Source organism: Dendropsophus ebraccatus, chromosome 2 (genome assembly GCF_027789765.1).
Source record: "Dendropsophus ebraccatus isolate aDenEbr1 chromosome 2, aDenEbr1.pat, whole genome shotgun sequence".
Classification (NCBI taxonomy): Eukaryota; Metazoa; Chordata; class Amphibia; order Anura; family Hylidae; genus Dendropsophus; species Dendropsophus ebraccatus.
The window spans coordinates 190,592,405-190,880,762 of record NC_091455.1 but is presented as its reverse complement, the minus strand read 5'-3'; the positions used below and the strand labels follow the sequence as shown (position 1 = coordinate 190,880,762).

At 43.2% G+C, this 288,358-nt stretch overlaps 2 protein-coding genes, 1 long non-coding RNA gene and 1 other non-coding gene across 7 annotated transcripts; 2 read left to right on the top strand and 2 right to left on the bottom strand.

The window, feature by feature from the left end:
* The first annotated feature begins 145,186 nt into the window (after positions 1 to 145,186).
* PITRM1 (pitrilysin metallopeptidase 1) lies at positions 145,187 to 176,034 on the top strand. Its single transcript, XM_069960512.1, has 27 exons — positions 145,187 to 145,436; positions 146,675 to 146,777; positions 147,857 to 147,963; positions 149,383 to 149,534; positions 150,189 to 150,303; positions 151,748 to 151,844; positions 152,318 to 152,478; positions 153,523 to 153,649; positions 154,754 to 154,842; positions 155,868 to 155,996; positions 156,226 to 156,339; positions 157,125 to 157,221; positions 157,407 to 157,541; positions 158,193 to 158,331; positions 158,868 to 158,984; positions 159,203 to 159,332; positions 159,524 to 159,644; positions 159,785 to 159,861; positions 161,331 to 161,496; positions 161,643 to 161,743; positions 168,827 to 168,947; positions 170,539 to 170,604; positions 172,173 to 172,285; positions 172,395 to 172,520; positions 172,608 to 172,753; positions 173,600 to 173,702; positions 175,797 to 176,034. The coding sequence occupies exons 1-27, from the start codon at positions 145,399 to 145,401 to the stop codon at positions 175,888 to 175,890; spliced, it is 3,084 nt and encodes a 1,027-aa protein (XP_069816613.1). The 5' UTR covers positions 145,187 to 145,398; the 3' UTR covers positions 175,891 to 176,034.
* A 1,216-nt stretch (positions 176,035 to 177,250) lies between these two features.
* PFKP (phosphofructokinase, platelet) lies at positions 177,251 to 264,419 on the bottom strand. 4 transcript variants are annotated; one of them, XM_069958935.1, is made up of 23 exons: positions 264,094 to 264,419; positions 250,911 to 250,984; positions 232,514 to 232,591; positions 228,528 to 228,717; positions 227,915 to 228,080; positions 225,248 to 225,292; positions 225,050 to 225,158; positions 222,607 to 222,702; positions 220,827 to 220,919; positions 217,012 to 217,137; positions 216,254 to 216,318; positions 213,859 to 213,928; positions 206,087 to 206,233; positions 201,885 to 201,955; positions 201,560 to 201,647; positions 197,962 to 198,114; positions 192,967 to 193,119; positions 189,098 to 189,262; positions 184,634 to 184,695; positions 183,909 to 184,020; positions 183,189 to 183,288; positions 180,187 to 180,292; positions 177,251 to 177,851 (listed from the first exon to the last, which is right to left on the bottom strand). In XM_069958935.1, exons 1-23 carry the CDS (start codon positions 264,179 to 264,181, stop codon positions 177,698 to 177,700), a joined length of 2,511 nt encoding a protein of 836 aa, XP_069815036.1. In that variant the 5' UTR covers positions 264,182 to 264,419; the 3' UTR covers positions 177,251 to 177,697. The 4 variants fall into 4 exon arrangements, 3 of the variants coding, with proteins under 3 accessions (XP_069815036.1, XP_069815035.1, XP_069815034.1); XM_069958934.1 differs by lacking the exon at positions 192,967 to 193,119; XM_069958933.1 differs by lacking the exon at positions 197,962 to 198,114 and having other exon boundaries at positions 264,094 to 264,418.
* On the top strand, positions 208,617 to 221,544 carry LOC138783795 (uncharacterized). The gene is made up of 3 exons (XR_011361755.1): positions 208,617 to 208,803; positions 218,208 to 218,267; positions 220,747 to 221,544. It is a non-coding gene; the product is annotated as an uncharacterized lncRNA (long non-coding RNA).
* LOC138785010 (U2 spliceosomal RNA) lies at positions 233,805 to 233,999 on the bottom strand. The gene has a single exon (XR_011362008.1). It is a non-coding gene; the product is annotated as a U2 spliceosomal RNA (small nuclear RNA).
* Positions 264,420 to 288,358: the final 23,939 nt, after the last annotated feature.

The window sequence follows — 288,358 nt, the reverse complement described above, 5'->3', positions numbered from 1 at the left end:
ACCATGTCAGTGCACACTGTGGAGCGAGCGGAACGGGCCGCTCGCTCCATAGCGTGCAGTGTAAAGTTTTTTTGCGGGCCTGCACGGATGCACCCGCATCAGAACACTGCGGCCCGGATGATCTTTTCAGAGACAGGACACAGAACAGCTGGTCCTAACGCTGTATAAACATGGCCTTAAGGTGTGTTCACACTATGGAATCAGCGCCAAAATTCCATTCCATACATGTCAATTCTTTGAGCAGAGAGGCGCATAGAGAGTGGAGGAGCGCAAGGCCCCCCACTGAAGCACATAGCAGGCAGGATTCGGTGTCGATTCCAGGGGGCGGGGGGTCCGCACTGAATTTCGGCGCCGATTCTATAGTGTGAATGGACCCTTACAATTCAATAAGATAATAAAAGAGTTCACACGTAAGGACAATTCAAGGACTTTTTCCATTTAGGGTGAAAAAGAAAGATGTCAATCCCAATAATTTTTCACATTTCTTTTCCTTACACATCCCTGATTTCCAATATGACTGCACTTCCCATCCTAGCCGCCTATATGTATATAAAAAAATAAATAAAGCCCCACTAGAGATTAATTACCGGGACATGAATTTCGCCGTACCGGTATCCATACTCTGCTGTAGGCTGCCACTGTGCAACTAAAATGCCATCTATCTCCTGGAGCTAAGAAGGCAATTTATAACCGGCTCTTTAGTGCTACACATTACAAGGGAATACAAGTTTCCGTCGTCACCGCTTAATAATGTATTTATAACAACATCCTTCCTGTAAGTAATAGGGTAACATTTGCCGAGAACCATTAAAATCACCTATGTTATAATATACTTAACTGTAAGTCAGATTTGACGGCGGGTCAATTTTAATGAGTATTTAAAATGGAAAACATTTACTAATAGCAACATTGTAAATAATTAATCGTAGAAAACGTGGTGGTAGCTTGACTGCAAAGTGACTCCTCCAATTACGAGGGGTCACGTATTCCCGACTAAACACAACTGCTAGTGCGAAAAGGAGACATTTTATGTACTTGGTAATCGGGGAAAAGAAAAAAATTACCTTAAACAGCATCTGTCACTAAGATCCCGTCTTCATCTGTTTTCGGATCAGTCAGTTTTAAAGAATAGATCTTTTTATGGTTTATTGTATAATAACTTGCGCAATTGTAGCATTGGGATTCCCCACAATTCTTTTTACAGAAATTGGTATAATTATTAGGGGTTATTGCCATGTCTACACAGCTGATTGGTCATGTGACATCATATGCACTCATGATTATTAAGGTACTATTACACGGGACAACTACGGCCCGATCATTTTAGTAAAGAAGCACTGATCTGCTAGATTGCCGCTCATTTACTGGACCTTTTAGACAGCCTGATAATCGGGCAGCAAGGGCTGCATGGACATCGTTAGCGATGTCCATGCAGCCCTTGCCCAAACACCTGACACCTTACCTCTCCCTGCTCCCAGTCTTCTCTCTTGTGCTCCGCAGCTTCCCAGCCGCAGCAGCGTCTGAGCAGCCTGACAGCTGATAGGCCGCTCAGCCAATCACAGAACGGGACCGCCACCAACTGTGATTGGCTGAGCTGACAGGCCACTCAGACGCTGCAGCCACTGGAACAAGAAAGTTGTGGAACACAGGAGAGAAGGCTGGGAGCAGGGAGAGGTAAGATGTCAGGTGTTTGGGGAATCGTCAGCTGTCGGCCGTGCATTGCCATGCGCGGTTGTCGCCCGACGATTTTAGGTGCAAATCTAACCGATCATTGTCGTCATCGGCTGATTGTTGTCTCTATTACAGGGAGCGATAATCTTCTAAAGCGGCCCAATTTGGGCAATTATCGTTCCGTGTAATAGGGCCCTTAGACGATCTTATTGGTCACAACCTTACTGGAATATCTACAAGAAAGCTCCATCTCATAGAGTGATTCCACCACAGATCGCTATAATGAGCTGGAAGAAACAAGATGGACTCCTGATTCCACCATACACATGAACTTTGGTCTGACCTTGCATGTGTTTTTACTAGGCAAACGTGAGAAAGACAGATGACTCTAGCAGTGCATTATCTCCCAGAAAACAAAAGGATCTGACAACTGAAATCTAATATATCTGATCCTTCACTCCCCCGGCATCTGCTGCCCAATCAGGCAAAATTTGGCAGATATTGCCCCGTGTAATAAAGACAACGATCAGCGGAGGAACCGAACACAAGCTGATCATTGTCTTTCAACAAGTTTAAAAATAATTGACCGCCAAGAGTCTATCACTCCATGTAATAGGAGGTGTGCCATCAGCTGCTGATGAAACAGTATGTAGAAAATAGTAAAGTAATACTTACATGTCCACACTCCTCTGTGTCTTCCAGGCTTCTCCCCCGCTCACCACGGACACCAGTGAAGCATCTGAGCCCTTCTCTAAAGTGACAGGCCGCCCAATAACTGGTCTTGGCACTGTCCCATCTCACCCATCTCAGTTAGCAGAGAGAAGCAAGGACACGGGGGAGTGTGGACAGGTAAGTATAACTTTACTATTTTCTATATAAGCAGCAAGGGCTGCACGGACATTACTAACAATACTGTATGTATATATATATATATATATATATATATTATACAGCCCTTGCTGCATGATCATCGAGCCGTATAGTAGGCAGATATGCACCAGAGGGCCAACAATCCCAGGTAAAGGCCTTGTAATGGCACAAAAGGAAATGTAGACATGTTCATAGGACCTATCAGGTAAGAGCTTCTTAAAATAGTGCAAATTTTTACACAGTTTATTTAGTAGCCAAGTGCATAGCAGCAATATTTTGACCCAACAGGGTCCGCAAAAGGGTCGAAATAGTGCTATTATGTACTTGGCTACTAAATAAACCGTGTAAAGATTTGCACTATTTTAGGAAACTGTTAGAATTTCCTTTTAGGTCCTCTGAACATGTCTATTTTTTTTTAATGGCCAGGGTTCTAGAGACCTGATTGATCAGTAGAATGAGCAGAGAGAACAGCATGCTGCCATGTGTCCCTTTGCCTGCTTTGTGGCCATGAGATCCAGGTGGCCCAATAGACCTGCGTTATGAGTCTGTCCTGGTCAAGTGGCACATAGTCAGGAGACAACATGCTAAGCACAGATTTCTCCTGGCTTGTGACAGATCAGGACCTTAAAGGGGTACTCTGCCCCAGGGGTACTTTTAAGCTTTGGCCGGGGAGGGGGTGGTTATGGACGGCAGAGGTCACTTACTTTCCCGGTTCCTGCGACGGGTCCCGTCCCGCGGCCGCTTCCTGGTGTGAGCTGCCACATGAGACGTGACGTCTCAAGGCAGCTCAGCCATTCAGCGGCCGAGGCGGGACTCTGCTACAGCTGCTAAATGGCTGAGCTGCCTTGAGACGTCACATCTCATGCCGCAGCTTACACCAGGAAGCAGCCGCGGGACGAGTGTATTGGGCGGCGCGATCCGGGACCCAGTACTGGAACCGGGGAGGTAAGTGACCTCCTCAATCCATACCCCCCCCCTCCCCGGCCATAGCTTAAAAATACCCCCAGGCCGGAGTACCCCTTTAACACTCATGACATATCAAGTTTTTACCGGCAGGGTAATTTTTTATAAAACTGCGGGGGAAGCTAAAAGAAATAGCATGCTCTCTGATGCCGTGTACCACCACTCTGGTTCCCCAGTTCCCTGGCTGCTTCCTGGTTAAAGGGGGGACCTGGGGCGTGATATGTCAGGGCCGTTTAGCCAGTCAGCGGTCCCGCCTCAGCCGCTTACTTGCTGAGCGACCATGACATTTCATGACCAAGGTCCCCACTCAGACCAGGAAGCATCCAGAGACCCGGGGAACCGGAGAGGCGGTACGCGGCATCAGTGATGGAGCCCAGGAGGGGAGAGCACGTTATAATTTTCAGCCTCCCCGACACTTTTTTTTTAAAGAAGTTGCCCTGCCCAGGGTTGTCCTTTACATGGGATGTAGACCATGTAGGTCATAGAACCCTAAGCCCCTTTGGCCAATTAGAAGCACCAAGAGGGCTTCCTCTGTGGACTAATGTGTAGACTTCTTGTCAGACATCTTGCCGGACAAAATACTAACAGGTTGTGTTTAATAGACTTAGGAATATGTGACTTATTATAACCGGAAAGGATGATGACCAGGGATTCCTTCCACTCACAGTTCCGTGATTAATTATTTACACGCTTGCTTTTAGTAACTATTTTCCATCTTAAATACTCGTTTTAAGAAAGCCACAGTTAAACCAGTAATACAGCAAAGTATATTACAGGAGATGGTAATGGTTCCCAGTAAACGTTACTTTTTTGCTTACAGGAAGGATTTAAGTGGTAACTACGCAAACTTGTAATTTAATGCGTAATGCTATAAGATCATTACTAAATTCGCTTCTATGAGATAGATGGAAAATTAGAAGGACCATGGCAACTTCATTGCAAAGAGTATGGAAACATACATAAACCAAAGTATCAACATTATTTAACCCTTTGAGGACCAGGCCCAAAATGACCCAGTGGACCAAGCAAATTTTGATCTTAGTGCTTTCGTTTTTCCCTCCCCCCTTCTAAGAGCTCTAGCACTCTCAGTTTTCTATCTACAAGCCATGTAAGTGCTTGTTTTTTACAGCAATAGTTGTACTTTGTAATGGCGTCATTCATTTTACCATAACATGTATGATGGAATTCCAAATATATTATTTATGAACATATAAATAGGTGAAATCGTAAAAAAGAATGCAATATGGTAACGTTTGGGGGGTTCCTGTGTCTACGTAATGCACTATATGGTAAAAGCGACATTATACAATTATTCTATAGGTCAGTCTGAACACAACCATATGCAGGTTACACAGATTCTCTAATGTTATATATTTTTTTTAAATGAAATCCTTTTTTTGGGCAATTAATTATAAATAAAATAGCCCTATTGTGACGCTTATAACAGTTTTATTTTTTCACCTACGGGGCTGTATGGGGTGTCATTTTTTCCGCCATGATCTCTAGTTTTTATTAATACCATATTTATGAAGATCGGACGTTTTGATCACTTTTTATTAAATTTTTTTTATATATAATGTAACATTAAATCGGTAATCCGCGCACTTTTTTCCCTCTTTTCGTGTACGCTGATCACTGACGCTGAAAAGGTGCCAGAAAGTTATACAGATTTGTAAGTCAGTTCTATTTAAAAATCTCAAGTCTTCCAGTACTTATCAGCTGCTGTATGTCCTGCAGGAGGTGGTGTATTCTTTCCAGTCTGACACAGTGCTCTCTGCTACCACCTCTGTCTGTGACTTAAACTGTCAAAATCTGTAGATATTTTTATGGGGATTTGCTGCTACTCTGGATATTTCCTTACACGGACAGAGGTGGCAGCAGACAGCATCATCAGACTGAAAAGTATTACCACTTCCTGCGGGACATACAGCAGCTAATTAGTACTGTAAGACTTGAGTTTTTAAAAAGATTCAGTTTTCAAATCTGCATATTTTTCTTACATCAGTTAATTTAAAAATAATAATATTAATAACAATATTATTATTATGATGATTATTATTATTATTAATAATAATAATAATAATAATAATAATAAATACCTTCTGCGGAGTACCCCTTAAAATCTCCTCAGCTCACAGGGCTGCTGCTTTAAATTAAACAAAAATTAGACAACAAGCACTTGAGTAAGTCAGAAGTCCCTGATATTGTGTTAGGAAATAGTTTTTCTTAACTAGGGAACAGATAGAAATGTGCGCTGGACTAAGGATGACAACATTTGTAACAAAAATAACTTTTTTTGGCCTAGGTGTTAGGTCTAGATTGTTATATAACAAGAACGCAGCGTCAGACACACATTTGGCCTTTTTAGGAAGTGTAGTAAGGAGAACGCTGTCATTATGGGATCAGATCACATTTCATTCCTTATTTATTTTAATTTGTAAACATGGGGATACGGATTTTACTGGATGTCTATTTTTACGGAATTATATGTGGGGTTATTAGAGTACAATATACATTGCCCATAATAAATAATTTCTCATCATAAATCAGATGAGACTTTTTGAACAGATTTGATCAGGTCCAACAAATGAGCTCGTGACTATACAATCCCATACACCTACATCATCATTGGAATAGTCAATTGGTGTAAAAAGTCACACAATTCCATAATTGGTCAAGTGAAAAAATTGACTGTAATATAAAAAAAATTCTAAAGAGGTTATTCAGGCTTAGAAAAAACATGTCCGCTTTCTTCCAGAAACAGCACCTTTCCTTTCCTTTGATTGGGTGTGGGTTTTGCAGCTCAGTGCTATTGAAGTGAATGGAGCTAAATGGTACAGGGGTGGCGCTGCTTTTGCAAGAAAGTAGCTGTGTGTTTTTTTTTCTAATCCTAGATAACCCCTTTAAGGCCTTATTCACACGTCAGTAATATTCATCCATTTTTAGGGACCAGGAGATACAGAATCCATTTAAATTCATTATTTTCAATGGTTCTATTCATATATCCAGTTAATTTGCAGATCCGCAATCCACAACGAAAAAAAATAGGACATGTTGTAATAAGGTCCGTCATTACAGAACAGGCACCCCAATAGAAGTCAATGAGTAATAGAGTGCAAAATCTGCAGAGAGTACATTGTAATCCTCAAAACTGTCCACAAAACCATCCGTATCACGGATCCATTTTTTACAAAGCTCCTTTCGCCAGAAATATTGTGTCTGATAGAAATGACTGAAAAATGGCCCCCAAATGATCAGGTGAGCTTTTTTGGGGGGGTTGGGACAGCTAATGACATCATTTTTGCCACCCCATTTTTTTTGAGGATCCAGATTTTCATCCTTGAAAAGAAGCAGACGTGTGAATGTAGCCTAAGTCAGCCTTTATAAGCATAAATAAGGAATAAGACCTACACAAAATTATAACTGAAAGATAAGTACATCTTTTCTGCTTTGGAACCAGTCCTACTTAAAGTGACAAGCCTTTTTTGCATTTTGACTGTTCTCCACATGTGTAAAGGGTAAATTTTACAACTTTCATTACTTATTTTATATTTTTATATATATGTCATGGTGCTTGTTCTGGTAAAAAGTGTTTTTTATCAACTGTGGATTGGGATATGTGGGCAGGGCTTTGCGGCCTAAGCGCCACATCGCCCCGCCCCTAGTGTCACTTAGCCCCACCCCCATCTGTGGCATAATCGACACATAGGCCCGCCCCCCTCAACAGCCATTGGAAGGGCCAGCCTAAAGATCTAGGCCCAACCTCCCAAGATTGACCCACACCAATGGCCGCTGAGGGGGCGGGGCTATGTGGCAATGATGTCATGGATGGGGGCTAAGTGGCACTAGGGGCGGGGCGATGTGCCGCTTAGGCCGCAAAGCCCCGCCCACATATCCCAGTCCACAGTTTATAAAAACGACTTTTTACCAGAACAAGCACCATGACGTATAATATAAAATAAGTAATGAAAGCTGTAACATTTACTCACCTGTGGAGAGCAGTCAAAATGCAAAAAGAGGATGACAGTGTCACTTTAACAAAGTGAACGTGGCCTTTATAAGTTTTCAAGGCAACACACCAGTTGTTAGGATTGCAGACAAAATCAGCACCATGGAGACACAAGAAGAGTGTAAATCCATGTAGTATTCAAGGTTTCCTTTTCTTTTCCTTCCCAAAAGTGGGAATGGATCTTAGTTCACAAAGAAGGGACATGTCCCCCAACATTTCCATTGGATCTGTTTCTAAGTCTGATGGAAAAAGTAAGATCAGAAGGAGAGAAAGGTATTTCCCATATTGTCAAAGTAGGGGCTGCTTTAAGGGTGTTGTTAAAGGGGTTGTCTGGCTAAGCCCCCTGTTTTGGAATGCCCAGGAAGGGGGTGGGTGAAAAAATAACATATACTTCTCAACAACAAGGACAATAGGTAGTCCTCTCCATTATGTGCATGAGCCCAGTAGTCCTTAATATTTATGAAAAGTAGAAAACTCTGCCCACCAGCTGCTGATTGAAAGTTATCTATGCTAGCTGTGTTTAGGCAGTTAACTGTCAATCAGCAGCTGGAGGGCGGGAGGAGGGGTGTGGCCAGAATCCTATTCTCCTGCATATTAGGAGAACGGCTGAACAGAATGATGTCAGTAATACATCGATCCTTTCAGCATTTCTGTCACTAGTTTATTTTGGCCTCATTTAAGAAAGCATAAACCTAGTGCCAGATTCCCTTTAAGCCTCAGGAGGAGGCAGGCATCCTGAGGGTCAGCGCAGCCCCCTTGACCCTCAGCTCTGAGCATGATCATTGGAATGTTTTCAATAGACACAATGCAATTGAATCCATATCCCTTTACCTAAGCTTAGGTCTGCTATCTAGCTTAGGGAAAACATGTTTGTATTATTTTCCATATAACAATTCTCTTTTAGTTTTCATTGCATAATTCATTACCAGTTTACCTTTCACTTTCAGGCTGTACGTAGCTCTGATTTCTGTAATCTATCATGACATTATCCAAGCTCTTAGCTCCATGTCTTCCAACTTTCTAAGCGTTTCGTGTCAACATATCATGTAACATATTTTACTCATACTCTGGGGTCAGGTCGGATATTCTGTTTCACTTTCCATAAGTTCAGCTTCAAAAAGAACAAGAATGTTTCCCAGCATAAAGGAAAGCACCTATAGAAAAAGGAAACCCCTGTTTAATTTCACCAGAGACAGTAAATCACTTGATTGTTTGGGCTTATAAGAGCCAAATATTTCATATTGTCAAACACAATGGATTAGATGTAATTAAAATTGGCAGAAGCATAATGGAGAGCCAGAATTACAGCCAGGGACTGAAAAGGAGTATTTATTTTTAGCATTTACATTTTACAAGCCGGCAGTATGTGTGGTTACCGAGGCCTGCCGCATTCACACAGAAACCGAGAAACGTGTTGGAGCAGGAAGTGTCAGAAAATACCAAAGAGTATAAAAAAAGAGGAAAAAAAGAACATAGAATACAAGAGAACTTCTAAAAAAAAAAATTACCCGAAACTGAGAATTGGATTGCGAAATACATTAGTAATTTAAGAGATCCCGATACAAATAAATATGCTATTTCTTGGTGTCCCATAAAATGCAAAAAATTTAGCTAAAAGTTCAAGTCCTATTTTCTTTTATGGTTCTTCATTTGCCACTTAAAGCGACTCTGTACCAACAATCTGCATCCCCCCCTCCCCAAAACTTCTTGCACCGTCGGATAGCTACTTTTAGTCCAAGATCTGTCCAGGGGTTCGTTCGGCAGATGATGCAGTTATTGTCCTAAAAAACAACTTTTAAACTTGCAGCCCTGTGTCAAATTGGCATGGCCTAGAGTGTCTGTGTCCTAGGCTTGCACCGCCTTTCCATTCCTCCTCCCCACCCTCTTCATCATTAGAAATGCCCCCAGGCATCCAGGCGCTGGATAGTTAACGCCCATGTGCAGTGTTCAGATAAGCGATGAATAGGAGAAATCCTGCCTGGGGCATTCCTAATGATGAAGAGGGTGGGGGAGAAGGGATGGAGAGGCGGTGCAAGCTTAGGGCACAGACACTCTAGGCCACACCAATTGTACACAGGACTGTTTAAAAGTAGTTTTTTAGGACAGTAACTGCATCACCTGCCGGACAGATCTTGGATTAAAAGCAGCTATCCGAAAGTACAAGAAGTTTTGTGTGGGGGGGGGGGGGGGTGCAGATTTTGGGTACAGAGTCACTTAAAAAAAAATTGTAGCTGATAAAGTATGGCCCTAAAAAAAGTTTATGTTTGGTCCCCTGCAGCTCCCGGTGTGACGCCACCTGGATCCCTGCTTGTTATTGTTCTTCCTACTTCAGAGACAGACTCATCTCTACAGTGGTCTCCCTCCTCAGTCACTGTTTGGGTCATCACTTTGAAGACAAGTCCATCATCTCAAATTAGGAAGTAGTGGGTTGAGTGGGGGTCAGAGTGGCGTCACACCAGGAGATATCGGAAACCAGGATAAGTAAATTTGTCCTTTTTTCAGTATTTTCAATACTGCTATCTCCACCTCAATAGTAGCTCTGCTGATACTGCTAGCTCCACCTTAATAGTAGCTCCACAGATACAGCTAGCTCCAGACCAATAGTAGCTCCACCAATACTGCTATCTCCACCTCAATAGTAGCTCCACCGATACTGCTAGCTCCACCCTTATAGTAGCTCCACTGATACTGCTATCTCAACCTCAATTTTAGCTCTACTTATATTGCTATCTCCACCTCAATAGTAACTCCCTCTATACTGCTTACTTCACAATAGTAGCTCCACCTATACTGCTATATCCACCTCAATAGTAGCTCCACCAATACTGCTATCTCCACCTCAATAGTAGCTCCACCGATACTGCTAGCTCCACCCTTACAGTAACTCCACTGATACTGCTATCTCCACTTCAAGCAGTAACTCCCTCTATACTGCTATTTCCACCTTAATAGTAGCTCCACCAATACTGCTATCTCCACCTCAATAGTAGCTCCACCGATACTGCTAGCTCCACCCTTAAAGTAGCTCCACTGATACTGCTATCTCCACTTCAAGCAGTAACTCCCTCTATACTGCTATCTCCACCTTAATAGTAGCTCCACCAATACTGCTATGTCCACCTCAACAATATCCCCACCTGTATTGCTAGCTTCACCTATACAGCTAAGTCCATTTTAATAGTAGCTCCACCTACTCTTTCTCAGATTCTTGAGCCTTGCCACTTTTTTTGCAACTAGCCCCACTGCCCTGGCATCCTAAAATCCTCCTGATTTCCAATACAGATAACATTTCCCCAGCAGACAAGAATTTTTATAACTTAATTCAAGAGACATAAGGCAAGAAATCATGCATTAAATTACAACATGATATACTTAGCCACAGTGCGAAAGTTTGTTGGAAGCGAACAGAATTCTACACAGATTTAACCCTGCCGATGGAAATCTACAACCACCAACACTCTCGCTGCTAGAATTAATATATATATAAAAAAAATCCCATTTTCATCAGCCTTCATAAAGCTTATTAAACTGAACATAATAGAAAAATGCGATGCAAAACACGGAGCGTAAACTAGTAATAAATAAAAGACGACTACAAAGGGAACGGGAATGTAAAGTAGAATAAAGAATAAGTAGGGTGTGTGGAGGATAAGAAAAGAGGGAGTGGGGAAAGGCAACGAGAGGTAATTTGAAGGATACAAAGGGTCACAGCCTTGATACTTTTTCCCATGCTAATAGAAAGAAAGGAAACAAATACTCATCCATGGAAAGTCAAAAGAATAGCGGAGGCTCTAGAATATGAAATCCCATTCTCAAGGGTTCACACACTTGATCAAACCAGTGTTTGACATGTGAGAGAGTAAATTTATTTGGTGGCCGAGAAGCTGAGTGTTTATTTCTAGCACAGCTCACAGCTGCTTGTAAGAGTTATATAACTTTAAGGGTTTAGCGTTAGATCCATATGGGGCCCCATCAGGAATACAGGTTCTAGTCAAATTATATAAAATACAGCAAAGACCATGAGTAGTACATATGGTAGGCAACACCTTTTAAGTGTTGATACATTGTGGTCAATAGAACAACTTCTGCCTCTAGTCACTTTATAGCCAATCTGCAATTGATATGTGTGATACATTTTACTGTGTATTAGGAAATAACTTCCCGACAAGTAGCAATGATGAATAATCTATACCTTACAAGCTAAAACTGGCAGTAATCCGCCTTGGGGAATAGCTAATCTATCGCTAACACAACATTTTTTTCTTCCCTCGTAAGTCTTCCTAAGAACATTTTTAACAGCCTCATCAAATATTTACCATGTGATCGCATACTTTTACAGGATCCCAGGCCAAATTTACTAAATGCATTAAAAAAAATTAAACCTGGAGGGAAATGAGTGTCACCTACATCTTTTGGATTGTTTTTTTCTAAAAATTTGGTTTATGGTGCTTTGCTATGTTCTCAGAGTTGACTTGAGCACCACCTGTTGATTTCTCCTCTGAGAGAGTCAATGCTGGAGCCCCCGTCCAATATTTAGTTATTGGAAAAGAAAGTACTGTGTCAGGGCTCGGCTGCACACTACTCCCCGCACTGAAGGAGTGCGTGACCGTGGTAGCGCTGACTGCATTTTTGGCAACCGGCTGGGTTGCTAGGGATTGGCCGGCTAATGTTGCTGTGGCTGGGGCTTCACCGCCCTTCACCGGTGTTATTCATAAGTTGATGCTGACTGGCAATTGGTACCACCAGTCAGCTCCTGTATGTGTCGGAGGGCTGATTCTCAGTCTCCAATCATGTCCTGGGGCTGGGACTCCAGCCTCCATAAAATCACTCCCATGCCTGTATGCCTGTAGCATTAGGGCTACACCTGTCTTTTGTTGTTCTGGTCCCATATCCTGATATATTGTTTGTAGAGATGAGCGAATCATTCAAAAATTTAGTTTGTGATGTTTAAAATTCTTTGGGGAATTTTGTAAAATTTTGCAGAAATTTGCTTTGTCAACAAATCGAATTTTTCTAAATTTGCTGTAAATCCAGCTTCGTTCCTAATCATTTGTATAGTATGGTTTTGTGTAGGAGAATATAATAAAAGAAAATCTGGTCCTTAGAACACAATAAATACAACTTCAGATACCCAATGCCATTGTTTAATTAACAAAAATGAAGCCAAAACTATGTGTGAAAAACTAAGTACACCCAATGAGTCAATAGCTGCAGAACCACCTATAGCAGTAATAACTTGAAGGAATGTTTTTCTGTATGACGGGATCAGTCTCTGGCCATGACCACACAACGTCTTTTATTGGGCCGTTTGAAGGCCATTTTTTTGGACAGACGTTATTTTGCGGCCAAATAACATGTTCTATTCCAAACTAATAGACATTATTTTGGAATGATGGACGTTATTTGGTCCCGAAAAGACACTCGTCAAAAAAAATGTCTATCAATGGGCTTGCACACAGTTTTATTAAAAGAGTTTTTCTAATCACTACTAATATTAATAAACTTGTAGACTCCTCCTAAATGCACATTACTTGTTCACACCCTTTACCCATTGGTGGTGTATGTGTGTGTGTGTGTGTGTTGGGGGGGGAAATAAATTATACGGTATATATAATGTATTACGGTCCCGGGCTCCCAGCTTGCAGTGTCTTCTCCTTCATCTGCAAATCAGTAAATCAGCGGCTGAGGTGTGACACTGCTACAGCCGCTGATTGGCTGAGCGAAGACTCTTGCACTTTCTGCATAGCCAATCAGCGGCTGTAGCTGTGTTCCGCCTCAACTGCTGATTGGTTGAGTGCAAATGAAGGAAAAGACCATAGAAGACAGTGTCGAGGATAGAACCAAGGACGATGAGTAGAACCCCACCAACAACAACTGACCACTGTCTGTCCCCGAGGGAGTTACTTTAATGACTGTCTTGGGTTTTAAAGGGGTTATCCAGCGCTACAAAAAAAACCTCTGTCTCCAGATTGGGGGTGGTTTCAAACTCAGTTCCAGCTTAATTGCAGATCACACCTGAACTGGAGACTAGAGAGGGGGAAAAGTGGCCATGTTTTTGTAGCGCTGGATAACCCCTTTAAGGTTAACCAAATACCCTCTCCTCTGCCGAGAAGGGGACACCTGGTTATCTTCTTGAGTCTCTCATTAAATTTTATGAGGTTTGTTACTTGAGTCAAGGACTCGAGCATTGACATTGAAAAATGATCAAAACTCGAGTAACAAGCAGTGAAGCATTTTGTTGCTCGTTCAACACTAGTCAACATACAGTAAAATATTGGAATAACCAGTTGCTTATGTTGCTAAATCAGAGATTTGTGCATCAAAAGCAAATTTTGTGTATAGAACATTTTGGCTCCTCAACTGTGCTTCACAAACAACTAGGGGGCGCTCTACCAGTCCAACACAACCGATAGAAAAGGAACTCTGGCCGATACAATATCCATCGAGTCATTCATATACAGAAGAGCAATGCCATGTAAGCGCCTCTTATCTCTTCCTGCAGAAGTGATTTGTCACTGATCTTTTACCGGAGGAAGTTCCTACTCTTTTTCTTTGTGGACTGCCATGTACTATTCTGTTGTTGTCGTTATTTGTTTATTTTTTTGCTCCACTTTTTTCTCTTCCTTCCTCTTTTTTTTATTCCTTCCAAACTACATTGCATCTAGTTGTTTTAAAAAAAATAAAAAAACATATGAAGCGCATAACACAAGTCAAAGAAGACTTTAAAAATTGCATGAAAATTATGGATTTTTTATAAGACAGATAGAAAAAACCCCATTGGGGTAGAGTTATTTAAAGTGGTATTACCATCTCATAAACATAGCTACCTGAGTCCTGTACAAAAACAGCAGAAATTAGGCAATTTGCGTAAAGGCCCTATTACACAGACCAATGCTGAGGACTGATGTTAAAGCGAATGTACCATCAGTACATTTGCTTTAAAGTGACTCTGCACCCACAATCTGACCCCCCTCAAACCACTTGTACCTTCGGATAGCTGCTTTTAATCCAAGATCTGTCATGGGGTGCATTCGGCAGGTGATGCAGTTATTGTCTTAAAAAAACAACTTTTAAACTGGTAGCCCTGTGCCCAAACGGCCGGGGCTTAGATTGTGTATGCATTAGGCTGGCACACCCTCTCTGTCCCTCCTTCCCGCCCTCCTCATCATTAGGAATGCTCCATGCAGATTGTCTCCTATTCCTCAGCTGTGTAAAAACTGAACATGGGCTGGATCGTTAAGGCACCTGTGCAGTGTTCAGACAGGAGAAAATGTTCCAGTGGCATTCCTAATGAGGAAAAGGGTGAGGAGGGGGGACGGAGGGGTGGTGCAAAGTTAGGGCACAGATACTCTAAGCCCCGGCCGTTGGGCACGGGGCTGCAAGTTTAAAAGTTGTTTTTTTTAGGACAATAACTGCATCACCTGCCAAACAGACCCCAGGAAAGTTTTGCACATTGAAAGAATGATGCCAATGCGGGGAAGCCGGTGCTGTGGTCCTTTTATTGAACCGTGGACCGTTCCCGTGTATGGCACCATTCTATTTCAGGCACCGGCCGGGACTCAAGCACTGGAGATGGACCGGACCGCCCCCAGTGGGAGGAAACCCCAGCTCCTCTATGATCCTGTGCCATTGATTCTAATGGAGCAGCATTATAGAGGGGCAGGGGTTTACTCCCACTGGGTGATTGCCTGTCTGCCTCCAGTGATTAACCCCTGGCCAGTGGCCGGAAATAGAGTGGTGCCATATGGGGGAACCTGTCTGTGGTTCAAAAAAAGGGGCGCAGCACCAGCTTCCCCATGTCGTCGTCATCCTCTCCATGTGCGCAACTTAAAGGAAATGTACTGACGGTACATTCACTTTAACTATGTCCGTGCAGCCCTTGCTGTCCATGTAATTTCTCAATAAACTGGCTCCTATGTAGCTGATCAGTGCACGTTTAGAATTTATGATCGGGCCGTGTAATAGGACCCTAAAGCCCCTATTACATGGGACGATCTTCAGGAGCAAGCGAGCACCGACCTGTCAGGTCAGCTCCTCGTTCCCCCACTCACTGCCGGCACTATTACGGGTAAGTGCGAGGGGGGGCGGGGAGCTGTGGGGGGGCTCCCCGTACAATCTTTAGACAACAATCAGCCGACATCGTTAGTTTATCACACTAAGTGATTAACGTCCCTAATGGTTGATAATCATCCAAATATGGCCGATAATTGCTTCTTGCAATACGGTCTTAGGAAATTGTTTCCTATCAATCAACGGTGGACGAGAATCTCCCCTTTACTTCAAAAAGTTCTAAAATTCGTATTATGCAGAATAATATACAACCCACTGTAAAATAGAGTGCATCCCTACAGGTCAGGTGACTGCTGCTATTGGTCTTCTCATCTATGTGTATGGATGACCACAATGACTTATAATTTACAATAAGGATACATTATCCCATATGTTTTCGCTTATTTTATCCCCAAATACCTTGATATATTGCAAAATACCAGCCCTAGTAGTTATGTCCATATGAATAGTCACAAGCCATAAATAAGTAAGCCATTTACTTTGTGGGTGGGAGACGGCAGCGTTTACAGACTGATAAGCTGTACAATGTGACAACGCCCACATAAAATATGACTGCAACGTCAGCGCCAATAATGCCTCTATGCTTTATTATGTGCCATAAATGCTGGAATGTGTTGTAAAATTTTGTTATGATAAACATGGAATTCAATGTCAGAGGAAAGCAGATAAGAGTGTGAACTCCCCCCCCATATAGTTTCCCGACAATTAACCGTTTTTGTGCCAGGGCATGTGGAGGAATGTTGCCATGTATTTCATGATCTATTATTTTATTCTTTGCTCTCTCCCCAATGAATGGAGCAGCAGAGTACAAGCTTTACTCATTTCAATGCCTATGGGATTTCTGAATATTGCTTAGGTTTGGCTGTATACAGAGACACATAGAGAATAGAGCAAAGGCCAAGCATGATCAGTGGTCAATCAGATCGATCGGCTAGTTATCTCCTCTCCTATGGATAGGGCATAACCTATATCCATATCTTGGGATGACCCCCTTCAAGGACGGCTCCAGGTTTTTGTGGGCCCGGGTCTTAGTGGGCCCCTCATCCATCCATCCACAATGCACAATCACTTAAAGAGAACCAATCATGGCCGAAATTTTACATTTTTTTTTTGCTAATTAGCTGTAAATTAATATTTTATTAATATTTGTAATTGGAATTATTTACTTTTATGCCCGTGATTTTACAATATACACATTCTCTTTTCCTGTCTCGCGCCGGCTCTTTTAAAAAGAGCCGGCGCGAGACAGGAAGCTCCCGGCATGCCGAGCGGCGGGAAGGGCTCCCATGAGCCTTTGCCGCCGCTCTGTAAATACACAGTGATCCCGCGCTATACAGCGCAAGATCGCTGTGTATGTCTATTCTAACTGGGCCTATTAGTATGTCCCTGAAGGTACAGACTGCCTGTGCGGTCTGCATCTTATGCGTTTACCTAATCCTGTATAGCGGAGCAGTAAGGGCGGGGGCGGCCATCTTGATGACGTCACTGGTGCGTTCCAGCGCTGGAACGCAAGGGACGCAATCAAGATGGCGTCCGGCTTAGCTGCACCGCTACAGAGGACTGGGTAAAGTATAAGATACAGACTGCACAGGCAGTCTGTATCTTCAGAAATAAACTACATGAAGATACAGACTGCCTTTGCAGTCTGTATCTTATACTTTACCCAGTCCTCTGTAGCGGTGCAGTAAAGCCGGGCGCCATCTTGATTACGTCCCTTGCGTTCCAGCGCTGGAACGCACCACTGTGACGTCATCAAGATGGCCGCCCCCGTCCTTACTGCTCCGCTTTACAGGATTAGGTAAAAGCATAAGATACAGACTGCACAGGCAGTCTGTATCTTCAGGAATAGATTTAGGGAGAGATAATCTTTTATTATAGGGACAGTTAATTTTAGGTGATTGGTTCTCTTTAAGACACCACTAACATAAACAAACTCATATTACTGACACACATTACTAACACACGCTTACTGACTGACACACAGACTTACTGACTGACAAACTTTACAGACACACATTACTTACCAACACAAATTACTTGCTGACACACACTACTGACTGACACACACACACACACACTTACTGACTGACACACATTACTGACTGATGGACATTACTGACACACATTACTTACCGACTGATATCCACACATTACTGACTGACACACATATTATTAACTGACACACACACACATACAGAACTTACAGCTCAGTCTTCTCCCTCTTCCTCTCCGTCGGGCTGATCTCCACATGTAGCATTGAGGACCTGCAGGTCATGTGATCAGGTCCTTCATCTCTCTCTCTCTGTCTGTGCAGATCCTGCTCTTTCTCTTTCTTCTGATTCTCTCTCTTTCTTTGGGGCCCCAGCACTTGCCCGGGTAAGCCCTGTGCTGATGCCGGGCCTTACCCCTTTAATGCTGGCCATTTACATCAGAGTATTCTCATCATCCGAACCAGCCAATTTCAGTGGCACTGATCAACCATCTAATGTATACGGTGGCCTCCATCCCTTGACTAACAATGTTGCAGAGAGAAGAATGAGCAGCTGGATAGCTACAACCCTAAGCTTATTCTTCTTAGGAGAAATGAGGTGTCTGGCAGCCGCTTACTTCCTTGTCTCTATAGAAAACACATGGTCATGCAATTTAGTTGAGGGACTAGTAGTAGTATTGTGCTCCCCTCTATGTAGTATATCAGTTTCTGCTAAGAATATTTTCTACTATGATAGAGCTTCTTTAAATAAGTTCTCCGAAGAAAAACTATTTAAATCAACTGGTCCCAGAAAGTTATAAAGATTTGTAAATTACTTCTACTTAAAAAAAAGCCTTCCAGTACTTATCAGCTGCTGGATGTCCTGCAGGAAGTGGTGTATTCTTTCCAGCCTGACACAGTGCTCTCTGCTGCTACCTCTGTCCATGTCAGGAACTGTCAAGATCGTTTTTCTATGGGGATTTGCTACCGTTTTGGACAGTTCCTGACACAGACAGAGGTGGCAGCAAAGAGCACTGTGTCACACTGGAAAGAATACAGCACGTCCAGCAGCTGATAAGTACTGGAAGATTGGAGATTTTTAAATAGAAGTCATTTACTAATCTGTTTAACTTTTTGACACCAGTACGATACTTAAAAAAAAAATAGATTTATTCTATCTTGTCTAATTTATCATTATATGTATATATATATATATATATATATATATATATATATATATATATATATATATTCACACATGGTTTATGCATAGTTATTTCACACACTAGGACCAAACCGCCACACTTGATTCAGTAGTAGTAGTAGTAGTGTTTATATATATATATATATATATATATATATATATATATATATATATATATATACACACACACACACACACACACGTTGCAGCAAAGCTCAGTCAGGTGTGGTGGAGCTGAGTTTCTTCTGAGTATACAGTATATATACACTCAGAACAAACTCAGCTCCGCCACACTTGACTCAGCTCACATATATATATTCACAACAAACTCAGCCCCACCACACCTGACTCAGCTCTGCTGCACCGTCTATATAAATTTCTGTTGCTTGCACATTTATAGAAACATAACCGACATGTCCGAAACTGTCTGATGTTCTGTACACGTCGACACACACATAAAAAAAAAAAAAACTTTTTTATTCCCTCATATTTTCCTAAAAGATAAGACTGAATAGGCTATTTAGGTCCGAATAAAATGTTTTGTACACAAAAAAGCATCTCACAAAAGAAATAGGTCTTATCAAAGATCAACAACCTAACCAAACAAGCCTCTACCGAGCGAGCTAATCTCCAGGCTGACTGTTTGCTGAGAAGTGGTGAGCGCCTGTACAATACTTTGTCAATATTTACCAGTAAATGGAACTTTGCTTTAGCAAAAAAAAAAAAAAAAGAGGGTGTAATAGCTGCTAGCGGCCTCTAGGGGCATACTCCTGGGTTTCCTCCCTGTACTTCAGTTGTAAACAAGCTTCCACTAGATCACTATTATAACCTTATATGGTATTGCAAAGTACAAAGTCGGGTCACATGACCGCGGACACAATTGTGAATGGTGGTATCAGGAAATATCCTTGCTGTTTGCAACACAGAAATATTTCCCAGATGAGGTCATCGCCTCCTGAATAATGAGCCTGTTCGGCTGTCACAAATCTTAACCCTTTCAGAAGGAGCGGCTTTTTTTTTTTTTTTTTTTTTTTTTTTTTTTCCCCGCTCCTTTTGTTCACACTTTAGTCTTTGTTATCGCCTTATTTCCTAAACCCTTTAAGAACTTTTGCAATCACTGTCAGGTGCACAATGTGGACGAACGCTGAAACCAAGGCGGGGAGAGAGCTCCGGCCGTGAATGGTGAAAGCCGGGGCTTGTTTTTCTGGTAGTCAGCACATTTTTTAATTTTTTTTTTTTTTTTTTTTTTTTTTTAGGTTGGGAATTAATAGGGAGATATTCCGCATGTGCAGCACATTTGGCTCCGGCATTGATCCGGTGATAATAGAGAAGATTTTCAGGGAGGATCATTGCATTGATGAATTGTCTCCTGTTTATCAAAATGTCTGTTCAAAGTCTAGTTAAATCTGTAAGTACTTATACAATTAGAGCTACAATTAGCATTTGTTTCCGATTTAAAGGGACATTCCTACTAGTGTTCTCCAGCCTGCGGCTCTCTTGCTATTGCAAAACTACAATTCTCATCATGCCCAGACAGCCTTCGGCTGTCTGGGCATGATGAGAGTTGTAGTTTTGCGACAGCAAGAGAGCCACAGGCTGGAGAACACCTTTAAAATTTTTCAACAAGGGGTTAATTTTTATACTCTGGCAAAAAAAATTATTTTAAATGAACTGGTTTCAAAAAGTTATATAGATTTGTAATTTACTTCAAGTCTTCCCATACTTATCAACTGCTGTCTGTCCTGCAGGAAGTGGTGTATTCTCTCCAGTCTGACACAGTGCTCTCTGCTGCCACCTCTGTCCATGAGCAGGAGCAAATCCTCATAGAAAACCTCTTCTGCTCTGGACAGTTCCAGTCTCGGACAGAGGTGGCAGCAGAGAGCACTGTGTCAGACTGAAAAGAATATACCACTTCCTGGCAGCAGGGTGCAGCACGGGGTCCTGGGTTCAAATCCCATCTGCAAAGAGTTTGTATGTACCCCGTGTTCGCGTGGGGACCGGAAGCAATAATTGGTGAAACTATGTAAAGTGCTGCGGAATCTGTGTGTGCTATACAAGTAAAAGCATTATTATTACTTCCTACAGGACATACAGCAGCTGATAAGTACTGAAAGACTTGAAATTTTTAAGTAAAAGTAAATTACGAATTTATATAAATTAACCAGTTAATCCCCTTAAGGCATATAGACCATTCATGCTTCACTGAGAAGATGGATATGCAAAGCACCTCCCTAATCCCATGAAGTGTGGATGGAGGCCCAGGATAAGTAGCTACTTCTGCTTTTTGCAGGAATAGTCATTGAATGGGTAAAGGGGTCTTCAAACATTGGAGAACACATAGCTGCTTTCTTCCAGAAACAGCGCCACTCTTGTCCTCAGTTTGTGTGCGGTATTGCAGCTCAGCTCCATTGACGTGAATAGAGCCATGTTTTGATACTATTAAAGTAGATGTCCGGCGCCCGAATTTTTTTCAAAAGAGCCGGGAAGGAGGTGGCTGAACATAACTACACGCACCTACCTCCCTGGCTCCAGCGCTGGGGTCTGCTGTTGGCCCCTCCAGTTCCTGGTCCCCCAACAGTTTCCTGGTCTGAGTGGGGACCAGGTTGTGATGTGGGGCCATAGTGGGGTCCCATCTCGACTACTGACTGGCTGAGTGGGGCTGACACGTCACGACCCGGGTTCCTGCTCAGACCAGGAAGCGGCCGGGGACCAGGAACTGGAGGGGCCAGCAGTGGACCCCAGCGCTGGAGCCAGGGAGGTAAGTGCATGTTTGGTATATTCAGTCACTTCCTCATTTAAAAAAAAAAATTTAGGGCACCAGACCTCCCCTTTAACTACCTGAGGACACATGTGGCGCTGTTTGTGGAAGAAAGCAGATAATGCTGAAAAACTTCTTTAGGGCCTATAATTTTCCCTTTAGACCATCCAAAACGTTTACAGTGCAATTTTCTATGTAAATGGACCCTTAGATTAGACATTATGAAAGGCTCAGCATTGCTATCGTTGCCTGTCTTAACTGATAGTCCACTCTGCCAATCACTGGCTGCGGCGGTCCTGGCCAGTGATTGGCTGAGCGGCCTGTCAGCTAAGACAGGCCGCTCTAAATCTGCAGCACGAGGGACCCGGGGAGAAGGAGAGCGCAGGAGGAGCCCTGGACCATGGATAGGTAATGTGTGCACTTTGCAAATCGTCAGCCACCGGCCGCGTATTGCTATTACATGTAGCGATGCACGGTCGGTGGCTGACAATTATAGGTCCAAACCTATATCAACGATCAGCCGATGAAAACGATCATCGGCTGATCGCTGTGTTTATTACACGGAACGATAATCGGCCGGATAGGGTCGATTCGGCCGAATATCGTCCGTGTAAATCTCCCCTTATGTTTTTTGGTTGTTTTTTTTTTATTTTTGCATGCAAATCTGCTGTGGGAAACCTGTCCTTTGTAAACCTGACAATACACCAAAGATTCCTCTATGTGTTTCCTCATAGCGTTGTATTCAATGACCTCTGAGACACAATGAAAGCAATGCGGTCTCCTCTGTATGGGGCGGTATGGCGCCACCTTGGTTATCGTTGATTTCGGTTTGATAGGGATCACCTGGTCACCTGCACGGGCTTGACTATCTGTTACCGGTACCAGCTTGTTTCTATGTCCTTTCACATAGACGTTTCCACAAGAAATCTTTCCACTTAGCCGTCTATTCTGCACTTCTGCAAATACTCTCATCCACCGCCAGGAACTTTTATTGGGACGTTCTAACATGTTTACTATTCAGCAAGGAATTTCTGGAAACTAGGATTTTTTTTTTCACCTAAGGAAACAACAAACCCAAGTGTGCATAAATCCATTCATTGAGCGTTATTTAGAGAAACAACATTGCGACTACGTCTGGTCGGTATTATTGACCGGCAATTAATGAAGTCTCTTCTGGGCATGTACTAAAACCATTAGTCTCATTATGTGTTATATCAGGGTCAGGGAGGTCATTCAGGTCAGCGACCTCTGATTTAAAGGTTCATTAAGCTACAGGCCCTGGATTTTCTCTCCATTAGCTGCATGTGTGTATGGGGAGAAGAAGCCTATATGTAATATATAGAGATAATCTTCATTGTATATAGGCAGCTCAGTCTTAGAGATACACAATGGACGCATCTCTACCATCACTGTGCACTTCATTGCTGGCAAATCTCTTCATTCACAATACACCGGTGTGTGCATAATGAGGTTTTCATAGGAGGTAGATAACAAAGTGTCTTTTAAACCCATGTTTTATTCACATTGTAGCTAGAAATGGGGCAACATGCTGCGTTCTGTCCAATTTTTTATTATTCTACTTATGGTTCTAATTTTTATTGGCAGTGAATATTTACAGTGTATCCTATCTGAGGGGATGTGTGATATCCTAGCAGAACTCGTCCTGATGTTACAAGTTACAAAAGATCTGTAGATCTATCTATCTTTCTATCTATCTATCTATCTATCTATCTATCTATCTATCTATCTATCATATATCTATTATCTATCTCCTATCATTTATTTATCTATCTATTGCTGCGTTTACATGAAACAATAATTGGCCCGATCGTACGATTAATGATGTCGGAGTAACGATTTTTTTTCCATAACGATCAGCGTTTAGACGGTACGATATATGGTACGGAAAATTTGTTTTGCGATTGCTTAAGCCTATCTCGCACATTGGTTAAATCGTCGAACGACTGTTCACACGGAACGATCAGCGAATTTTTTGCGAACGAGCAACGACAATTTGAGAACATGTTCAAAGATCAAAATGAACGATTTCTCGCTAGTCGTTTGATCGTTCGCTGTGTTTACACGTATGATTATCGTTCAAATTAGATCGTTATCGCGCAATTTTGCACGATAATCGTTACGTGTAAACGCAGCATATCTCCTATCTATCTAGATATCTATCTGTCATCTATCTATCTATCTATCTGCAGCCCTGGGGAGTCTTGGAAAACATGGATACAGGTTATGGCCACGACCACACAGTGTCCTTTGTTTGGCCGTTTGACTATTCCACAAAAACAGCCGCTGTTTTCAAACAACGGATATTATTTTGGCGTAAAAAATAGCCAAAAAGATACATTGTGAGGTGGTGTCCTATGGTTGTATCCATGTTTTCCAGTCAGCCTTAGGGCTTCAACCAACTACTTTACCCACTATAACCAAATGCCTAAACTTTGGGTTTGGGACGAAGCAGAATGTGCTCGAAATTCGCTCATATGTGTTATGGACCTTCTTATGGAAGCGGTGCGACCAATGATTGGCTGAACAGGATGTCACTTTTTTTTCCAGGCTGTTGAGGGACAGCCCGCTGAGCACATCACTGGCAGCTGTACTGTCCTGTAATTGGCTGAAGGGGCTGGAGGCTGCTGGAGACACCGGAGACCTGGAAGAGGGCAGTGGGGGAGTGCGGACGGGTAAAAAAAAAAAAAAACAACACCTTTTTATTGTATATTAGAAGTACGACCACCATTTTTCCGGAATTGTTCTGAACTTTGCAAAAAGTTCAGTTCAGTACCAAAGCAAAATTTTTGCAAATTTCAGAAAAAATCTCGGTTCTGGAAGTTCAGTTTGCTCATCTCTAATTAGCGCCCAATTACAGAGCTTTTTAGGGAGATTGCGTGGTTTGGCCTGCACAAACAATCGTTGGATCAGTCATGCTGGCCATGTGTCGGTTGCGCATCCCCTATAACAGGGGGAGATTTGTGGCTGACAAACAATGAATTCCTAACCTGTCAAAAAGAAGCGATTAGCCGACCAATAAATTTGCTTGTTCGTCAACTGATCATTGGCTATGTTATGCTGCGTTTACACAGAACGATAATCGTTCGAAATCTCGCGATAACGATCGCATTTCAGCGATAATCGGCATGTGTAAACACAGCAAACGATCAAGCGATGAGTGAGAAATCATTCATTTTGATCTTTCAACATGTTCTCAAATCGTCATTGGTCGTTTGCTAAAAATTCGCAGATCGCTTCGTGTAAACAGTCTTTCACCGATTTACCATATGTGTGAGATAGGCTTAAGCGATCTTAAAATGATCGCAATAATGAATTTTCCAAATGATATATTGTTCCGTCTAAACGCTGATCGTTATAAAAAACATATTGTTACTTTAAAAACGTTAATCGTTTGATTGGGCGTATTATCGCTCTATGTAAACGCAGCATTTCATAGGGCGATATTACCTGTTTGGCCGATATTTGATAAATGTAACAGAGCTATGTAAGAGTTCATTCCAGGGCAGGTTAAAAAACATAATATATAAATCAATGACATACTGGGACAGGGAGAGAGAGGACCCTGCCCACAAGGGTTTACCGTCTACACCTCTTATCGGTCACATCATGTAGCCCTGCACCTATAAAGATAGTGAGTAGTATGACTGAACATAGCAACAATCAGTGCTAGCAGATAGAAGCAAAACAGGAAGCCAATGTTCCACCAATAGCACAAACACTAATGAGGGAAACATTTGGTCAGTCTTCTCCTTGCCTCTCACAGTAACAGGATGCACATAGTACACGCCGTCCTCTTTCCAGGGCATTGATGAGTAATTGTAAAAAAAAAACAAAAAAAAAACGCCTGTGTTATTATTTAATTTCAAACATTTTGCATAGCAGGATATTACATCCTTCCCTATTAAGCCTCTTCTCATGCCTTATTCAATAGTGAGCCCGGCATGTAATTATATGCTTAAAATAGATTGGTATCTCCTTAGAAATTATTGTGGATTCATTTGGGAGAATATCATTCTTCGGGAAAAGTGAATTTTTAATAAAGGCTCAATAAGCACTAAAACTTTTGTCTCCTTTTTTTACTGTTATTAATATCACTGGAGGATTCAGCGGGTGTCACCGCGAGTCAATGGAATTCATGCATTTAAAGGTACATTATTACAGCGACTATTAAAGGGCACATTACGGCGCACCTGCTAATAAGGCCTTAGAAACCTGGTTAATAAATGTGATAATTAAACTGCAAAATTAAATAAAAAAAAATAGTTTGGATATTTTTAAAGTAATTCCATTGGCTCAGATTTTCTAAAACTGTTTAACCCCCTCCCGCCGCTGTGTTACCATCAAGGATAACACAGGTGTAGAAGCTGTGCCTGTCAGTGATAGCCGGGGAACCACTGCAACGCCGCACTCCGGTGCTGAGAGTAAACCCTATAGATACTGTGGTCAGCACGACCGCAGCATCTAGAGGGCTTCTGACAGAGAATTCTCCCTCTGAATTCTGTCTGGTATCCATCGGGGCTCTGCAAAGTGATCACAGAGCCCCGATGGTAGCCTGAGGCTTCCGGTTTCCTGGTTATGGGGGCCGGCGGGGGGCCGGAGGGAAGGCAGGGCGCGCTCTGGGGCGCGTGGCTGTGCGCTCTGTCCCCTCTCTCCCCTGCCACTGTCACAAGATTGTGACAGCGGCAGGGGACAGAGGAGAGGGGGCAGACATAGGGACATCAGCTTATGGGATCATCAGCTCTGGGATCTCCGGCACTGACATATCACAACCCAGCTGGTGGACTGGCCGCTCAGCCAGTCAGTGACTGGGGCGGGACACTGCTCCAGTCACTGATTGGCTGAGCGACCAGTCCATCAGCCAGGAGAGGCATCACGTCATCACAACTAAGGGGAAAATGCTTTCCGGGGGGGGGGGGGGGGGGGGTCCTGAGGCCAGTGCTGCCGCTCACTGCGGGCACAGGGAGAGGTAAGTTCAAATTTCTGATCAAATTCTCCCCTGCCGGCTTCCAGATTTTAAAAATGGCAGGACTTTGCTTTTTTTGCTAATAAATTACTAATCTATATGTTATAGAGTGCACGACATATATCAAAGTGTTTAGGCTGATTGATACCCCTGGCATATCTCAAGACAGTTTAATTCCACATTCACACAACATATGACATTGATCGTTCTATAACCCGCCGTGTCACAGAACAACCGGTGTCAGTGAAGTTTATCCCGGCTGGTACTGCAGTACCGGCCAGATAAACTTCATTTCTATTTAACCCAATTCACCATTTTCCACAAAAGAAAGTGCGTCGAGAGCTGCACTCTCCATTCAGGGGCGTAGCTAGGATTCATGGCACCCCATAGCTAACAATTGTATGGGGGCCCCCCTCCCCTACGCACAACACAAAGTACTGCATATATATATATATATATATATATATATATATATATATATATATATAGGCTCGGTGATTAGATCAAAAACTAAAATCTCTTGTGACCAGAGGCAGAAGCAGCTTCAAGAGTGACGGGCAGAGCTTGCTGTCCACTGTATTTAACTATAAGGGCCCATTGGGAGCCCTTATGGGTAAATACATAGGTGCAGGAGCAGACTACCTTCTTCTTAACCCTTTAAGTACTGCAACATGTAAGTGATCCAAAGTTCACTTACATGCTGCAACACAAAAAAGATTTAAAAAGGAAGACAAGGGGACCTCTGCTTCACTGCTCCTGCACTGATAACCCCTGACCTCCGCACGGAGGTCTGCACATTTTCCTACTTGATTGCAGCAGCCAGAGAACAGAGGTCAGGGGTTGTTAGAGGAGTGAAACAGAGATCTCCTTGTCCTCTGCATATTAACCCTTTTTTATGTTGCAGCATGTTTGTGAACACTTGGTCACTTACACACTGCAGTACATAAGGGGTAAAGCAGAAGGACACAGGATGACTTTTATTTTCCCTGTGCATCCCCAGGCCCCTCCTCCTGCTCAGGCCCCATAGTACCTGCCTACCCTACCTCTATGGTAGCTACACCGCTGTCTCCATTGTGTGAGCTGTCACTATGTATACTATACTATGTGTATACACTCCGGCCGTGATTCCATAGACTGCAGCACAATGTAAATTTTCTATTAATATCAGCCATTGTTGCAAATCGGCAACAACGGCTGGGATTAATAAAAAAAAAGTTTTGGGCCAAGCGTGAATGTGGCCTAAAAAGAAATTTGGGCATCGGAAAATTGTATCAGCAACAAAATACAGAACTAAGAACCCAAAACAAATAGTTTTTGTTTTCAGAACTGGAGCAGACAGGTAAGCAATGCTATATGCTTCCGCAGCATTTTTTTTTACTTGATGGAAGAATAAGGTACACCAGCTAGTCAGTGTATTTCGAAACCAAAATTGTGAAAAAAAATTTGGTGCATATAGGCTATGTAAGGCTATGTTCAGACGCTGTTTGAGACTGGCCGTTCCGTGACCCGGCCAGTTCACGAAACGGACGGTCTTAGAAAAGATCATCCCGGCCAGTACTGTAGTAATGGCCAGATGATCTTTAGCATTGATGAGTTCTGATGCGGGCGCATCTGTGCGCGCCCGCATCAGAACTCTCCACTGCACACAATGGAGCATGCGACCAGAGCCGCACGCTCCATTGTGTGAACCGACAGGGTTTTCTGCAGCCGCTATTCATTAGCCGGAGTGTATACTATGTGTCTGCAGCACTACGTAAGTTCCATACTAATCACAGCCGTTGCAACAACGGCCGTGATTACCGCCATGTGTGAACATGGCCTAAATCTAAAAGGGGCCTAGAGGCACTAAATGGTGAAAATATCGACTGTATAAAAATCCACACATTTCTGCCGGTACTGTTGCATTGCCAGCGCTGATCCATATCTGGTCCACTTCTCTCCTGGTGCTGGTACCTGCACAAAAAATAACTTTTATTCCTGTGTTGCAGTATTAATGAGGTAGGGACTAGAAAATCCATGCCCTAGGTCTGCAGTGCCTCTATCTTCTTCCCCACCCTTCATCTTCTTAGACACTCCTCTGGGATGGATTACCGTGAGCCGCTGAAGAGGTGAGATGCGCTGCAGGCCTAGGGCACAGATGCTTTAGGCCAGGGATGGGGAAGCTTCAGCCCTCCAGCTGTTGCAAAACTACAATTACCATCTTGCCTGGACAGTGAAAGCTTTAGCTTGGGAATTGTAGTTTTGCAACAGCTGGAGGGCCGAAGGTTTCCAAATCTGTTCTAGGCCCTGCCTTTTTGACATCTAGCCACTAGAATTAAAGGAGAAGTCTGGCAAAAATTTTTATTTAAGTATTGTATTGCCCCCCAAAAGTTATACAAATCACCAATATACACTTATTACGGGAAATGCTTATAAAGTGCTTTTTCCCTGCACTTACTACTGCATCAAGGCTTCACTTCCTGGATAACATGGTGATGTCACTTCCTGGATAACATGGTGATGTCACTTCCTGGATAACATGGTGATGTTACTTCCTGGATAAAATGGTGATGTCACGCCCCGACTCCCAGAGCTGTGCGGGCTGGGGCTGCTGGAGAGGATGATGGCAGGGGGATTCTCAGTGTCCCTCCAGTGCCCTGGGTCCCTCAGTGTCCTCCTGCCATCATCCTCTCCAGCAGCCACAGCCCGCACAGCTCTGGGAGTCGGGTCGTGACATCACCATTTTATCCAGGAAGTGACATCACCATGTTATCCAGGAAGTGAAGCCTTAATGCAGTAGTAAGTGCAGGGAAAAACACTTTATAAGCATTTCCCGTAATAAGTGTATATTTGTGATTTGTATAACTTTTGAAAAGCAATACAATACTTCAATAAAAAATTTTGCCGGACCTCTCCTTTAAAGTGTTTTTTTTGCAAGTACTGGCACCAGGAGAGAAGTGGACACCAGGACTGGACATGAATTGCTGCTGGCAACGCAATGCAGTGATTTGGGGGGTTGTTGGTGCCTACAGGTTTGCTTTAAAGTGTCCCTGTCATTTTGAAAAACATTTGACATTTGTCCTAGACTGATCTCTAGATTTATCCAAGAAAAACATTCAGATGACAATTCTATGTCTATGGAGCTTGACAAAGAGAAGATCTCAGCAGCTCAGTTCAGTGGGAGTCTGAACACCGACCAATCAGTCTCGATGACATAGCAAAGGTTTTAAATATGACATGGACACTTTAAAGGGGTTGTCCAGCGAAATTTTTTCTTTCAAATCAACTGGTGTCAGAAAGTTATATAGATTTGTAATATACCTCTATTAAAAAATCTCAAGTCTTCTCATACTTATTAGCTGCTGTATGTCCTGCAGGAAGTGTTGTTTTATTTTCAGTGTGGCACAGTGCTCTCTGCTGACATCTCTGGCCAAAACAGGAACTGTCCAGAGCAGGAGAGGTTTTCTATGGGGATTCTTAGAAAACCGAAACAGAGTTCCTGTCTCGGCCCGAGATCTCAGCAGAGAGTGGTGTCATACAGAAAATAAAACAACATTTCCTGCAGGACATACAGCAGGTAATAAGTATGGGAAGACTTGAGATTATTTAATAGAAGTAAATTACAAATCAATATAACTTTCTAATATCAGTTGATTTGAAAGAAAAAGATTTTCGCTGGACAACCCCTTTAAGGATATATCTATATACATAGACACAAATATACCTTTGGTCCAGACTGAATGACATCACTGTCTGTGTAATGGGTGTTGGGAGACTAGAGTTCAAGTCAGTTATACTTGTTCTTGTGAAGAGCTTAAATGATTGTTCCAACCATAACTTCAAAGCTTCCTGTTATCTATACTGTGTATAAAAGTCACCGCCCTGCTATTTATTGTATGTAAAGATGATAAATTATCACTTGTATATTATATAGACATGAGCTTTACTATCTTCTTCTCCCACCTTTGTCTTGTACAACACAAGGTGTAGCGGCGGCCCTTGGAGTGCCAATCACCACATTTTGCTCTTTTTTGCTCTTTTGTAGTTTTTCAGCATCACAGCAGAATGAGCGCTTGACGCTTTTTTTTTTTTTTTTTAAGAAATACTGGGGGGGGGGGGGAACAACAGAAATAAGCCATGTCTATATGCATGTTTGCGTTATTTTCTGGTGTGTTTCCTCATGATATTTAAAAAAAAAAACACACACACGAGGGATAAGACACGATATAAAAATGCCTATACTAATTTATGCTAAAATGGAAAAACGCCAGAAAAAACACCAAACAAGCTGAAAAGTTTTTTTTTGTTGTTTTTTTTTTTTTAAGGGGGGGAGGGATTGCGGCATTTTTATGCCCCCCAAAAAAATTCATGCAAAATTTATGTCTAAGGGGAAACCTCTTGAGTTTCAGGATGTGTGCATCAAATTAACGTACCATGCAAAAGGATGTATGTGTGTACTATAAGGAAGTCTTTCCCTATGTAAACAAAATGACTGAGAATATACAAGCGGCCCGTGACAAACAGAACGTCAGCACGGTTCATAAATAAATAGGCAATGATTGATCATTGCAGGAAATGCTTACATTCCCCAACAATGCAGCCCACTCTCTAGGTATATACAGGAAAATACATATTCTGTAAGAGTGACCTGTGATACACGAACCTGGATACTTATATTGTGATAAAGACCGCTTGTATATAAATGTAATCAATGCAGAAACATACAGTATAGTATGTACTGAAGAAAAACAAGTCAGTGTGATAGATACAGTGCTCCTATATCTACTTCATGAATACAATTACAGGGTTTTCTCATTATATGGTTACTAGATATTAAATTCAGTGATTGATGGGGGGGGGGCAATGGGGGGGGGGTTGATGTTGGGGGACCCCAATGATTTAAACTTCTGTTATGAGGCTATGAGTTATCAGAAATTTGTAGAAATTATTGCAAACTTTGTGGAGTTATGTGTAGAGAATCAGAATTTCTTACTTAAATTCATCGAAGGGTAAAGAGTAAGACAAAATGAGTGTGCAATCCCTGTTTCAGTAAATATCTATTAGGGTGCGTTCACACGTAACGGATCCGCAGCGGATCCCTGCCCTGTACACTTATGGGCAGACAAACTCGCAGCGGGAAGCACATATGTCAGCCCGCCCCGTATACTTAACTTGCTCCCCGCTCTGGTTTGCTTTTGGGGCTCTTAACGTCTTCATGACCCACTCAGCCAATCAGTGCACTGCGGTGGGGCAGCGCACTGATTGGCCTGAGCGGGACGTGCCAGGAACCCCCAAAGCAAGCCGGAGCAGGGACCAGGTGATGTATACGCTCAGGCGGCAAGGGGGTTGATGGGGCGGGCTGCTGACATACTCACAGTGGGATGCGCATGCTGCTGCTAGTTTGTCTGCCCATAAGTGTACAGGGCAGGGATCCGCAGCGGATCAGCGAGACATCCGCTGCGGATCCGTTTCATGTGAATGCTTGCTCACTGTGCTTGCTGACAAGTGGTTGAAAATAAGTGGAGTTTAAAAAAGGAGTTAAAAGAAGGAGTTTCAAGTTCTGGTAAGTGCTGAAAAGAGCGAAATGGAAGGATTCATTCAGCGCGCAGTCTGCCGCATGTACGCACAACTGGAGCAGGTGTTCCAGGGTGAGTACCGCTGTGACAGATGCAAGCATGTTGCCCATCTAGAAGCTCGAGTTAGAGATCTGGAGAAGCATATTACAACACTGAGGGAACTTGGCCACCTTGAGAGGGAACTTCGGCTCACTGAGCAGGAAGTTAGTGGGTTAGAGATGGAGGGTGGTGATATAGATCAGGAAGCCCAAGTAAGTAGCTGGGTTAATGTAGTTAGCGGGACCAGTAAGGGATCCAAGAAAAGGAAGGCCACTTCTCCTACTATATGCCCAAGCAAAATTGCCAAGTTAGGTGATGATGCAAGGGCATCCGTGTCAGAAATGGCAGCTCTAGTGGAACCTGTTCTCCCTAACAGCCGGGGGAACAGTCCAACTAGTAGTGGGCGGGATGGTATTGTAGGTAGGCCTAGACAGCTAGTGGTTGTAGGGGATTCTATAATCAGGAAGACGGATAGAATAATTTGTCGCCAAGACCGCCTCAACCGAATGGTTTGCTGTCTCCCTGGTGCCAGGGTTCGGCATGTTAAGGGTGGATAAATTACTTAGGGGGGCTGAAGATGACCCAGCTGTCGTGGTCCATGTGGGAACCAATGACAGGATACAAGGTAGGTGGAGATCTATTAAAAATAATTTTAGAGAACTAGGTGCTAAGTTGAAGGGAAGGACCTCCAAGGTGGTATTCTCTGGAATACTGCCTGTGCCATGCACATCGCAGGAAAGACAGTGGGAGCTTAGGGAGTTAAATGCATGGCTCAAGTCATGGTGTAGAGGAGAAGGGTTTGGGTTTTTAGAGCACTGGGCTGACTTTTCATTGGGGTACAATCTGTTTTCCGCAGATAATTTGCACCTTAATGGAAGGGGGTACGCTGTGCTGGGGGAGAGAATCCTAGAAGGGGTGGAGGGGTTTTAAAACTAGGGATGTGGAGGGAGGACAATGTAGTATGTAATGTAGTGGCAGATAGGTTAGAGAGGGGACAGAACATTGAGGTGGGAGGAGAAGGGTCCTGTGGGGGGAGGATAAGAGCAGTGGATAGGGAGATCCATATGTTGCGGATGAACAGTGAGGATGATTGTAGCCACAGCACAGTAATAAATCCCATTTCTTATAATGAAGCGGGTAAACTCGATGGTAATATAAAGTGTATGGTTACTAATGCCAGAAGTCTAGCCAGCAAGATGGGGGAGCTGGAGGCCTTGGTTCTGGAGGAGTCCATTGATGTGGTTGGTGTGACTGAGACATGGCTGGACTCCTCACATGACTGGGCTGTCAATATTCAGGGATTTGCGTTGTTTAGAAGGGACCGGGTGGGCAGAAGGGGAGGAGGAGTATGTCTGTATGTCAGAAATGATATTAAAGTGAGTGTAAAAGATGCAATAGTGGGTGATGACTGTGATGATGTGGAAGCATTGTGGGTAGAACTACAGAAGGAGGTAAAGAGTGAAAAAATTATTCTTGGTGTAATCTATAGACCCCCCAACATTACTGAGGAGGTAGATGGCCAGTTGAATAGACAAATAGAGCGGGCTGCCCGGGAGGGGACAGTAGTGGTAATGGGGGACCTCAACTACCCAGATATAGATTGGGGTCACGGTTCAGCTAAAACCACAAAGGGGAGGGAATTTCTTAACCTCCTGCAGGATAATTTTCTGGGCCAGTTTGTGGAGGAGCCAACTAGAAGTGATGCCTTGTTGGATCTGGTTATTTCTAACAACGCTGAGCTGGTTGGGGATGTCACTGTCCATGAACACCTGGGGAATAGTGACCACAATATAGTGACTTTTAGCTTAAAGTGTAGAAAAGAAAAACATGTTGGGAGGGCAAAAACTCTGAATTTTAAAAGGGCCAATTTTCCTGGGTTAAGGGCAGAACTTCAGGGCATAGATTGGGAGCGGCTGCTGTCACATACGGATACAGCTAATAAATGGGAAATCTTCAAATCCACATTAAATAACTGTACTGCCAAATATATTCCTATGGGTAACAAATATAAACGGTTAAAATCCAATCCCACATGGCTTACAACCGAGGTTAGAGGGGCTATAAATGAGAAAAAAGGGGCATTCAAAAAATACAAATCAGAGGGGTCAGCTGTAGCATTTAAACATTACAAAGAAGTCAACAAAACCTGTAAAAATGTAATAAAAGCAGCAAAAATTCACAATGAAAGGCAGGTAGCTATAGATAGCAAAAGAAACCCCAAAAAATTCTTCAAATATATTAATGCAAAAAAACCAAGGTCAGAGCATGTAGGACCCCTAAATAATGGTGACGGGGAATTAATAACTGGGGATCAGGAGAAAGCTGAGTTACTTAATGGGTTCTTCAGTTCTGTATATACAAAAGATGATGGAGCTGTGGTGGGTGGGGCCAGTACTGAGGTGGGTGGGGCCAGTGCTGCTAACACATGTATGGTCCAAGATAAATTAAACAAACTCAATATAACCAAAGCTCCAGGGCCTGATGGATTGCACCCCAGAGTTCTTAGGGAACTCAGTTCTGTAATTTTTCTACCCTTGTATGAAATATTCCGTGATTCTTTGCATACTGGTATTGTGCCGAGGGACTGGCGTAAGGCAAATGTAATGCCGATCTTCAAAAAGGGCTCTCGAACTTCCCCAGGTAACTATAGACCCGTAAGCTTAACGTCCATTATGGGGAAACTATTTGAGGAGCTTATAAGGGACTACATCCAGGAATATGTAGTGGCTAATAGTATTATTAGTGATAACCAGCATGGTTTTACTAAGGACAGAAGCTGTCAAACCAACCTAATATGTTTCTATGAAGAGGTAAGTAGAAGCCTGGACGGCGGCGCGGCTGTGGATATCGTGTACCTGGATTTTGCAAAAGCGTTTGACACAGTTCCTCATGGACGTCTGATGGGTAAGTTAAAGTCTATCGGTTTGGAAAATTTAATGTGTAACTGGATTGAAAACTGGCTTAATAATTGTACCCAGAGAGTGGTGGTCAATGATTCCTACTCCGAATGGTCCCCGGTAATAAGTGGTGTACCCCAAGGGTCAGTACTGGGCCCTCTTCTGTTTAACTTGATTATTAATGATATTGAGAATGGAATTAACAGCAATGTTTCTATCTTTGCAGATGACACCAAGCTTTGTAGTACAGTACAGTCTATGAAGGATGTGCAGATATTTTAGGATGACTTAGACACACTGAGTGTTTGGGCGTCCACTTGGCAAATGAGGTTCAATGTGGATAAATTTAAAGTTATTCACCTGGGTACTAATAACCCGCATGCATCATATGTCCTGGGGGGAGTTACACTGGGAGAGTCACTGATGGAGAAGGATCTGGGTGTACTTGTAGATAATAGACTACAGAACAGCACACAATGTCAGTCAGCTGCTTCTAAGGCCAGCAGGATATTGTCATGCATTAAAACAGGCATGGACTCACGGGACAGGGATATAATATTACCGCTCTATAAAGCCTTGGTGCGGCCCCATCTGGAGTATGCCGTCCAGTTTTGGAACCCGATTCATAAAAAGGATGTTCTAGAGCTGGAGAGGGTACAAAGACGGGCAACTAAACTAATAAGGGGAATGGAGCATCTTAGTTATGAGGAGAGATTAAAAGAATTACATTTGTTTAGTCTGGAGAAGAGACGTTTAAGGGGAGATATGATTAACTTATTTAAATATATAAATGGCCCCTACAAGAGATATGGGGAAAAGATGTTCCAGGTAAAACCCCCTCAAAGGACAAGGGGGCACTGCCTCCGCCTGGAGAAAATAAGGTTCAATCTCCGGAGGCGACAAGCCTTCTTTACCATGAGAACTGTGAATCTGTGGAACAGTCTACCACAGGATCTGGTCACAGCAAAAACAGTAGAGGGCTTCAAAACAGGGCTAGACAAGTTCTTAGACCAAAATAATATAAATGCATATGTATAGAAGCTATCACCCCTCCCCCTTCCCTGTATCCATCCCCTCCTTGGTTGAACTTGATGGACATGTGTCTTTTTTCAACCGTATTAACTATGTAACTATGTAATGCACCCTTAAAGTGAATGTAATGCCTATATTTGTTTTGGCACAATAGCCTGGAGGGAAACCTATTCCCTTCTACAAGAGATTTTCTTGGCATGCCATGGGATCTGTGCAGAGGTCATCGCAGGGAGGCTTGAGCTCTATTGTGAATGATCTGATCTCATCTTTATGTTGGTGTCACATTTCAGTTTATTCCTGTATGTGATGAAAAAGAGAAGAATGCTGAAAAGTGATCGTTGTAGAATAGGAAGTATAATCCTATTATTAGGCTTAGTTGCATTAATGATGATGAAAATAATAATAATAATAATAATAATAATAATAATAATAAATAGTATATCATGATAGTCCTTCTGAGTAGAGAGAAAGCAAACCGGCACAACCAACTCTGCAAGCCTCTGTAATATAACGGGCAACACGGCGAAAAACGGGGTGCTCTTCCTGAATGAATGCAGTGCAAGCATCAATATAAATATTCAAAGGAAGAAGGCAAAAGGAGGCACTCACCGTATAAAAATCTTTCTTTATTCAATCATCTTCATAAAATCTCTGGTCAGAGTGTGTAGCAGACGGCGGGGACGCCGCTCAGCAGCTGAAAGTGTGACAGCTGTTTCCCGCGCGCATGCGCGATTCTTCAGACACTCCTTCACCCACTCACGTCTGCTCCTAAATAGCTTTCAAGGAAGCAGGTGTGTGGACGCAAAAAACAGGTAATACATAAACAATACAGTTAAAATCAATTGCTGTGAAGGTACAGATTCTCATATGGATACAAAAGGTAGAGATAGCATTCATAAAAACATACTTAAATCAATGCGTTCATTAAGACCACAAGCGCTTTGTGCATTAGTTTGTAGAATAATTCTTGCTTCTTTTTGTAATAGTATTTTATTCACGTCTATGTTATTTTTTTGGAACTCACGTACAAGACCCAGAAATTTTAGCTGATTCACATCACCATTATGTACAGTATCTATGTGATGTATTAATCTTGGAACGCCTTTCTTAGTTCTTATGGATCTTACATGTTCGGAAAACCTTTTATTTAAAGCCCTGGTGGTCTTTCCAATATAAAATAGACCGCAACTGCATGTGATAGCATATACAACATTTTTGGATCTACAGCAGATCATGTCATTTATGTGAAAAAATACTCCACCGAGTTGTATGCTTTTGCATTCATGAAAATGACAGCACCAGTTACAATTTTTACATTTATAATTGCCGGCCGGCAATGTTTGATTTAACCAGTTTTTGGTTGATTCTTCATGTTTGGTACTACTAAAAGAGCTTCTGACCAAAGTATCTTTAATGTTCTTACAACGGCGGAAGGTTATTAGTGGGTTACCTGAAAAATATTTAGACAGTATGGGATCTTGAGAAATGAGAAACCAATGTTTTTTGATTACATTACGTATGTTGTCAGCCATGGGGCTGAATTTGAAGGAAAAAGCAAAACGTGTGTGTGTACTGACATCTGTGGTATTTTTATTATTTCTATATCTTTTATTTTTGTGTATTAAACTGTTGCGTGATTCTTTAAGAGCTTTAGTACGAGCCTGTTCCAGTGCTAATCTGGGGTATCCTCTAGCTTCTAGACGTTCTACCAACTCTTCAGATTGTTGTATGTAGGTAGTGTCAGTACTATTTATACGTCTAAGTCTTAAAAATTGTCCGTAAGGAACAGCCTTTTTGGTGTGACTGGGGTGGTAGCTGGTATGATGTAAAAATGCGTTGGTGGCGGTAGGTTTCCTAAAGCAAGTGGTTTCTATCTGATTGTCTACTATTTTGACTAGAACATCAAGAAATTCTATTTGAGTAGGGTCTGTTTTATATGTAAATGTCATATTCATAGAATTGGAGTTAAGATATTGTATAAATTCAGAAAAGGTTTCAGAGGTGCCTTCCCATAAGACGAAGATATCGTCTACAAATCTAAAAAAACCTTTTATGCTACACACTCTGACCAGAGATTTTATGAAGATGATTGAATAAAGAAAGATTTTTATACGGTGAGTGCCTCCTTTTGCCTTCTTCCTTTGAATATCATGATAGTCCACCAGCAAGAGATTTCACCAACACTAAAACTCCAAGCAGACATAGATATCAGGTCCTAAATCCACATATTGGTGTTCTGCTTGGTTATAGGACAGTCCATGGGTGAATAAGTAAAGAAAAATAATGTCCAGCGGCACTCACCATAAAACTTGATCTTTCTTCAAAACCCAAAAGACATACAAAACAGGAACATAAAGTCACCACTCCTCACGGCCGTTGGCTATGAGGCTATGAAGGGAGGTGTCTCCATGTTCCTATTTGTATGTCTTTTGGATATTAAATAAATATCAAGTTTTATGGTGAGTGCTGCTGGACATTATCTTTCTATACTTATATCCGTAAGATAAATCAGGAACCCAGTTGCATCTCGGCCTTACCAAAGTACAAAACAGTGCCACGCCTATGAGTGGGCAAAAGTTGACCCAACAAAGTATCTGGTCATAATAATCAGTCAACAAGTGTAGAATTCAAGGACTGTTAGTCAAATATGTTTTATTATAAATACTTATTATTAAAACGTTCATATCAGCATGTAGTCTGAGGTAGAGGGTCTGCAACAATCTCTTATTTGTCAATGAAAGGTGACATCGGTAAGTACATAAGATAGGATCAGGTCATTCACAATAGCTTATAGTCACCCCCTCTCCTTCACACAGGTCGCAGAGCATGCCTAGAAATCTCTACCATAGAATTCACTCCATTCTATAACTATGTAAATCATATATGTAAATGCTGTTCAAAGAGCAGAGAAGTTTAGGTAATATGGCTGCCTTTATAAAAGCATAGAAAAAAATAAATAAAAATAATAATATGATATAAAGGCAAGTTTTGGGCTGTTACCGGCCCCCAATGACTTATTGGGTTTATTTTTCTATAATAAAATTCTGCCAGGATCTTCCTCCGATCAACAACATGACTTCTACTCATCCCGGCCCCCAAGAGGTAGGCAGATCATTAAGGAAATATGCTCCAAACAAGCCTTTATGGATAATTATTTTTGCATTAGTTGTAGTGGCGAGTCACGCTGAGAACTATTAAGTGGAACAATATAACAGAAGTGAGTGTATTAATGATATACTGATGGTGGTGGGTACTTATGGCCCAAGGGCAAGATTAGTCTTTTATCAACACAATGCTATTCATTTGTCAGCTCCTCTAAGGACTTTTATTATCATAACCATCATATAATTAGTACATCACATTAAAGATTCTTTATTGTAACGTACAGTCATTTTCTATAGTCTCGTAAACTCCCACATGACACCGACAGTTTAAATGAGTCAATATATTAATGTAGGAGGTCACGGAAAAGCTAAAAGGGACTATTTATTTGTCAGATTGACTATTAATGCTAGTAATGGTGCTTATTGATCGGTTGAAGAACAAGAAAGGCAAAAACTATAGATTTAAGCTGGCCATACACATTAGATATATCCCGTCGACCAGTCCACAATCTAAAGCAGGGATGGAGGACCTTTGGCCCTCAAACTGTTGCAAAACTACAATTCCCATCATGCCTAGGCAGACAAAGCCAAGCTTTGGCAGTCTAGGCATGATGGGAATTGTAGTTTTGAAACAGCGGGAGGGCCAATGGTTCTCTATCCCTGATCTAATGTGTATCAAGGCCTCCTGAAACCCATAAGATGGCAGATTTCGGCAAAGAAAAGGATCTGGTATGTGGGATGTGAACTGTTCAATCCTCTTAGTCTTCTGCTAGAGGTGTCTCTTTCCGCTCCTTTTATTTAGAAACGAGCGCCAATCTGCTAGATCAGCACTCGTTTACTATTACACAGCCCAATAATTGTTTAAGCAAGGGCTGCGTGGACATCATTAGCGATGTCTGTGCAGCACTTGCCCAAACACTTAATACTTTACCTCGGTCCCTGCCAGTGATTGGCTGTGTGGCCTGGAGCTAAGAACTCTGAAGCTGCAGCCACGGTGCTGTGAAGCATGGAGAGCGCAGGAGAGCATCAGGGGTGTGAACAGGTAATGTATTTGCCGTTTGGTTAATAGCAGCCGTTGGCCGCGCATCGCTATTATATGTAGCAATGCGCCCGATGGTTTTAAGTTTGGGCCTAAAGAAACAATCAGCCAATGATTGTTTCATCGGCCAATCGTTGTCTCTATTACACAGAAACCGTTCGTTTATAGGGCCCCAAGAGAACTAGCTTTTAGCCAACTGAGCCTTCATTTAAGAGTTATCTTATATAAATGGCCTACTTTACAGTTTTCCCATTTTGTCTGTTCTCGGAAGCTATGAAAATAGATTTACAGTACAGAAATATACTATAGGAGGCCTCTTTGGCACCTATGGTTAGTGTGCTGTTCTTGTCTTCCTCCTATCCCCCACATACTCTGGCCCTTAGTTTTTGCTAACAAACATTTGATATGTTTGCAAAAAATAGGAGGCAGGTGAAAGATTGCTTGACTGCACAAGACTACATGGGGCTTTTTTGTAGTCTGTTACCATAGAGACACATTAGCTCCACATAGATGTTATAATTATCACTGGACAAATAAATTATTAAATTCATTTGCATTAATGCATACCTTTTATTTACATTAACATTTCATGATAAGCTGTCTCGTATGTGTAATTGAGAAGCAGCAGTATTTGTGTATATATCTTGCATTTGTTTTTTGTTTTTTTTTACCAAATTTCTGCTCTGTAGGCTCCACCTGTGCCCCTGAGTTAGTGAAGGGAGCCCAGCATTTGAATGCTTCTATTCATTGCACACATACAGAAGAAGGGATCCTGTTCCTCTATGTCTCTATAGTATACCTCAAATAGCAACAGCAGCAAAAAGGAAATTATAGATCAGTAGTAAATAGTGTAAGCTGTAAATAAAGCCTAGGATCAGATCTAATATCTAATATTAATTTGCAGTTCTGAGTCTCTGCCTGTGCTCTCTGAACTCACCTCTACCCTCACCATAGACTTGTATAGACAGCATGTAACCTAATCTCTCAGTGAACTGCTAGTCTATCTTGTAGACAACGGAAGGAATAGCTGCCTTGTTGAATATTTAGCTGGGGAAAGAGGAAAGAAGATTGATAAAAAACATTTATTAACAGTTTTTTTTTTTACTAAAATTACATTGCATCCTGTATTATCTCAATTTGTACATGATGAACTACAAACTTACTAAGTAAATAATTTTCTTTTCAAAAATCTAGGCCAGTTCTGAGCTGGTAAGTATTTTTGCCATTATTAACATCTGTTTGTAGTTGCAAATTGTTGTGCTAACCAGCCAATGTACGCCAGGTACATTAATGACCCCCTCCCCATAGTGGTAAGACAACTGAGAGCAGAGCTACCATGTATGAGAATTCTCTGCCTTCATCGATTTGCTAGCCAAGTGCTCATTAAAATCTTCCTATAATAGACATTCTAATAAAAAGCTGACGTGTTTCACCCATAGTATATCCTGTGGGGATATCAGGAGACAAAGAATTTAGCCCCAGTGCCTAAATGGCCACCACATCATGATGCAATGGCACTTTAAATAAACTAATAAACAAAATCAATTTTAATTATCTACCCTAGTAAGAAGCCGGTGACCAGTGCGTAGGAGTCATGGAAAGAAAACGGAAAGAAATTTACAGGTACGATTAATTCCAGTTTTACTCAATACTTTCTTTCGTTTTAGGCATAATAAAAAATAGCGAACATGTGGTGTTAAGTAGACATGCGATTAGCCTGTGATAGTTGTTAGGCCTGGGCCCTGTCCATCTGAGGTGTATTGGGGAAATGGAGGCCAGAGTGGGCTTATTCACCACGGATCATGGGTGGACTAGAGGTCGGAGGGCACTTGGCCATGGATGTAAATAGGCTAGAAGTCTGGAGTGGGGCTATTGTGGCTGAAGGCATAATATGGAGCCTGGAGATGTCCTGTGTATTGAGTAACCTAGTATGCTATTGGCATTGGTAAGGTGTATGGGGCTCTCCTGACCATACACCAACGAGACAGGGGTCCAGTGTCAAGGAAATCCTTGTCCCTTTGTTCTGGGAGAGATAAGACGCAGAGGATAGCTGGCTTAACCCTATCCTTCCTATAGAGAACAGGATGAGATGTATTTTTGAAGAATGTGCTGGACCTGAGGGAGCCAATGCAGGATAGGTGTGACTAGACTTAAGACCCCATTATGTGATGCGATCATCGACCGTATGATGATCGGCCGATAATCATTTTGTGTAATAGAAGACAACAATCAGACAACATGCACGATGTCGGCTGATCAGTGTCTTTAACATGTTGAAACATCAATGATCTAGATAACAGCGATCTGCTACCGTCGCTCCGTGTGATAGGAGTGGCAGCGGCAGAGTGCCGCTATCTTTTATGGGCTGCTCAGACGATCAAGCGATTATCTGAGCCAACGTATCGCCAGAATAAAACAGAATAAAAACCTCAAGATTACAGGATTATTTGAAAATATAAGAAAAAAGGTAAAAAAATAAATAAATATATATATATCTATCTATCTATCTATCTATCTATCTATCTATCTATCTATATATATATATATATATATATATATATATACCCTTAAAGGGGTTGTTCAGCAACATGTTTTTTCTTTCAAAGCAACTGGTGCCAGAAAGTACCAGAGATTTGTAATTTACCTCTAATAAAAAAAAATCTCAAGTCTTTTAGACTAGACTAGACTAAGGGAAGTGCCTAGCTGCTGTGTGTCCTACAGGAAGTGGTGTATTCTTTCCAGTCTAGATAGCAGGAGAGTTTTTATTTTTATAATGAGATTTGCTGCTGCCCTGCCAGACTGGAAAGAATGCACAACTTTCTGCAGAACATGCAGCAGTTGATAAGTACTGGAAGACTTGAGACTGTTTAATAGAAGTAAATTACAAATCTCTGGCTTTGTGACACCAATTGATCAGAAAGAAAAAAAAGTTTGGTGAGCACAGGCTGGGTGTCCATGGGAAGGCAATAATAACCTGTCAGAGAGACCATACATCAACATCCAAGATCTATTTTAGGTGGGTCCATTTTTTTACAACATCTTGTAAAGGAGGAAAAGGTTAAAAAAATCTCTGTTTTGACCAATACTGTCAACAAACATTTCCTTTAAGGGAGGAAAAGCAGTGGGCCACCATCTTATAGGTGGCTACAATATAGTCAAAAATAGCTCCTAGGCTCTATGTACAGTATAATCTTGTGTACAGTATAATCTCCTATAATCCTACTAAATTACAATATAATTAAACCTATAAGCACACTCACTGTATACATGAGCACACCCTTTCCATAGAGAGTTATAATCAAGAATCTGTGCAGTTGGCCGCATGGAGATATATTGTGTATCATGGTGTGGTGATGGGTATTTGTAGTTAGAGTCAACCGCAGGTTCCAGAAAACTCCACAATGATTCAGAACAAACCCTCAGTGACTTATGTTCCTCTGTATTCCTATTTTAAGTTCTTTATTATTCTATGGAAACATAATAATGTAAACCTATGAACTGTAATAAAGGAATGTTGCTAGTCTGAAGCTGTCTGGCAGCTATCTCTGCTGTCTTTACCAGAAACTACATGGAACTATGTCTTAAAGGGGTACTCCAGCGAAAATCTTTTTCTTTTAAATCAACTGGTTTCAGAAAGTTATATAGATTTGTAATTTACTTCTATTAAAAAACCTTCATTCTTCCAGTACTTAACAGCTGCTGTATGTAGTTTTCTTTTCAGTCTGACACAGTGCTCTCTGCTGCCACCTCTATCCGAGAAAGGAACTGTCCAGAGCAGGAAAGGTTTTCTATGGGGATTTGCTACTGCTCTAAACAATTCTAGAGACGGACAGAGGTGGCAGCAGAGAGCACTGTGTCAGACTGGAAAGATTACAGCACTTCCTGCAAGACATTCAGCAGCTGATAAGTACTGGAAGAGTTGAGATTTTTAAATAGAAGTAAATTACAAATCTATATAACTTCCTGAAACCAGTTAAACTTCTGCTCTAAGTACACTTTCCTGATTGATATGGCAGTAATAAAGGGGAAGGGGGTGTGCACTAGTGATGATAGTCTCTTGTATACAGTAGTGCAATGGTACATGAGAATGCATACCTTACTAGACAAAGTGAAAGAATGCATGTGTAGGGGATAGTAGCAGATAATTCTCATCTCTTACTATTATACTGCTTTTCTTGCACCACTAAAGGTATCTTCATTGGCTTTCAGTAGGCGAATTGTGTAGGAATAAAGTACTCATGAAAGATGAACAGCTGTTTCCTATTGCAGGATGATGAGATGTAACAATTACAAAGCCCTGGGCTGGCCTGAAGCCTGTGCAGGTACCAGGAAAGCAAAGAGGCTCTTTGAAGCTTGTGCTCTCAAATTCTGTATTCGCTCCTTTTTGGAAGCAGAAAAAGTAGCTTGGAATCCATTTACATATTTACTGGCACTACCCTTCAGGCACAGCTTCTATGGGGTTGCAAGGCGAGGTTGCGTCTATCAAAAACACTGTACGGGGTGCTCCTCATGAAATACAACAAAGGTAAATAAATATGTCAGTGAAGAAGAAAAAAGTAGGAGGGCACTCACCGTACTGTTTTGTAGACTTTACTTCATATCAACTTTAAAATTCCAGCAGGTTCATCTGTAGCGGTCTCGGACAGCAACCACTAATTAGCCCAATCTATCACAGCCGTTTCGCGCCCATGAGCGCTTCGTCAGACAAAGCGAGCTCACAGCCGTTTCGCGCGCATGAGCGCTTCGTCAGATGAAGCACGCATGCGCGCTAAACGGCTGTGATAGCTTGTGCCAATTAGTGGTTGGCGTCTGAGCCTGCTACAGATGAACCTGCTGGAATTTTAAAGTTTATATGAAATAAAGTCTACACAACAGTACAGTGAGTGCCCTCCTACTTTTTTCTTTTTCACTGACCCATTTAGATATTTAGATACAACTGGAAAATTCATCAGGAGCAGATACTTCACTGGCATCCATGACTTGCGCCCAGGTAATTATATGATGCCAATAAAAACGCCCATCATTTCAGCGGTCCGTGAACGTAGCCTTACTGTGAAGAGAAAGCTCTCCGATCAAAGTCATGTTTAACATCATCATTAGATTATTTTTTTTCCCCATTAAAATAAATGGAACCCAGGAGGAGAGGATTGTAGTCCTAGCAGGGTGCATAGACAGTAGAGCCACCATATAAGCAGCTCTAGCCCAGAAAGGAAAACGTACATAGGGTGACCATAGGAGTTACATATGCAACATTGACAGATGTTGATAGTGGAGAAGGAGGAAAGAAACAAGACAGGAAAATGTCTACAAAACCATATGCAGGTAGTGTTACCGTCTGCTAACGTTTGCAACCTTGAACCTCCTGCAGAAAGAAGAGCGGTAAGCAAAAACTGCTAAAATACTTAAGAGAAAAATGAGAAAACAGGAACAAATAATTTTTTGTGGGATCTTCTTTAACTCATTGGTGACCCTCGTAAGAAGGAAATAAATGTATCCCTCTTAATGTCTGTGTAAATGTTGCAACATTTGAGGATGAGGATCTGCTGGACCATGGCAAGTAGTGGAGGAAGCCACACCAGGCAATGGAGTCTAAGGGGCGGCTAGTCTTCACCACAGCCCATCACAAGGAAGGTTGGGCTTGCTGCGGCAGGCTTCCCCCACGCTTAGCCCTGGTTTGTTTCACTTGCAGTGGCGGGTGAGGTGCACAAAAAGCAACGTAGGCAGAGCAAAGCAGGGAACAGAACTACGGATAGGTATACGGTAGAAACACGGGCAGGTACACAAGCAGGAAACGGTTGAGAACTCTTTATGGGCTAGGGACACAGAGGCACTACAAGGGAAGAGGGCAAGGCAAGATATATTTATGCAGGTGACTGTCAGGTAATCAGCCAATTAAGGGCGAATTGGCCCTTTAAATTCAACTTAGCCGGCGCATGCACACGCCCTAGGAGGCGGGTACACATGTCCCAGGGAGGAGGTGGAAGAACAGGAGCGGGGACGGGTAAGGGAGCCCCTGGGAGAGCCGTTCTGCCGGCAGACCCGAGCATTTTTCCCCTAATTACCTTCAATGAACATAGAGATGAGGAAGGAATTGCTAACCTGACCAATAGGTGGGAGTCCCAGCATTCAGTTCCCAACCAATCAAAAGTTTTCACATGTTTCTATTACATCAAAAGTTTATTGAAAAGATATGAAGATTTTAGGGATATTAAGTTCTTTTAGGATAGTTAAATCCCTCAAAGGGAATTTATTATCTTTTATCTAAGGAAATTGAAAATACTGTGGTGCCTTGGATTACGAGCATAATTTGTTCCTGGACCGTGCTTGTAATCCAAATCCACTCTTAAACCAAAGCAAATTTTCCCATAAGAAATCATAGAAATGCAGACAATTGGTTCCACGCCCCCCAAAAAATGATTAATTATTCTGAATAACATATAAAACACATGAAACAAACATTTAGAAACAGCAGAATATGTGATATTATAAGTTACTGTACAGTAATGGAGAGGATGGGAAACACAAGGGTGGACAGAGACTGCAGGGAGCAGGAAGGTATGAGCAGGACATATGTGGGCTCTTAAACCAATACACTCTTAAACCAAGGTACCACTGTAATAAACCGCACTTACCTTCCTGGCTTCCATAGCACCATCAGTATCTTTCTGCTCCTTCCCTGCTGTGCGTCTCCTTCCGGGTTTTGGGGTTGTGACTTTGCATGCATTGCACTGTTTCAGATACTTATTGGTTGAGCAGGCCTGGAATGTAACAACCCCAGAACCCAGATACCAATGTTAGCAAGGGAGCCAGGGAGGTAAGTGCAGTTTATTATTTTTAATCACCCCATCCTTGGCTATATACTAAAAAAGTCTCCTGCTCAGACAATCTCTTTAATGACGTTTAGAGATGTTTCACAGCAGCTACACAAACCTACAGGAACCTGTAGTCTGGAGAGGACTCCTTGATTTGTATACATATATTATGACCTGCATCAGGGACGTTTCTAGAGGCGGGCGGCCCATCAGCTGCCCAGATCGCCGCCACCCCACCCGGCGTGCGCCCCCCGGGTCGGTCCCTCCAGGCAGCCGGATCTAGTACAGTGAGCTTCCGGCACAGGCAGACACACCTGCTCGGAAGCTCACCGCTGTAGCCCCGCAGCGCCCGGACTTCTCTCTTCTGTTTGGCAGTGGACATGTGACGTGATCACATGACCGCCGCCGAGGAAAGAAGTCCGGGCGCTGCAGGGCTACAGCGGTGAGCTTCCGGGCAGATGTGTGGCAGGCTGCCTGTGCCGGAAGCTCACTGTACTTGCAAGATCAGCTGCCAGAGGGAGACGCTGCTGCAGGATCCAGGAGAGGTGAGTGTATTTTTTATTCTTCTCATAATTGCTGCAATTTGGGGGCTACAAAGGGGCCAATAGTATGGATGGCTACACGGGGGGGAAGGCTACACTGGGGAGGGCTATACTATGGGGGCTATTCGGATGGGGGGCTACTCGGGGGAGGGCTATACTATGGGGGGTTACTCAGGGGGAGGGCTATACTATGGGGGGCTATTTGGGGGAGGGATATACTTTGGGGGTTTACATGAGGGGAGGGCATTACTATGGGGGGCTACACAGTGGGTCTATACTATGGGGGGGCTACACGGGGGAGGGCTATCCTGTATGGGGCTATTACTATCGGTACTGCACAGGGGGATTAGTACTATGGGGGGAGCACAGGGGGGATTATTACTATGGGGGAACACTGAGGGATTATTACTATTGGGGGCAAAGAGGGGATTATTACTATGGGGGGAGCACAGGGGGGGTTATAACAATGGGGGGAAGCACAGGGGGGATTATTACTATGGGGATAGAGCACAGGGGGATTATTACTATGGGGCAGAGCACACAGGGGATTCTTACTATGGGGATAGAGCACAGGGAGGGATTATTACTATGGGGGGAAGCACAGGGGGGATTATTACTATATGGGGGCACAGCAGGGGATCCTACATACAGGGGGCAACCCACATAGCTACTGACTTCACTGCACATGACACAAAAAAGTGGAAGTTGTTGTAAAAGTGCGGAGCCTAAGATGTTTGTCTGGCAGGTTCAGAAGAGATGAATTGTAGCTGGAAGAAATCATCATGGAGGCCTGGACTGGATGGAGAGGAAAAGAGAAGTGACGCCTCAGATCCAAGAAGACGTCACCTGTGAGTCACGGAATTACTTTTTTTTTTTGGGGGGGGGGCGCTTTTAGCAATATTCGCCCTGGAGTCCAAATTACTGTACCTAGAAACGGCCCTGACCTGCATAAAGGTCAATGTGCAGGGAGGAGGATGCATGTAGCTGTGTTTATCACTTGTGAATGGTGAATCCTTTGTTATCTACTTTATATACTGGTGTTATTTTTCACTTTAGTCCTGCCCATAATGATAAGGAGGACACTGCTGAGAAGTAGTATGTAAAGAACAGAAATTATCAGTCTATTATGAGGTTTAAAGCCCCCATACATCCTACACTTGTGTCGGCCCTGCCCGCCACTCTCAGCAGGTTCAGCTGTATAAAGTGTATGAGGCTCTCCCAACCGACCACCGACAGATGATGTTGATGGAGGTGGGGCGGTGGAAAATCACCAACTGACTCCTCTGTTCTGAGTGACATAAGCAGCAGCCAGGGCTTTCTGCCTGTGACTTAACCTTCCCCTCCCCATAGAGAACACAGGAACACACGGCCATGCCAAATATTCCTGTATAAGGAGAGGACGGGGCTGGATAGAAGACAGAACGATCGCTCGCCCATCAGTTATTGAAGGCGTAGGGCCACCTTTAGTGGTCAAACTGTGAACTGCAAGATTTTAGGATAATGAGGGAGATTTATCAAACATGGTGTAAAGTGAAACTGGCTCAGTTGCCCCTAGCAACCAATCAGATTCCACCTTTCATTTTTCAAAGAGTCTGTGAGGAATGAAAGGTGGAATCTGATTGGTTGCTAGGGACAACTGAGCCAGTTTCACTTTACAGCATGTTTGATAAACCTCCCCCAATATTTATAGAAGTGTAGAACTAATGGGGTATAAAGTAAATAAAAAAAATGGAAAATGTAGGGGAGGGGGCACGAAATTTAACATAAAACCTGATTTAAGCAGTAGGTCTGTATTTTCTGATGACACAGTCCTTTTTAAAACAGCACTTATATAATATATGACCCTTCCAATTATACCAGGTTACTACTCTGGGAAAGGAAAATCACTTTTCACTCCACGTAGTATGACAGCTCTGGGAGCGGATAAAGAGATTATGGAAAAGAGATGTTAATAGATTTAGTTTTAAATGTTGATTCAGCGAGCTGAGCAAACTGCCTCCAAACACCATATAGCGTAAAATGTTACACTTTATTGTTTATTCGTGTTAAACCACACAACTGTCACAGGATACATGTGGTGTTAAAGGGAATGTGTCAATATTATTATTTGTCTTCTTTTTCAAGAATTCAGGTGATTTTTAAATCTTTTTTTTTTTATCATTGAATCATGTAGTTTTTAATCTGGCCACTAAGCCTAATAACGTCTTGCTCCATAGAGGTCACAATTCAACAGTTTCCCCATTACCATTATAGGCAGGATTACAATGACAGGTGACAACTATATATAGATCCAACATTCACAATAGGTGATGGGTCCTAGCTCTTCCCTTCCTGCTCAGCCTCATCCCTGCACAATGACCTTTGCACAGGTTACAGGGCATGCCAAGACAGCTCCTCAAAGTCAACAACAGACTACAGGTTCCTATGGTTCATATAAATAATGGAGGAGATTTATCAAAGATGGTGTTTAGTGAAACTGGTCCAGTTGCCCCTAGCAACCAATCAGATTCCACCTTTCATTCCTCACAGACTCTTTGGAAAATGAAAGGTGGAATCTGATTGGTTGCTAGGGGCAACTGGGCCAGTTTCACTTTACACCATGTTTGATAAATCTCCCCCGTAATCTGTAAATGGTATTTAAAAAAAAGGCAAATCAAATAAGAATATGGGGTGAATTAAAGGAGAGTTCCAGTGATTTCTAAAAGCTGGAAGTCTGCAGATGGAGGGGGAAAATTTATCCTGGGCTCCAGAATCTACGCGGTGTCCACATCACAACCTGGCTGATGGACTGGCTGCTCAGCCAGTCAGTGACTGTGGTGGGACGCTGCTCCATTCACTGATTGGCTGAGCGGCCAGTCCATCAGCCAGGACAGGCATTTTCCCCAGAGTAAATACGTCATGACAACTTAAGGGAAAATAACTTCTGGCAGGGGTCCTGAGGCCGCTTCAGCCGCTCATTGTGGGCACGGGGAGAGGTAAGTTCTTACTTGTGCCTGCCTGTGGCCTGTGGCAGACTCTCAGACGATCGGACTGCACAGAGGTAAGGATTAGACCTCCGGCAGTCAGGCAGTGCGATGGGGTAAGTGACCGGAGATGCTGCGATCACTTACACTTTAATACAGTTTAAACGCATTTGCGCTCTTAAACGTGATTGCAGCGCTTAAACGCAATTGTTGCTTTTAAGGGGTTAATGGCGGGTGGTCGCAAGATCGCACTCGCCTGCCATTGAGGTTGAGGGCCTGGCTGCTATGTAGCAGCCGGTCCTCGCCCGACATGCGGTGAGCTCAGCCCATGAGCCCACTCCATAGCCTGGGACAGCGGCGGGGCGTACATTTACGTCCTCCTGCCTTAAGGCCCAGGCAGCGGGGGTGTAAATGTACGCCTGTGGTCCTTAAGGGGTTAAAAAGGGCACAGATGTACAATCTACTATTCTACTGTTCTACTATCATATAAATCACTACTCAGACCACATATAGAATATTGTGGACATATTTGGGAACCAACACACCAGGCGTAGTGGAGCTTGAGCAGGTTCAGAGATGAGCAATGAGAGTAGTAAATGGAATGGAAGGAATACAGTTTTCAGAAGAATTATTACAATAAGGGTTTTTACCTTAGAAAAAAGGTTCAAAGGGGTACCTAATGACTATGTGTAATATACCAAATGTCTCCCATGATCTATTTATACCCTGGACTTTTTCTATAATAAGGTCACATCTTCTACATCATGGGGAAGGGAGGTTTATACATTCACATAGAAAGGGATTCTTTACTGTAAGAGCAGTGAGATTATGGAATTTGCAAACTATGGGGAAGATATATGAAAGCTGCTCCGCAGGTGTATGCCACAGAGAAGGCGCAGATTCTTACCTGCTCCGTGGTGTACACCAGCCATAACCACGCTTGCCCGATGGGTGAGCAGAGGGGGCGTCAAGGCGGGGAAGAGGCTTAGCCTCCTCCAACACATAATTTATCAAGATTTACATAAACCAGGCAAAAATGTACACCTGTTCTAGAGTAGATGTAGACTTTTGTGCAATGCCTGTGCCATGCATGCACCTCTTAGTAAGTCTGGACGGGAAAAGGGGAACATATCAGCAAGTTAGAATTGTCTAACATGCTGATAGTTTCCATTTAAAAGAGAAATCCATGTTACATGGAAACATAGGGGGACATTTATTAAGACATAGATAGGCAGTGGCAGATGCAGGAGGCAGTGTGAGGCAGCTGCCTCCTGCTGCCCGCTTGCCACTAGGGACAACAGGGGGGGGGGAGGCATTGAAAGCATGACATTCCAGGAACGTGATATTGCAGAAACTATCTGCTTTACATTACGTTCCTGGAGCGTCACATTGCCACAAGGGGTTAAAGGGAAACTATCAGCAGGTTAGACAACTCCAACCTGCTGATATGTCCCTTTTGTGCACGGGGTGCTGAGGATGAAGGTACGTTTTTTACCTTTATTCTCGGCACAGTTTCTGGGTAGTTATAACCTTAGGCTAATCGTGCAGTTGGGAGGACCGGGGGCAGGACTACTGCCCCCAAAGTACTCATCTGCCCCCTGTAGGTCCGCCCCTTCTAATAAATATCAATGGTGCAGGCCGGCTGGGGGCTGGTCTGATCGATGCACTTGGGGCAGTAGCCCCGCCCCCAGTGCTCCAAACCACCATATTAGCCTAAGGATATAACTACAAACTACAAGGATACAGTGCCAAGGATGAAGGTAAGAAACATACCTCCATCCCAAAAGGGACATATCAGCAAGTTAGAGTCACCTAAACCTGCTGATAGTTTCTCTTTAAAGTTATCCACTAAAAAACAGGGATAACTGCTTTTAGGGGGTGTTATCTGTATTTAGTTAGGTTTAAAATGCTAAAAACTTCCCTGTGGTTCTGAAAACTAAGTATGGAAACATTTCACAAAAAGTCTGAGGGCATGTTGGTTCACACCATAGATGTACCCTGTTCGACAAGATAAAATAAGATAACACCCTCCTCCCCAAATGACCCTCTCCCCCACACGCCATCTATTATACTCTGTTGCTTTGGCAATGCTAAATGTTTATTTTGGACCTGCCAATAAAGCTTTTTTGAATTGAATTGAATTGAATTGATAACGTATGGCCGGATAGCACTGACTGGTAATTTTATTAGCTGGATATAATCTATGGGTTCAAAGGTTCATACGTTATATAAAAAAAATGCCTCCAACTCTCAGAATGTTGGCAGCATGTAAACGTGTTAGATAACAGCCAATTCAAAAGTGTGAATGGAAAAGGAGTGACTCAGTAGCTAAGGCATTGGAGTGTTATCCAAGAAACAGCAAGACAAGACATGCATTGTTTGACCTTTGGCAAACCACTTAATCAATCTGTGCAAATTACATTGTAGCGAGGATCCACCAGGGCTCAGTGTTTTTGCTTCGACTGCAACACTTCATGTGTCGTCCAAACCGAGCCGGAAAATTAAATAACCTGCAACCTGCACCGTACCCATGAGCGGCCATAGTAATTCAAAGAACACTATGCTGAGCACATTAGTTCCATGTGGCAGAACTGGATAATATTATTTCTTTACATCCTTATTACCCATGTCCTTGCTTGTAATAGTGGTCATCAGTAATGTAGGAATTACTGTCAGAGACATTTGTTCCATGTGGCGGAGCTGCATCACGTTATTTTATTTATTTATTTATTTATTTTTACATCCTTATCATTTATGTCAGTATCTGTGATAGTGGTCATCAGTAATATAGGAATTACTGTCAGAGAGAGCTCGAGCTATATCTTAAGAAAATAAATAATATATATATATATATATATATATATATATATATATATATATATAGTATATAGTATGTTATATTGTATGTTTGTGGTGGCAATATGTAGCATTCAGAGGTTAGTTTATTATCTGCAACTGGGAATGGAGGAGCCTTGGCCCACCAGCAGTTGCAAAATAATAGTTTCCACCATGCCTGGACAGCCAAAGATTTCCAAGCATGATGTTCATGATGGTTGTCCAAGCATCATCGGAAATGTACTTTTTCCAACATCTGGAGGTTCCCATTCCTCATCTGTGGTAAGTGAAGTCCAAAGCAGCAAAGTTTCAAAGCATTTACTCAAGACTTTGCATAAGAGCTTGAGAATGGACTCGTGAGGCCAAAACGTTGGCGCTCGTAACTTTGTTGCATCTGAGAATTATGGAAAGTTTTACAAATTGAAGGAAGGCTGCCCCAAACTAAGTATGACGGACTACTGGTGGTGCATAGATCAAATGTCATCTGACATTCATTATAGTGTCCTTTAATGTATAAGTTGTGATGCCTAAATCATTTGTTCTCATCGGTATATTGACCAAGTGACTGGTGTCCACTGGTGGAATGGCCCATTATTGGTCTGCCTATGGAGACGAATAACTTTATACCCATGTGACACTAACGTTCAATAGTATTTTTGAAGTTCCTTGTATCATCAGGTGGTTTCGTTCCAATGTCTTGTATTTTTGAACTCCTTAAGATTTGTCCCTGAATATTTCATCGTTTCCTTGGTCCTACTATGTTACTGTATGTCCTGTACTTAATATTGTCACCCCTCTTATTCTATATGCAGTTTTCCACACTCCACACCATCAATAAGCTTAGATGTTGCATATGTGATATATACCTGTATAAAATCGATGGGACAGTGTTACTTAAGAGAGAGAAGCCCGGCTTAGACTAGGTGACACTGTCCACCGATGAGGAGCAGAAAGAAGACAAAGACAAGTCTTATACAGATATATATATCAATTGTGCAGCATCTAAACTTTGAGATGATACGGAGAACCGCACATATAGTTAGGGTCAAACTGGTGTAAAGTAGAATTGTCTTAGTTGCCACTGGCAACCAATCAGATTCCACCATTCATTTTTCAAAGAATCTGTGAGGTATGAAAGGTGGAATCTGATTGGTTTCTGGGGTCAACTGAGCCAGTTTCACTTTACACCATGTTTGATAAATCTCCCCATTGATGTTATGTCATCATCGCTTGCAATGATGATGGAAGCGGAAGGGAAAAATGGTCAAGACACAAGATGCAACAAGTTCAATGGAACGCTCCAGGCAACACTGAAGAACACTGGGCTATGCCGAATGTAGGACCTGAGGGCAATGAACGTCATGGGAATTGATTCTTTTGTGTTGTTGTTTTTTTTTCCTTGAGTCTAGAGGGTGTTCAGGTATATAGACAACAATAATCAGGCAGGTGAACTGTTTATTGGCAGGTTAATCACAAGAATTTTCTACTTAGTACTACAATAGCAATGCTATTATACTCTTCTATAGGGAGGACAGAACCGGTGCAAGGGAGGAAAGTTTTTACGTGAATCAACGACAGTCTTTAGTTGGAAAGAGTCTCTGGCAGTCTCTGGGGCAGAAGTAATGAAGCGGTTCTCTATCTATCCCTGCTCCCCGGATCTGGGTGGCTTTGTAGGCAAGGTTTTCCTGATGAAAGTCATTGTCTGTGACCCCACTCGGCATTCTCAGGGATGATTGGTTTCACTCTGCCCAGATGTCTCTGGAAGATTGGCCACAACTGGGCCTGGTTCCATCACCTGCAGTTCTTTCTAGTACTGATTTGAGACATGTGGCCTGCTTTGGCACTGCTCTGGGAATTACAAGTCCCACAGACACTTGCTTTGAACTTGTGGCCTACTTAATGGTCTGCGAAAGATTCAAGAACTTGAACTCTATCTTTTTCCATAGTTTCTTCCTCGACAACTTCCTCATTCTTGGCACAAACTCAGGACTCCACCTTCTGGCACTTGGTCTTATGCTCAGCCCCTTCTCCTTGACTTCTTAAAGGAGATGTCAGGCAAAAATTTTTATTAAAGTATTGCCTCCGCAAAAGTTATACAAATGACCAATATACACTTATAACGGGAAATGCTAATAAAGTGATTTTTCCCCTGCACTTACTACTGCATCAAGGCTTCATTGATAAAATGGTGATGTCACTTCCTGGATAACATGGCGATGTCACTTCCTGGATAACATGGTGATGTCACAACCCGACTCCCAGAGCTGTGCGGGCTGTGGCTGCTGGAGAGGATGATGGCAGAGGGATGCTCAGTGTCCCTCCAGTGCCCTGTGTCCCTCAGTTTCCCCCTGCCATCATCCTCTCCAGCAGCCACAGCCCGCACAGCTCTGGGAGTCTGTTCGTGACATCACCATGTTATCCAGGAAGTGACATCACCATGTTATCCAGGAAGTGAAGCCTTGATGCAGTAATAAGTGCAGGGAAAAAAGCACTTTATAAGCATTTCCCATAATAAGTGTATATCGGTGATTTGTATAATTTTATGGGGGCAATACAATACTTTAATAAAAAATTTCGTCAGCCTTCTCCTTTAAGGTGGCCAACCCCATGATCACACTGAAGATGATTGCACTATCCCCATTCCTAGGCCATGTAGTGAATATAACACAATGTATGAGTTTCAGGACTGTTCCTTTATGAGTTTTACAGTATATACTTAGTTCAGTCTACACTAAAGGCGGTTTTTATAGTGATTTTTTTTTTTCTTTTACCTAAGAATAAAGCATAAAATCCCATTATTCAGGATCCCATTGTAATAGGCAAAATGGTCCCTGCTGATAACATCCATTATTATAAGTTAGTGTTAAGAAAACAAGCTTTTTACCAAAAATGTGATGGTTCCCAGAGGGAGAACATGACAATGTAGCACTGATTACTGACAAGATTAACGTACTGTACATTAATCCTAAGTGATTAATTATTTCTTTATGTTGATGACAGTGTCCTTGATAGTGTAGAGCAGCTGCTGAGCGATAAGAAAGGATCTCCGCTCTTCTGCGTACAATATTTAAGGAATGTTAAACTATAAAAAATAAATAAATATATATATATATATATATATATATATATATATAGATGTACTATAAAAGTTCCAAAGTACAAGATTCCTGAACTTTTGGAGCCTCATACACAGTAGTGCTATGGGTGATAACTATATGTTTTATCTTAAAATTGATTCATCTTGTAAAAATTTCCATCCTGATCTTCCTTAATTTACTAACAATAATAGTTTGAAGAGTTAAGCCACCCATACATTTCAGAGAGTTGTTGGATAAATATAACCAATCCACTGCTGAGGGTATGTATTCTAAATGGTGAGCGGCTACCAGACATTTCATGTGGTAGATCATCTCAGTAAGAGCAGAACGATGAGTATGTTGAAATGTATTATGCCCAAACCCTCTGGCCTGCCATCGGGAGAGTGTTAAGAGACGCCCCTACACAGATTGGATGGTCAACCAATGGTCTCAACTCCTCTGTCCTCCCCCTCCCTTCTGAGACAGAGGTCACATGATCTCTTTCTCTTCTTTTGCCAGGCAAGCTGTAACACCTCATCTGTAACCCCTCCCACCACTGACATGACAAAATCATCACGTGGCCAAGGGTGGGGAAACAACAGCCTCTCCCGAGTAGTATAGGGGGAAGTAGACACATTTATTTCCTCTCTCTGTCTCTCTCTCTCTCTCATCAATCAATGTAGATAGATGATAGATAGATAGATAGATAGATAGATAGATAGATAGATAGATAGATAGATAAACAGACAGAAACTGTGTTTAGGGTGGTAATACACAGCCCGACATTGTACAGTAAAAGAGTGCCGATCTGCTATATCGGCACTCAACTACCGAGTCTACACATGTCTCAGTTATTGTGCAGCAAGAGCTGTATATATATCACTGGCAATATTTGTGTCTGCAGATGATCAGCTCCCCGGTTGATCGTAGTCTTTATTACATGGGGCGATAATCTGCCAAATTGACCTGATCGGGCAGATTATCGCTCTGTGTACCAGGTCCCTTACTGAGCTAAACAGAAGCAGATTGAGTCAGTTGTGGGCGGATACTACAAGACAGGGGCGGTTGCCCAGCAGTTGCTTCTGCGGTGCAATGCATACTGGGAGATGTAGTTGTAGATGTGTTTTCCCGGCCGGGTGCCATGATGTAAAACTGGGATCAGTAGGATTAAATAAGTAACTTAAAGGACAACTCCGTGGGACCTAAAAAAAAAACCAAAACACAGACACACACACACTTCATACTCACCATCCCTCCGGTGACTATCGCCACTTGAATCTCCCGCCAGCAGCAAATCCGTCACCTCCGGCCCGGGTCTTTGGAACTCCCTCACTTCCGGGTCCCAATGAAGCTAATGGGAGAGAAAAGGCGGCCGGTGCACTTGCGCACCGGCAACCTTTTCTCTGGCTGGAGTGCATCATATGGCTTCCAGCAAGCTCAGCCAATCAGAGCTGAGCAAGCTGGAAGTCATGTGATGCGGTTCAGCCAATGAAAAGGCTACTGGTGCGCAAGTGCACCAGCAGCCTTTTCGTGTCCCATTCACTTTACCAGAAGATGTCGAGGAGGAAGAAGACCTGGCCCGCCCCCTGCTGTGATGACATTGTCACAAAATGGCGTCCAGGTGAAGAGAACAGGGTCTACTTTAATTGGGTATGTATGCTTTATTTAACTTATGGGGGGCGGGGGGGTGAGTGTCGGAGGTCGGAAGGGGGGGCGGACTGCTTATTTACACACATTACAAAGTTATATAACTTTGTAATGTGTGTTAAATAAGCTTAAAAAATTTGCCGGAGTTGTCCTTTAACTTACAGGCATCGCCACCCTCAATATCAGCAGAATATTTGTATATAAAGTTAGCATAGAGAAGTCCAATATTACATTTGACATGCCAAAGGTTTGATCACTTAGGGTCTAAAGGCCATTTTAAGTGAATGACATTTTTATTTTATTTTTTACTTTTACTCTCAAATGATTTTCTATAAAATGAATGTATCCCAACAACAAGACAATGACTTACTGATCCTTCAAATACCTAGAAGAAGCTGTCCAAGGCAAGAACCGAGGTCAAGACTACATGACCTTTGGCCTTCTTACATCCTTTTTTTTAATAAAAATTTCTACGTCGTAGGTTGGGTTTTTACTAGGTTATTATTTTCCTGCTTCACTTTTTATTTTTATGAATATAACTATGCAATCCCAAGTAAATAGATGCTTTAGATCCCTTTATTGGAATAGTTTCAGAAAAATGTCCCCATGATAACTACTTTATCTTAAATATCTCCAGTTATGGGAACGTTTGCAGCCCTTTAAGATAACTTATTAAGGACATCCAAAGTATTCAAAGTATTCGGTCTGGTCTCCTGCTATATTTTAGTGAAAAAAAGGTCTGTTCTTTCAGATATTTATGCATGAAGCATTGAACTTGGACTCATCCGAGGTTCGCTGGCTAATATAACATGGAATTGCTGAGATAGCTTTCGTACCAATAGAAGGGAGCTGCTGAGTTCAGCTTGGATTTGGCTTCTTAAATGCTGCGATAGCAATAGTAGTAAAATTTCTGGGCCGTGCGCCCTGTGTATATTATCTTCCTACGCCTCTGATAAGTCTCTACTCCCTATTTCTAAATTCCTTCAATCTCCCCCATCTGCTATTTGTCTCATCCCTGCACAGAAATGTAACTTTCACATTTATCTTCTTCATTGTGTATTTCTTTGTGGAACCCAATTACACTTAGCCATGACATCATGGAATTTCCCAAGATACAATAATATGTGTATTGTTGCCTTTGATAACATCACCTATGCCAGTTGGTGTTCTTTGTACGTCGCTATCTCTCAAGGCTTATGTGTTATCATGTTATTGTGATTAATATTATCATGAAGACCTAGAAATGTTGATAGAAAATGCCTTGGTGGAGCATATTATTCTCTACAGTCACTCAGGAGAAAAATTTCATTAAATAAATTATATAAAAATATAGAAAAAAAACTTTAGGGTGATGTAGAGGAGGTAGAATACTAATTCTAATTTTTATTTATTTAATTTTCACATCCCTTCAAGGGACGAATTAAACAAAAATTTGAACAAAAGAAAAATACAAACAATTACTGCAAGAAACATTAGAACTCCGGCAGTATGCCGTCAATTGACAGCATAGCGCCAGAGTTCTATTTTGTCTTGCAGTAACATATTATATTTTTTGTTCTAATTTTTGTAAATTTCATTTACACATCCCTTCTAGGGATGAAGTATACAAAAATTGTATTGAAAAAATATAACTGCACAACACATTGATGGTGAACCAGGAACCTTCCTCTCTGCCGAGCAGGGGGCACCTGGTTAAATGGTTGAGTCTCCCATTGATTACAATGGGGTTTGTTACTCAAGTAACGAGCACTGGAGCTCGCACTGTGAGTGAAATTGGATATCATACACCAAGCCTAGGGCCTCAAACAGTGTCTACACAAACTCTCAGAAGGTGCTTGCACTGGCTTAAACGAGGTAGACATTGAACACTAAGACGGCAATGGAGACTGGAATGTAGGTCTATCCTCTTCAGCAATGGGTTCCACCTTTATCTTGGAGGCAACGAAAGATTGGTTTGGAGAGTCTTAATCATGATTCATGCCCCTTCAGCCTCACATTCACGCTCTGAGCTTAGCATTCACATCCCTTTTGAAATAAAGTCCTTGCCCACTTGACTATTTGGTTAAACGTTTGGAAAGTCAACCAAAGAGTAAAAAAGTAGAAACACTTTGAGATTTAGGACAGCTGAGACTACAACATAAAAAAATCATTTAAAAAAAATCTATATTTTTGGACCGCAGCTCCAATTCAACTATCATAAAATGTGTCACTATTTTGCACATAGGTCATATCATTATACAGATTTAGGCCATGTTCACACAAGATATATTTTCATAAAAGTACAAGTGTTGTTGCAATCGGCAACAACGGCCATACTTTTTACGAAAATATACGTTGCCTTGACTTCTATGGGATCCCGGCCGGAGAGTATACACAAAGTATACCCTCCAGCCGGGATCTCTCGTGGCGCCGTAGAAAACTGACATGTCACTTTTTTGCGGCCACTATTCGGTGAATAGCGGCCACAGAAAACCCTGTCAGTGCACACTGTGGAGCGAGCGGCTCCAGACGCACGCTTGATAGCGTGCTGTGGGGAGTTCTGATACAGACACGCACGGATGCGACCGCATCAGAACTCTGCGGCTGCAAAGATCATCTGGCCGGTACTGTAGTACCGGCCGAGATGATCTATTCAGAGACCGGCCATACTGTAATCCGCCCGGGTCACGGAACGGCCATTCTCATACGAGGTCTAAACATATATGCAGAATAGTGACAAGTGATTGGCCCTACAGAAGATCCCATGGTTCTCTCCATCCATAGGTCATTGGTTGGACACTCTGTTTTTTCAAGCCTGCATTGGAATAATTGGATGGCAATGATCCCATCATGTGTGGCCAGCTTAACATTCCTGTATAACCTGTAACACCCGATTCTGTTTACTTTACGGGAAGTAAAAATAAATCCTACTCAAAATAGGAATATTTCGCTTGCACGTGGAATACATTTTGCCAATGTTTATACATTTCTCGAAATTGCTTTTTAGGAAACATTTTAGGCCACATTAGTTGAAGAGGCTGGCTTGCCAAAATACATATATAAATAAGCACATTTACTAAATGTTCACACATGTAAAGTAGCTCCCAGCCCTTGTGTTTATATCCAATTTAGGAAAACATATTAGTCTAACTCTTCGGAGATGAATACATACAAGCTAGAAGGCTGGAAAGTGAATGTGTTTATCCTGGATGTCCCCGGGGCTTCATTTCTGCATGCTCTGCATGTGGTGCTGAGATGGCAAAATCCTTTAATTGACAGAACAATAAAAGGCATCCGTTTGCACAAATGACAAATAGACTGGTTTGTCGATAACTCATATCAAAATGCTTTTTATGATTTGACTTGTAAAAAAAAAGGGGCCTGATTCTCTGAGCCGGAAAGATAAATTCTTAAAGTGCTGTCAATTTGGTTTACTCTCAGACTGAGACATGTGAAATATTACTATGCAACATCAGACCGTGCACTGGGAGCCGGTATTTATAATATTGCTATTGTATCCCGAGGAGATCAGAATGAAGAGTTATGGGGGAAGGGTCACATTTCTCTAAAGTAAAGAAAGAAATTTTGTATTTTATTTAATTCCTTTCTGCATTTGTCACGGTTTCTCAGGAAGTTAAAGAAAATTTGTCATTGCTTTCATGTTGCCTGAACACCATCAGGATGGTCTCTTGTGGCTTCTCCCTATCTCACCAACCTTAAAGGGTAGTACGGGAAAAACTTAAAAAAAAAATAGCGAGGGCAGGCGGTGGTGGGAACATGACACTCAAATTATACTTACCTGTCCCGGTGCAGCACCACTGCTCATGTCCCCCACTGTTTTCCTATATCTTCCAGTCCTGGTCCTCTCAGAAATGCCCACTCAGCAAATCAGTGTCTGAGGCAGGAGACCTCTGCAGTCACTGACTAGCTGAGCTGGTAGTTTTTGTGGGGAACTCAGAGGTACAGGAGACCTGGACGCTGCGCTGCTGGGGCACCGAGAAGGGTAAGTATAGCGTAATTATTAAGTTCCCACCACCCTCTGCCCTTATTTTTTGTTAATTTTGCCTTGAGTACTTCTTTAGGCTATGTTCACACTACGTAAGAGACCGGCCGGTCACGGAACGGCCGGTCTCTGGCCGGATCATCTCGGGCGGTACTTAAGTACCGGCCGCATGATCTTTCGGCTGCAGAGCTCTGATGCGGGCGCATCAGCGCGCGCCCCCATCAGAGCTTCCCATAGCCCACAGTGAAGCAAGCGGCCGGAGCCGCTCGCTTCACTGTGTGAACTGACAGGTATTTCTGCGGCCGGAATTCACTGAATTCCGGCCGCAAAAAACTGACATGTCAGTTGTTTGCAGCGGCGTATGGGATCCCGGTCGGAGCGCACACAATGTGTGTACGCTCTGGCCGGGATCCCATAGAACAACAGGCGTTGTTCCACCGCGGTAAAAGTACGGCCGTTGTTGCCATCGGCAACAACGGCTGTACTTTTACGTAGTGTGAACATAGCCTCAATAGAGATGAGCGAACCTCGAGCATGCTCGAGTCCATCCGAACTTGAATGTTCCACATTTGATTAGCGATGGCTGCTGAACTTGGATAAAGCCCTAAGGCTGTCTGGAAAACATGGATATAGTCATTGGCGGTATCCATGTTTTCCAGACAACCTTAGGGCTTTATCCAATTTCAGCAGCCCCCGCTAATCAAATGCCGAACGATCGGGTTCGGATGGACTCGAGCATGCTCGAGGTTTGCTCATCTTTATTCTTTAATTTATAGATCTCTTCCTCATATACAATATACGGGAAGAGATATATCAAACAAGGCTGCTGGGATGGAGAGAAGCTGTTAGAGACTGCCCTGATGACTGACTTTAAAGGGTTTTCTTCGCAAGACAGACATTTATGCTACTGTATATCAGATCATCATAGAGAGAGCAAAGGTGTTGTGTTCCCCGTTTCTGGTGCAGATATGATAGCACGTGCACAGATGCTCTCTGGTCTAGTCAATGAGACAATGAGCATGCTCACATCAGTCAAAAAAAACAAAATGTTTATTATGGGAATAATACGTGCTAATAGACTTGTTATGGCTTAAACTTTTTTTCTTTTCTTTTTTTAAACGCTAATAAAAGGAGTTTTGTCAAAAAGCTTATGCTGAATTTAAAAAAATGGATTTAAATTTCTTAAAGGGAACCTGGCATGTTAAACATTCAATATGATCTGCCATCATTGTGTTACAAAGAATGGATGAGCAGACAGATGTATAGTTTTGTAGGAAAATATTTAGTATAAATTCAATTAGTGGTTGACAGTCTTCCATGTATGAGCTGTCAGTCGCTAATTTGGACTACCCACTGGACTCCTAAGGTCAGATTTGTTTTAGGGACTTAAAGGGGTATTCTTATCTCAATATATCAGAAACATTAGGTAATAAAAAGTTAAGACATTTTGCAATTGGTTACCTTTTTAGCATTGACTTCCTGCTAGGACCTCTGATGTGTCTGATGTGTTGACAGTTGGTTGTCTAGGTTCCCGACCATTGTTAGCCTTACAGGCTCCCCCACCGGCCACCTTATCTGCAGTAATCCATCACAATGAAAGTTCTCAGAAATGTCACAGTTGACGTAGCAGAGCTAAGCACAGAACAGCAGAGCTCAGCACAGATCAGCAGAGCTCAGCACAGAACAGCAGTGCACAGGCCAGCAGCCATGATCCCAGACAGCCCTACTGCTGCTGGTAAAGAGGACCAATCACATTGAAGGTGCCCGCCCACTGAGGAAACCAGGAAGTGGAGCAATCAAGCCATGTGCAAGGTAAAAAGTGGAGGTGGAAATAACCTGTTAAATGGATAAATAAGAAGCTATACTGAATCCTTTCTCACAAAAAAATGCATGAATCTGCTCAGCTCTTCCTTCTGCAGATCATATTTCATTTTTAATGTGGCATCATGGGGGTACCAAGACCCCAGTGCACTGCTACACATGCCTATAAATATTTATGATGGGTTCTGCTGGTGGTATAAGTCCTGGCCTTTCCAAGTCCTGCAGTTGCATAGTAACCACCCTGTTGCAACACTCTGTAACTCTTACTCAACCGCGGCATCTATAAGACCAGGACCTTGAACATAAGAGGCAGATGCCTTCATGAATATTTATTAGGAGCCTTGCCCAGGGGGTGGCTGTAGCAATGTATTAGGGTCTCCAGACCACCCTTGGTCCAACCAAAAGAACTAATTTGTGTTCACGATCAGCACATACTAAAAGGTCAGTATGTGTAATGCTGTTGCTAGATTCCCTTTAAGCCAAATATGGAATGGGCAATATCACTGGTTAGAAGAACTGTTGTCTGATATAACATATATATATATATATATATATATATATATATATATATACACACACACAGTATATATATAAAAAAACAGCAAACATATACTGTAGGTTTACATATAAAGTATGAGATTAACCTTAAGTGAATTTATATTTTTATATATTAACATAAAGAGACCAAAACAAAATATAACCCGTGAGTCAGTACAGTTTCATTTCTCATTCTCAGAATTATTGTTTTCCTTCTTCTCTTTCTTATTAAATGAATAATCAGCACTGGTGATGCATGCGGAGAGACAATTTAGCTGCATATTGATCCCCACAAAAATCTTCATTGTTGCATTTAAAAATCAATATTTATTAGTTTAATCATTGACAGTTGTCATAATATTATCTCCAGTAAAGACGAAGCTGACTCATTCTCCTAGGTCATCCTCCACGGAAATGACTCACAAGTATCATGAATTGTGGATGAGAAAGTGTATACTTCCATATTTCATGGAACCGTAAACCAATACAAGAAGAGGTATCAATACCAATATGAATAGACAGTGACTACTTCATATCCTGGAAGCAAAATGTAAAGCTTTAAAAAAAAACTAAGTATGTATTTGACAAAGTAGAAGATACAACATGCCATGTCACATGATTATGGTCATCTTCTTGTAAGATGACCATTGTTGAGCGGAGAGATACTTAGATACTTACCTGTCCCACTCCGTCACAGCTGCTCTTTTCCGGCCCTGTTCACTACCAATCCCTAAGGAAATGGAAGCTCATCACAGCCAGTATAGAGTCTATGCTAGACAGTATAGAGTCTATGCTGAGCTTCCATTTCCGGTTGGAACTGCATGTCATCGGTTGTTTTGGAGTCGCTAACAACAGCGGAGAACCCAGGACCCGGCAGCTGTAACAGAGTGGGGCAGGTAAGTATATATCACTGACATGTCCACCGCAGTCCCAGCAGCATAGTTAAATATTATTTTATCGAGACAAACCCCATTTAAGGCAAGGTTCCTTGTGCACCTACTGTAAGTACTGACTGGCACCCAGTTGGGACTTCTCTTATCTGGACGGGTACTCCAAGAAAGTAGGACAGTGGAATTCAGATTTTTCCTACCCTTGGCACGTCTTCCTTATAGGCTGGAATACTCCAACTTCCCCACAGTGCCTAGAGCACTGGTTGTCACCTTCTAGCTTCCCCGTAATGTTATTTCTGCATGGAATAAGACTTCAGTTTGGTTTCATAAAATAAATCTTTTTCTCATTCTTTAATGAAAAGTGATGCAATATTTTTTATCCTGCCTGTATCAATTCCGTTAATGTTCTCAAAACCTCCGCTTGCTATAATTCGATAGGAGCGTTTCTTGTTTACTTCAAAGGGATAGAAATCTGTCCTGGACATATGGCACATACATAGTTACAGCACAACTACTGTATCGGAACTGTGAAATGATCAAATAGTAAGAGAATCTTGTATCTGCTGAACAACATACACAAGGATTCTGCTGAATCATCATACCCTACTATCTACCATATATACAGTATGCCTTAGGGTCCTATTACACGGGCCGATGGCAGCCTAATCAATAATATAGACGATTGCCGATCTGCTAGATGATTGGCTCGATTACCATTTAGCAAGGGCTGCACGGACATCGTTAACAATGTCCATGCATCCCTTGCCCTAAACTGTTCATACATTACTTCTCCAAGCTCCTGGTCTCCTCTTGCTTTCTCTTACTGGCACCGCACGCACTTTCTCTAAGCTGAAAGGCCAGGTTACTGGCCACTGGCAGTGCAGTGCTACTCCTTAGGTCTGGACCTAAAGAAATGATGAGCCAATGATCGTTTCATCAGCTGATTATTGTCTCTATTACACAGAGTGATAATCGGCTGAATCAGCCTGATTCGGCCGATTATTGCTCCATGTAATACGCCCACTTAGTGTGTCCGGTGTCAAAATACTACCATCATGTGTTTGAATGAGACATTCTGGGGCATTTAGATTGGTGAGCCAATAGAGAGGGAGTTGACACCTAACTTTTCAGACTGTAGAGGGCACTGTTGCGCACCACTCACCAGTATAATGGAGAGCACCTCCTGCTACACTCACAGTCAGCACCCATATTGAAGTGCTATACGAGGACGCCACCATGAGTCTGGATGAGACACGGTCAGGCATTTAGATTTGTGGGCCAATAGAGGGGGAATTGACACCTAAATATTCAGACTGTAGAGGGCACTGTTGCGCACCACTCACCAGTATAATGGAGAACGCCTCCTGCTACACTCACAGTCAGCGCCCATGTTGAAGTGCTATACGAGTATGCCACCATGTGTCTGGATGAGTCATGGTCAGGCATTTAGATTTGTGGGCCAATAGAGAGGGAGTTGACACCTAATTTTTCAGACTGTACAGGGCACTGTTGCGCACCACTCACCAGTATAATGGAGAGCACCTCCTGCTACACTCACAGTCAGCGCCCATATTGAAGTGCTATACGAGGATGCCACCATGTGTCTGGATGAGACACGTTCAGGCATTTAGATTTGTGGGCCAATAGAGGGGGAATAAAAACCTAATTATTCAGACTGTAGAGGGCACTGTTGCGCACCACTCCTCCTGCTGCACTCACAGTCAGCACCCATATTGAAGTGCTTTACAAGTACGCCAGTCTTGATAAATGCCCCCCACAGTACAAACATAATACAAAGAGCAGAGGTAAATGTACAGACAAAACCAAATGTTACAGACCCACAAAACACCGAGTGAGGGCCCTGCTCGTAAGATACTGGTCCAACCATTTTTTATACATAAACTATTATTTAAAGAATAACCTTCATTTGCTAAAATCCTCCTCTAATGGTTATTCTGGTAAAATACTGCACAGATATTTGTGAGATGATGAAAAATAATCAAAAGTGAAATAAAACCATCTCTAATGTCTGTTATCAAGCAAATCGCTGGGTTTGACTAATAGCGCTTTAGCCCACAAAGACGCCTACTCTCCACTACTGATAGCCAAAAGGTGCATTAGAGCAAATAATTCAATCGCTTTTTATTGTTACATCATTATCTTACATTTGGCTGCATCTATTGAGCCCAAACAAGTGTCCTTTTTTCCAGCTATGAGCAGACATAAATACTACATCTCTACGAAGGCTTCAAAATGATGTTTCTATTCTATCTTATGATGGCCACGCAAATTCTACATCATCACCTTGTGAACCGATGTGACACATAGCCCTCTCTTATTTTTAGACTCCCTATGTACAATATTGTGGCGCACGCTCCCGCACCTCTAAATTACTGTTCTGTTGGGTGATTGACAATCACATGATTATGTCAGTAATTATGCCGGCATCCAGCTGACAGGCATTTACAAACTCATTCAAATTCTTTATGAACACTCTTCAAGATTTCAGTCATTTTAAAATAATTATTTTCCCTCGTTCTTTTTCTATGTATGTATAGATCTTGGTGCAAAACAACTTTATATATAATTAAATATATAACACCAATCGCTTGCCTATATATACATAACAAAAACACTTACCTAATGGTAGGACCCATGGAGACATGGGGGGAGATTTATCAAACTGGTGTAAAGTAGAATTGGCCCAGTTGCCCCTAGCAACCAATCAGATTCCACCTTTCTTTCCTCACAGATTTTTTTCTGGAAAATGAAAGGTGGAATCTGATTGGTTGCTAGGGGCAACTGGGCCAATTCTACTTTACACCAGTTTGATAAATCTCCCCCATGGACTTTATAAGACCTATGAAGGTGTTGTTGGGGCTGTGCCGGCGTCCCTTGCTCTGGGCCGCCGCACTTGCTCTTCCGAGTCCTCTCCTCACACGGTCGCTGGAACCCACATGCAGGGCCCTGGGGCGTTTCCCAGCCAGCATGCGTCCTCGCCTTCTAAGGGGCATGCCTTTCCCAGATTTTCACAAATTTAAAGGGGCAGTACGCCCTTAGGCTATGTTCACACTTTGTAAGTTCCGCAGAAATCACGGCTGTTGTTACATGAGGAAATCCCGGCCGGAGCGTATACACATAGTATACACAGCGGTTAGGGATTGGCTGAATGGCCTGTCAGCTCAGACAGGCCGCTATGAAGCTGGAGCACGTGGGACCCGGGGAGAAGCAGAGTGCAAGAGGAGCCCTACAGCATGGATAGGTAATGTATACAGTTTAAGCAAGGGCTACAAGGACATAGGTAACGATGTCCCTGCAGCCCTTGTTAAACGATTATCGGGCTGTGTAATAGGCCCAGTAAACGAGCGCCGATCTAGCAGATCGGTGCTCGTTTACAGTTCATTTCGGGCCCCCATCAGCCCGTGTAATACCACCCTTAGGGTACCATTACATTAAGCAATTTTCCGACGACTAACGATAAACGATCTTAAACGACCACTAAGGCAAACGACCCGAAATCGTTCGCCCAAGTACACGAAACGATGATCGTTATTTATGATCGTTCTTGCGGTCGTTTAGTCGTCGCTATTGCGTACGTTTCAGCTGTGAATTATTATTCCACCGAACGATGTGCGAACGATGAGCGAATGATCAAACGATAAAAATAGGTCCGGATCCTATTAAACGATCAACGATTTCTCGTTGGTCGTTTAATCGTTGCCTGCTATTACACGAAATGATTATCGTTCAAATCCGAATGATTTAACGATTTTTCGAACGATAATCTTTTCGTGTAATACCACCCTTAGAAACAAAATTCTTTTTCAACTGATACCAGCACAGGAATGGGAATTGGAATCCCAGCTTGGCATGGGAATACTACAGTGTAAAGTTCCAGGCTCTTAATCAGCTTGGGAACCTTGCGGTCTGTTCAGCAATGTAAAACAAAAAAGTTAAAAACAAGAAAGAAAAGTACAATACAATTTGGTAATTATACATTGGGACATGGACATTGGGACATACCATTTAGTGCTAATACAATATTATAGAGAAGCCGAGTACACAACCATTAAGTTCATTTATGAAATTAATTAGTTAATGGAATCCATAGCACTACGTGGTATTTACTACAATGAGCGCTCCTCATTGCCCTCATTGGCTGCCTGTAAGAGCGTTGTGGGGAAACAACTGAAACATTGTATAGCATTTTGTGCTGATCACTGGAAAATTTTCCCACGCCAATTAACTTTTTTTTTTACAATCAATTAGAGCTCTGAATGGGGGGATTTTCAAATAAATTAGAGTCTCTGTTAGTAACTGTAACAATATAAAGACCATAACACTTATTATGCAGATATACGTGAAGCTGCTTAACATTTTTACAGCATGAAAAGTCGCTATGGAAAAAAATAAATGTTTATTAACAATAATACTATTTATGGACCCTATACTCTACTGATGACTTTATGTGTATACCTTAATTTTTAATTTTCACATTATTTACACTATTTGTACATTGTTTGCACATTATATTTTTGCATGCTTCTTCTGCTGTTACCGTTCCATTTCCTAAGTGTTTCCATCATTTTCTAAGGCCTTGCACTTCCCCCGGCTATAAATCACAGTCACAGGGGATTAAGGTCTGAGGTTTTATGTGATTTTGTTCCCCTTTGTTACATTAAGAGGGTATATACATCTGAGACACTTATGGCATATCCACAGAATATGCCAGAAAATGTCCCCTACATTCGAGCCTCATCTCTGGGACCTGCACCTATCTTCAGATGAGGCCTCTCCAGCCCACTTTAGCCTGTTTGTGGCTGCCAGTGGTAGTTAAAAAGCCAAAGACAACAGAACCTGGCAAGTTGCGGATGTGGGGCTTAAAGGGGTAGTGCGGCGGTAAACAATTATTCACAGAATAACACACATTACAAAGTTATACAACTTTGTAATGTATGTTATGTCCGTGAATGGCCCCCTTCCCCGTGTCCCACCACCCCCACCCGTGTACCCGGAAGTGTAGTGCATTATACATACCTGATCCGTGCCGACACGCGTCCGCCATCTTGTGCCAAACGTCATCTTCGTCATCAGCTGCTCAGCCGCGATTGGCTGAGCATAACTGTGCTCGGCCAATCGCGGATCAGCGGCTGATGACGCGGCCGGCACTCGGGGAAGATCGGAGGTGTTCCGGCCGGCCAAAGATGACGTTTGGCACAAGATGGCGGACGCATGTCGGCACGGATCAGGTATGTATAATGCACTACACTTCCGGGTACACGGGTGGGGGTGGTGGGACACGGGGAAGGGGGCCATTCACAGACATAACATACATTACAAAGTTGTATAACTTTGTAATGTGTGTTATTCTGTGAATAATTTTTTACCGCCGCACTACCCCTTTAATCAGTGGCATAGCAACCATGGAGGCAGACCATGCCATTGCTATGAGGCCCTTGGGGCAGGGGAGCCAGGTTCCCATCGGCAAAACATATGGTCTGCCTCCAAGGTACTAGCAGGCCCCTGTGCAAGTGAGAGGGCTCTATCTACTGCCTGCACCTCCCACCCGCAACAACCCCCCCCCCCGATCGATGACAAGTTACACTGGCACCATCGCCCGCTGGCACCCCCCACAGGAGGGGCAGGTACACTGGCAGCACATCAGCTGCCGGCAACTTCCACCTGCCGAACCCCCTTTCCCCCATCCGTGACAGGTACACTGGCAGCGACACCTCCCACCTACTACACACGACTCCCCCCCCCAGTCAGTGACAGGTACATTGGCAGCATCGGACACCTGCATGTGAGTATGAGCAGGGTGGGAAGTACAGAGTATAGTTTCTTGCTATGTAGCCCCATGAATCCTAGCTATGCTTCTAAGTTTAATGGGTGTTGTGCAAATAGTATTGCCATCTAGGTAACTCCAGGAGTTATACGAACAGTGTTACGCTGTTTGTGGTATTGCTATTTAGTTCCATTGCAGTGAATGCAGCCAAGCTGTAGTACCGCACACAACCTGAGGACGAGCTTAGAATTTTATTTCAAGTATGTTGTTAAATAGAATCAGATAAAGTTGTTTTCAATAAAGGAGACTTCTGTAATAAGAGGGACAGATGATTACAGGTAATTATACTTCTGTCTGCACTTTAGGTGTCTAACACCTTTTCTTCAAGTGATGTTAACAGCTCTTATAAGGAAGCCTGTGAGGATCCCTACATGTGGCTGATTGATTCACATCTTCTTCTCTGCACAGTTTAGTCATGGAAGTTTTAAAGTTTCTTCTTGTGACAGTCGGGTATGCTTAGCCGTAAGCTCTTTTAGTTGTTACTTGACGCTACAACTATAGCAGGATGACATCTATTTCCCATAGGACTGAATGCTAAATATTTAGATATTGTATAGGTATTGTCTTCTGCTACTGCTGCTTCATGCCATTGCAGAACAGGAGAGCTCTTAAACCATTTTTTTTCTTTCAAATCAACTGGTGCCAGATAGTACCAGAGATTTGTAATTTACTTTAATTAAAAAATCCAAAGTCTTCTTGTACTTATCAGCTACTGTATGTCCTGCAGTAAATTTTATTCTTTCCAGTCTGGACAGCAGAAGAGGTTTTCTATGGGGACTTGCCACTGCTCTGGACAGTTCCTGACACGGACAGTGGTGGCAGCAGAGAGCACTGGGTCAGACTGAAGAAAATACACCACTTCCTGCAGGACATACAGTAGCTGATTTTTTAATAGAGGTACAGTAAATTACAAATCTCTAACACTTTCTGGCAATAGTTGATTTGAAAGAAAAAAAATGGTGATCTTCCCTTTTTAATAATAATATTCAATAATAATATTTATTTGTATAGCGCCAACAGATTCCGCAGCATTTTTTTTTTTAATACACACAATACAGGGGTTACATTTACATTTACACAATATAGAATTAAATAATTATGGTCTGTATGGTCTGCTCCCTGCCCCTGTATGATTCCAAACTAGCAGTCAAATATGAACCAAATCCTGTGGCGGATTTAGATAAATCTATCTCAAATTAATTTTGGAAATTTGATAACCTCTATAAGAAACTCATAGAGCAAAAAAGCCAAAAAAATTCCCTCTTTATCTAGAATAACAAACAAGATCACCCTTCTAAATAAGAATGTTATACATTTATATTCCTTTCCCATCTGCAACATTCCTCCTTATTTGAGAATAGCCACGATCATCCTTCTATGTAATTGGGCGACGATTTCAAGTCGTTTGTCATATCGGTCGTTTGAGATCGTTTATCGTTATTCGTCAAAAAATTTCTTGGTGTAATAGTGCCCTAAGAGGTTCTTAGGGCACTATTACACCAAGCGATTTTTTGACGAATAACGATAAACGATCTCAAACGACCAATATGGCAAACGACTTGAAATCGTTGCCCAATTACATAGAAGGATGATTGTTACTTATGATCGCTCTTGTGTACATTTTGTCATCGCTATTGCATACGTTTCAGTTATGACTTCTTATTACACCGAATGGTGTGCGAACGATTTGCCAACGATCAAACGATAAAAATAGGCCCGTATTCTATCAAACAACCAATGATTTCTCATTGGTCGTTTAACCGTTGTCTGCTATTACACGAAACGATTATCGTACGATCTAACGATTTTTCGAAACGATAATCGTCCGCGTAATACGGCCCTTACAGACCCTTTTGCATTTGGGCCTCCATTATACATACTGTACATTTACAAAATTAATTTCTCTCTAAGGAACGGCAATGATCCAAAGAGAACGCGCTCCTCAGATTTAAAGAATGTGAGCTGTGGAATTTGAGATGACATTTTTTTAAAAAATTTTATTGAAAATTTTAAAAATAACTGTCACCTTGTAACTGTGAGATGTTAACTATACTATTTATGGAGGTAATTTTCTCCAGAATTATATTCCCCAACTCTTTTGACCATCCAATGCTCAAAACATTGTTTTTTTTTGTGGAATGAGCAGATACCCCACTGTGCTCAGCATCTCGCCTCCAGCCTGCATGGTAACAGCACTGATGCGCTTGTAGTCCACAGCTTCCATGGAGCTATTCTGTGTGCTCGCTCCTGTGTAGACAGGCAGTAATTAATTCTGTCTTTACTCTGTTTCACTTTGACAGTTGAATGGAGGAACGATCTAAGCGAGCATACAGATCATTGACCTCTATAGAGAGATGGCGGTGCAAGCCATACAGTCATATCTGCCAACCGAAAATATTCTACATCCAGTAGCGTAGCACAAATATAGCATTAAAAACGTATCTGCTTCCTAACTGGTATTTAACTTCAGTTATTTCCTGTATTTTAGCTATTTACCCCTCATTCTCATTCATATATAGTAATGTAAGTGGATGTACTCTCTGTACGGTGCTGCAGGAAATTGATGCTATAAAAGTAATAGCAAATAAATGATAGAAGATTCATTTTACCATATCTTATACTGAAACTACTAATAGGAATGTACTTTATGATTCTTTGCTACAGAGTTTTTCTAAAGGAATGGAGCTAAGCTGCAGTTACTACATATGGCCACTATACAATGTATTGACCATAGTTGCAGCATTACATACTGGACAGTGTTGGCTACCTTCTCCCTTGGGGATTCGGCATTGATTCGAGCTACTAACTCACTCATTGAAAAACAAAGGCTAATGTTCTACTGACTGACAGATGCAAAAGAAGGCAATATAACCATTAGATACATAGGAACTGGATGCTAAATACTGTATGCCACTGACCATGAGCGACCATGTGCTAGATATCCCAATAGAATTTAGTCATATCTAGAAGTAGTTGTTTCGCTTGTAATGCTTTTATACTTGTTGCAACTACCTGAATATGTAATTAAAGGGAATCTGTCAGCTCTATATCATACTCAGAGATCAAGTGCAAAAGAGTTGCTGAGCCACAGCGTGCATGCCTCCTCCCCCACTTCTCTCTGACTGATTGATGTACAGTGCAGGTAGGGGTGGGGGAGAGAGGAGGCATGCACGCTATGGCTCAGCAATGTGTTTCTGATATGAGCTCTGAGCAATAGTCTCTTTAAATAGTTTATAAACATATAATATAAAGCTCCTATATTGAAAGAAAATAATAGGGGGGGGGGGGGTCATCACTTAAAGGATTGTTGGAAATTGCCAAAGAGCATAGGCTATAACTGTGTTGATCTCCAAAGGATGTTGTTCTTACTGCCAGATACAAGAGAACAGCTTATAACTAACCATTAAAACTGGATGCTAACTGGATACTGTATACCACTGAGCATGAGGAATCATGTGCTCGATATTTCAACAAAATTTTGTAGGACGGGCTGTTTTACTAGTGATAGTCTCATACCTGGTGCAACTACATATGTAATTAGGATAAATCTGTTAGGTCTATATAAATCTCCGAGCCAAAGTGTCAAGGAGGTGCTACTGAGCCACAGCATGCATGCCTCCTCGCTCCCCGAACTAAGATGATTCTACTTTACACCATGTTTGATAAATCTCCCCCTATGTGAGTAACATTGGTATAGGATAGGATTTAGGTCTCTGGTCTTGTAAGCAGGAATTGTCCTCTGACTATCACTAAACTGCCCAATAATCACTGTTAATAAGAGATCAATCCCGATAGGGATTGTGTAATACAAAACCTTCACACAAAAAACACTGGCAAAATACTGTACATGAATGAAGCATGAATGATTCTTCTAATATCAAGAAAAGGACTCATCAAGTTAGATATTTTTGCAAATACATTCATTTAGCAAACTTGCCTCTCCTATATTCCCACCTTTTCCCTTCTACTGTTGACAGCTTGTTGTCTAGGTTACAGAACACTATTCTGCTCTAAAAGCAGAGGTCTGGCTTGTGTATATATAGCTATAGTACACATATTTCTTTATATCATACAACATATACACACTATGGGGAGATTTATCAAACATGGTGTAAAGTGAAACTGGCTCAGTTGCCCCTAGCAACCAATCAGATTCCACCTTTCATTTTCCAAATAGTCTGTGTGGAATCTGATTGGTTGCTAGGGGCAACTGAGCCAGTTTCGGAAGAACCCGACCCGTACCCGAAATTTATGTTAAAGTTTGGCAAACTTTCCAAACTGAACTTTTGGAAAGTTCGCTCAACTCTATATAAAGGCTTATGGAAGTACATATGGACGCATATGATATCCAAAAGTACAAGCTAGTATTAATGGATGAGAAGGCCGACACCAAAACCTGTGTGTCCACCATTGAAGGCTGCAGAAGGTGGACACAGAAATCAGCAGAACAAGGACCAGCTGACAGGAATGTAAGATATCTTATGGCAGAAATACATTTTTTTAATCATTTGCTATGGATAAAATATTCCATACATCCTATTTTCCATGGGATAACCCCTTTAATGATAATGTCTAATTTTATATAAAACTCTGCAACACTTCTCTCAATATTCTTCAGCTAATATGAAACCTGATTCACAGGAGGAAAACGTGAGAACAGAAGTGATAATTTATATGGTGCTTTTTGTAACACAGAATACTTGATCACAGCGCTACCTAAATAAGCGCTTTCAATAAACCCTGCATGAATCAATAGTATTAGAAAAAATAAAAAAAAATTAAATCCTCAATTATCCCTCTTACTCCCCATATGCACCACTTCTTCTCTCTTCCCACTTCATGTCACTGAAGGATCAGCTTACATGCTTTCCAATTATATCTATGGACAGGACATACTGCAGTAAAAAAAAAAATAAAATAAAATAAAATATATATATATATATATATATATATATATATATATATATATATATATATAGTTTTTAATGTCTCATCCTAGTGCGGGATCCACAACTACACTGCTCTGGTCTATAATGTCCTCCATGCTGCTGCTTCTGAGGGCATTTTTTACAGATATATACAGTAGAGGGGCAGGATCCCCTTTCTGTGTGTCTGCTGTATGTGGGAGACACCATAGCAGCTGGCCTCTACCCACCAGCTCAAGGAAAACTTAAAGAGGATGTACCATCAGGTACACTCTCTTTACATGTGAATTGAACGGCTCCGGCACGGGGAAGACGGTGCACGGTCCTTTTTTTTAAACCACGGCCCGGTTCCCGCATACAGCGCCGTTCTATCCATGGTTACCGCCCCCAGTGGGAAGAAACCCCTGCCCCTCCATGACGCGGCTCCATTGATTAAAAAAAAATTACCACGGCACCATCTTCCCCATGTCGGCGCCGTTCAATTCATGTGTAATTTTAAGGAGAGTGTACCTGATGGTACATCCTCTTTAAGTTTTCCTTGAGCTAGTGGGTAGAGACCAGCTGCTATGGTGTCTCCCACATACATATATATATATATTGAATGAAAATGGATCAAAACATATGGCATCCAGCAGTGCCATCAGTTTTTGCATCCTTTTCTTTTCATAGAATGGATACATTAAATGGATAGCGAAAAATCATGATGTGAACCTACCCTTATTCGGAAGAATTTTTATTTTTAAGATCTCAATTCTCAAATTAGCTACAAAAATGTTCCACTTGGCCGGGTTTACGGTACAATCTAATATCTTCACCTTGTGCGGAGTGCGGAGAATTTTCTCACATTCACTTTCACAGCTTGGATAATTCAGGATTAATGATTACCTGTCAGCTACAAAAAGCTGCACATTAAAAAGTCAAAACAAGACTAATCGTATGATGTTTTATTGTTACGCTGTTTGATATAGAGGTATTTTTTTATAAATTATTTCAACATGTCTCCAAGTATTTGCTTATTTACTGCCCATTCTTTATAAATGCCAACATATTCCATAGCGCTATGTATCTTCAGTCCGTATACCTGGAGGCTCATAATTTAATTTCCCTATCTCAGGTTCACACAATGTACGGCCAGTTTCATGGAAAGCCAATTTGCCACTCAGTATGTATTCGTGTGGGAGGAAGGTAGATTGCCCAGAGGAAACCCATAAGAGCATGCCGAGAACATACAATTGCCATGGTGATTTCTTCCTGGTCATCGACAGTCGTAACAGCAGACAATGTATTGCAATTAAAGAGAGTATGAAGACCACATGGATAGAAGATAAGTGTCAGATCGTAGGAGGCCTGACCGCTGGGACCCTCCTGTGATTTCCAGAAAGGGGTCCTAAGTCATTGTTATGTTACCGTGAAAATTCACACATGTGCACCACCACTCCATTCATTGTCTATGGATCTGCTGAAGAAGCCTAGAACAACGCTCAGCTACCTTTGGCAGCTCCCATAGAAAATTAGTGGAGTGCAGGTTTCCATGTGGGTCTTTTGGTTTAATTCATAACAGAGACAAGACTTAAGGCCCCATTCTAAAGATCAAGGGGACTCTCAGTGGACAGACTCCCAATAATCTGATACTTATGTGGCGATGCCCCCGGTAGATGTTGTGTCGGAAGATTGGCCGGTCACTTGCTAGATTGTGAAGTGTGACTCCACTCCAGTGGTGGTTGGCCGAGATACTTCATGACGCCAGTGGCGGGTAGGCACACAGGTGTAATGGAGAACCTGCTTTTAACTTACAAGGACGGTTGTCCTTTTTTCCCCTGTGGTCAGTGTCCTGCCGGGTTGCTACGGGGTCCCTTAAGTTAGTGTGATCACGGATGGCCAGAGTGGTGTAGTGACCCTCCAGTACTATAGGAACCACCACCCACAGAAAGGGGAAATGTGGCAAACGAAAGATCACAGAGTCTCTTTAACTTAAATAAGATTGTTTTACTAAGAAAAAACTATTGCTTGAGGCAAGGTTACACGATTATGAGGTTTCTCTTGATAAAGCACTGGATAATACACTTGACAATAGTTCCAGACAAATACTTGACAATACAGCAACCGAATCTGCAGTAAGAATAGTGTAGGATACAGTCGTGGCGACTGGGTATCGTACTGAGTGAAACAGAGAAGCAGAGAGTAGCAGGGAGGAGGATGCCGCGAGAGTCTCAACACAAGTAGTACTGCGCTCTGCCGGGATGTTGGAGGATGAGGTACTGTAGATAAGTACTTAGAAGAAGAAGAACACCTGTGTCCGTGTACTGACCTTTTGTTAGTCTTCACACCACCTTATGCCCACTAAATTTGGCTGAACCGTCCTAGAGGGTGACACAGGCCCCAGACCCTATTACCTGGGAAGAGCGGAATGCTGAGGATTTCCTGCTGACAACCGCACTGTGATAAAGAGTTCCTAGGCTTTGCGCAACTTTGCTCTATCCGGATCAGTTCCTAGCTTCTATGACTTTTGTGGATACTGTCCTGCTCTGAGACTCTCCTAGTCCACGGCATGGGTTGAGGGTGTCTCTGACCTTTCCTCTCTTAGAAGAGGTCTAACACTGCATAGTGTTGTGTAGCGTTACTGAGAAGAAACTGTGAGCTGTGTCTTGCGTCCTACCCATGCGGGGTTCTAGCTAAGACTGCACTAGGTAGGGGACCTGGCAGAGGGCCTGGGCCCAGATAATACCACTGTAGCTTGCGTCCTTCCTCCACAATGTTCAACATGAAAAGCATGCACACTTCCTGTACCCATGTGACTTCCTATCTCCCAGGGCATCTAAGGTGCGCTGTGAGTGGGTGAAGAGTGCAATAGAAGAAGTAAAGAGAGAGGTGATAAGATAATTGGAGAAAAGAAGAACAGATTCCCATTGGTCTGCAGATACATGTGACACACAAAGAAACGATAACCCTTTATACACTTTAGCTGTGCAGCTTCCAAATACACATATCTAACACAGTGACATCTAGTGGCAAAACTTTAGTACTACTTTCATCACCACACAAGTACAATAAGTACAGACTCTTACGGAGGGGGTATATAATAGTAACACCCATGGTAGGACACCACACTTATCTCCTATCCTGTAGATAAGTCATTGTAATTCAAAACACCCCTTTAAATATCTGTTTGCCAAAACTGTTGATCAGCCTCCAGACTCTTCCATAAACATGCAAACAAGCATACCTGTGATGATGTACCATGACCTAATATGCATGAAATTCATTCTGGCACCGGAAGTTCAGGTATCTATGGATATGACCACACCAGATCAGTTCTGTGCATGAGCCCCATTTTGATTCAAAAGGGCCTGTGCCATATCCATAGATACCTGAACTTCCGTGCCAGAATGGATTTCACAACAATTGAATGAGTGTACACTTTAAGGGGAGTAAATAATAATTTTCCGTTTCTTAATAACTAGCCATATTCATACAAAGCATCAGAACCTCTTACAACACTCTCTCCCAGCTCTTCAATATCACCACCGAAACTGTGAACCTCCCTTGTCATTGTACGCTATATCTGCCCGGCGAGAAACGCTACATATATTATGCAATTTTATTGCGTAGAGTTTACCTTCATAAAAACGTAATTAAAAAGGAACATTTATATTCACAGGCAATAATCTGGTACTTTATTAATTCAAATGAGGATGGATTTGTGAATGTAAGCCTGGCATGAATTTATAATGGAACACAGATTCAGGCAATTCATGGCTCTCCAGCTATTGATAAATTGCAAGTCTCCAATCCTGCCAGATATATCTTCCTAATTATGGCTTCATTATGGGAAGTAATATCAGGCTATAAGATATTAAAAGCACATTTGTAATTTACACGGAAATTGTCCTCATAGCAAAGGGGCAGTAAAATCCGCTATCACTACAGCTGTGTACAGTATGCCATGGACGCGGAGGGGGCTGGCCAATCCGATGACAAAGTTCTCACACATCCTTTTGCCTCTGTTTCCTTTCTCTTCCATTAGCTTAATGTCAGGAGAACACATATTTAACTTATTGCAGGAAGAAGCGCAGTGTGACATCCACACCAATGGCTTGCACTTCCTCCTGAGGTCGCATGTTGAGGGCATTGATGATAGACAGTAGAATTAGAGATATGGGAGAAAGAGGAAATGTTCTTCCTCTCGTTTGCTTGTCAGTCACCAGTCTCATAGAATCATCAGCACATCAAGACTGCATAAAAAGACAATAAATGAACCAAAGGCTTTGTAGAACAGCTGCAAGGGATAGTGTTGTATATGAGTATTTTGATGGGTCTCTGTTTGGGTTCCTTCCACTGTGGGTTCTTCAATGTGGATGAAAAAATACTGATTTTTATAGTGGCAGATCTTATACTGGCACGAATTAGGTAGTGTCCCCCAAAAAGATGAAAAAATAGCCATATTATGAGCAATAGAACATAAAGTGGAACATTTATAAAGACCTTGAATAAAGCCCCTCCCCCTTTTTCAAGTCTGGATTTACGAACAGGTGCACGCCTCTAAGTAAACCTGGCCGGCTCTGGTTCCAGCAGGTGTAGATTTGTATCATGATAAATCAGGTGTAAATCATGATAAATCAAACAAGGGGGGAGGCCATGGCTCCTCCTCGCCTTGCCACCCCTGCCCGCCCACCAGGCGAGTAGGGGATACGGCAAGCTTATGCCAGGGAGAAGGGGTGAATCTGCACCTTCTCCCAGGCATGCACCTTCATAAATGTCCTGCAAAGTGTACCTATCTCCTAAAAAAAACTTTTGACATGTCAGAGAGACCCTGACCAATCAGTAGAATGAGCTGGGAAAGTACCATACTGCCATGCAGTAAGCTTTCCATTCTGTGCCTATGTGATTGCATCTGTCACAACTTCTCCCCACTGGTTCTACCAGTCTGTCGTGGTCTAAAAACTGTCCTGACTGATGAAAACATTTGGCATGTCTCTCCGAAGCAAAGGAGGCTAACAGCATCCAAGATTACGGCAATGCAACTATTTTATTGCATATACTAGTATAAGCAGTGACATTTCGGCCAGAGATGGTCTTTATCAAGCATGTTTGGTAATGTATGTTTGATAAAGACCATCTCTGGTCAAAATGTCGCTGTTTATATTCGGACATGCAACGAAATATTGGATTACTGGATTTTGCCTTTTAATTTACTTCTAATATACACAATTATTAAAGGAGAAGTCCATCCATTTTCAAAAACCGGCAGTTGGCAGCTGGCAAAGGGGAATGTAATAATGAGTCCTAACTTACCTCTCCCTGTGTTTGCGGTGAGCGCCAGGACCAGCCTCGGGACCCCCGCCAGAAGGCATTTTCCTCCGAGTTCCTCTGAGATGATGTTATGACTCAGGGGGGAAATTCCTGTCCAGGCTGATGGTCAGCCCGCTCAGCCAATCAAGTGACATCCCACCCCAGTCTTTGACTGGCCGAGGGGCCAATCCATCAGCCAGGTTGTAAAGTGTGCAGCGCCGGAGATCCGGAACCCAGCAGGGGTCCTGGAGCAGGGCTGAAGAGGCACGGGGAGAGGTGAGTTAATACTCTTTGTTATTTTCCCTCATGCCCCTGCCTTTTTTTTTTTTTTAAAGGGAGGTCAGACTTTTCATTTAACATATTAAAGAAGTTATCCAGCCTTAAAAAAAAAACATGGTGGCTTTCTTGCAGAAATAGTACCACACTTGTCCTCAGTTTGATGGTGTGTTTTGCAGCTCAGTTCTATTGAAGTGGAACTAAATTGTAATACCCGGAAAAGGAAAGAAAGGAGCGCTGCACCTCACTCCTATGGCTGACACTAATGCCTATCGGGTACATTTAAAAACCAATGTCAGGATGTTGGCATATAATTTGATTAAACCATACTGCCCCATGTCCCCTGGTTCACATGGGTCCCTACGCTAACTCACCACCATGTCAGTAAGCGACCCCCAACCCCACAAGGCGTGCACAAACAGGGAAGGGAGACCATAGAACGGCCCTGCAACCCCACTGTTACAGGACCAATCCCCAAGGGCCCCCACAAAACCCAGCAGGCACCAAATAATACCAGTGTGAACAAGGTCTAAAACACTAACCATACTCCTGCAGGTAGAATAGGAAAGATAGGAAGTACTAGTCATGTGTGCACAGGTGTCTCCTGCTGATTGTGGTCATGTGGGTCTTACCAGGACGAGTGCAAACACTTAGAAAAGGGAGAAACGTAAAATACGGACAAGGAGAGAAAGGAGCGCTGCACCTCACACCTATGGCTGACACTAATGCCTCTCGGCTACATTTGAAAACCAATGCCAGGATGTTGGCATATATTTGATCAAACCATATTGCCCCCTGTACCCCGTGCAGGTCCCCTAAATTGTAATACCACCCACAACCTAAGAACAGGAGTGGCACTATTTATTTTAATAATGTAGCATTGCTTTTTCTAATCTTGGAGAGCCCCTTTAATACTACTTGTGTTGGAGATTTTGCTTTGAAAAAGACATCAGAGAAATCAGGAGGTTGGATTTTATCACTGAATAATGTGGCTTATTCGCTCCGCATACCATTGGGGGTCATAACTCCACAGATGGAATTTTCTTACATGTCTCTTTGACTTGGAAATATTTTTTTGAAGCGGAAACTCCCCATAAAATCCCATTGTTGGTGCGAATAACTTCATTTATCATTCCAGAAAAAGAGAAAAAAAGAAAAACCAAACCAGCTGTGTAATGCATACATGTAGAGGAGTGACATCTCTTCTTACAAACTCTACATTTATTTGTATTTGTAGGATGTCTTCGTGTATTTTATTCTTGGTATAAGCTGCTCGAAATCTTTTGTGTATTTGTTTCTGTTCTTTTTTTTATATATATGTTACTAAGAAGCTCGGCATCCTGATATTATTCATCCAGGAGAAAATATGTTCGAGCATCAGGAGAGCAGCCAAGGGTGGAGATGAAACATTACAAGCAAAATGAATCATCCTTTCCTCTGTAGCCCCGGCCAATATCATGCCAAAATAATATCCTGCTATTTGGAGTGTACACACAGTAGGAAAAAGCATATACCCCACAGAACACATGTTGTTCCAAAACACAGTTTATTTTTTTCTCCGAACAGCCACAAAATAAAAAGCAAATGATGACAATTATTCATAGTAAAATAGAAAACGAGAGGTCGGCCCCGTGTTCGGCAGGAAAACCTGTGTGTGCCATCACAGAGACATTTCAGATAACCCCGGACTAGACTAAAAATATAAACTAATAAAACTCTCATCTAATCTTAATGGAAACCATTAGCCGGACGCAATTATTTGTTCTGAATAAAAGGAAATATAATTGCGCTTTGTCATTTATTGTGCCCGTAAGATGGTTTCACCTGTAGATTTGCTTGTTGCAATTTTTATTGTGCTATACGTAAAAGAATAAGGAAGCGATGGTGCTTAAGGTTTTTTTTCCCTCACCTTAGAATGCACGTTGTTAGATTACTCCATCACTTTGATGTATGACTGCTTAGATCTCACTGATTCTCAGAAAGAAGCAATAGCTTTACACATTTTCCTGGCCTACTACTTAGTACGAAACAGTCCCATTCACTTGAATGACGTTGTGTTGTTATGCAGGTGTAATGCTAAAGGCTAGAGATGAGCAAACCTTAACCCTTTCACGAGCATGGGTCATTGATTCCTCAATGCCCAGGTCGTTTTAGGACATCAGCTTATGGGATCATAATGATCCCATAAGCTGATGTTTCGGTGTCTGCCCCCTCTCCGCTGTCCCCTGCCGCTGCTACTATCTTGTAACAGCAGCAGGGCAGAGAGGGGAAGGGGCAGAGCCCACAGGCGCGTGGGGCGAGCCTTTCCTCCCGACCCCCGCCAGCTTCTGCAGCCAGGAAACCGGAAGCCTTGATCGTTAATTAACGTTGCTGCAGCATCAGGCATAAGCTTCAGCTATGTTAATTGACAGTTTGGCGACGGGAGAGGGTTAAGCATGGTTAGGTTTGTCTGAACCCAAACGTGTGGCATTTTATTACTGGTGGCTGCACGCTGAGGGACTTGGTCACTTTGTAGAATCAGTGAGGTCCTAGAGGTCAGATCACTACCAAAAAAATATAGTACAAATCATAGCTTAAAGCTAATGTACCATCAGGTACATTGCCATTGCTTTTTTTTTATTTTTACAATAGCTGACTGTCGCGTTGCAGGGATCCTGGTGGCATAGTCTTTTCATGAAATGCTACCCAGTTTCCGCCCTTGCACCCATTCTTTTGCCATGCACCAGCCTGGCTCTATGCACTGTCGGCAGGCCCACCACCTCCCAATGAGACTCTTTGACACAGCTCCATTAGAATCAATGGAGCCATGTCACAATAAGGTCACTACAGATAATCTATTACTGATTTATTAGGGTAACTAATTTTACAGAAGATCTACAACACCATTGTATGCAAATCAAGTTTGCTAATTCTTGGGGGCCCATTCATTAAATTATTATGGAGCCCTTTCAATTCTAGGTACTGTTGGAGGCATATGCACCTTGAGGCTATGTTCACACTGCGTATGAATCCGTCCGTAGTGCGAACCGCGAATATACGCACGTAGTTTTGAGGTTGATGCGTTCGCTTGAAAGTATACGATATACGCCCGCACAGTGCACACTACGTATGAGCTTACGGCCGGATCGTATATGGCGCCGTGAAAAATGAAGACCATTTTTTGAGGACGGAAATGTTGAAACTCACGGCCGTGGATTTCCATGCGGTCTCGTACAAAGTATTTATTTCAGCCAAATTGAACTTGATTTTTTGATCCAAAAGGTTCTGTGTGGTTTACGGGGCTGGGCGAAGATTTCCAAGTAAATGACCTGCCTCAGATCGCTTCGAAACAAGCTAGGGAAGCATAACTGTACTACGTGCGTATGTTCTCGATTCGTTTGCATTCGGCCGCATGTCGATTTTCCCCCCGCCCGTAGTTTTAGCCGCACATATACGTCGGCGTACGATCTACGGACGGATTCATACGCAGTGTGAACATAGCCTAAGGCTATGTTCACACTACATAAAAGTACGGCTGTTGTTGCCGTTGTTCTATGGGATCCCGGCCGGAGCACATACACATCGTATACGCTACGGCCAGGATCCCGTGCGGCGTCGCAAATAACTGGCATGTCAGTTTTCTGCGTCCGCAATTCAATTAATTGCGGCCGTAGGAAACCCTGTTAGTTCACACAATGAAGCAAGCAGCTCCGGCCGCTTGCTTCATTGTGTGCTGCGGGAGGTTCTGATGCGGGCACGCGCTGATGTGCCCGCATCAGAACACTGCGGCCGGAAAGATCACCCGGGTGGTACTTAAGTCACGGAACGGCCGATCTAATACGTTGTGTGAACATAGCCTTATAGTCATCAGTAGACTGTATGACAATGTTCCTCTTCAGGAATGACTTAAAAGGCTATGTTCACGCAAAGGGGGAAATGTATTAAACATGGTGTAAAGTGAAACTGGCTCAGTTGCCCCTAGCAACCAATCAGATTTTACTTTTCATTCCTCACAGACTCTTTGGAAAATGAAAGGTGGAATCTGATTGGTTGCTAGGGGCAACTGAGTTTCACTTTACACCATGTTTGATAAATCTCCGCAAATGTATATATATATATATATATATATATATATATATATATATATATATATATATATTTATTTATTTTTTTTTTTTTTTTTTTTACAAGGATGACCATTGTTGGCGATTTAAACAACGGCCGATGTCATAAAAAAAGAATGCACTGTGTGGAATTTTATGGGGGAACAGCGTCCGATGTGCTCACAACGTATTGCACAACGGACACTGTTCCCCTATAGCCGTGGAAATAATTGACTTGTCAATTATTTCCGGCAGGCAGACCTTGACGAACGGCCGTTGTTCACAGTCTGTCTACACAATGTATGGCCGTTCTCACGCCCATATATTGCAACGATTCCATTGACAATTTGGATCGCAGACATACCCACAATCCAAATAAAAGAAAATGATGTTCATCGCCGGGTGAACATGTCAAACAGCGGCCGTTGTTTATAAAGTGTGTAAACATAGCCTAAAGTAAGATCTTTTTTTTTTTTTTTTTTTTCTGAGAGTCCGAGGAGCGTGCTCTCACCCAAGTGCACAAAAAGGTGCAGACGTGCCACACAAAAAAGTGCAACAAGGATGCGGTCTATCGCAAGCCCACTCTAAAAAGAGATGGGCCCCCAACCAACCACATTCCCTCCCCTTCCGGGCCAGAAGGCACCTGCAAAGGTTCGGGACAAATATCCTCTCACTGCCGAAGCAGAGAGAGGACCAATGCCGCTCACAGCAACCACCCTAGCGTTAGCTAAGGCGTTCGCCGATGAGCAGCCGTACCAAATGGTTTGGCTATCTCCCGAAGGAGACCCAGGGGTGCAGGGAGGCAAGGAACCTGATGGCCACACATGCCTCCCCTAGACCTCTAGGGGGACACCCAAAAGGGTGACCGCAACCTAGAAAATCCTTGTGACAAAACACACGTGAAAAGTGAACACACAGTGACAAAAATTAAATTAAATAAATAAAGATGTGTGCTGTGTGATACAGCCCGGACATCCGGCCGGATCTATAAAAATTACCCATAGCTCTCAACAGCCGGAGACCGGAAAGCTAAAGGTGAGTGTGCTCAAGGGGTGATAGTGAAGTACCGTGCTAAGTGCTTTCACTCAGTGGGATCCCATCTCCAGTGAGTTACGGCACCCTGGGGTCACCACTCCCAGGGCACTTCTGGCACCTCGGCTCTCAGCCCCCTCGAGCCCCTGGCACAGATCCGGAGGGTCATGGCATCTTGCACCGGCTGACTTGCCGCGCCAGCCACCTGCTCAACCCTTATTCCCTCCGTGTGTTTCCCTGCTCTCTCACGAGCGGTACTACACTTGATCTTAGCCAAAAGGCCGAGAAGCGATCTTACTGTAAGTAAATGATCCAACCTACTACATGAAACACAGCACATATGCCAAAAACATTGCATTCTGTCATTTATTCCGCCTTGTCTTTCACATCAATGAGACACAACAGCGATGGCTTGCAAGCATTATTCTATTTAATGGGCACAATAGATTTGTCACATCTGCTGTGTTTTGCCTAATTAATGATGCCAAGGTGAGTATGGAGGTGTCATGGAAGAAGATGGCACATGACAGATGTGACAAATCCAATGTGTTCCGCTTCATTTACTAAAATTATCATTTTCTTTATTCATCTATTTCTATTGTCAGCAAACCAACACTTACTTCCGAAATAAGGGTACGTTTAATGTTTAGCATTTCTGTATTATAATTAATCCTTTATTGTCTTGCTTTTAATGGTGGATTTTATAGGTCACAATGCTCTTCTAAGTATCACTAGTGAAAATACATGTAAATACCCAGGGTATATATATTATGCAAATGTTGTACATTTCATTACATATTGGACTCCAGAGATCCCTCTTAATTTCATTACATATTATGCTCCAGAGATCAATTAATCCAAAATGTTATGCGGTTTCTTTACTTCCCTTAATCAAACACAACACCCAGTCCAGTTTTTGGAGTTTATCGTGCTGATACAAAAACTAGTCTTTCTTGTTTGTTGGTTCTTTAAATGGGCACTGTCGTAAGACAAAAAAAAAAAGTTTTCACATGTCAAAAATATTCATTGTTCGGGGTCATTTTCCGAACAGGTTGGCCTTATAGGCCTATATTATGCAATCATCCAAGTCATATAACACAGAGCTTGGAGAGAACGCAGTGCACTCGAACTTCTCCCCACTTGTTCTCCTGATTAGTCTGTCAGGAATGTGCAGTAGCCTGGTGTGAACTGGGCCTGGTGTTTGCTTTTGTGTGCCACACCCAATTGCTTCTCAGCTTCCAGGTATGCAGGAGTTAAGTTGAGAAGCTTCTGGACTTGATTATGCACCTGTGTTGTCTGTGTGATGGACTGGTTTCTCTGCCTGTCGGCAACCTGGGTGATCAGAGTGCCGGTCCAATGGGGATCCAGACCGGGTTCTTGGTCAGCGTAAAAGAAAGCTGAGGCAGTCTCCCAGTGCTGGCTATTAAGGTTCATACCCTGATCCCAGCTCCCCCTGTCTATTCCTGCGATCTTCGTACCTAATCCCTCTGCTTGCTTGACTTTGTTACCTTACCTCTGCCTGACTTTTTGACTATCCAATTGTTACCTGATTTTGTACTGCACTGCCAGTTTGGTTCTGACCTTGCTTCTTTGACTATCCGCTCTTGTGTTTGTTTGTCTGTCTTGTTCTGTGTGCACGTATCCAGTACAGGGAACGTCTTTGTGGTTGTCCACTGCTGCCTAGGGCCGATTGAGGCAAGTAGGTAGGGACAGTTGGTGGGCTTAGAATCAGGGCTCTCTGTTGTGTCCTGTCCCTGCCTCACCTGTCCTGACACAGTCACGGTCTGAACACTCGGACTGATGATTAGTTCTGACATGCCTCTGTGACATATCAAAAGTTTTTTTCATGACAGGTACTCTTTAATAGTCAAAGGGTCTTGTTGAGGAAGTTCCCTTCTGCCGAAAGAAAAAGTTTTACAGGGGACCGAGAATTACATGAAATTCATGAAAATGAAACTTCGGTGACATGTATTAAAGAGGGCGAAAATTTCCTGTTACTACTTTCAGTGAACTTGAAAATTTCGAGTATGTCTGATCTGCCTGGAGACTTAATCCACTCCAAGAATGCTGAGCACTCCTCTTTTCACATTTTGATTCAATTTTGACTTATCGTCCAGCCAGCAAAAATAGAACAGATGCTCTTCCCTGGTCCTTTGATCTGTCTGATTTCTTTCCTCTGGTTCTGGCACATATTATCCAGCCAAACTACATTCTGGCTGCTACTGATATTTCTCCTGACGTTCCCCCAGAGGACATTCCTTTGTACTTCCTGGTCTCCACCAGAAGGTGTTATCTCCTTTTTGTCTCTTTCTTCGCTATTATCAGGACATCCTGGAGTCAAATATATCAGTAAATTACTGCTGGAGGCCTGTGTGAAGACAAAATAGTAAGGAGTAGCAACTCAAGCATGGCCTATGGCTCTATCATTGTTTTCCAAGACTCTCTAGGAGTGAATCCAACTTCTTCAGCCACTGGTATTAAAATGCTGAGCTATCCGACTCAAGTATGCTTGATTCGTGCTCATCTCTAGTAAGGAAGTCTTTACCTCCTTTACTACTTGGGCCCAGGATCAACAGGTCTTTTCTTCTTCTAACTTAGGGATGGGGCACCTTTGTTACAAAACTACAATTCCCAACATGTCTGGACAGCCAAAGCTTTTTCCTAGAGGACGGAAGGTTCCCATTCCTGTTGTAACGGAATATGCAAAACAGGAGTCCGTGGAGCCTCGGTTGCGAGTCTCAAAACACGGGAAAGCCAGATATCTCTAGCCTGTTGCCACGGGGTGCCTCCATGATAGGGAGAGCACCACACCACCCTGATAAATAGCCCCTTAAGTCCCACTCGGTTGCGAGTATTGGAACATAAATAGGGAAACACCAGGGTGGCCCCTTTTTGTCAATGTCTAACTCAAGGTGCGAGTATTGCGATCATGACAAGGGCTTGCCAAAGCAGGCTTCCATCCACAGACAGCCTTTTAAGGGTTTTGGCCCCTCGTCAGTGTGGAGTAGGATTCTGGCTAGTTGGGGCAATGGCAAATCGACCAACAAAACACAGTTATCACTGAACTCAAGGAGAACAGTGAAAAGTTTTTTAATGAAGTACTCAATCAAGAGTCTCCACTGATGCCCCCAAAAATTTAAATATGCAAAACAGGAGTCCGTGGAGCCTCGGTTGCGAGTCTCAAAACACGGAATAGCCAGATATCTCACTGTTCTCTTTGAGTTCAGTGATAACTGTGTTTTGTTGGTCTGTTGTAACGGAACCATGGTCCAAGATCTCAATAGACTTTGTCACCTATTTACCTACTGCTCAGGGATTCAGTCTTGCATGACCTCTATATACAACCCTGGTTTCCATTCAGCTATTTGGTTGGCTTACATATTCTTTAAAAAAAATGGCCTCCATATTTCTCCAGCTTATATTGTCTCTGATTTTGGAGCGTAGCATGTTCCCAAACTCTGGAGGGGACTTTGTGAGATTCTAAATATTTCCAATGGCCTTTGCCTCTGGATACCATCCTCGTAGTAATGGTTGCATGGAACAGTCCATTCAGTTCCTCTAGCAATATTTTTTAACCAATGTTAAGGCTTATCTGGAGTCAACTGGTAAATTTCATCTGAGTTGTAGCCCAAGTATTCCCTCCTTATCCTGACACAGCCTCGAGTGCCTTCTGTTGTATATGTTTGTAGAAGCATTCAGGACATCTGGTGAAGGGCCACCAGAATTTGGTGATTGCTGCTGTTATGGCCAAAGGGGGTGATGATAAGCTGTAATACGTGTTTCCCAGTATTATTTTCAGGGATAAATTCTGGCTATTCATGAATATGTGACATAACGTGTAACAGATTAACCAAGTTATCTTCTGCATGAAGCTGTCACCTTCTCTCCCTATTTCCAATAGTTTTCATGTCTCTTCATTGACCTCTGATCAATAACAGGTTTGCTTTGAGTAATAAGATGTCTTCTGCCTCCACTCTCTAATCCTCTTAAGATTATAAAAGGAAACTAACAGCAGGTTAAAAGACTCCAGCGTGCTGTTATGTTCCTATATGCTGATGTATAAGTTTTCTTGATCTTTATCGTTGGCGCCATTTTACTGAAATTCTGTGTTTTATTAATATGTTTATTAGGTGGTTTGGTGCACTGGGGGCTGTACAACAGCCCTTGGTGCACTGATTTGCTCACCTCTCTTCCTGAATATTCATGGATTCTTCAGAGATGAGCGGCTGGAATAATGTCACTGGAGGGCCCTGCCTTAATATTCATGAAGAAGGGAGGGCGGATCGGTGCACTGAAGACTGTACTACCACCCCCAGTGCACCAAACTGAATAATTTACATAAGCTTAGTAATAAAACAAAGGATTTTAGGAAAATGGCACTGAGGATGAAGGTAAGAAAATTACCATCTTCCCCAGCATCTCCTATGGGAACATAACAGCAGGTTAAATTCTTCTAACCTGGTGTTAGTTTCCTTTTAAGCATATTCTGGATTGTAAGATGGTTCATGGGAACTCTAATATCTAATTGATTGGAAGGTATATAGTCTTCAGCAGAGAACCAAGATTTCCAAGGGGGACTTTCACGCTCCACAGCTCGAGTTGTCAAGTTATTCATCAATTTGCATATTTGCTGTGGAAACTAACAAGACTGAAGGCGGGAAAGCAGAAACATGTACAGACAAAAAAAGATCTGCAATAAGGGTTTGCGGAGCAATGATGATGTGCTGGCAGGTGTGCTAGAGACATGACCATTCCTCTTTATGAGTTATTTGCACCTTTCCTGTGCTTTGGACTATGGGCAGAAAAAATTCTGCCCATATACTGACCAAACTAATAAGTGTGAACCCAGTATAGAAAAGGGACTCTGTTTAGTTCAAAGGATTTTATCTAACAAAGTCAGGCTGTCATTAATTGTGTACTAACATTACATCCCCAGGGTAATAGCAAGCTGCACTGGAAAAGGTAATGGTCATTCTGTACACTAAGAATGGCAATATAACATTCCTAATAATTGACTATATTTTTTGAGTTTAAAGGGATTGTTGTATACTTACCTGTCCCACTCCCCCGCAGCTGCTGGATCCCGGGCCGCCTGATCTCCACTACAAACAGTGTTTCAGCAACATCCTTCGATGTTCCACTCCCACTGGAACTGGACGATCAGTATACATCCTATACTGTTTATACTGATCAGCAATTTCTGGAGGAAGCGACACATGATCGAATGTTACTTAAACACTGACAGCGGCAGAGAGAGGGTGGTCCGGGATCCAGTAGCTGTGGGGGAACGAGACAGGTAAGTATACATCTCTGTCATGTCCCCCACAGGATTGCCAATTATCAGTTCATTCGGACAATCCCTTTTGATGAAAATTAACAGCAGTTTAAAAATATCTAACCTGCTGATATGTCCCTATAGCGTAGGGGGCACTATGGATGAAGGTAATTTTTTTTTATCTTAAAGGGGTATTTCAGTCAACCAAAATAAAAATAAAAAGTGCCAAATGTACTTTTCCCTCAGTTTGTTCCTCCAGTGCCATTATCTTGATTTCTTGTAGTCAGACTACATTTCCTTGTAGATTTTGCAGTACATGCTCTGAGCCTGTTCCTTCATATATAACGCAAGGGGCCTGGCTTCTAGTTATAAGTATAGTGTAGGTGGTGCAGCATAGGTGCCATCTCTTCACTAAGCCAGGCCCGAACCTGAGACGGAGGTCACTTGGGCTTCATCTCCTGTGGGAGGTAGCAGGAGACGAAGGGCCCTATTCCACCGGACGATTATCGTTCAGATTATCGTTAAATCGTTCGAATCCAAACGATAATCTTTCGGTTGAAATGCAGTTAACGATTAACGACCGAACAAGAAATCGTTGATCGCTTTATAAGACCTGGACCTATTTTTATCGTTGCTTGTACGCAAAGCGTTAGCATTGAATAAGACGTCGTTCGGTAGTTCGCAGTAGATACGAACGCAATAGCGAAGAAATAGCGAAGAAAAAACTCGCAAATACGATCATAAGTAACGATTATCGTTTCATGGAAATGAGTGAAAGTTTTCAGGTCTTTCGCAATAGCGGTCGTTTGAGATTGTTAACGATTATGCCAACGATAATTGTCCGGTGGAATAGGGGCGGAAGATTAACACTTTTTGCCCAGCTTTCACTTCTTCTGGGGATACACCGCTGAACTGATAATAACATTCAATTACAAAGTAACATAACTTTGTAATTGCTATATATGTTACCTGACTGGAAATCCCCCTTTAATAATGAGAGTTTTACGAAATTTGTACTTTATTTGATATGCAAATGAGGCCATTTTGGTGCCCTAGGGGCGGAACTTTTGCCTTCAGACCACCGATCTTTCCCCGGCCAACCTGCCAAATGAATCTATGAACCTTCACCTTGTAGGTTGCACACATACACTTTTACATGAGAGTATAGAGTATACCAATATTGCTGCTGTGTGAAACATTAAACCTAAAAGAAACCAAAAATACTGCATTAATATTGTCTTAGTTTTCCGGATATTTTTTTTTTATTAGAAACTAAAAAATGAAAGGTCTTCATGGTAATTATCTTAAACAAAGAGACAAGTGTGTTTTCACTCCATGATGTCCAAAGATTCCATAGTGAGAACAGTTATTTAGCTAATTAATAAGTTTGATTAATTAGATGTTGCTCCCCAATTAAAAAGGGGAAAGCTGTTTAATTTTTCCTTCCATTCTCAGTTTTTTCGAAAGGTTTTGAGTTTTTTCCAAAACAATTTTTAATTAACTATTGGTTTAAATAATGACTCGTGATTTGCCATCTGCAAAGTGCTAATGTGCTAATTATCAGATGGGATTGTTGCTTGCCAAGTGTGAAATTGTAAAAAAAAATAAAATATATATATATATATATGTAGCCTACATTAGCCTCCTTATGAAAATTAATGAAGTGAAACTTAAAACATATTAGATGTATATGTTCATGTCAGTATAGCTGGTTGCTTTCTTCGCAGAGCAGAATTATGTCGGAGATATGCCTGGCAGACTACAGAGTTAATGTCAGTGCTATATACCTCCCATACTAGAACAGTGCTGACAGTCCTATTGTGTGACTTCTATACTTTCTGAAGCCAAACTCAGTACTTTTTAAATTTTCAAATTTCACAAACTTTATTTCTCATGTTTCTTCGGGCCATATTACACGGCCTGATGGGTAATAAAAAAGAGAGCCAATCTGCTAAATCGGCACCCGTTTACTAAGCCTATTACATGACTCGACTATCGTGCAGCAAGGGCTGGATATACATATCGTTAGTGATGTCCTTGTGTAAAATAATAAAGTACATATATATCTACCGACACTTCCCGGTGCTTCTGCCATTACGCAGTATTTTACTTGCTTGTGTCTTCTCCCCATAGTGGCCGGTTCGACTTCGGAGCTGGTCTATAAAGTGATAGGCCGCTCAGTCAATCGCTGGTCGTGGCTGTCACTGCCTTGGCTGAGCAGCCTGTCACTTTAGAGACCAGCTCTGAAGTTCAACCGGCCACTGCAGGGAATGGACAGAAGCGAGGAAGATACCGGGGAGTGGCAGAAGCACAGAGGAGTGTGGACAGATAAAGATGTACTTTATTATTTTCTTTACACAGTGATCAGCTGTCGGTCGCCCATCACTATTACACGTAGTGAAGTGCGGCCGATGATTCTAGGTCAGGACCGAAAGACACGATCAGCCGTTGATTGTTGTAATCCGCTGATCTTAGGGCCCTATTCCACCGGACGATTATCATTCAGATTATCGTTAAATCATTTGAATCTAAACGATAATCGTTCGGTTGAAATGCAGTTAACGATTAATGACCGAACGAGAAATCGTTGATCGCTTTATAAGACCTGGACCTATTTTTATCGTTGCTCGTTCGCATTGAATAAGACGTCGTTTGGTCGTTCGCAGTAGATACGAACGCAATAGCGAAGAAAAAACGATCGCAAATACAATCATAAGTAACGATTATCGTTTCATGAAAATGAGTGAACATTTTCAGGTCTTTCGCAATAGTGGTCGTTTGAGATCGTTAATCGTTAACGATTATGCGAACGATAATAGTCCGGTGGAATAGGGCCCTTACACAGAGCGACGTGTAATAGGGCCCCAAGGCAAGGTTTACACTGTTTTATGCATTATCCATAGATGTACACCTCAGGAGAACTCTCCAATGTCCCCAAACTGATGCCACTTAGGGTCATCCATCATACTTAGGGTCCCTTTCTAAAATTTCAAAATCCTTCCAAATAGAGGCAAAAATGGCACTCTTTAAGTCTCAATCACACATATGGAGGTCTATGGATCAGTTTAACATATGCACCAGAACCTTAAGATTCTGCTTCACACTAAGGACTAGAGATGAGCACGACTTGAGCATGCTTGAGTCTGATTGTTCGGCATTTGAATACCAGTGGCTGACAAAGTTGGATGCAGCCTTGCGAGTTCGGGAAAACATTGATACAGCCTATTGCCTATGGCTGTATCCATATTTTCCAGGACTCCCTAGGGCTGCATCAAACTTTGTCAGCCACTAGTATTCAAATGCCGAACAATCAGACTCAAGCATGCTCAAGTCGTGCTCATCTGTACTAAGGATGCACATCACATTTGGCTATCCTGTTGAAACATCCATTGGTTTTCAATGTGGGATCCTTCTTGGTTAAAAGTGTCGATTTTCGGTTTGTCAGGATCCTTTAAAAAAAAAAAAAAACAGGTTAAAAAAAAGATCTAATTTCTTTGACCTGTTCCCTAATTTTGACTGCTACCCTCAACCCCCCCCCCCCCCCCCAGACACACACACCTCCACCACATGCACACACAAACATAGACACATACATACACACTCACGCCAAGCATTTAAGCACTTAGACCTGTGCATGCAGGCATTGGCTGGTGACAGGTTCACCCACCCTTACCCGCACTGCCTTATTTATAAAGATGGCCGGACCATAAGAGCAATGTTGCACTTTGCCCCTCTGCCATTTTGTCTCGCACCCCCTCCTGATAGTATGTAAGCTCATGCATGCGAGCAGGGACCTCACTCCTCATGTATGGATAATTATATGTATATCTCTGTAATGTCTATTTTTTGTCTATGTATGTACCCCCAGAATTGTAAAGTGCTGCGGAATCTGTTGGCGCTATATAAATAAAAAAAATTATTATTATTAATGGCAATATTAGGCTGCAGCATAGGCTCCCCTTGCATCCTGTTGAATCATAGAACTTTGTTCTCTACTAATGAAACTTGCATTTGATGTTAACACCTATTAAAAAAGGAAAATAAAAAAGAACTAGTTTGAGCCTATGTTCACACAGTCAAAATGATAGCCACTTTTATTAGACGCCCATCATTTAACTACGGACGTTATTTTATACCAATGGCAGTTATTTTACGGATAACTGTCGTTATTTGCCGTATAATAAAAAGGGCCATCATTTTGACAGTGTGTGAACCTGTGCCTAAAAATGGATACACAATGATACAAAACATGAATAGGGGACAAGTGTCAGGTCATTGTGAGTCCAACCACTTGGACCATCGTGATCTTAAGGGGCCCTGAGTCTTTGTTATGTGCAACTTCTCGTATCAATCTCTATGGGAGCTGCCGAAGGTAGCTAAGCTCCATGGACAATAAATAACAAGGGATCCCAGTGGTTGAACCTCCAATGATCTGACACTTATCCCCTATCCTGTACATAAGGGATAAGTTATTTTATCTCAGAACCCATTTACTTCTGCATGCATTGGTTTTGCACCTCTGCAGTCTACTATATAAAGTGGATTAATGGTTCACTGATTAGTATTACCGTACTTTTCACTTTCTCTTTTAGCAAGAGGTGCAGTGTGTATGTGTGTATGTAGCAGAGCTGTTTGGGTATAGTAATGTGGCAGAGACCCGGACAGGGAGAGAGGTCAGGGCAGGCAGCAAGCAAATTGAATGAAAAGACGACCCAAAGTTAGGAGGACACTGGTCCTTTAAATCATATCATAGCAGGCGCCTGTGCGCCCTAGGAGGCGGGAATGTGCACGCTGGCCTGGGGAAGAGAAGCGGCCAGGGACAGGAGGAGAAGCAGAGATAGACATGCGGCCGTGGCCGGGGATACGAATCATGACCACAGCTATTACAGTATAGTACCAATATGTATATCTGTGGATATGTTTATGTAGCGATGGTGTGCATGTGTGTATTTTGATATAGCAGAGATGGGTGTACATGATGCCACAGAGCTGTGTGTGCATTGTGCATGCTGTAAAGCTGTGTAGGTTTGGGTATAATGTACTGTCGTGGATAGGGTTAAAGTGGCCCTGTCATCAGAGCCGGCATCAGCATTGGGCTTACTCAGGCAAGTGCTGGGGCCCACAGGGGGAGAGAGACCCGTTACTGTAATATTCAGTCTTCTCACTGAAGTGCAAGGTGAGCGGGCTGAACATCAGAAGACAGAAAAGGAACATCCTGCACAGAGAGAGAGAGAAAGAGGGGTGAAGGACCTGATCACATGACCCACAGGTCGTCAACCTTAAAGGGTGGAGATCACTCTAACAGAGAGGAAGAGGGGGAAGACTGACCTTCATGTGCTGTGTGTATGTGTGTGTCAGTTATGCGTGTGTGTGTGTCAGTAATGTGTGTTTGTATATGTTAGTGGTGTCTAAAGTGATTGTGCATAGTATGTGGATGAGGCTCTGTCGCCTGAGGGCCCACAAAAACCTGGAGCCAGCCCTGCCTGTCATCTCTGTATACTTTCACCTCTTCACTGAATTAACCCCTTCGCTGCTTTAGACCACCAGGGAAGTTTATTATCATAAAATATTTTTTCCCTCTGTTTTCAGTTGTTTTAACCAGGGGTGCGTCTTATAGTCAGGTGCATCTCATGAAGTGGAAAAATACAAATAGTCAGGTGCATCTCATGAAGTGGAAAAATACAAAAAGTTTTCAATGAACCAGGTTAAAATTTACATTTACATAGAAAATGCTTAGGAGGATTATCTTCTTCTGCAAGTTGTTCTTGAGAAAGAGAGTGTACATGCATAAAGAAATCACATTGTGAGCCCCATTGGGTGCAAGGAGCGATGTGAATGCATTCTCTACAAACAGCTGCGGCGTATGTGAGTGCTGCATGTGTGAAGGATCCTTATTAATAAATAATTCCCATTGTTCATGTAAAGTACAATGTAACTACTGGCACTGTGCTAACAATTGACTGTAAGAGTGCGGCACAATACAGCCATTCAGCATATTTCATATCCTGACACTTGAGGTTTATCAGGATATAAGTGTTTGTAAACAAACGGTCCTGAAACCTTAAAAAAAAAAAAAAAAAAGACACGTTTAATGAGGTTGAGAAATCGGTATATTTGTGCTTGCACCGCCAGACAATACATTGTAAGCTCCCTAAATATATGCAAAATAATACAAAACTGAAGTGGTTTTGAGATGTTGCCAGAGCAGTGATTAAGAGGACACAGTAAATCAAGCACCATTTAATGAGGTTGTTAAGATACAACTTTAAATTGGTTTCTACGATCAAGTAAAGCTGTGCGGTAAATCAAGACAATCTGTTTCTTCAACTTTCATTCATAAGTGTCACAAATTATGGGAGTTGGCAAAAAAAAGAAGAAGAAGAAGGGAAGGAAAACCATTGTATGGAGAAATTTTATGTTTGGGTGTTGCTAGGAAATGCAACGTCTATTGAGGGGAAGCAGGGGGGGGGGAGTAAAAGCGACATAAAAAAATAAAAAAAATGCATGTGCTCACACATAGGCCATGGGGGAGATTTATCAAACAAGGTGTAAAGTGAGACTGGCTCAGTTGCCCCTAGCAACCAATCAGATTCCACTTTTCATTCCTCACAGACGCTTTGGAAAGTGAAAAGTGGAATCTGATTGGTTGCTAGGGGCAACTGAGCCAGTCTCACTTTACACCATGTTTGATAAATCTCCCCCCAAGTGTGTATACTGATTGAAGATAGGGATGGGGAACCTCTGGCCCTCCAGCTGTTGCAAAACTACAATTCCCCTTCGGCTGTCCAGGCATGTTGGGAACTGTAGTTTTGCAACTGCTTGAGGGACCGAGGTTCCCTATACCTGAGTCATATTAACGATTTTAACAAATAACTATAAGGGATCGTAAACGAGATTGTATATCGTTAACCTGAAAATCATTCACCGTATTAAACAGAACGATAGACGTTAGTTACAGTCGTTACAAAGATCGATACTACAATCATTTACTCCATCTGATCCCAGCAAAAGAAGGAACGATTTGGAATTACGCTAAACGATTAGTGAACGAATGCGTAATTACAGCGAATGATTAACAATGATTTTAGGGTCAGATCTAGTGATGAGCGAACATCCCGATGTTCTTTTCAGATCCCGAACAGGAACATAAAAAAAATGATGGCCAAACATTCACTATCAAATAACAAACATACAGTAGAAGTATACGTTTCGGTCTACGAGCATGCATGCAGATTATCAGACGCAAATTACATTATGCATTTGTGTACGTTCGCAAGTTTGGATATGTTCTAAAATGAACAATATAACCGTTCCAATTATGGAAAAAAATTGTTCATGATTGGCGATCACGAAAAATTTGCGTCATGTTCGTACAAACATACAAACATTTACGAACATGTTCAATCATCACTAGTCAGATCTAAAGACCCTATTACTAGGAGCAATTATCGTTTAAAAATTCGCTATAACGATCGAAAATTAACGATTATCTGTCCGTGAAATGACACCCAACAAAAAATGAAAAATCGTTCATTTTTGTCTTTCAACATGTTGAAAAATTATCGTTGGTAGTTCGATGATCGTTCGCATGTCTGTTCGTGTAATAAGTTGTTCATCGATAAAACATGTTGTGTGGGTCGTCCTGAGGAACGTTCAGCGACCATATAACGTCGTAAAAACGATTGTTCATAACAGTAATCAGTAAATGTAATAACCTCAGAATCGTCCGCCAGTTTTCACATAACAATCGATCGTTATAGCGAATTTTTAAATGGTAATCGCTCTGTGTAATACAGTCTTAAAACAACGATCAACGACAAAAAAAATTTCTATTGTTGCCTGCAATTACACAGAACGATTATCGATTAAATTCGATTGATAAATGTAACGATTTTTTTGCATGATAATCATCCCGTGTAAAAGGGCACTAAGAAGTGATACAAAATCCTTTAAGGTGGCAACCTATATATTTTCAAGGCTCGTTGTTTCATTTTTGCAGGGTTGTCAACTTGTCCACTTTGTCAAAGTCCATGGACACATGGCACAGACCTTTCTAACCTCGTTTTTCATGCACTAGCTGAAAATATATAGATAGCATGATAACCCAGCTTTTAGTCTTGAGACGTGACCGAACGCAGGCCGTGGTAGTCTTCTGACCTTGGTTTGTCCTGTCCGTGAGAAATGACCCTGTCAAGCTGATGAAATAATTATAGGCCGGTGCTTGAAAGGGTAAGAGGGTCACAGGCACTGTGATAGGAGGTCGGGGTCTTATATTGAATTCAAGATGTAATTGTGTCCTTTCAAATGAAGAGATGCGCATGGGGTCATTTTAGATGTTTCATCAGCCTAAAGTGCTGACTTACTAGGTGTTACTTTACTGGTTATGGGTTCATGTCGCAGGAGATGTTGAGTAAGTTGTTACATAACATAGCTGGATGGAAAACTGCAAAGCTGCAACAAGAATCAGTGTCAACAGAAAGACACCAAGATAATAGGTAGCTAAAATGATTTATTGTTTAAATCAAGTTTTTATTTTTCATGTATATTTCTTTAAAGAATTGGTGATTTTTTGAATTTTCCATTCACTATCTATATTTTTAAAACAATCATGAAATTTAGCTGTTTTTATTCTGGCCACTAGGTCTAAAGCCAAGCTGAGACTTCCTGTTCTGTGCAGATAATTTTCTGGTAGTCTCCTCCTTATCATCACAGGCAGGAGCACGATGACAGGTGACATCAGTATATAGATAATATAGGTATACACATAGGGCCACATGTATCATCCTGCGAACGGATGATTTTCGGCGGAAAGTGCCGATTTGCGTATTATTTTATACGCAAATGGCCAATTTGCGATTAAAATATTCGCAAATCGACACTTTCCGCCGAGTACGCCAGGGGGGCGGAAAGGGGGCATGTAGTGGGCGGAACGGAGGGCGTGGACTCAGAGTCCGCGTGATTTACCATCCGTTCCGCCCAAATATACGCCGAAAATCTACTCCAGTCCTCAGCTGGCGTAGGTTTTCGGCGGTGCGCACCGGCGCGCACGGGATTTATGTAGAGGCAGTCCGCCTCTACATAAATTTCCGTAGCGCCGGAGCTGCGGTGGCATTTTTAAGTCAGGCGTAAAAAACGTCGGACTTAATAAATGCCCCCCATAGTTTCTGCTCACAACTCAACTCAGCCCCCACCCCCCTGCTAGTACAGTAACCTCTTATTCATCAAAATTGGACAGGTCCTGTCTATCTTGACCAAGAGAGCATGTGTCTAAATGCTGTTCAAACAGGTCAGGCAAGATGGCTCATTATCAACTGTTCAATCTAATGGATCAAATATAGGGTTTCAGAATAGAACATTTTTAGGCTATATTCACTCTATGTAAAAGTACGGCCGTTGTTGCCGATGGCAACATGTAGTATGGAGCATAACCTTACTTTCTATGGGATCTCGGCCAGAGCGTATACACATAGTATACGCTCCGGCCGGGATCCCGTAGGGGGCTGCAAAGAACTGACGTGTCAGTTTTCTGGACCGCAATTCAATATTTGGATGCGGACACGTGCTGATGCGCCCGCATCAGAACCCTGCAGCCAGAAAGATCATCTGGCCGGTACTTAACCTTAAGTACCGGCCGGGATGATCCAGGCAGAGACCGGCCGTTCCGTGACCTGGCCGGGGTCACGGAACAGCCGGTCTCATACGTAGTGTGAACATAGCCTTAAAGGGGTTATCCAGCGTTAAAAAACATATGTCCGCTTTCTTCCAGAGACTTCCAGAGACTCTTGTCTCCAGGTACGGTTTTCAATTTACTTTAATGGAACTGAGTTATGCTGTGTTTACACGGAACAATTATCGTTTGAATTTTCGCAAAAACGATCGCATTGAGCGATAATCTTTCCATGTAAACACAGCAAACGATCAAGCGATGAGTGAAAAATTGTTCATTTTGATCTTTTAACATGTTCTTAAATCATCGTTCGTCGTTCGCTAAAAATTCGCAGATCGTTTTGTGTAAACAGTCTTTTAAAGATTCACCCTATATAAAAGATGGGCTTAAGCAATCTTAAAAACGATCGCAATAACGATTTTTCTTACAAATTTTCTTACGAATTTTCTAACGATTTATTCGTCTAGACGCTGATCGTTATGAAAATCAAATCATTGCTACAAAATCGTTAAACGATCGATTGGGCGAATTATCGCTTCGTGCAAACGTAGCATAAGGGTCCATTTACACAGAAAGATTATCTGACAGATTATCTGCCAAAGCCATGTTTTTTCTAATGCTGGATAGCTCATTTAATCCTTCTTGAATTGCATTGTTATATGCAGAGATCCCTCAACGTACGATATTAATTGGTTCCCGGACAACCATTATGTTGAAGATATTGTATGTTGAGACCAAAATTCTATGGAAAACTGGTAATTGGTTCTGAATCCCCTAAAATGTTAAATAAATGTAAATAAATGTATACATTTAACCATTATATATATATATATATATATACACACTACCGTTCAAAAGTTTGGGGTCACATTGAAGTGTCCTTATTTTTGAAGGAAAAGCACTGTACTTTTCAATGAAGATAACTTTGAACTAGTCCTAACTTTAAACAAATAAACTCTATACATTGCTAATGTGGTAGATGACTATTCTAGCTGCAAATGTCTGGTTTTTGGTGCAATATCTACATAGGTGTATAGAGGCCCATTTCCAGCAACTATCACTCCATTCTTCTAATGGTACAATGTGTTTGCTCATTGGCTCAGAAGGCTAGTTGAAGATTAGAAAACCCTTGTGCAATCATGTCCACACATCTGAAAACAGTCTAGCTCGTTACAGAAGCTACAAAACTGACCTTCCTTTGAGCAGATTGTGTTTCTGGAGCATCACATTTGTGGGGTCAATTAAACGCTCAAAATGGCCAGAAAAAGAGAACTTTCTGAAACTCGACAGTCTATTCTTGTTCTTAGAAATGAAGGCTATTCCATGCGAGAAATTGCTAAGAAATTGAAGATTTCCTACAACGGTGTGTACTACTCCCTTCAGAGGATAGCACAAACAGGCTCTAACCAGAGTAGAAAAAGAAGTGGGAGGCCGTGTTGCACAACTAAGCAAGAAGATAAGCACATTAGAGTCTCTAGTTTGAGAAACAGACGCCTCACAGGTCCCCAACTGGCATCTTCATTAAATAGTACCCGCAAAACACCAGTGTCAACATCTACAGTGAAGAGGCGGCTGCGGGATTTTGGGCTTCAGGGCAGAGTGGCAAAGAAAAAGCCATATCTGAGAATGGTCAATAAAAGAAAAAGATTAAGATGGGCAAAAGAACACAGACATTGGACAGAGGAAGACTAGAAAAAAGTGTTGTGGACGGATGAATCCAAGTTTGAGGTGTTTGGATCACAAAGAAGGTTTGTGAGACGCAGAACAAATGAAAAGATGCTGGAAGAATGCCTGACGCCATCTGTTAAGCATGGTGGAGGTAATGTGATGGTCTGGGGTTGCTTTGGTGCTGGTAAGGTGGGAGATTTGTACAGGGTAAAAGGGATTCTGAATAAGGAAGGCTATTACTCAATTTTGCGACGCCATGCCATACCCAGTGGACAGCACTTGATTGGAGCCAATTTCATCCTACAACAGGACAATGACCCTAAACACACCTCCAAATTGTGCAAGAACTATTTACAGCAGAAGCAGCAGCTGGTATTCTATCATAGGTAATGGAGTGGCCAGCGCAGTCACCAGATCTGAACCCCATTGAGCTGTTGTGGGAGCAGCTTGACCGTATGGTACGCCAGAAGTGCCCATCCAACCAATCCAACTTGTGGAAGCTGCTTCTAGAAGCGTGGGGTGCAATTTCTCCAGCTTACCTCAACAGATTAATAGCTAGAATGCCAAAGGTGTGCAATGCTGGAATTGCTGCAAAAGAAGGATTCTTTGAGGAAAGCAAAGTGTGATGTAAAAACAATGTTATTTCAAATACAAATCATTATTTCTAACCTTGTCAATGTCTTGACTCTATTTTCTATTCATTTCACAACGTATGGTGGTGAAGAAGTGTGACTTTTCACGGAAAACACAAAATTGTTTGGGTGACCCCAAACTTTTGAACGGTAGTGTATATATATATACAGTAAAACCTCGGTTCCCGAACACCTCGGAGTTCGAACAATTCGGTTTTCGAACTAAATTTCCCCCTGAAGTTTTGCTCGGTATCCGAACATTGCTCGGTATCCGAACAAATCCAGGGGGATAACTGCTGACAGTTCAGCTGACAGTTAGAGGTGTTCGGGAACAGTGAGAGGCAGGAACGGGCGGCTATTTAAACTTGCCGTCACGCTCCTGCTCCAATCAGCTGCGGGGGACACCCTGTAAAGAAGTGGGGATGGGATTCCCCACTTCTTTACAGGATGTCCCTGGCAGCTGAGAGGAGCAGGAGCACGGCGGCAAGTTTAAATAGCCGCCCACTCCTGCCTCTCACTGCGGGGACAGGCTGTAAAGAAGCCGGCTCCCAGCGCTGTCCTCCTGTCTCTCCCCACCAGCCCCCGCCGGCCCGGAGCGCTTCCGATAAACTTACCCAGCCTGTACACCCCTATAGACTGCGGCGCGCCCGTAGCCCTGCTCACCAGCTTCTTGCTCCCACTGCTCCCCGCTGCCTCTGCAGACTCTCTCTTACCCTGCAGAGGGGCGGGGAGCAGCGGGAGCAAGAAGCTGGCGCGGGGCTACGGGCGCGCCGCAGTCTATAGGGGTGTACAGGCTGCGTAAGTTTATCGGAAGCGCTCCGGGCCAGCGGGGGCTGGTGGGAAGAGACAGGAGGACAGCGCTGGGAGCCGGCTTCCTTACAGCCTGTCCCCGCAGTGAGAGGCAGCAGCGGGCGGCTATTTAAACTTGCCGACATGGTCCTGCTCCTCTCAGCTGCCGGGGACACCCTGTAAAGAAGTGGGGAATCCCATCATAATGATGGGATTCCCCATTTCTTTACAGGGTGTCCCCCGCAGCTGATTGGAGCAGGAGCGCGGCGGCAAGTTTAAATAGCAGCCCGCTCCTGCCTCTCACTGTTGCGGGGGATGTGGAGTGTTTTTGCACTCTGTGGGCAGGGTGCTCTGCACCTGACCCACGGAGTGTAAAAACCAATTAATCACATTTACATTGTTCCCTATGGGAACTTACAGCTCGGTTCTCGAACTGCTCGGTTCTGGAACAGCCTTCCAGAACCAATTATGTTCGAAAACTGAGGTACAACTGTATATATATATATATATATATATATATATATATTTATTTTCGTTTTTTTATTTTATTTAAAGGGAACCTGTCACCCCCCGTGCCGGGGTGACAGGCTCCCGACCCCCCGTTAGAGACCCCTATACTTACCTCATCCCGCCGGGTCCCGCTTCTGGATTCGGTCGGGTCCCGGAGATCTCAGCCGCTGCAGCCCGGCGCGCGCGCTGAGAGATGAGTCCAACGCTCATAGAGAATGACGGAGCGCTGGACTCTCCTGTCATTCTCTATGGGTGTTGGACTCATCTCTCAGCGCGCGCGCCGGGCTGCAGCGGCTGAGATCTCCGGGACCCGACCGAATCCAGAAGCGGGACCCGGCGGGATGAGGTAAGTATAGGGGTCTCTAACGGGGGGTCGGGAGCCTGTCACCCCGGTACGGGGGGTGACAGGTTCCCTTTAAACATAGGAGCCTATATGGCCAATAAATGAAACTCAACACAGCTTTCAAGTAAAAAAAATATATTTTTGAACCTAACATTTTGTGACGGATGTCTGATGAATGTTGTGTCTTCTATTTCTGTCTTCTTGGCATCTCAATCAGGTATTCGTGATTCCTGTGATTGTATCTATGTTTTTGGTGCTGGTCACTCTCTTCCTCTTTTCCCTTTAATGTATGGAAGTATAATTGCCTTTCCCAATCCAATTGGTTTTCTCAAACCAAAATAAGGTCTATAGATCTAAGTAGAAGATTGTCATGTTTGTTTTTTCAGGGAACTGTCAAGTCTTCACCAATGTCTTACTTCAAAGGCCTCAGTTCTCCTCTGTCCACCCTTCTCTTCTATCCACCACAGTAGATGATGACGGGTGAATGAATCACTTTTCCTGTCATCTTAAGCTTTGGATGTTCTATCATGTACATCTATGGTGTTGTGTATATCTTACTAGAATTCTTTAATTACAGTTGCAAGAAAAAGTCATTGAACCCTTCAAAACTACGTATAGTACTTCAGTGACTAATAAAATTTGGTCTGGAAAAAAAATATATATACTGTATTTTTCCGATACAGTGTGTTGTATTAATTTTTGCTCAAAAACAGGCACTATGGGGGAGATTTATCAAACTGGTGTAAAGTAGAATTGACTTAGTTGCCCCTAGCAACCAATCAGATTCCTCTTTTCATTTTTCAAAGAATCTGTGAGGAATAAAAAGAAATCTGATTGGTTGCTAGGGGCAACTAAGTCAATTCTACTTTACACCAGTTTGATAAATCTCCCCCTAAGTCTTATTTTCGGGGTATGTCAGGGTAGAGAAATAAGGTATCCCCCCGGACCTCCCCAGAATACTCACATCCTTGCTCAAGCAGGAGCACATCAGCAGGGGGACGTGCATCAGACATGCGGCAGTGTGTTGGGGCATGCGGTGGGATGTGCGGCGGCATGCATCGGGGCATGCAAAGCACATGGGGGCCATGGACCAGTATGCCTGCGGGGCCAGCTGTGAAGGTCCACAAGGGGATACTTTCAGGGGTGCCCTAATTTAGAGTAGGGGTGCCTTATTTTCAGGGGAATGCCCTACTTTAAGCTTAGTCTTGCAATCAAAAGAGAAATCCATTAAAAAAATGTATTAAAGTATTGTATTGCCCCCCAAAAGTTACACAAATTACCAGTATACACTTATTAGGGGAAATGCTTATAAAGTGATTTTTCCCTGCACTTACTAGTGCCTTAAGGCTTCACTTCCTGGATAACATGGTGATGTCACTTCCTGGATAACATGGTGATGTCACTTCCTGGATAACATGGTGATGTCAAGACCCGACTCCCAGAGCTGTGCGGGCTGTGGCTGCTGGAGAGGATGATGGCAGGGGGATGCTCAGTGTCCCTCCAGTGCCCTGTGTCCCTCAGTGTCCCCCTGCCATCATCCTCTCCTGCAGCCACAAAACCCGCACAGCTCTGGGAGTCGGGTCGTGACATCACTATTTTATACAGGAAGTGAAGCCTTGAGGCAGTAGTAGGTGCAGGAAAAAAAAGCCCTTTATAAGCATTTCCCATAATAAGTGTATATTGGGCATTTGTATAACTTTTGGGGGGCAATACAATACTTTAATAAAAATTTTCGCCGGACTTCTTCTTTAAGGAATAATACACAAGCAGTTGTTCTGTTTATGTCTTTTATTGAGTATATTGAGGAAAAATTCACAGTGCAGGGGGAAACGTGGGTGAACCCTTGAATTTTTTTCCCTATAGATTCCCCGTTGGTAACAGTTGGTAAATATTCCTATAGCTAAAAATATGATTTGCACAAGATTTGCAACAATTGCAAAGAATATTTTGACTATTTTTCCATGCAAATATATTTCAGTCAATATTCCTGAGATACGTTGTATGCACAGTCTCCTTAGTTCATGACCCTGAATCTCAATAGGGTTAAGGTCAGGACTCCGGTTTGACGGTTTCAAAACAAGTCTTCTTTTTAAACATTCTTTGGTTAATTTACTTGTGTGCATTGGATCATTGTCTTATTACATCATCCAACATGTTTCCCATAGTCTCTTCAGATTGAGGCAATGGACTTGAATTGAAAGGTCCCTGTTACTTTAAAAAATGGAGACATGCTAAAAGTTTTGATTGGCCAGGCTCTTGGTGTTCAGATCCCCACTGATAGACAGAGCCAGGAGAAGCGCTTAGCTAAACACTTAATTCCCCAACTCGCTGTGACCCCCATTAAAGATGAGTGACTCTCAAGCATACTTGGGTTTGTCTAAACCTGAGTGTGCGGCATTTGCTTAGCAATGGCTGACAAAGTTGGATGTAGCCCTAAGGGCCCTATTCCACGGGCCGAGCAGGGCCCGATCAACTATGTAAACGAGCGCCGATCTGCTAGATCGCCGCTCGTTTACTGGGCCTATTTCACGGCCCGATGATCGTTGAGCGAGGGCTGCAGGGACATCGTTACCGATGTCTTTGCAGCCCTTGCAGCACACATTACCTGTCAGGTCTTCTCCTTCCCTCTGTCTTCCTCCCCGGGTCCCATGTGCTCTAGCTTCAGAATGGGCCACTCAGCCAATCGCAGGCCGCGGCGGCCCCGGCCTGTGATTGGCTGAGCGCTCCATCAGCTGACAGGCCATTCTGAAGCTAGAGGGCGCGGGACCCGGGGAGGAAGACAGAGCGAAGGAGAAGACCTGACAGGTAATGTATGCTGCGCTTCTCAAATCGTCGGTCGCCCGCCGCGCACCGCTATTCCACAATAGCAATGCGCTGTGGGGGAACGATGATTTTAGGTCTGGCACTAAATGAACGATCAGCCGATGACACGATCATCGGCTAATCGTTCTCTCTGGATAGGCCATAGGCTGTGTCCATGTTTTCCAGAAATCCCTAGCTGCATCTATCTTCTGCAACAACTTGTAATAAAATGCTGCACACTCAGGTTTAGACAAACCCAAGCATGCTCGAGAGTCACTCATCTTTAATCTCTATCGTACTACAGGAAATGCCATAGACTTCCAATGGAGACCGTCTCCAATGGAGCTGGGGAAAGAAGAGCTTAGCCATATGCCCGGCTTAATCTAACAATCGGTGTAGGTCTGAATAACACATGAGCGAACCTGAATGATCGGCATTTGAATCCTGCTGCCTGGAGAAGGTGAATGCAGCCTGGAAAACATGGATACAGCCATAGGCCATATGTTTTGTCACTTACTTAAAACATCTTTTGCCAAATAGCTCTTGATGAAGTCAGTAACACAGAGGTTGACTTTCTTTTATCCCTGCACTGTGGATGTTTACTCCATTTGCTCAATAACAGCCATGAACAGTACAAGTGCTAGTGGGTTAGTTTAATTAATAGAGTTTGTCTATTATTCTGGCAACTGTTTATAAGTAATCAATGCAGAAATCCAGTTTTGCTTACTTGTAACTGTAACTATACAATCCCGTTAATCAGGTCCCAACATAGAACATGAAGAATGAATAACATCCGCTTTGTACTGGAAGCAAATATGAGTATATCTGCCAAGAAACACAATATGGTGGTTTCGCACAAAATGTTTTTGACACAAAAAAAAAATCTGCTTCAAAAATGTCAATGGCATTAAAAAAAAAATGCTGTGTGGGAAACCAGTCCACAATCATCAATACGAGATCAGGTCAGGAGGAAGGAAGTGCTGAGCTTCAATGGGCAGTCAGTCAATTCTCCTCACTGGGGTTACGCAGGTGCAAACAACAATGAATCAATTTTGTAAACACTTCAGATGAGATAGACAGAAAAATCCAGTGACATGGGGACATTGTCAATGAATCCAGAGACATTTATTTCAAGCTCTATCTGAAATAACTAAAGGAGTTCTCTGAGAGTTTTACATTGTAAAGTAACGTCTGGTATAAAATAAAAACAAAGGTTACTTAAAGGGGTTGTCCAGCGAAAATCTTTTTTTTTTCAAATCAACTGAAAGTTATACTGATTTGTAATTTACTTCTATTAAAAAATCTAAAGTCTTCCCATACTTATTAACTGCTGTATGTCCTGCAGAAAATATTGTTTTATTTTCAGTCTGACACAGAGCTCTCTGCTGACATCTCTGGCCGAGACAGGAACTGTCCAGAGCAGGAGAAGTTTTCTATGGGGATTCATAGAAAACTGAGACAGAGTTCCTGTCTCGGCCAGAGATGTCAGCAGAGAGCACTGTGTCAGACTGACAATAAAACACCATTTCCTGCAGGACATACAGCAGCTAATAGGTATGGGAAGACTTGAGATTTTTTAATAGAAGTAAAATACAAATCTATAACTTTTTGACACCAGTTGATTTGAAAGAAAAAGATTTTTGCTGGACAACCCCTTTAATGCCTCAGCTTCAATGGTCATCAGTAGAGACGAGCAAACCTGGAGCACACTCGGATTCATCAGTAAAAGGAGTTGGAAGCAGCCCTAGGGAGTTCTGGAAAATATGGATACAAGCTATGGCTGTATCTATGTTTTCCAGGCAGCTTTAAAGCTGTATCCAACTTCTGCAGCCACCGGTAATCAAATGCTGCACACTCAGGTTTGGACGAACCCGCTACCAGTCTTTGTTTAGTTGTCATGTGACTGCTGCAGCCAATCAATGGGTTTAGAAGTTATGTCCGGAAAAAATCGAGCTATGTGATATAAACAATAGAGACATTTATTAACCCTTTTATGACCGAGCCATTGATGCCCGGGTCAAATTAATGCAATGTTCCTCCCCGCCTTCTAAGAGCCATAGCGCTTTTATTTTTCTAACTCAGCTCTAGTCCCTTCCAAAGGTTATTTTAGTTTTGGGAAAAGCCAGAAGTCATAGGGTGCCAAATGTAGGTGATTTTTGGCCACCTTTGAAGCATTTGTGCCACACTATTATTTCTGCATCACTCGCTGCATTACTCCTGAAATCTGATTAACGCAAATAATTTCCACAGAGGGATGCAAAATTGGATGTAGATTCATTGCTCTACTCGCTCAGTCATTTTTAATGTGACGACTACACAGGACACGTCTTTTAACAATGTCTAGGGCCCCTACTGACTAATATAGTATGGTTGTCACTGTTCTCACATGTGCATTCCAGTCTACTCTCTTTGGCTGCCGGGTTACATTGATATCGCCCAAACCGCTCTCATTATATTCACAATGGCTGGATAGTTTCCAGACATTGAATGTGAACATTTCCTCTTAAGTCAGTGATTGGCTGCAGCGGTCCCACTAAGATATATGAAAGCTACAGGAAAAGAGATGGTTCTAGTGAGTAATATGATATCCTAGAAATATACTATTAGGCTAGGTTCACACTACGTAAAAGTAGTTTTCTGTGGCCGCAATTCAGTGAATTGCGGCCGCAGAAAGACCTATCAGTTCACACAATGAAGCGAGCGGCTCCGGCCGCTTGCTTCATTGTGTGCTGTGTGAAGTTCCGATGTGGGCGCGCGCTAATGCGCCCGCATCAGAGCACTGCGGCCGGAAAGATGATCTTTGCAGAGACCGTCCGGAACAGCCGGTTATATACGTAGTGGGAACATAGTGGGAACATAGCCTTAAACTATGTTCACACAACTATGTTCACACAACGTTAGTACCGTGATTACTATCGAACTTACGTTGTGCTGAGGGAATCCCGGCCAGAGTGTATACACATAGTATACGCTCTGGCCGGGATCCCTAGCGGGGCCGCAAGAAGCTGACATGTCAGTTTTATGCGGCCCTTATTCATTGAATATCGGCAGCAGAAAACCCTTTCAGTGCACACTGTGCCATTGTGAGCAGCGGGGAATTCGGATGCGGGCACGCACAGATGCTCCCGCATCCGAATTCAGCACCTGAAAGATCATCAGGATGATCTTTTCTGACACCGGCCAGGTCATAGAACAGCCGGTATCTTACCATGTGTGAACATAGCCTTAAACTGCAATAGGTGTAGAATTCTAGTAACTGGCTATGTTCACATAATGTCAAAAAAAAAGAAAAGGCTCTTTTGCAATTGAAATTACGTCCGTTTTTGCCACAATTTAACTGACTGCAATGGCAATGCATTGAAGTCAATGGAAACACGGATGTCCGATGCACACAATGTATTGAGTAACGGACGTTATTACCGCAGACGTCAAGATAATGTTCATGTTCATTAGTTTCAGACGTCTTTTGCAAACAGCGGACAGTTTTTATTAGTTGTTCACACACAGTTTTTCTTTTGTCAACGTTCTTTTTTCTTTTTTACTATTAAATTCAATGGACTTTTCAATTAGGCCACACCCAAAGGCTAATTAGTAACCCCAAACTAAAATAATGTACCAACAGCCGTCATTGGGGAGGATAGACAGCTTAATGACGTCCGTTATTTTACTCAAAATAACGGACGTCATTTTAAACTGGGCTCAAAAGACATTGTGTGAACATAGCCACTAGATGAAAAAAAAACTTTTTTTTACCTATTATGGAAGGTAGTCAGGATGTTGTAGTAAGGCAAGAGTTAATAGCACCGCCACTACTGTAGTGTTTTGCCACTTTTAGTCCATTTTTAGGATTTGAAAGTTGCAGTAGACCACTCTGCACCATGTGCATCTCCTCATTTTCTGGATGCTTCTACCGAACTAGATGGATTCATAGAACTACCAGAATCACTGACCGCAAAGTTTGGGTTTATCTAATTGGGTTTATCCTTTAATGAGTGCAAGTTCGCTCATCACTAGAGATGAGCAAACCTTGAGCATGCTCGAGTCCATCCGAACCAGAGCATTCGGCATAGCGGGGGCTGCTGAAGTTGGATAAAGCTCTAAGGTTGTCTGGAAAACATTAATACATGGATATGTTTTTCACATAGCCATAGGGCTTTATCCAAGTTCAGCAGCCCCCGCTATGCCGAATGCTCGGGTTCGGATGGACTCGAGCATGCTTGAGGTTCACTTATCTCTACTCATCATTTCTTACCTCGCCACATTGCCCCGATTTCCTCCTATGGGTCTCCGGTGCCCCACACTGATCACAGCCACCTTTACTTGAGAGACAAACTCATCTCAGGACTGACAGCCCGCTCAGCCAATCACTGGCAGAGAAAGGACAGCACCGCAGCCAGTGATTGGCTGAGTAGTCTGTCAGCCCTAAGACAAGAGTGAATGCCTGCTCAGCCAATCACTGGCCGCAACGTTGTCCTGTCTCAGTCAGTGAGTGGCTGGCAGACTGTCACTCCCAAGATGAGTTAGTCTTACAAGGGGAGGTGGCTGCTGGTGGGGGACACCAGAGATCCTTAGGAGGACATTGAGGTAACATTTGTTTTCTATGTAAATTAAAATATGAGGCTGCCATCTTGGATCAGGTTTGTTACAAACTTTGCAAAAAGTTCGGCTCTGTAATGAACTAAACTTTTTGCAAAGTTGTTAATGAATCTGGATTTGTAAAGTTTAGTTTGCTCATCTCTACTCAGGAGCTTTTGAAGGCTTTGGACACCTTTGACATGCAAAAAAATCAATTTAAAGGGGAACTACAGGTAGAGGATAAAAAAAATGAAACTGCAGAAGCATATAGCATTACTTACCTGTCTATCCCAGTTTTGAAACTACCAAAAATCCATTTGTTGGGGGGGGGGGGGGGGGTGCTCTGTTTTGTGTTTCCCTTCTTCCTGGTTTAGCATTTCCCAGAATGCAATGCTTTCCCTCATGTGATTATCACAGCCCCCCAATCACAATCAGTAAAATTAGTGCAGCAGCTGCTTCTGGCCGAGCAGAGATGGTGAATCACTTAGGGGATTGGATTATCCAGCCTCCTGTGACATCACGCCCTGCCCCTGTCTGCATCATCATTAAACACACACAATGTGAGACAGAGGCATGGAAGATTTGTCTCCTAAGGTAGGAGAGCAGAGGGAGCCGGAGACAATGTGAATTGGCACAGGGGCCATTTTTTTCACTTCATGGATTTCTATCAGCTACCAGTGTGGCAGAACCGTACAGATACAGTAATACATTGTATAGACACATCTATATAACTTTTAATAGAAAACAAGTTTTTCTTATCCGGAGTTCCCCTTTAACCTATGTTAGTGCAACTTTTTAAACTCAAGGGGGTAGATTTATCAAACATGGTGTAAAGTGAAACTGGCTCAGTTGCCCCTAGCAACCAATCAGATTCCACCTTTCATTCCTCACAGATTCTTTTGAAAATGAAAGATGGAATCTGATTGGTTGCTAGGGGCAACTGAGTCAATTTTACACCATGTTTGATAAATCTCCACCAAGGTATCTACTAGGTTTCAAACTGCAATCTCCACGCTTTCATTCATTTTCAGACCCTCAGAAATGCAGTTTGCACCCTGCTCCAAGTTTTAGTAATTTCTCATGGAATACATGATGGATGTAAGGCCTGCATGCCTAGAATGTATTGGTATAGCATTCAAGTACTGCATGCTCCACTTATACAGTCTGAGGGTTCAGAGAGGGCAACAAAGATTGATCTTGTGGAAACACTTTATTCTAATAGACAGCCTGTATAATTTGCCCCCTCCAGATTGTTGTGTATGTGCTCTTATCCCTGTCTACATCCTGATTCAATAAAGCCTGTGTGATCTGCCCTCCCTGAAGATCCTTTCCCTCATCTCCACTCTCTCATCCGCCCTGTACATCCTCCTCTCTCTCCACACTTTGGTATAACAATAAGAGGAGAGACAACAACAGAACAGCCCGCTTCAAAAAGGAGTTACACAAAACCTACAACAAAATAGAATTTAAAAAAAAATATATTTTTATTTGTAAAAGTGTTATATAGCTGTTAAGTGCTATATTTTGCATTTAGAAAGTGAATATAAAAAAAATCTGTATATTGAGTTAGTTATATGTATAGCGCTAGTCATCCTTGACATTTCTACCTAAGCTTTATCTGCTGTAAAAAGAGTATTGGCAGAACAGGCATACAACCATAACTTGTAGGGAGTAAGCAACATTTCAATATTTTATGCAGTAAGCCTTCTTTAATATACATGAGGACGGGGGTTTGTATATTAATGTGTACCTGTCAAAAAAAAAATTGGGGGAGTTTTTTTTTTTCTCTTTTCCATACGGTAATGGGCCACCTCCTCTTCTTCATCTTGAAAATTGAACTATTCAAGAATGAGAAATCTGAGATCTTTGAAAAAAAAAAAAAAACACTGCGTTTTGAAGTAGCTAAGAAAGACAGACAGCATTTTACTCAGTTGCTAAGAAATACGGCGGGCATCCATACATCAATTATTTACAATTGTCATATATACAATCTGAAAAAAAAACATACGCCGACAGCGGTGACAAAAGTAAACCGAAAAAAAATGACACTTGTGCTCCGAGATTTCCTACTCCCGACTATGAGCCCCTCGTAATAAGAGATGGTGCCCGTAATTATTTCACGTTTATTTGTGACAGTCGTCTGGGTAACAATACGCGGCTGTCCTCGGCTTCTTTATGAGATGAGGACTTTGCATTTAAAGACTGGTCTAAGTTTCACCAATGACAGCGAAACATGTAGCTCTGCTGTTTCTATGGTTACCACCATGTTATGCTGAAGAGACCGGCTATAGAACATCAATTTAGTGCTCTACTAAACATGAATACATTCAGCAATAGTCTCGGATAGTTGCAACCCCTTCATCTCCAGTAAAAATAGTGCAATCGCAGGGACTAATTATAATTTGGTCAGCTTTAGCTGCCACAAGAAACAAAACCCTATTCACAATCGCTGGGAAACCTTCTGAGTACTGTACGCAGCTAGTAAAAGTGACTGGACACTTGCCACTTGGCAGCCTCCTTACACAGAACGTCTCTGATAACTGGGATACCACCAGTCATTGTGAATTCTTGTAAGCCTGCTTAAAACCTACAGAGCGCTTCGGCAATCTTTTTTCACACCATGTACATCACATTACGTATGCAGAATCGGAGGAGGCACTGACAACACGCACTTTTTTTTAGCCCACAAGAAAAATAGTTTTTAGCATAACATCACAAACGGTTTTTCTTCTCTCAATAGGAAATCTCTATCGGCAGATTAGAATTTTACCAAATTAATTTTAGAATCTAAGGCTAAAAAAACAGTAATGATAACACAATTATTTTCTGTAAAAAAAAAAAAAAAAAAAAAACTTCCTGCCAATACATAAAAACACTATTTGGCCTGTATATTGACAGACCCGGCTAGTCTTATAGCAGTTAGTGTTGAGTGGGCATGCTCGGTCATGCATAGTGCTCGATCAAACATCAGGGTGCTTGGGTAAAGGTGGCCATACATCTCCAACAACTGATGGACGAACGATCATCCGTAATATCTCCCAACCACCTCAACAACCTTTTTTTTTCGGGCCTGTTCTCACTGAGCAAAGTTGTCGTAATCCCACCTTCCTCAGTGTCAGACAGTGTCTCTATGGAGGGGCTTGCACCTCAATTCTTTGAGTGGAGAGCAGAGGCGCGCCAGCCCTCCCATAGACACCCTGACACTGAGGCAGGCGGGATTCTGCTAATTTTGCTCAGTGTGAACTGGCCCTTATTTAATTTTTTCTATATATTATCGCTTGAAGGAATGTTTAAAGGAAATATGCAAAAATTTGAAAAAATGCAATGTTTCTGCAAGATACATAAGAAGCCTGGTGGTCCCTTCAAGAGACGAAATTTGAATACAAAGACGAAAGTTTTGAATGAAAAGATTTAACAGGTTAAGGCTGGGTTCACACTGTGTTTTCAGCATCCGTTTAACAGATCTGTTTTTTTTAACGGTCAAAAAAGTAGTGTCAACAGTACTTTATTGTGCGTAAAAAAAAACAAAAAAACGTATCAGTTTTGATCCTTTTTCTTTTTTTATAATGGAAGTCAATGGAAAAACGGATCAAAAACGGATGCACACAAATGCATCCGTTTTTTTGCAAAAAACTGATCCGTTAAATGGATGCTGAAAACGCAGTGTGAACCTAGCCTAACCGGGAACCCTCCCCTCTGCCAAGCAGGGTGCACCTGGTTAAATGCTCAAGCCTCCCATTGGTTTTAATGGGGTTCACTACTCTAGTTGAGCACTCGAGCATTGAAAAAATCTTGAGCGCTCAAGCATTTTAGTGGTCACCTACATCCCTCCCCTTCGGATCTCCCTGTGATATCTTCCAGTCCCCTGCTCACAGCTCTTCTTCCTACTTCCAATATAGACTTGTCTCAGCTATGACGTCCATTTAGCCAGTCACTCACTGCACAGTTGTCCCACCTCAGTCAAGTGACTGGCCATTACTGCAAGACTAGACTTTCTGAGAAGAAGAAAGAATAACAGTAAACGGGAACAGGAAGATATCACCGAGAGATATTAGGAAATATTTAGGGTTTAATGATTCACTTAATTTTCAATGAGTGTAATCCTTACGTTTTTAGAGTTGAGAAAGCTTCAGGCATAATTGAGTTAATCCAAACCCAAGTGTGCGGCATTTGATTAGCGGTGGCTGTTGAAGTTCGCTAAAGCCCTGAGGCTGCCTGGAAAACATGGATATAGCCTATGGCCTATGACTGTATCCGTGTTTTCCAGGCTACCTACCTCAGCAGCCACCGATAATCACGTGTTGCACACTTGGGTTCAGAAAAACTCAAGCATGCCCAAAGTTCGCTCAACTGTATTCCTTACCAATCTACTATTTGAAGGTGCCACAGTGTTTGTGCAAACATTGCAGGTTCTGAGCACTTGTAAACAATGAAGAGGTGGTAGCATTTTCCCAGGTGCCGCAGCCCGTTTAAACAGCTAAACCACAGAGGGTCGGGAGCCGGACCCCCACCAATCTAATCTAAAAGCCTGGATAAAATTGTGAAGATTGTCTCGGCCAGCAGTGTTGCAAAATATCCTGAAACCCTTGGAGGAGAGAGGGTTAAAGGGACATTTTTTGTTTTCTTTCTTACCAATACTTATAGGAAATTTGGGATAAAAATGTAAAGCCTCGGATATATACGGACTTTGCATAGGCTTTTCTGTTTTGTGCTGTCTTTCAGATTTGAATTCATTGTCAAAAGGAAAACGGAAGAAAATGTCAAACATATTGTAATGTGAGACTATCTATCCCCCGGCCGCATGATCGCCCCCCTGCACCCCCCGGCCGCATGATCGCACCCCCCGGCCGTACAATCGCCCCCCGCACCCCCCGGCCGTACAATCACCCCCCGCACCCCCCGGCCGTACAATCGCCCCCCGCACCCCCCGGCCGTACAATTGCCCCCCGCACCCCCCGGCCGCATGATCGCCCCCGCACCCCCCGGCCGTACGATCGCCCCCCGCAGCCCCATGATCGCCGCCCGCAGCCCCCGGCCGCACGGGCTGCGGGGGGCGATCGTGCGGCCGGGGGCTGCGGGGGGCGATCGTGCGGCCGGGGGCTGCGGGGGGGGCGATCGTGCGGCCTGGGGCTGCGGGGGACGATCGTGCGGCCGGGGGCTGCGGGGGGCGATCGTGCGGCCTGTGGCTGCGGGGGACGATCGTGCGGCCGGGGGCTGCGGGGGGCGATCGTACGGCCGGGGGGTGCGGGGGGCGATCATGCGGCCGGGGGGTGCGGGGGGCGATCATGCGGCCGGGGGCGATCGGGGCTGCAGGGGGGGCGGCCAGGATATACATTACCAGGTCCCCGTTCCTGCTTGCTTCGGCGGCTCCCGCCACGTTACGCCCGGCCAATCAGTGCGCTGCCCCGCCGCAGCGCACTGATTGGCCGGGCGGGCCGTGAAGACACCGGGAGCCCCGAAGCAAGCAGGAACGGGGACCCGGTAATGTATAATGTCCGGCGGCTGGGGGTTAATGGGGAGGGCTGCAGACAAAATCGCAGCAGGGATGTACATCCCTGCTGCAAGTTTCTCTGCTAATGAAAGTATAGGGCTGGGATCTGCAGCGAGTCTCGCTGCAAAAACGCAGCAAGGAGACTCGCTGCAGACCCGCCAAGTGGGTTTGTAGCCTAAAGCAAACTTGATGGGTTTGGCAACATTCTCTGAACCCTGCCAGGAAAACATGGACTCCCTCGGGCTGCATTCAACTTCTCCAGCCGCCGGGAGTGCAATGCCAATCGTTCGGGTTTGGAGAACATTGATAAACTCAAACAGTTCGGCAAGTTCCCTCAACACTATTTGGAAGGATTCCAAATTTCTGCAGCGGATTCTTACTGTGTGGAAGACTATTTGCTTGACAACAGAAATAAGGCAAGATCAGTGTGGTTGGTCCAGATTTGTCCTGGTACACCATTGTGGGATATGACTCCTGTAAATAAAGTGGGAATTCCCATCTCAGCTTGTTATCCCCTAAGCTATAGGGTTGGATAACAAACTGATTGCCGAGGGTCAGATCAATGGAAACACCATGACACAATGATTGCTGCAATGTAGGGATGGTCCGAACCCCCCGAGGTTCGGGTTCGTATGAACCCGAATGCTCGGCATCAAATTCCCGCTGTCTGCTCGCTCCGTGGAGCGGGTGGATACAGCGGGAGGACCGCCTGGAAAACTGGGATACAGCCTATGGCTATGGCTGTATCCCAGTTTTCCAGGCGGTCCTCCCGCTGGATCCGCCCGCTGCACGGAGCGGGCAGACAGCGGGAATCATTACCGAGGGTTCGGGTTCATACAAATGAGCGTGGAAATTAATACAGTTTATTTTATTTTTGTCCAGAATCGTCAGCTGTCAGCCATGCATCACTATTACACGTAACAATGCGCGGTCGGCGTAGGTAAGGACCCAAAGATATGTTCAGCCGTCATCATCAACTGATCATTATCTCTATTACACAAAGCGATAAACGGCCAAATCATAGGGCCCTAAGTGTATTTATATGAGTCTTTAATGTAATGAATTTAATAGCTTCCTGTGAAACTTCAACATGTAGGACTAAGATAGGCAAAGTGAAAGAAGATTGGGAATGATGTGCTAACGGGAGGGCATTCTCCATACAGCTCCTGGATATGGTTTATGCCTCTCTCTTTTATTCTATAAGATAAATAGATATTACTTTCTATGTACACAGCTGAATACTCGCCTTAGAGCTTTAGACTTGAGTGACGCTGATTATTTTCTATTTTGACACCAGTTCGAACATCGCTAAAAACTGTTACAATGTTCAATCAATGATTCCACACATAGAGCCTTACAGCAGTAATGCTATGGATGTATGTTCTTCTCCATTCCTGCTAATAGTTACATTTTTATCACCAACGGCCAAGAGTATATAATAAAAAAAGAATTGCAATATAATTGTTTTATGCAACCCGGATGTGTTAAAGTCTTTTTAATACAAGATGAGTATTAAGAAAGTAGATGCGGCACTCACCACAGGTCACTTTAAAAAAAAAACATTATTTCATATTAAAGGGGTACTCCAGCAAAAAGCTTTTTACCAGTAATTGAGGTAATGAGAGTCAGCTGCGATCCCACAGCCGACTCTCCTTAACCCCTTAAACGTCGTGATCTACAGCAATCACGGTGTTTAAGATGCTGTAGATTCTGTACATACAAGTATTAAAAAAACCCTTATAACCCCCCCCCCCCCAATAAAAGTTTAAAAGACTCCCTTGCCCATTATAAAAATATAAATATATAACATATTACATATCGTAGCGTGCGGAATTGTCTGATCTATTAAAATATAACATTATTGTGACCGCGTGGTGAACGGAAACGGAAACCGAAAAAAAAAGTAAACGGAAAAAAAAAAACGCACCAGAGGCATTGCTACAGGGGTGGACGGGCTTGTCGGTGGACATAGGGAGAAAGTAATGGAGATTGTAATGTTTCCTACTGAACCTATGGATAGTAAATGTACAGCAGATATAATTCTAGTGAAGTATATTAAAGGGGTACGATAGAGAATGTTTTTAAATCAACTGGTTTCGGAAATTTACACAGATTTGTAATATAGTTCAATTTAAAAAGCCTTCATTTACTTATCAGCTGCTGTATGCCCTGCAGGAAGTGGTGTATTATTTCCAGTCTGACTCTCCAGAGTGCTCTCTGCTGCCATCTCTGTCCGTGACAGGAACTGTCCAGAGCAGGAGAGGTTTGCTACTGCTCTGGGCAGTTCCTGGCTCGGACAGAGGTGGCAGCAAAAAGCACTGTGTCAGACTGGAAAGAATACACCTCTTCCTGCAGGACATACAGCAGCTGATAAGTACTGGAAGATTTGAGATTTTTAAATAGAAGTCATTTACAAATCTGTCTAACTTTCTGACACCAGTTGATTTTAAAAGAATCTCGCTTTAACACAACAAGATATAGGGGGCCCTAAGTAGGTCATAGAGAGTATCATCATAAAAGGGTCTTCGATGGACCTCTTCTCTTTTGCAGAGAATAAGATCTAGTAAAAATGGTATACCGCACAGCTTCCTAACATGGGATTCAACGTATAATAAATGCCTCCGGCATAGGTATACAGCGGAAGTATCCATTGGGGAATCGGCCTACAATTCTTTCTAAAATTCCAGCATTTATCTCACAAATTCCCATGTACAGTCATTACTCCTTCTTGGTGAAAACCATTATATTTATTCATAACAAAAAAATATATAGAATTTAAATATTGAAAAAGACACATTTTCTTCTTCCTCATCCAGAGAGGAGTATGGTATAAATATTTATGAGGAAGAGGATGCATTAAAAATCTTTAAAAGAAATGTCATTTACTGATACAAATAGCGAATGACGGATGACACCAGCCCAGGTTTGTGAAGAAAATTAACTATTTATTCTTCACCGACACTTTGCTGTATGTCTCTCACTTAATTTTGTGTTGCCTCATTTATAACTTAAGGCTATGTTCACACTACGTAATTACCATAGTAATCATGCAACAACGGCCATGACTACTACGATGCTTACATACTGCTGCACCTGAGGGAATCCCGGCCGGAGTGTATACACATAGGGGGAGATTTATCAAACATGGTGTAAAGTGAAACTGTCTCAGTTGCCCCTAGCAACCAATCAGATTCCACCTTTCATTCCTTACAAACTCTTTGGAAAATGAAAGGTGGGATCTGATTGGTTGCTAGGGGCAACTGAGCCAGTTTCACTTTACACCATGTTTGATAAATCTCCCCCATTGTATACGCTCCGGCTGGGATCCCTAGCAGCGCCGTAGAAAACTGACATGGCAGTTTTCTGCGGCCGCTATTCATTGAACCTGTCAGTGCATACAACGTTGTCCATTGTGTGCAGCAGCGAATTGAGATGCAGGCGCACACAGATGCGCCAGCATCCCAATTCAGCAGCAGTGACCTGACTGGGTCACGGAACGGCCGTAGTCTTACAGAGTGGAAACATGGCCTTAGGGTGCTAACACACACGACTGATGCGCAGCAGATTTGATGGTGCAGATTTGATGCTGTGTTCAGTTATATACATCAAATCTGCTGCGTATCTGCAGCAGAAAATTTACTGCGATACGGTGTGTGTGAAGTTACCCTGAGGGTTGGTTCATACATAATGGAAACACAGTGGATTTCACACTGCGAGTTCGCAGCCAAATCCGCGGTGATTCCCCTCCTGTCAGTTTGAATAGGATTACACACTTGCAGCAGAATTTTGGTCCCGCTGTGAGTATGTAAAATCCGTCCCCCCTTAACCTGTGGCGGCCCGGTGAATACATTACTGGTCCACGCTCCAGCCTGCTTCTAGGACTCCCGGCTTCCTGATTTCCCGCTCAGCCAATGAGTGGGTGCGGCGGGACAACACACTGATTGGCGTCGCGGGATGTCGCAGGATCAGAATAATTTTAAAGGGAATACAGACACATTAAGAGAGCTGACATATGCTTTTTAGTCTTTTTTGGCCGTATTTCGGTCATCTTTTTGAAGGGCTGTCATTTTGAAGCGGCAGTAATTTGTGGCAGTAAATTTGCTTCAAAATTATGGCCGTCCAAAAAGAGGGAAGAAATACAGTCAAAAAAAGACATTGTGTGAACATAGCCTTAAAGCATACCAGACTCAATTTTTTTTTTTTAAAGAAATCAACAGGGAATGTAATTGCCAGCAGTTTTGCAATATACTCTCTTTATTATTTTTAAGTTTTCTATGTTTAAATCAACATTATACATATGGCCAAACTGTGGTCCATGCTCCCTCTGTGCAGATATTTGGTCTTCAGAGGAAGTCCCAGTCCTTTGTGTGCTCACGCAAGGAAAGATATCTGTTCATGCTGCAGGTTGTATATCAACAATGGAAAATTAACCTAGTCTAATTATATTAACTTTTACTAATTATATCATCAGCTCTGCCGTTTACCAGGAGACAATGCTCTTTGTTATGCAACAATGCAGTCAGCCTAATGTCACTGTGTGGTTACAGAGGTTTTGGTGCTGTGTGACAGGAGAGCTGACCATACAATGCAAGCAACCCCAAGATTCTCTGCTACTGAATGTGGACGTGCAGCAGCTGTCCATATGCACAGTGAAGGGAGAAACCTAGTGGCCATATGCCTAACATTTATTTAAACACAAAACTTAAAAATAATAAAGAGAGTATCAATCAGTCCAACAAGCCAACTCGACCCGGCACTACTGAATCCCTGTATACTCCACTACTCAGTCAAGACACATTGTTGCACACGTCCGAGTGGTGCTCTGTTATAAAGCAGCCACGTCCAATATATATCCAAAACAGATAAAGAAACAGGCACTCACCCATCAACGTGTGATCTTCTTCTTTATTTCCAAAAAATTTAACAATAAAAAAACGCAGGGAGAGAAAGCATGGCCATTGCTTTTTTTTTATTGTTAAATGTTTTGGAAATAAAGTAGAAGATCACATGCTGATGGGTGAGTGCCTGTTTCTTTCTCTGTTTTGGATATAATAAAGAGAGTATATTGCAAAACTGCTTGCAATCACAACTCTTTTTGATTTCTTAAAAAAAAAAAAATCACAACAGCGCCTCTTTAACCTGAAAACAAGTATACCACTGCCAACCATCCCAACACATGCAAGAAAAAAAGAATGGTGCTGTTGCTAAGTAACAGATCTTAGAGGTGCAGTCACTGACTGCAAGCAAAAATATAACCAACAAGAAGGGTAAATATTTACATCTAATAAAATAGTCAGTTCTTCACCATTAGAAGCACACGTGCACTTTCCCCTTTTAGTGCGCTTGTTTTAACAGGTTTCTGTGGATTATTCACTGTGCAAATGCATCAGAATATCGGTGATGCGTTGTCTACGGTCCAGAATGCAATGTATGCAGAAAAATACCCAGCACCAGCAGCACATGCTTACATAATAAGTTCCATGGGAACACTTACAGACAGCTGTTGGTATAGAGAGGAGGACTGAGAGGCAATACTTGCCCTGAGCTTTAAGAGTTCTGGGGATTGCAATGCATTTACATAGTTTCATTATTATTGTAGAAAAATCCAGGGCAGATTGAGAACTAAACAAACCGGGGATATAAGCTGGAATTCTTACAATGCCAAAAGTCAGGTTTTATTGGTTCTACCGGTCTTCAAACAAGTGGAGGAGACACCTGTTTAATTTTTACCACCTGGGCAGCAGCAGGAATATGCTTCCAATCTGCATGAATGTTCGGAGAGCCGGGGATCCAGTATTATTAAACACCATTTTCTTGCATACTAGATGGATTTTCTTCTACTACGTCTTTAGTTTGCAAAACACTGCCCCCTAGAGGCGCATATTATAACTACTTCTGGAAAGTATTCAAAATATTACACACGAATATATATCTACATATATATATATATATATATATATATATCTATTAGAGATGAGCGAACCGGGTTCGGGTTCGAGTCCATCCGAACCTGAACGATCGGCATTTGATTAGCGGGGGCTGCTGAACTTGGATAAAGCTCTAAGGTTGTCTGAAAAACATGGATACGGCCAATGACTATATCCATGTTTTCCACATAGCCTTAGGGCTTTATCCAAGTTCAGCAGCCACCGCTAATCAAATGCAGAAAGTTCGGATTCGAATGGACTCGAGCATGCTCCAGGTTCCCTCATCTCTAATATATATATATATATATATATATATATATATATATATATATATACAACTATAATAGTAGTTCGTGCAAATGAAAATTATTTAGATTTAAAAAAAATATATATTTATATTATTATTATTATTACTTTCAATACCATTAAAATAATTTTCATTTGCATGAACTAATATTGTAGCCGCATTTAGTTGTCTCCTTTCATATCTCTCCTAGATCAATAAAGAATGACTAGTTATGTGTGCAAAATGAAGGATTAGTAAGTGCAAAGTACAGCTCTCTGATGAAGCTATACACTTAAAACTTAAAGTGACTCTGTACCCACAATCTGACCCCCCCAAACCACTTGTACCTTCAGATAGCTGCTTTTAACCCAAGATCTGTCCTGCGGTCCGTTCGGCAGGGGATGCAGTTATTGTCCTAAAAAAATACTTTTAAACTTGAAGCCCGTGCCAAACGGGAGTATCTGTGCACTAACTTGGCACCACCCCTCCGTCCCTCCTCCCCACCCTCTTCATCATTAGGAATGCCACTGAAACATTTTCTCCATGCTGAACATTGCACAGGTCCTTAACGCTCCAGCCCATGTGCCGGGCTAAACAGGTGGGGAATAGGAGGCAATCTGCCTGGAGCATTCCTAATGATGAAGAGGGTGGGGAGGAGGGACGGAGGGGTGGTGCAAAGTTAGGGCACAGATACTCCTGTTGGGCACGGGGCTTCAAGTTTAAAAGTATTTTTTTAGGACAATAACTGCATCACCTGCCGAACGGACCACAGGACAGATCTTGGATTAAAAGCAGCTATCCGAAGGTACAAGTGGTTTGGGGGGGTCAGATTGTGGGTACAGAGTCGCTTTAACTTACTGTAGCTCCTATAATGCAGTATGGAGCCCCCGATATAAATGTGATATGAAGAAGGGAAAAAAAAAGGGGAAAGAGAAAGCATACACATCAGATGACCAACATGTGCGTGTGGTGAATAAATGTGATATGTCACAGAATGCAAACCACCAGAGTAGACTCCATACTGGTTGATCAGCTTGCTGCAGTCACTGATTGGCTGAGCGGGACTGCCAGACACCGAGTGCCCCTGAAGCAAGCCGGATCATGGTGTAGGTAATGTATGCACCGGCCGGTGGAGGGTTAAGGGATTTGTCACTTACGTACTTGCAGTGGGATGTCAATCCTGCTGCAAGTATGTAGTCTACTTGAAAATGACCAGCAAGGGATCCATAGCAGAATTTGCTGCAGATTCCCAGCGTGAAATCCACTGTGGATCCCCTGTGTGTGTTTATACCTCTGGCTAGATTAACTTGTAAAATCTGCAGCGGATTTCACACTGCGAGTCCACTGCGTATACCTTTTCTATAATTTCCAATGTGATTAACCCCCTGACGCCAGGAAGATACTTCACCTGCTCCATGATCCAGACGCATCTGAGGCTCCTGGTTCCTGTAGGTCCTACTCGGCCAATCAGTGCACGGCCCCGCCACAGTCACTGATTGGCTGCTCGGGACCTCTGGGAGCCTCAGATGCGGATCATGTTACGTGTGAATCTAGCCTTAGGCTATGTTCACACTATGTGAACACCTGGCCGTTCCGTGACCCCAGCCGGGTCACGGAACAGCCGGTCTTAGCCCGGATCATCTCGGCCTGTACTTAAGTACCGGCCGGAGGATCTTTCCAACCATGGAGCTCTGATGCGGGCGCATCAGTGTGAGCCCGCATCAGAGCTTCCCATAGCCCACAGTGAAGCAAGCTGTCGGAGCCGCTCGCTTCACTGTGTGAACTGACAAGTCTTTCTGCGGCCGGAATTCACTTAATTCCGGCTGCAGAAAACTGACATGTCAGTTTTTTCCGGCGCCGCATGGGATCCCCGGCCGGAGCGCATACGATGTGTGTACGCTCCGGCCGGGATGCAATTGAAAATAAGGCTGTGTTATACTCGCAAAACTACGGTCGTAGTTCTGCATCAAGAACTACGTCCGTAGTTTTACGTAGTGTGAACATAGCCTTATGGTGCCTTTACACAGAGAGATTTATCTCACCAAAGCCAGGAATGGATTTGGGAAGAGGAGAAATCTCAGTCTTTCCTTTGTGACCCGATCTCTGTTTACAGTCTGTTCCTGGCTTTGGCTTCAAAAATCTGTCAGATAAGTCTCTCTGTGTAAAGGCATCCTTACCCTCTTTACAGCAGGTGGAGACAATGTTACACAGTAGAAATTCCAAATTACTAAACCCTACTATATCTTTTGTGCTCTACAATGGTGACATCTAGTGGTGAAGATAAAATATTACAATCATTATATTATAATTTATGGCTGTGTGTAAAATAGGCAGAGACCAACTTTTATATATTAACAGTGCAATATTGATTTCATGAGAATGTTTACACCTGATGGTAATGTGCACATGAAACTGTTATATAACAATATTTGTTGCATTGTATTTATAGTTTTTTTTTTGCATCTTATGATCATAAAGTCTAACTACCATTTTTAAAAACTTCTGACATGTCATAGCGACATGTATATCGGTCGGGTCTGGCTGCTAAGAACCCTGCCAATAGCTAGAAAGAAGGGACTGCCGCGTGCTACAGAGAGCTGAATTCTGTAGACGGAAGAGATGAAAGGGCAGAGCGCGTGCTCCCATATCAACACACTTTTTTTTTTTTTTTTTTTTTCAAATCGACTGGTGTCAGAAAGTTAGATAGATTTGTAAATTACTTTTACTTTTTAAAAATACTATTTAAAAATCTCCAGTCTTCCAGTACTTATCAGCTGCTGTATGTCCTGCAGGAAGTGGTGTGTTCTTTCTAGTCTGACACAGTGCTCTCTGCTGCCACCTCTGTCTATGTCAGGAACTGTTCTGAGCAGTAGCAAATCCCCATAGAAAACCTCCTGCTCTGAACAGTTCCTGACATGGGTAGAGGTGGCAGCAGAGAGCACTGTATCAAACAGGAAAGAATACACCATTTCCTGCAGGACATACAGCAGCTGATAAGTACTGGAAGACTTGAGAGGAGCAGAGGAGAGGAGTTTGTCAAGGGATTCCCAACACAAAGTAGTACTGTACTCTGCCGGAACTTTAGAAAAATACTTAAGACTTGAGAGTAAGAAGTTTACTTGTGCCCATTTTAAGACTGTGGTCTGACCATCTTCTGCCCTACAGTGTCGAGTTATCCATCCTAATAGGGTGACACAAGCCCCAGCCATGGTTACCTGGGTGAAGCTAAGTGTCCGAGCCTTCCCGGTGTCATCTGCACTGCGATATAGGATACATAGACCCTCTGGTAGCTTTGTCCTATCATGGCTGTTTCCTCTGTGTTGTAGGATACTGCCCTGCACTTTGTACAGTGGTTCTCAGCATGGGCGTGTCCTCCTTGTAGTGTCTAGTACTGCATAGTGGAAATAGTGGATAGACTGGAGAAACTGAGTGTCTCTGGTTGCTTCATACACATGTGTCTCTGACTAGACAAGGCTGTCCCAGACAAGGCCAGCCAGGCTACAGCAGGGACGTCTGCTCTGTGTGTCCTCCTCCCACGAGAATCAGAGTGGAACTGATGCTACACTTCCTCCCACCAAGTGACTACTTCCTACAGAGTATGTTACAGACCCTGTGAGTGGTGGAGAGGAATATGTTCAAGGAAAAGAAGAGAAATGATAGGTCAGAAAAGTATTTCCATTGGTCAATAAAAGTACATAGTATACATAAGAAACAGTAATCCTTTGCTTACTGCAGCTGTGCAGTAGATAAGAGCTCACATACAAAACACTGACATCTTGTGGTGAAATTAATAAATACCTTCATCACCACTAAACTTTGAATAAAAGGCTTTTGCAGCAGGTGTGACAAAGAAAACACCCGTGGTGGGACACCACGTAATGAGAACTGTCCCAAGATATATATCTATTGGATTAAAGGAAACCTATCTTCAGGTGTGCAGCATAATACCTTAGGGTGCCTTTACATAGAGAGATTTTTTGAAGCCAAAGTCAGAAACAGACAATAAACAAAGAACAGGTCATATAGGAGAGACTGAGATTTCTTCTCTATTAAACTCCATTCCTGGCTTTGGCTTCAAAAATCTGTCAGATAAATCTGTCTGTGTGAATGCACCCTTAAGGTACCATGCTGTGTACCTGGTGACCCTGATACCAATGCTAAAATCATTTAAATCGCCCCTAAGTTCTCTTATCCTTAACCAACAGCCCTATAGGTCCAGCACTAAATGTCTACAGCGCCAGTTGTAGTGGGAGTTGTAGTGTTTGCAGCTGTTTTAGTTGGAGGATTCTTGGTGTATTGTATACTGGAGGCTTGTGGGAGATCAGAATACATAGTTCTGTGGGGGCTCAGTATGTGTACGTGACCCCAGAACACCAATAGAAGGGGATAGAAGAAATATACCGTTACTGACCCAATCCATTACACCAAGAACAATAATACCAGTATATAAGAAACATATATTATCACTGTGACCACAACCATTACCATCACATAGTAACTAATACCATCATACCATAACTGAGATCCAGTATACAAAGACCAGTATAAAATAAACAAATATTAGCACAACCCTTTCACCACCACTAGAGATGAGCGGATCGTCGGACTTTTGGTCCGACGACATTGGTGCTCTCTCGTCATGCCTGTCATTGGCTGATAGTTCATTTAGGTTCAAACCTAAAATCGCCATTCGCCACCCACACATCGTTACGGTGGAACAGCGGTGCGCGACGGCGACCGACGATCCAAGCAGCATACATTACCTGGCAGGACTTCTCCTCCACTCCGTCTTCCTCCCCGGGTTCGCGCGCACCATCAACTCCGGAGCGGCCTGACTGAGCTGTCAGACCGCTCAGCCAATCCCTGGCCGGTCAGTCAGGCCGCTCCGGAGTTGATGCTGCACCACGGGACCCGGGGAGGAAGACAGAGCGCAGGAGAAGCCCTGCTAAGTAATGCATGCTGCAAGGGCTGCAAGGACATCGGTAACGATGTCCCTGCAGCCCTCGCTAAACAATCATCGGGCCGTGGAATAGGCCCAGTAAACGAGCGCCGATCTAGCTCATTTACATCGTTGCTCGGCCCATGGAATAGGTCCCTAGGGGGTTATCCAGGATTAGAATAAACACAGCTATTTTCTTGCAGAAACAACACCACCCTTGTCTTCATGTTGTGTGTGGTATTACAATTCAGCTCAATTCACTTCAATAGAACTGAGCTGGTAAACCTGAGCCAAACTGAGGACAGGAAAGGTGCTGTTTCTGGAAGAAAGCGGTTATGTTATGTTCTTCTAAGATTGGATAACACTTTAATTTCCTTCTGACATGAGTTGCTGAACTTCAAGCACTGCACTTGTCTGGATATTATGATATCTATCCATTGAGTTTTTTATGATAATGAAAAGAAGTCTGGCCTCTCCCCTTTGACCTATCTGGCATGGGAGACCCCACCAGGAGCATTAACTCCAGCCAGCTTAGCTCAATGGATCACTAAGGCAGGCAAGCTCCCTCACCACGTCAAGGTGAAGGCACAAAAAGGGAGTCCTCCCACCCTCCCACAAGCCTAACACAGCTTGTACACCACCAAAATTTGGTGATTTTGGTCGAATCCGGTTATTTTGGTCATATAAGTCCAGTAAAAATTGAGATTGGAGCAGAGATCAGTAGAGGTGATGCTCTACATAGAGAAATCGTCATCATCATTGTCAGCATCTGCTCCGTCAATAATGACAGGATGATAGTGTTTTGACCACTCCGGACACACAAAGTTGAACTTATTTAAGATTTGCTGATCTTCCGATTTGATAACATTTGGCAGTCAAGCAAATCCCAAAGGTTCTTCTGCACCGAGGTCCACAGACGATGTCATCATGATTGCTGGTGGAACCATTCTCCCGGCTTCCACGTCCTCCCAATTGATATCCCAGAAGAATGGATGGCTCCTGATGTCCTCTGACTCCCAGACGCTCGAACTGGTCTTTACACAGCAGGCCTTCTAAGATGTTAACTGTGTCACTTGTTAGGGACTTTGGGTAGTCTGCAGTATGAGAGAGGACAGAGAATTCTGTTTCACGCTGGTTTCTTCTGTAAAACGGATGCTTACAGGTCAAGAGAACATAGAGGATGACACCAATGGCAAAATAGTCAACTCCTCTTCCATGTCGACGGCGTTTTAGCATCTCTGGGGCTGCATATCCTGGTGTGCCTCCACACAGAGTTCTGGTCAGGTCATATACGTTTGTCACAGCAAAGCCGAAATCTGTTATTGTTATGTGGCCATCTCTGGTGAGAAGTATATTTTCTGGCTTCAGGTCCCGATGGATAATATTTCTTCTGTGCAGGAACTCTGTGCCACATATCACTTCGGCTGTGATGAACTTTACTGTGTCAGTATCAAGAGGCCAGTTCTTTTTGACAAAATCAAACAGGTCCCCTCCGGTGGCCAGTTCCATCACATAACAGGCAAAGTTTGGCGTGAGGAAGGCGGCCAAGCCATGCATCAGGTATGGGCTTTCATGAGTGAGTTGGAGGACATGGTGTTCTGCGAAGCTTATGTGCCTCTTATCTGTCACTTTAATGGCAACACATTCACTGCGGATGATGTCTTTTGCCAAGAGGACTTTACCGAAGGTTCCTTCACCCAGTGAACGGTAGAAGGTGAAGCAGTCCAATGATAGTGGGACTGCAGGTGAGGTCTCTTTAGAGGGGCCAGGCTCTTCAGAATAGATGTCACATTTGGTGGCTTTCTCCAAATGTGCCATTATCATATTCCCTCTCATCATCCTTTTTCTCTTCTTTGGATGGCGGATTCCTGATTTTACTGGGTCCTGGCATTTCACAGGAACGTTCTACATTGATTTTATATGTTCCTCTCCATTTTGATTTAGTGATCCATGACCAACATTTTTAAAGTTGGGCTAAGAAAGGGATCTTGGCACTTTTCTTGGCTTTGTCGTCCTTCTTCGGTCCATCATCGTCCTTCTTCGGTCCTTCCTCTTTGGTCTCCTGTTGATGCTTTTCTCCATATCGTGCCATATAGTCCTGGGCATACTGGACCTCCATGTTGTGAATCTGGTCACACAACTTTTGATATTCTTCTTCCATGGCTACTTCGACCACATAGTGCAGGGCATACATGCCTTCTAGGTTGAGGATCCAGTCACACAGTTGTTGGTATTCTTCTACCTTTTGCTCATATTCAACATAGTGCAAGGCACATATGTCATCCATGTTGTAGCTGTGATCACATCATTGTTGGTATTCTTCTTCCGTGGCTTCTTGTGCAGCGTAGTATAGGGCACTGAGGTCATCCAGGTTGTGGTAGCGATCACACAGTAGTTGGTACTCCTGCAGTATGTCTTCCTGTACAGGGCTATCTTTCCTGCATTCTGGCACCTCTTCTCCTTCCGTTCTGTTATCTGTTACAATGAAAAAGGATAGATGTGTGAGTTAATAGTAAGAGGTCATATAGGGCATATAGGAGGCTTATTGTTACAGAGTGGGCACAGAGAGGTAATAATATTATAGAGGGGGCAAAGAGGGGTCCTAATGCCACACAGGGGACACAGCAGGTCTTAATACTACAAAGGGGGCACTGAGGAGTTTGTATAGCATAGAGGGGGCTCAGAAGCATCCTATTATTACAGAGGGGGCAGAGACAGTTGTAATACTACACAGAAGATATAGTGGGTCCAAATGTCAAAGAGGGGACTACTACTAAATAGGGGACACAGAGGGATTGTTATAATACAGATACAGTGGTGTCTTGGATTACGAGCATAATTCGTTCCGGGACCGTGCTTGTACTCCAAATCCACTCTTAAACCAAAGCAAATTTTCCCATAAGAAATCATAGAAATTGGTTCCACACCCCAAAAATAATGATTTATTATTCTGAATAACACGTAAAACAGATGAAACAAACATTCAGAAACAGCAGAATATGTGATATTATAAGTTACTGTACAGTAATGGAGAGGATGGGAAACACAAGGGCGGACAGAGACTGCAGGGAGCATGAAGGAATGAGCAGGGCAGATGTGGACACATACATGCAGAGCTCTCTGTCCGGGGAGAGAGGGGTTACAGCTATGGAGAGATTATCCCCACAGTCCTGTCCCCTGATGCAAGCCCCAGCCTGAAGTGGATCTGCTATGAATTGGAAGGTAAGGGAGACTTCCTGGGTGAGAGTACAGGGCTGTAGACCCCGCTATGCAGACCATGCCCCTCCCCCACTCCCCCTTCCCACCCAGTACAAGGAGTTCTTAAACCAAAGCAATGCTCTTAAACCAAGTCACAATTTTGAAAAACTGTGAGCTCTTAAACCAAAACCAAGGTACAACTGTACATCCTAATACCACAGAGGGGGCAAAACAGATCCCAGGGGGCACTGAGGGGTCATTATACCTTGGGGTTAGTGATACTACAGAGAGGGCAAGGGTAAAACATTGCAAATAGGTGCAAAATGTAGTACCTAGTTTCTGGCCATATGCCATGTACTGCCACTTTAATGCCCTTTTGACACCCTAATGAAAATACACTACAATACATTACTTTTAATATACATATATTAATATAGACAGAAGTTGATTGAGAGCATGCCAGGGAGAATTGCAGAGGTCCTGAAGAAGGGTCACCACTGCAAATATTGACTTGCTGCATTAACTCATTCTAGCTGTCAATATAAGCTTTTGTTACTCATAATATGATTGCAATTATATTTCTGTATGTGATAAAAACATCTGACAAACACACATAAAAACCAGAGGGCAGCAGATCATGAGAAAATATAATATTTGTCTCATTCTCAAAACTTTTGGCCATGACTGTATAGTGTGTTATTCCAATGGGGTCCTTCATCCAAGTTCTCCTCCATGCGTTTCATCACATGAGGGAAACCGCAGGTTCATAAACATTGCTCTGGACGGCACAGATTTTGTAGCTAATGCCCCTATTCCACGGGTCGTCAAAGGAGCAAACGAACGCTCTCAGCTATTCAACACGGCTGCAGTGAGCGGATGAGTGCGGGAGGGGGCGGCGGGGAGCTGCGGGGGGGCTTCCCGGGTGATCGCTAGATCGTCCGGGCAGCCCATAGGATACAGCAGCGTCTGCTGCCGACACTCCTATTCAATGGAGCGACGGCAGCAGATCGCTGCTATATCAGTCGCTTGTTTTTCAACATGTTGAAAAACAAGCGACTGCAACGATCAGCCGACATGAACGATGTCGACTGATCGTTGCACTCTATTCCACGGGACAATTATCGTTCGTAGCGGCCGATAACGGCCAAATACGGACGATAATCGGTAAAGGTAATTAAAGGTTAAAAAGCTTAACCCCTTAAGGTATGAGAGAATTTTCATTTTTGCGCTTTTGTTTCTTCCTCGTGTTTAAAAGGCCATTGCACTAGTATTTTTTAAATATGCAAAACAAGAGTCCGTGGAGCCTCAGTTACAAGTCTCAAAACACGGGATAGCCAGATATCTCTAGCCTGTTGCCAACGGGGTGCCTCCATGATGGGGAGAGCACCACACCACCCTGATAAATAACCCCTTAAGTCCCACTCGGTTGCGAGTATTGGAACATAGACAGGGAAACAACAGGGTGGCCCCTTTTGTCAATGTCTAACTCAAGGTGCGAGTATTGCGATCATGACAAGGGCTTGCAAAGGCAGGCTTCCACCCACAGACAGCCGTTTCAGGGTTTTTGCCCCTCGTCAGTATGGGGTAGGATTCTGGCTAGTTGGGGCAATGAAAAATCAACCAACAAAACACAGTAATCACTGAACTCAAGGAGAACAGTGAAAAAAATTCCAATGAAGTACTCAATCAAGAGTCTCCACTGATGCCCCCAAAAATTTAAATATGCAAAACAAGAGTCCGTGGAGCCTCAGTTACGAGTCTCAAAACACGGCAACAGGCTAGAGATATCTGGCTATCCCGTGTTTTGAGACTCGTAACTGAGGCTCCACGGACTCTTGTTTTGCATATTTAAATTTTTGGGGGCATCAGTGGAGACTCTTGATTGAGTACTTCATTGGAATTTTTTTCACTGTTCTCCCTGAGTTCAGTGATTACTGTGTTTTGTTGGTTGATTTTTCATTGCCCCAACTAGCCAGAATCCTACCCCACACTGACGAGGGGCAAAAACCCCGAAATGGCTGTCTGTGGGTGGAAGCCTGCCTTTGCAAGCCCTTGTCATGATCGCAATACTCGCACCTTGAGTTAGACATTGACAAAAGGGGCCACCCTGTTGTTTCCCTGTCTATGTTCCAATACTCGCAACCGAGTGGGACTTAAGGGGTTATTTATCAGGGTGGTGTGGTGCTCTCCCCATCATGGAGGCACCCCGTTGGCAACAGGCTAGAGATATCTGGCTATCCCGTGTTTTGAGACTCGTAACTGAGGCTCCACGGACTCTTGTTTTGCATATTTAAATTTTTGGGGGCATCAGTGGAGACTCTTGATTGAGTACTTCATTGGAATTTTTTTCACTGTTCTCCCTGAGTTCAGTGATTACTGTGTTTTGTTGGTTGATTTTTCATTGCCCCAACTAGCCAGAATCCTACCCCACACTGACGAGGGGCAAAACCCCCGAAACGGCTGTCTTTGGGTGGAAGCCTGCCTTTGCAAGCCCTTGTCATGATCGCAATACTCGCACCTTGAGTTAGACATTGACAAAAGGGGCCACCCTGTTGTTTCCCTGTCTATGTTCCAATACTCGCAACCGAGTGGGACTTAAGGGGTTATTTATCAGGGTGGTGTGGTGCTCTCCCCATCATGGAGGCACCCCCTTGGCAACAGGCTAGAGATATCTGGCTATCCCGTGTTTTGAGACTCGTAACTGAGGCTCCACGGACTCTTGTTTTGCATATTTAAATTTTTGGGGGCATCAGTGGAGACTCTTGATTGAGTACTTCATTGGAATTTTTTTCACTGTTCTCCCTGAGTTCAGTGATTACTGTGTTTTGTTAGTATTTTTTAACCTACAGATCCCATGAGCCCTTATTTTTTGCGACACCAATTATACTTTGCAATGACAGACTTAATTTTTGCATAAAATATGTTGCTAAACCAGAAAAAAAATTATTTTAATTAAATCTTAAATATTAAAAATTTTTATGTGTGGTGAAATTTAAAATAAAAGCACTTTTTTTTTATTGGTGGGGGGTTGTGTACGCTGTTCACCCTGTGGTAGAACTGACATGGGGGAAGGGGGCCAGACCGGGTATTTAACCACATTACAAAGTTATATAACTTTGTAATGTGTGTTAAATAAGCCCAAAAAATTTTTTGTGGGAGTTGTCCTTTAGAATTGCCCTATGATCATCCTAATAGCGCTTTTATCCTTTGGTCTATGGTGCTATGTCAGGTGTCAGTTTTTGCGCCATGATGTTTACTTTCTATTGGTACCTTGATTGTGCATATACGACTTTTTGATCGCTTTTTATTACATTTTTTCTGGATTTGATGCGACCAAAAATGCGCAATTTTGCACTTTTTGCACTGCAATTTTTTTGCGCTGACACCGTTTACTGTGCGAGATCAGGAATGTGATTAATTAATAGTTCGGGCGATTACGCACGCAGCGATAGCAAACATGTTTATTTATTTATTTGTTTACTTTTATTTAAAACCTGGGAAAAGGGGGGTGATATGTCATATGTCCTTAAGAGGTTAAGTATATGTGACTTTTTGATCATTTTTTAGCATTTGATGCAAAATTTTGCACTTTGGAATTTGTTTCCACTTACGCCGTTTACCGTGCAAGATCAGGAATGAAATAAATTAATAGTTTGGGTGATTACGCATGCGGCAATTTTTATTTATTAAATGGGAAAAGGGGAATGATTCAAACTTTTATTAGGGGAGGGGATTTTTTATTAAAGGGGTTATCCAGCGCTACAAAAACATGGCCACTTTCCCCCTACTGTTGTCTCCAGTTTGGGTGGGGTTTTGAAACTCAGTTCCATTGAAGTAAATGTAGCTTAATTGCAAACTGCACCTGAACTGGAGACAACAGTAGGGGGAAAAGTGGCCATGTTTTTGTAGCGCTGGATAACCCCTTTAATAATAATTATTTTTTTTATATCCACAATAATTAGAAGTCCCCCAGGGTGACTTCTAACACAACTACACTGATCTATCATATAGATCAGTCTAGTATACTTAATACAGCACTGATCCATTAGATCGGTGGTATAATACTCTGGTCTGCTGCAGACCAGATCTATGGATTACTGAGCCGGGATCAGTGTCATTCCGACGATGAGGCCCGGTTGGGTAAGGAGAAGGGATGCCCCCTCAACAAAGGCATTGTGCGGGGGTTATCTCCACCCAGTCCACCACGGAGGGGCACCGGAGGGCATTTAAATGTCCTTATTAGCGGGCGCAGTGATCGTCCGTGCCTGCTAATAGCCGTGGTCCCAGGCTGCAGAAAGGAGCCGGGATCACAGCAATTCAGAGCGGCCGCGTGGCCCCTCTCTGAACTCCGCTAACGGCGCCATGATGTACGAAGTACGGGGTAAAAGTCCAGATACACTTTACTTTATCGGATCCACGTGATCTTTTTCCTACCTCAGTTTCACATCTCATTCGGGATAACATTCTGAGCACCAAGACAAGGTTCAGGAGGTGTTGAGCTTTGTAGTTCCTCTGCATCTGGAGAGCCGCAGGAGGTATGCTGATCCACTCCCTGCCTATGCAGATGAATGGAACCAGACACAGCTACTAGCGTAAGATTTCCTTTATTACCACTTACCAAATAAAAATGTATAAAAACATTCAGAAGCATAATAGTTCAAAGGTACGCTGCTACCTGACATACATGGGGAAACTGCTTAGAGAATTGTATGGAAGTACAGAACCATATGGACAATGTGTGGAATAATATGGATAGACCTGTGGCCTGCCCTGTACAGGACATGCATAGGCATGATCTGATGGTCCTGACCTTTATAAACACTGAATGGATTAAAGGGTACTCTTTTCTTTTCTTTCCAGAAAGTTATATAGATTTGTAAATTACCACAATTTAAAAATTTCACGCCTTCCAGTACTTTTCAGCTACTGTATGTCCTGCAGGAAGTGAAGTGGTGTATTCTTTCAAGTCTGACACAGTGCTCTCTGCTGCCACCTCTGTCCATGACAGGAACTGTCAGACCAGCAAAACAATGAACAATGTGCAATTACACAGAACGATTTTCGTTTAACCCTTTAAGGACATGGCCCATTTTCGTTTTTACGTTTTCGGTTTTTCCTCCTTGTGTTTAAAAGGTCATAGCACTTGCATTTTTCCACCTAGAAACCCACATGACCCCTTATTTCTTGCGTCACTAATTGTACTTTGCAATTACAGGCTGAATTTTTGCATAAAGTACACTGCGAAACCAGAAAAAAATTCAAAGTGTGGTGAAATTGAAAAAAAAAACGCATTTCTTTTATTTGGGGGAAATGTGTTTTTACGCCATTCGCCCTGGGGTAAAACTGACTTGTTATGCATGTTCCTCAAGTCGTTACGATTACTATGATATATAACATGTATAACTTATATTGTATCTGATGGCCTGTAAAAAATTCAAACCGTTGTTAACCAATATACATTCCTTAAAATCGCTCCATTCCCAGGCTTATAGCGCTTTTATCCTTTGGTCTATGGGGCTGTGCGAGGTGTCATTTTTTGCGCCATGATGTGATCTTTCTATCGGTACCTTGATTGCGCATATACGACTTTTTGATCGCTTTTTATTACATTTTTTCTGGATTTGATGCGACCAAAAATGCGCAATTTTGCACTTTGGGATTTTTTTGCGCTGACGCCGTTTACCGTACGAGATCAGGAATGTGATTAATTAATAGTTCGGGCGATTACGCACGCGGCGATACCAAACATGTTTATTTATTTATTTGTTTACTTTTATTTAAAACCTGGGAAAAGGGGGGTGATTCAGACTTTTATTAGGGGAGGGGGGTTTTTACTATTAACAACACGTTTTTTTTTTTTTTTTTACACATATACTAGAAGCCCCCCTAGGGGACTTCTAGTATATACACTGTGATCTCTCATAGAGATCTCTGCAGCATAGATATGCTGCAGAGATCCATGAGATCGGCACTCGTTTGCTTTCGGCTGCTGCAGCCGGAAACAAACGAGTGCCGAGCCGAGGACGGCGCCATCTTGGACGCGTCCCCGGCCGGCATCAGTAACGGAGATCGCTCCTCCGGGACAAGGTCCCGGAGGAGCGATCTCCCCCACTAGACACCAGGGAAACGTTGCCTCCGGTAATCGGAGGCAGCTGTCAACTTTGACAGCTGCCTCCGATTAGCTAATTAGCGGGCACGGCGATCGGACCGTGCCCGCTAATAGCGGCGGTCCCGGGCTACACGCGGCACCCGGGACCGCGGCACTTCAAAGCGGGGCCGCCGCGCGGCCCCGCTTTGAAGTGCTAATGAGGACATAGGACGTACCGGTACGTCCTATGTCCTTAAGAGGTTAAATACGAACCATTTAACGATTTTTCACACGATAATCGTCCCGTATAAAGTTCTAGACCACTATATATATATATATATATATATATATATGACGTAGCTACAGAGTTCGCAGTGGCGATCAGTTACGCTTGCTGCCTCACTATGTTACCAACGCAACCCCCCCGACCTCATCCATAACCAGTTGCCCATCACCCCCGCAGAGCAGCACTGCAGCATCCAGCACAGAGGATCCCGCCCGTCCATCCCCCACCATGCCTGCCTGTAACAAACTACTCCCAGCCCTACTACTACCCCCATCTCTACTGCTCCCAGCCCAACAGCTACTACTACTGCTCCCAGCCCAACAGCTACTACTACTCCCAGCTCTACAGCTACTACTACCCCCAGCCCTACAGCTACTACTACTCCCAGCTCTACAGCTACTACTACCCCCAGCCCTACAGCTACTACTACTCCCAGCCCTACAGCTACTACTGCTCCCAGCTCTACAACTACTACTGCTCCCAACCCTACAGCTACCACTACACTCAACCCTAAAACTGCTTGCTATCTCACCATGTCAAAAACGCCGCCACCGCCAGCCCCCCCGGACCCCCAGGCCGCCGCAGACCACAACCGCATGCCCATCACCCCCGCAGAGCAGCACTGCAGCATCCAGCACAGAGAATCCCGCCTTTCCATCCCCCACCATGCCTGCCTGTAACAAACTACTCCCAGCCCTACTACTACCCCCATCTCTACTGCTCCCAGCCCAACAGCTACTACTACTACTCCCAGCCCTACAGCTACTACCACTCCCAGCCCTACAGCTTCTACTACTCCCAGCCCAACAGCTACTACTGCCCCCGCTCTACAGCTACTACTACTCCAAGCCCTACAGCTACTACTACTCCAAGCCCTACAGCTACTACTACTCCCAGCCCTACAGCTACTACTACTCCCAGCCCTACAGCTACTACTACTCCAAGCCCTACAGCTACTACTACTCCAAGCCCTACAGCTACTACTATTTCCAGCCTTTCAGCTACTACTGCTCCCAGCTCTACAGCTACTACTACCCCCAGCTCTACAGCTACTACTACCCCAAGCCCTACAGCTACTACTACTCCCAGCCCTACAGCTACTACTACCCCAAGCCCTACAGCTACTACTACTCCCAGCCCTACAGCTACTACTACCCCCCAGCCCCAGGGCCGTCTTAACAGCATTATGGGCCCCTGGGCAGAGGTGCGAATTGGGCCCCACCCCCCGCGGCCGCCGCCATCAAAAACCCCCCCATCTTTGCAACCCCGCCCCTAGCCAGTACAATTACGTACAATAAAAAATACTAATTATTGTTAACATAAACTTTAATTCACAATACAGTCTTTCAGCAGCGCAAAAACAAAAAATAACCGTGCGTGCGTGCCGCACCAAACCAGACCAGGTTGGCTTCAAAGTATCCAAAAAACGCAATGGAGACAGCACTTCCAACAGCAATCTGCAGGGTTTATTGTCACACCAGTGCAACATGTCTCATATATACAGAATACAGGGAAACAACATGGTTCATATATAATATAATAGTCATGTTGTTGCTCCTCTGTCTATATGAGACATGTTGTTTTGCCCTTCTCTATATATATATGCCAGATAACAAGCAACAAATATTACCACCGCATACTGACTAACACCACCGCTGCTACTGACTAATCCACTGTACACAGATCACTATCACCTCATCCAGTCATATAGAGGTACCCAGCTCTACACAGGTTCTGTACACCATATACATTACACTGCAGATACATCAAGTGACTCACATGAGACGTCTTCTCTGATCGGAGTTCTTCCCTTTTCATCTTCTTTTCCATTTGCCCTGTGCCGTTATGAGAACTTCTCCGAGCCACGAATCCACAGAATCTGCCAGACAGACATATTAGGCTCCACACTCTGTCACCATCCTCACCTCTCTACACACTGCACATCTGTATTGGCCCCTTATAGATAGCTCCCCCTGTATTACCCCCTTATAGATGGCTCCCTCGTATTCCCCCCTTATAGATGGCTCCCCCCTGTTACCCCCCCCCCCCCCTTGTATAGATGGCTCCCCCCTGTATCCCCCCCCCTATAGATGGCTCCCCCCTGTATCCCCCCCTAATATAGATGGCTCCCACCTGTATCCCCCCTTATAGATGGCTCCCCCCTGTATCCCCCCCTTGTATAGATGGCTCCCCCCTGTATCCCCCCCCCTATAGATGGCTCCCCCCTGTATCCCCCCCCCTCTCGTATAGATGGCTCCCCCCTGTATCCCCCCCTTGTATAGTGGCTCCCCCCTGTATCCCCCCCTATAGGTGGCTCCCCCCTGTATCCCCCCTATAGATGGCTCCCCCCTGTATCCCCCCTATAGATGGCGCCCCCGTATTCCCCCCTTATAGATGGCTCCCCCTGTATCCCCCCCTATAGATGGCTCCCCCTGTATCCCCCCCTATAGATGGCTCCCCCCTGTATCCCCCCCTATAGATGGCTCCCCCCTGTATCCCCCCTATAGATGGCTCCCCCGTATTCCCCCCTTATAGATGGCTCCCCCTGTATCCCCCCCTATAGATGGCTCCCCCGTATTCCCCCCTTATAGATGGCTCCCCCCTGTATCCCCCCCTATAGATGGCTCCCCCTGTATCCCCCCTATAGATGGCTCCCCCTTATTCCCCCCCTATAGATGGCTCCCCCCTGTATCCCCCCTATAGATGGCTCCCCCCTGTATCCCCCTATGGATGGCTCCCCCGTATTCCCCCCTTATAGATGCCTCCCCCTGTATCCCCCCTATAGATGGCTCCCCCTGTATCCCCCCCTATAGATGGCTCCCCCTGTATCCCCCCTATAGATGGCTCCCCCTGTATCACCCCCTTATAGATGGCTCCCCCCTGTATCCCCCCCCCTATAGATGGCTCCCCCCCTGTATCCCCCCTATAGATGGCTCCCCCGCATTCCCCCCTATAGATGGCTCCCCCTGTATCCCCCCCTATAGATGGCTCCCCCGTATTCCCCCCTTATAGATGGCTCCCCCGTATTCCCCCCTTAAAGATGGCCCCCTGCACAGCAGATAAAAACAAACAAACACCCAACTCACCTACCAGCGCTCCCCCGTCGCTGCTTCCTCTCCTCTTCTGCCCCGGCTGATGCGTCGCTCCCTGGGGGATTCTCAGGGAGCGCACACATCCGGAAGCTCAGTGTGCGCCCAGGCCGGGACTTCCGGTACAGGAAACCCCAGCGACGCGCACTGAGGTTCCTGATGCGTGCGCTCCCGGAGAATCCCCCAGGGAGCGACGCATCAGCCGGGGCCGGATTTCCTCTTGCGATCGCAAGCAAGAAAGTGCTTGCGGTCGCAAGAGAAGGGGAAGGGGGCGCGCGCAGGGCCGTCTTACCCATTGGGCATGGGAGGCGGCAGCCTGGGGCCCCTTGCGTCCTAGGGGGCCCCTGCCCGCTGTGACAGCGGGCAGGGGCCCCCTAGGACGCAAGGGCCCCCGGGCAGCCGCCTACCATGCCCAATGGGTAAGACGGCCCTGCCCAGCCCTACAGCTACTACTACCCCCAGCCCTACAGCTACTACTACCCCCAGCCGTACAGCTACTACTCCCAGATCTACAGCTACTACTACTCCCAGCCCAACAGCTACTACTACACCAGGCCCTACAGCTACTACTGCTCCCAGCTCTACAGCTACTACTGCTCCCAGCTCTACAGCTACTACTACTCCCAGTGTATTAAAACGGCCCTGGCTATATATACATATGTATACTGCATTCACGCTATCAGCACTTTACTTAAATGGAGTCACGCTATCAGCACTAGAAATTGTACTGCTCTTATATTCCATGTTTTGCGGTAACAGCCAAGACTAGTTAGTTCCAGGCTTCAGAATGTGCCAGGAAGATCATAGGGTGACACCTACATGTGAGACTAATGCTGGGTTTACACGGAGCGATAATTCGCCCGATCAAACGATTAACGACTTCGAAGTAACTATTTTTCTTTTATAACGATCAGCGTTTAGATGGAACGATATATCGTACGGAAAATTCTTTTTGCGATCGCTTAAGCCTATCTCGCACATAGGTAAACTAGGTGAACGACTGTTTACACGGAACGATCTGCAAATTTTTTGCGAACCACAAACGACGATTTAAGCACATGTTCAAAGATCAAAATGAACGATTTCTCGCTCGTCGTTCAATCGTTCGTTGCGTTTACATGTAAGATTATCGTTCGAATTTGATCGTTATCGTGCAAATTCACACGATAATCGTTCTGTGTAAACGCAGCATAATGGTGCATTTACACAGAAAGAGTTATCTGACAGTTTTTGGAAGCCAAAGCCAGGAATGGATTTCAAAAGAGGATAGATCCCAGTCTTTCCTTTGTGACCTGATCCCTGTTTATAGTCTGTTCCTGGTTTTGGCTTCAAAGATCTGTCAGATAAATCTGTCTGTGTAAACGCATCATAACTAAAGAATGTCAACTCTGAACCCCTTCAGATCCATTCACCCACTGTTAACCCCTTCAGATCCACAACTGTTTAATTCCCCCACTGTTAACCCCTTCACATCCACTACAATCGAATTCATCCACTGTTAACCCCTTTAGATCCATAACACTTTAATTCCTCCACTTTTAACCCCTTCACATCCACCCCAGTTTAATTCATATACTGTTAACCCCTTCAGCTCCAGGAATATTTTATTTTTTCTAACTATATGTAGAACAATCCTAAAATTTTAAAATGCTGCGGAATCTGTTGGCGCTATATAAATAAAAAATTATTATTATTATTATTATTATAATTAACACCTATAAGAAAATAAATGTGTTTTGCTTAAAGTAAACCTGTCACCGTGGACGTGGGCACGGAGCCCGCCCGACCCCCCGGTTTAGCTCCCGGATAATTACCCTTTCCGCCGAGTCCCGTTTCTGCAGCCGGTCCCAGGACGAAGATATCAGCGCCCGAAGCAAATTAGCAGAGATGAGTCCGATGCCCATAGAGAATGACCGTTCCGTCATTCTCTATGGGCGTCTGACTTATCTCAGCGGCACGCGCGCACGGCTTCGGGCGCTGATATCTTCGTCCCGGGACCGGCTCCAGAAACGGGACTCAGCGGAAAGGGTAATTATCCGGGAGCTAAACCGGGGGGTCGGGCGGGCTCCGTGCCCACGTCCACGGTGACAGGTTTACTTTAAGGCGGTTAAAAGTGCATGAATAAAGCAAAACACATTTATTTTCTTATAGGTGTTAATTATAATAATAATAATATTTTTTTATTTATATAGCATCAACAGATTCCGCAGCACTTTAAAATTTTAGGATTGATTTACATACAGTTAGAAAAAATAAAATATTCCTGGAGCTGAAGGGGTTAACAGTATATGAATTAAACTGTGGTGGATGTGAAGGGGTTAAAAGTGGATGAATTAAAGTGTTATGGATCTAAAGGGGTTAACAGTGGATGAATTCGATTGTATTGGATGTGAAGGGGTTAACAGTGGGGGAATTAAACAGTTGTGGATCTGAAGGGGTTAACAGTGGGTGAATGGACCTGAAGGGGTTCAGAGTTGACCTTCTTTAGTTAGTCTCACATGTAGGTGTCACCCTATGATCTTCCTGGCACATTCTGAAGCCTGGAACTAACTAGTCTTGGCTGTTACCGTAATACATGGAATATAAGAGCAGTGCAATTTGTAGTGCTGATAGCGTGACAGGTATCTACAGGTCCTCTACGAAAGGAATCCATGATAGAGAATAAGCAGCTGATGGAGGATGGCAGACTCTGACTGCCCCCATACAGGGAGAGCTATGCCATCACCGGGGATAGCAGAGCTGTGTGTGTTCCCGGTGTTATGCGTCTCGCCATACACGGGCCGGATGTGAGGAGAGGGAGAGTGGAGCAGTGCGGCCCCCGTACACCGCAGGGCATGATGGGAATTGTAGTTTTGCTCCATCTGGGCGGCCGCAGGTTCCTCATCCAGGTGTATGGACGCGGCATATGCCGGGGATGGGCTCACACCGCCCTTCTGCTCCAACACCACAGACTGTCACCGCATTACAGCCCGGTCACCAAACACATAGAGCGGCAGCATCAGGGATAAGCCCCGCCTCTTCCGCTCCGGTCACGTGACCTTCTTTAACACTCTCCGCTTTAGCCGGTGCCGTATTCTGTGACGCCGTGCCAGCCGGGTGTGCGGGAGGGCAGACATGATCGGGCAGTGCAGAGCCAGGCTGCTGCTAAGCCGGTGAGATATCCGCACCGTGTGTACTGTCCATGCGGTGCCCATGTTACGGTTCTGTCCTATCCTTCTCACTGGGGTTGCTGGGACTTGTAGTTCTGAAGTGTCATTGCCATTCTCAGGCTCTGTCAGGATTCACTTCCTGTTTCAGTTGATTTCTTTAGAGCATGTACACACCACCATTACCGCACAGATATCTACACTGCAAAATAAAACAAACACGCATTGACTTCACTACTTCTGTCACTTCTCTCTGCTTTGATGCTCCCATTGAAATCAATGGTCCTATTGTTCTTATTAAATGGGTATTCCAGGCTATATCACAGGATACACATTCTCTGTATAGTGGCCATAATGGGTAACTTAAAGTGTCACTGTCATTTGATTTTTTTTTTTGTTTGTTTTGCAGAAATCTATAGTACAGGTGATTTTAAGAAACTTTGTAATTGGGTTTATTAGCCGAAATAAATCATTTTCATCATGAAAAAGCAGTTTGAAGCTCTCCCCCCTGTCTCCATGATTTTCTATGGAGAAGGGAGGGGTGGAGGGAGATAAGGCACCAAAACAAAGAGTTAATTTACAGCTACATCACCGGCTATCTCCTCTGAAGTCAGCACTGACCTCTCTGACCTCTGAATATCGGCTTTCACACAGGTCCCGCTGTGTAATCCTTTGCTTTCTGCTGGTGACTAATATCCCTCCTCCCCTCTCCATAGAACAGACAGTAACTGATGTAAGAGTCAAGATTTCCTGATAATGAGCAGTGAATGAGAGAGAGGAGGGAGGGAGGGAGGGAGGGGGAGCTGGGGAAAATCTTTTTGAATGCAGATAATGATATATTTGCCTAATAAACCTAATTACAAAGTTTCTTAAAATCCCCTGGACTAATGATTTCCGCCAAAAAAGACAAAAAAAAAAAAAAAAACAACACGGCAGTAACACTTTAAACTCCCATTGATAGGAACAGGAGCTGAGCTGCAGTAACACAGCATGGCCACTAGTGCGGTGATGTCTGTAGGTAAATAATGATTGATAAGTAAGTGGAGGACCATCAGGCTGGTAAATACAATGCTCTTTATGTCTGATAAATTTCTTCTCCTTGGGGCTCACTGCATATTTCCACTGCAGCGCCCTCTATAGGTGAAATGTAGTATTACATCCAGCTGTTTTATATGAATGGCCAGCAGCTATAAGTGGATGATGATGATGGATTGGTAACATTGTTTATCTCTTTCTTCCCCTAGTGCCCTTTTAAAGAATTCATGGAGATGGCGAACAAGTTCAGCAAGTGAAAGAGCATTACAGTATAAACCAGGCGAAATTATCCATGGATTCACAGTGAGGGAGGTATGACTAGCCTGAAACAAGCATGAAAGAATAGAGCGGATATGAGGATGCACCATCCAACAACATTATATACATGGGGGTTGTACACCTGCCATCTATCTACCTGTATACACTGCAGCCTGTCCGTCATTCATGTGAGGAGCAGATGCAGGATACCCTCATGAATACCGCTGACCCCTAATAATCATAGCCTGGAGGCCACATTTCTGACCCGTCTTAAGCATCCTGTTATCGCCCGCATTCTTCTACCTCACACCCTGCAGGGATCACTCAGACCTGGAGATTTTCTTTCATCTTTTGTCATCAGTTTGTCAGATCCTCCTTGGTATTTCCGGAGTTCCTTGTCAGGCTGTCGGCGTCACTTAAGGAGTTGATCTTAGTTGAGGGTATAAGGGATATATATATATATATATATATATATATATATATATATATATATATATATATATATATATATATATATATATATATATGTATATGTATATATATATCAGATTTCACATCCAGATTTCCTGTTGCAAAATCCGAAGTGTAATTCTAGATAGAGTTATGCTCACACATATTGTATACACTGCAGTTTTTAGGGTATGACAACTTTAGGACCTGTGAACATATCTGCAGCATCGTAGTCACAAGGTATGCAGTATGTGTGAACATACCCTAAATCTGCACTGGTGACGCTACACCAAATGATGCAGATTTATGGTGCTGATTCTGAAAATAACAGATCAGTGGGTCAAAGTGTCTCTATTATTTAATAAATATTTTGACATGTCACACAGAAGTTTTGATGGTAGTATGCAGACCCCCCCCCCCATTGATCCTTAGAAGGTGTGGGGGCATGCAGGTGGCTGTGCACATCATTCCCCTACTCGCTGCAGTCTCCGTCCAGTTGCAGGAGAAGGCCCCTATAGACTTCTAATGAAGCTGGACGGCAATTACAACGAATCGGGGAGTAAAGTGCAGAAGAAATTTATTTCTGAGCTGATTTTTTTTCTATTTTATCACTTGTGTATCTCATACTACCTGCAATTGTATTTGAAGATCCCAGCTGATATTTCCTTATTATTTGGCTGCAGGTGACTCCTGTTCCTGATTTGTTTTTAACCGCAGTAAAGCTCGACCATGATGTCACTGGTGCGAAATATCTGCATGTCGCAAGAGAAGACTCCAATAACTTATTCAGGTATATCACATAGGGGTATTCCTATTCACAATATGTATTATATGGGGTTTGTGTGTGGACCTAATGTACACCTATGAGCGTCTCATAGATTTATATGGGAAAAGTTACTTCCACTATACACAGTGGCCAGTTTCATGCTGGGAGGGTAATATTACATGGTCACCGGAGGGCTTCTTTACATTAGTGCTGTAAAACTGAAGCTTGGAAAGCCTGTGACAGACTGACATGCTGCCCGTGAGCGTCCTCAGACAGGCGCGCTCAGCTACATGAAGATAAGAGCTTCTGTTATGGGTAAAACCGACCTGTCAGCAGAATTATTTTAATCTCCTAATTTGCATAAAACGTCTAAAACTTGTATCTTGGCCCTGCAGCTACGGATTAAAGTAAGTTATATAGAAGCCCTATTGTACACTGCCTGCAAAAAGCTGCTGTACAGGATTACCAAGATGTGTTACAGGTTGTGTGTTGTTACATCTCAGCCCCAGTAACTTCAGTGGAGCTTTGTCAAAGTAGCAGATACATTTAAAGCAAATCTGCCCTCAAGTACATCATCACTTTTTTTTTTTTACACATTACCCAATCGGCGCTGGCTCGGGGATCCTGGTGGCGCAGTCCTTTTTTCAAAGCACTGCCCTGTGCTCAGTGCCATATTTTTTGTGTGCTCTAAGCCCCCCAGTGTGTAGACACCCCCTCCTCTCTGTGAGGTGCCTCCAGTGACTCTAATGGAGGTGTGTGTGATTTGAGACGGGCAAAGGGAAATGGGAAAAAAAAACGGCACCAAGGGCAGGAACCAGGTGGCGTTTTGAAAAAAGGGCCGCACTGGCAGGTAATGTGTGTGGAAAATAGGGGCCTATTCCACGGAGCGATAATCGGACGATCCAGCCCATTATCGCTCTTTGAAATAAAGAGAACGATGAGCCGATGATCGTGTCATCGGCTGATCGTTCATTTAGGTTCAAACCTAAAATCATCGGTCTCCACCCGCGCATCGCTATGTGGAAAAGCGGGCTATTTCACAAACTATTTCACAAACATCATACTTTACCTGTCCAGGCTGCAGGTCTTCTCCATTTCCTGGTCCCGCGCCGCAGCAGCTTCGGAGCGGCCTGTCTGAACTGACAGACCGCTCAGCCAATCACTGGCCGAGACCGCTCCAAAGCTGCTGCGGCTTGGGATCGAGAGAAGGAGATGACCTGCAGCCTGGACAGGTAAAGTATGAAACAAGGGCTGCAAGGACATCGGTAATGATGTCCCTGCAGCCCTCGCTGAACGATTATTGGGCCGTGGGATCTAGCAGATTGGCGCTCGTTTACATCTTTGAATACGACCCTTGAAGTATACCTGTACCCCCTGTTGGTTCTGAAAACAATCCCCACACCACTATTAAATAAACTGAAGGAAGCCTCCCTATGTTTTTAGTGTACAGTTTCGGACAACCCCTCTGGACAGCACCGGGGTCCCACACATACTGGAACATACAGTGTTGTGTGGCTCCCAGAAGTATCCATGTAGAGATCCCTTCTTCAAGATGTTAAATCGATCCTTATCAACCTTTATGAATGCATTCACAGGTAAGAACGCTTTTTACATCCTCAATGTATTGTATAAATTCTAAATGTCTTGTGCAAACCCACCCGCTTATATCCCCCTACAGCTGCTTACCTCATGTTTGTGGCGTCAGTCTCCTTTTTTTTTTCTTTAGGTCCCAGTGTTTTTGAGAAGTTTTCTGGTTTTAGTATATTAAGCATAATGTCGCCATACACATTCAGAGAACCAGTGACGGATGAGAGAGCGATCGGTTATGTTGGTTTTCAGCTGTTTTTTTTATTTTTATTTTTTTATTTTTTGTGGTGGTGGGTAAGCTAGAGGAGTCAGGTGGGGGCGTACCTCCTCGTCCCCCATTCAGTATACTCTTGGTCTTGTATTTATGTTTATGGGCTGATTAAAGGTGAGAGCTGTCAGATGAATAAAGCTACTGCAGGTGTATAGAAAACTTAAACTGGTTAAACAAGAAAAGGAGCAGGCGGGGGGACATATACGGTTATATCATAAGATGGCACCTTCAGGTGGTTCTAGAAAGTTTTGAACAGAAATGAATGTAAACTTACCAATGTATGTATTAGTGATGGCGCATTGTTTACTTGCTTTTCTACTCACTTCTTATTTGCTGGAATCATTGAGGACTTGAGTACATTAGGTAATCTGTTCTAATCTTATTTTTGCAGCCAGTGACTACACAATGTACCCATTCTCAACTCAAAATGCCAAGGACTTCCAGAATCTCCTGTCTGTGTATTTAGATGCTGTGTTTTTCCCGTGCCTGAGAGAGCTGGACTTCTGGTAACTGAATAAGAGTATTGGGGCAGATGTAGAAACCCTGTGTAAGGGTATGTTCACATTACGGAATCCTGGCGGTTCACCTACTGTGGATTCCGCAACTCGCCCCCATGTACATCTCTGCTGGTCCCATAGGCTTCATTCTATAGTTTGGCAGAGTCTGCTGCCCGCCCTAAGAATGAGCGAGTCCATTGTTCCTGCAGACGGTGGTCTCTGCCAAACCATAGAATGAAGCCTATGGGACCAGTGGAGATGCGAGCCAGCTGCGGAATCTGCGGCAGTGTGGACATATACTAAGGGTGAAAACTCACAGGCAGGTTGTATTACTGATGCATTAGAGTTTCCAATACAGCAGTGAAATTCATAACTTACTATTAGAACCTGATGTGATTCTGTTACAAACCGCAGTGCAACGGTAACCCATCTGATCATGTGTTTTTACCCTAAGGGGGCATTCATATGTCTGCAAAATACGGTATGTGCATGGACTGTATTCTGTGGACCGGACCTCAGAGCTCTTTTATTATGATGCCAGGAGCTTTAAAAACTGTTTAAAAGTTTGTGCTACTGTACTGACACAGCCGCTCAACTGAGTCAGTACAGTAGTGCAAACTTTTGAAGAGGTTTTCCAATTAAAACTAACTTGTCCCCTCTCCACAGGACAGGGGACAAGTAAGGGCCCTATTACACCAGCAGATTATCTGACAGATTTTTTTTTTTAAGCCAAAGCCAGGAATGGACCTGTTCTCTGTTTGTAGTCCATTCCTGGCTTTGGCTCAAAAAATCTGTCAGATAATCTGTTGGTGTAATAGGGCCCTAAGAGACCGCAATCTTTAGATCGACCCCCGGCACCTTTGTTTTGAGTAGAGCCATGTGTTGGCATGTGACTCGCAGCTCATTTCCTTCTCTTTGGATTTCCCGGGACAGTACAGAACGCTGCTCTTTCCGACGGCTTCATAGAGAATGAATAGAGCAGGGGTCACATGCCGACCCGCGGCTATATACAAAACTGGAGTCGGGGCCAATCTAGAGATCGCTGGGGGACACAAAGGTCAGAAACACACACACACACACACACAATCAAGTCTTTGGGCGGACAAGGGAATCTGCCTGCACATAAAATGGAGTGTATGGAACCAGCGGAACCTCAAGCTGGGTGGGTTGTGAGCGGCGGAATCCGCATCAAGTTATCTGTGTGATTTTCGTACTGTTCATATACCCTAAGATTGCTTTCACAAAAGTGTATTACATGCCCATTATAATCTCTTACCTGAGTCTCACCACCTGAGTCTATTGTGGTCTGAAACATGTATTATTGTGCAAATGTATGTACAGCTTTGTCACTTGTTACAACAAGGTATGGGCACAAGTACATGATACTGCCCCCTGGAATTCTAACATACTGTAATTGTTCTATATATTGATTTATTTTTCTTAATCCCTGCAGGCAAGAAGGATGGAGATTAGAGCATGAAAATCCCACTGATCCCACGTCACCTCTGATATTCAAGGGAATTGTATTTAATGAGATGAAAGGCGCATTTGTAAGTTTTTTTTTTTTTTTTGTTTGTTTTTTTAAATCTTTCATTGCCTATTCCTATTTACAGGCCACTTTGTTCTTCATGTATACATATCAGGCACATCTATGTGCACACCAGGAAAGCTCATATGGGTATATTAGCTCAACAGAGGCCAAAGAGCATCCATTTGGTCTGCATCAGGATGGTAGACACCAATATAACCAACAAATGCTATTTCCCATACAGAGGCTGTAAAAAAAACAAAAAAAAAAACAAAACCTTTCATTGGAGTGATTTGCTGGACTAGGTTTACTAGCAGTAGACCTAGTAGGTTGCTATGATTGAACTGTTACTGACTATGATCAGGTCCAACCTACAAAAGTGTACTCTTACTGAGGTTTTTTTTTTTTTTTTTTTTTTAACTTGATAATAATCATTTATAGATCAATGGATAACCTTGCCTGTCCAGTAATTTTCAGTGTATTTTGTCTCCATAGACAGATAATCAGAGAGTATTTGCACAGCAGCTGCAGAACAAGCTTCTCCCTGATCACACGTACGCCGTCGTATCTGGAGGAGAACCCATAGACATTCCGGATCTCTCCTGGAACCAGCTGAAGCAATTCCATGCCACTCACTATCACCCGAGCAATGCCAGGTATAATAGTATAAGAACGCTAACATTACACTGTACATTCTACTAGCCTGGAAGCTTCATAACTGCATCTTCGGCATAGGTTCACACTGCACTTTCTCCAGGATACAGGTATCCCTGTATACTGGTGCAGTCACCATTTGGTCATTGGCACAAATGGAGTCAACTAATGATTGTTTAGGTCAGATACACTAATTTAACAGGCCTCAATCTGGTCTGCTATTAAAATTCATTATCTTGGCATCTACACCCTGAATACAACTGGTGTCTGCCACATCCCTTCCTTTGCATCCTCATCCTACATTTCTTTGCTTAGGTTAAATTCACAATCCACTGTGAATACCTCTCCAGGCATTCCCAATGTTATTACATACTCGTAGCGGGATTGTCATCCCGCAATGAGTATGTATGTACGATCCGGCTGCATCTGAGACTCCCGGTCCCCCTAGGTTCTGCGCAGCCAATCAGTGTTGGATTGTGGAGCAGGTTAAGTATGGTCTCGGCAGCGATAGGTTAATAGGGCAGGCACTTACATACTCACAGTGCAATGACAATCTCGCTGCAAGTATGCAATCCCATTGGAAATGCCAGGAGAGGTATCCTCAGCGGATTTTGCTGCGGATGGGTTGTGTGAATCTAGCCTTAGGCTGTGTTAAAACTGTTATTACCGTGTGTCCTAGATATAGCTCCACATCCCGTAAATATATTTGTTATTTTCCCCATGTATATATTTGAAAAGTGGCCCAAATTTAGACACTTGCTGACAATGTTCAAGCCATTAAAGTGAATGATTCCACTGCAGCCAACAATATATGTTGGGATGCAGACATGTTCTTAGGATGCTTTGCATTGTCCTGCATGTATATTCATTTTGATATTCAGTTTTAATACAAGATAACTGGAAACATATTTGCCTGAGATATGTCACTGGCCATCGATTATATGGTAGATTTGTTTGGGTGATGTCATGCATTATATCATCTAGGTGAGTATTTGTGCCTTGTGGTAACATTAAAAAACAAGTTTGCATTTGCGTTTCTTCTGCAGGTTCTTTACCTATGGGAATCTGCCATTGGAGCAGCACTTAAAGCAAATTCAGGAAGATGCCTTGAGCAAGTTTGAGCGCATTGATCCACACACAATGGTTCCCCTACAGCAGAGATGGAGTAGTGCGGTAGGTTCATTGAAACTGAATAAACTGGTTTAATTTGCATTTAGATTGAATTAATGTGCTCCTTTCTCTCCTAATATAGCATATATATGGTGATTCAGCGACCATCATCTATCATTCTATAGTTGCATTATTTTTGTATGTCGTCCTTGAATTTATTGTAAGATTCCCTGAATCTAATAAATTAGTTCAGTCTTGAAAGAGTTCTTGCACTTTCCAAGTCTTCTGATTCCCTGGATAAGTCTGGGATGAGACTCCTAGGTCTCCTAGGACTGTGACTCCAGGGAACTGGTATGCTTGGAAAGAGGAAGAACCTTTTCAAGAATCAACGACTAATTGATTAGATTAATAGTCATCAAATCTTACTGTAGTTTCTCTCATCTCTAACCCTGACTTTATTATACTACAAATACAGTGGTGCCTTGGATTACAAGCATAATTGGTTCCGGGACCGTGCTTGTAATCCAAATCCACTCTTAAACCAAAGCAAATTTTTCCATAAGAAATCACTGATATGCAGACAATTGGTTCCACACCCCAAAAATAATTATTTATTATTCTGAATAACATGTAAGACAAATGAAACAAACATTCAGAAACAGCAGAATGTTATATTATAAGTTACTGTACAGTAATGGAGAGGATGGGAAACACAAGGGCGGACAGAGGCTGCAGGGAGCAGGAAGGAATGAGCAGGGCAAATGTGGGCACATACATGCAGCTCTGTGTCCGAGGAGAGAGGGGTTACAGCTATAAAGAGATTACCTCCACAGTCCTGTCCCCTGATGTAAGCCCCAGCCTGAAGTGGATCTGCTATGATTTAGAAGGTGAGGGAGACGTCCTGGGTCAGAGTACAGGGCTGTAGACCCCGCTATGCAGGCCATGCCCCTCCTCCACTCGCGCTCCCACCCAGTACAGGGAGCTCTTAAACCAAAGCAATGCTCTTAAACCAAATCACAATTTTGAAAAACTGTGAGCTCTTAAACCAAGTTACTCTTAAACCAAGGTACCACTGTATTTTCTTTTATTGGTAAAATTAGTAATAAGGATCAATTAAAGCTGGCTGTTTGTCATTTGATATTGAAGTTGATACTCAAATATTTGCAGAAAGAATATCATATCGCTTGTGGAGTGGACTCATTTGCATGTGACCCGGCAAAACAGACCATGGTCAGCATGAGCTTCCTTCTATCAGAGTGAGTAATGTCTTCTGCAGATTGTAATTGTTTCAATCATATTCAATTATCTGGAGAGGCATAAAATATTTATTCCCTTTCCCCTATGAAGTAAATTTGGCTCCAGTTGATAAGGAGGACGCTTTATGAATCTATCTTTATTGATTTATGTAACCTCAATAATGTGCTTACTTTATATGTTAAACCTGGATAGTCTTAGTCACTCTGCTCATAGTGGCCACAAGGTGGCATACTTTTTTTTTTTTTTTTTGAATTGTGAAATCTATGAGCTGTGCTGCAGATATATCTCAATTCGTAGGTGTTGAGCCATAACCAACGTATTTATTCACTGCTGTATCTCACCACGATACCTGTTCGGTGAAGCCCAGATTTGTTAACTAAACCTTCTTAAAGTCCCAAGCTAAAAATGGAGAGCAATAATAAAGATTGCCCTGTTCTGTAAAATCGTATTACAGCTCTCTGTTTTTGGATTAATGTCCAAAGTCTCTTCAATACATTGTTCTAATCTGGACACCCACATAAATGCCTGATAGATGTGTATCCTACCTCTGGCGCCCACTGTGGCCTAATTGTAACCGGAAGTCTTTAGGAAGACAAAAAGAGAGCGAGAGATCCTTCTCTGGTCCCACTGGATTTACTAGAAGGTGTGCGCCTCTTAGTAAATCAGGCGGACTTGATAAATCTCCCCCTATGTGCATATATATTCTCTTGCAGTAGTTCTGTAAGGTTTGGCAGTAGTCTTGCCGTATCCAGTGCTGTTCTTGCTGTCAAAATGCTTGATCCCCCAACAAATCAAGTCAGTAGGGGTACATTGGGCACCACGTGGATCCCTCATAGCTATGAGACTTATAGAAATTAATTCCTCAACACATGTGAACAGGACTCAACACTAGGACTCATTTTTTTTTTGTTCTGAATGTTTTATCCTGTTATGCAGATTTAGGTGTTTACTATGCTGAAATATTTTTGTATTATGCCCTTAGTAAGGAAACAAATATACACTAGTCATGTCTTGTGTTCACTAGTATTACAGACTCATTTGAAGCCTTTACATTGAGCCTTTTGTCATCTTTGTTGGTTGATGGACCAAATTCCCCTTTCTACAAAGCCTTACTAGAAGCCAACCTCGGGACCGATTTCTCTCCGGATACCGGGTAAGGCGTAATTTCTTAGAATTGTTTTTGCTTTGTCCTGTTTGTATTTTAATTTCCTACTTTTTTAGTTAATAGATTAAACTTTAGTTCCGACTAAGAAGTCTTTAGAGCAAATATGTCATTGAAATCATCCACGCACCAAAATATGTACAAACTTCTGCTCTATGTACAGTGTGGTTTGTGTTTCCTTCACAGATTTGTTTATTTCATTTTCGTCCATCAATTCTAGGTTTAACAATTACACCAGAGACACTTACTTCAGCATTGGATTACAGGGAATCAATAAAGATCATGTCCAGACTGTGAAAGAAATCATAAGTAAAACTATTCAAGAGGTCGTTGAGTAAGTAAGACGCCACAAGGAGCTTGTAGGGGTGACTTCCTCTGGTTCAACACTGTAGGGTTTCTGTAGGTTGAGAATGATGGACTGTCTGTTTTTTTTTTTTTTTTAACTATGTTAACTATGTTACCATGTCTGTGACCCAGGACAATAGGTGTAGCAAGGTCTTCTGGTTCCCTGATAACTTCTCTGTGTAGAAAGACCGGCACAACTTCTGCACACGTTTCCATAAAGTGCTGTGTATTTTACAAAGCAGATTCAAGTCTGTGTGTAGATCTATATATCTCACCAGGTGTTAAAGGGATTATCTAGCGTAAGAAAATTTTGACCACTTCCTTCCAGAGACAGCACCATTCTTGTCTCCGGTTTGGGTGCAGGTTTTGAAGCTCTGTTTCATTGAAGTGAATGGAACTTAATTGCAAACCACACCTGAACTGGAAGTCATGTTGTCTTTAGGGGAAAGTGGTCACGTTTTTCAAACGCTGAAGAACCCCTTTAAATATATGATCACTGGGGTACTCATTATCACTTTACTGATTGGTAGTCTTAGGCCCCTTGTCCTGGAATACAGAGCAGTGGTCATACATGTGCCCTGCTGCTCCATGTACTGTATATGGGACTGATGATGATAGCTAAGTGCTGGACTCTATTATCTCCTTTAGACAACAGACATTATATATATATATATATATATATATATATTATATATATATATATATATATATATATATATATATATATGTAAAAATGTTTTTCTTTTTCTTTTTTTTCAATGTTTTTTATTGCAGGAAAGGATTTGAGCCTGAAAGAATTGAAGCCCTTCTCCACAAGCTTGAGATCCAAATGAAGCACCAGTCTACCGGCTTTGGCCTCACATTAGCATCAGTAGGTCTGACTATTATTTCTATGTCATTTAACCTGTTCTATTCATGTGTGGAAAGGTAAAACATCTAGATGCAACATATTGCCTCAGCAATGGGATGTTATGTGCCATGTATGTATGTATCTATGTATGAGACCTTTTTATATTCCGCAAAACCTTTTTTTTTTGTTCTTTTCCCTATTACCAGTATATCGCCTCCTGCTGGAATCACGACGGAGATCCTGTTGACTTGTTAAAAGTTGGAGAGAAGATCGATAGATTCAGACAGTGTCTTAAAGACAACCCCACATTCCTACAAGAAAAAGTCAAGCAGCATTTTCAGGTAATAATATATTGAAAAAATATATATTTATTTTTTTTTTTTCAGGCATGAATAGTTTTTAGTCATGTGAAAACAGACATCTTTTTATGTGCATTGCTAAAAACATTACGCTGTGTAACATTACACTGAGTACATGATTTATTAAGGAGAAGCCACTGGACGCACCAGAGGAGACCTGATCCTCTGATTGGGGGCAAATGGGGAAGAAACATCTTGCTCATTGTAGTGTCTCCATATTAATGCTCACACCTAATGTGACATTTCTCTATGAAGTGTGGAGAAGTCTTCAGCTGAATACAGTTTCTCACCGCTATCTTGGTGCTCACAGAAGACATGCCTATAGACTTACTATTGAGTCCATCTTCAGCAGCAGGAGACTTTGGGGAAAAACAGTGCTCAGCCACATGCTGCTTTCTGCTTCTGCTAGAGATTTTGGGGTCTTAACACCCAGACCCCCACTAATGAAAACTTTGGATGTAATCTTGTATCTTGTATATTTTTTTTTAATTTGCTGCTTGACACTGATTGCTGCCGTTTAACTTACATGTAACCAGAACGCTGAATCATCTCTATATGCAATAATAATATTACTACAACACAGATAAAACGACTACCTGGAACCAGTAACCAATAGTTTGTGCTGTTTTACAGGATAATCTGCACACAATGACTTTATCTATGAGTCCCGATGAAAATTATTACGAGAAGAAAGCTCAACTGGAATGTGAAAAACTAAAGCAGAAGACGGAAGCTTTGTCTCAACAAGAGAGAAAACAGATATATGAGAAAGGTAACAACGTAGATTACATTATATATATATATATATATATATATATATACACACAATGTAGGCACTTGTTATGTACTCAGAAATGATGCTTTAACTTACAGAAAATACAGATAATCCACATTCATTCTGCTTAAAGGAGTTGTCCAGAAAAAAAAAAAACATTGATAGCCTATCCACAGTATATTGTCTTTTCCAGATTTGACACCGTTGAAGGGGTTGTATAAAGCTAACCCTATCTAGGGTACAGACAATCCATTTGACAGTCGCAATTAAGAAAACAAAACTTTTAAATTATTTATATCCTTTTACATGCTATTACATACCAGCTGAGGGTCCAGTAACATGAACCGAAACAATCAGCCGCATCTGTGATGTTATACAATTTAGTCTTCAGACCCACAGTTCGGATAGGTCTTGCATCCACTTTACGTACTACATACATGGGAAAGTGGGCTCAATCTGTATTTGTGTGATTTAAATGTTATTTTTTGTTTCGTATTTCTTGAATTTTGAATAAATCTATTATCCCTCCACAGGTCTAGAGCTACTAGAGTTGCAGAGTAAACCCCAGGATGCTTCTTGTCTCCCTGCACTGAAAGTATCTGACATTGAGCCGACAATCCCACATACAGACTTGGAATTGGCTTATGCAGGTGATGTGTATATTCCATATAGACCAGGACAGAGGGGATTAAATTGCAGTTACTGTACTGTGTATGACATGGCACCGCTGCTCCACAGAGTATAGGCACCTGTTATCTTGCTTCTATCTAAAATATAAGCAACACAAAATTTCTATCTCATTTCAGTCAAATCAGTCAATGTATTAGTATATAATAATTGCTTATGAAACATATATGTTGTATTTCAGGGGAGGTTCCTGTCCAGTATTGTGCTCAGCCGACAAACGGTATGGTTTATTTCCGAGCAATTTCCAGCTTAAATCCTCTTCCTGAAGAGCTCAAGCCATATGTGCCTCTATTCTGCTCTGTGATAACCAAGTAAGTTGCCTGTTCTCTAACACTCTCCTCTGTACCTTTGCTGTAGTATATAGAGTACACAGCCATTACCGTGGTCATGGTTTTTTTTTTTTTTTTTGTGATGAAAGTGTTTAGCTCTTTGCTATGCAGCCTATTTTTAGTGCTCCTGATGTGTTTTGCCATGTGGTGACAGATGCGGTTGTTTTTTCCAGGATGGGGTGCGGTGTTTATAACTACCGAGAACAAGCTCAACAGATGGAGCTGACAACAGGAGGGATGTCTGTCTGTCCACACGTCATACCAGATGACTCTAACCTGGACACTTATGAACAGGTGACCTGACTGCGCAGATACCACATTGGTTTCCCTACTTGAACATGACATTTACCCTTCTCTGACCAGTCAATCCCTGTGCCCATTTGCTCTTTGAAATGAAAGGCAGAACAAAGCTTACCTGTTTTTCATTCCACTAGGGGGTGCTGTTTTCATCACTCTGCTTGGACAGGAATATGCCTGACATGATGCATCTATGGAGTGAAATATTTAACAGGTATTTGAACCTGCGCTCTGGGGTTAAAGGGAAACTATCAGGTTCACACGTGTGCACTCGCTCTTCTGTTTGTAATGGGCTAATAATGCTCATTGTAATGTTAGCTTTAGTTTGCTGATGCACTGCGTTGTTGTGTAGGTAAAGTTATGAACAGCTTTATGTAAATGAGATTGTTTGGATCCACCTGCTCGTCTGCCTAGTAAGCCACACCTTGTAATGTTCACTTAATGTTAATATTCATTTTGTTCCCCTGCTGGGACGTAAGGGTTTTTGTGTAAGCCTGGCCTGTACGGCCACCGGGCAGTGTTACAGCACATGCACCGGTCTGTCCCTTTAAGACAGTCAAGTAATACTTATAATATCACATAAGTCCGGATGCCGATCCCATCTCTCAGCTTCCATGTACAGGAACAGACTGTGCATGCGCCTCTCAGGCCCCGCTTATACAGGAACAGCTTGGGAACAAATGAATATTCATTACGAGGTGTGGCTTACTACTCAGATGAGCGGGTGGATCAGTGCACTTGGGGGCCAGGGAACGTCCCCAGGACACCAAACTATCTAATGTACATATAGCTGTTTATAACTTTATCTATAAAACAATGCAACCTAGCGGCTAGCTAAACTAATTAATTATAATGTTGTCCCCCCCCCCCTCTTCTACGACACATACATATTTCTACAGATGAAAGGTAATCTGTCAGCACCCGGACCGCACCCGAAGTGCTGACAGTGTAGTGTAGGTGTGTGTCCCCTTGTGTGCATGGTCCCTGGTTAGAAAGCCTCTGTGCAGTAGATTTTTAACAAACACACTCTCACCAAGGGTCAAAGAGGAGAAATGGCATGGCTTGTGCCGCACTTTGGCATGCTTTACCACTACTTCCTCCTCCCCCTTCACGTAGTTGCACACACGCGCCGTTGCTGGCAAGGGCCACGCAATGAGTTGACAGTTCGCACCTGTTCCAACCATTCCCTTTTGGGGGTACGCTCCTGGTAACACTGTTCGTGCCATAGGGCAGAAGAGCGGCACTGGCTTCAGGCCCTCAGTGTGCCAGCGCTGCTCTACACCGCATTTGTTAATAACGTTACCAGGAGCGCGCCCCAGAGGGAACCATTGTCACAGACGCAAACTGACAAGTCAGTGCGCACCCCTTGCCAGCAACTGGGCGTGCATGCAACTACATGACGGCAACGGGGAGCAGGAGGCAGGCTAATCGGTGAATATGAGTATGGGGGGTAGTTGTAAGGCATGCCGAAGTGCGGCACAAGCCATGCTACTAGGTTAGAGTGTGTTTGTTAAAAATGTACTGCATGGAGGCTTTCTAAACAGGGACCATGCACACAAGGGGACACACTACACTGTTGGCACCTCGGGTCCCGTCCGGGTGCTGACAGATTCCCTTGAAGTATTCCTATGTAATTCTTACAATCCTTGTAGGTTTAATTTAGTTTTTCATTTACCTTTTTAGTCCCCATTTTGATGATGAGGAACGGCTTCGAGTGTTAGTGAGGATGAGCGCACAGGAAATGTCTAATGGTATTCCAGATTCTGGCCATACCTACGCTGCCATACGAGCAAGCCGGACGCTGACACCAGCTGGGGAACTTCAAGAACTCTTTAATGGAATGGATCAGGTATGACAGCTGAACACCAGAAATCTAAGTGACTGCCGAATTATGTGTGTACATTTATAGTTATATTGCTTTGCCATGAATAGTTAGTGTATTTATCTGCAAGCGCTATATCCTTTCATTTCCTTTTTTAAATCTTTTTACTGTAGGTTCGAATGATGAAAAGAATTGCTGAAATGTCTGACTTGAGCCCGTTATTACGGAAGATGTCACGTATTCGGAAATACTTACTCCTAAGTGACAGCTTAAGGTATGTCATGTGGCTTACTGTTGTAGGCCCTTCATGATGGCATGTGACATCACAGTGCTGAGCAACAATTGGTCATCTTGGTCAGGTGACATGTCACTTTAGTATTTTAAAGGGGTTGTCCAGCGAAAATGTTTTTTCTCGTGCGTCTTATTGGGGGACACAGATACCATGGGGGTATAGGCTGCTGCCACTAGGAGGCGCTGACACTAAGAGAAACAAAGAAAGTGACTCCTCCTGAGCAGGATATACCCGCCCACAGGCACTGAGCTAAACCAGTTTAGCTTAGTGTCAGTAGGAGGCAGACACAGGTCTGGGTTCTCCAGACCAGTTTCTTCCTTTATGTTTAGTTAGTTGGTTTTTCTTTTTCCTTCTAGGTCCTATGGATTCTTGGGCACGGTGGGTTATCTAAAACTCACCCTGATCCCCCCACTATGCGACCAGGGAACAGACCATAAATGTAAATGGGCTGTCACCCCTCGGTCGCCACCGGCCGGCAACGTGACACCAGGGCCCCAGATCAGTCAATCTGGTCGCCTTTCTGCGGACTCTGTATCCGCACAGCCCCTTCCCGCCTCGCCCCCCCAGAGCTTGGCGCGTAAGGTGAGGCACCCACCGGCTGAAGACGACTGGGTGAGTATGTGCTCCTATATGGTGAGTATATTCCCCCTGCCCTCCCTCCCAGGCCGCCATTTTACTCCACATAGGCAGCTCTCCCTTTCCAGTCACTTGCAGCCCTCCCCAGGCAGATACTCCTCTCCCCTCAGTCGGTAGCAGGCCAGCCCTCTCCACCATTTTATTCTTATTAGTGTCTCTCTCTGGGTGCCATGGGGCGCACTGTGAGGGATGTTCCTCCCCTGACTGGGTGCTGCGCAGCTTCCCGCACTTTTCCTTTCATGTGGCTCTAGAGACCATACTAAAGGATGCTCCGCCCCTTTTCCCTAAGCCCCGCCCCTTACCGGGTGCCGCGGCATCCCGCCCTTTTTTCCCTATATTGTGGCTCTCCAGAGTACACACAGGGCTACCTCCGCCCCCTCCCGATATGCCCCGCCCCCTTTCAGGCGCTGCGCGGCCCGCCTCATTTCTACTTATGTTTGGCTCTCACTGGAGCCTGCTCTGAGGATGCCCCGCCTTCTATAGGCCCCGCCCCTTCCGGGTGCCGCACGGCCCGGAGAATTGTGCCTTTTTTCAACTGTGGAGCCTGCACTGGAATGCTCCGCCCCTCCCCCTTCGGGAGTCGGGTGGGCCGCAGCATCCCACCTTAATCTTACCTGTGGCTCTATGTGGAGCCTTCACAGTAAGATGCTCCGCCCCCTCCCGGTAGGCCCCGCCCCTTTTCGGGTGCAGCGCGGACCGTGGCTTCCCCCTTTTTGGCTCTCTCCAGAGCCTGCACTGAGGGATGCTGCTTCCCCCTCCCCCTGCCATGTGTATGTGTGTGTGTGTGCGGTCTCCTGATGGAGCTACCACACACACTACCCTTCTATTCCAGCAGCTTGGGACACTTGATGCACCTCTCCTGCCACCTACTGGTGGAAGTGTTATTACACCATTACATATATGAGAATGGCTTGCATCATGTTTTATTATGGCCAATGTTCCATATAATGTTCCAGCAACCCTTGGTCTGCAGATCCAGCATTTTTGGTGCTGGTTGACCCCTCTGTGTCAGATTTTATATATATATAAGATTACATTAATACTTATATACAGACACTCTGGTTCCCCTTCAACCACATACGCACAGACACATTCCCCATCACCATACAGTGTTTCTGTGCCCTCAGATCCTTCTGCTCCATGGTGTCACAAGTAGGACACTGCACCAGACACGTTACTTGCTACTAGACGGAGTTTACTGTGCTCTGAGCAGAACCCTCTGCTACATGGTGTCACGAGAAGTACATGGAACCAGACACGTTACCCGCTATCCAGGTGGTGTATCTGTGCTCTGAGCCAGAACCCTCTGCTACACAGTGTCACGAGGAGTACATAAACCCAGACACGTTACACGTTATCAGGGTGGTGTATGTGCTCTGAGCAGAACCCTCTGCTACACGGTGTCACGGTGAGGACACGGAACCAGACACGTTACCTGTTTCCAGACAGTGTATCTGTGCTCTGAGCAGAACCCTCTGCTACACAGTGTCACGGTAAGTACACGGAACCAGACACGTTACCTGTTTCCAGACAGTGTATCTGTGCTCTGAGCAGAACCCTCTGCTACACAGTGTCACGGTAAGTACATGGAACCAGACATGTTACTCGCTGACAAACGATCTTTGAGCAGAACACTCTGCTACATGGTTTCACAAGCAGGACATGAGACCAGACACATTACCGTTCCTAAGGGGACTACTGTGTTCTCGAGGCAGAATCCTTTGCTAAATGGTGTCGCAAGCAGGACATGGAACCAGACACATTACCTATTACAATGCTGTGTTCCTGGGCTCTCACAACAGAACAGTCTGCTACATGGTTTGTCAGACAGGTTATGGGACCAGACTCATCACCCATTGCCAGTCGTTGTTCCGGTGTTACTCAGAGCTTCCAGTCCTGTCACTCACATCACCCATTAGCGGGCGGTGCTTCAGACCTGCCTCTCATCTTCATGACATAGATTCCTTTACTACATGATGTCACAGACATAGAACTGGACATGTTACCCCCTCCCAGGTGGTGGTACAAGGTTATTCAGAGCTCTGCCCTCTGCTGCACGATATAGCTCCAACTACATTACCTGTAGTTCTGTGTGCGCAGATTGTGGTAACCTGTTACACGATGTAATACACCACCTTCAGGTCTGCTCACTATCCTGGTGATGCTGGGCAGTTCTCGTATCCAGTCCTCATTTACATAGGGACACAGTCCTGTTCTCGTCCCTGCTCCCAGAGCACACACTGTAGGCTTCTGTTTACAGGTCTGACCAGGCACGTTACCTGCTTCCAGTCCAGGTATTTGTATCTCTTGAATGCTGGTCCTCTGTTACTTACTGCTTGCAGCTACTCTGCTCGTGTTACCCTGTATATTACCTTTCATCCTCGTAGGACTTCCATGATCTGTGCCTGTCACTTCAGGGGATCATCATAGGGTAACTTGTTACTACACCATGTTGTCTTCTCTATGTTTCCACTAACAAGTCTCATTACCTGCTCTCAGGCAGTGTAACCTTGTTGTATTCCTCTTGGGCTGTATCCTTTCTAAAGCCCAAGCATCCTGCTACGTGTCCCACTACACAAGGTACAGGACCCCTCATTTTACCTGCCCCCGGACTGTTGGACTCTCATACAGGGTGGTTCTTTCTGGTCCTCTGAGTGGCCGGCAGCATACAGATCCGGTCACTTTCATCCTGGTACTGTCAGGGTGGTTCTTCTGTCCTTGGTCTGGGCATAACTACCATGTTCTGGCATTTGTCTCGCTGGCTGTTCCCCAGTAGTATGGCTTGTATTGCTTAGGCCGTCCCCTCTTTGATCTGGGTGAAGTGAGGCCTCTCGGCTCCTCAGGTAAAACAGTAAAGGGTTTCTTCTACCCCTGGTGTATGTAGGACATCAATTGCCTACATGTCTATCACAGTGCTACTTTAGGACTTCTCCTTCTGCATCTGCCTATGGCCAACATGGCAAGTATTTAGTCTTCTCTCTTAGGCAGCTGCAGTCTCACAGGGTGAGGATTTCCTGTTTACTGCCTGTATGGTTTCTCTACCGTCCTAAGCATAGGTGTATGGTCTCTTCGTGGTCTAGCTTCTCCAGGTGTCTTTGCTTGGCCATACGGACTATGAAGCATTGTTCTCAGTTCAGGGTTTTGCAGTGCTCCCGCTTACACCATTACTCCTTCTCCCTGGAGTAATGCACTGTTGTGCATGACCCCCCCCTATCCTGGGTTTGGGTTTTTACCACTCAGTCAGAAGATCTTCAAGCAGCCCTTCCCTCCAGGAGGATGGAATATTTAGTATAAGTATCCTCCAGACGACTGTTATTCCGTAATTGCTTCTTCCGACAGGCGGGTGTGGGTTTCCGACCCTCACTGGCCTCTATGAGCACTCCTGCTTGACTTCCTTGTCCTTGGTCTTCTTGTTGACCGGCCATGCTCTCCAGACGGGGCTCCCAGTCCCCCTCCCTTATCTTGTCTCCCATGTGGATTCCTTGAGAACTTATTCCCTTAAAGGTTTCCTCTCCTTGGAAACAGGGTTGTTCACTGGCCCATGTCTGGCCCTACCTTTTATCGTCTCCAAACCTATCGCATTCTGGCAGGACTTACATTTGCTGTTCTGCTCTTACCAAGCAACGTCTCCGCTCACCCTTTGAGGCGTTGGTTTCTGGATCTAGTTTACATATGGACTCTAGTCTATGTATTACCTGTTGTGCCCATTGTCCTGTGACAACTCCCGTGCCCATCAGCCTTACCTCGACCTCCCTTCACAGTTTTCTTCTGGGACTCCAGGCTCTCGAGTACCTCTAGGCTTCTTGGAGCGGAGTGTTTTATATGATCGACCTCCCTTCTAAGGCTCTAACAGCCCATGGAGTTGTTTTTTCCCCGGCTTACCAGCTTTTCTCTGCTCCTCTTTTCTGTTGGGCACTGCGGGATACCAGGTACTACTGTACTCCTTCCAGGACAACTTACTCAAGATTCTGATCGCGGTTTTTCCTTCCTCCAGCTCCTTCCTTCCCTGGACTGCTTTATGCTTGGACAGCTTTATTCTTCTTATTAACATGTGTTTCTCAGATGGGATAGTTCATATCATAGGCCATGGCTTCTCTTGTGCTCAAGTTTTGTCTTCTCAGTGAAGACTGTACTCCTAGGCCTATGGAGTTTCCAGCCTGGCCATTCTTGCCAGCTCCATAGTCAAGGACGCAGCTTCTCCTGCATCTCATGTGGCACCTTCTATGAGAGACGCTCAGTCCTCTCTCCTTTATTTGACGCCTTAGACCTCTATGTGCCATGAAACATTTTCCAGTCTCTCCCGTCTTGGTTGTATTTGCCTTTTATTCTGTTCTACCTCAGAGTAAGTCCCTGCCGCCTGTGGTCACCCACTTGGCTGGGCGTCTGCTTTTTTTTCCCCCCCACATCTAGCCTACTAGTTCTGTTGGACTCAATGTTACATCATGTCGCTGGCTTCCAGGATGGACACAACCCACTCTTGTCTGCTGTGCAGCACATTGCTCCAGGGAATAGACACTCTTTTTTTTCCTTTGCTGCGGACCTGTAGGGGTTTTCTCTGATGCATTCAGCATCATCCCTTGCTCTCTTCCTAGTTGATGGTTGTGTTGGTGCTATTCTGTGCCTTCTCACCAAGCGCTCTTGTCTAGCGGTTATCTTTCCCACCCCATGGACTGCTTTTGGACGTCCCATGGTATCTGTGTCCCCCAATAAGACGCACGAGAAAAGAGGATTTTTTACTCACCGTAAAATCTCTTTCTCGTAGTCTTCATTGGGGGACACAGCACCCACCCATTTTCTTTTGGGGTTTTTCCTCGGTATGGTAGTTTTCTCCGTTTTTGGTGTTATTTCTACTTTACCTGTTCTTGACTTCTCCTACTGCTCTTGTACAAACTGGTTTAGCTCAGTGCCTGTGGGCGGGTATATCCTGCTCAGGAGGAGTCACTTTCTTTGTTTCTCTTAGTGTCAGCGCCTCCTAGTGGCAGCAGCCTATACCCCATGGTATCTGTGTCCCCCAATGAAGACTACGAGAAAGAGATTTTACGGTGAGTAAAAAATCCTCTTTCTTTCAAATCAACTAATATCAGAAAGTTATATAGATTTGTAATTTACTTCAATTAAAAAATCTGAAGTCTTTATTCCATACTTATCAGCTGCTGTATGTCATGCAGGAAATGTTGACTGATACAGTGCTCCCTGCTGACATCTCTGGCCGAGACAGGAACTGACAAAACACAGTAATCACTGAACTCAAGGAGAACAGCGAAAAAAATCCATTGAAGTACTCAATCAAGAGTCTCCACTGATGCCCCCAAAAATTTAAATATGCAAAACAAGAGTCCGTGGAGCCTCAGTTACGAGTCTCAAAACACGGGATAGCCAGATATCTCTAGCCTGTTGCCAACGAGGTGCCTCCATGATGGGAAGAGCACCACATCACCCTGATAAATAACCCCTTAAGTCCCACTCGGTTGCGAGTATTGGAACATAGACAGGGAAACAACAGGGTGGCCCCTTTTGTCAATGTCTAACTCAAGGTGCGAGTATTGCGATCATGACAAGGGCTTGCAAAGGCAGGCTTCCACCCACAGACAGCCGTTTCGGGGTTTTTGCCCCTCGTCAGTGTGGGGTAGGATTCTGGCTAGTTGGGGCAATGAAAAATCAACCAACAAAACACAGTAATCCAATGAGTACTTCATTGGATTTTTTTCGCTGTTCTCCTTGAGTTCAGTGATTACTGTGTTTTGTTGGTTGATTTTTCATTGCCCCAACTAGCCAGAATCCTACCCCACACTGACGAGGGGCAAAAACCCCGAAACGGCTGTCTGTGGGTGGAAGCCTGCCTTTGCAAGCCCTTGTCATGATCGCAATACTCGCACCTTGAGTTAGACATAGACATGGAAACAACAGGGTGGCCCCTTTTGTCAATGTTCCAATACTCGCAACCGAGTGGGACTTAAGGGGTTATCTATCAGGGTGGTGTGGTGCTCTCCCCATCGTGGAGGCACCCCGTTGGCAACAGGCTAGAGATATCTGGCTATCCCGTGTTTTGAGACTCGTAACTGAGGCTCCACGGACTCTTGTTTTGCACGAGACAGGAACTGTCCAGAGCAGAAGAGGTTTTCTTTGGGGATTCATAAAAAACCGCGACAGAGTTCCTGTCTCGGACAGAGATGTCAGCAGAGAGCACTGTGTCAGACTGAAAATAAAACATTTCCTACAGGACATACAGCAGCTAATAAGTATGGGAAGACTTGAGATTTTTTAAAAGAAGTAAATTACAAGTCTATATAACTTTCTGATATGAGTTGATTTGAAAGAAAAAGATTTTCTCTGGACAACGCCTTTAAGCTCCTAGAACCAAACATGGAAAAAATCCCTTTTAAAATGATCAGTATGAAGATGCACAGGTTCTGTCTCCTTTCCCTATAGGTGCTCTATCAATGCCACACCCCAGCAGATGTCTGAAGCCGCTAAGGAAGTCGAACACTTTTTGGGTGGAATCCATCGGAATAAAAAAGAGCGCAAACCAATCCGACCTCATATTGTAGAGGTGCGACACACTATCCATGCTAAAATCTTGTGTGGGTGTTTGTGACATTCTCAGCCATATAAGCCTGCCTTCTGTATTTACACTTAGCAGACATAGGATGGATTTCACTTCATCACCATAGGGTGGTCATAATACATCTGGGTGACCTTAGGTTTTAGATAAAAGTTTTACACCTTCCTGGCCCTTAATTCAGTGGTTTCAGGCCATGGGCTGTGACCGACTGTTTTTGAAATCCCATTACTCAGACCAATATTGTCTCGTGTAATAGGACCAAGGATGAACTGACGATAAAGCTGTATAAATAATATTCCACTCAAGATGCAGTCCTAGGAGTCAGAAAAGATCTCCTACTATAGAGCTATTTTATGGTCTTTCTGCTGCATGAACCAATCCCGGGCTGTCTGTTTAGCAGAGAATGCTGTAACCTTGTAATTAAAGGGGTAGTTCAGCAAAACATGTTTTATTTTTAAATCAGCTGGTGTAAGAATGCGCCAGAGCTTTGTAATTTACTATTAAAAAACGGCTTCCAGTACTTATCAGCAGCTGTATGTTCTGCAGAAAGTAGTATTCTTTCCAGTTTGAAGAGCAGGAGAAGCTTTCTCGGGGGATTTGTTAGTTCCTATGACTGTCCAAGGAGCACTGTGTCAGACTGCACCTGCATACAGCAGCTGATAAGTACTGGAAAATTGAAGATTTTTTTTTAATAGAATGAATTACAAATCTCTGGCACTGGTTGATTTGAAAGAATTATTTATTTATTTTTTTTTTTTTTTTTGTGGTACGCTCAATTCATTCTAGGGGCCAATTGTGCCACTGTTCTCCGGATCCTTGGGGGTCCCTATGATCAGCTTGTTATCCCTTACCCTGATGGAATACCCATTTTAACTTAATAATAAGCCTGTGTTCACATGTAGTTTTTTAACAGTATTTTTAGCTAAAAGCATCAAGCGCATCTGATTTGTGCTAAAAATACTGACCAAATACTACATGTGAACCCAGTCAGCAAAAAGTAGGGGGCAGATTTAAGGGGGTATAGACTGTGCATGATCCGACTACATAGGGATTGTATTCTGTTACCATAAAGGCACTTGGGTCTAGACACATAATAATAGCAGATTGTTCATTGACACCGGTCCAGAGCAGTTGGAAGGCAAGCAGCGTCCAGCAGTTGTCTTTTGTGATGGCCGGCTATTGTCTAAGGATGAGCTGCCACACACTTATGCTAAAATTAAACACTTAGGGGGAGATTTATGAAAGGGTGTAAATATATACCTGGTGTAAACTGCCCACAGCAACCAATCACAGCTCCTCTTGTTTGACCAGAGCTAAAAGCTGAGCTGTGATTGGTCGCTCTGGGCAGTTTACACCAGGTATATATTTACACCCTTTCATAAATCTCCCCCTAAATGTAAAAATCATATTAAGGCCCAGCTCTGTGGCAAATCACCTATTACGTATAAAAAAGTTTAGCCACTAGACCCAGATATAAGTTGGTGACTATTGACTGTATAAGTGATGTTAATTTTTATTACTGTTCTTCCTATTAGGTTGTATCTGGTAAAATGTCACATTTCATTGCTTTCATTCATAGAAATCTTTACATCCTGCCTCGGATGGAAAAGATGGGACCCACAAAGGCTGCAGAAAGCTAATTCATGTAAGTTGCTTATTTGAGGGGGGTTTACCACCAACTATACTTATCACCTACCCACAGGATTGGTCAAGTGTTTCTGACCACAGGGACCCCTGTCATTCCACCATGAGGATTGGGGCACCTGTTGAATTGGAGTGCCTGTCATTAAAAATAACTTTGACATGTCATACATTATTGATCACAGAGGATCTCACTGCTAAGACATCCTGTGATTAGGAGATAAAGCTGGGGAGAGAGCACGACTGCCACGCCATCTACTCCCTCACTGTAATTCCATAATTGCTTATTCCGACCATGTACTCATAGACTTACATGGTCGAAGTTAGTGAGCGGCCGGGGTGTGGATTGCGCTTCTGCAGCACTCTCTCCCTGTCTATATCTCCTGATCACAGTGGAAGTCAGCAGTGAGACCCGCTGTGATCAATAATTTTTAACATGTCAAAAGTTCTTTTTCATGGCAGGTAGTCTTTAACATAACACGTCATCTATACTTTGGATTCTTTAACATCTGATCAGATTTTTTTTTTTTATTGGGGAAGATGTATCCGTGCGACAACTTCTCGGATTTGGAAAGTGCTGGTGGCAGGCCTGACCTGGTGTTTTGTGTTCCTTGTACATGGACAGATGTAAAGAGTGTTGATCGTTCATATAATCGTTCAGTGTAATTCCAAACCAGAGTCCGGGACCAGAGTAAACGATTGTAACTAACGACTATCGTTCTGTGTAATATGTGAACGATTTCAGATTAACGATAAAGTCTCGTTTGCGATCGGTAATTGCTAAGGGTCCATTTACACAGATTATCTGCCAAAGATTTGAAGCCAAAGCCAGGAATGAATTTGAAAAGAGGAGAAATCTCAGTCTTTCCTTTATGACCTGATCTCTATTTATAGTCTGTTTCTGGCTTTGGCTTCAAATCGTTGGCAGATAATCTTTCTGTGTAAATGGACCCTGAACATTAAAAATCCCTTCGTCTAACAGGACCCTTAGGGTCCTATTACATGGAGCGATTTTTAATGACTGACGATAAACGATCGCAAACGAGATAGTTTATAGTTAACCTAAAATCGTTCACCATATTACACAGAACAATGATTGTTAGTTACTATGATCGTTTATTCCTTCTGATCCCAGCAAAACAATGGACAATGTGCAATTACACTGAACGATTATTGAACAAATGCGGAACTTGAGCGATTGAATGTGGAATTACAGCGAACGATTAACGATAATTTTAGGTTCAGATCTAAATCAATGATCAACGACCTATGAACTATTTATCGTTGCCTGCAATTACACAGAACGATTATCGATTAAATATGAACGATATAACGATTTTTTGCCTGATAATGATCCCGTGTAATAGGGCCCTTAGTGTTGATCTGTATATGTCAATGTTGTAAGTTCCTTAGGCTTCTGAATGACGGTGACATTGAGTGTAATGGCGGAGTAAAGGATAATGCAATAAGAACCAAAGTTGCTTTTGGGTAAAATATAATATCATACAGACTTACTAAGTGCCCATGGTCTTTCCATTATGTACTACTTATGTATCTTCTTTTTACACTTAGGACCCAACTTTCAAACCCTGTCAGATGAAGACGCACTTTTCCCTTCCCTTCCCAGTAAATTATATAGGTGAATGTATAAGGACTGTCCCTTACACACATGCTGACTATGCCAGGTAAAATGATTACGGGGGTTGTATGTAATGAAAATGTGCAAAGCACCCTTTATAGAGGGTAAGTTTATAAAACTATATATTATAATAGATTATTATTTGTTTTTTTTAGCCTTCGTTTACTTGCACGAGTAATGACTGCAAAATTTCTCCATGGGGAGATCCGTGAAAAAGGAGGAGCCTATGGCGGAGGGGCCAGGCTGAGCTTTGACGGAGTGTTCACATTCTACTCCTATCGGTAAGAACGAGAACATGCTTCATACATGTAACGCTGTAATGTATTACAGGAGAGAGTCTCCTATGTTACCTCTGCTATCTTTTACAGAGATCCAAATTCATTGTCTTCATTGTCCACATTTGAAAAGGCAGTCACGTGGGCCAAGAATGGAAAGTTTACTTCACAAGACCTCGACGAAGCCAAATTGTCAGTGTTTTCAGCTGTAGATTCTCCTGTTGCTCCTTCTGCCAAAGGTAAGTTTGGTGCTTAAAGAGGTAGTCGTGTATCAACTAGGGGTTTATTCCATGGATCCTATGGATGGGGAAGCCCTGTAGTGGATTATTTCCTCGCCCAGCATCATGTATCGAGATGATGCTGGGAGCGGGGAAAGTGTTTAAATCTTCAAGGCACTGTAGTGACACAGCCGCACGGCCAATTCATTACACTTTTCCCACTCCCAGCATCATACTGTTACATGATGCTGGGTGAGGAAAAAGTCCACTATAGGGCTTTCCCGTCTGTAGGATCTATGAAATATGGTAGGTGGGTGTAAGCCCTCACACCTGGCCGGTGTACAAGTATGCCGGTCTAACATAAAGTACCACCCCTATGCTCCACATCAGATTTACTGAGAGGCGCACGCTCCGAGGCTGCCATACAAAAGTTAAAGAAATCTACAGCCATTTTCTAAAGGCGCAGTAACTAGAGATGGACGAATTTACAGGAATAACAAAGCAAATAATTTTGTTGTGTCTGAAGTTTGCTCATCAGCTGGCTGCCTTTTAACTCCACTCCGCTCCAGGTGCTGGGAAACACTGGATCCAGTCCTGGGAAACTGGGAGAAGTAAACTAAGCTTTGCTTTGTTATTACTGTAAAGTCATCAGCAAACTCATCTCTAGCAGTAACTATTGCAGTTTTGCCTAGAGATAGCAGGAGCAAGCTGCAAAAGCTAAGTCATATGATGGGGTACACTTAGCAAATTCTGTATCCTGTTCCCTATCTTCATCTGTCCTCTAACAGGATTAAACCTGCACTTCTGTTTACTTGGAGTCCCTGATGCCCTTGAGCCTCCTGTAACATAATAATCTTTGAATTCTAGGTATGAATCTTTTCCTGCACGGTATAAGCGATGAGATGCGACAGAAGCATAGAGAGCAGCTGTTTGCCGTCAGTCATTCCGATCTCATCAATGTCGCCAGCAGGTAAGTGTATCATTGGTAACAGTACATTGACAAACTTGAAAGTGTCCCTGTCGTGTGTTTTTTTTTTTATTTATTTTTTTTTATTTTGCAGAAATCAATAGTACAGGCGATTTTAAGAAACTGTAATTGGGTTTATTAGGCAAATATGCCATTATCTGCATTTAAAAAGACTTTCCCCAGGTCCCCCCCTTCTCATCCACTGCTCATTATCAGGAAATCTCGACTAGTTTACATCAGTAGAAGAAAGCAGAGAACAAAGGATTACACAGCGGGACCTGTGTGAAAGCCCATATTCAGAGGTCAGAGAGGTCAGTGCTGACTTCAGTGGAGATAGTTTACAGCTATATCACTGGGCTAACTTTGTTGTCCTGTTTTGGTGCCTCATCTCCCTCCACCCTTCTCCTCTCCATAGAGAACAATGAAGACAGGGGGGAGAGCTTCAAACTGCTTTTTCATGATAAAAATGCATTTTTCAGGTAATAAACCCAATTACAAAGTTTCTTAAAATTGCCTGTACTATTAATTTCTGCAAAAAATTTTTTAACGACAGTAACACATTAAGCTTCAGCCCAAATAGTCACACAATTTTAGCCTGAAGATTCTGATAAGTAGTCTCTCCAGTACAGGATACAATAAGACCCCCATGGGGATTTCCAGTCTTAAAGAGTGATGGCGTATCATTAGGATATCTCATCGCACTGTGATCAATGGCTCTTGGGACCTCCATATAGATCGTGAGAATTCGGTGACTGTGTAGTTGAAGGAAACTACAATATATCCCTATTCAACTTAGGGCCCTATAACGCAAAACAATTATTGGCCGTATTTGTCAGATTACCTGCCATTCCAGACCATAATAGTTTTGCGTAATATGCACGATGTTGGCTAATCATTGTCTTTCACATGTTCTAAAATCACAATGATGATAACGACAGTCTGCTTCCTGTCACTCAGAGTAATAGGAATGGTGGCAGCAGATCACTGCCCTCTTCTGCCGCGGCCCCTCTGCTCTGTTTGTGCACGTAATAGCACAGACAGTGAGCTGTGAACGAGGAGGAAGTGAGCGCTGATCTGACAGGTCGGCGCTTGCTTCCTTAATCTCAGGCCGTGTGATAGGGGCCCTTAGTGGTCCAGTTGCAGATCCATCCACAGCAGAGTGGCCAGGAGCGGTACTGTAGGGGAGAACGGTGAGGGGGCTGGGGGGCTGTGGTGCTGAATCGGTACTTAAAGGGGTAGTCCACCCAAAAAAATTTTCTTTCAAATCAACTAGTGCCATAAAGTGCCAGAGATTTGTAATTCACTTCTATTAAAAAATCTTAAGTCTTCCAGTACTTATCAGCTGCTGTGTGTCCAGCAGGAAGTGGTGTTTTCTTTCCTGTCTGACCCAGTGCTCTCTGTTGCCTCCTCTGTCCATGTCAGGAATTGTCCAAAGCAAGAGCAAATCCCCATAGAAAACCTCTCCTGCTCTCCAGAATGGAAATAATACAACTTCCTGTTGGGCATACAGCAGCTGATATGTACTGGAAGGCTTGAGATTTTTTAATAGAAGTAAATTACAAATCTCTGGCACTTCATGGCAGCAGTTGATTTGAAATAATTTTTTTGGGGGGGTGAACTACCCCTTTAAAGTGTCACTGTTTTTTTTTTTTTTTTTTTCAGAACTCAATAGTACAGATGATTTTTAAGAAACTTTGTAATTGGGTTTATTAGGCAAATATGCCATTAGCCGTTATTCAGAGGTCAGAGAGGTCAGTGCTGACTGTCAGAGGAGACAGCCTGGTGATGTAGCTGTAAATTAACTCTTTGTTGTCCTGTTTTGGTGCCTCATCTCCCTTAACCCCTCCCCTTTTCATAAGAGAAGACAGGGGGAGAGCTTCAAACTGCTTTTTCATGATAATTAACCCAATTACAAAGTTTCTTAAAATCACCTGTACTATTGATTTCTGTGAAAAAAAAATGTAAGCGACAGATACACTTTAATGAAAATGACAGTAGCGCTAAGAAGAACAGAAAGCTGGAAGATAAAGATGCAGAATGCATAGTTCCTCTACATGAAAATTATTGTATACCATTTGTGTGTCTTGTCTGTTACAGATATTTAGCCATTGGCCATTGCACACACGGATTAGCTATTCTGGGCCCTGAAAATGCAGGTATCGCTAAAGATCCAACCTGGGTTATTCGATGAGATGGTTCTTCATGAAGAAGATGAGTTGATGTTACTGTGCAAAGTGTATTTATAAAAGCTGTATCAGGTCATTCTAGATTTATTTTATAAAGTCTTAACATTTCTTATAATGCCAAAATATACTATTAAATAACTCCAAAAATGCTTTGTCTTATTGTCTTTTATGAACATCCAGTCCAATGTTCCTAAATATTCCAAACAAAGTTTAGTCTATACCCAACATTGTTATTGAGTATAACTATATCACCCATAAAATACTAAGGAAATCCTCCTTAAAACAGTTAGTGGTCATGAGTGCTGGAATTGAGAAGCACTGTTCTAGGTTAAGGTGGCATTTAAGAATGTTAGGAATCACATAGCCTGTTAAATGGGGTGAAGCTGTTTTTATGGGCACAGTCAAAGGGGGGGGGGTCCTGTTTGGTTAAAAAAACTAGTGACAGCCTGTTAGAACTGCAGAGTTTAGTATATCCTTCGAGTAAGCAAACATCCGCTGGATATGAGAGCATCCACACAAGACCACGTTAGGTGGGTGGAGTGAATTTTATTATTTTACAGCCCTATAGACTTGCACTTTTTTTTTTTTTTTTAAACTAAATTGGAGTACCACTTTATTTCACTTTGCTTGCTGCCATTGAGTGGGAAAAGTAATATACACCCAGACACTAAACATGGTTACCTGGTCTAGGCTAGTTCTTTCTATTTACCTGTATTACCTTGGGGAGACCTCTGAGCAAATGTTTCATTCCTGGGGGACCACTGCTCTAATTTATACAGAGAAGCTTGCTGTAGGGCAATGTCTCTGGCATAAAACAAATGTCAACATCACCTATGTAAAGACCCTATTACATAGGCTGATGATGATTATGGTGACCTGTCAGGTCAGCGCTTGCTTGCTCCTCATTGCCTGCTCGCTGCCAGCGCTATTGCATGCACCAACAGCCAATGGGTAAGGGCGGGGGGCCACAGGAGGGGCTCCCTGGACTAAAGATCATCCGGGGAGCCCATAGGAGACAGTAGCGGTCTGCTGCAGCAGCTCATAATACACAGAGCAACAGCCAGCAGTCATTATCGTTCAAAAAATTTTCAACGTGTTTGAAGACAAGGATCAGCCGACATTGTGCATGTTGGGTGATTGTTGCCTATTGACAGGAGCTGTTACACGAATTTATTATCAGCCGATAATCGCTCGGTGTAATAGGGCCTTAAGACTATACACTCTCTCTGAATAGGTAATTTGACTACACCTCTTCAAGATATTTTCCGCAGTTGGTCATAGTCTGACCGCCCCCCCCCCCCCCCCTTTATAGCCGTATAGTCACCACTGTGTAAGCGGTAAGACCACTTTTTACCTACAACACTGTAAATTTTTCCAAAGTTACTTTATTACATCACATCAATGTATCCTGCAACATGTCACTGGGGAAAGAAATACAGGTAAAGCACATATAAATGGGAGTCCATCACATCTCCAATACAAGGTGTAATATACTGTAATGTAATTACACAAGACACACAGAGAACATGGCGGCTCATTCACATCTGTGGCAAAACATACTGGAAATAAAAAAAATAAAATAAAAACAAACTGGGGAGCGAGTGAGCGCTGTGATGTGTCTTCTTCATACAATTTCCTTCGTAATCCTACTACTTAGACATAACCTGGAAATTGTGTGGACGTAAAGTGCTGGAACAATATAATTTAAATTACAAAAGATAAAATTTATAACCATTATATAATAGAGCAGTAAAGCACACAATGGAAACGGAGACAGGCTATGATACGAGGCATGGTGACCGGGTCTGAGGATTAGACGGTTCCTGTTTCTGTTCCTTTAGGTCTGGGCACATGAACGTGTTCCATCTGCCCAGCGTCTGAAATGTCATAGCTGGTCTTATACTTGGCCAGAATCTTCATCAATGGTCGCAATTTCAGCCACCACTGCTCCTTTGGGATTCTGTGTCTGCATTAGGAAAGCAAAAATTAAACATTACAGTCTAAGCCAACAATAGAAACTACTGCAGAAATATAAGGAAATTTTACAGTCTAAGGCTATGTTCACACAACGTGGGAATCACGGTTGTTGTTACAACGGCCATGATTCCCACGGAAGTCACGTAGTGCTGCCTTCTGAGGTAATCCCGGCTATAGTGTATACACAAAGTATACACTCCAGTCCGGGATCCCTAGCAGCACCGAAGAAAACTGACATGTCAGTTTTCTGCGGCTGTTATTCATTGAATAGCGGCCGCAGAAAACCCTCAGTGCACACTGAGGAGAATTCCGATGCAGGCGCGCGCTAAAAATCATCCGGCCAGTACTGCAGTATCGGCAGGGATGATCTTTTCTGAGACCGGACAGGTCACGGAACGGCCGGTCTCTTATGTTGTGTGAACATAGCCTAACCATACAATAGAAACTACTGCAGCTGAATACAAAAACATTATTTTCGGCATACAATAAAAACTACGACTGGATACAGAAACTTTGCTGTCTCGGCAAACAAATAAAAAAAAACTACTGCAATCTAATATGGGAAACAATTGTTTGTGCACGGTCAGTATTCTCCACACGGGACCTCAGAGCTCCTGCCATCGTGATACGTTATGTCTGGAACGCCGAAACTGTTTGAAAGTTTGCGTTACTAGAACTGTGGTGCAAACTTTTAAACTATTTTTGAGCTCTGCGTTCACAATGAATCATGAAGGTGGAAGCACCGAGGTCTGTTTTTTTTGCGGACGTGTAAATTTCCTTCTAAGCATATAGCACAAACTTCTACAAGTAAATACACTCCAAAAAATCGTCTACCCATTCTCCCCATACACGGGTACAACCATAAATTCTACTGGAGCGATGGAGTCGGATTTGATTGACAGCCGGGGATCAAAGCGCATCATTGACAAGTGCTCAGCTTATTGATAGGCCTAACTAGATGTTTTTAGCCTTGTGTTTATAGTTGATAATTATTTTATGCCTGCCAGATGCTTATTGATAGCTAAATGTTGTAATAGATACCGTATTTTCCGGCGTATAAGACGACCCCTGACTTTCAAGAAGATTGTCAGGGGTTTGCCTTATATGCCCGAAAATGTTAACCCCTGCCTGACTGCAGCCCTACAGCTAAACTTAAAACTGCAGCTTAATTAAAAAAAAAAAAAAACAAAGTTAAAGGACAACTCCGGCGGGACCCCCCCCCCCCCCCAAAAAAAAAAAAAAACACAGACACCATACTCACCATCCCTCCGGTGACAATCGCCACTCCATTCGCCCGCCGTCCGCCCTCACCGTCACCTGCGTCCGCCGTCCAGCGATGTCTCTTGCTTCCGGGTCCATGAGAGAGAAAAGGCTGCCAGTGCGCTTGCGCACCGGCAGCCTTTTCATTGGCTGGAGCGCATCACATGGCTTCCAGCAAGCTCAGCCAATCAGGGCTGAGCAAGCTGGAAGCCATGTGATGCGCTCCAGCCAATGAAAAGGCTGCTGGTGCGCATGTGCACCAGCAGCCTTTTCTCTCCCATTCACTCTCAATGAAGACGCCGAAGAGGAAGAAGACCCGGACCGCCCCCCAGCTCTGACGTCACCCGACACCAGAGAAGAGGACTGTGACGACCGTAATAGGTAATGTATACATTCTTTAACTTCCGGGGTGGGGGGTCGGGGGTCGGAAAGTGGGGGAAGGGGGCCAGACCGGGTATTTAACCACATTACAAAGTTATATAACTTTGTAATGTGTGTTAAATAAGCCAAAAAAAATTTCCGCCGGAGTTGTCCTTTAACTCAACTGAGGTCTGTTCCCATCCTCCGCACATCTCTTATCTCGTTCCCGACGCAGGCAGCTCTCCCGAGCATCTCCGAGCTTCTCCGATGAGGCGCTCGGCTGCCCGGGAGAGCTTCAGGGATCCCCGACGCAGTCAGTGTACATCACACTGCCTGCGCTGGGAACGGGCCCCGGGTGAGTTAACTTTTTTTTATAGTGGTTGCCTCAAAACGGTAGGGGGCGGCCATTTTTGCGCTCCCCCACTGTATGGGGCGACCGTAGCCGGCGTATAAGACGAGCCCCGACTTCTAAGAAGATTTTTGGGGGGTTAAAAAGTCGTCTTATACGCAGGAAAATGCGGAAGTATGGATGTATAGATTATAAACCTTTCACAGCTGCGCATTGCTCACACCACCTCTACTAATGTATGCTATATTAACAAATATCAGGTTACAAAAGCTTGTGGTTATTGGGGGGAGGCCTGGTGATGGTGCTTTGTTTTTTGGTAATGGAGCTCTGGTTTCTGAGTTACATTAGCACTTACTTGAAATCGGTTTCGTCTCTGAGCTGCATAACTGGCTGGAAGACAAGAGCTCGTCTGCGCATCCCTAATAGACATACACTGTCCTCTGTGTTAGCAAATATTCTTCCTAGAAATCACAGAATAAAAATAATCAGCATATGAGCTCCGGGCCCGGACAATTATCATGAACGTCAATCATAGTCATTAACCGGAGGGATCTAACCCGCTAGCTGCTTCATCTACATTGAGGATATATAAACGAGATACAACACAAGGGAAAGGATCACAGATTGCTGTACTCATCCATCTATCACTGTTACAGCACTGTATTCATATAATCTATTATTTATGCTAAAGGATGATCCTGCTGACCGACATGGTAAAAATTTATTGCATTACTATGCTAAGCTGACATTGAGGAGGTGCAGTACCTCTTAGACCCGGTTCACACCAAGTTTTGGTGGTAAAAGAAATATACAAAAAATAGTTTTCAGTCTGAATCCTTTTGTTTAACAGGACAGTTAAATCATAGTGGGAGATTTATTAAAGGGTGTAAAATTTAGACTGGTGCAAACTGCCCCCAGCAACCAATCACAGTTCCTCTTTCCTTTCAGCACTGCCTAAAGCTGAGCTGTGATTGGTTGCTGTGGGTAGTTTGCACCAGTCTAAATTTTACACCCTTTGATAAATCTCCCCCATAGTCTCCATATGTACGCATGTCAAAGGGATGGAGGCCATGGTGTGAACCAAGCCTTAGGGTGGGGTTCATACTACGGAATTCTCGCGGATAATGTCCGCGGATAGCGGAATACGCCGGACCATAGAATGGTGTCTATGAAGCCGGCGGAAAGGCGCCCGGACATACTGCGGAATTCCGCGGACATTATCCGCGAGAATTCCGTAGTATGAACCCAGAGCTGTACAGGCTGTGAATAGCAATGTCTTTCTACGTTCTAGACTTTCAAAAAGAAACTAGGAAAAAGGGGAAAAAAAACAACGCCCTTGGGTCAGCATAACAGATTCTTACGTCTGCAGAATTTCCTAACTGGTAGCTCTAAAAAAATTTTTAGAAAAAAAAGTAGGCAAAAAGTAAATAAATATCCATCCCCCACTGCTGCTGTTCTGACAGTGATTGGGTCCCTGGCTCCCTACATAGTAAGTCAGCCCGTGACCCAGTATGTCTATGCGTGGCCCAATGGGCATTTCCTTGAGTTGCTACGTGGACTACAAAGCAAAGATCAGCAGCGACTTGGAATTTTATCCTTCCAGACAACCCCTTTTAATGAAGACTTTTCCTAGGCTGGCGATGGGAATGCTTTGGCTGCCCAGCTATTGCAAACCAACAATCGTCTCTCCAGATGATCAACATTGTCTCTCCAGGCATGATGGGCAGTGTAGTTTTGCAATAGCTGGAGCATCAATGGTTTCCCATCCCTATTCTAGGCCCACAAGCCTGATGGAGAACACACTGGGGCACATATATCAATGTGTGCCCCTGGTGTACGCCATGGATGTGAGGCACATGTTGAAAGACGAGTGGGTGGGGGGTTGAGGTTTACGCCTGCAAACAGGTCCAGCGAATGGGAGCGGAGCTTGATTTAGGACTGGCGGTCTGAATAAATGTTTCCCCCTGGGTTCTCTACGGCAGCCTCTACAAAGACGTGGAAGGACCCTAATTTTGCAACTTGGGAGAGGTAGGAATTGATGCCATAGTCAAGATTGTGCTGAAATCGGTGATGATTCCATATTTTGTGCAGGTTAATTCTATGTTCTTGATCATACACCACGGTTAGTAAAGTGCAAAAGGAAGAGGATAGTGAAGTGACCCCTACACACAGAGATGAGAAGGGAAAGCATTTACAGTATTTACACCAAGTAATAATAAGACATTACCTTCCTCTAAGTATCCCGAGTAGCCATGAAAGAAAATATAAAAGCAAAAAAAAAGTATATTTAGCTACTTATAGTTTCTACGTTCTCTAAGGCAGCTGCATGCTGTGTGCGCCAAGCAGACTCACAATTCTGCAATGGAAAAAGCAAAAGGTGGCAGCAGAAGCTCTTCAATAAAAGGTAATAAACATCATATACAGTGCAATAGTATCAATAGTAGCAGTTTAGTATGGTGTTAAGTACAGCTATTATCTATATACAGTGGTACCTTGGTTTAAGAGCGTTTTGGTTTAAGAGCTGAGTTTTTTAAAATTGTGACTTGGTATAAGCATTGCTTTGGTGTAAGAGCTCCCTGTACTGGGTGGGAGGGGGAGGGACATGGTCTGCATAGCTGGTCTACAGCCCTGTACTCTGACCCAGGAAGTCTCCCTCACCTTCCAAATCATAGCAGATCCACTTCAGGCTGAGGCTTACATCAGGGGACAGGACTGTGGAGGTAATCTCTCCATAGCTGTAACCCCTCTCTCCCCGGACAGAGAGCGCTGCATGTATGTGCCCACATCTGTCCTGCTCATTCCTCCATGCCCCCTGCAGTCTCTGTCAGCCCTGGTGTTTCCCATTCTCTCCATTACTGTACAGTAACTTATAATATCACATATTCTGCTGTTTCTAAATGTTTCTTTCATTAGTTTTAAATGTTATTCAGAATAATAAAACATTATTTTTGGGGTGTGGAACCAATTGTCTGCATTTCTATGATTTCTTATAGGAAAATTTGCTTTGGTTTAAGAGTGGATTTGGAGTACAAGCACGGTCCCGGAACGAATTCTGCTCATAATCCAAGGCACCACTGTACATACAAATGTAGCTATGGGATCCGTTAGATAATCACCACTCACATGTGCCGTATAGAAAATAAATACCAGTTATGAGAAGGTTACGGCTTCCATTCCAGAAAGACCTGGATTGTGGGTAGTTCCTCCAGTTTTTGCAGCCTTCGTTTTCATACTTGCGACCTGATACTTCCAGTAATAGCCAGTTCCATGCCTCATTTGACTCTCTTACCTATGGGTTATTCCCCTCCCCCCAGCTTTATGTATACAGACTGACATATTCAGTGTTAACCATGTTACCCTTTCTGTAGGTTTCCTTCAGCTTTCTGGAGATCCACTGAATGGCTTTCGCTGAGATTTTTGTTCCAAAGTTTCTATCGAATGGTGAAGGAGCGCCTCCCTGTAAAATGACACATATATATCTATATATATCATAGTATAATGTTAAAATTGTACAGCCCTATGCTCACTAAAGCGTACCTGGTGTGTGTGTGTAACACTACCTTTGGCCATTATATAATTGGTATATGGCATGGTTCACCAGTTTTCCTCTCTACAGGCTTCATCTCTAATTTTCAGTTGTCGTTGACCATGTGGGTGGAGACTAGCTGCTATTATGTCTTCCATACACTGCCCCCCCCCCCCCCCCCCCACAAACAAAAAAGGGTACCCTGCTCATCTATATCCCTATAATACACCATGCAAAACAGCAGCAGCATGGAGAACAACAAAGAGCAGCCCAGACTAAGGAGAGTGGGATTACCTTGTCAGGCCTTTATGTCATGTGACAGAAGCTACAGTAAATGACCGTGGGACCACCAGTCCCAGCTGTACCATAGGTGTTGCCCCTACTACTGAGGCAGCCCACCTTTCCTATAGGATTCACCAGTATTATGACAAACGGTTGCTCTTTTAGTGTTCCCCTTTGATGTTCTGGTGTCTATGTTTTCAATGTTATAAAAATAAACCCCTTAACCCTTCCCACATAGCTCACATAATAAGCAGCTTTCTATACATTACCTGTTGCATGTGGCCCAGTACATTCTTCCTGCAGTCAAACACTCCCTTCCCTTCCTCAGAATAGAGCTGATATATGAAGTCTGTTGTGTAGTTCTCGTTGCTGTTTTCATTCCTGAATAAGTAAATGCAAAAAGAGTGAAAAGCTGCTTTATAGCTCTATGGATAGAGTATGTAAAAATGGTGGCTATCAACTGCCTGACCCTTTTGTTACCCTGCCCCCTGAGGAGTCTAAAAGCAGCTTACCTAACTCTCTCCATTGCCAACACATGAGCGCTCGGCCATTCCCAACGTTCATGTATATGGAATAAAGAGAGACCGGGGGGATAGCTGTCGCTTAAAGTGACTCTGTACCCACAATCTGCCCACCCCAAACCGCTTGTACCTTTTTATAGCTGCTTTTAATCCAAGATCTGTCCTGGGGTCCGTTCGGCAGGTGATGCAGTTATTGTCCTAAAAAAACTTTTAAACTTACAGCCCTGTGCCAAACTGGCGTGGCCTAGAGTGTCTGTGCATTAGGCTTGCACCAGCCCCCCATCCCTCCTCCCCATCCTCTTCATCATTAGGCATGATCCAGGCAGGTATTCTCCTATCCGAAGGTACAAATAGTTTGGGGGGGGGCAGATTGTGGGTACAGAGTCGCTTTAAATGAGAAATTTGCATGTGGCTCTGGAGTCAGTAAAATGCCCTAATACAATGTGTGTAGGTCATGAGGGTGATGTTTGTACCTCAGCACAAGGCCTCTCTGGATATCTGTCTTCATCTTTTCTGTTAAATGCTCCACATTTGCCTATGTAAAAGGATAAAACATTCATCATTATTCAAGTGTTAACTATTGCCATTTGCTTTGTCCCCTGCCTTGTGTAATAGAAGCAGTGGCAGCAGCAGACCATCACTGACTTCAATAGGCAGCCCCTTTCCCTGCTCTCGCTCGCTGTCTGTGCGTGTAATAAATCGACAAATCCTCCCCTCCAACTCTGGGTAAAAACAATGGGCGCAGGTCCAGGTAGGCAATGTGGTATATAAACGTTCCCCCCTTTGTCGCTTTGCCCACAGGTGGAAATATTTACTAAGTTAGTTGAAAAAGAATTTAAAGATGTCTCCTCATCTATAATGGGGGATAATCTTAATAAAATTCAACGTGATGCATTAAAAGACCTGGGGACATTGGATGATGTAGTGTTTAAAGCGGCAGATAAGGGGGGGAACGTTGTGGTGTGGCCCACAATTAAATACGAGCGAGAAGCTTTTAAGCAGCTAAGAGACAAAAATACTTATAATAAACTACCATATAATCCTGTGGGTCCCTTCTCTGTAGAATTACAAAAAATATTAGACCGTGCAGTAGAAGAAGGGATTATTCCTAAAAAGATCTATGATGGATTAATGCAAGTACACCCACAGATACCGACCTTTTATCTTCTCCCAAAGGTCCACAAAGATCCTGTTAACCCGCCGGGCCGTCCGATAGTGTCTGGCATAGATGGACTATGTGATCCAGTTTGTAGATTTATAGATTTTTATCTAAAACCATTAGTAAGTACTTTACCTTCTTATATCAAGGACACCTCGGACGCCCTGGCGAGGATTGACGGGATCTTTGTGGACCCCGATATGCTTCTAGTTGCTGCAGATGTTGAGTCTTTATATACGTGTATCCGGCATGATGATGGTTTACGGGCTGTGAAATTCTTCCTGGATATGAGCCATTGGGACTCCGATACCTGCCATTTAATTTTGGAATTATTACGATTTGTGTTAACACACAATTTTTTTGTGTTTAAGGACAATTTTTATTTACAAATGCGCGGCACGGCCATGGGGGCGGCCTGTGCGCCTTCATACGCCAACCTCTTCCTGGGATTCTGGGAGAGGGGGGTTTTTCAGTGTGGGGGCGCCCAGGCTGCACCCCATGTCCAGTGTTGGTTACGTTATATAGATGATGTTCTTTTTGTTTGGCAGGGGTCGGAGTCCGAGTTAAAGGGCTTTATGGAAGAATTAAATACAAATGATGTCAACATAAAACTTACATATAAGAGTGATCTGAAAAAAATAGAATTTTTGGACATCCAAATTGAGTGTGGTGAGGATGGCATGCTGCAGACCGATGTCTTCCGTAAATCTACGGCGACAAACTCTCTGTTGCATGCGACATCTGCACACACTCCAGCCACCATCAGAGCTGTACCTACTGGTCAGTTTTTGCGCATGAGACGGATATGCTCCTCTGAAAATAAGTTTAAAGCCCAGGCAGAGGATCTTAAGGATCGGTTTAGAGAAAGGGGCTACAGTAACCGAACGATAGAGAGGGGCTTTAGACGAGCTAAAAACACTAAGCGAGAAGATATACTACAGACGGGTAGAAAGATAAAAAATAAAAATGATGGCACAATTAGATTTGTCTCAACATTTAATTGTAAATGGGAAACAATGAGGGGAATTTTTAAAAAGCACTGGCCGGTCTTATGTACAGACCCAGTGCTAGCAGCAAAGTTGCCAAAGGTTCCAGCTATGACGGCGAGAAGGGGGAAGAATTTAAAAGACATTCTCGTAAAAAGCCACTATGTGGCAAAACCAGATAATCCGTTTGGACGGACACATGTGAGAACCGGATGTTACCCCTGTGGTAACTGTGTAGCCTGCCCCAATATATTGAGAACAAACTCTTTCTCCTCGGCTGATGGAGAACGGGAATTCAAAATTAGGGACTATGTGTCTTGCAGCAGCACACACGTGGTGTATTATGCCACGTGTGGGTGTGGCAAGATATATGTGGGACTCACCTCTCGAGAATTAAAGATCAGAGTGAGGGAACACGTAAGGGGAATTGTGGCGGCAAAAAATATCGATGAAATAGAAACCTTAAAAACAATACCCAAACATTTTAAACTTTATCATGACAGTGACCCAAAAAGTTTTCTGGTGAGAGGGATCGAGAAAGTCAAGGTTGGAATCAGAGGGGGCAATGTGCGGAAGATTTTAGCTCAAAAGGAATGTCGTTGGATCACTATTTTAGGTACCCTGGCCCCTATGGGCATGAATGAGAATTGTAGTTTTGTTTCATTTTTGTAAATCCATGTATTAATATCTTGTTTTTTTATCCTTTCTTCTGTCTTCTTTTTCTTTCTGTGCTTCTTTTTCTGCGGAATTATATTCCTGCAGGTTTTCCTACTATTTTAGGTTTTTTTATTTTTTCTTACTGTATATTACTGAGACTTTGGAGAAGATTTCATCTGGTGGACATGTGTGGAACTTCCTTCGTGTTGGAGGAATGAGGTTTATGATGCTTTGAGAGATATCTCTCTACATGGGAAATGCTATTCTCTCCTTTGTATACAACGAATAAATTATTGCCTTAAAAAAATTCTTTTGGATTTATGGGTGTATATATATATGTATTTTATCTTATATATGTGTATATTTAGGTATATGTGTATGTATATATATGTAGATAATATAGCTATTACACAATATGTGTTTGTTTTTACAATTTTTGGGATATAACCCTTATCACTATTCACATTAGGTATTTTTGTTTTTAGTGTTTTTTGCGTTTTTTTTTTTTGTGCTGCACTTTAAATGTACTTTATTATAATTAATCACTTATAATCATGATTTTTGATATAATCATGTTTCACTATTGTCCATTATATCACTTTATATGATCTATATTCACATTTTTCTTATTATTGTATTATAAAACATATTTTCTTTATTATTATATATATTCATAATTATGTCTCACGATTTTCACGCTTTTGTATATTTATATATATATTATATTCTCTCTAAAGGCAATGATTACCCTGGTAATTGTTATAATCATGTATACACAATGTTATTGTGAGAGCGAGGGCTTCGTATTCAGAGAGTGTCCTTTGATAATGTTTCTCAGCATCATGAAAAGCGAATCCATGATTGGTTAAACAGAGCCATGTGACCTAACATTCCCGGGCGTGCGCACTGGAGCGGTTGCTGACGCCGTCGTCGCATCCTGCCGGCCTCAGTACCTGATGTGCGCATGTCCGTGACGTCTTCTGTTGCGGACATGCGCACTTGGGGTGAGCTGCCGGACCGGATGTGACGCGGCCTCCGCTTCCGGTCCAGCGCGCCGCAGTCCCGGAAGGAGCATGGCTATCAATTAGTATTGAAGCATATTTAAGGGGGGTAAGATCAGAAGTAGGCAGTTCCCCGAGGAAGCGTGCAACAGCGAAACGTACGTAGGAACGGCTTGTGCGGTGTCAGACAATATGGGTATGTGCAATATTTTCTAAATGCTATAGTGGCCACTTGGCTGTCTTTGTTTATATGTGGAATGATATTGGGTCAGTACTAGAACAGTATATGATTCTATGCACTTTATAGCTATATTCCCATTTTAGAAAATTGTTATGGGTATAATACCGCATTGCTGACACCATTCTTATATGTATTTTTATTGGGGTCAAAATTTTTTAAAATAACTTTTTATATTGGTTACAATTGTTTGTGTATTGGTACCTATTATATACAATAAAAATTCTTTATATATTTTTATGAATTAAGCCCATTGTGTTTCTCTATTCGTATACAATGTGGTATATAAAAGAAAATTTATTTTTAAAAACACAACGCGTTTCGAAGTCTTGCTGACTACTTTCTCAAGTGACTTAAGACACTTGAGAAAGGAGTCAGCACGACTTCGAAACGCGTTGTGTTTTTAAAAATACATTTTCTTTTTTTTCTGGACCTGCGCCCATTGTTTCTTCCCAGAGTTGGAGTGGAGGATTTCTCGATTTGTAGCAACCTGTTTGGTTCCTGGGAGTGGCTGTGGTTTAAATACATGCTTATATTGAGTGTTGTGTCTTGCATTTGCACAACAAAATCAGGTGAGAGTCTCATATACACTCTCTTGTGCTTCCTCTACCCGTTACAAACACGAAACACAATGATAACAATAGGTCCCCCTAGTGGTGATGACAGGCAGCCAAAATGTTATAATTTAATGCTATGTTTATGCAGAGGATTTGTATCTCTATATTACTAGAAAATGAATCCCTAACCACTAAAGATATATTATGAAAGTAATAATAGAATATATAGTGAGAATAAGTATATAGTAAGTAAGTAAGTATTATAGTAAGCTAAAAGCGATATAATACTTTGCCTTCACCTACTATTTACATCATTGGGCACAATATATTCATATATACCTGGAGTTCACGAATGTCAAATTGTTCCTCAAAGATGTAGGCTGCATCGGCACCAGCAGCGAGACCTCCCATGTTGGCCAGGTAGCCGCAGTAGCCTCCCATTGTTTCAATGATGAAGACGCGCCTCTTGGTTCCGCTGGCAGATTGTTTGATGCGATCACAAGTCTAATCAAAATGCATGGTGCAAAAATACAGAATAATGTCACATAGAAAACCCAATCACTTGTCACAGGCTGGCGCTCATACAGTGCTATATTTTTCAGCACTAACAATAGACGATAGGAAAAAATAAACATATATATATATATATATGTTTTTAGTTTTTTTTTAGTGTACGGACCAGACTGTCGCCAAACAAGTTTGTTTTAGCATTTTGTTTGCATCAGATCCATCAAGTTCTGCTTCCATGGCATTCAATGAGATTGTTACTGATCACTTGGGGGGAGGGAGGGGGGGTATTAGATCTGTGATCTTGTATGGGGAGGTTTCACACATGACATTGTGTGCAGTTTTGTTTTTTTTTTGTTTTTTTTTTTACTATGCAGTATTTGAAGCCATTACTAAGAGTTGGACTTTATAGGAAAGAATCTTCTCCAAATGCATGCCAGGAGGGAAGGGTCTGCTCAGTGATCACCACGTTACCTGCTGGCATGCAATTTTTAAAAGGTCCAGGTTATCTTCAGGGCAAGCCATCAATCGCTTTTTGGTTGGGTGACAATTTGGCACCCCCACGGATCAGCAGTTCAGCGCCCGCACTACACAGTGTATGGGGCTGGTAACTGCTAGCTCCATTCACTGTGTAGTGGTGGTGACGTGTAACTGCTGCTCAGGTTCTGTTAAAAAAACATGTGAGATGAGCTGCAGTATCCAGATCCGACCACTATGCAGAGAAGGAGCCAAGTAATTCCAGCCTCATCCACTATGTAGCATGTCAACCAATTAGCCCAGAAAAATCCTTTAAGACAGAAAAAGAACAATATATATATATCCCAGGAAATAAAAAAACGATGGAATGAACTCTATCATTTCCCCCTGCGACATAGAATTCGCTTACCGTATCGCCTCTCTGCTCCCCCAGCCTGTCCGCCCTGCTCCTCGTTCCGCTTGTTTTCCCTGCTACACGCCTCCTGCTCCCCCGGCCTGTCCGCCCCCGCAGCCGTACACCTGCCCGAAGGTGTGCCGTTCCGCTCCCCGTCCACCCTGCGACATGCCTCCTGCTCCCCCGGCCTGTCCGCTTTGCTCCCCGTCCTCCACAACGCTGTATGCCTGCTGGGAGGTGTGCCGCTCTGCTCCCCATCCGCCCCCAGTCCCATCTGCCCCATTGCCATATGCCTGCCGGGGAGGTGTGCTGCTCTGCTCCCCTGTCCGCCTCCGCTGCCAAACATAGAGCCGGGCAACTCCTCGATCGTTCATTCCGTCATTTCCCTGAAAGGGGTCAGGCATTTGATAAAATCCCTAGGGAAATGATGGAACATTCCATTATTTCCCGGGGTTTGATCAAATCACTGATTCTATCATTTCACTGCAATATATATATATATATATATATATATATATATATATATATATATATATACACCTATAATAATACACTACTGGCAATCATGGCTTCAAAAACTGCATCTAAATGACACACGTGAAATCAGCTTCACTGATTAAAATTTGTGGAAAAGAGTGAACCTAATGTACTATTCTGCATATATTAATGATCCTTGTCTGAATATTTAGATAGTAGATGCTGCATATACGCTATGCGCTGTGCAAAATCCTTAGGAAACATCACCTGTGTATCTGATGGAAGTGACATGCAATATAATCTAATAAGAACAGGAAGATGAATGGAGTCTAAATATTTCAGTGTCCGATATAATGGATGTCTGTGACATAACACGGAGGAGGAGGAGGAAGACGAGCTGTAACCATCTGATAGCATGTTGCCGCTTATCACCTTCCTGCAATCCTCTCATTGCACGGCCTGTCATCACCTTATCCGGCACCAGCACACAATAGCTCACAGGCAGTGGCTGCACTTTTACCAGTTTCCTCTTCATATTGTGTCCATGTATATCACATGGGCGGTGGCGTTTTATTGCTTTATTGTCCCAATGATGTCAGTGGTTTGTGATTTTTACAGTGTGATGTATAGAATGTAATATGGTTGAGCATATATTTGTGTAGGTTAATAATAGTGCAGCGGGAAACAATGTGTCATGTGACATGCTAATAGTTTATAAGGGATAAATGCCTTGTATAATATTATTAGGCTACTACTTAGGCTGTCAATTTCTTGCACCAGTCATCAAAGATGACTCTAGAAAGAGTAATGGAAACCTGTCATCACTTTCATGCTGCCTAAACCATAAGTCAATGGGGTGGTCCTTAGTGGGTTTCCCCCCTCTCCACTGCCCTTAAATAGGTTATATAGGCTTAGGGGCCTATTCCATAGAGCGATAATCGGCCGAATCGGCCCGATTCAGCCGATTATCACTATGTGGAATAGAAAGAACAATCAGCCAATGATCGTGTCGTCGGCGGATTGTTCATTTAAGTTTAAACCTAAAATCATCGGTCGCCACCCGCGCATCGCTGCGTGGAATAGCGGTGCGCGGCGGGCGACCGACGATTTCATAAGCAACATACATTACCTAACCATGTTGTGGGCCTTCTCCTGCGCTCCTTCTTCCTCCCGCTCACGCGCAGCAGCAGCTTCGGTGCGGCCTGTCTGAGCTGACAGAGCGCTCAGCCAATCACTGGCCAGGACCGCCGCTCAGACAGGCCGCACCGAAGCTGCTGCTGCACACGGGACCGGGAGGAAGTGGAGCGCGAGAGAAGCCCTGCAACATGGTAGGTAATGTATGATGGTTAAACAAGGGCCCTCGCTAAACGATTATTGGGCCATGGAGTAGGCCCAGTAAACGAGCGCCGATCTAGCAGATAGGCGCTCGCTTACATTATTAATCGGGCCCTGGTCGACCCATGGAATAGGACCCTTACACAGCAATGCAAGATGTCCCTTCTTCCTTATGATTAGTATGGCTCTCTATGCTATGCTTTGCCCTGGATGAAGTACCCATTTGTACCCACAGAGTCACAATCCATGACCCCATTTTTTTAAATTATTATAGACATTATATACAGATAGGGGGGCATCCATCTTGCTGGAGCTCTTTTTAACCGCATTTAGAGGTATGTTTTACAGCAAGTACTATGCACATGGAACACAACCGACTGGAGGGGAACCTATTTACTTGTATTAAGGGCAGACTAGATGCATCACGTGGTCTTTTTCTGCCTACAATCTTCTATGTTTCTATGAGTATTTTCTGGGCATGCTCTGTGACCTGTGCAGAGGTCACTCTATAGGGAGAGAGAGTCTGACCTCTAAGCTTTAGCAATTTTAAGTGATATGTCATCTATAGACCAGTGTCACTATAATGCTGTCTGGGATGATAAGAAAGGCATTGCTGGGAGTGCTCTGTAGACAACAGGATGTGTCATCTTATTATTAGGCTTAGTGGTCAGAATAAAAACTGCAAGATTTCAGGATTATTTTAAAACATAGATTGTAAGATGAAGAACTAGAAAAAACATCACCAAAAATTCTTAACAATGATGTTTAACATAAAAACTTAAAACAATAGGTGATTTTCTGATGACGCATTCCGTTTAAGAAAAAAAAAAAACAGGAAACTATTTTACACATAGTCTCCAATAGGCAAAATAGCCCAACTTATAAACCTGAAAGAAGACATAAATTTGTTCATTCAAAGTCATGTTGTTCATGAATCATAAGACCGAAATGAGTCCGGTTATGACTATGTCCATGACGCCATCTTAAAACGATTCTGAAAAAAAGCAAGACATCTTACCTCCATAATGGCATTGAGTGCAGTGTCAGCGCCAAGACTTAGGTCAGTGCCAGGAACATTGTTGCTAATGGTTGAGGGCACAACGCACATGGGGATGCAAAACTCTTCGTAAGTGCCCCGAGCCTCAGCTAACTGCAGCATACTCTCAAAAGCCTGCGGTGGCAGCATGAACATGTGCTTAGCGGACCATTAATGTATGCGTGTTAGTGGCTCCTTCTGTGCGCTGGGAGGTCTGGCTTCCCAAAAGCATAGGGGAACGGTGACCACTTAGTTGGCGGGATGGTTTGGTGGATTGGTCAGTGTTGGCTCCATTACTGTTAATAGTTTGATGATGTTTAGCAATTACTGCGGTGCCCAAATGAGAAAAAAAAAAAGAGTGCACTGGGGTCGCATTGGCGCAATTAAGGTCTGAAATGGATTTAGAAGCTCGCCCCCCATGCAGAGCGTAAAAACGGGGGAAAACTTATGAGGAGATCACAATGTCGTAAGCAGAAAGGTCAGCAGAAGTGGAGAAGCCAAGTTAGTTTTTAGAGCAGGAATATCACATTATTGTGTGTTAATTGATGGGCGGCAAAAGAGGACAAGAGTAAAGGGTTAAAACTGTCTAAAGACCAATAGAGGATGGTAGATGCCCTGAGCCACAACTGGTATGAAACTAAACCTGGCATGGTCGGATCTTGGCATGGTGACACTTGATGTCTTGCATTATCTCTTAATAAAGTACTGGGCAGCATGGCTGGATCATGCACTTTCTTGAGGATCCCCATTCACCCTTTCATAGTAACCTGATCACAGGTTGTGAAATCTCCCATGAGCAGTAATCTGTAGGAGAACTTAGCTGCAAGTCTTCAATTTACCCACAGCACCCCCATAGGGAAAAGGAAATATTGCAATTAATGGCTTTTAATGTATAGATGTGCAGGGTCCTCCAGGGAGACCAATCTCTCTAATAATCTAAACCTGATTAGTTATTAGGGCATTGTGAACAATAAGGAAACTAATGCCTCATTCACACATGCTGATCAGCAATTGCGGACCTGTTGATTTCTATGGCCCCATAAAAAAATCCGTAGTCATTATGAATCCGTGATGGGGCCCATGATCAACCTTTTCGATCAATGGGTCCCTGCACATTGCTGACAGCTAAGCAATGTGTCCATAATAGCGGATCTGCAATTGAGGACAGGATGCGTGAATGTAGCTTTAAGGGGCAATCCGGGAAAAATTAACTTTTCCCCTATACATGATATGGGAAAAGTAGGAGATCGCAGGGGGGGGGGGGGGGTGGAGCCGACCCCGGAACCCCCACCCCGTCGGATCTCCTTATAGGACCCCAACGGCTCTGTTATGAATAATAGAGCCCCAGGTTAGCGGAGCTCTATTCATTCCTATGGAGCGAAGGAAAGAGCCAAGTATGGTGGAAAAGCATTGTACTCGGCTCTTTCCGTCGCTCCATACGAATGAATAGAGCTGCTGGTCACATGCCGACCCAGGTCTCTATTCATAACAGAGCTGGCGGGGTCCGATACGGAGATTGCCGGGGGTTCAGGGGTTGGACTCCCCGTGATCTCCTACTTTTCCCCTTTCCAGTGGATAGGGCAAAAGTTAATTTTTCACAGAAAACCCCTTTAAGGGTTAGAAATGAGGGCAACTCAAAACGTGTACGAGACCAATCGTTCAGAACTGAAATACCGGCGGTTGAAGAAGTAGCAAAAACATGGATACAGCCATGGGCCATGACCGCACAATGTCTTTTTTTGACCGTTTGACTTTTTTTTTTTTGGACAGGCATCATTTTGCAGCCAAATAACAGAAGTTATTTAAAAATTACAGAAGTTATTTTAAACTAATGGGCCTTACTTGGCAACAAAATTAAGGATGTCCCAAAAAAAAAAAAAAAAAAAAACAGCCAACAAACGGCCAAAAGAAAACATTGTGTAGTTGTGGGCTATGGTTGTATCCATGTTTTCCAGGACTCCCTATGGCTGCATTCAACTTCTTCAGCCGCCGGTGTTCCAATGTCTAACTATAGCACTCGTGTATACTTGAGTGGCGCTCATCTCTACTAAGAGTAGGTTCTACTAAGAGTGGCCTCATCTTACTGTACTCACATAACACTTCCTACAGTCTTTACTTGTCCACCACATCAGTACGGCATTTTAACTCTTTACTCATCCTTTGTGAATTTTTCATTCTTTTACTTGTATTTGGATCATTTTATTCTTGTCGATTAATGTGTAAGTGTTAAAAAAAAATCATAAAAATTTGTGATTTTGTTCTCTAGGTGTCCGGTTAGACTCATGGTCGCATAATACTGGAAGCATGAGAGGAGCCTTATGGAGCATTTCTTCTTGTATCCTCCATAGGCTATATACTGATGCAGAGACGCCCATTGCATCCATATATAAGTGTGTTATGGGTGGAGGAGCAGAGGTATAAGCACAGGCAGCGTAAGAAATGATTACGTAATCTGTATAGGTTGGTGGTGATTACGGATAAGTGTTCGATTTGCACTTCTCATTGTTAAAAGCAAGTCATCTGGCGTCAGGACCCATGCTTTATTGATAGGACGGCAAGGTCAGAGGATTTGTACAGCGACTGCGGTTGGAAAAGTTATATTGGTATATGGTCTAAATAAAGTCAGCTTAGATTTCACAGCTAGAGGCTGTCCAACATGCTGGAGCTAGAACACATCTTTTATGTCTAGTAAAGGGGTCTAGATTGCAAGAGTCTTGAGGTGAACATGGAGAGATCTGAGTTTGATCTACTTAAAGTGAACCTGTCACAGTGCAGGCTGCAGGAGCCGAGCAGACGTGTATATATAGCTTGGTTGGGATAACTTGTAATTTATTCAAATCAATCTCTGTTCTTTTTGGTCTAAATAGTCAAGGGGGACGTCCTACTTAATGACTGACAGCTATCTGTGCATATACAAAGCTGTTGATCACAGAGTAGGACCGCCCACCTGATTTGTTAGGCCAGAATGAGCAGGAATTAAGTTATCCTGGAACTTTTTCCATACAACTATTTATCTGTGTGCTCAGCTCCTCCTACTTTGTAACATGCTGCCTGCAGACCAGACTGCATTTCCAATAAGACATATTCAATTCTAAAGGGGCTTTATGGGAATAAGGGGAAAAGATCTGCTTTTCCCCATAAATAGTTCCATTATTATTCACGTGTTTGATCTATTCCCATATAACCTCTTTAAAGAAAATCTGCCAGCAGCAATTCATGCCCCAAACTGCAGACACTGTTAGATCAAGGAGACACATGGTACCTTTCATATATCTATCTGTGCTTCCAGAACACACAAAAGTGTGCAAGGAGGCGTTCCTGAACTCCTGGAATGCTTAGGGCTGTAACGCCTCCTCGCTTCCCTTCCCACTTCAGAAACTTGGGAACACCTCATTGTGCACAAGAGAATAAAAGCATCTATGTTACGGAAGCAAAGATGGATATATCAAAGGTATCATGTGTCTCCTTGACCTCACAGCTATGTAAAAGTATCAGCAGTTTGGAATGGGAATTGTGGCTGAGAGATTCCCTTTAGGAAAGTCACATTTCACTGGTAAAGCTAAAAGGACCTTACCTCCGTACAACATCACCTATAACATCTAAGAATAAAAACCATGCTACATACAAGTTGGACAACGCACTGAGATGCTGTTCCAAGATCACAGAATCTTGGTGGATCCTTGGACTTTTTTACTTGACCAACAGGAATGGCATACGTACAGAGGTTCAGATGCTGGACACACATAAGGGACAGTACAGATGCATCAATGAGACAGCTCTGGGGAAGGATGGATCCTGGAGAAGCCATAGCTGGGACGCCAGCAGCGATCCATGCTACTATGTGTAATAGCGGCTCATTTACTAACATCACAGCATTCAGGACTTTTCTCAAGACGTCTTGTTGCTTTGTAAGACAACTGGTTTTACAGGATAGCTTTAGCAGAATGCCACCGGGCAGCATTCATTTGCTTTACTAAAGGCACACATCTATGCTGAAGCAAACTCTACATAGGAGCTAGCAATCTACAGGACTACTAAGCTGACATTACGAGCCACGTGCGGTCATGAGGTGATGATGATGAGCAGCAAGGAAGAGAGTGGGTTAAATAAAGTGCAAACAGCGTTATGCATGCAGCATGCAATACTCACCGCCGTGTGATGTCGCCTGTGGCTTTATTTATCAGAGTTTGCAGACAACTTAATTTCCACATTGGAATAAGATTATAGTCCTGTACATTATAGGGGATGGGCTGATCACTCTGTATACACATAGAATGGAGGCAGCCATATTGTAGATCTGTCTGTTTCCTAGTCTAGCGCTAGCTAGGGCACACTAGCTCTCCAGGTGACAATTTAAAATGTTACTATCACTTAAAAAAAATTTTTCAGGTGACACATAGATGTGAAGAGTTTTGATTGGTTGGGGTGTTCAGAGCCCCATTGGTTGCTAGATTAGGCTGGGAGAAGCACGTGACTGAGTGCTTCACTCCCTGATTTGTTGCTCTATTGCAGAAGATGGGCTCCATAGACTTACTATAGGAGCCATCTTCTACAACAGATAGAACAGGGGTAGGGAACCTTGGCTCTCCAGCTGTTACAAAACTACAACTTCCATCATGCCTAGACAGCCAAAGCTTTAGCTTTGGCTGTCCAGGTATGATGGGAGCTGTAGTTTTGCAACAGTCGGAGAGCCAAGGTTTCCTACCCCTGAAATACAGCAATGAGCCGCAGAGTAAAGCACTCAGCCATGTGCTTCTCCTGCCTCCAGACCTGATCAAAACTTTCAAGACAGACATGTCAAAAGTTTGTTACAACTCAACGTGGTGAGGCAGGGTGGGCAAGGAGCTTGGCCGATACAGACAACCCCCATTCCCGGCCACTTCTGGATTTTTTTCTCTGATAAATAAGGCCACAGTCACGGGATTAAAGTGATGTGTGGGTAAGTACGTGCACTCACATAAGTCTGATTAAACTTACATCTGTTATAGTGTTCAGAGCAGTATCTGCGCCAATGCTGAAATCTGAACCCGGCACATTGTTGGAGACAGTAGCGGGAACCATAACCATTGGGATACAGAATTCCTCATATTTCCCTCGGGCGACGGTCAGTTCCATCAGTCCCAAGTAGGCCTGGGAGGCACAGGCACAGTGTAGGGAGGGAAAAAAAGAAGACACAGTCGTTGTAGGGGGGGAAAATGGGCCTTAAGGGACGATGGGGAGAAGCCATTTCTACCACAGCACACAGATACACTTGGGAAGGAACCACTACACATAGAAAAGATTCAAAACAAACATAATAAAACATAAATGACAAGAAAACATAATCATAAACATAACATATAACATAAAGCTCTGTTCACATCATGTTAATAGCCTTTATTTCACATATAGCAGACGTAACAGGTCTGCGACTGGTTGCTATACAATGACCTCCATCACCTATACTGCATAACTGCATGGTATACTCCTTTACTACATGGGATAGTGTAGTCTACTATGTTATTCATACTTCTTTTTTTTTTTTTGGGGGGGGGGGGGTAAATTGACATAAACCAACCCGATGGAGGCCAAAAGGACTCTTTTGGTCTCAGTCGAGCTAATAATATTCTTGGTACACAGTGTACACGCTAAGCGGACGTCATAATCATAATGTGAACATAGTTTTATAAAACCAAAAAAATAAACATGAAAACGTCTAAGATATATTCTCTCATCTGATTTACCTTAATTAATATAGAATTACAGTTTCTATAACTCCTATACACTTGAACTGAGAGAGCCGTGGACATGTACGGCCACCTCTCTATACAAGCTCAGCCTGGATGCAACTACTCCTGCAGCTACTCACGCCACAAGTCTTCTAGGAGAAAACTAAGGGGGCCACAAGGATTTCAAATGTACCCTGTAAATCTGTCAGCAGAATACAGGCTGCTGCTTACGGCATCCAGTGTATCAAACTAAAGGCTTATCCTGCTAGGGTTGCAGCAATATAAACAACCCGCTATTAATAACTATAGACTTTTTTGTATCAGAAAATTAGGCTGCTTCTGTAGGAAAAAACTAAAATTAGATTGGTTGCTGCAGCCATCTCCTCCTATAGACACTTCTTCCTATAGGCAACTCCTCATTTAGACAACGCCACCTATAGACTCCTCCTCCTATAGACACCCTTTCCTATGGACTCATCCTCCTGTAGACAACTCCTCCTATAGATTCCTCCTCCTATACACTGTTCCTCCTCTAGACACCTCTTCCTATAGACTCCTCCTCCTATAGACACCCTTTCCTTTGGACTCCTGTAAACAACTCCTCCTATAGATTCCTCCTCCCATACACTGTTCCTCCTATAGACACCTCTTACTATAGACTCCTTATCCTGTAGACAAATCCATCTGCAGACTCCTCCTCCTATAGACAGCAACTCCTACAGAATCCTTCCTATATAGATGCTTCCTACTCTAGACAACTCCTCCTCTTCTTATAGACACCTCTTCCTATAGACATTTCTTCCTATAGATGCCTCCTCTTATAGATAACTCCTCCTCCTATAGACAATTCCTTCTATAGACTACTCCTATAGACATCCCCTTCTACAGAAAACTGCTCCTATAGACAGCTTAGAAAACTCCATCTACAGATAACTCCTCCTGTAAACAGCTCCTTCAAGGACACCTCCCCCTATAGACACTTCCTCCTACAGACACGTCCTCCTACAGACAACTCCTACTTTAGACACGTCCTCCTATAGACAACTTCTCCTACAGACAACTCCTCCTATAGACAACTCCTCCTATAGACAACTCCTCCTACAGACAACTCCTCCTACAGACAACTCCTCCTATAGACACGTCCTCCTATAGACAACTTCTCCTACAGACAACTCCTCCTTTAGACACGTCCTCCTATAGACACTTCCTCCTACAGACAACTCCTCCTATAGACAACTCCTCCTATAGACAACTCCTCCTACAGACAACTCCTCCTATAGACAACTCCTCCTACAGACAACTCCTCCTATAGACAACTCCTCCTATAGACAACTTCTCCTACAGACAACTCCTCCTATAGACACGTCCTCCTATAGACAACTTCTCCTACAGACAACTCCTCCTACAGACAACTCCTCCTATAGACACGTCCTCCTATAGACAACTTCTCCTACAGACAACTCCTCCTACAGACGACTCCTCCTATAGACACGTCCTCCTAGACAACTTCTCCTACAGACAACTCCTCCTATAGACAACTCCTCCTATAGACACGTCATCCTACAGACAACTCCTCCTACAGACAACTCCTCCTATAGACAACTCCTCCTATAGACACGTCCTCCCACAGACAACTCCTCCTATAGACACGTCCTCCTATAGACAACTCCTCCTTTAGACACGTCCTCCTATAGACAACTCCTACTTTAGACACGTCCTCCTATAGACAACTTCTCCTACAGACAACTCCTCCTATAGACAACTCCTCCTATAGACAACTCCTCCTACAGACAACTCCTCCTACAGACAACTCCTCCTATAGACACGTCCTCCTATAGACAACTTCTCCTACAGACAACTCCTCCTTTAGACACGTCCTCCTATAGACACTTCCTCCTACAGACAACTCCTCCTATAGACAACTCCTCCTATAGACAACTCCTCCTACAGACAACTCCTCCTACAGACAACTCCTCCTATAGACAACTCCTCCTATAGACAACTCCTCCTACAGACAACTCCTCCTACAGACAACTCCTCCTATAGACACGTCCTCCTATAGACAACTTCTCCTACAGACAACTCCTCCTACAGACAACTCCTCCTATAGACACGTCCTCCTATAGACAACTTCTCCTACAGACAACTCCTCCTACAGACGACTCCTCCTATAGACACGTCCTCCTAGACAACTTCTCCTACAGACAACTCCTCCTATAGACAACTCCTCCTATAGACACGTCCTCCTACAGACAACTCCTCCTACAGACAACTCCTCCTATAGACAACTCCTCCTATAGACACGTCCTCCCACAGACAACTCCTCCTATAGACACGTCCTCCTACAGACAACTCCTCCTTTAGACACGTCCTCCTATAGACAACTCCTCCTACAGACACATCCTCCTATAGACAACTCCTCCTATAGACAACTCCTCCTATAGATATCACCTCCCACAGACAACTCCTCCTATAGACACGTCCTCCTACAGACAACTCCTCCTACAGACAACTCCTCCTACAGACAACTCCTCCTATAGACACGTCCTCCTACAGACAACTCCACCTATAGACCCCTCTTCTTTTTCTTGTATTAGTTTATTGTTTGCTGACAGGAACAATATAAGGAATTTTAATTTCCCGTAATTTCAAGTAAAATTTTCCACCTAATAAAAGGAGAAATTTAGAGATTTGGAGAGAATTGTTATTCACGCTATTTCCTAATATATTAATATAGACTTACTAGGTAGGACTATAATAAGAAAAGAAACCGCTATTCTTGGCCTTAAAACTATAATGGTAAAAAGAAAATAGTAAACCATAACAAGAAAAGAAAAGAGATAATTTCTGAGTGGACAGACGTGTACCTCGAACCCCCCGATGACAAGCAAAGCATTGATGCTATTTGCACGTATCTGCTCAGCAATCTGATCAAAATATTTTGCAGGCAAAGTTCTGAAATGTGAAAAGAAAATTGGATTTTACTGTATTGCTGCCAAGTCTCCCAGCCATGCATCTAAAGCAAGTACTAATCCATAATAAATGAGCTGGCGCCACCAATGATATAGTACGAGTGCTAATCCACACAGCTCACATCCCAACGTACAGCAAAAAACACCATGGTCTGATCTCTATTATTATATGCCATATAAAAGGATAATGCAGAAAAATAACATTCACTGTGAAAATTACCTCTTGGTGCCCAAGAGAGATCCCCCTTGGCCGGTCCAGCCGCCAACATCTCCCCATTTTATTTCTTTAATCTGAAAAATGAGAAATATGTGTCAGACTAGAGGGCCCACCATTGGAAATTATACAAATGGAATATACAAATAGAGATAGATTGACAGACAGACAGATAGATAGATAGATAGATAGATAGATAGATAGATAGACAGATAGATAGATAGATAGATAGATAGATAGATAGATACAGAGCCGGCCTTAGGGAAGATGGCGCCCTGTGCGAAACCGTCTCCTGGCGTGAAAGGAGCGCTGTATGTCTGCAGGAGCGCCGTTAGAAACCACTGTAGGAGCAGGGTGCCGGGCGGCCAGCTGGGGGAGCGATTGGGGCGGACAGACATACACAGCACGACATGTTGTGTATGTCTGTCCGCCCCGATCGCTCCCCCAGCTCCTACCCGGCACCCTGCTCCTACAGTGATTTCTAACGGCGCTCCTGCAGACATACAGCGCTCCTTTCTACACCAAAGATAAGTATGCAGAGCTGCTTCTCTCTGCCCGGGCGTCTCTATGGCTGATCGCCCTGCGCCCTCCTCCTATAGTGTGCCTGCTCTCCTGCAGACAGAGACAGCACACATTTTTATAGCTAGATGTGCAGCTGTCTCTGTCTCTTCTGCCCGAGCGCCCCCCCGCTGGCCGGGAGTGATGTGCCCTGTGCAACCGCACAGGTTGCACGCCCCAAAGGCCGGCCCTGGATAGATGGATGGATGGATGGATAGATAGATAGATAGATAGATAGATAGATAGATAGATAGATAGATAGATAGATATTGTGTATGTGCTTTAGAGACAGAATTGTAAAGGGGGAAGTGTACTGTATGTGTGTATAAATGTATAGACTAGAGGGCCCACCATTGGAAATTATACAAATGGTATATACAAATGGAGATAGATAGATAGACAGATAGATAGATAGATAGATAGAAGATAGATAGATAGGAGATGGAATGTGCGCTGTCCTTTTCATCTGACAATCATGACAATGGTTAGTTTCGGCCTGGAACTTGCCCACTCCACATTTCTGCAGCACAAGATGGAACTGGCCCCTGAAATACTTGCGTGACCACCGGGAAGAGGGCAATGGGGGCATAGTTCCAGGCTACCTTACACATGTACATAGAAACAGCAGGAACACACCCATTGAACTTATGTATAAAACCCCCATCAATAGGGATGCAAGGTGGGAGGTCTTCACATCTTCATCCACCATCACACCATCCCTACCTGGACAGAGGGAGAAAGACTACTACTACCACCATCAGACCCAGACAGCATCCGGCTAAGTATCATAGTCCAGGGATAGGATTGCATGTGTGTATGTATGCTGGGTAGCAGGGGTTTATGTGTGGTATTGCTAGGTGTTGGGTGATGTGTGTATGTTGGGTTAATGATTTGTAATCTTCGGTGTTTGTATTTGTATTGCATTGTATTGTATTGTGCCCTGTAGATTAGATTATGTCATTCTCACTGTGATTTGTACAATATTTAGTATGTTTAGTAAAGTTCTGTTTCTACATAGTGAGTGGTGTATTTTCTTTATATAAGGTAAAAAGGGGTGACCATTAAAGCTTAGATAAATATATATAAGTGCGAGCGAAAGAGCGAAGCATATAAAGAGGAATTCAGACACATATAGAGTGATATTAAAGGGGTTATCGAGGGAAAAATTTTTAATGTTTAAATTTACTTCCATTTAAAAATCTCAAATCTTCCCATACTTATCAGCTGCTGTATGCCCTGCAGAAAGTGTTGTTTTATTTACATTCAGACACAGTGCTCTCTGCTGACATCTCTGGCCGAGACAGGAACTGTTCTGAGCAGGCGTGGTTTTCTATGGGGGTTTGCTACTGCTCTGGGCAGTTCCTGTCTCGGCCAGAGATGTCAGTAGAGAGCACTGTGTCCGAATGTAAGTAAAACAGCACTTCATGCAGGACATACAGTAGCTGATAAGTATGGGAAGACTTGAGATTTTTAAATAGAAGTAAATTACAAATCTATATAACTTTCTGACACCAGTTCATTTGAAAGAATTTTTTTTCCGCTGGACAACCCCTTTAATACGCCCAAAACCCCTTTTACATTGGCCAGAAGGCCTTAACCCTTAGGGGACACAGCCAGTTTTCATTTTTGCGTTTTCGTTTTTCCCTCCTCGTGTATATAAGGCCATAGCGCCTGCATTTTTCCACCTAGAGACCCAAGTGAGCCCTTATTTTTTGCACAACTAATTGTACTTTGCTATGGCAGATGTAATTTTTGCCTAAAACGTGCCGGGAAACCAGAAAAAAATTCAAAGTGTGGTGAAATTGAAAAAAAAAACGCATTTCTTTTATTTGGGGGAAATGTGTTTTTACGCCATTCACCCTGGGGTAAAACTGACTTGTTATGCATGTTCCTCAAGTTGTTACGATTAAAACGATATGCAACATGTATAACTTATATTGTATCTGATGGCCTGTAAAAAATTCAAACCGTTGTTAACAAATATACGTCACTTAAAATGGCTCCATTCCCAGGCTTATAGCGCTTTTATCCTTTGGTCTATGGGTCTGTGTGAGGTGTCATTTTTTGCGCCATGATGTGTTCTTTCTATCGGTACCTTGATTGCGCATATATGACTTTTGATCGCTTTTTATTACAATTATTCTGGATTTGATGCGACAGAAATTGCGCAATTTTGCACTTTGGGATTTTTTGCGCTGACGCCGTTTACCGTGTGAGATCAGGAATGTGATTAATTAATAGTTTGGGCGATTACGTACGCGGCGATAGCAAACATGTTTGTTTATTAATTAATTAATTTATTTTTATTTATAAAATGGGGAAAGGGGGGTGATTCAGACTTTTATTAGGGGAGGGGGTTTTGTGTTATTAAAAATACATTTTTCTTTTACTTTACACATATACTAGAAGCCCCCCTGGGGGACTTCTAGTATATGTACTCTGATCTCTCATAGAGATCCATGCAGTATAGTTATACTGCATGAATCCATGAGATCGGTGTTCTATTACTTTTGGCTGCTGCAGCCAAAAGCAATAGAATGCCGAGCCGGGATCAGCGCCATTACGGAGCAGACCCCGGCCCGGGATGGATGCAGGGATCGCTCCCCCGCAATCGCGCCGCAGGGGGGCGATCCCCCCACTAGACCACCAGGTATGAATAAAAGCAAGTATTTAGAAGCAGCTGTCAACTTTGACAGCTGCTTCTAAGTACTTAATTAGCGGGCACGGCGATCGGACCGTGCCCGCTAATAGCCGCGAGCCCGGGCTACACGCGGCACCCGGGATCGCGGCAGTTCAGAGGGTGGTCGCCGCGCGACCCCCCTCTGAACTCCCATAGCGGCACGAGGACGTTCAATAACGTCCTGGTGCAGCTATGGGTTAAAGTGTCACTGTCGTTTAATTTTTCTTTCAGAAATTTTACAGGCGATTTTAAGAAACTTTGTAATTGGGTTTATTAGCCGAAAAATGCATTTTTATCACGAAAAAGCAGTTTGAAGCTCTCCCCTCTGTTTTCATGGTTTTCTATGGAGAGGGGAGGGGTGGAGGGAGATGAGGCACCAGAACAGGACAACAAAGAGTTAATTTACAGCTACATCACCGCGCTATCTCCTCTGAAGTGAACACTCACCTCTCTGACCTCTGAATACCGGCTTCCACACAGCTCCTGCTGTGTAATCCTTTGTTCTCTGCTCTCTGCTGGCGACTAATCTCCCTCCTCCCTCCGCCCCCCTCCCCTCTCCATAGAACAGACAGGGCACGACTGATTTAAAAGAGTTGAGATTTCCTGATAATGAGCAGTGAATGAGAGAGAGGAGGGGGAGGGGACCTGGGGAAAGGGCGTTTTAAATGCAGATAATGACATATTTGCCTAATAAACCCAATTACAAAGTTTCTTAAAATTGCCTGGACTATTGATTTCTGCCAAAAAAAAAAAGACAGCTAATCAAATGCCAATCGTTTGGGTTCGGATCGACTCGAACGCGAACCCGGTTCGCTCATCTCTAGTTATGAATATTATGAATTATTAATATTTAACAGGAATGTTGATATATTGGTATTCGTACCCCTTTTACAGTAGTCATTAATGAATATCCCAGCAAAGGCAATTTTTACACCATTCATACAATACACCCATGGGTTCATATACCGACCTGTCCCTTTGCAAATCCTTCAAAGCCATCATTGACGGCGAACATCTTGTGTCCTTCAGTGATTCCCACCCTCACGGCGGATCTGACGGCTCCATTCATTCCAGCAGCAGGAGCGCCAACGTTTAACACGGCCACATTGAAGTTACTCTAAGAGGAAAATAGGAAAATGATATAAACCCCATGGCAAGAAGAGCTGGCTGAGAAGCAGCAAACCAACACAGCACAAAGCCTTGCACTTACACACAGGCTCCCTCAAACATTTCTACTACTGATATAGTTCATATTACACATCCTTAAAGCGCTTAAGCTGCGACAGGCAACACACCTGGTGACTAGAGACGTCCTACTGCTGGGGTAAGAAAAAATACTAACTAGGTATAATGTCTTGTATAACAGAATGGTTTCTCCAGGACGGGCCAACCCTCTAATGTGCATGGCGTCCTATAAACTCTATGGAGATTTGTAGCTTGGTACCACGAGAAAAACTCCAACCACTATAAGGCTATGTTCACACAACGTCTTTTTATCTTATAATGATGATAAGATCATTAAATGGCCTTTATTATGAAAAAAATGTAGTTTTTTTTTTTTTTTGCCTAAAAAGGACATTGTGTGAACAAAGCCTAAATATGTATATTTAAAATATAGCAACAATTTTTGGGGCAATAAAAATGGTGTTTAAAAGGGAACCAATCGGCACATTTGTGCCGTTTGGGCTCATAGAAAGGCTGCGCAGACTTTGCAGCCGGGTCTCCAATGTTGTCGGGGGTTGACAGGCAAGGAGACCTGTTAGCGGGCACTTGCCTATGAATCACCCTGTAGAGCGGGCTAACAGGACAGAGAGATGACTTGTCTGCCCGAACCCCCGACACCATTGGAGACCCGTCTGCGAGGTGCGTGCAGCCATTCTGGGAGCCCAATCAGCACAAATGTGCTGACTGGTTCCATTTAAAGGTAGAAAAAAAAAATCACTTTTGGTTTGTATACTGTAAGGGATTGCTTCCAAAGTTCAACGTACACTTTGGACATGTGACAATAAAATGAATCTGTCAGCTACAATTCATGTTCCAAACTGCTGACACTGTTAAATAGCTGGTAGGTCAAGAAGACACATGGTACCTTTCATTTAGCTGTCTGTGCTTCCACAGATAAATGCTTTTATTGTCCAGTGAAAGAGGCGTCCCCAAACTCCTGATCTTCTGCAAGTTGGAGAGCCTCCTCGCTCCCCCTCTTATCCCTATCTCTGCTTGATTGACAGTCAACTGAAAGATGAGCCCCAAACAGGATCAAGGATGGGAGGAGGAGCGAGGAGGCATTACATCCCTTAGCACTTCAACTTGGGAACACCTCTTTGGCACTTTGCAAAGAAGAATGAAAGCATGTTTCTATGTTCTGGAAGCACAGACAGAAATATAAAAGGTACTATGTGTCTCCTTGACCTAACAGCAGTATCAGAAGCTGACAGATTCACTTCATGGTTTCTAGCAGTAAATATGTTAGTTTATCAGTAAAGATAGAAAGCAGATAATAGAAGAAGAGCCGGTAAGGAGTTAGTGGTAATAGTGTAGCGAGGACACAGCAAGTAGAAAAAATATATGATATGCTCATGCGGCAGGAAGTCGTGCAAGCGAAAAAGATCCACCAAGATACAACACATGCTGTGATAAAGCACATCATCTAGAAAAGTTGGCCAGTCTTAAGCACCAAGCATACATATTACGTACACTACAATGGTTGTCCTGCCAGGGAGAAGAGAAAATCAGTACATTAACAGGTTGGTTATCTATTAGTTACGTACGTTATCATCTATCAGTTATTTATGTGGTCTCCTATTAGTTATACACATAGTAATCTATCAGTTATTTATGTGGTCTCCTATTAGTTATACACATAGTAATCTATCAGTTATTTATGTGGTCACCTATAAGTTATGCACATAGTTATCTATTAGTTATATATGTGGTCACCTATTAGTTATGCACATAGTTATCTATTAGTTATATATGTGGTCACCTATTAGTTATACACATAGTAATCTATCAGTTATTTATGTGGTCACCTATTAGTTATGCACATAGTTATCTATTAGTTATATATGTGGTCACCTATTAGTTATGCACATAGTTATCTATTAGTTATATATGTGGTCACCTATTAGTTATGCACATAGTTATCTATTAGTTTTTTGTCATCTATTAGTTTTGTACGTTGTACTAGTTATGCACATTATATAACACACACGCATTGACCCAGGCTCGGACTGGGCCACCGGGGAGCCGGGGGATTCCCCGGTGGGCCCCACCTCCTCCCCCCTCCTTTCTCCTTGCTGGGCCCTGTCCCTGAGCCAGAGAGGGGCCTACCATTTGATAGGGAGCGCAAGGGGGGCCCTGCTTGTTCCCACACTGCTGAAAAGAACAGGCGGCATCAGGGCCCGTTCTTAAGGTAAACTAATCATGGGCCCTCCCTCCCCCTGCATTCAGTGTGTCCCCGCTCCCAGCCTCGGCCCTGCTCTCTTCCTACCTGTCATGAGGAAGATGCAGAGAGCAGCAGCAGCAGGGTCCTCCATCCCCCTCCCCTCTGCAGTCACGTGACTCTCCTGTTGCTATGTGTGCAGTCGGTGCACAGGAGATGGGGAGAGGCTGCCGGCTGCCGGGCCTGGCTGGGAGAAGAGGAGGGAAAGATGGAGACTCCATGGAGCTTCCTGCCCTGCTGAACATGTGAGTTTGTTAACTGTATATTTGTCTGTCTTTGTAATCTGTGTGTGTTTGTACATCTGTGTCATGTGTTTATGCATGTGTGTGTGTGTGTGTGTGTGTGTGTGTGTGTGTGTGTGTGTGTGTGCATCTATCATGTATATAGTGTATATTATGTAATGTAGTACTATAGATATTTTACTGTATATATATAATCTGCATGCTTTTGTATCTGTGTATATATGTTTGTGTGTCTGTCCTGTGTCTGTGTGTGTGTGTGTTAGTATGCTTAGATGTAGGTATATATGTAAGGTGTGTTGTGCATATTTGTGTATGTCTGCAGTATGTCATTTTGTGTGCATATTTGTGTATGTCTGCAGTATGTCATTTTGTGTGTATATTTGTGTATGTCTGCAGTCTGTCATTTTGTGTGTATATATGTGTATGTCTGCAGTATGTCATTTTGTGTGCATATTTGTGTATGTCTGCAGTATGTCATTTTGTGTGTATATATTTGTATGCGATGATAAAAAGTTTGCACCCTGGGGGTCCAGTTGTGCAGGAGATCCCTGAGGCTTAGGGGCTGATCGGCTAATTCAGTATTATAGGAGTGATGGTAGGATGATAGGAGTAGTAGTAGACATAACAGTAAGACTTTCATCAATGGATGAGGCGTTTTGAGGGGAACCCTCTTTGTCAGATCTATTGAGGGTTTTCTACAAAAAATGTCATCCATTGATTAAAGTCTTACTGTTACTTCTACTACAACTCCTATCATCTTTGATGTGAGAATCCTGAATCAGCTGATCAGCGCCTAAGCCTCACAGATCTCCTGCACAACTGGGACCTCCAGAGTGCAAACTTCTTCTCAATTATTGTACCGACTCAAAAAATAAATATATAAGCAGCAGCATCAGACACGGGTAGTATAATGCCCCCCTCATCTCACTGCACCCCCTCCAGACACAGGTAGTATAATGCCCCCCTCATCTGACTGCACCCCCTCCAGACACAGGTAGTATAATGCCCCCCTCATCTGACTGCCCCCCCTCCAGACACAGGTAGTATAATGCCCCCTCATCTGACTGCACCCCCTCCAGACACAGGTAGTATAATGCCCCCCTCATCTGACTGCACCCCCTCCAGACACAGGTAGTATAATGCCCCCTCATCTGACTGCCCCCCCTCCAGACACAGGTAGTATAATGCCCCCTCATCTGACTGCACCCCCTCCAGACACAGGTACTATAATGCCCCCCTCATCTGACTGCACCCCTCCAGACACAGGTAGTATAATGCCCCCCTCATCTGACTGCCCCCCCTCCAGACACAGGTAGTATAATGCCCCCCTCATCTGACTGCCCCCCCTCCAGACACAGGTAGTATAATGCCCCCTCATCTGACTGCACCCCCACCAGACACAGGTAGTATAATGCCCCCCTCATCTGACTGCACCCCCTCCAGACACAGGTACTATAATGCCCCCTCATCTGACTGCACCCCCTCCAGACACAGGTAGTATAATGCCCCCTCATCTGACTGCCCCCCCTCCAGACACAGGTAGTATAATGCCCCCTCATCTGACTGCCCCCCCTCCAGACACAGGTAGTATAATGCCCCCTCATCTGACTGCACCCCCTCCAGACACAGGTAGTATAATGCCCCCCTCATCTGACTGCCCCCCCTCCAGACACAGGTAGTATAATGCCCCCCCTCATAATATAGTGCTCCGGCTGCACGCTCCATTGTGTGCATCTGGGAATTCAGATGCGGGTGCACACGGGTGTGCCTGAATTACAATTCAACAGAGATCCGGCTGGGATATTCTGGTAAAAGAGGTATTCTGGTGAAAAATTTTTTTTCAAATTAACTGGTGTGAGGAAGTTATAGGAATTCGTAAATTACTTCTAATTAAAAATCTACAGTCTTCCAATACTTATCAGCTGCTGTATGTCTTGCAGGAAGTGGTGTATTCTCTCCAGTCTGACACAGTGCTCTCTGCTGCCACCTCTGTCCATGTCAGGAACTGTCCAGAGCAGGAGAGGTTTTCTATGGGGATTTGCTGCTGCTCTGGACAGTTCCTGACATGGACAGAGGTGGCAGCAGAGAGCACTGTGTCAGACTGGAGAGAATACACCACTTCCTGCAGGACATACAGCAGCTGATAAGTACTGGAAGACAAAGTAATTTACTGATCTGTAACTTCTGACAGATTTGAAAAAAATTATTATTTACCTGAGTACCCCTTTAACGCTTTAATGACCACTGATATGCCTTTCATGAAGGTCCTTAAAAGTCTTATTCTAGCCCAACACCTTGTGGTGAGGCTAGAATAAACCATTATTGGTCTCCTCTGCTGGAGATTGTAATATAAGAATAGACTAGATGGACATTTTCTCCTTCATCGTTTATGTTTCTAAGTCTGTGTTCACACATGACATTTTTCATGTGTTTTTGCAGCAATATTAAAGAGAACCTGTCACCTCCCGTGTCGGGTCAGAGCCCGGCCGACCCCCGCTAGAGCCCCTTAAAGTCACCTCATTCCCGAAGTCCCGCTTCTTCAGCCGGTGCGGGGACGGAGATATCACTGTGGAAAGCCCGGAGCGCGCGCTGCTGAGATGAGAATGACGGCTCCATTCATTCTCTATGAGCGTCGGACTCATCTCAGCCACGCTCACCAGGCTTCCCACGGTGATATCTCCGTCCCCGCACCGGCTGAAGAAGCGGGACTTCGGGAATGAGGTGACTTTAAGGGGCTCTAGCGGGGGTCGGCCGGGCTCTGACCCGGCACGGGAGGTGACAGGTTCTCTTTAAGTTTCTACCTAAATGGTGCAGTTTTACAACAACTGCATGAATCAGTAACAACTGTATAAGTGACTGGCAGTGCACTAGTATTGCTGCTCACATACACAGCTCTATGCAAAGTCGCTGTACTTACGTGAAAGGTTTGGCGCTGATTATGTCTTTATATGTTGGGTGGGCCCCAAGAATCAATTTCCCTGGTGGGCCAAGGTACCCCAGTCCGACACTGCATTGACGATATATACTGGATTGTATTCGGATATAAAGTAATAGCTTATCCTCTATTTTCACACCACTGGACTGGGTCTCCATGTTCATTCTGCTCTTTACCATTCATGTAGCACCCCCCTCTGTGCTCCCCTAGGCTAAGTTCACACAACGTAAAATTTCTATTAATCATGGCCATCATTAAAGGGGTACTCCGGGCCAGCTGTATAATCCGTATCTGGAAAAGAGGGATGTCCAGCTCCAGATCCAATTGCTCATATAACGAAGTTTATTGAAAACACAATTAAAAACACTCCATAGTCCTTGTAACACCTACATGTTTCGGGCTATGTGCCCTGATAAATGGTACCATGTATAAGGGAGCATAGCCCGAAACATGTAGGTGTTACAAGCACTATGAAGTGTTTTTAATTATGTCTTCAATAAACTTCGTTATATGAGCAACTGGAACTGAAGCTGGACATCCCTCTTTTCCTGGTCAAACAGTGTACCGTGCACTGATCTGAGTTCCTCTAGGGGAAGGGTGAGCTGTTTACCTGTGGTCTTGTATAATCCGTATCTGGCCGGGGAGGGGGTGGAAATAGAAGGCTCCGGTGATTACCTCCCCGATTCCAGTGCCGGCTCCCGGATCGCGCCGCAACGTACTCCCGTCCCGAGGCCGCATCCTGGACTGGGCTTGAGATGTGACTTCTCAAGGCAGCTCAGCCATTCATTTTTTTCGCATCTGCCCTATCTGCACCAGTGTGGGGGGGGGGGGGGGCGTTAGGGGGGCGCGGCCTCTGCTCTGAGCTAGCGTAGGTGCGCCTCTACATAAATCCCCTGAGCTCCGGAGCTGCGGGGACATTTGTAAGCCCGGCGTAAAAAACGCTGAACTTCATAAATGTCCCCTATAGTATACACTCCGATTGGGATTCCTAGCGGCTGCAAGAAAAACTGACATGTCGGGAAGGTCTTCACTGACGTTGGCCGTTCTGTGACATGGCCGGGTCACAGAATGGCCGGTGTTTTACAGCGTGTGAACCCTGCCTTATAATAAGAGGGATATCTCTTTCATCTTCTCCGAAGTGTCTCTGATCGAACATTATTTCAGAAGGCTAAAACTATGAAGTGATATTGGAAATGTATACATATTGTGAGGGATCTATCCAACACCCAAGCTCAGCTCTATGCAGCACATTTACCTGTAGATGTTACAGCACTGATCGCCATGCTCCAACCTGTCATCAGATCCCAAACAGAAGCTGAATCCATTCCAGTCTGTAGTATTACCATTTTATTGTGTTTATGTTTGCAGAAACACCAGCCACGCATTGCTATTGCACGCATGCTTGGTTTGGGCCTAAAGCAACGATCAGCCAATGATCGTTTCATTGGCTGATCATTGTCTCTATTACACTGAGCGATAATCAAAAACCGATTCGGACGATTATCGCTCTGTGTAATAGGGCCCTAAGTGTCTGAGCAAAATATCTTTGAGTGCATAGTAGAGGCGTGTCTAACAGTCAACAATCACTCACTAAAATGTACACTTCCCAAAAGTAGCCTCTGAGACCTTTTTATAGGGCAGCAGGGGAAGGCACTTTTACGCCCTCTTGTGGAAAGACCCAGTGTGTAACAAGACCACACCTGTAATCATTATTTATCTGCCGGAGACACAACTGTATGCTGGGTTTTGAAGCAATCCATTTATATCTGGGTGCATTATTTTTTGTCAATGAGTACAGATATATATATATATATATATATATATATATATATACTCTCACAGAAAGATATATATATTCACAGAAATGTTAATTTGATTGAGCTAACTTATAACAGTATGCTCGAGTCCGCTCGCTTGGCCTTTGATTACCGGTGGCTGAAGAAGTTGGATGCAGTCATAGGTAATCCTGGAAAACATGGATACAGCAATAGGTCATAAGCTATATCGGTCTTCTCCAAGGCTCCCTAGGGCCGCATCCAACTTCTTCAGCCAAGCAAGTGGACTCAACCATGCTTGAGTCATCTCTAGTAGCAACATAACAATAGTACAGAAATACCATTTACCTTTGGAAGTTCAGATATATTCTTCTTATGGGAGAGGAGTTTGTATGTGTTGAGGTTGTTCTCGAAACTCCTGAAATATTAAGGAAACATTTTGATATATTTATTAATTTTCGCCACAATTAGGGATGGTCCAAACCTGCTTCGGTTCGGGTTCGTACGAACCTAACTCTCTGCAATGATTCCCACTGCCTGGCGGCTCCGTGGAGAGGGTGGATACAGCGGGAGGACCGTCTGGAAAACTGGGGTACAGCCATAACCATAGGCTGTATCCCAGTTTTCCAGGCGGTCCTCCCGCTGTATCCACCCGCTGCACGGAGCGGGCAGACAGCGGGAATCTGATACCGAGCGTTCAGGTTCATACGAACCCGAATCTCGGAAGATACGGACCATCCCTAGTCACTATGCTAATGAAACAAAGACAATAAATATCAAAAAGACTGAAATGATATATGACATATGATACATAACAGCGTCTCCCTTATTCAAATCAATGTTAACCAGACCACCTGCACTATTTCCAGAGCCAACCAGGATTATTTGTTTAGGGTTTTTTTTGGGGGGGGGGAGAAAGAGAATACAGTAGGTAGCTAAACATAAGTAGATATATGGCTGAAAAACACATGGGTAATAGAGATGAGCAGATCTCGAGGCCGCTAGGGTATCTATGTTTTCCAGGATTCCCTAGAGCTGCATCCAATTCCCTCAGCCACCGGTAATCAGATGCTAACTCGGACTGTGCTCTGGATTTGCTCATCTCTAATGGATGTACAGTATATTGTCTCAGTCTTTGACTACTCAGCGATTTCTACCATTTGCGGCTGTACAGCACATTGAGCTGAATCCAAATATCACCTTTAGCCAATAGCCACAATACAAAGCATTGGCGATGAGACATGACGGCATGTGATGCTGTGACACAATGACTTCATCTGAGCACCTTGCAATGTGACAATGCAGACAGATCACACTAAGGTAGCATTGTATGCTGGCCATGCTGCCCTAACAAAACCAGTGAAAGGGGTTATCCAGGATTGTAAAAAAAACACAGCTACTTTCTTGCAACCTGCTCTCAGTTTGTATGTGGTATTACAATTCAGCTCCATTCACTTCAATGGAACTGAGCTGCAAAACCCACACCCAACCCGAGGACAGGAGAAAGGCTGTTTCTGTTATTATATGGTTGGATTTGCCCTTTAAGTCTATGCCATATACAGTAGAACTAGCCTTCTCTTCCATGCAGCTTTTACTTACAGTTACTGCCGGCATAGTAGGACAGCAGCCACCTGGGCATGAGCAGAAATGCCACCATATCAGTTATCCATAGGCCACCATATAAATCTGCTCTCATGTGATTGTCTCTTCTATACAACACCCCTATTATGCCTGTGATATGGCAAATCATATGATCTTACAGGGGTCTGTGGGTAAGGTGTGATGGGACTACAGCGACTCAAACTGTCTGCTGATCATTATATGCTTATATATTACATTTACACAAAGGTTTTGGTTAAACATTAATTCATTTATTTTACTAATTATTGGCATATCAATTTAAAGGGGGACTCCCATCTCAGCTTGTTATCCCCCTATTCATAGAATAGGATAACAACCTGATCGCTGGGTGTCCAACCAAGAATGGGGACGCAATCGGCGCTTAGGCTAGGTTCACACTGCGTTTTCAGCATCCGGTTTTTTTTAACGTCCAGAAAAATAGGGTCAGCAACGTTTTTTGGTCCGTTTTGGTCCGCCCAAAAAAACGGATCCGTTTTTTTTATAATGGAAGTCAATGGAAAAACGGATGCACACAAATTAATCCGTTTTTTGCAATCCGTTTTTCATGCCTTTTTTGCAAAAAACGGATGCGTTAAACGGATGCTGAAAACGCAGTGTGAACCTAGCCTTAGAGAATGAAAGGAGAGGCTTCTGTGGCCATGCTAAAACGCTCTATTCATTGCGAGGCAATTGCATCCCCATTCTCAGGATTGGTGTGGGTCCTGGGATTTAAAGGGGAACTATGAGAAAGTTAGACAAACCTAACCTGCTGACAGCCCCTTATTGCACACTGGGTGCTGAGGATGAAGGTATGTGTCTTACCTTACTCTTTGGCGACAGTGTAGTCATCGGTCCGGAGCACAGCTAGGAGCAGAGATGGGGCAATGCTCCTAACGGTACTCCGGATCAACAGCATGGGAATGGTGCAGAGGAGGAAGGTAACAGACATACCCTCATTCTCAGTGTGCAATAGGAGGCTATCAGCAGGTTAGCTTTGTCTAACCTGCTCATAGTTCCCCTTTAAACCCCAGGATCTCAGCTCGGTATCCCTTACCAATAACAAGCTGAGATGGAAATACCCCATGAAATGGAAAAAACGATAAAATCACGAGGACGTATATACCTTCCACGCAGCCTTACAGCATCTTCAAATCTCCTTTCATCCATCGCCTTCTGCACTTCTTGAGTCTAAAGGGGAAAAAAAATAATGATGTACATATGGGTACTGGATAACTGGATGACGTGTAGCGGTCATAGAGGTCACAAGCAAACCTGCCTGTCCAGACTGACCACTATTAGTGCCATAGGGACTGCAGATGTTGTAAGCTGGTGGTGGCTCCCTGTTCCTTTGCACTAGATCACTAGATCTCACTAGTTTTTGGAACACTGATCTCAAATCTGTGGCTCTGTTAAAAAAACAAACAAACTACAACTCCCAGCATGCACTGTAATTGTGCATCAGCTGAAAAGCCACAGGTTGGGGATCACAGAAATATATGACTCTAAAACACAGGTGTCAAACTCAGGCCCTCCAGCTGTTGCAAAACTACAGTTACCAAAGCTAAAGCTTTGGCTGTCCAGGTATAATGGGAATTGTAGTTATGCAAGAGCTGGAGGGCCTGAGTTTGACATCCCTGCTCTAATATATCTTCACATCAGTATGTGGCGTCAATGACAGTGACTGACTGCTCCAGGAATTTTTTAAGCGACTTCCGGTGAGATGTCTGGTCCGTGTTGTGACTGCAGCACACGTGGCATCCAGCAGTATTTACAGTAGGGATGTCATGGCACGGAACGTCTGCCAATTCCTGAAACCCAACACAGTGATTGTTTCCTATAGCTTTAGCTAATACCCAGCTTTAGGCCGGCTCAGGCACTCACCATCTGCACACATTCCATGAGAGGTAAGCGCACGGCTTGGTTTCCACATAAAGAGACCACACAGGCGGGCGTCTCAGGAGTGGCTTCCAGCAAGGCCAAGATACTTTCCACTCCCATCCTACTGGCCTGTGCACAGAAGAAAAGCAGACGTGGTCACTGTATATACTCAGGTCTTGTAGGTATATAACCCAGATTAATATATAAGAAGAGTCTATGTGGTCACTGTATATACTCAGGTACTGTAGGTATATAACCCAGATTAATATATAAGAAGTGTCTATGTGGTCACTGTATATACTCAGGTCCTGTAGGTATATAACCCAGATTAATATACAAGCAGTGTCTATGTGGTCACTTTATATACTCAGGTCCTGTAGGTATACAATCCAGATAAATATATAAGAAGTGTCTATGTGGTCACTGTATATACTCAGGTCTTGTAGGTATATAACCCAGATTAATATATAAGAAGAGTCTATGTGGTCACTGTATATACTCAGGTCCTGTAGGTATACAATCCAGATTAATATATAAGAAGAGTCTATGTGGTCACTGTATATACTCAGGTCCTGTAGGTATATAACCCAGATTAATATACAAGCAGTGTCTATGTGGTCACAGTATATACTCAGGTCCTCTAGGTATACAATCCAGATAAATATATAAGAAGTGTCTATGTGGTCACTGTATATACTCAGGTCCTGTAGGTATATAACCCAGATTAATATATAAGAAGTGTCTATGTGGTCACTGTATATACTCAGGTCCTGTAGGTATATAACCCAGATTAATATACAAGCAGTGTCTATGTGGTCACTGTATATACTCAGGTCCTGTAGGTATAGAATCCAGATTAATATACAAGCAGTGTCTATGTGGTCACAGTATATACTCAGGTCCTCTAGGTATACAATCCAGATAAATATATAAGAAGTGTCTATGTGGTCACTGTATATACTCAGGTCCTGTAAGTATATAACCCAGATAAATATATAAGAAGTGTCTATGTGGTCACTGTATATACTCAGGTCCTGTAGGTATACAATCCAGATTAATATACAGCATAATGACATACTAGTAAGAATCTAAGACAGGACAGATGGGTGCAATGTCTGACAAGGAGCAGCCTTCTTCTTCTCTCTACAGTTATTATATGATAAGATGATTGAATTAACTCATTATCTGTTCTAACGCAGCTGAACGATACATCACATGTTCATCTAAGACTAAAAGCACCCATAACGTCCTGATCCATGGTAGGATTGCTATTTGATAGGGAAGGCAAGTGGTGTTTTTTTTTCCTTTAAACTCTGCATTGTGTCGTTCTTCTATTACTTCTCCTGGAAATGTAGGAATAAATGGATAACTTGGCATTATGACTTCCCTTATGAATAGGGCATGTCCCTACGTAATCTGACATATAGCAGTGGTGATGACAATGTATGTACTGTACATGTTCCAGTAAAAGGGTATTCCAGCATATTGTTAAAAAATAAGATGCTGCTGGGGAAAAATAGAACAAAACTTATACTTAACAGCTCCCGTTCTTCTCTTCCAGTCCATCCCTAGATCTTAATTCTTCTTTTTGCTTCCAAGAATATTTCTAGATACGTGACCTGCCTGCTTAGCCAATCACTGACCACAGTAGTGTCTCCTCTCGGTCAGCGATTGGCTGAGCAGTCAGGTCCTGCACCAAGCGTTCATCTCAGGAGCAGAAAGAAATAAGATTTAGGGACTAAAAAGAGAAGTACCTGAACTGCCAGGGATTAGCGTGGGATTGGGGCTAGGTAAATATATGTTTTTATTCCAGTTTTCCCCGCACTGGCAGAATACACTGCACAACACAATATTAAAAGTAAAATGATATTGCAAAGTTTACATATCCATAAAATTCCAGTAGGAATAACAGAGGGATGACATGCAGAGTTCAAAGAAAACACAAAGATCCCACTTTTTTTTTTTTACAGTTTATTATTACCGTATTACAATTTACAATTTGTCACCTATTGGGTCACAATATTACACAATGTTATACCCAGTCATTAATTGTGATAAAGCATGTACAGCACTGCAGTAACAGGGCAGCAGGAACAATAACTATACTTAGGGCTGGGCGATTAATCAAATTCATCCTCCCACATTAGGGGGCTCATGATTTTATTTATTTATTTTTTAAATCACAAATTCGAAAAAATAAATAAATAAATAAACAGAAAAACACTGTGGGCTCCATCCTGGAGTGCGGGTGAGAATCCGGCATAGCATCCTGCCATCACCAAGCCTACCTGTAACATTACTACTCCCGCTACTGCTACTACTTCTTCTACTACTCCCGCTACTGCTACTACTTCTTCTACTACTCCCGCTACTGCTACTACTACTCCCACTACTACTACCACCACGGCTGCTATTACTGCCACAACTAATACTACTCCCCCTACTACTCCTCCCGCTACAGCTACTACTACTCCCGCTACTGCTACTACTACTCCCACTGCAGCTACTACTACTCCCGCTATTGCTATTACTCCTACTACTGCTACTCCCACTTCTGCTTCTACTGCTCCCACTACTACTACTACTCCCGTTACTGCTACTACTACTCCCACTACTACTACTCCCACTACTACTACTCCTACTGCTACTACTCCTGCTTCTACTCCCACTACTACTCCCACTACTACTACTCCTGCTTCTGCTCCCACTACTACTACTCCTGCTTCTGCTCCCACTACTACTACTACTCCCGCTACTGCTACTACTACTCCCACTGCAGCTACTACTACTCCCGCTATTGCTACTACTCCTACTACTGCTACTCCCACTTCTGCTTCTACTACTCCCACTACTACTACTACTCCCGTTACTGCTACTACTACTCCCACTACTACTACTCCTACTACTACTACTCCTGCTTCTGCTTCTACTCCCACTACTACGCCCGTTACTGCTACTACTACTCCCACTACTACTACTCCTGCTTCGGCTCCCACTACTACTACTCCTGCTTCTGCTCCCACTACTACTACTACTCCCGTTACTGCTACTACTACTCCTGCTACTACTACTCCCACTACTACTACTTCCGTTACTGCTACTACTACTCCCACTACTACTCCTGCTACTACTACTCCCACTACTACTACTCCTGTTACTGCTACTACTACTCCTACTCCCACGGCTGCTATTACTCCCACAACTAATACTACTCCCACTACTAGTACTCCCGCTACAGCTACTACTACTCCCACTAGTACTCCCGCTACAGCTACTACTACTCCCACTAGTACTCCCGATACTACTACTACTACTCCCACTACAGCTACTACTACTCCCACTATTGCTACTACTCCTACTACTGCTACTCCCACTTCTGTTTCTACTACTCCCACTACTACTACTACTCCCGTTACTGCTACTACTACTCCCACTACAACAACTACTCTTGCTTCTACTACTCCCACTAAAGTTACTACTACTACTCCCCCTACTGCTAATACTACTCCGACTACTGCTACTACTACTCCCAGCCATAGGCTGTATCCATGTTTTCAGGCAGCCCTCGGGCTGAATCCACCTTTTCCATGCAGCAGGTTTCAAATGCCGATCGCTCAGGGTCGTGCAAACCCAAACTTCCCACAAGTACACTCATCTCTCCTTAGCACCTAAATCACAAATAATAAGCTCCTCATATTTTCCCCACTACCACGCTATCTGTCCTTATTCCAAACCTAGTCACGAAGACCAATCCTGAGCAGAGGACATCCAGAACCCAACCTAATGCTTTGTCGATGAGTCTAATGGAGACAACTTACAAGAATTCTGTCGAAGGCTGAAGGGGTTCCACCTCTCTGGACATGGCCCAGGATAGTCACTCTTGTATCAAACCCAAGACGTGAGACCACGAGCTGGAAGACAAGATATGGGTGCGTTCAGTTGGATCATCACTTTCGCCAATGAGTCCTATACATGCAACATATAAAAGATACAGAAGGAGGGTACGATCCCAAATGGAGTTATGGAAATTATTCAATGCATATTGCTGCCCATACAGGTTACATAACAGATAGGAGCAGCACCATGGCGAGCTGCGCTAATTCTAATGAGGATTACACATAATTCTGCTGGACGGTGGCAGCCAGATGGCGTGACGCGATAAGCCTCTCCTAACATACTCATGACTGTATGCATCAGGTATTTTCCTCGACAGAGATACAGTACAGTTCCCTAGATAAAAAACCTTTATTAAAGTGATTCTAAAAAGCATGAGTAATCAAGGAAAAGCCTCCGATCACAGACAGCGAGAAACCAAAGCGTACGCTAATCTGATTCATCCATATATAGCTGGAGTCATGACTCATGGTGATATCACCGGAGCTACACTCACTTGCATCATTCTAATTGGATATGGTATCACCTGCTGTCTGATGGGTCAGATCTGCTCAAAGGTTCCCAACCCCCAACCCAAAGAGATGCTAGAGAAACAGCAGTGAGTGATGCCCCATGGTGTGCAGAATACAGCTATATCAAAAGTTAAAGGGGTACTCCGGTAAATTGTTTTTAAATCAACCGCTATCATACTTGTAAATGAGTTCTATTTAAAAATCTCAAGTACTTATCAGCTGCTGTATGTCCTGCAGAAAGTGGTGTATTCTTTTTAGACTGACACAGTGCTCTCTGCTGCCACCTCTGTCCATGTCAGGAACTGTCCAGAGCAGGAGCAAATCCCCATAAAAAACGGACAGAGGTGGCAGCAGTGAGCAATGTGTCAGGCTGTAAAAGAAATATACCATTTCCTGCAGGACATGCAGCAGCTGATAAGTACTGGAAGGTCTAAAATTTTTCAATAGAAGGAATTTGCTAATCTGTATAACTTTCTAGCACCAGTTGACTTGAAAACATTTTTTTTTTCCAGAGTACCACTTTAGGGTATAAACCCACACACCGTATATGCAGCGTATTTACTGCTGCGATACGCAGCAAACTCGCAGCAGATTAGATCTAAATAACTGAACACAGCATCAAATCTGTACCAACAAATCTGCTGCGTATTTGTTGCGTATCTGCTGCGTACACGGTGTGTGTGTTTATACCCTTAGGGTGTGTTCACCAGATTTGATGGTGCAGATTTGAATCGGCAGCAGATCTGCAGCAGATTTGATGGGCCAGACTTGATTTGCTTTGAATCTCTAACTTCAAATCTGAGCCCTTAAATCTGCTGCGGATCCTGTACATGTGAACGCACCCTAAAGGTACTAAAGAGGCCCCTGCTGTTATCTTTTGTACAATAGATCTGCTATTGGGTCATGTTCTTTGTGGTTAAAGGGGTTAAACAGGATTTAAAAAAAAAAAAGCTACATTCTTGCAAAAACAGCACCACCCCTGTTCTTCAGGTTGTGTGTGGTATTACAATTCAGCTCCATTCACTGGGCCACAAATCTACACCCAAACTGAGGAGCGGTGCTGTTTCTAGAAGAAAGCGGACATTTTTTCCTATACCAAGAGAACCATTTTAAGTAAATTGGAATACCCCTTTAAATGTTCTGACCTTTCAGCAGTAACACCAAATTAGATGGAAAATAAAACCATACTCACATCCTTAATCTTTTCTGAAGTGATTGGTTTGTTGTGACAGTCGATGGCTCCTTCTGAGACGATGATGATATTCAGTCTTTTTCTTCTTGCACGGTTCTAAAGACAAAAAAAAAATCTTGTATCACCCAGATATAGGTAGCACTACAAGTGTCAGCACCCAGAAGTCCTGTATACTACTGCACATTACCAAGCTGTTATTTACAGGGTCTGTACTGAATACTGTATCTAATGCATCTAAGAAAGTAAAAATCAGAAACCAGACTACAGTAAAAATGCACAACTCTTACCACAGGATTAAAGGAGAACTCCGGGCTCCATTAAAATATATAAAAGATGGCTTGACCATTGTAAAGGAGAAGCACTTTTAGGCTATGCTCACACAACATCAAAATAACGTCTGTCATTTAGAGGGTGTGCGAACCTAGCCTTAGGGTAGCTTCACACGTACCAGATCCGCAGCGGATTTCACGCTGCAATTTGCAGCGAAATTGGCTGCGGGTCTGGGTGTAGTGAAGCCCCTTTAACCCCCCACAGCTCCGGCCCGGAGCATACATTACCTGCTTGGCGCCGCGGCTGTGTGAAGCTCCCGACTCCCCTCGCTCCTCATCAGCCAATCAGTGCTGCCGTGCACTGATTGGCTGATGAGGAGCGAGGGGAGCCAGGAGCCTCACACAGCCGCTATGCTCCGGGCCGGGAGCAGCCCCGGAGCATACCTTACCTGCTCCAGGCTCCTGCTTGCTTCGGAGCCTCCCGACATCTCCTGGTGGTCAGCCAATCAGTGCACTGCGGGGGTTAAATGTTTGCTCCGGGTTGGGGCTGCGGGGGTTAAAGGGGTCGGGTTACATATCGGCAGCAAAATGTAAATTCTTGTGCAGATATGTAACCCATAGACCTTCATAGAACCAGGATCCGCAGCGGATTTCGCTGCAAACCCGCAGCGGACCTGGTACAAGTGAACGCACCCTTGGGCTATGTTCACACAACGTATGTTTTTGTACTTTTCACGAAAACACACGTTGCTTATTCCTCTATGGGATCCCAGCCAAAGCATATACACATAGTATACGCTCCGACAGGGATTGCGGCGTCACAAACAACTGACATGTCAGTTTACTGCGGCCGCTATTCAGTGAATAGCGGCCGCAGAAAACCATGTCAGTGCACACTGTGGAGCGAGCAGATAAGGCCGCTCGCTCCATAGCGTGCAGTGGAACGTTCTCATGCGGGCGCGCGCGGATGTGCCCACATCAGAACACTGCGGCCCGAAAGATCATCCAGCCAGTACTGCAGTAACGGCTGGGATGATCTTTTCAGAGACCGGCCCTTCCCTTATGCCATGTGAACATAGCCTTAAAGGGATTATCCCAAAATCAAAAGTTATCAGTGGACCCCCACTGATCATGAAAATGGAGGTGAAATATACCTAGATGTGCTAAGCTTGGCAATATCCAGAATCCCCATAAAGAATGAATGGCTCGCTGTCTGTGCATGCCCAGTACCCTCTATTCATTTTGGGGCACATTTCACCTCTGATCTCACAATAGTTGAGCTGTGGATAGGAGACAACTTTTAATTGTGGAATAACCGTTTTAGAGGGGCTTTCCAGAAACGAAAAACTTGATACCTAATCAAATAGGATATCAATAGTTTTTATTTCCCTGGAAACCCCCTTTAACTTTTTTTATCATCCCTGTATCCTCATAGATTGCAACCTCTTGTGAACTTAATCTTGTCTGAGCGATTAGTTTGTTACTCTGCGCGCCGCCTGTATATGTACACACTGAAACGCTGTGGTGTATAGAGATATTACAGAAGCTGTATGTACAAAACAGGATATTGTTAATCGAGACTATTTGCAAAGTTACTTTATTTTTGTGGACATTTCCTTTAAGCTTAGTTTCAAAGAAATTCTGACTTAACTATACATTAAAGAGCTGCTTACACCTATTACTGATGCTGCCCATGTGTGTGTATTTAAGGGATTGTCCAGGGTCAGAAAAATATGGATGCTTTCTACCAGAAAAAACACCTCTCCTGTTCTCAGGTTGGGGGTGGGTTTTGCGGCCCAGTTCCATTGAAGTAAATGAGGCTGAATTGTAATACCAAACAAAACCTGAGGACAGGGGTGGTGCTGTTTTTTGAACAAAAGTAGCTGTGCATTTTCTAATCCTGGATGATCCCTTTAAGGAACTGCCTATTTCCCTTATGCACTTTGTGTAGCGATCCCCGTCTTTCTGTGGAGTGATATGAGTAACAGGAAACAGAAGTGATATTGTTTCGCTTAGGATGCTGTCTCTCCTCTGCATTGACAGAACACAGACACTGCTGACGCCTCCAGGGAAAACGCAGTTTTTTCTTTGACTACTCACCTCTATTAACTTATAAATGGAATTATTCCCTTATATTTTAGAGCTACTGGCGTCTGGATTCATGTTATTATTACCTCAGAGAGTTTGACGCACATATTGTCCTCCCAACCTTCCTCTGGAGGGCTCTCAGGTATGAACACCCAGTCAGCTCCACACGCCAAGGCGCTGACCAGTGCCAGGTACCTGTACAGGATGAAACATAGAGAGGAGTTCACCGGTCCATTCCTATGAATATGTTATTATATTTTTAGTAGGAATCTTATGTTACGCACCCACAGTGTCTTCCCATGACTTCTAAAACAAAGGTTCTTTGATGGCTGGAAAAAAAAACATAAAAATCATTAAAAGTATAAAACAGCAACTTATTTCAGAATAGACTACTATTAAAATGATCTCCTGATAGAGCAGGGATGGGAAACTTTCAGCTTTCCAGCTGTTGCAAAACTACAATTCCCAAACCAGATGGGAGAAAGAGTCCGTTTTCTCTAATAAGATATATTACATTTTTCTCTAATAAGATATATTACATTTTTTCTCTGATAAGATATATTAGTTTTCTTTAATAATATATTACATTTTTTCGCTAAGATATATTACATTTTTCTCTAATAAGATATATTACATTTTTTCTCTGATAAGATATATTAAATTTTTCTCTGATAAGATATATGAAAACGTTTTGTTTGTGCTATTGATTTATGTAGTGTTGAAAGCATAACACCAATCTACTTGATAAAATTGCATGTTACTATGACAACATATCTGTAAAAGAAACAATTAGTCTTTTTTAGTGTAGCCAGTCTTTTTTATGAAACAAAACTTCCCTTTTACATACTATTTTATGTTATTTTAATTCCATTACTTTCTGTAGCCTTCAGATTAAAAGCATTAATTCTGCCCAGAAAATAGCCTGTTGTTCATTGTTTTGTGTATTATACTTTTCCTGAAACCATCTCCTCCTAACTAATGTGGCTTTTCTCAGTACATGAACAGCTCAGGGCCATTTCCATTTGAACAGATATTGATTTCTCTTGAGTGTTTCTACTAAAAGGCACAAACTACCAAAAGCTAGAACTAAAGCAATTCCAGATCCTATTTTCTGTTACTCCTACACATAACGGATTACAAGTGCTGTAAACACAATAACAATTTATGAACAAGATCTGTTCTAGAAATTTCTGTGACTCTTCCATTCATCTGAATTGGGCTTGCAGAAATCCACACACATGCATTCAGAGTGATGGGTCAGTGGTCCGCCTACACTGCATAATTGCAGATTAAGAAACCAGCGCAGATGGTGGATGGCCACCAGGATCTACACGCCAGCACCAACCAGGTAGTATAAAAAAGTTTTTTTTTCAGTAAGCAAAGTGGTACATTTGCTTCAAAGTGATACTGTCACCAATGACAGTCTGCACCTAGGGGATAATGCTGTCTATATACCTTGTACTGTTAACCAGTCCTACATTGTGTATAGCTTTGGCTGTAAGATAGTAACTTCTTCAGGTTTCCTGATGCAGCACATATTTAGTCATATATAACCAGAATCCCATTACAACTCTTGTCAACATTCCGCCATGGGGACCATAGGGGAAGCCCTTATTATGGACGGTGGAAAGTACAGAACTTCATAGGAAACCATTGACCTTGCTAAAAATAATCACGCTTCTAGTATAGAAATCTTTACTTTAAAGGGGTACTCCGGCAAAAATCTTTTTCCTTCAAATCAACTGGTGTCAGAAAGTTATATAGATTTGTAATTTACTTCTTTTCAAAAATCTCTTGTCTTCCAATACTTATCAGCTGCTGTATGTCTGACAGGAAGTGGTGTATTCTTTCCAGTCTGACACTGTTCTCTCTGCTGCTACCCCTGTCAGAGACAGGAACTGTCCAGAGCAGGGAAGGTTTTCTGTAGGGATTTGGACAGTTCTTGTCTCGGCCAGAGATGTCAGCAGAGAGCACCGTGAAAACAATAAACTATTTCCTAGAGGACATACAGCAGCTGATAAGTACTGGAAGATTGGAGATTTTGAAATAGTAATAAATTACAACTCTATATAAATTTCTGAAACCAGTTGATTTGGGGAAAAAAAAAAAAAAAAAAAAAAGATTTTCTCCGGAGTACCCCTTTAATTTTTGTTTTGATCAATCATTAGTAGTGCGTGTAGAGCCTCAATGATAACAGTAGGTGTCAAATAGGAAATGGTGTAGTTCCAGCGCAGGACTGCCACGTTGTGCTAACAGTTCGCACTTCGTCAGGCATGTACACTGTCCCTGCCAGCTGGGAGCCATTCAAGAATTTAGGTTAAAGCACATGAGTCACTGATGGTGCCAGATCATGGCAATAATAGAAAACACTTCCACGTTATAGGCGTGCGTCTGCAAGTCTTACTTCTCAAGGCTATGGCTAGACGATGGCTTTAGCACTGGCACAAGTTGCAGATGGCAGAATCACAGCTAATAAAAGTGAGTAAAGTCTAACTCATGCTACATCTAAAATATTTTAGCTTAGCTTAATCTACATTGTATTTATACTATTGTGGGTGAAAGGGGTATTCCGAGAGAAATTTACTTTTCCTCTATCCACAGGAAAGGGGAAAAGTAGGAGACTCTGTTATGAATAGAGCCCAGGGTCGGCACATGACCCGCAGCTCTATTCATGCCTATGGAACGTCGGAGTACATCAGAAGAGCACTGTACTCGTCTCTTTCCGTAGCTCCATAGGAATGAATAGAACTGTGGGTCGTGTGCCGGACCAGGGCTCTATTCATAACAGAGCTGGGGGGGTCCGATACAGGTTAAGGAGTGATCTCCTACTTTTCCTCTATCCTGTGAATAGGGGAAAAGTAAATTTTTTTCCGGAATACCCCTTTAATGTATATTATTTATATCAATAGCATGGCATTGCCAATGACTATCAGATCTGGCCAGGATCTTACCTCTGAGCAGTGGTCATAATTGCATCCACAACCTCAATAATTCTATGCAAGGCAGAGTCAGTTCCAATTGTCATGTCAGTTCCACAAAAGTCATTGTCTATGGAGCCCACCATCCCTACTATATTGAGATGGGAATGTTGCTTTGCGGCTGCAGCTTCAATTTTTCCTAAACAAGAAAAATAAATACAGCAAAATTATGGTAAAATAATCCAGCATTACAAAAAAACAACAAAAAAACAATCAAACACATCAGCGTTCTATCAAAAACAGCGCCTTATCTGTCTTCAGGTTGTGTGTGGTATTACAACTCTGCACCATTCACTTCAATGGAACTGAACTACAATACAACACACCAGTTGTTTGTTTGTTTGTTTGTTTTTAATTTCTGGATAGTTCCTCTCACCAGTACTATGTCATGGCAAAGCAGGGAGGAGTATGTGTTGTGCTGTGCTGTGATTGGCCAGAGAAGTAAGGGAGGAAGTACCTAAGAGTGTACTACTGGCAAGCAGCTCAGTCCTAAATATAAGAAATGGCTGTGGAACATGGAGGGGTCTCAGTAACATAAAATGGGAGCAGAAAGTGACTGAGATGAAGAAGGAAGCATCCATATTACCTGTTGTCACCAGTTCTTCTAGTAGTCCGCTCCATTCCTCACGGAAAAGGTTAGCCCCTGTCAAGCTACCATCTCCGCCAATGACACAAAGATTTGTAATCCCACGCTGAATCAGATTGTAAGCCGCCTGCAACCGGCCTTCACGGCTGCGAAATGCTTTGCAACGGGCACTGCCAATGACCGTCCCTCCCTGCAAGGGAAAAAACATCACTGAATCAACTACAGAAAAACTATAGTTTATAGTGTAATGAAGAGTACTGAGCAGTTTATTTTCCAGGATTAGAAAAACAGTGCCACCCCTGTCCTCAGGTTGTGTGTGGTATAACAAATCAGCTCCATTCACTTCAATGGACCTCAACCTCAACCAGGAGTGGATTGAAAACACAGAAAGGCTCTGTTCACACACTGTTGAAATTGAGTGGATGGCTGCCATATAACAGTAAATAACTTCTATTATTTCAATACAACAGCCGTTGTTTTAGAATAACAGCAAATATTGCCCATTCCTGGTTTTGGTTGCAATATGAGGACCACAATACTGACTGAAATATACTGTGTGTGAACCCTGCCTAAAAGTGGTTATCCATGCTTAAAAAAACATAGCCACAGTCTCCACTGTCGGTGCGGTTTTTCAATTAAGCTCCATTCACATCAATAGAACTGAGCTGCAAACCCACACCCGAATTGGAGAAAAGAGTGGTGCTGTTTCTGGAAGAAAGAGGCCATGTTTTACTAAGTCTGGATATCCCTGTTAAAGGGGTAATCCAGGTAACAAAAACAATATTCTAAACAATTTCTCCTTCCCAACACCACCCTACGTCTAATATACATGTATAACCTAGCACCCTTTTCCTGTTTTTTTTCTCATTCTTATCCGCTCTGGATGTGTAAAATCCTGTACTCTGGGTTTACATGTGATCTACTCTCTGGGGGCTGGGTGAGCTATCTATTGACTTGGCAACCCGACCCCCAGGAGACATCATCTGCATCATCTCCATGCACCTGTGCTGCTTCCTTACATGTGTCCCTGAGCCTAGGTTTCTGTAATATGAAAAGTTATAGTTCTACCTCTGCTTGCTGTCAGTGAAAGCAGGTATATGTACCTGTCTTTGTGTCACAGCTCTGTATATTGTAAGTGTTATAGATGTTCTTAGAGTGTGGATGGAACTAGAATGTTTTCATTCACAGTTAGCAGTAAGCAGAGATCTAAACCTACACTACACCCCCAGTAAACAGATGCCTGTTACACAGCAGATAGCTACACCATGCGCACATCAGCTCTGCTACATCATCAGCTAGTATGGATTACATACTGGGGTGATGTGATGCAAAATCAGTGAAAAAAAAGTGCAATAGTAATGACAGCAGTGGTCAGGAAAGAAAGCTAAGGCCATGTTCACACATCATAAGTTTTGTATTAATCACGCCAGTTGTTGCCGATTTACAACAATTGCCGTGATTAATATAAAACTTGTGTGCACTGCCTTCAAATTGCCAAAAAAACCATGAAAGATATCAAATAAATGTGGTGTGTTTCAGAAAATCACCATGGGTGAAGACTAGAAAAAAAAAGTTGAGATTTTTCTATAAACAGCACCACTCTTGACCATGGCTGTGTCTGGTATTGCAGTTTAGCCTCGTTCACTTGCAATACATTCATTAACCCTTTGAGGACCAGGCCCAAAATGACCCAGTGGACTGCGCAAATTTTGATCTTAGTGTTTCCGTTTTTCCCTCCTCCCCTTCTAAGAGCTCCAGCACTTTCAGTTTTCTATCTACAAGGCCATGTAAGTGCTTGTTTGTTACAGGAATAGTTGTACTGTGTAATGGCATCTTTCATTTTACCATAACATGTATGATGGAATCCCAAATATATTATTTATGAAGATATAAATTGGTGAAATTGCAAAAAAGAATGCAATATGGTAACGTTTGGGGGGTTCCTGTGTCTACGTAATGCACTATATGGTAACAGCGACATGATACTATTATTCTATAGGTCAGCCCGAACACAACCACATGCAGGTTTACGCAGATTCTCTAATGTTATAAATTTTTTTAAATGAAATCCTTTTTTTTGGCAATTAATTATAAATAAAATAGCCCTATTGTGACACTTATAACGGTTTTATTTTTTCACCTACGAGGCTGTATGGGGTGTCATTTTTTCCGCCATGATCTCTAGTTTTTATTAATACCATATTTGTGAAGATCGGACGTTTTGATCACTTTTTATTAATTTTTTTTAATATATAATGTAACATAAAATCGGTAATCCGCGCACTTTTTTCCCTCTTTTCGTGTACGCCGTTTACCGTTTGCAATGACGCTTGTTATATTTTAATAGATGGGACAATTACGCACGCTACGGTATATTATATGTTTATCTATTTATTTATTTTTATATGTTTTATTTATATAATGGGAAAGGGGGGTGATTTCAACTCTTATTGGGGGAGCGGTTTTGGGGTAGGATTGCAGTCGGCCCCCACCTGCTATAAAGCGCGCTCCGCTCCGGAGCACGCTTCATAGCGGGAGAAACACCCAGGGCGTACAGTTACGCCCTAGGTCGTCTGGGGACAGACTTCCATGGCGTAACTATACGCCCTGGGTCGTCTAGGGGTTAAAGGAGAAGTCAGGCGAAAATTTATTATTAAAGTATTGTATTGCCCCATAAAAGTTATACAAATCACCAATATAGACTTATTACGGGAAATGCTTATTAAGTCCTTTTTCTCTGCACTTACTACTGCATCAAGGCTTCACTTCCAGGATAACATGATGATGTCACTTCCTGGATAACATGGTGATGTCATTTCCTGGATAACATGGTGATGTCACTTCCTGGATAACATGGTGATGTCACGCCCTGACTCCCAGAGCTGTGCGGGCTGTGGCTGCTGGAGAGGATGATGGCAGGGAGATGCTCAGTGTCCCTCCAGTGCCCTGTGTCCCTCAGTGTCCCCCTGCCATCATCCTCTCCAGCAGCCACAGCAAGCACAGCTCTGGGAGTCAGGTCGTGACATCACAGTTTTACCCAGGAAGTGACATCACCATGTTATCCAGGAAGTGACATCACCATGTTATCCAGGAAGTGACATCACCATGTTATCCAGGAAGTGAAGCCTTGATGCAGAAGTAAGTGCAGGGAAAAAAAAGTGTGTATTGCTGATTTGTATAACTTTTAGGGAGCAATACAATACTTTAATAAAAAGTTCTCCTTAAGGGAGCGTTCACACATACAGGATCCACTGCAGATCTGCAGCAGATCCGCAGCAGATTTGATCGTGCAGATTTGATGTTGTGTTCAGTTAATTAAATGAAATCAGCTGCGGATCCGGTAAGTGTGAACAAACCCTTAGGGTACAAACACACACACACACCGTATACGCAGCAGATACGCAGCAGATCTGCAGCAGATTTGATGTTGCAGATTTGATGCTGTGTTCAGTTATTTAGATCTAATCTGCTGCATATCTGCTGCGTATTGCAGCAGAAAATCAGCTGCGTATTGAAGCAGAAAATCAGCTGCGTATACGGTGTGTGTGTTTGTACCCTTAAGGTGTGACACTTGAAGCTGAGGCATCCATTAGCTGCAGGTCGTGGCTGGGGCTTCAAAGCGACTTACTGCCCTTTCACATTTTTTGCCTTTGGGGGAAAGTCACAGGTGCCTGTCCACGTCATGGTCTGCATTTTTGCGATTGTTGTGCGACTTTCCCCTGAGGTCATGCACAGGTTACACTACCCTTGATGGGACTGTTTCAAAACCAAAACACAACATGGAGCTCTAGTCTATGGCTGAGACAAAGGCCATATATCCAAGGAGCGCTATATACAGGTACGCACCTCATCTCCAATCTGCATTGCCCAGAAAGTACCCCCCCATGTTAGGTTCTCCAGAGCAAGAGAAGCTCTTTGTACCCACTCTTCTCTGGCCATGAGGCCGGTATAGAAAAATAGAAAAGATATAGAAGATTAGCACTTACCACTTGTAAAATGCTGGACACACTTTCCCACGACACCTCCACAATATTGGCTCCACCATCGACCATTCCTTGATAACCCTAAAGACAAAAATTTTAAATACAAAAATTAGCATTAGTATTTTTCCCCCCAGGAAATGACTAATCTAGATTGGTTACAAAATCCCAGATAATCACAACAATAGGAGCGTAATATAAATAAATAGAGAACCTTCAGGACAGCAGCCCGAAATAAACCGCTATCCCAACACATTAGCCGCTATATCTTTGTTCTATAATCAGAGGGATTTCCGGTTATCTCTGTTTAGTCTTCTGCTGCTGTTTTAGTAAAATTCTACATTATGCTGCGGTTCTGGCCTGGAAAGGAGTGCTACATGATCGGCCTTTCTGGACTGTCAAATTCTAGATTAATGGAAATTCACTTTAACCTATAATACCTTATAATATTATATCCCTATGCCTAAAGTGCATCTTTTCTGTTCTGTCTGACAGCAGGATAAGATAAAGCAGGGATAGGGAGCCACTGTTGCAAAACTACTGTTCTTTGGCTGTCCAGGCATGATGGGAATCGTAGTTTTGCAACAGCGGGAGCGCGGAAGGTTCCCCATCCCTCCGATAGAGGGAGAGACATCATTGAGCTCAGTGATACAGTATATAGGTTTATAGAGTATATAGGGGGATGAGGCTAAAAGGGGTATTAATCAGGCTCAGAGAGTATGAATAACTACTCTTATTATGGTATACACATTGCAGAACACACTGCCCCCCACCACGAATGACTATTTTCTTTCTTACGCCCGATGTATTTTTAGCAGATGTTTTACAGAATCTTTTCTTGTACACGGTGAAAACCTTGTATAATGCTGAGTATCTAAAACCTGCAGATGTGTGAACAAAAGCCACTATCTGCTTAGTAACCAGATCCTAGATACAGTAACTAAGATACTGAGGTCCCTAATAATTTATAGTTATGCAGCCCCTCGGGACCGATAACATTTATGGCCTTTAGGACCACCAGGTTTTTTTTTTCATTCTTCTAATCAATAATATATTTATATTTATTTTTTTTTTAATTTCTGGAGGACAAGTTATAATTTCTATACATGCAATGGTACGCATATGTTAGCATTTTATTTTTATTCATTTATTTGAGTGTTTTTATTTCCCTTCATTTTACGTTACACAACAGTCCTATAAATATAAATATATACAGTATATATATATATATATATATATATATATATATATATATATATACATATATTATTACTAAAAAAATTTCGAACTTTTTTCTTTTTTGTGCACTGAACCTGGAAGTATTACAATACCAGGTCAATGCCCAGAGAGGACAGAGCAAGCTCTTTTTCCATCTCCCTGTTCTAAAAATCCATTGAATATACGGTCCTCAGATAGGGGATGTATTAGATAGCACCTTACATTTTATCATCAGTCAAATCGCTCCCTGTTCCCCATTAGGGGAGACAGCAGTGTTAACCTCCTGCCCATATACCTATACCCATATATTACCCAGCATATACAGTATGTGTGACCCTACGGGTATAAGCTAAGTGCGGGATATTATCTACAGTAGGGGATGATAATAGACGTCTGGCTGTACATACATAATTTATGACACACACGTCACGCAGGCTGATGCTCCTGCACGGTGAGGAGAAGATGGATGTCTGGTCTGGATACAGGGCTCTGGCTTTACTGCCTCACAGATGGGATTTTATAATGATAACATGCCTATAAAGATTATATATAAATCGGCGGTGTAGGCCATCCATATCCTGACAATATGGCGCCATTGGGGAGATGATCATGATTAGTATTACTGGATATTATAAAGTGAGACTTATCAATATGTTATGGCGCTGTCCTTTCCTGGGCAGAAGTGTCAGTTTCCGTAGGATATATGCCTGCCTATAGCTGCCCGTAAAGGGAAGCTGCCATAGGGTCATGCCCCATCTAATTACTGTAACTAATAGCAGTAAACAAGAGACTGCTAACATGCCAGTTACCTCCCCGCTCCCTCTCATCCATGCCATGACCAGTCATGTCCCTACAACATAACAACATACCCGTCTATATTAAGCATCATCCTCTAGGAGACTAAAGATGTGACATGCTTTACAAGTCAAGGGTAGCAAGATATATATATATCACAGTAAGTCCATACTAGTGGCGGGTGCCATCAGTCCTTAAAGGAGACTTCCCTCCATGAGACTCTTGAACAATCCAGAAAAGTATAAAAGTGTAGCCTACAGCTCCTTATCCTTAGTAAATGGCTATAGCTGTCTCTAAGGGCCGTATTACACGGATCTATTATAGTTGAAAGAAAATCGTTAGATTGTTTGGATTTAAACGATAATCGTTTTGTGTAATAGCAGGCAACGAGTAAACGTCCAAGGAAAAATCGGTGATCATTTTATAGAATCTGGACCGACCTTCGTCTTTGATCGTTCACAAATCGGTCCATGTAATAACTAGAGATGATCGAACAACGCAGATGTTCAGGTTTGTACGAACTCGAACTATCAGTATTTGACTTCTGCAGTCTTCACGTTCCGTGGGAAAGGTGGAGACAGCCTGAGTCCTGCCTGGAAAACAGGAATACAGCCTGGGCCATAGGTTATATTCCTGTTTTCCAGGCGGGACTCGGGCTGTCTCCACCTTCCCCACGGAATGGGAAGACTGCAGGAGTCAAATACCAATGGTTCGCGTTTGTACGAACCCAAACATCAGCGCTGTTCGATCATCTCTAGTAATAACACGTTGTTTGGTTGTTCCCTGGTCTATCAGCCAGGAAAGAACGAGCGCAAGAACGAACATAAGTAACTATCATTGTCCTGTGTAATAGGGTAAACGATATAAGATTCGTCATAGCGGTTGTTTGAGATCATTTTTCACTAATCGCCGAAAAATCGTCCAGTGTAATACCACCCTAAGAGTGGCATGCTCTTCTTCTTCTACCTCCCAAGCACATGATCATATACAATCAGGTATTCAGTACGCAACTATATTGCACACCGTATCCTGTCGGACTGGGGTATCTGGGGCCCACCAGAGGAAATATTCCTGGGGGCCCACCAATGAAGAACGAGGGAGAAACAACATGTCAGTCAATGTTAGTGCGGGTTTTAAAGCTGGGGGCCCACCGGAGGATCCTCCGTTCCTCTGTTGGGCCAGTCCAACACATAATTCTGGCGGAGAGTTATAAAACATCCAATTGAGTATTTTGAAAACTTCATATTCTTATGCTCGAAACTCCACACGGTAAACATAAGAACCATATTTAGGATCTAATCACGCAGATTTGGTTCAGATCCAAAATATGTTCTTGGACTAAACTAGTACTAATTGGTCTCTGGAGAGCAGGGAGCGCTCGATGATATGAGTGTGTAAAAACTGTCCCGTCAAGTTTATCACAAAGAGGAAAGTTTTCATACGGTCCCTGGGACTGTGTCAGGAAGTGTTTAGAAACCTGCAAAACCCTTCTCCCGTTTCCGCTCCGTCTCACCGGTGTTTCACACTTTGTCAGAACCTGTTTCACTGGTTTTCATCTTCTTTAGCATCTCCTTGGTAACTTTCCAATGAAAACAATGACCTGGTTGTTCCATAAGGGGAATTATTTGCCTGGCAACGTCTTAATGGCTGCCGCCTCATTTGCCAAGAAGACATGGGCTCCCCATAACGCGGGTTATTTATGGCCTATAAATTCATTACCGGCTGCGCTGCTCATAACACGGCTTGGAAACAAGCGGCTCATGGCCTGTGAGCAACAAGTTTTACGATAGGTGCTGAGACTTGTGCTATTTAGTGCCATTAAAATGTTTCTGTTTCTATACAGCGAGGCCATTGTGTATTTGTATAAAGATTATAAAGGTTGTTTTGTTAAGGTAATTTTAATTTGATATAGAGCTTTGCTGTGCTGTACTGTGGTGTGGCTCCATAGACAGCTTAGGTTGGATTTACACTGCGTTTTTGCAATTCGTTTTTTTCATCCGTTTTTGCAAAAAACGGATGAAAAATGGATTGCAAAAAATGGATGCATTTGTGTGCATCCGTTTTTCCATTGACTTCCATTATAAAAAAAAAGGATCAAAACGGATCCGTTTTTTTTTTTTTGACGGACACAAAAACTGACACTATTTTTTTTGTCCGTTAAAAAAAAACGGATCCGTTAAACATATGCTGAAAACGCAGTGTGAACCCAGCCTTTTTTAAAAAAAAAGACCAAAGTTCCAGTCCTTCGCGCGCTCACACACGGAAAGACACCTGTTCATCATGCAAGTTGTAGATTAACTTAGGGCTGATTACATTATTAACTTTTGCTAATTATATTATCATCTACGCAGCTTACCAGGAGACAAAGCTCTTTGTTATGCAGCAATTCAGTCAGCCTAATGTCACAGTGTGGTTACAGAGGTTTTGGTGCTGTCTGATAGGAGAGCTGACCATACAATGCAAGCACCCCAGGATTCTCTGCTACTGAATGTGTATGCGCAGCTGTACACATGCACAGTGAAGGGAGACACCTAGAGGCCATATGTACAGTATAACATTGATTTAGGGTACAAACACACACACCGTATACGCAGCAGATACGCAGCAGATCTGCAGCAGACTTGGTGGTTCAGATTTGATGCTGTGTTCAGTTATTTAGATCTAATCTGCTGCGTATCTGCTGCGTATCGCAGCAGTAAATACGCTGCGTTTACGGTGTGTGTGTTTGTACCCTTAAAAAGAAAACTTTAGCGAGTATATTGTAAAACTGCTTGCATTTACAACCCTTGCTGATTTCCTGTGCAGTTAGTAGTTGAATCCACCGGCAGAAGCACCATTAGGAGCAATGCCACACCCCCTAATTATTATTAGGAGCATACTACCTTGAAGCAATGGGGGTGGGGAAGTGCTCCTAGCGGCACTCCAGGCTGTGGAACTACTAACTGCATGGGAATAGCCCCTAGGAGGCCCATGCACATTAGTGGGCTATCAGCAGGTTAAATTAGCCTAACCTGTTGATAGTTTCTCTTTAATGGTTTTAAAAAAAATTGCTTACAATCTGAATTAAAATTACACTAAAAGGTTATACTTTTTTTTTTAATCAATAATTTTTCTTCAGTAGGATATCCCTTTAAGTCCCTCCAGATGCGTTATATGAATAAAGAAAAGGGTCTTAGGACCTCCATATCCTGGAGACGATTTGGCGCAGGGCGTAAGTGCATTGATCTACATTTATCCACATTAAATTTCACTGACCATTTCTTCCGCCTAGGTCTCCTGCTATCTGCATCTATAGTGTAATATTACCCTCCTATGTGTTGATTACCTTAGAGAGCTTAGTAACATCTGCAAATATTAAAATTCTACTGAGTAATCCTGCTACAAGGTCATCAACAAATATATTAAAAAGAAGAGGACCCAATACTGCCCCCTGTGGTATCCCAATATTAACCAATCAGAGTATGTTCCATTAACAGCCACCCTCTAAGCCAGATGTTAACCTACTATCATACAACTAATTTCCATATGTTATCAAATGCCTTTGAAACGTCCAGATACACAACATCCACAGTTTTACCACGGTCCAGTATAAAAGCGGATCAGATTAGTCAGACAGTGCCGATCCCTCATAAACCAGTGCTGATGCTGTGTTATAAAGTTATAATTGGTGAGATATTCCCGTAAAGCATCTTATATAAATCCTTCAGATGTTTTACCCACAATAAAGGTTATAATTACAGGCCTAGAGTTTCCAGGATGACTCCATGACCCCTATTAAATACTGACACCATTTGTTAAGCCCCAGTCCTGTAAAGCCTGGGAAACGGGAACTATCAGCAGGTTCAAATGTAGGAACCTGCTGATAGTTCCCAGTAGTTGCAGAAGTCTTCTAACCGATGCTGGTCTTCTCACCATCTCAAGTGGCACCATTTTCTAGATAGTTAATGCAATAGAAATATGCTAGCTCACTTGTTAGGAGCACTGGGGGCCTTTCTCGGTCCCCCCAAGCACCTTTGGCCAGCCTGCCACCTCCACCGCTCAGTCCTACTTATGCATATGCAGAAGCAGGCAGGCTGGAATATAATCCAGGAGATGTGAGTGGTGGAGCCGGCGACACTTGAGACGGTGAGAAGACCGGTGCTGGTAAGAACCTGCTGATAGTTCCCCTCTAAATAGTACAAATAAAGATCCATATATTGCACTATAAGGGTGCCTTCACACGTACCGGATCTGCAGCGGATTTCACGCTGCAAATTCGCTGCGAAATCGGATGCGGATCCAATGTCATTCAACCCTATGACAATACATACTCACTGCGAGTATGTAAATTAACCCCACTCGGGGGCCGGAAGATAACTTACAGTGACAGAGCACACCCATTCTCTTGTCCGCACACAGACTACTGTTAGGGTGGTATTACACGGGCCGATGGGGGCTCGATAATATCTGTAAACAAGCGCCGATCTGCTAGATCGTTTACTGGGCCTATTACGCGGCCCGATAATCGTTTAACAAGGGCTGCATGGACATCCTTACCGATGTCCTTGCAGCCCTTGCTTAATCGATATACATTACCTATCCACACTCCAGGGCTGCTCCTGCGGTCTGCTTCTCCCCGGATCCCGCGCGCTCTAGCTTCAGAGCGGCCTGTCAGCTGACAGGCCGATCAGCCAATCCCAGGCCGGGACCGCCTGAAGCTAGCTCTGAAGCTAGAGCACGAGAGAAGCGGAACCCGGAGCTGCCATACCAAGTTGTGGACGGACCTGGCACAGTTTCAGGAAAGAAAACAGCCACAGTTTTATAACTGTGACAACCTGTTTATGCAGGTGACATTTAACTGAGAATTTTTATTACCTCTAACCTCATGTAACCTGTCATTGTGTTTTCCTGTGTTAATACTGAAGGGAAGAAGATCATTAATAGATTGGCCTTTTCCTCATCGTCCTCTATCATTTTACCCAGATTTTTTTAATGAGGGCCAGCACCTTTAGTTTTAAGCAAACAAGATTGTTTATCGTTAACCTGAAATCGTTCACCATATTACAAAGAACGATAATCATTAGATACGATCATTACTACGATCGTTATTGCGATAGTTACTATGATCGTTTATTCCTTCTTCATTTGTTCCTTGTTCATTCAAAACAATGAACAATGTGCAATCACACTGAACGATTAGTGAAAAAATGCAGAACTTGAGCAAACGAACGTGGAATTACAGCAAACGATTAGCGATAATTTTAGGTTCGGATCTAAATCAACAACATACGAACGGTTTTTCTATTGTTGCCTGTAGAGATGAGCGAACCGGGTTCGGGTTCGAGTCGATCCGAACCCGAACGTTCGGCATTTGATTAGCGGTGGCTGCTGAACTTGGATAAAGCTCTAAGGTTATCTGGAAAACATGGATGCAGCCAATGACTATATCCATGATTTCCACATAGCCTTAGAGCTTTATCCAAGTTCAGCAGCCAACACTAATCAAATACCGAAAGTTCGGGTTCGGATCGACTCGAGCATGCTCCAGGTTCGCTCATCTCTAGTTGCCTGCAATTACACTGAACGATTATCGTTTAAATTCAAACCATATAATGATTTTTCACACGATAATCGTGCCGTGTAATAGGGCCCTAAGGCACACAAGTACTACGGCTCTGTGCATGATCCATATACTACGGATCAAGAACTGGAACAGATCCTGTCCTACGAGATCGGGGATGCCTTTCTCAAAGTATTTATTATGTTAAATAACCCGCAGCATTCCTCCGTTTTATACTATTACATTCTCCGCAATGTTAATTTAAATAGTTTATATAACGTGGACTATCTTAATCTCCTTACAAGAAGCAGAGATCCAGGTTATTGCTTAGTAAAGGTGCTGGGCTAAGCCTAATAGTAGAAAAGTATGCATGTATAATAACTAGTGGCACGGTTTAGTCTCCCGTCCTCAGAATGCAGAGCCTGGGGCCACGCCGTGTTACAACATGAAGTTTCTCTAAAACGTCTCCTCCATTCACAATCAGAAGTTCCTGCTAACACCATCATCCAATGGTTATTTAGGTTACTTACAGGCGTCATATGTCGGTGATTATAGAGAGACCTGATGACATGATCTATGGTCACAGGTGGCTTCGCTTTGTACTGAGGAGTAATAAGGCATCCCTAGAAGTTCCTTGGGCCATACTGTACTTTTCTTTACATGGATGTATACAGAGGCTTTTTCTACCAGATTCCATACAGATGCAATGCTGTTGTGCATGTGGCCTATGGAAAGACTACCTTGTGGTCAGGGCCGCCATCAGGAATTTCTGGGCCCCATACACTCAAAGTGTCTGGACCCCCCATTAACGAAAAATCCGCGACATATCTTTGACTGATGTCTCTGGTACGGTGTGCAGACGCAGCTGCCTATAGAGGATTGGGTTTAATTCGATATGTCCCACACCAGACCAGTTCCACCCAATCTCCCAGCAGCACCTGCGTCTGAACACCACTCCAGAGACATCAACTTTGTAACAGGTACCCTTTAAAGTGTACCTGTTACTTAAAAAAAAAAACTTTTGACATGTTATAGATGTGTTTTTTTTTTTCAAACATAGAGCGGGAGTGACTGTGCTGCAGTCGTCCCCAAAAAAACAACTTTGAAAAACCATATGTAAATTACCCCATGTAGTCATGTGGGCGTCCCTCAGTGGCGAAGTAGTCATGGTTCACACAAAAATATCTTCTCTATTTACAACTGCAATTTCCCGAGTGACGTCATTGCTGGGTAAAATAACAGACTGACAAAATATCCTGGCTTACCATGAAGAGATGACCCCCATTAATATAACACACATACATCATATACACGCAGCACATACTATATATATTACATAGATCATATACACACAGCACATACTATATATATTACATAGATCATATACACACACAACACACATTGTATATATTACATACATCATATACACACAACACACACTTTAAACAGATATGTACACACGTATGTACATTTTATATTTACATCCATACTACTCATACACAGGGCCAATTCTAGCTTTTTTGGTGCCTGAGGTTAAAATTAAAATGATGTTCTGCAGCAACTGAAGTGTGTATTATGATGTTCTGCTGCAGCTGAGATGTGTATTATGATCTGCAGCAGCTGAGGTGTATGATGAGGTTCTGCAGCAGCTGAAGTGTGTATTATGATCTGCAGCAGCTAAGGTTTATGACGAGGTTCTGCAGCAGCTGAGGTGTAGTATGATGATCTGCAGCAGCTAAGGTTCATGATGAGGTTCTGCAGCAGCTAAGGTTTATGATGAGGTTCTGCAGCAGCTGAGGTGTATGATGAGCTGCAGCAGCTGAGGTGTATGATGATGTTCTGCAGCAGCTGAGGTGTGTGATGTTCTGCAGCAGCTGAGGTGTATGATGTTGTGCAGCAGCTGAGGTGTATTATGATGTTCTGCAGCAGCTGAAGTGTGTTATGAGGTTCTGCTGCAGCAGAGGTGTGTATTATGATGTTCTGCAGCAGCTCAGGTGTATTATGATGTTCTGCAGCAGCTGAGGTGTATTATGATGTTCTGCAGCAGCTGAGGTGTATGATGAGGTTATGCAGCAGCTGAGGTGTATGATAAGGTTCTGCAGCAGCTCAGGTGTATTATGATGTTCTGCAGCAGCTCAGGTGTATTATGATGTTCTGCAGCAGCTGAGGTGTATGATGAGGTTATGCAGCAGCTGAGGTGTATGATAAGGTTCTGCAGCAGCTGAGGTGTATTATGATGTTCTGCAGCAGCTCAGGTGTATTATGATGTTCTGCAGCAGCTGAGGTGTATGATGAGGTTCTGCAGCAGCTGAGGTGTATGATGAGGTTATGCAGCAGCTGAGGTGTATGATAAGGTTCTGCAGCAGCTCAGGTGTATTATGATGTTCTGCAGCAGCTCAGGTGTATTATGATGTTCTGCAGCAGCTGAGGTGTATGATGAGGTTATGCTGCAGCTAAGGTGTATTATGAAGGTAAGCAGACATCATTCTACACCTCAGCTGCTGCAAAGCCTCATCATACACCTCAGCTGCTGCAGAGCCTCATCATACACCTCAGCTGCTGCAGAGCCTCATCATACACCTCAGCTGCTGCATAACATAATACACACCTCAGCTGCTGCAGAACCTCATCATACACCTCAGCTGCTGCAGAACTTCATATTACACCTCAGCTGCTGCAGAACCTCATACTAGTGCACAAGGAGATATGCTGCAGCACCAGCCTCCCGACACAACAACTCCCAGCATACCTTCTTGTGCACTACAACTACAAGCATACCTTCTTGTGCACAAAGAGGTATGCTGGGAGTTGCTGTACCACTGTACCAGCCATCCCTGGGGGGAGATGAAGGGCCACTGCAATGGCGGGTCCTAGGGAGAGGATGGGGGGGGACCATACACTATAAAACAGCCGGCACAAGTGATCGATAAGTGCCGACTATTTAAAGTTGGGGCCATTGGGAGCGGAGAGTGGGCCGGGCAGCGGAGGTGACACTAAGGGGCAAGGGTCGCACAGAGAACATGGCTGTAGCTCAGCAAGCCGCCTGATGTGTTTTCTGTACTATACTTTATGTTAAACTGCGCTATTATGCAGCTTAATATGAATTATCGAATACCAGGAAATCTGTGTACCAAACCATTGTTTTTCCTGGATAGCGATGCTGCAGAACCTCATACTACACCTCAGCTGCTGCAGAGCCTCATCATACACCTCAGCTGCTGCAGAACATCACACCTCAGCTGCTGCAGAACATCACACACCTCAGCTGCTGCAGAACATTATCATACACCTCAGCTGCTGCAGAACATCATCATACACCTCAGCTGCTGCAGAACATCACACACCTCAGCTGCTGCAGAACATCACACACCTCAGCTGCTGCAGAACCTCATCATACACCTCAGCTGCTGCAGATCCTCATCATACACCGCAGCTGCTGCAGAACAACACACACCTCAGCTGCTGCAGAACATCATACTACACCTCAGCTGCTGCAGAACCTCATCATACACCTCAGCTGCTGCAGAACCTCATCATACACCTCAGCTGCTGCAGAACATCACACACCTCAGCTGCTGCAGAACATCATACTACACTTCAGCTGCTGCAGAACCTCATCATACACCTCAGCTGCTGCAGAACATCACACACCTCAGCTGCTGCAGAACATCACACACCTCAGCTGCTGCAGAACATCATACTACACCTCAGCTGCTGCAGAACCTCATCATACACCTCAGCTGCTGCAGAACATCATACACCTCAGCTGCTGCACAACCTTATCATACACCTCAGCTGCTGCAGAACCTCATCATACACCTCAACTGCTGCAGAACCTCATCATACACCTCAGCTGCTGCTGAACCTCATAATACACACCTCTGAGCTGCTGTTGAACCTCATAATACACACCTCTCAGCTGCTGCTGAACCTCATAATACACACCTCTCAGCTGCTGCAGAACTTCATAAGCCTCTCACTTTATAAAGAACCAAGCATCATCTTTTAGCTATAATTGTACAAGTTTTAGCATACAGCACAGAGGGGCTGAGGATACAGGTATCCAGAGCTGTGCTCACCATTACTATCTGGTGTGCACAGGGTGGTAGCCTAACCCCCACTCCAGGTGACCCCCCCCAACTCTCAAACAAACACACACACCTCACTAACACACACCTCACAAACCCACTAACACACACACACCTCACTAACACACACACACTTACATTCTCTGCAGGGAAAGTCTGGGGCAGCATGAGGTGCAGTCCTCATCTTCCTCTCTCGTGTACACAGCCGGCCCGGGCCCCGAGGTGGCTGGGGAGGGGCCCGGGGGGAGTGAGGAGGGGGCCATACTTGTGTCTTCTCTCAGCTCTGCTCCTGATAGTGAGCGGCTGACAGACAGCAGGAGCTGTGTGTGTGTGTGCAGTACAGTTGTGAGGAGCTTCAGCGGGCCCCCTGAATTCTAGTTTGGGCCCGGGCCCCTTACAACTGTACTGCCAATACTGCCCTGATGGCGGCCCTGCTTGTGGTGCTTGGGTATGCGTGGCCTTACACCTTCAATAACTGACGGCAGCCCGCTGCACAAACCTATTACATTTGTTTGTTCTAATTTTTGGACATTTCAGAAAAAAAATTAGAGCAAAACATTTAAAAGGTTCACCAGGCATCCTACACTGTGCCGAGGAGGGGGCAACTGATTAAATGGGGTTTGTTACTCGAGTAAGGCACTCAAGAATTTTAGTGCTCACTCAACACTATTCATAATTTCTTGAATGAAGTTATAAAATATTACTTTAATCAAATTTCCCAGACCCTTGAACTGTCAATTTCCCTATATATTATGGGGGAGATTTATCAAACATGGTGTAAAGTGAAACTGGCTCAGTTGCCCCTAGCAACCAATCAGAATCCTCCTTTCATTCCTCACAGACTCTTTGGATAATGAAAGGTGGAATCTGATTGGTTGCTAGGGGAAACTGAGCCAGTTTCACTTTACACCAGTTTGATAAATCTCCCCCAGGCTATTAATTTCATATCATTAAAGTAATTAGGTCATGTTTTTTAGGAATTTTTGCCACTGGTTGACTGACATATCTGCATGTGGATTAGCCCCATTGTAATTTAATAGCCCCCATAGTTGCTTTTCCCTGCGATTTTCTCTGAAATAATAAACTAGCTGTGGCTCAATCATTATTCTGTGTGGATTTGGTCTGGAGTAGGGGAATGGAGCACAGGATGCCTAAGGGCTCTATGAGACGGAGCGATAATCAGCTGAATCGGCCACTTATTGCTCCGCGTAATAAAGACAATGATCAGCTGATTAAACAATCATTGGTTGATTGTTTCTTTAGGTTAGGACGTAAAACCATCAGGTGCCAACTGCGCACCACGACGCGCAATAGCAATGCACGGCCAACAGCTGATGATTGCCCAAACATTTAATACTTTACCTCATACTTTACAATCATTGGCCATACATCTCCCCGTGTAACAGTATATGTGCGGCCGACAAGTAATTAATGCAAAGGGCTACATGAACGATCTAGCGATTGTTTGTGCAGCCTTGGTCACATGATCACTCAGTAACCAATCTAAAGCAAATCTACTAGGTCATCGCTCGTTTGCTAATCGTCTCAGGAAATATTATACGACTAGAGATGAGCGAAGCTCAAGCATGAACCTGTCGTGAAGCCATCGTTTATCAGACGAACGTTTGCTCAACCATCGTATCTCATATATATGGCAGCTTTAAGGTGGGCATACACAAACAGCCAGTAAGCTCTGGCGTAGGCTTATCTCTTCGAGAACAAAGGGGTAAGACAGTGAAACTTTATCACGCTGACCCGTTTTTCCACCAACATCATCTGTCTATGGAGTCTCCGGAGACCCCCCCCCCCCCCCCCCATATACTTAATATTGACGGCTGAACCCACCACTGGGGACCATTAGGAATAATATCAGTCACTACTCCAGTGGTACAAGAAAAAAAATTTCCTCACAAATGGTTTCTTCTCTACTTATACCATGTACGTTCATGCAGACTGTAAGAGTACCGTCCAAACACTGATTTCTAATTTTACATGCCCTATTTTATTCTCGCATTAGCATCTGAATGTTAATCTGCTTTGACATTTTCGGTTAAAACGGCTGATTGTGTGCTCGTACTGTTCTCTCACCCCGTGTGACCCGCTTCCTCCAATGTGTTTTTTTCCTATTCATATCTAGAAAACTAGAAAACCATAAAGTCAATCCCATTCTCTAAACTATTTAGAAATCAGCTTATAAAATGGTGATCCTATTTATGTGTGATAGACAATCACTAGATTTCTGAGTGTGAGAAATCTAATGATACAACGGACAGTCGGACAGGTCAGAGGAGGCCCATATTCCCTACAGAATGCTGGCCTCTATGGGATCATGCTGTATAATCTACCGTAGTTAGATTAAAGTAGTACTGTCATTTTGATTTGTGTCCAGACAAGTTTAGATTGCACCAGTTCTCATGCTAAAACCTGCTGCGATGTCTAAGTATAAGCGAGTGAAGAGGGCGGCAGCATGGCCACAAGATCCCATTTTATTATATGTTTCTTTGGAAATAAGACCTAGCATCATTTTGCAGGCTTTTTGGAGTAGGCGTGAAATATAGGCCTTAATCCAAATATAAGCCCTAGTTACAGTCAGCTGACCAAATCCCTGGCACTGGGTGGCTGAGCATCGGCCAATCAGGGCCAGACTTGTTATGCTTCGCCCCCACCTGCTCAGCACAAGCTGCAGGAGAGGTAAGAAGATGCACAGTAGGGGACATAGAATATGGGAGGATTGAGGGTACTACAGAGGGGGAGGGAGGTATACAGTATGGGAACTACCTGCAGGGGGCGATGTATACAGTATGGGGGAACAACTACAGAGGGGAGGGAGGTATACAGTATGGGAACTACCTGCAGGGGGCGATGTATACAGTATGGGGGAACAACTACAAAGGGGAGGGAGGTATACAGTATGGGAACTACCTGCAGGGGGCGATGTATACAGTATGGGGGAACAACTACAGAGGGGAGGGAGGTATACAGTGTGGGGAATACCTGCAGAGGGCGATGTATACAGTATGGGGAAACAACTACAGAGGGGGGGGGGGGGGGGGAATACAGTATGGGGAATACCTGCAGGGGGCAATGTATACAGTATGGGGGAAAAACTACAGGGGGGGGGGGATACAGTATGGGGACTACCTGCAGGGGGCAATGTATACAGTATGGGGGAAAAACTACAGAGGGGAGGGAGGTATACAGTATGGAAAATGCCTGCAGGGGGGAGGTATATACTATGGGGGACCAACTACAAAGGGGGAGGAAGGTATACAGTATGAGGACTACCTGCAGAGGGCGATGTATACAGTATAGGGTAACAGCTACAGAAGGGGGGAGGGGGGTATACAGTATGGGAGAACAACTACAGAGGGGAGGGAGGTTTACAGTATGAGGACTACCTGCAGAGGGCGATGTACACAGTACAGAGGAAAAACTACAGAGGGTAGGGAGGTATACAGTATGGGGACTACCTGCAGAGTGGGTGTATACAGTATGGGGGAACAGCTACAGAGGGGGGAGGGAAGTATACAGTATGGAAAATGCCTGCAGAGGGGTGTATACAGTATGGGGGAACAACTACAGAGGGGGGAGGGAGGTATACAGTAAGAGGACTACTTGCAGAGGACGGAGGTATACAGTATGGGGGAACAACTAAATAGGGGGGAGGGAGGTATACAGTATGGGGTACCTTACTGCAGAGAGGGGATGTATACAGTATGGGGGAATAAGAACACTACAGAGGGGGGGAATGTATACAGTATGGAGGCTGCCATACGGGGGACTTACAGTATAGGACCCTAACAACAGTGATACATACAGTATGGCAGATAACTACCATATAGAGTGGGGCTACAGTGTAGGGGTATACTGTGTTTCTCCTATGGTACACTAGTTTACATCCACAAGGTCCAGTCTACTTTCTGAACTATAATCTGCAAACAAGAATACCTTTCCCGCTATTCCCAGAGTCGGGCTGGCGCTCCTCTATTTGCTGTATGTTTTATTTCTCCATCAGTTATCTCCGAGTATCAGGCCTAAGAGTGTATTAATGTACTGTCTGTTTACAGTGTCTCATTCAATCACAAGCCTCAGGAAGCAGCGCAGCCATCGCTGTGACCCACTTCTCTCACTACACCCTGGTCTGCTCTCATTATCTCCAATTATTTCCTAATTACAGTAAACTGCGCCAAATTAATTAATTGTTATTTCAATTGTTTTTCCTCATTCACTCAACACGACTGGATTTGTAAAAAAAAAATATATATATATATGTGTGTGTGTGTATTGTGTGCCAAATATAATCGGTCATAACAGGAAAGTTGTTATTTTCTAACATGTTCCTTAACATTATGCAGTATAAATTAAAGAAGCACAGACCTGTTATGAGGAGAGCTATATATATTATATATACACGTGTGTGGTACTGTACTGTTTTTAAAGGGGTACTCTGAAAAAAAATGTTTACAAATCAACTGGTGTCAGAAAGTTTTACAGATTTGTAAATTACTTTTATTTAAAAATCATAAGCTTTCCAGTACTTATCAGCTGCTATATGTCCTGCAGAAAGTTGTATAGTCTTTCCAGTCTGACACAGTGCTCTCTGCTGCCACCTCTGTCCAGGTCAGAAACTGTTCAGAGCAAGGGATTTGCTACTGCTTTGGTCAGTTTCTGTCACAGACAGAAATGGCAGCAAAGAGCATTGTGTCAGACAGGAAAGAATACACCTTCCTGCAGGACATACAGCAGCTGATAAGTATTGAGATGATTGACAGGAAGCGGCGCCAGTAACGGGCCTCTCTGCCTGTCACTCATCTCCACCGAGAACGGTGACTAGACAGGGGCAGGGAGCCGCCCAGATAGTGAAAGTCTACGAGTCTGATTTCTGGTCCTCTCCCTGCTCGTTCTCATGATTAGTACGGGTGTGAACACTCAGACCCGGATCGGTCAAAACTTTTGACATGTCTCTCTGACATGTCAAAAGTTTTTTAGAACGACAGTGACACTTTAACCTCTCGTCAGCCTGTTGTTTATAGAGGCCACAGATCACAGACTGTCTGCAGGATATATAAACATGACACCTATAAACCAAAAACAAACACTTATAAAGGTCTAATTGACAGTAAACATTCTGTAGCTTGGAATAAATTAACTCAAGTCATCAAGTAAAACTAAAGATGGTCATATATGAGATGGATGCAACTGGTTTCAGAAAGTTATATAGATTTATAATTTATGCCTATTTGAAAATCTCAAGTCTTCCCATACTTATCCTGCAGGAAGTGGTGTTTTGTTATCAGTTAACACAGTGCTCTCTGCTGCCATCTCTGTCCTAAACAGGAACTGTCCAAAGCAGGAGAGGACTGCTCTGGACAGTTCCTGTGATTGACAGAGGTGGCAGCAGAGAGCACTGTGTCAGACTAAAAAGAAAACACCACTTCCTGCAGGACATACAGTACAGCAGCAGATAAGTACTGGAAGACTTAAATAAAAGTAAATTACAAAGCTATATAACTTTCTGAAATCAAAAAAATGTCAAATTTTCGCTGGAGTACCTCTTTAAAGAAGTGAAAGCTCATCACATCCTCTGGCCATGTGTTAAGCTCGCCACAAGTATAGATCAAAGTCAATCTAATATTAATGCAAACAGCAATCTCACAATCATAATATCATCATAAGTATAACTCATTGTCCATAGTGGTCCGAATAAAGGAATGTTGGCCCTGTGGTGATGACACATATGCCCGCTCATGGCGGTAAGCAGTAAAATCTACATTTCTATCTGCATTTGGGGGTGGTCACATGGTTACTTTCCCGCAATGCCTTTCAAGTCACCTATCTCTCTGCACACGGCGTGCACATTTATTCAGTGTTTCATCAAAAGATCATTTCATTTCCTGGCGTGAAGCCCAGTCCAGGTCGAACATTATTAATGTGCAATGATATGTTATGCCCTTCATCTCTTCTATCTCTCTGGTTTGCATGTACAGTTTGTTGAAGTTGGCAAAGAGAACAACTGAGAATCAATCCGTCCATTGGGCTCATATAGTCAGAGGCGCTGACCTGTCCAAATTTTTTTCTTTCAAATCAACCTGTTTCAGAAAACTATATAGATTTGTAATTTATTTCTATTTAAAAATCCCCAGTTGTCCCATACTTATCAGCTGCTGTATGTCCTGCATGAAGTAGTGTTTTCTTTTCAGTATGACACAGTGCTCTCTGCTGACACCTCTGTCCATGTCAGGAACTGTCCAGAGCTGTAGAAAATCCTCATAGAAAACCGTCACCTGCTCTGGACAGTTCCTGACAAGGACAGAGGTGGCAGCAGAGAGCACTGTGTCAGACTGCAAAGAATACAACACTTCCTGCAGGACATACATTAGCTGATAAGTATAATTTTCAGTAGCTGATAAGTATAATGTTCTGAAACCAGTATATTTGAAAGAAAAAGATTACCACTGGATAACCCCTTTAAGGTTTTATCTTCTTCCCGGCCCACAAGCTTATTGCCAATCATTGGATGGCACCATAAGCACTCACACCACTGGACTGGCTACAGTAATAAACTTATCCCTGACTCTTATATCCTCATCTGGGCACGGACTATATCATAAATCAATAACATTCTCTCTGCTTCTAGGACCTAAACGTGTGTCGCAATACTAAGCACTGATTGGACTTTGAACCTATGAATAAATATTTTATGATTCCATAGAAATCATCATTTAAAAAGCAAACAGAAGTGATAAAACCTGATGAAACCTACCTCATAGACGAAGTAAACTTTGGCTTCTACATAGATTCCCATTCGAACCACGGCACGGACGGCTGCATTCATACCTGGGAGGAAAAATGAGACTCCATAAGTAACAAATCTATCCCATCCTTTCTGTAATGGCTGATTCACATTGTAGACAAAAGTCAGCATGCAAGGATGCAAGCTCGCTTGATAAGAACTTTCTGCATAAACCTGAAGGCAGAAACACACCCTAAACTGCAGAGTTAGGCTATGTTCACACAACCTTTTTTTTTTTTAAGCTCTATTTAAAATAACGTCCGTTATTTTGAGTCTAAAAAAATGGACGTCATTTAGCTGTCTGGCCTTCCCTTAGTACAATGACGGCTGTTGGTACATTATACTAATTTGGGATTACTAATTGGACTTTGGATGCGGCCTAATTGAAAAGTCCATTGAATTTAGCAGTAAAAACTGAGAAAGAACGGTGGAAAAAGAAAAACTGTGTGTGAACAACTAATAAAAAACGTTCGCTTTTTGCAAAAGACGTCTGAAAATAATGATCATGTTCATTATTTTGACGTCCGCGGTAAAAACGTCCGTTATTCAATGCATTGTGTGCATTGGACGTCCGTCTTCCCATTGACTTCAATGCATTGCCACTGCAGTCAGTGAAATCATGGCAAAATCGGACGCCTTTTCTTTATTTTTGACCTTGTGTAAGCATAGCCATATCCAGAATTAGAAAAACCGTAGCTACTTTCTTCCAGAAACAGCGGCATCCCTGTTTGCGTGCAGTATTGCAGCTCAGTTCCATTGAAATAAAAGGAGCTGGGTTGTAATACAGCACACAAATAAATGATTAATAATAACAATAAAATAAATACAAATAATAATATATAAATAATAACATAAAATAAATAAATAAAACTATGTGATGGCTATTCATCAAAATAGATAGAAGTTTTGAAAACTTTTCTAATAAATGTTTGATGTTATCTCAATCCCATGACACCACATATATATATATATATATATATATATATATATATATATATATAAAGTGACCACTATAAAACTCTCTAGTAATAGAAATGTGATATATAAAGCCCAGAGAGGCGTTGTACATACATCACATTACTTATCGTGACATTACTTATCGCTCTGGCCATGTGGATTCCAGAAATTTTCAGTTTAACCCAGATGGAGTAATCTGTTCCAGCTACAATTATCACTGTACTGTATCAGCTAAGATGTGAGGCCTGTGTCTGCCAACAAGCTCATCGACTGCTCCCAGTGATAACCAGCAGGACTGGGAATGCAGCTCTAGGCTATAATAAAGGCCGTAACTCACTGCTGGATATACAGTGCTGTACAATCCTGTATGGCATAAATGTCTGATAGATCTCTAGGACAGGCACCTATGTCAAGACTCAGGCCCCCTCCCCCATTTGACCTTCCTGCAGAGGCGAGGATGACGGACACAGCAGAGTGGGCTGTTCTGCACAATGTACCTAAGGGCCCTATTCCACGGGACGATTATCGTTCGGATTATCGTTAAATCATTTGGAATGACGCGATAATCGTTCGGTTGAATAGCAGTTAACAATTAAACGACGAACGAGAAATCGTTGATCGCTTAATGAGACCTGGACCTATTTTTATCGTTGCTCGTTCGTACATCGTTCGCAAGTCGTTCGGTGTAATAAAAAATCATTTGGTCGTTCCTTGGTCGTTAGTGAGTGCGTTCAACAGTTTATAGTGCAAATACTATTGGCTATACACATTGATTGACAGGGACCATACTTCCATACAAAACCTTTCACAGTTTCTATTCATTATTAGTTATCATTCAATTATTTGTATTCATTAATAAGTGGATTGTTGGACATCGCTAAATAGCTTAAATATATGAAATATAAATTGTATTCTTGCAAACACCCCGTGCATCCGACGTGGTCGAAAAGGGCGAAAAAAACATTCGCCAAACACCTCGTATATTGAGACTAGCATGCTCTATAAAACCTGCACACAGCAAATTTCACGTAATAGCATTTATTGCTTGCGAACATTTATAATATTCATTGATTGCATACGAATATGGGGAAAGAAACGACTCGCCCCACCTACTTTAACGATAATCTGTTGTTTATCGTTCTGTGGAATCACTGTGAAGCAAACGATCAACAAGGTCAAAACGACCGCAAGAACAACTAGAATTAAACACCATCGCTCCGTTGAATTGTGCAATCTCAAAAAGCTCGCAAAGGATCGCAGTGGACCTCAGGAGTGAGACCTGCTGTGATCAGTAATTCTGACATGTCATGTCTTTTTGTAGGTTCTTCTGCTTCTAGTCTTGTGAGATTCCTTACATTTATGCAGGTAAGTGCTAGAACCATGTTATATTATTAGAATTTATGGATTACTGGATGCATAACATATAGTACAGGACAATCTCTTCCTTTCAACAAAATCTTTACAATCCTTCCCTCCTCCTGAATGTGGCTCAGTATAAATCACCTATCCTCCTGATCACTGTCCTTTTAGCCTGTCCAGGACGATCCTATGTGTGTATGATGAGTTATATGACATGCGTGCCTGACCGTGCATCCGTCTAGTCTGGCAGACTAAGAATGGATCCTGAAGAGCAGGATCAATAGTGTAGCTATGGCTTAAAGGGTTGTTGTACTGCAGATATTGATGACATACCGCAAGGCTACGCTATTAATGTCCAATTAGGGCTGGAGGTGGGGATTGATGATTGGAGGGCTAGACCGGCTTCCGAAAAAATCCAAAAGGAATCATAGTGGGAGTGACAACTGGATTTCCACCAATCTACTTACATATTAAGGCTTCATGTATACGGCATAGACATATACAAGGAGCCTATACAGTGCTAAGCGGGGTTCCTGTGGTCCCATGTTATGGTTGCATATGGGGTATCAGTGACATGCCCTATTGTTCCCTATGGGACAGCGTGGGCCTATAGGTTTATTTCAACATTTTAGCTGTGCATTTATATTGAATCAGGCGGGTCTTCATGGAAAATTACTCCCCTTCACCATATGGCAGCGATGGATCACATGATAATCTGGCACCTGTCTCCTTCTCTGATATCCGATTCTGGGTCACTAGAAACTAGAAATGAAGGAGGGCAATGTAATAACTCTAAGAATGAGCTGTATCCTAGGTAGTTACTAAAATCAGCTTCATAGCTGTGTAATAGGCTTATAGGATTTACAAGGGGCCTTATGTTTTCTTCATTCACCAGACAGGAAACGGACCCTCCCCTGTCGCACACCTATAAGTGTAACCACATGACACACGCACACATATACAAACATACAAACACACACCTATAAGTGTAACCACATGAAACACACACGAACATATATACAAATGCAAACATACACACACACCTATAAGTGTAACAACATGACACACACATGCATAAAATATACAAACACACACCTATAAGTGTAACCACATGAAACACACACGCATAACACATACAAATGCAAACATACATACACACACACACACCTATAAGTGTAACAACATGACACACACATGCATAACATATACAAACACACACCTATAAGTGTAACCACATGACACATGCACACATATACAAACATACGCACGCAACTATAAGTGTGACCACATGAAATACACATACGCACATATATACAAATGCAAACATACACACACCTATAAGTGTAACCACATGATACACGCACACACACGTATACAAACACAAACATACACACACCTATAAGTGTAACCACACACACACTTACAAATACACCAACACACACACACAAATATACACACACCCGCGTCTTTATGGCATCAATTGTTCTTTAATTCGTGACTATGTGACTGTATAGGAATTATTGTAAAGATCTTTGTGTTCTCCAGAAAGCTCCAATAAACCAATAAGGCTCTAAAAAAAGGAATAGGTGGATACTAGTGTCCTGTAGTGTAAACCGGAAACAACGTTTATTTTTGCATTTTTTTCCCGTAATTCTTTTTAAATGATTATGTAATCCTGCTTTGTTGGAATTCTAAAAAACTGCAACAAAAAATGCAAAAAATTACTCATGTTGAATCAACACTTCATATAGCCAATGATTCCTAACATATTTATAAATGACTTTGTTTGCTGAGTTCCTGAAAGGTAAATCAAGGCTTCCTCCTTATCTCTTACGACTAGAGATGAGCGAACCTCGAGCATGCTCAAGTCCATCCGAACCCGAACGTTCGGCATTTGATTAGCGGTGGCTGCTGAAGTTGGATAAAGCCCTAAGGCTATGTGGAAAGCATGGATATAGTCATTGGCTGTATCCATGTTTTCCAGACAACCTTAGAGCTTTATCCAAGTTCAGCAGCCCCCGCTAATCAAATGCCGAACGTTCGGGTTCGGATAGACTCGAACCCGAACCCGATTTGCTCATCTCTACTTACGACCCATAAAGCTCAGGACTGCTGCCACTTGTTTACACAACAGCAGTGCATCTATTGCTCTATGTCCACAGTGCTGCAGTATATTTTCCCTTCCTCTCTTCCTTTAGTTTTTAAACAGCAGAAACAGTAACCCCTTCTCCCCCCACATGCACTTTAGAACTGTCCTGTGTAAATCACCCCAGCACAAAGCTGGCCTGCTTAGTCCAAAGCACGTTCACAGTGTAGTGTGTGTGTGGTGCCATGATTGGCCAGATAAGTCTGAGCAAGGAACTCTTATATACTATTGGTACAAAGCCCAGCTCTGGTCCTACCCTCTTAAAGGAGTACTTCAGAGATTTATTTATTTTTTTAAATCAACCGATTAGAGATGAGCGAACCGGGTTCGGGTTCGAGTCGATCCGAACCCGAACGTTCGGCATTTGATTAGCTTGGGCTGCTGAACGTGGATAAAGCTCTAAGGTTGTCTGGAAAACATGGATACAGCCAATGACTATATCCATGTTTTCCACATACCATTAGGGCTTTATCCAACTTTAGCAGCCACCGCTAATCAAATGCCGAAAGTTCGGGTTCGGATGGACTCGAGCATGCTCCAGGTTCGCTCATCTCTAGAACCGATGTCAGAAAGATATCAGATTTGTAATTTAGGTCTCTTTAAAAAAGACTCAAGTCTTCCAGTACGTATCAGCTGCTTCATGTCCTGTAGGAAGTGTTGTGTTCTTTTCAGTTTGACACAGCGCTCTCTGCTGCCACTTCTGTCCAGAGCAGTAGCAAATCCCCATAGAAAACCTCTCCTGCTCTGGACAGTTCCTGCCATGGACAGAGGTGGCAGCAGAGAGCACTGTGTCAGACTGGAAAGAATACACCACTTCCTGTAGGACATACAACAGCTGATAAGTACAGGAAGACTAGCAAATAATTAGCAAATATGTATAACTTTCTGACACCAGTCAATCTAAAATGATTTTTTTCTCCAGAGTACCCCTTTAAATGGAGAGAAAGAGAAGTAGCCGTGCACCAACGTAGGTTTTAAAAAAATCTTTTAAAATAACAGGTACACTTTCAAAATGTCAAAATTTTTTATACAAAGTTGTTGCTTCCGCTGCATGTGCATGCAAGTCCGCAAAGAATTTCCTGCTACATATCTGCCAAGTCTCTATCCCTTACAAGTGAGTTATATATATCTTTCTATGATTATCATATAATCCAGCACACACCTATGCAGAATTAAAGGGATTTCGCTCTACCCTTTGAAACAGTATACATGGCACCTGCAGGGAATTGGTTGGGAATCTGGTTCCCTCCCGCTTGTAAAGGGAGCGAATAAGAATAAGATATAAGAGACATGCTCATAAGGCTATTCACTGATCTGATATATTTAGGGTGCTGGTATACATTGTGGTACGTGTTGCACAGAAACAGGTTTAAAGGGGTACTCTAGTGAAAATCTTTTTCTTTCAAATCAACTGGTTTCAGAAAGTTATATAGATTTGTAATTTACTTCTATTTATAAATCTCAAGTCTACCCATACTTATCAGCTGCTGTATATCCTGCAGTAAATGTTGTTTTCTTTTCAGTATGACACAGTGCTCTTTGCTGCCACCTCTGTCCAAGACAGGAACTGCCCAGAGCATAGGAAATCCCTACAGAAAACCTCTCCTGTTCTGGACAGTTCCTGACATGGACAGAGGCGGCAGCAGAGAGCACTGTGTCAGACTGAAAGAAAACACCACTTCCTGCAGGACATACAGCAGCTGATAAGTACTGGAAGACTTGAAATTTTTTAAATAGAACTAAATTACAAATCTATATAACTTTCTGAAACCAGCTGATTTGGAATAAAAAGATTTTTGCTGGACAACCCCTGTAATGCAAATTCTGCTAATGCAACATGATCGATGGGGTGCTGAGGTTGCAGCCACTTTTTATGTCTATGCCTGTCGCCTATTATATTTTTAGCAATAAAAAAAACCAAACAAATCAAATTAAAAAGATGGCTGAAAAACAATGATAGGATCACTGTATACATTGTATGACACCTGCACCACTACAGTAAGTGTATTCTACATATGGCCCGTATGACCTTAGTGGCAATTCTTTCACCTAGATTGTTATACTCCGCATTAAATGCAATAACTGGACGCTGGCCATCTCGGTATTGACATTCTTGCATTGCTGTCGGATCATCTGAAGAGGCTAAAGGACAGAACAATGTTCCTTATGCTAAATTTGAAACATAAAAGGTCTATTTTAAGCTGAGAGGCTGCTGGTTTATTTTGCCCTACAGGCTCCAATGACAGAAACTGACCCCCCCCCCCCCACCCCCCACGCCGTAATCTCACTTCTAAATATTCCATCCCTTCACCCTTATGACCTTGCGCGGGTCAAACCTGATATTCAAGGACTATTTTAATGCGCCCCTGTGACCTCTCACCGATGATCAATCCACCCTCACAGTCCTAAAATCCTTCGAGACTCTCATTGACTTTTTTATCTTCGCACGTCAATACTGTAATTCTTTTAATGTCTTTACCTCTTGAGTCTTATTTTTTATCCCAAATTTCCATACATCCCCATGAGAATATTTTCTGTTCTGCAAACAGGTAATGCTGTATAGATAAAAAAAAAATCTACATCCCCTTTTAAAGTGTCACTGTCTTTTGAATTTTTTTTTTGCATAAATCTATAGTACCGGCGATTTTAAGAAACTTTGTAATTGGGTTTATTAGCCGAAAAATAAATTTTCATCATGAAAAAGCAGTTTGAAGCTCTCCCCCCTTTCTTTACGGTTTTCTATGGAGAGGGGAGGGTCGGAGGGAGATGAGGCACCACAACAGGACGACAAAGAGTTAATTTACAGCTACATCACCGGGCTATCTCCTCTGAAAGCCAGCAGTGACCTCTCTGACCTCTGAATACCAGCTTTCACACAGCTCCCACTGTGTAATCCTTTGTTCTCTGCTGGCGACTAATCTCCCCCCTTCCCCTCCCTTCTCCATAGGTTACACAGGGCCCAACTTATGTAAAAGAGTCGAGATTTCCTGATAATGAGCAGTGGATGAGAGAGGAGGGAGGGGGGAGACCTGGGGAAAGTCTTTTTTGAATGTAGATAATAGCATATTTGCCTAATAAACCCAATTACAAAGTTTCTTAAAATCGAATGGACTATTGATTTCTGCAAAAAAAAAAAAATAAATACGACTGTGACACTTTAAACACAGGGATCAAAAAGTAAAAATGTGCCACCCAGAAAGCACACTAGAGTCTGATCGTTTGGCACCTGATTAAGAATGACTGAAGAAGTTGGATGCAGCCCTAGGGAGTCATGGGAAACATGGAGACAACCTATGGCATATGGCTGTATCCATGTTTTCCAGGACTCCCTAGGGCTGCATCCAACTTCTTCAGCCACCGGTAATCAGATGCTGAACGATTAGACTTGAATATGCTGGAGTTGCCCTCATCTTTATTCTCTAATAATAAACCCACAGACTGTTGCTACTGGAGCATGCATGTTTATTAAAAAGAAGAAACTATGGGTGAGATTTATCAAACTGGTGTAAAGTAGAACTGGCTCAGTTGCCCCTAGCAACCAATCAGATTCCACTTTTCATTTTCCAAAGAGTCTGCGAGGAATAAAAGGTGGAATCTGATTGGTTGCTAGGGGCAACTGAGCCAGTTTCACTTTACACCATGTTTGATAAATCTCCCCCAAGAGATTCCACACAAAGCGAGTTTGAAGTTTAATCTTACAAGAGCCTTCCAACATGGTTTGTCTAGTAGGGGGGAACCCATGACGCCAGTAACAGATGCGTATAAGTATGCAGCATTTACGTGCTAAGCAATGTATCCCTGTGTACTGTAACTGAAGCTGCCGCACTACAACATCTAGGTTGCAGTAATATCATGGTGTTTGCACGACTCCAGTTCTGGCAAGACAAAGGTCTCAAGTGACCTAACCATCCGGTTGGACCATTCGCAACGGTTACGCAGCAATCCTATCATTTTACTGCAACCCCCTGGGCAATGCGGTGTCAGAAATTTCTACTTGAATCTGAAATGAATTGGAATGAGATAATATACTGTTAATTTTCCAATCAATACAAATGAGAAGATTCGTCGGGCAATTTATCATCCTATCGTCTGTCCTTCTTTCAGTCCCTCAAGGACAAATGTCAGCGATCGATCACTGAACCACCGCAAGCAGTGAGAATGCGCAAAGCTGTACATAATAGCAGTGTATACGGCCTATTCCACACCCAGCGTCAGCTTGGATGGATATATACAGGATAGATGTTGTCGGTAGATAGATAGATAGATAGATAGATAGATAGATAGGAGATAGATAGATAGATAGATAGATAGATAGATAGATAGATAGATAGATAGGAGATAGATAGATAGATAGATAGGAGATAGATAGATAGATAGGAGATAGATAGATAGATAGATAGATAGATAGATAGATAGATAGATAGATAGGAGATAGATAGATAGATAGATAGATAGACAGACAGACAGACAGACAGACAGACAGACAGATAGATAGATAGATAGATAGATAAATAGATAGATAGATAGGAGATAGATAGATAGATAGATAGATAGATAGATAGATAGATAGACAGACAGATAGATAGATAATCGAAGAAAATTCCGCAGCACACCAGCGTATAGTGAAAAGAGAGTGGTATTTATTGCATGTGGCAAAAAACACAAAAAGGGATGCAACGTTTTCGTCTACTCCAAGACCATTGTCAAGCATGATAGATAGATCTCCTAGATACCAGTCCAATATAGGGTCCGTGGTCGGGACTTTCCCTGTTACCCGCTCATCTAGGAGGTGCGGCTAGACATCGATTGTAGATAGATAGATAGATAGATAGATAGATAGATAGATAATAGATAGATAGATAGATAGATAGATAAATAGATAATAGATAAATAGATAGATAGATAGATGATAGATAGATAGATAGATGATAGATAAATAAATACCGAATAGATAGATAGATAGAAGATAGATAGATAGATAGATAGATAGATAGATAGATAGATAGATAGATAGATAGGAGAAACACGTCCCTATTACCCAGCACTGGAGCTATGTCATCCTTCACATGCACAGATATTTTCATAGAGAATGACCTTGCCTCTCTGCTTCCATACTAATATAATGTGTTACCCCTCTGTGTTGCATTATTTGTGTCGGCTATAGCTCACAGGTCCCCCCCCCCTCCGTCTCCCTATGTAAATTATACACAGATATAAACCATATTTGCAGAGAAGCAGCCCAGACAGTGAGGAATACTTGATGATTTATTATCCATTATCATTATGAAACCATTAGGTAAGTCTACAGGCTGCCTGGTCTTCTATACACAAGGAGAGACCTTGAAAGACGTTTGGAGGTGATGATGATGAGGATGATGGGGGTGATGCTACCCACAAGAGCTTCCTCCCAGAATGCGTGAGTCAGAGGAAGCTCGGCAAGGACTCCCATTGCTGCACGTACACACGAAGAGGAGGAGGAGGAGACGAGGGAGGGATTACAGGATAGAAGACACAGCGGGAGGGTATCACAGGCACGCTGACCCTCATCGCCATCACCATCATCACAGGTGTCATGCCGACTGATACAGGATGACACAGCAACAAGAAATGGCTGACATATATAGAATGCAGAATACTGCCTGGAAGGAAGTGATGAAAGATTAGTACTTGCTATTGCAATGTAGTCAGTAATATATAACCTGTCATATTAGGTATGTGAGAAAATTATTATCATATATATATATATATATATATATATATATATATATATATATTTACATGCACATATACATATATACATGCACGCTCTCTTACATTAGGTTCAGCGCTATCAATGCTAAATAATATAACTTTCATACAAGAATACACTGACGACTGACCCTAAGCTGTCCACCTGGTGCTGCAAATGATGACAGCTCAAGGGGTCCCAGTGTATTGCAGGAGTGGGCAATGGGGCCCCCCTGTAGTGGTGGGCCCCATAGCAGCCGCTATGCCTGCTATAGTGATAGTTACAGGGGTGTTACTATAGAGGTAACAGTCACATCCAGGACCTGATACCTGAGGGGGACCCCCAGTCCTATAAATGGCATCTGGTCACTGTGGGGGCCCTGTTACCGCTTTTGCATAGGGGCCCAGGAGAATCAAGTTACGTCTCTGGTGCCAGCGGAAGAAATCTGAGCACAGGGTGAAGCAAACTCTGGCAGGAGGAACACGTGTTGCTTGAAGGAGTAGTAATACATAGTAAAGAGGCCAAGTGTGTGGGAGGAGGAGGCATGCGAGGATGTGAAGCTGATACAATGTAGTCTAAAAGCCCGCAATGCAGCAGCAGCACTGAGTCACCACCATGAGAGCTCAGCCCGGGATCCGCCTCCTGCCATAGGTGACCTGGCTGTTTCCTATGGAGAATCTCTCCCAGGGTCTTCCCATCTCCTGACTATGTCAGCTATGGGAGTGATCCAGCCGTCATGACTATCTGCCCAAGGTGGCCTAACGCCAAGCGGTTATCACTCTCTGCCCCTAGGGACTTTGTATGGGCTGCCATGCGGAACTGGAATGAGGCTGGCACGGGCACAGCTGGCAGGGATTCCTTCTAATGCTGTGACCTTTATTCTAGCAGAGTTTACCTTTATTAGAGTGTAAGCTCAGATGGGCAGGGTCCTTTCTCCTTCTATTGTTATGACTGCAGTATATACATACATATATACATCGCCTGCTCTGATGGTAACTATAATGATATTGTTATGTAACAGAGGGAACAGCTGATGACCGGCGGATAGATGTGCACAGAGGCCTGACCTTGAGAATATACCGAGCTCTGTTACATCATCTCTATGGCAGATGCAGCTGTGCCATAGATACAGATATACAGTAGATAGATAGATAGATGGACAACAAACTCAGCTCTGCTACATCTGTGGCCACAGGTCAACAATGAAGCAATTTGATTAAGTGCAAAACCTGGATATAGGACAAGGGTTCCTGGATTATATGAGAGCTATCCCCGCCTGTATCTGTTTCTATGGAGCTGCAGGAGAGTTGTGGGGGTGTGGTGGTCCCTGAGCTCATTAAGGCCTTAGGCTATATATATATATATATATATATATATATATATATATATATATATATATATATATATACCCTGTAGATGTAGATATATATGTGTGTGTGTGTGTCTAGAGCATATATACTGCTCTACAGTACATATACATAGCACATATATTTGTCTATAAGGCATGCATATATATGCATGTAGGACATATATTTTGGTATATAGGGTATATATCAGTCTACAGACCATGTACATGTGTCCACAGGGTAATATATAAGTCTATATAGCATCTATATGGGTCTATTTAGTATACACAAGTCTGCAGGAATATGTATGGGTTTGTAGAGCACTTACATGGGTCTAAAGGATACATACTGATCTATAGAGTATATATATAGGTCTGGGGAGTATATATTTGAGTTTATATGGCATTTATTTGGGTTTTTACTCTCTCTCTCTCTCTCTCTATATATATATATATGTTTAAAGGGTGTGTACATATAGAACAGATCATGCAACACATCATCAGGAATAAGCACATATATATATATATATATATATATATATATATATATATATATATGTATATAAGGTGTATATAAGCATAGGAATGGCTGCCTCCTTACCTTGGATATATATATGTCTATAGAGGTATATAAGGAGTATATAAGCACAGGACCTTACCTTGGGGATATATATAGAGAGAGAGGTATATAAGGTGTATATAAGCACAGGACCTTACCTTGGGGATATATATATATATAGAGAGAGAGAGGTATATAAGAAGTATATAAGCACAGGACCTTACCTTGGGGATATATATATATATATATATATATATATATATATATATATATATATATATAGAGAGAGAGAGAGAGAGAGAGAGAGAGAGAGAGAGAGAGAGAGAGAGTGGTATATAAGGAGTACATAAGCACAGGACCTTACCTTGGGGATATATATATATATATATATATATAGAGAGAGAGAGAGAGAGAGAGAGAGAGAGAGATAGAGATAGAGATAGAGAGAGATATATAAGGAGTATATAAGCACAGGACCTTACCTTGGGGATATATATATATATATATATATATATATATATATATATATAGAGGTATATAAGGAGTACATAAGCACAGGACCTTACCTTGGGGATATATATGTCTATAGAGGTATATAAGGAGTATATAAGCACAGGACCTTACCTTGGATATATATATATATATATATATATATATATATATATATATATATATATGTCTATAGAGGTATATAAGGAGTATATAAGCACAGGACCTTACCTTGGATATATATATATATATATATATATATATATATATATATATATATATATATGTCTATAGAGGTATATAAGGAGTATATAAGCACAGGACCTTACCTTGGATATATATATATATATATATATATATATATATATATATATATGTCTATAGAGGTATATAAGGAGTATATAAGGAGTATATAAGCACAGGACCTTACCTTGGATATATATATATGTCTATAGAGGTATATAAGGAGTATATAAGGAGTATATAAGCACAGGACCTTACCTTGGATATATATATGTCTATAGAGGTATATAAGGAGTATATAAGGAGTATATAAGCACAGGACCTTACCTTGGGCATCTCCTCCGCTGGTCAGGACCCCTATTGCTTTACCAGCTCCAGACAGATTCTCAAAAAACTTTTGTGGCTGTGCTGCCATGATTGCAGATGCTTCCCTCTATACTGTCAGTAATAAATATACATAGACTCCTATAGCTTCCTCTCTATATATCTATATATACTCTGTCTATACAATACAAATATAAATATTCATTACACTAAATGCAATAAGAAAATATAAGGCTGTCCTCCATGTAATAAATAAAGTGTGAGGCTGCTGCTGTGCGGTGTCCGCTCCCTCCTTCTCCTCTCCCGTCTGTGACACTCCTGCAGCTCAGCAACCGGGGCTCAAGTGACGGCCGCCGCCGCAGACACGCCCCTCATCTGCATGGCCACGCCCCTCATCTTCCGAGGAACTGAAAGCGGCGAGCTACGTGAGGGAGAGAAGTGGGCGGGGACTGGCGGTGATGCAGATGCCGGGAAGTCACTGGTGGGCGGGGCTTGCATCCCTGGAGGCTTCTTCTTAGTCAGCTGTGCTGGGGAGAGGACGTGTAGCATGGAGCGGAGCAGGGACACTGACAGGGCGTCTGTTATCTCAGCTGAGCTCTGTGAGGGGCTTCTCATAGACTTATATGGACATCTGGTGCAGGTCATAAGGCACCTTGAAATATGAAAGTTATAACCACTAATGTCTTTATATTCTATACTAAAAATAAGTAACACCCCTTCCCCTCCCCAGACATGTAAGAAATGCAAAATACTCATACAAGTGTCACAACCTGCTGCTCCAGTCATAGTGCGGCCTGCAGTACCCAGGCAGGGGTCACCCATTACTGTTACTTATAAGATCCCTTTAAGAAAACATTGCATGCAGTGATCCTTGATTTATTCAGCAACACCAGAGCTGGAGAGCTACTAACCTGAATGGTCTATAGGTCCCGCACCATGTGTGCCCGCCGCATTTCAGCCTATGGAACAATGGATGGGTCGTCCAGTGCAAAAGATCCTTCTTGTTGCATCCAGGACACTTAAGGCCCTATTACACAAAGCGATTATTGGACATATTCGGCCAATATCGGCCGTTACGACTGATAATTGTCTTGTGTAATAGAAGACAACGATCGTCTGATCATTGTCTTTCAACATGCCAGCAACTTTGCTCTATCCGGATGAGTTCCTTACTTCTTTGTGGATACTGTCCTGCACTGTGTTGTCCACGGCGTGGGTTAGCATGATCCCTGACTTGTCCTCTCTAGTGGAAGCTTAACACTGCATAGTGTGGAGTGAGGTTACTTGAGAGAAACTGTAGGGAGCGTCCTACCTCTACAGAGTCTAAAGGCAAAAGACCCTACACTTCCTCTACCCATGTGACTTCTTTCCTATAGCGCATGTAAGGTGTGCTGTGAGTGAGCAAGGAGTGTATGTAAAAGTAAAGAGAGAGATGATAGGTGAAAAGAAGAAAGAACTGTCATTGGTGTGCAGATCCATGTGGTACATAAACAAACAATACCTTTGGGTACTATAGCCATGCAATATCTTAGGCATACGTACTTGCAATAACGACATCTTGTGGCAAAACTCTGGTACTACTACATTACCACTTACTCTTAAAAGTACAGGCTTTTGCAAAGGGTGTAACCAATAGCAACACCCTAAAGTTTGTCTCCTTTCTGGTGTTTTTGAGGCTCTGTGGCAGTTTTTCCAAAATGCAGCATGCTGTTTTTTTTTCTGGCGTTTTCTGTCAGCTTTTGTGGTTCAACAGCTAGGTCATCATAGTAGTGAATGGGGAGAGATGCACAAGCATGACCAATTCTCCTGAGGTGGGTCTGGGGATGAGGGACTCCTCCACATAGGTGTGATATTGCCATCATCTGCAATGCTAGATAGCTTAGAGAAGAGTCACACGGGGTCTCATCACCATGTTGTGTATACCATTCTGCAGCAGAAGTTCCCTTGTAGTTCCAGCTCAAAAGGAAGCGACACCTACCACAACTAAACTGCAGCTATATATAGCTAGAACAAAAAAGTAAAGGACATTAGTAATACACTGAACTATGTATTGTTTATGGGACTTGCAAGTAAAACAAGATTTTGTATATATATATATATATATATATATATATATATATTCTGCTGTTGTGCAAATGGAATAGACAACAGGTAGAAATGATTGGTAGATAGCAAGACAACCCTAAGCGACTATTTCTCTGTTCTCACCGCTTTTGGCTGATGTTTTGGTCACTTTTGCATTTTTTCATTGCTCTCACCCATAGAGGTAACATGAAGTGGTGTCTACAACCTACAGAGGTGGCTCAGGTAGTGCAGCTCATCCAGGATGGCACATCAATCCAAGCTGTGTCAAGCAGGGCAACAACCCAGCAGTCCACCAGTCAGAGTTGTGCTTACAGCTTAAGGCTATGTTCACACATAGTAAGAGACCGGCCGTTCCGTGGCCGGATGATCTTTGCAGCCGCAGAGTTCTGATGCGGGCGCATCTGTGCGCGCCCGCATCAGAACTCCCCACTGCACTCTATGGAGCTTGCGGCTGGAGCCACTCGTTCCATAGTGTGCACTGACAGGGTTTTCTGCGGCCGCTATTCACTGAATAGCGGCCGCAGAAAACTAACATGTCAGTTTTCTACGGCGCCGCAAAAGATCCCGGCCGGAGCGAATACTATGTGTATACACTCCGTCTGGGATCCCATAGACGGAAAGGTAACATATTTTTTCATAATAACCACGGCCGTTGTTGCCATGTGCAACAACGGCTATAGTTTTACAAAAAAATACGTAGTGTGAACATAGCTTAACACCGCGCAGAGCAACTGGCATTTGAAAACACAGATTGGCAGATTTAACATTGGTGTTCTGTTCATGTATGAGAGCAGGTTCACACTGAGCGCATGGGACAGACGTGACAGAGTCTGAGAGTAGAGAGCGATCTACTACCTCCAACATCCTTCAGCATGACCAGTTTGGCAGTGGGTCAGTAATGGTGTGGGGTGGCATTTCTTTAGAGAGCGGCACAGCCCTCCATGTGTTCGCCAGAGGTAGCCTGACTGCCATTAGGTAACGAGATGAGATCCTCAGATTCTCACCTATTGTGAGACCATATGCAGGTGCAGTGGGCCCTGGGTTCCTTCTGATGGATGACAATGCTAGGCCTCGTACTGTGTCAGCAGTTCCTGCATGATGAAGGCATTGATACTATAGATTGGCTGCCTGTTCCCAAGACCTGAATCCGATTGTGCACATCTGGGACATCATGTCTTGTTCCTTCCATTAATGCCACCTAGCACCACAGTCCGTGCAAGAGTTGGCGGATGCTTTAATCCAGATCTGGCAGGAGATCCATCAGGAGAACATCTGCTGCCTTATCAGAAGCATGCCCAGGTGTTGTAGGGAGGTCATACATGTAGGCCACACACACTACTATATATATATATATATATATATATATATATATATATATATATATATAGAGTGCAGTTTATAGATGTGACTATAGCCTTATGATAAACACCAGGACACACTGGGCCACACTGACGTGGCTCATCATTGGACTCTTTCATGGTGTCCCTTGTTACGACAACATGAACATTGGTGCATACTAAGCAAATGTTGCTGTCAGATGTTACAGAACTGAAGGATCTAACTGGATCCTCGAATGGCAGTGTGAACGCGGCCTAACCCAGTCTTTCCTGTATAGATACGACGCTGACAAATGTCGAAAAAAGGAAAAACATACCATGGTGAGACCTAGCCTAGCCATTTTAGGATGTGGATGGGCCCAGTGTTGTTCAGGAGGATGTGACAGAGAGCACAGAACTAGGCCTATTCCCATAATGACTATTATATGTCACATATGTCAGATTCTGAGAGCCCCCCAGGGACATTTACATATACATTGTGTGTGGGAACGTAAGGGGGACGTCCCATTATTACTTGCAGACATCGGGCTCTTTTGCTGCTTTAAACAGCATATTCAGTGACTTTACTTATTCCCTTATCCTGTTTTTACTTATTTTTTATAATTTTTTATGTATAATTTACTTATACTTTACCACAGAAGCCAAATGTGCCATTGTACTTATCCAGGACATAGGTATTGAGATGACTGCGTACAGTCGGTGAATATAATATAATAATAGAATGTTCTTGTCTCTAGAGGATAAAAGGCCGTCCTGACCTAGTAATGCATACTGTACATAGTAGCTTTGTTGCTATATAGCTAAAGACAGGTTCTACTAGGCATTCTGGAACACATTTAGGCTATGTTCACACAATGTATGGAGACCGGCCGTTCCGTGACCCGGCCGGGTGACTTAAGTACCGGCCGGATGATCTGTCCGGCCGCAGAGCTCTGATGCAGGCGCATCAGCGCACGCCTGCATCAGAGCTTCCCCGTGCACACCATGAAGCAAGCGGCCGGAGCCGCTCGCTCTATAGTGTGAACTGACAGGGTTTTCTTACGGCTGCAATTCATTGAACTGCGGCCGCAGAAAACTGACATGTCAGTTATTTGCGGCCCCGTGCAGGATCCCGGCTGGAGCGTATACGATGTGTGTACACTCCGGCCGGGATCCCATAGATCAATAGGTAATGTTCACCCATAGAAAGTACGGACGTTGTTGCCGATGGCAACAACAGCCGTACTTTTACGTAGTGTGAACATAGCCTATGTTCACACAGAGCAAAAGGGGCGGATTACGCGAGGAAATATTTCCGACTGAAATCAACTGAAGCTGAATTCCGAGCAGAATATAAGCAGAATGTAAGCAAAATCCCTGCGTATTCCGCTAGGAAAGTGTTCAGCTCGTAATCAGCTCTTGACAAATTCAGCGCGGAATACTCGAGGAATCCGCGCTGAATCCGCATGCATTCAGCGATGAAATTCAGCGAGTATTTGGCGAGTAAACTAGACTATACCAGAATATATACTAGAATCCTCCTCCACCCCTTTTTTCCCCTTTTCCGCGCTGATTCAGCGCGTAATTTCCGCTTGTATTACGCTTGTATTCCGCGCTGAAACAGAAAATCAGAGCCCCATTGGTTTGTATAGGCTTCCGCTAGCGGAAGAATGAACATGTTCATTCTTCTGGCGGAAAGCGGATTAGTTCAGTGCGGAAATTCCACCGTGTGAACTGCAGAGCAGAATTTCCATTCAACACAATGGAAATTAGCTCTGCACCTATTTTAACGGCTGAAATTTCAGCGCTGATTCAGCGCAGAAATTCAGCTGCTTTTGCTCTGTGTGAACGAGCCCACAGTGTAATAAAGTTGGCATCATAAGTATCCTAATAAATAGTTATTAATGGATAAACGTCACTGCCGCTAAATAGAAAGACACTGTGGGGGAGATTTATAAAACTAGTGTACATGTGTGAATTGGCTCAGTTGCCCCTAGCAACTAATCAGATTCCACCTTTCATTCCTCACAGACTCTTTGGAAAATGAAAAGCGGAATCTGATTGGTTGCTAGGGGCAACTGAGCCAGCTCTACTTTATACCAGTCTGATAAATCTCCCCCTGTATGGCTATGTTCACACATAGTATTTCTGTCAGTCTTTCGGTCAGTCTTTTTTAACCCCTTAACGACATCGGGCATAAGTTATGCCCTCGCGCCCTGGTACTTAACGCATCAGGGCGTAAATTTACGCCCGATGTTTCCCCGATCGCTGTGTGTTCGCACACAGTGATCGGGGAAGATGGCCTGCTATAAATCATAGCAGGCCATCTTAGCTTCTCGCCACGGGGGGTGGTTAACACCCCCCGTGCTTACGCTATTGGCTGATCAATTCAGATCAGCCAATAGCGGCGATCGGAACCTGTCCGAGGACGGCACCGACCGCCATTACTGTAAAAAGTAATGGTGGTCACGGTGCCACCGGCGCGATCGGGCCGGTGGCACGGCGATCAGAGTCCACAAAAATAGTAAATACCTGCTCTGGACCCCTCAGCTAGGTAGCTGAGGGGTCCAGAGCAGGAATTTGTACATTACTCACCTGTCCCGGGGTCCTGATCGGCGTCTTCCGGGTTCGCGGTGTCCTCCGTCATTCCGTCGGGTCTTCGGCTATTTCCGGCGGTCACCATCGGCTTTTTTCGGCTCCAGCCTCGTCTTTTTCCGGATTTTGCGCTCTGCTGCCCTCTAGCGGCTGATATGTGTAATACACTTATCAGCAGCTACATGGATGTTCAGAATGTAGAAAAAGTTTTTTGTTTTTTTTTTCCAATTTTTTTTTCTATTTTCCGCACCCTATCGCCGCTGAGTGTTAATCAGCATCGCACGAAAGTGCGCTGCTAATCAGCAACTCCTCCTTTTTGGCGTAGGGTGTTTTTTTTCTATATTCTACTGCCACGGTCTGCTGATAAGTGCCGCACATAAGTGCGGCATTTATCAGCAACTCCTTTGTTGGCGTAGGTTTTTTTTTTAAAGTTACTGTAAAAAAACACGTAAAAAACACTACATTACACCACACTACATTGAATAAAGTTTGACACTACACCACTACATACCCCATATACCAATCCCCGTATAAAGATGGCCCCCAGGGTGTTTTTGGCGTCAGAGGGATACGTTATTATTGCCTCAGACACCAAAACAGCCAGTGAGGATGAATGGGGGGGATCCTTCGTTCCTCCATTCATCCTCATCATCCTCATCATCCAGTGACGTGTCTGGGGGTAGTGTAGCGTACGCTGCCTCCCAGACACGTCTTTTCCGCCAGTACCGTCCCAATAAGAGATGACGGTATGGCGTGAAATTCTACAAACTCTGTGAGAGTACCTCAGGGTACACTTACAGATTTAGGGTATGTGCACACTGCGGAATGGCGAAGGATAACCCTTCGTGCATTCCGCAGCTGGCACCCGCCGGCGGACTAATGCGGGCGTGTGTCTCCACCCGTGTCATAGATTCCAATCTATGCACGGGCGGATTCCATCGTCCATCCAAAGAATGAACACGTTGGACGGAGAGCGGAATCCGCCCGTGCATAGAATGGAGTCTATGACACGGATGGAGATGTGCACCTGCATCACTCCGCCGGTGGGTGCCAACTGTGGAATGCATGAAGGGTTATCTGTAGCGATTACGCAGTGTGCACGTACCCTTAGAGTGTATGTAGGAAGGGACACCCAAATCCAGCCCCCAGATGCCCCTTCCCCTATCCTCGGAACAAGTGGGAAGATCGTCCGGGAACTGATCTTCCCACTGCTGGATAAAGGTCACCACCTGTACGGGGATAACTTTCATACCAGCACCCCCCTCCTCTGGTCTCTCGCTGCCCGAGCTACTGTAGCTTGCGGCACGATCCGAAAATATCAGAAGCAGTAACAGAGCCCTAATATTTAGCAGCCATGGAGCGGACCCAGCGCTTCTAGATATGAAGGACCCCGTATCGCACCAGTGCAACATTTTCCAGGTGACGTCCCGCACACAGGAGAACGGGAGACCCCAGAAGAAGTGCAGAGTGTGGCGTAACAGGGGGATCAGGAAGGACACCATTTTCCAGTGTGACACCTGTCCTGATCACCCCGGCCTCTGCATACTGGATCGCTCCAAGGCGCACCACACGTCATTGGGGTTCTACATTATCTAAAGTCTGTCCCTTATTCCTATTTCAGGGGTCACGTTGATCCAGGGATTATTCTGATTGCCACTATGGAGTCGGGAAGGAATTTTTCCCCTGTGATGAGGCTACTGTCGTCTGCCTCACAAGGTTTTTTTTGCCTTCCTCTGGATCAACACAGGTTGAATTTGATGGACTTCTGTCATTTTCAACCTTATAAACTAATAATTGGCCTAATACCCCCAAATAAATTAGAATTGTCCCTTTTCCCCAGCTAAATAGATATGGCCCATGGCCCCATTAGAGGCTTGCCATGATGCAATTACAAAGCCTTTGTGCTGCCAGGACAGTAGAAACCCCCCACAAGTGACCCCATTCTGGAAACTACACCCCATAAGGAATCTAACAAGGGGGGCAGCGGGGATATGGCCCCCTGGTGACGGCCACATTTGGGACGGGAAAATGAAAAAAAATGGTATTGTTTATTTTCTCGGCACATGTTCTACGTAAGTGCCGGTCACCAGTGGGGTCCATATGCTCACTGCACCCCTTGTTAGATTCCTTATGGGGTGTAGTTTCCAGAATGGGGTCACTTGTTGGGGGTTTTCTACTGTCCTGGCAGCACAGGAGCTTTGTAATTGCGACATGGCCTCCATCCTCCATTCCAGCCTCTAAATGGTGCTCTGTCCCTTTGGTGGCTTGCCCTGTGCCCATATGGCACATTATGCCCACATGTGGGGTATTTTCGTACTCAGGGGAAACTACCCTACACGTTTTGTATTCATTTTCTTTTTTAACCCCTTGTGGAAATGGAAAAAATCAAGGCTAGACCAACATTTAGTGTAATTTTTGTAAAATTTTTACTCTAAATCATTAATCTTGTCATGATTTTTTTATTTTCACAAGGGGCTAAAAGATAAAAAAAAAACACTAAATGTGTAGCGCAATTTCCCCTGAGTACGGAAATACCCCACATGTGGACATAAAGCGCCGTGCGGGCGCAGGGTAAGCCTCCGAAGGGAAGGAGCGCCATTTGGTTTTTGAAGGCTGGATTTGGATGGAATGGATTTCGAGGGGCCATGTTGCATTCAAAAGGCCCCTGTGTTGCCAAGACAGTTGAAACCTCCCACAAGTGACCCCCATTATGGAAACTACACCCCTCAATGAATGTAACAAGGGGTGTAGTGAGCATATGGACCCCACTGGTGACGGGCACAAATGTGGAACAATGTGGCGTGAAAATGAAATATTACATTTTTTACACTATGTTGATTTAGCCTTGAATTTATCATTTTCTCAAGGTTAAAAGAGGAAAAAAAAAATGTGCTGCCAAAACAGTGGAAACCCCCCACAAGTGACCCCATTCTGGAAACTACACCCCTCAAGGAATCTAACAAGGGGTGCAGTGAGGATATGGACCCCTTGATGACGGCCACATTTGTGCCATGAAATTGAAAAAATTAAAATATTCCCTTTCACGTCACATTGTTCCACATTTGTGCCTGTCACCAGTGGGGTCCATATGCTCACTGAACCCCTTGTTAGATTCCTTGAGGGGTGTAGTTTCCAGAATGGGGTCACTTGTGGGGGGTTTCCAGTGTCTTGGCAGCACGAGGGCTCTGTAAATGCGACATGGCCCTTGAAATCCTTTCCAGTGAAATTCAGCTTCCAAAAGCCAATTGGCGCTCCTTCCCTTTGGAGGCTCGTCCTGCGCCCCCTTGGCACTTTATTGCCACATGTGGGGTATTTCCTTACTCGGGAGAAACTGCGCTACACATTTTGTGTCTTTTTTTTCCTCTTATCCCTTTAAGAAAATGAAAAATTGAAGGCTAGAACAACGTTTTAGTGTAAAAAATACATTTTTCTTTTTTCACGCCATATTGTTCGGAAAATCTGTGAAGCACCTGTGGGGTCCAGATGCTCACTGCACCCCTTGTTACATTCCTTGAGGGGTGTAGTTTTCTAAATGGTGTCCCTTTAGGGGTGTTTTTTAGGTTTTGGCACCCCAGAGCCTCTGCCAACCTGAAGTGGTACGGTCAAAAATGACCAAATATAATGGAGGCGTTGAAATTCACTAGGCACTTCTTTATATCTGAGGCTTGTGGTTGCGTCAAATAGCGCAATAGGGCCACATATGGGGTATTTCTATAAACTGCAGAAACGGGGCAATCAATATTGGGGTGCATTTCTCTGGTAATAGGTTTATAATTATGAAAAATATTGGATTACAATAAAATCTCTGCACAGAAAATTAAAATTTTCAAATTTCTTACACACTTAGCTTTTATTTCTGTGACTCCCCTAAAGGGTTAAAAAACTTTCTGGATATGCTTTTGCAGAGTGTGGGGGGTGCAGTTTCTGAAATGGGGTGCTTTGTGGGGCTTTCTAACATAGAACAGGTCCCTAAAAATATCTGATTTTGAAATTTTACAGAAAATTTGGAAATTTGCTGCTAATGTTTTAAGCTTTCTATTGTCTAAAAAAAATGAAAGATCGTTTAATAAATTCCGCCAACATAAAGTAGACATGTTGCTAATGCTATTTAATATATAATTTATGTGGTATAACCACTTTCTGTATAAGCAAAAAAGTTTCAAAGTTGGAAAAATGCATTTTTTCACATTTTTTCTCATTATTTGGGGTTTTTTCATAAAGATTCGTTATGAGTATCGACTCCAATTTTCCAGAAATGTAAAAAACAATATGTCACGAGAAAACAATCTCAGAATCAGCCGGATAGGTAAAAGCATCCCGAAGTTATTAATGAATAAAGTGACACTGGTCATATTCATAAAATTTGTCTCTGTCATTAAGGCCATTTCAGGCTCCGTCCTTAAGGGGTTAAACTAAAGTCAGGGCAAAGATATAATGGAAAGATTTGCACAGCTTCTGTGTTTACAATCCACTTATTGTTAATTCTCTGCTAATCGTCCGCTGTAATTCCACATTCGTTCGCTGTAATTCCGCATTTGTTCACTAATCGATCAGTGTAAGGCCCCGTTCACACTATGGAATCAGTGCTGAGATTCCAGCCTTTTATCAGTTTGAGGTTACAAACCCACTTGGCGGGTCTGCAGCGAGTCTCCATGCTGCGTTTTTGCAGCGAGACTCGCTGCAGATCCCGGCCCTATGCTTTTAATGGCAGACAAACACGCAGCAGGGATGTACATCCCTGCTGCGAGTTTGTCTGCAGCCCTCCCCATTAACCCCCCGGCCGCCCGATCGCCCCCCCCCCGCAGCACCGATCGCTTACACGCCCCCCTGCAGCCCCGGCCGCTCGATCGGGGGGGCGTGCGATCGGTGCTGCGGGGGGGCGTGCGATCGGTGCTGCGGGGGGGGGGGGGGGCGATCGGGCGGCCGGGGCTGCGGGGGGGGCGATCGAGCGGCCGGGGCTGCGGGGGGGCGATCGGGCGGCCGGGGCTGCGGGGGGGCGATCGGGCGGCCGGGGCTGCGGGGGGGCGATCGGGGCTGCGGGGGGGGGGGGGGGGGGGTCGATCGGGCGGCCGGAGCTGCGGGGGGGGGGGGGGCGATCGGGCGGCCGGGGCTGCGGGCGGCTGGCTGGAGCATATACTTCACCTGGTCCCCGCTCCGGCTTGCTGAAGACATCGGGAACCGCCGGAGCCGGGATCAGGTGAAGTATCAGCTCCGGCGGCCGGGGGGTTAATGGGGAGGGCTGCAGACAAACTCCCTGCTGCGTGTTTGTCTGCCATTAAAAGCATAGGGCCGGGATCTGCAGCGAGTCTCGCTGCAAAAACGCAGCATGGAGACTCGCTGCAGACCCGCCAAGTGGGTTTGTAACCTGAATAGGAAAGGGCTCGCGCGCCTCCGCTTAAGGAATTGACATGCGCAGAGAGCAGAAGCGCGCAAGCCTTCCCATTCAAACTGAAAGAAGGCGCAGAGAGCGGAGGCACGGGGTGGAATCTCGGCGCAGTAGTGAATGGGGCCTAATTCCAAATCATTCCTTCTTTTACTGGAATCAGATGGAGTAAAACAACGTAGTAATGTTCTGTGTAATATGACGATTTCAGGTTAATGATAAACAATCTAATTTGCCATCATTAATTGCTAATTGTTAAAAATCGCTTCATCCCTGATGGATATACTACGTGTGAACATAGCTTGTTTTAGTAATCTAGCTGTGGACGTTACAATTGCATGTGATCACTTTTAGGCTATGTCCACATGATGGAATTTTGCAGCCTTCATTGCTAATGGCCCTTAAAAAGACATCCGTTATTTGCAGATGACGGCCGTCTATAAAGATTGTGATCATTATTCCAGCCGATTGCCCAACCCCCTAATACCTTACCTCTCTCCACTCCCAGTCTTCTCTCCAGTTCTCCGCAGCTTCCTGGCCCCGACGACAGCAGCATCTGAGCGGCCTGTCAGCTGACAGGCTGCTCAGCCAATCACAGGCCGGCACCGCCGTGGCTTGTGATTGGCTAAGTGGCCTGTTAGTTGACAGGACGTTCAGACGCTGCCGCTGGGACCGGGAAGCTGCGAATCACTGCTCCACTGCTCCAGTGATTTCCTATGGACGTCGGACTCATCTCTTCTCATTTACATAACGCACGCGCAGACCGCGATTTCTCCGTGGTGAGACCGGCATCTGGAGCGGGACTTGCAGGATGAGGTAAATATCCAGGGCTCCAACAGGGGTCGGGCGGGCTCTTCCCTCTCTTCTCCAGTGAGAGGTTTCCTTTAAGGTATCAGGGGTTTGGGAAAGGGCTGCATGGACATCGCTAACAATGTCCATGCAGCCCTTGCTGCCCGATTATCGGGCCGTCTAATAGGTCCAGTTAATGAGCGCCGATCTCATGGATAGTTTACTAAAATGATCGGCCCATGTAATAGGACCCTTAGGCTCACCGGAAAAAGCCCTTACATTTTAAAGACAAGTAAAACATAGTAGTAAAAGAGGAATCCTGTTGCCTGTAATAACTTGTCAACAAAAAAGGTCAGAGGAAGATGGCAAGAACCATAGTCAAAAAAAAAATTGCAGGAAAAAGAGGATCCTGTTAGCTGAATCAACTTGTTAAAAAAAAAGGACAGAGGAAGATGGCAAGAATCACAGTTAAGGAAATTGCAGCTGAATACAATGCCGGGGTGCCCTTTGCACAGATGGACTATATAAGTAGACAGTCCAGGGACTCCGATGTCTGAGCAAACTAAATCACTTGGCATAAGAGTGCCACAATTGAAAGGGTAAAAATTTGGTGCAAGCAACTAGAATTAGTGAACCTTTTATAGTTCAAGTTGGTGAAGGTGACATAATGGTGCAGGGAATGTTTTCCTGGCCTGGCTTCTTGACTAACCTCAGCTTTGTGACCAACCAAGTTCATGCTTTCATGACAGCTGTTGTCCCCCCAAAGACACTTTCAGCAGACCAATGCTCAATTCAGAAGAGTCTATAGTCATAGTGGAATCTATGCCATTAAATTCTGAAGGCCAAAGGACGTCCAACCTGTTACTAGATGGGCGTCTGTAAGTGGTCATTCGGTATAATCGTCAGTAATATACCCTGTGATGCGTTAACATTTCCAGCATTATCACTGGCAGCACATACAGACTTTGGGATTAGAAGGCAGGTTACAGTGAAATTAGCTGCTTACTGTCACAAACAATTAAATGCTTCTAGTTTTTCAGGTTTTTAAAGGTTGGATGTTTAGATTTCTTACAGCTAAATAACTACTTAAAAGCGATAACTAATTAAAAACAAGCCTTAAAGGGATATTTAATCTGAAAGTTAAAGTGTTACTGTCACTTTAAAAAAAAAACAAAAAAAACATTGGCATGCCATGGAAAAAAGTTTTTGCCAAAAGCTTTGATACAGTAGGTCATGGTCCGGGAGAAGCGCTTGGCTAAGGCTGGGTTCACACTGCGTTTTCAGCATACGTTTAATGGATCCGTTTTTTTTTTTTAACGGAAAAAAAAATAGTATCAGCAACGTTTTTGTGTCCGTCAAAAAAACGGATCTGTTTTTTTTTTTATAATGCAAGTCAATGGAAAAACAGATCAAAACGGATGCACACAAATGCATCCGTTTTTTGCAATACGTTTTTCATCCGTTTTTTTTGCAAAAAATGGATATAAAAAACGGATTGCAAAAACGCAGTGTGAACCCAGCCTTAGTGACATCTTGCTGCAAGAGATGGGCTCCATTGACTTACTATATGGTTCATCTCCTGCCAACCTGCTCTATATATGTCCCCGTACTCTGTAAATGCTCCCCCCTAAATACAGGTTGTTACCCCCAGAGGTTGGAAATGCCCTTTTAATGGTTGTTTTTCAGGAAGTGGTCACTAAATTTCATAAATTTAATTCAAACTTGTTCTGTGATTGTCTATAAACAGTGAAGAACCCATAATAAACACTCATCACACAGGACTGAAGAAGAAGTTGTCACCCTTACATCACATCACGGTTGTACGTGTGAGGCGCTATAGGGGTCAGCAAAGTTTGTTGGATATAAATAGCTGGGGGATGGTGTGAACTTTCAAGAATGATTTGTTTTGCTCTTTAAGCTAAGACGTCATGAACATCTAAAGTGACAACAGGAGGTTTCTACTTTTAAAAATCAGTAAGACGAAACGGAGGTAAAAGGTACTAAATAAAAAAAACTAAGATGTAAAAATATATGGTAACAAGTTGGATATTTTTTGGTAAAGTTTTTTGTACAGTTGTGTTTTTGGCCACACATTCATACATTCTCAAAACCTTCCACTTCACTGTATTCTAAATTCAATATATAACTTTCAAGCATGTGTCAATTTACAAACCTCTACTTAAAGATGATGTATACTAGACACCCCTATTGTATGGCTACCATAATGAATCAAATGGCTACTTAAATGAGTGAGTACTGTACAGGGTGGGAGCAGAAGCCTAAAGAGGCATTTGATAACCGGTGGCTAAAGAAGTTGGATGCAGCCCTAGGAAGTCCTGAAAAACATATATACAGGCTATCGCTATGTTCCCACTACAGGGTCTCATAGGGAAAAGGTGACCATCTTTTAATAATGACGACCGCAAAAAATTATTGTGATCCCAATAAATGCTGGCCCGTTCTTGTAGTGGGAACATAGCCTATGGTTATAACCCTTGGGCTGCATCCAAATTCTTCAGCCACAAGTATTGAAATGCCAAACAATGGGACTTGATCGTTGCGCTCATCTCTATTGTATATCAATACTTAAAGCGACTTTGTACCCACAATCTGACCCCCCAAAACCGCTTGTACCTTCAGATAGCTGCTTTTAATCCAAGATCTGTCCTGGGGTTCGTTCAGCAGGGGATGCAGTTATTGTCATAAAAATTACTTTTAATCCTGCAGCTCTGTGTCTAACGGCCGGGACTTACATTTGTATATGCATTAGGCTGGCACACCCTCTCTGTCCTTCCTCCCCACCCTCCTCATCATTAGGAATACTCCAGGCAGATTGCTTCCTATTCCCCACCTGTGTGTATAATGAACATGGGCTGGATCGTTAATACACCTGTGCAAAGCTCAAACAGCAGTAAATGTTCTTGGAGCATTCCTAATGATGAGAAGGGTGGGGAGGAAGGACAGAGAGGTGGTGCCAGCCTAATGCATATACAAATGTAAGCCCCGGCCGTAAGACACAGCGCTGCAGGAATAAAAGTTGTTTTTAGGACAATAACTGCATCCCCTGCCGAACGGACCCCAGGAAAGATCTTGGATTAAAAGTAGCTATCCGAAGGTACAAGTGGTTTGGGGGGGGGGGGGGCCAGATTGTGGGTACAGTCGCTTTAAAAGGGGTTATTTCATCTTGACTATAAGGGGGAGATTTATCAAACTGGTGTAAAGTAGAATTGCCTTAGTTGCCCCTAGCAACCAATCAGATTCCACCTTTCATTTTCCAAAGAGTCTGTGATGAATGAAAGGTGGAATCTGATTGGTTGCTAGGGGCAACTAAGGAAATTCTAATTTACACCAGTTTGATAAATCTTCCCCTAAGTGTCCCTAATAGGTTTATTTTTGTTTTTTAGAAAAATTATGTGCTGTTTCTGTCTTTCATCTCCATGGCTGGTCATATTTACTTCTAATCTTTCCAGTCCTGGCTCGAACTTCCCATTGCTCCTCCTCACCACCCATGGATAGAACCAGGACAAGCCTAGGCTAAGCCTGTTCTCGTTTGGTTCTGTATCTTGTAACCAAGAGGGTCTTATTATGCAAGTCTATGGGACAATCTCAGTCCCACAGACAGAGGGTGGGGAGAAGCAGTGCTCAGCCGCATAATTCTTTCAACCACTCATTTGAGCGATTGGTCACTCCGACCCCGACTAATTAAAACTTGTAACATGTCTCTAAGTCTCTGCATGTCAGTGCAGGTTTGGCCACTTTGTGGGTAGGAACTTGGCCTAAAGGCTTGAAGGTCCTCTCTGGTATGAGATGAGCGAATCCTGAACAAATCCAACTTCTGCAGCCACCGGTAATCAAGTGCCGCAGGCATAGTTTGGATTAACTCAAGCGTGCGGCATTTGATTATCTATGGCTGCAGAAGTTAGAGGCAGCCTTAGGGAGTCCTGGAAAAGATGGATGAAGCCATAGGCCATAGGCTACATCCAACTTGTCAGCCACCAATAATCAAATGCCGCACACTCGGGTTTGGATGAACCCGAACATGCTTGAAGTTCACTAATCTCTAGGAAGCCAACACAAGTATGATTGATGTGTGTCTTGGGGTGAACACACAATCCAGTTGTATTGCGGTTATGTTGTAGTTGCTCGCATGCAGTAACTGCTTTGGAAATGCTGCTATTATAGCGTTACTAACACTATGGGACTGATCTACTAACATGTTCCTGTCAGAAAATTGATGGGTTTTTGTCTATTTTTGGTTTGGTGTTCCAACATAGTTACTACAGGTGTGCGACACAATTTTTCCAAAAACCCACCAATCGGGCATGCTGTGGGTGAGTCATGGTTGTGTCCTTTGAATCCCGCCACAACCTACAGATTTACAAAGCAAACCATTATTTTTTTGATATTCTAAAAAACTGCTACTTCTGGGATGGCGGGATGGCCAGCTCTAGTTTTGTCCTGGCAAAACCCTTCCAGATTTACTAAGGGCACGCGCTAAATTAATGAAATTTCAGGCAAAAAAACAGACACAACCGACAGCATAACGGCTTGAAAATTGACGCATTGTTAGTAAATCAGCTCCTATGTGTTGGTCATGTACTCTCCACAATTCATCAGGGTGGGACACAACTCATACTGTGGGTTCAAGTTCTTAACCACAACTCAACCGGTTTATGTGTTTTCACTCTTAGTAATGGTGCTAGCCAGGCAATGGGGTTTATGTTTTTCAATGCGGTGACCTCCTGATTCCTTATCCATAATGAAGTACTATATAATGATACATAAAGAAGTGTTACGTGCCTTGTAGTATGTGCGGTCACAATAAAGAAAAAAGCCGTGTGCAAATTCCACAAGGTCACAGCTCACTGATGCAGATAATTCTCATAATGGTAATACACCTGAAGACCTACCACTTGTGTTCCTATGGACACTGTTCCTATAGACACAGTATGTAGCACTATTTCTAGCACTAATTATACACTATAAGAGAAAATGTACAACTGACGTCCCTATCCAGAGAATACTCTCTACTGAGTTACCATTGGACACAATGGTTATGAGCATATCAGTTGAAGTATTAAATTGTTTGCTGTTGGATTGAAGATCACTCACATAAAGCTGCTTAAATTTGCCATTTTAACTTACTACCCTGAGTTGCAGTAGTGTATATATAGAATGTCTATGGATACTAACATAGGGCTAAATGTAATGTAAAAAGGAGATATTGCAATTTTGATTGCAGCAATTGATTTCTGAGACAATTCTGGTCTTCTTTGATATGCTACATGACCACCTTTCCCTTGGAAAATTCCTCTTGATCCAATATTTCAAGATGGCAGCCATGTTCCGAACATAGCCTAACAGGGGAAAATTATAATGGAAAGATTTGCACAGTTTCTGTGTTTTCAATTCACTAGTGGTTTTGGTTCAAAAAAGACTGACGAAAATATTATATGTGAACATAGCCTATAACAGGGTTGCATACTTACCTTATTCGGATGCTACAGATTATAATATTATAAGCTTCACGGTCTATATACAAGCCCATTTTGCCCCTTAGAAAATAAATAAATAAATAAATAAATAATAATAAAAAAATTATATGCAGTTTTAAGGTTGCGTTTACCCATGATGCCCCCTTTTACATGTGAAGGTATTGGTGGTTTCTCAGCATAGTTTACATTACCCTTGGACCATGAGAGCTTCAGTAAAGAGGATAACAAGTGGTCTCTAATTTTAAAACCCTTGTGAGACGTGTCAAGGTTATGTAAGGACAATGAACTGCCAGTGTCAGGTCTGTTTCACTGTCGATAGGACTGTCCTGTCATACAGGAATTCTAGTATTGGGTCATGACCTTCACTAGGAGGCATTTGACCTTTTTCACCCCACCTGACCCATTGAGGGCCATCTTTGGTTACCCTGACGCAGACAGATTTAATTGTAGACTAGGATGCTGGAGTTTTTTTTTTTTATATAAATACTAGAAAATGTACCCGGCGCTGCCCGGGTATAAAGTGTCAGTGTGTATAGGGGGTCCTGTATACCTGTAGTATAGAGTTGGTGGACGTGCTGTATACCTGTAGTATAGAGTTGGTGGAGGTCTTGTATACCTGAAGTATATAGTTCGGGGGTCCTGTATACCTGTAGTGTATAGTTTGGGGTTCTGTATACCTGTAGTATAGAGTTGGTGGAGGTGCTGTGGCAGTGTTATCCAGTCACAGTATGGCGGCACTGGTCAGGTCTGGTATGGCGGTGTTATCCAGTCACAGTATGGTGGTATTGGTCAGGTCTGGTATGGCGGTGTTATCCATTCACAGTATGGCGGTATTAGTCAGGTCTGGTATGGAGTTGTTATTCAGTCACAGTGTGGCGGTATTGGTCAGGTCTGGTGTGGCAGTGTTATCCAGTGACAGTATGGCGGTATTGGTCAGGTCTGGTGTGGAGTTGTTATCCAGTCACAGTATGGTGGTATTGGTCAGGTCTGGTATGGAGTTGTTATCCAGTCACAGTATGGCGGTATTGGTCAGGTCTGGTGTGGTGGTTTTGGTCAGGTCTGGTGTGGCGGTGTTAAATGTGATGTGTGGAGCTATTACCTACCAGTCCAGATGCTAATTGGTGAGTGAGGATGAGGCATCCTCAGGTTTAGTGCTTAGGGCAGCAGCAGCTGGTAATTCTGCCCTGTATACCTGTATAGATGGAGTAGGGGGTCCTGTATACATGTACTGTATAGATGGATTAGGGGGTCCTGTATACATGTACTGTATAGATGGAGTAGGGGGTCCTGTATACATGTACTGTATAGATGGAGTAGGGGGTCCTGTATACATGTACTGTATAGATGGAGTAGGGGGTCCTGTATACATGTACTGTATAGATGGAGTAGGGGGTCCTGTATACATGTACTGTATAGATGGAGTAGGGGGTCCTGTATACATGTACTGTATAGATGGAGTAGGAGGTCCTGTATACATGTACTGTATAGATGGAGTAGGGGGCCCTGTATACATGTACTGTATAGATGGAGTAGGAGGTCTACCACTTATTACTGTGGATGTTGTGAGGCAGCTTCCCTAGCAACCATAACTCCCTGTGAAAATGAGAGCAGTAATCCTATTGGTTGCTAAGGCTCTCAACTGCCATTTTCTCTGGGCAGCTGCAGATATGTGTGTGCAGTGTGGAGATTTTCCAATTTATCTCTTTGGGAGCCGCTCTTCCCCCTCCCCCTCCCCTCCTGTACATCTGGCGGGGACGGGACCTTCGCTAAAACCTTCCCGGGCACCCAATGTATCTGTGTGCCAAATTTGGGGTCAAACGGTTCAGGCGTTTGGAAGTCTATATGGGACAGACGGACAGACAGACAGACTTTCATTTTTATGATATAGATAATTTAGGTTGTGTTCCCATTGTGTGTGTTTTTAACATGCATTTTTGTTTGGATTGGTTATCTCCGGTTTTGATTGGTTGTCTCATTGAGGGGTATGGGAAAAATGCAACAGGAATACACAATGTGAATACAATAAATTCTTCTTGGATAAGTTATAATGTGAGCACGGATCAGGTGGAGGCATAACTTCACGGGGAACTGAACACATGGGAGAGCTTTAGAAACGTACTACTATGACACCTCTCCAGGCAGCTCCATTATAAGTCTATGGGGCCGATGGGTGGAGACATTTGACAGTGTTGAAGTGAAGCGCGCTACCATGCTCTGGTCCGTGAGACCCCAACCAATAAAAACTTTTGCCATGTCCATGTGACTAAAGATGATCGAACATTGGAAAATCTTAGGTTCTATAGAATTTGAACCTTGTTGAACTTTCCGCATTTGATTCCCGATGCCTTCCCGGTCCGTGGGGAAGGAGGAACGAGCCCGGGTACCGCCTGGAATTCTGGAATTCAGTCTAGGTAATAAGCTGAATCCCGGAAATTCCAGGCAGTACCCGGACTGTCTCCTCCTTCCCCACAGACCGGGAAGGCATCGGGAATCAAATGAGGAAGGTTCAACAAGGTTTAAGTTCTCATACATATACAAAGATATAGCAGATCTCCCCTACACTGCAGTCTATATGTATTATAAGAGCTGAGAAGGGGATGTGGTGTTAATGTAATAATACTGGGTTCTAGTTACGAACACAAAACCTATATAGAAACAACTGAACCTCCAAAACTTGTAAACATATCAAAGAATACTTTATTAGATAAAAAGCACATACATTTAAAATTCGTACAACACAGTGAACTGCGACTGAGAAAATACGTTAAAAACCAACAGGGAAAACATACAAATGAGGGGTGCTACCGTCAGGCAATGTTTAGAGACTTGATCAGGAACCCAGTACAATTCATAGGTATATTACCATAAACTCACCCTGAATCAACTCTATCAACACAAAAAATTATACAAAAATGAGTTGTCTTACCCAAATTGATATGATGTACCAGCCGGACAGTTGCCCCCACCCCAACGCACGTTTCGGTGAACAACCCCTTGATAAAGGTTGTTCACCGAAACGTGCGTTGGGGTGGGGGCAACTGTCCGGCTGGTACATCATATCCATTTGGGTAAGACAACTCATTTTTGTATAATTTTTTGTGTTGATAGAGTTGATTCAGGGTGAGTTTATGGTAATATACCTATGAATTGTACTGGGTTCCTGATCAAGTCTCTAAACATTGCCTGACGGTAGCACCCCTCATTTGTATGTTTTCCCTGTTGGTTTTTAACGTATTTTCTCAGTCGCAGTTCACTGTGTTGTACGAATTTTAAATGTATGTGCTTTTCATCTAATAAAGTATTCTTTGATATGTTTACAAGTTTTGGAGGTTCAGTTGTTTCTATATAGGTTAAGGTTTAAGTTCTATAGAACCTAAGATTTTCCGATGTTCGATCATCTCTACATGTGACATGTGATTTCCTTAATGACAGGTATGCGTTAAACCAGGGGTGTCAAACTTGCGGCCCCCCAGCTGTTGCAAAACTACAATTCCCATCATTCCTAAACAGCTAAAGCTTTACCGTAGGCATGATGGGAATCGTAGTTTTGCAAAGGCTGGAAGGCCACAAGTTTGACATCTGGCCTCTAAACCATTCAACATGCGCCCCCCCCCCTTTAGGCGCTCTTCACACTTTTTTACAGGATCTTTGACGGATATCACCTGTCATGATGTATTATCTTCTATCAATCCTGATCTGTCACCATTCATTTTGTCTTTATACCCACTGACATATAGTATAAGGTCTCCATCAGGTTTGTGTATAAGTTATGCTGTTTCAAACACTAACTGAAACCTGTTAGGGAAAATATAAGGCCGTGTTCACACGCCTCAATTTTACTGCAGTACTGCGCAATTACTGCAACAATATTGCAATAAAACTGCACCATGTGGAAAATCCAAAGCATTTAGGTTAACATAACGGCGAAGTCATAGTTTCTGCAAATAATTTTCTGTCAGAATATCCACAACATTTATGATGGCAGCGGGGAGACTCCCAAATTGTAATTGCATAGAATGTTCCCAATTTTAAATCTGTATCAAGTCAATGGCCATGTTGGATCTTCTGTGAATTCAAAATAGATTTTTCCCTTGTCTTCAGTGGCAATGCTGAAATCTGCTTTTCCACATGGTCCGACAAAAATAGGCGTGGCCTTGGCAAAAGGGAGCGTGGCCAAAATGCAGCGAAAAATCTCGTTCACGTGTCTTGAAAAAATTTTTAGCAATTTTTGATATTGCAAACGTTGTGGATTGCTTGTGTATTTTTCCAATTAACTTAAATGGAGGAGTTGAAATTCAAAATAGAATCACAGTGCTGTGGATGTTACTGCAGGAACAATTCAGATCCAACCAGTTGTCATTTGTCAGTGACATGATTAATCTCATATAGATTGTTTTTGTGCTTATGAGGAATTTAAAGGGATTGTAGTGTAAATATATCTTTACCCAGAAGGCTTAAAGGGAATCTGTTATCTGCAATTCAGTTTCTAAACTGCTGACACTGTTAGATGCTGTTAGGACAAGGAGACACATGGTACCTTTCCTTTACCCAGCTGTGCTTCCTGGATGTAGAAAAATGCTTTTATTCTCTGGTACAAGGAGTCATAGAGGCGTTCCCAAGCTCCTGATCTGCTGTAACTTGAATGTCTCCTCCCACCATGGGGAGGGGGGGCTCCATGCTTGATTGACACCTGGAAGCTGAATCCGAGCAGAGTCAGGTATGGGAGGGGGAGGGAGGAGGTGTTACAGCTTGCTGAACCTCAGGAAAGCCTCCTTGACACTATAGAATTAAAGCATTTTTCTATGTTCTGGAAGCACAGATGGGTATATGAAAGATAACATGTGTCTCCTTGTCCTTAGTTATTTTACAGTGTCAGCAGTTTAGAACGTGAATTGCATCTGACAGATTTCCTTTAACTGCTTGTGAATCAGTATCCAGGCATAAACTATAAAGAGAAAAGCACAAGTAACGGATGTCCTGATCGTTCTTCACAATGCAGTTTATCTCCCATGGGAGAGGAGTCTCCAGTCTACACTGAATTATATGGGGGATAGGGACGACACTGTTGTCAGAATAAACTTTGGACAACAGCTACCAGAGACGGAAAATACACGGACATCATTATCGATGTTCTTACAGCCATTGCTAAATATAGAAAATAATAATACTTACCTCTCTACATTCCCGGGTGTCCTCCTGCCTGTTCCCGGCTCACCAAAGCTGCCGCTTACACTTCTGAATCCATCTTTGCAGTGACAGCCCGCTCAGCCAATCACTGGCCAAGACAGGACTCTGTACAGACAGGTTAGGAAATGGGGTGGGGAGTGGGGAACAGGCAGGAGGACACTAGGGGAGCCAGGAAAGGCAATCATAACCTTATTATTTTTTATACTCTTCCATCAGCCGTCGAAGCGATGCACAGTCAGTGGCCGATGGTTTTTAAATAGCTGAAAAGAGCTGGCTCCTCAGCTGATCGTTGTCATTATTACATGCAGTGATATCTGCCCGATTCTGCCTAGTTGGGCAGATAATTGAAACCCCTTGTAACATGTGTCAAGGTTATGTGAGGACACTGACCTGCCAGTGTTCGGTTTGTTTGTTGACGAGACTGTTCTCTCCTACAGGAATTCTGGTATAGGGTCATGACTCTCACAAGGAGGCATTTGAACTTTTTCACCCCTCCTGACTCATTGTGGGCCATTTTTGGTTACCCTGACATAGACAGATTTTATTGTAGACCAAGATGTTAGACAAGATTTTCCACATTTTAGGTTGTGTTCACATTCTGTGTTATTTTAACTTGCATTGATGTTTAGATTGATTATCTCATTGAGTGATATGGGAGTTCATCAATTTAAACAGAAAACATATGTGAAAAATGCAACAGAATGTACAATGTGGGGAAGTGAAGCTGCTCCCCAATCAGCAGGGACACCCCAACCAATAAAACCATTTGACAAGTCCCTGTGCTTTGTACTGCACATATCTGCTGGAATAGAGAGGTGGGAGCACTTAGGAGCGTCCAGGCTGCCTCCCTTTTGATGCAACAAGTATACAGCACTGTAATGAGCGCTGGAACCCAGAGAGGCGTGATTACAGTGCTGGACAAGCCCAACGGACGTGACTAGTTTGGACAGATAGATTGCCCAAATGACTAGTTTGGGTGGGGGGGAGTTGGTCAATGGGGCAAGGGCCTGTGGCAGTTGCATGGTCTGCCTTTATGAAAGCTACACCACTGCCATTGCTGTGCCATGTGGAATATCCAAAGCATTTAGTTTAGCGTAAAGCTTGGTTAAGTCATGGTTTCTGCAAAGAATTTTTTTGCAGAAAATCCACAACATTTATGATGGCAGCAGGGAGATTCTCAAATTGTAATTGCATAGAAATTTTTCCAAATTTAAAATCTGCATCACGACAATGGTTGTGTTGGATCTGCTGTGAATTCAAAGTGGATTTTCCTCTTAACTTCAGGGGCGATGGCAAAACCTGCTTTTCCACATGGTCCGGCAAAAATGGGTGTGGCCTTGGCAAAAGGGAGCATAGCCAGAATGCTGTGAAAAATCTCATTCACGTGTCATGGGAGAAATGTGCAAAAAAAATCAGTG

Coding starts and splice junctions, on each gene's coding strand:
- PITRM1 (XM_069960512.1), top strand. CDS start 145,399: ATGATCGGGCAGTGCAGAGCCAGGCTGCTGCTAAGCCG. Junction 159,862..161,330: donor TGGAGTGAAATATTTAACAG/GTATTTGAACCT, acceptor TTACCTTTTTAG/TCCCCATTTTGATGATGAGG. Junction 172,286..172,394: donor ACACATGCTGACTATGCCAG/GTAAAATGATTA, acceptor TGTTTTTTTTAG/CCTTCGTTTACTTGCACGAG.
- PFKP (XM_069958935.1), bottom strand. CDS start 264,181: ATGGCAGCACAGCCACAAAAGTTTTTTGAGAATCTGTCTGGAGCTGGT. Junction 232,592..250,910: donor AAGTTTACTTCGTCTATGAG/GTAGGTTTCATC, acceptor TTTTGTCTTTAG/GGTTATCAAGGAATGGTCGA. Junction 228,081..228,527: donor AGAAGAACTGGTGACAACAG/GTAATATGGATG, acceptor TTTCTTGTTTAG/GAAAAATTGAAGCTGCAGCC.